General features: G+C 45.7%; 2 protein-coding genes and 4 non-coding genes across 6 annotated transcripts; 4 read left to right on the top strand and 2 right to left on the bottom strand.

The window, feature by feature from the left end:
- Positions 1 to 860: 860 nt before the first annotated feature.
- Positions 861 to 933, bottom strand: Trnat-ggu (transfer RNA threonine (anticodon GGU)). Its single transcript has one exon. It is a non-coding gene; the product is annotated as a tRNA-Thr (tRNA).
- Positions 934 to 1603: 670 nt separating this feature from the next.
- Positions 1604 to 1676, top strand: Trnat-ggu (transfer RNA threonine (anticodon GGU)). The gene has a single exon. It is a non-coding gene; the product is annotated as a tRNA-Thr (tRNA).
- A 391-nt stretch (positions 1677 to 2067) lies between these two features.
- Trnat-ggu (transfer RNA threonine (anticodon GGU)) lies at positions 2068 to 2140 on the top strand. Its single transcript has one exon. It is a non-coding gene; the product is annotated as a tRNA-Thr (tRNA).
- Positions 2141 to 2531: 391 nt separating this feature from the next.
- Positions 2532 to 2604, top strand: Trnat-ggu (transfer RNA threonine (anticodon GGU)). Its single transcript has one exon. It is a non-coding gene; the product is annotated as a tRNA-Thr (tRNA).
- Positions 2605 to 13894: 11290 nt separating this feature from the next.
- On the top strand, positions 13895 to 233696 carry LOC144153087 (voltage-dependent calcium channel subunit alpha-2/delta-1-like). The gene is made up of 38 exons (XM_077684738.1): positions 13895 to 14063; positions 135631 to 135712; positions 137823 to 137936; positions 139911 to 139970; positions 148008 to 148143; positions 150953 to 151084; positions 173872 to 173932; positions 176596 to 176646; positions 179062 to 179161; positions 189287 to 189355; positions 190011 to 190100; positions 199270 to 199389; positions 199911 to 199989; positions 200107 to 200156; positions 200378 to 200461; positions 200564 to 200620; positions 201895 to 201972; positions 202090 to 202164; positions 202246 to 202317; positions 202400 to 202471; positions 202557 to 202618; positions 203339 to 203406; positions 205359 to 205407; positions 205841 to 205929; positions 207441 to 207534; positions 208374 to 208436; positions 208593 to 208696; positions 210867 to 210959; positions 211621 to 211718; positions 214478 to 214552; positions 214717 to 214787; positions 215222 to 215297; positions 215937 to 215995; positions 219761 to 219787; positions 222236 to 222430; positions 222706 to 222821; positions 223960 to 224036; positions 224536 to 233696. The coding sequence occupies exons 1-38, from the start codon at positions 13972 to 13974 to the stop codon at positions 224641 to 224643; spliced, it is 3198 nt and encodes a 1065-aa protein (XP_077540864.1). The 5' UTR covers positions 13895 to 13971; the 3' UTR covers positions 224644 to 233696.
- LOC144152394 (uncharacterized) lies at positions 72372 to 77282 on the bottom strand. Its single transcript, XM_077683661.1, has one exon. It carries the CDS (start codon positions 76908 to 76910, stop codon positions 72372 to 72374), a length of 4539 nt encoding a protein of 1512 aa, XP_077539787.1. The 5' UTR covers positions 76911 to 77282.
- Positions 233697 to 288358: the final 54662 nt, after the last annotated feature.

A 288358-nucleotide genomic window follows, 5' to 3' on the forward strand; every position in this document is an offset into this window, starting at 1 on the left:
GAATTTTTTTAGTCGATAAGAAAGTGGTGAAAAAATGCCCGCCAGGTGGGATCCGAACCCACGACCTCCAGAATACCGGTCTGGTGCGATAACCACTACGCTACCGGCGGGGCTGTTTCCCCAGCACTTTCTCGGGTATTTATGTTAAGGTATTTTTGTTTCCTGCACTTGGGGGTGGTAGCCAGCGCCACTCGGACTACTCGGGGTGAAGGGGCCCTTCTTTTTAACCCCCGGGACGTGACTCCAGTGTCTACGACATGTCGAGAGTGGTCGACCAGCGTTGAACCCTCTTAAGCTCCCTTTGGCACCAAGACTGTCAGATCAGAGGCCCTCGCTAAGCATGTAGCGAATCGGAAAATGGGAAATGAGGGGCTCCGTGAAATAAGACAGAAAATAAGGGTTGGCAGTCAAGAAAACCTCGGAAAGCAACGAGGAGGTTGTGGTGGGTCATAGAAAGAGAAGAAGAATTTTTTTAGTCGATAAGAAACTGGTGAAAAAATGCCCGCCGGGTGGGATCCGAACTCACGACCTCCAGAATACCGATCTGGTGCGATAACCACTACACTTTCTTTTCGACTCAAAAAATTCTTCATCTCTTTCTATGACCCCACAACCTCCCCTTTAATTTCCGAGGTTTTCTTGACTGCCAACCCTTATTTTCTATATATATATATATATATATATATATATATATATATATATATATATATATATATATAGGAAATGAGGGGCTCCGTGAAATAAGACAGAAAATAAGGGTTGGCAGTCAAGAAAAGTTCGGAAAGCAAAGGGGAGGTTGTGGTGGGTCATAGAAAGAGATGAAGAATTTTTTGAGTCGGAAAGAAAGTGGTGAAAAAATGCCCGCCGGGTGGGATCCGAACCCACGACCTCCAGAATACCGGTCTGGTGCGATAACCACTACGCTACCGGCGGGGCTGTTTCCCCAGCACTTTCTCGTGTATTTATGTTAACGTATTTTTGTTTCCTGCACTTGGGGGTGGTAGCAAGCGCCACTCGGACGACTCGGGGTGAAGGGGACCTTCTTTTTAACCCCCGGGCCGTGACTCGAGTGTCTACGACATGTCGAGAGTGGTCGACCAGCGTTGAACCCTCTTAAGCTCCCTTTGGCACCAAGACTGCCAGAACAGAGGCCCTCGCTAGGCATGTAGCGAATCAGAAAATGGGAAATGAGGGGCTCCGTGAAATAAGACAGAAAATAAGGGTTGGCAGTCAAGAAAACCTCGGAAAGCAAAGGGAGGTTGTGGTGGGTCATAGAAAGAGATGAAGAATTTTTGAGTCGAAAAGAAAGTGGTGAAAAAATGCCCGCCGGGTGGGATCCGAACCCTCATTTCCCATTTTCTGATTCGCTACATGCCTAGCGAGGGCCTCTGTTCTGGCAGTCTTGGTGCCAAAGGGAGCTTAAGAGGGTTCAACGCTGGTCGACCACTCTCGACATGTCGTAGACACTCGAGTCACGGCCCGGGGGTTAAAAAGAAGGTCCCCTTCACCCCGAGTCGTCCGAGTGGCGCTGGCTACCACCCCCAAGTGCAGGAAACAAAAATACGTTAACATAAATACCCGAGAAAGTGCTGGGGAAACAGCCCCGCCGGTAGCGTAGTGGTTATCGCACCAGACCGGTATTCTGGAGGTCGTGGGTTCGGATCCCACCCGGCGGGCATTTTTTCACCACTTTCTTTTCGACTCAAAAAATTCTTCATCTCTTTCTATGACCCACCACAACCTCCCCTTTGCTTTCCGAGGTTTTCTTGACTGCCAACCCTTATTTTCTGTCTTATTTCACGGAGCCCCTCATTTCCCATTTTCTGATTCGCTACATGCCTAGCGAGGGCCTCTGTTCTGGCAGTCTTGGTGCCAAAGGGAGCTTAAGAGGGTTCAACGCTGGTCGACCATTCTCGACATGTCGTAGACACTCGAGTCACGGCCCGGGGGTTAAAAAGAAGGTCCCCTTCACCCCGAGTCGTCCGAGTGGCGCTGGCTACCACCCCCAAGTGCAGGAAACAAAAATACGTTAACATAAATACCCGAGAAAGTGCTGGGGAAACAGCCCCGCCGGTAGCGTAGTGGTTATCGCACCAGACCGGTATTCTGGAGGTCGTGGGTTCGGATCCCACCCGGCGGGCATTTTTTCACCACTTTCTTTTCGACTAAAAAAATTCTTCATCTCTTTCTATGACCCACCACAACCTCCCCTTTGCTTTCCGAGGTTTTCTTGACTGCCAACCCTTATTTTCTGTCTTATTTCACGGAGCCCCTCATTTCCCATTTTCTGATTCGCTATATGCCTAGCGAGGGCCTCTGTTCTGGCAGTCTTGGTGCCAAAGGGAGCTTAAGAGGGTTCAACGCTGGTCGACCACTCTCGACATGTCGTAGACACTCGAGTCACGGCCCGGGGGTTAAAAAGAAGGTCCCCTTCACCCCGAGTCGTCCGAGTGGCGCTGGCTACCACCCCCAAGTGCAGGAAACAAAAATACGTTAACATAAATACCCGAGAAAGTGCTGGGGAAACAGCCCCGCCGGTAGCGTAGTGGTTATCGCACCAGACCGGTATTCTGGAGGTCGTGGGTTCGGATCCCACCCGGCGGGCATTTTTTCACCACTTTCTTTTCGACTCAAAAAATTCTTCATCTCTTTCTATGACCCACCACAACCTCCCCTTTGCTTTCCGAGGTTTTCTTGACTGCCAACCCTTATTTTCTATATATATATATATATATATATACACGAGAGGGTAGACACACCTATGGAAACGATGATCGAACTAACGTTTCGACCGGGGTCCGAAGACCGAACCCCGGTCGAAACGTTAGTTCGATCAACCGAATCCCGGAACTTATTCATCGCTATATATATATATTTATATATATATATGTGTGTGTGTGTGTGTGTGTGTGTGTGTGTGTGTGTGTGTGTGTGTGTGTGAACCGGAATACAGTAGGCAGTCAAGAGAGCCAAGAAAGGAAAGCAGAAAATGGGGTATTTTATTTATTTTTGCGATGAATGCACTTATTTGAGAGAAAGCCACAAAGTGGGGAAACACATGCCCACCGGGTGAGATCTGAACCAACAACCTCCAGAATACTCGTCTGGTGCTATGACCACTACGCTACCGACGGTTCTGTGCTCCCCTCTACTTTGTCGGGTATTCATGTTAAGGTGCTTCCTGCACTTGCGGTGGTAGCTAGCGCCACTATGACTACTCGGGGAGAAGGGTACTTTTTTTCACCCCCAGGCCTTGAATCGAGCGGCTACGACTTTTCGAGAGTGGTGGACCAGCGTTGAACCCTCTTAATGTAGTCATGGCATCAAGACTGCCATAACAGCGACCCTCGCTATGCCCATAGCGTATAAGAAGGGAAAAGAGGGGCTCCTTGAAAATTAATAGAAATAATAGTAGGCAGTCAAGATAGCATAGGCGGAAATGCGGTAGGTCATTTATTATAATTTAAATGAATACAGTTTTTCAGAGAATGGAAGTGGAGCAAAACATGCCCGCCGTGTGGGATTCGAACCCAAGACCCCCACGACCGTGGAGGAGAGCACAGTCGTGTCGTTAGCGTAGACGTTTTTTCCTTACTATGATCGGCTCGTATTCAAACCTTCCCTTCGGCGATTTTAAACATACTTAGCAGTTCAGCTCAAGCTCACGCGGTTTTATAGTGCCCATGCTTGAAGTGTTTCAAGAAGTTCTGGCAGTTTTTGGGACCTTTACTGATTAATAGCCAAAACATATTTATAGAAAGCCTTATAATATCTCAAAGCGAAAACATTGAGATGTTCGTACTACACCCGGATGAAATATTGCTCTATGCCAATGATATCTGGATGTGGCCGCAACACGCGTGTTTTACGATCTGGTCGTCAAAAGCAATCAATTTATTTGGGGTCTTTTTGTCAAGACGAGGACTCGAACGCTCGGGTACCAAATCTGCGGCAATAGCCTTCACCAGACGTGATATGTCCCGCTATCGTCTTTCAGTGGTAGGGGTTTATATACCCTTTGTGTACTCTCCCCTACCCTTCAGCCTAACACCTGACAGATCGATGAAGTTGTCCCCACACGTTCGTCTTCTGAAGAACATGCTGGGGTGTTTTGCTGAGGTGTTACGCGTGCTGACGAGCGGCTCAGGATGTTGTTTTATTGGGAGCCGCATACGTCTCTACACAGACCTCTGCGACGTACTGCACAGTTAGAGCATCCCAGTACTCGGGCCCTTTCCACGACCAACACAGGGCCGTTAGAAAGTATGCAGGCCTGAGCTCTGCGGTTTTGTCTTGGCCTTCCGGAGAGAGATTCTACGCTGGGGACCATACGAGAATCTAGGCGCTTCTCACCCAGCGTACTGGTCAAAGACGAGCAGCTTCGCACGTATTTGCGGCTGCCGATTAGGGACCATGGCAACCGTTGGAGTTCTACCTCCGCCTTAGAGGTACAAGATACTGTACCACCCTTGTGTCAGAAGTACCCTGCGCCGATTCATCTCCCGCTCTGGGTGTACTCCTACAGGTGAATTGTCACCACCAAACCGGGCATCAGCAGTAAATCGAAGTTTTCAGTTCCAGCCCTTAATCACTTTGCTTTAGGGGACATCTGGAATTGCTACCTGACCTACAAGCATATTTAAACACATGCATCGGTGACGGTCACCACATCTAAGGTCGTAGTCTGGGTTCCATCGGAACGGACCCCACTTGCGGCCAGGTTAAGCCACAAGGCGATGTCGAGGACCTACTGGCTTTGCAGTACATGCTGGGGCAAAAAGGTTGTGTGACGGATTTACACAGATTCACGGATGGTTCCTCAATAACTACCCTCATTTCTGGGGGAACACCAGACCTACGAAATACACACTCTGCATACACAGGCAGCCAGCTTGCTTCACGACGTAGAACTACAATGGCTACATGGACATTGTGGGGTGACTGGGAATGTGGTGGCCGACAAAACAGCCTGCCCGCCCATAATCAATCTAACGTCATCATCCCGATTTCTTTATCTCGACGCGATGTCGCGTTATTTGCGGCCCTGCAGTTAGAAGTTTGGACGGACGGATAAAAAGATTATCAGCCATCGCACAGAATTGATCCTGTCTGGACTTTTCGAATGAAGTGTGACCTTAAAAAGCGCGACGAAGCAACTTTTCACCGCATTCGCCTCAAAGTCGCTTTTACGAGCCACTACTTGCACAAGACGCGCCGAGAAGCCTTTCTGACCGTCACGCTTGCAGTGTTCGTGACATCATAGAGAATGCAGTGTATGTGTGTCCCGGTTTTGACACCCCACGGCTAACCTTGAAGACAACTTTACGACTGCTTGCTGATGTACCGCTGAAACTTCGCGACGTCGTTGGTGCATGACACTCAACTGCCGCGGCAAGGCGGAATACACGAGCTTTGTTGTCATTTCTCCATGACACCGGCCTGAACGGAGCTTTGTGAACGTTTGCTTTGACTTTAGTACTGTGCGTGTTCTCTGTGCATGTTCCTGCGTCTGTCAGTTTGTATGCTTATCTGCGTTTGTTAGTGCTTGTATGGCTTTTTCTGTCTTCGCGTCCTTCGCTCATATTCGCCCTTGTCGTGTTCATGTGGAGTAGCAAGCCAACCTCACTGCCTGGCTGACTTGTCTTCATTATTAAAGGCATATCTTTTCGCCCTCGTACATTTAGCAGGGTAGGTAGAAAATTTTGGGTCGTGGCCATGATATTGCACGCAAAATGGCCAATGGCTCAAGAGTAAAAAAAACGCTGTAAGGATGCTACGTGTGTTGCCAGAAATCTCAGGAAAGCTTTTATATAAAACTAAAATATTTGACCTTCAAAAGAACTTCGGTAAAGTTTGGGTCTGAGAATGGATAGTTTTCATTCCCTCTTCATTTGTCCCAAAGGGAATTCAAATGTATCGCGCAATAGGGACATAGCTGTGCTCAGCCACGCAGTATATAGATATCTCCACGAGAATATGTGCGGCTTCATGTTTTGTTCTTTTTGTATACTCTTTGTTGTGACTATGTTCAGGTTCGAACCGGCCACGGCAACTAAGTTTTCCTTCTTTGTCAGGGCCACTTTTGTGCGTTTTCTCCTTGTGCAGTGTTTTTTTTAACAGAAGAATTTTTGAAAAATATCATAACCTTTCCTCGAAACACTGAGGCCACCTCCTTTTGCTGAGTTAGCGTTATAATTAAGTGTTAATCTATCCAAACAATTTTAGGACAGCCTTTGTCCTAGTTCTTCGCTCTCAAGATTTTGTGAATTTAGGGTACAATTTATATCTCCGCCGTTTAATTTGCCAAACTTGTCTACTTCTTTTTTGTAAAGAATTCGTACGACCTTCATTTTCCTTCAGAGCCGAAACACACAGGCCTTGCCCTCAGGCATAAGGTCTAAAGGAAGACACTTCCAGTTGGAACCCTGCTGAGTATAGAAAGAACCTCTATATAACAGCAGTGGAAGGCCATTGCTGACATACACGTGCATTCTTTATTCCAGCGTGACACAATTATGCAGCACGAAGTGAAGCCCTAATCTCAATATGCACATATCATGACCATCTATCTGCGAGCCATGTACGGCGGCGACCGCGTGCTCGGGGTGAACCCACGGTTGATTCAATGCAGAGTAGAGAACAACGCCCGCGAAATTAGGCGCGGCCTCGTTAAGCGGCCAGGCTGTTTCACTGGCAGTGATTAATGGGCACTGTCAGCTTCCCGCGGCAATTGAAAGGAACCTATTTGCCAGACTGCTGCATAAGGGCTAGGATTACTGCGAAGTGCGTTAACGTAGCTTTATCTTGATATGTTGAGTTCAGTTCTCTGATTCACTGCTTTGAGTGTGGGCGTAAGGCGGACGCGACCCAGGTTGACTCTCCTGCAATGGGAAAATTAGTGACCACCTGACCCCAAATAAATTCGAACTCTCGAGCGCCAGTGTAGAGTTAAATCCTGCTATTTCGGATTATCTTCTCGCAAAACCTGGGTATATATGACCGGCGAATTGTTTGTTCGTATTTCAGAATTTTTGTTTACCATTACACATTACATAAAGCTATTTTCCTGAGTTCAGTGTTCCTTGCCCTTTGCACATATCACACGTTTTCTTCCTCTTTTCTGCTCCCTACGCCAAGTGGTGGTTAGACCATTTCATCTGAAAATCCTATTAATATTTTCCTTCATTAAAGTTTGTTTCTGCTTCACATACGTGTTTCACTATATGCGCAATAAAATAAATTAAACCCCCTTGTTTATCTCTCACCAAAATGGAAGGGTGAGAACCACATTGCTGAAGATAAAGGAGGTGGCTGCTTTATAGCGCCACCGATTCTATCCACCTTGGTTACCCCCCCCCCCCCATCGCTACCCCACCTCACGGCTGGCCCAGATTGTGTGAGCTCCGCTTGCGCCAAAGTGTAGCAGACTCGGCGGAAACCGTCGTTGGCTCAGTTCTCAGGTCAACGTGACTCGGACACCCAGCGTTACATGTCATTTTTTGCAAGGACATGCCTCAGCAGCATCCTCTGAAAGGATAACCTCCGCACAAAAACGCTATGATATTCCTGACCATTTGCAGGGAATTGTTCTTTCTCAAAGATGAATTTCCTGGCTACTGTGCGTGCTGACATTTTGTAGTGGAAAATACAAAATTTACCATTTGGGTACGGAACCTTACATGAGTTTTAAATGAATAAAAGCGAGCCTTCGCGTGATTATTCCTGTCATTGTAAATATCCCCTTGTCGTCCGTAATGCAATCCTCATCGTGCTTGCAACCAATTTAGGCGTATGGAAGAAAGCACTAGCAGGCGTTCATAAAATACTCTCGGCAAACCATCTGTCGTGCGTTGTTTTTTTGTGTTTGTTTTTCTTATAACGCGTAGCATTCTTTGCTGATTACACACCGCCTGGGCCATGTAACGCCCTTCATTAACCCATAAATTAGAAATTTTGCGGAAGTTCCACCTCTAATCGTTATAATAAGTAAATAGACATAAGTGGTCGAACAGAAGTTTGTAAAAAACAAAAATATAAAATATGGCGAAAATGGCGAACCGTGGAACACCCTTCATTTCTACAAGAATGCACATCTCGCAGAAGTTTCACCTTTATTCGTTATAATAGCGTCAATTGAAATAATTGCTCGGCATAGTTTTGAAAACCCAGTAAATGTGGCTGTCAAGAACCCACACTTTGCGTAAACGACCTGAAAATTACACGCGTTAGTAGACGGTTCTCTTTATTTCTGCAGATTTTTTCGGTGCAACGTTTTAAAACGGAATTGCTGGCGTGTGAACATCACTCTTTACAAACTTCCCGGCAACACGTTTGCTACAAGTTATTGTTAATTAATTTTCTCTCAATAATCCAAAGCTCCTAAACTTACTTGTGAAGTGGTTTTCTAAAGACACATTTTGCAATTTTTCTGTTGAATGCCGGTTACAGTGCCGACACCAAAAATTTCATTTAGTTAGCGTCCCGCGTTTTAGTTCCCCATTAGGTCTTTTAATTTATTGCCGCAGGATTCTTGTTTTGCTTGCGGCATTTCTCGGTGATAAACAGTCTGTGCGATGTTCTCTTAAGGGCCTATGATGTTCCTATTTTCCTTTTTTACTCAGTTGGAATTCCTCAGTTAGCACAGCACAACTTTGCAACTATTCGCCGAGAGTTGTGTCGCGAAGAGCGAACGCACGGCAGGAATCGTAAAAAAGCAATTCATTTCCAACGGTTCGTTGAAAATAAAATATCTCCTTTAAGGAGCCAGGAAGAGAAAACACAAGTTTGATTCATTCAAAAAATTGCATCGTTATAATCATATTGACACCACTTTTAACGTAAACATCGCTCAAATAGGCTGCATAATTAGCAAAGAAGGGTACGGCAGTGCGACTCACTAGCTCATTATCCGCAACAGAACCTCTGATGTCATGATTGGCGGAGGGCGGCAAAAGCAAACGCAAATTATGCAGGGCGTATAATCTTGCCGAACAAGCTATTTGCATGTAAATTCAAGGCAAATTCTTTTAAAGCCCTAAGAATGGTGGGACAAACAGTGGAAGTTACGAAAACACACGTAAACATAGAAGTATCGATACGTACTGCTGTTGGTACTGCGCGCACTATGCTGGTTTAGCTGCACAGGGCTGTGGGGCTTTGGGGTTGTTTCAGACGACACTGGCCGATTGACGCAAGTGACGATGTCTTACGCGACATTATTTGTCGAGCGAGCACCATGTTTCACGAAAGGATTGTCTCCATGAACAAAACAAGCCAGGTACAGTTACTTTCACAAACAAACCAAAGGCAGAAAATGGCTTGCCGCGGTGTGGTGGCGCCATCTAGGTTCACTAACGGTAACAAGGCCCTGTGATGTCATTGCAGACCACGAAAATGCATGATTTAGCGGGAAAATCAAAATTTTAACTGACTTTCTAATTTCTCAGTGAATAAAACATCATTTTTATTCGGACAAGCGCTCGGTGCACTACAACACACGAAACCTTTCGAATAACACCAACTTGTGTTTTGTCTTCATGGCTCCTTTAAATAGGCATCTGCATACTTGCCGTAGTCTGTCGAAAAAACGAAAACACAGACACCGTGATGGCACCCCTGTGAAACAAATGGCCTAGTCATTCCAAAAGAGAGGAGGAGTTTGGCATTTCCTGTTGTGAAAACGTCTTGAAATTTGGTTAACACTGTAGTGGAAATTGCGGTTTGCGCGTTACACTGAAGCGTACGCTCAATACTTTTGAAGTGGGCTTAACCACAACATCTTAATTTAGGAATTCGCAGTTGCCATTGCTTTTATTCAGATTGTGCAAGTGGACTATGGTGTACAGCAACAAGACCCACGCGGTAAGTGCTAAAGGAATTTTAATATCCGTAAATAGTCATACAGATATATTAAAACACGTCTCAAACATTTTTCACACTCAGAGATCTTTAAATATGTGTTTACTTGACGGTTTACAACACTGATTGAAATCAACGAATTAATCAAGAAATTTGCCAAACAGAACAACCCTCATCCATATTGTTTTCTGAATACCGATGAATTAAACCAATCTTCTTGCATCAGAATTTTGATTTACTGGGAAAGTTTTCTCCGAGATCACACTGACGCACTGCAAACAGACCTCGATAACGTTATTAATGGACATATCAAAATGTAATCAATGGGACCCTGCGTAACGCATCAAAAACTATATTTCCCTCGCACCATATTTACCTACTCTCTCAGCAGCGTTTCCTCTTCGAAGAACTTCGATGCAGCCATCTTTAACAACCTTTCATTACAGGGTGAACTATGTTAGACAACAGCAAAGCTAACCGTTTCTTGGCTACTTACTTCAAAAATATTCACCGCTTATTCTCTGCAATACATAAGGGTGCATACAACTTGAACATGCCCATCTATTTCATGTAGTAGTAACATGCTGACAGCATCCAACTCACTGAAATGGGCATGCAAAGTTTTGTTTGCCTAAGTGTTCTCTAACTGCAAATGTCGCACCGATAGAGGCTAAAGTGGACATGCCTTACCTTTCCTTACAGCGCGGCCATTCACGTCTGCTTCTTCTTCAAGGCATCTTTTAGTATTGGAAGCCTCTCTGATTCACTGTTCTTGACCCAGCATACATATCATTCCGCAAGGATTAGCCATGCAAAGCTGGCGTTTTTCAACAGCGAAGCTGCTTAGCAAATCGTAATTTTTTGTGTTCGTAGGTAAAATACCAAGAAATTCTCGAGCACCCGCACGTGACCATGGACCTCACCCCGACTGCCCGGCAGTTAACCAACCAAAAAAATGCCTAGTGCTCGTGTGTGCATCCCTCGCGGCAGCCACCAAGCGTCCCCGACGCACGTTGTTCAAGCCAACCATACCCACCCCACCTTGAGAGATAGGCCAAGCTTGACAAAAATAATACAGCGTTTGCCGTAATTGCGACAACACTTGCTCGGAACGAGAAAGACACGTCATGGGGTACACCCTTCCAAGGTGATGTCCTGTGATTATGACTTCGAAAAAATGAAAAAGCTCACACAGGTAAAATTTGTTGGGGTAGCAAAGGCGGGAATCGGCTGCAATCGTGGACTTAAGCCGTCGTGATTGTCTTGAAGGTTGCGTAAAGCTTTGCCACCTCTAAGTCTTGCGCTTTAGTGTGAGCTTCCTTCATATTTCTTTCCGTCACGCGAAACAATGTTTGATTGATTGATTGTAGGTTTAACGCGCCGACGCAACGCAGGCGATGAGGCGCGCTGTAGTGGAGGGCTCCGGATTAATTTTGACCACCTGCGGATCTTTAACGTGCGCCGAAATCTCGTGCACACGGGCGTTTTTGCTTTTCGCCTCCATCAGAAAAGCGGCCGCCGCGGCCGGGAATCGAACCCGCAACCTCGTGCTCAGCAGCGCAACGCCTTAGCCACTGAGCCACCGCGGCGGGTGAAACAATGTTTGAACGTTTTCCTCCCAAAACATGAACCAACTTTTCACATCGATATTTTTGATCACAGACGCCAACATCTTCACAGCAACAATATCTCACTCTGCATTGTAATTCCTTGTGCCTCCAGCGAGGAATGCCAACCTACAGCCTTCAGGTAGTAATTGTGATGCTCCCCTGTTTTATGCAATAGGGTACATTTGGTGGCAAAGTTTTTGGTGTTTTTTTTACACGTGTGGAGTATGCCTTTATTGAAAAAGGGGGCCAAACTTGTCAACCGCAAAAGAAAATGTCCGACGTTCCTCTATTTGGAGGAAATCAATGCATTGTCTTTTGGTGTTCGTAAGGAAGAACTACTGAGCAATATTCTTTAAAAATAGCATGCAATCACGTTGCGTTCAACGAACTAAATCCCAATTTTCGGCTTCAGGCTCATATCTTTGCCTTTAGAATCAATCGGGACCGGGCTGAACATATCTGCGCCTCGAACATATCTGAATATGTATCCCACCTAAAACAGGTTATGTTCCCTAAGCCCTTTTTATGCAATACTTTCTCATGGAGGTTTTCGACAAGAAAAAGTCCAGTTGCTGCCTCTGTGCGTGCCTTTGTCCTTGTTTGATACTACTAACGGCGTTCTTCCTTTATTCATTAGGCTTGCTCCAGGGAATAAACTCTCTTACCGATACCTACACATTCGGAGCGGTATTTCCGGCAGGTTTTATGTCCCAGTTGGTGGCGTACGAAGTTCTTGGTACATCACACTGCTCGTGACATGTTGTACCCGTCTCGTTCGAGACCACCTGTTCGTGAGAACGTCTCGCTGACAGAGCGACGTTGACTGGACGCGAACTTTACAAGCACGAAACACGTACACGCCATGATTGCAGAAAAATTATCATCGGCGTCCCGTGTTGTTTCTTTTTCTCGTGTGTTCTTTTATTATGCTGCACTTCCAGATGTTCAACACCCTAGCACACTTCAAAATAGAGGAGGCTGCAGGGGGCACTGTTGGTAAAATAGGAGATCGTTACGGGCATTATCCGGAGATTGTGAGTTGCTGTCGCCGCCTGGGAACGTAATTTTTCCATACTCCAAGCACAAAAATGTCCCCAATGCTCTAATGCCTTAGTCGGCATTTTTCATATTTTTCTTCCTGTATACCTACATACTGTCGATCAGAAGCCTCCTGATTGCCCCAAAATTTAATCAGCAGGCTTAAATATAATGCGAGATATTCTAGCTTTTTATCTAATACATTTTGTGTTATCAACTTCATACCACCTACTTCCCTTGTTGTTGTCCCTTGTTTTATTTCCTGCCTGGTATTAATATGTTTTCTTACTTCCTGCGCAATATATGAGGCGATATGAAAATAACTGCCAGTGGTCGTGGCTTTCTTTCTCGCGTTCACTATGTCACAAGGTGTTTTATGATAAATGTGGGAAAGCTCTCTTGCACACTACCATTCTGCTTTGTCTATTTTTGGTGATCATAAAATTGCTCGTGCGTACAAAAGAAGCTTTTATGCGATATTTAATAATGTTTCCTTTTGTAGCATTAACAACCAGTATAATATGAGAAATCCTAACCTGTGAACAACATGCTTAGTGTTTTTTTAATTAGAAGTAACAGCGATAGATTGTTGTGATATATTGTTGATTGTAATGCGCTTCCTCCCGAGGTTTTACAGGATGAAGATCCTCATAGGACTTTCAACAACGGCTGAACTTGTATTTTGCTTAACATTGTGTATTGTTCAACTGTTCCCCTCCCACCCCTGCTACATCCCGCACGGGCTAGCAGAATTGTAAATAAATAAATAAATAAATAAATCTGCGGTGTATACTTAATGGTACACGACGCCTTACTAGACAAGCGAATTTAAATGGTCTAGTGCGAATTAAAATATATCCAACTTTCCGGGATGACCCTGTAATTTAGTTGCGGGGAAAGAATGGCGAGGGTATTCTTACCCTCAAGTCAAAAAATCTTACGCAGGCATATTAGCCTACTGAAAAGCCCTGTACGTTTTGATGACATTCTGGAAAATTGCTGCCCGGCTCGCAAATACCTGGCTGTTAAACGAACTGCTGAGTGCCTTGAATATTGCACTACCTAAAACAAGAGGTGTTTATTTCTCGGTCCGCCAGCTCCATTCATTACCGAGGCTAAAATAACGCCCTCGCATAGAACGTCTAAGCATGGCTTAGGGAAACTCGGGTAGCTCAGCCTGATCCCTTGCACTTCGCTGTGACGGAACTGACAGGAAGGGTTCTCCTCCGCAGTATCAGACTAAACTGTTTTGAATTTCCCTCCCGGGGCGCCACGCTTCGGCCCCGTGCTTCTCCCTGGCGCCCGGGGCCCAAATAGCTATCCCAGTCGATGATAGTGCCCGCATCGGCAGCACCACGGCGCTACCGAAGACGGAGCCGCCAACCCTCGGCACTGTTCACCGTGGTCGAGAGTGCGGCGCGCGAGCCGGGTTCCGAGAGTAAAAGCGGCCGTCTGGTATGGCGAGATGGCGAGTCTCTCTGGACGACGGTTTGTTCTCTGGGCGATTTTCTGGAGCGCGTCGACTGTGGCCGACTTGGATTTTCCCAAAAAAGATTTGTAAGTACTCGGGGACACTCCCGGCTCCTGCTCGAAGGGTGACGCCCGCTGCGTCGTGACACTCCTTGGTTGCGCGAGGCTGACCGATTTTGTGTGGCAGCGTAGAGGTTGGTGCCGTTCGTATGCCGTGCGCATCCGTCGCGCGGGCCGCGGCCGGACCCGAACGGGGGCGCTAGAGGTGCCGCGAAGTTGGAACGCCGGTAGTGTGGGGGGGAAAGTGCGTCTTGTTGCGCTTCTTCGGAAACAGTTGCGCGTGACGGCATTAGTTGCTTGGCGGGTACACGAGAACCTGTGATTCATTACTCGCCTAAAAACAGAGTCAAAGAAAGGTTAGGATCTAATATGATTTGTTTTCTTCAAATTGTAGCGCTGCTTTCAAAGTTGACGCTGTGAAGCTCATTTTTTTTTGTTTTTTAGTCTTTTTTTTTTCAAAATCTAGAGACTGACGAATCTGGAGAAGTATGCAAGCTGTAGGAGTGTCGTGGCGAGTAGTTGTAACTGAACTTAGAGCGGCACATATCTATAGAGTAAGACGCTTGTTGTTGTAGACCATTTATATTTATTTTTGCTAAATAGTAACCGTAACAAATTCCCAGTCTACCAATCGGTACTTTGAAATGACCATTTGCGTTGTACCACATTGAGTTCGAAAGGTCCGCTACTCAATTTGAGGCATGGTTTAGTAAACGTTCTTAGTGTGCATTTAATTTGATCAGTATTGAATAGGTGACATTAAGGGCATAATTGTTCAAGTTCTCTAGGTCCCCGTACTGAAGTCTAACGAGAAACGTATTCCGCAGCCTTGCTCTCTCTGAACCCTGTAAAGGCTGCAGCGCCGCAGGCCCTTTCTCATTGCGAGGAAGCCACTCAGAAGAAGAGCGCGGCAGTATCGCATATCGTTGTTAGTAAAACTCGCCTTACCGCGGTTTTAGCAACAGTATGAGTGTTATATTTCTTACGAATCAATAACCGTGCTGTTAGGGCAAGAAAAGGGGGAATGTTATAGCAGGCAAAAATGTTATGTAAAGAATGTTATCTAAAGAACATCGGCTGCGCACACAGCTCATAGATAGTACATAGTGTACTCCTCGATTTCGTAAAAGAAAGTGTGAATGGGCTGTCAGTACCACAATTCAGACGATTTCAGGGATAATATTCACAGCTGCTTAATGGTTTTTCTGGGTGCTTGTTGTATAGCTGATAATAACCTCGAGTTAGTCTTGTTCATAAACTAAGGATTCGCGGGAGGGAGGACACGGATGACAAAAACAGGTTCGTACCTGCGTTATGCAAACGAGCGCAGTACTCAGACAGAACTTACTATTTAGGCAAAGATTGCAAAACCGGCAGTGTAGACCAGGATGACGGAATGCTTTTTTGTTACCTGTAAGAGAGGGAAAATCTTATTCTTTAAGTAGAACCTTTCTTGCGTGCCTAATTGCGAACAATGCCTGTTTTTGCTCTAAGCTCTATCAATTGCTGAGAAAGACGTTGATAAAGGCCTCTTTTTTACTCAAAGAAAAAAAATACTAAAATCTAGGCCAGTGCAAGTCCTTCGCCGCTTTAACGCTGTTCTGCGTATCATTGCCTGACCTCGCTTAACAAGTAAAAGAACACCGTAGGTGATTACGCTGCCTAACTAATCACTTACATAGCCTTACACGCCACCTTTCTTCCCAAAGCACCTACAAAATGACCATGGTAATATTACCACTCTTCACTTTATGAATTGGCGAAAAATGACCGGACCATCGTTATTTGTTACTGCAGTTCCAGGAATCCACGGGCAGTTCGATGATTCTTTTTTATGTAATCTGTTGCTAAAGCTTTCCTTTGCGGGCTTCACCGGCGTCCGAATATTATACTAAAAAATGCGGACCAATATTCGTCATTTTTTTTTTCATCCGCCTCGAACATAGTAGTGACAAATATGCGCGCTACCACACCCATACTGAAATTGAACACCTGGCGACGGGAGCGTTTCTTTTAAAGTGCAGATTTTTTGCTGCTATAGTTAAGACTAATGCAGCGCAAACCACATTGGAAATTCATGCCTGCAATCACCACTAAAGGCCAAAAATTAACCCGTAAGTTTTTTTTTTTTTTGAGGCACCTGCTAAAACATTGTTCTTGCTGCATTCAGCTGCTTATTTCAATTCCATTCGGCGCTCCTAATTGCTTTTTTTTTTCATTCAATATGTTATACATTTGAACACAAATGTTTTTATTTCCACCCCCAAAATGACAGGACTCCCCGTATGGTTCAAAACTGAAGTGGGGCCTTTCAAAATTTTTAAAGGCTTAGAACTTCACCGCCAAGGTTAAAGCGCACCTCAAAATTAGTTTATCTGAGTATGCTAACAAGAGAACAAAAAAGCGAAGAGGAACACGCGACGGAGGCATTACCTCCTATACAACTTGCACCCTGGTTTTGTTTTCCTTTAGCGGCGTAGAGGGGTTAATAATCTATAGAGGCATTAAGGGGTCCACGTGCGCGAAAGAAAAGCACCGCCGTATGTGGCCCACAGCCACCCTTGTTGCTTTGTGGGCCAAAGAAACCCGACGCTGAAGATCCGCAGAAGCACTCAAACCATTTCCGCCATTTCGGAGAGCCGCCAATAGCCGCAAGAGAGGAACAGGGTAATGCAACGAACAACCCCGAGTGAGAAGCATTCGAGAGAGCCTGCTTTCACTGAAACTCCATGAAGGCGGCCTAAAAGTGGCTGGGCGCCTTCACAACATTCCTGGAACAACAAGAGTAACAAAAAAAAAAACCACCGAAGAGTTCTGCCTTACTCGGTCTGCCGAGATGTGTACGTTTCGACGGAGCACTTGCACTTTTTCTACTCTTCTAATACAACCTACATGCGAACCATCCGTGCTCTTGGGGGAAGATGAAGGCGATGGAAAGAAATGGCTAGAAGTATTGCGGGAGGGGGAAAATTGAGATACGCCGGTCGTGACAGCTGGTACTTCAAGATTTTCGCTGATGGACGTCCGTCCATTTCTGTTCTAATGCTTTCAGTCGAGCTAAGTTCAGAGAAAAACGCGGAAAAAAATAGGCCGGAGTGTATCGATGCGAAGCAGAAGTATACCTAAACCAAACAGTTTTGCGCTTCAAACCAGCGCGCTGATCGATACGTTTTCGATTTTGGGATCAAAATAAGTAGGTAAGAGTGACGTTAAAACATGTGGCAGGTTGGCAACCGCATCTGGTGGGTTCCGCAGCAACGCCCTTAAATGGAGCGGGGTTTGTGTCCGACAAAAGAACCACGTACGCTGAACAAACGGGTCTCCTTCCCACTGCGCTGTGGATCGAAGAGGTTGCGCACATGACTTTATCCTCGCCAATAAAAGAAGGCCACAGGAGAACAATCGTAAACAATATTAGAGTTGGACGGGGTTTAAGAAGGAGGGCACTTAGGTCGACTTAAAAAGAGGCGCAGTTGAAGAAAGACGATATCGGAAAGGGTCTCGTTAACAATGTTCATCTGGACCCCGGGGAGGCTTCTGATTCGCTTGCTTGCGGCCCAGAGAAAAAGAGCAGGCTGGAGGGGGAGGGGGGGCAGTATCTTATGATGTTTCTGGATGTTCCCGGAGATAAGGGTGCTGCTTCATAAAGTATGTCAATAACTCGACCTTCCAAACACACATTTGAACCAAAGATAGAGCTAAAAAAGCAGTTTGTATTTCGATGTTACAAAAATATCTGCCGTGGTTGATCGCTGGGAAACAAAGTTTGCAGGGCAATATCTCCGTTTTTGCGCAGAGACCGCGCATTAAACACGCCCACAATTGTACCAATGTATTAGGAAAACACAGATGGTGGTGGGAGCAGTCGCTGGTCTAGGAGTGAACGTGCAGTGAACATGAAGACAATGCCTCCTGGTGTTAGTATCTCATGACAGGCGGTTTTATTTTGTCCTTTCATCCGATTTCCCTACTTTCGCCTCCTGGGACGAACTAGTGATTTGGCGCTTTCCATGCGTAACCGCACGTGGCCCTGGCTTGACCTTGGCTCAGATTGAAGGTCAGATCGACAGAACAAGGCATTTTCTGACTTTGTACATTGAGTGATATAGCTTTCTCTCCAGCAAGAAATGGCCCTGTTCCTGATGATATGCATATTACACCGAGCCGCACATGTTTGACGACCACTGAAAAGTGCAACCACTTCAGTCAGAAAGAACTTGAACATAACTGTCCCAATGAGCACGCACAGCTCTCGGTTAACAAAGGCAGCAGCATCAGATTATTATAAAAGCGCCAACATAAAAACGTACGGTGACACCGAAAAAATATTCTGCATCAGGGCACATAAATAATGCAAGCGCCACCTGTAGCTGCCCGTTGAGCACATACAACTAGTCAAACACGGCGGTCGATCGCAGCGTTTAGTTGTACGGCAGGTGTGTTATTACTCATAGTCACCGTCAACAGACTACCCAGGCGAACTGCAACACGAACGCCTGTTCCATTGACCTCCAACCGCTACTGCCCTGCGCTGCTCTGGCCCCGTCAAATCGAAATGAACGGAATACATCAGTTACGGCCTGCAAAGGCATTGCAGGGAGATGGAATCAATGGAGGGCTTTTTAGCGTCTCTTCAACTATAGCGCCGCCCTTCTGTGGTGTATTCATACATACACCTCTGAAACCATACCCCGCAATCGGAGTGATAAGGAGAGAGATGACAAACTTCTATTTGTGAAAACGGTCGTGGTTGAGCCGGCACACAGCGGGGTGGGTTGGCCTGAATCCAGTTACCCATGAGCCTGGGCTACTTTACTGGGATAGGTGACCAGCACACCACTCTGGCTCTGGCTGCGGTAATAACGCGTCATATCACTTGGCGCACTAAAAGAGCTCTGCGCTCTCCCCGCCTCTCGAGGCTCCTTTGATCTGGTCTTAGTACACCCGACCGAAGAGGCCAGCTTGTTTTCGTCCGTTGTGGATTATCCATTGTAGATTTTTATAATGTTTTCCGTGGACAGTGCATTGCGGATACGTGCACCTTTGCGCTGGCGCACATAAGAAGCCTCGGAAATCTTCGGGACAATAGTCGTAAACGATGTCTTCAGGATAAGGGAAGCAAGCCCGCTCGTGTGACGCATCATCCTCGAGAGCTGTCACGGTGTACTTAAAGACTACTTGCTACAAAGTGCTAACAATACCAATGATAGCGTTCCGCAATGCCGTTTGCGTTCTCCGCATTCCACTAATGTTTTTCATGGCCAAGAATTGGTGTATTCCATCCAAAGCATCTTCAAACTCCCCTCGTCACTACGATATGTCTGGTATTAGAATTTTCTGCTTACCAGGAACACGGCTCTGACCATTATTATTGCAAACTCATTATATAAAATTTTATGCCGGCGGGAAGATGTTCGGAATGGAGGTTTACTTGAGCTATATCAGCCATGTCTTGGTCTTCACATCAGACTGCAAACTATTGAAATTACTCCAGGTAATTTATACACGACTTGTACGATTACCGGTGTGTGACCCTCATCCATACCCACTTATTTGTCGCTCTTTGCCCCACTTGGCTTTGCGCCATAAAAATTCAACCATCATCATCATCAACGATAACCTGTGGAGCCATTATCAGATGCTTCAGCTAAACGGCCACCTCCAACTTGTGCTTTTGTGTATATGCAGTTGATCCCACTAAAATGCAAAGGTCGCTGGTGCCGTATCACGGCACCGACAGGTCGGCTACACATGCGTGGCACGTAGTGCCACGGCGCAGCTTGTAGACGGCGATACGAGCGTATTTACATATCGAGCGCGCTGCCTTCGTTCCCGCCCGCATTATCGACTAGGCTTTTAACAAGACTGGCACGTGTGCTCGAGTAGCGGCTTTCAGTAGATGCTATATGGTGGCGTTCGCGCCTTTATGGTGTTGTCGAGTGTGCAACAGGTGCAACTTATTTATTTATTTATTTATTTATTTATTTATTTATTTATTTATTTATTTATTTATTTATTTATTTATTTATTTATTTCATATATCCTCACGCGCGAAGACATTATATAGGGGAGTGGGCAAAACAATACATAGTTATTTGAAATCTCAAGGCAAAGTAAAACACCATTATTTGGCTGTGAAATACGAAACAAAGCAAACCATCAAAATAACAACTCACTCTACGCATAAATACAAAAAACTCTGACTAAATACACAGTAATCATAAAGGAACTGACCAACAAACGTGAATTACATATGTTAAAAAAAAGAAAGAAAATGGTAACCGCGTTTCCCATAATCACACTTGATTATCGCCTTGCCCTAATGCCGAATATGTCTGGGGAAAAAGAGAATGATCGGAAATGGATACGATCTCTGATGGGAGGTGATTCCATTCTGTAGAGGTATTAGGTATGAATGCGTGATGAAATGCATTGGTCTGACAAAATGTATATCCAACTTTCTTAAGATTGTCCACGCCCAACGAACTATAACTGGGCAATGTAATTGTAACAGGAAGAGGAAGAGGTCAACGGAGAGCCGGGCAGCAGCCAGGGGAGGAGGAAGCAGAGGAGGTGAAAGGACGAGAACTGAATTGTTGTTTGTCTACTTAGTTAACTCTACCCAATAAAGGGGAACGTTACTATTCCGGACAATGTGGGTGTTGTTCAAGCTGACCCAGCGTGAAGATGGTCGTCTGGTGGTCAACGGTTACCAAGAGGACGGGGATAATGCGACCGTGATCCTGCCAGAAAAGGTCAGCACACCTGACTTCATATCTTTCCTTGCCACGAAAGCTTAACTGACACTAGACGAGTTAGCATTGAAGAGTGACATCAAGGTGAACATGTGCGCCGCTGATTTTCAAGCTTGGGTGCTTAAGCCCAGTGAATCAGTGAACGCAAGGTCAAACGATCCAGAGGGACTCACGCATATCATGGAACACATTTTGCGTTTGCAAAAAAAAACAATTTCAGCAGCAAGAGCAATTTATGTCTTTCACAGAATCGTATCGTGATTGGTACAGGTACAGGCAGGGAGTTAAACATGATTGTTGTGATGGTACCACTTCAATCCAGCGGCATGGATTCAGTTCTACGAATACGCCTGCTCCAACAATCACTGGATAACAGACTTTGATCGGATAAATAACCTACGAGTATACCTTTCGGGGAACACGAAGAAGTGGTATGAATAACGGATGGCAGGGAACGCTGCAAGCCCTGGGCCGACTGGCGAGCCAGCTTCATCCGCGCATTCGACTTGAACCCCGTTGAGCGTTGGGATCAGGTCATTTTCTTCAAACACAAGGAGTAGAAGTTGGTGGATTACTTCTACGAGAAGCGAAGACTCGTGAAGGTTGCCGATCTTAATATCCTAGAGTCGTCCATTGTACCACTCATTATCCATGGTAGGACGAAAGCCGTTCAACGCCAGGTTCTTCCAAGGGCTCCTACCAAAGCGGAAGAACTCCTCCATGCGCTGAGGGACGTCTGCGTGGACTTTCTGCCACCAATAGGCCAACCCCGACAGTACGACACTGCTCGGAATGCCATACTATCGGTTCGCACTCCTCGTGGTGCTCATCAGCCAAAAAAACGGATAAAAGAGGGTGATCGGTCCAACCCAAACACCCCAAGCAAGACTGTGTAGTTAAATACATCTGAATTCAATTTGCTGTATGCCCCAATGTATGTCAGCGGACGACTAGAAAACGTTTTAGTGGACACCGGAGCATCAGTGAGCATCATGAGTACAGGAAGTGCCTCGCCAGATGACATATTTCCTGTTAGAGTTTTCCAGGTACATGGCTACGATGAGACTGCTAGGGTGCTTGATAAATCTAGACGCGTCGAAGTCGAGTACCAGGGAAGTGAAGTGCTCGTAGAAGCCTTACTAATAGACTCGAAATTTAATTTCATCCTAGCCCGTCCTGACATGAAGAGATTGAGCCTCATCCTTTCTTGGAAGGATGAGGTGCTGGTTGACCACCCCACTGAGACGATATGCGCGCAGACGAAGCCGTCCATCAGGCTGGTCACGCATAGCGAGAACGTCTGTTCACAATATCCCGAACTTTTGTGTGTAGGCACTTATCCGCCAGCCGCAACAGTCATGGAAGTGCCCTTTCAACTGCGCGATGTTACTACTGTACGAAAAAAAGCATATGGCATGTCCTACGAAAAAAAGAGGCGGTTAGAAACTGAACTGCAAAGTCTGCTGGAGTATCGTATCATCCGACCATCCGTATCGACATTTGCGTTACCTATAACGACGGCTCTAAAGAACGATGGTACATATAGACTGTGCACAGGCTACAGGCTTGTGAATCGCCAGACTCACCTGTTACCGTACCCAATGCCAAGAATAGACGACATCATCAATGAAACCGGCGGTTGCTGTTAGTTCTCTCGAGTCGATCTGTGCAAAGGTTATTGGCAAGTACCACTTCAGGAGGAATACAAGCACTTCACTGCATTCGTGACTCCTTTTGGTACATATGAGTACAACAGACTCCCTTTCGGGTGGAAGAATTCTGGAGCATTGTTCCATAAAATGATGGACACCATCCTACAAGAGTTCACTGGACAATTTTGTGGAGTGTAGGTCGACGATATAATAATCTATTCCAGGAGCAGAGATGAGCACATATCACACCTCTCACAGGTGCTAGACGCCCTTAGTAAAGCTAAACTGAAGATTAATTTCAAGAAGAGTGAGTTTTTTAAAAATTATGTTGTCTTTATGGGAAGAGTTTTTGATGGCAAGACGAAAAGCACGAAAGAGGAATTCGTCAAGCGAGTTTTACAGCTATACAAGCCCCACGACGTGCATCCTCTACGCGTCTTCCTAGGACTCGCCAGCCACTTCAGGGCATTCATCAAGGATTACGCCACTAATCCGAAATGCCTCACAGCATTGACGCAGAAAGATGTTCCCTTTGAATGGACCAAGGAATGCGACAGCGCATTACAGGAGCTTACAAAGACAATATCGTCGGATCCAGTGTTGATGCTCCCAGATCTCACCAAACCATTTGACCTGACCACAGATGCATCGCATTACGGAGCTGGTGCAATTTTGTACCAAAGAGATGAAAAGGAATCACCGAAAAACCGAAAAGACAGCTCAGGGACATAGGTTATTATTATTACACATTTACCAAGGCAGAGATTAATTATTCTACGACCGAAAAAGAGGCCCTGGCGGTAGTGATGGCGCTACGTTACTTTCGAACGTACTCGGAGGGCCGACGCTTCAGATTATTCACAGACAATCAAGCCTTGACCCATATACTGAATTTGTCCCATCCAAAAGGGCAGCTGGCCAGGTGGGTCAGTGAACTGCAGCAGTTCGCATTTGACATTGCTCACAGACCAGGGGACAAGCTACCGGACGCCGATGCCATGTCACAACTCCACATAACTGCCCCACGTGATGATCACCACGTGAGCGCGGTCTTACGGGGCGGCACAGAGGCGATGTCGCTTAAAGATGGTCGCTTACAGGTACCGAAGTCTAGTGTACCAAAAATCTTGGCTCTTTACCATGATTCACCTCACTCTGGCGGACATGACGGATTTTGGCGCACATACTGGAAAATAAAGCAAAGATTTCATTGGAACACCATGAAGCAAGACATATCTGAATACGTACGGACCTGCACCAGTGTCAAATCTGCAAGGCCAAGTTCAAGCCCAGAGGTAGTGTCATGATCATCGCAGAACATTCCAAAGAACCATTCGCAACGATCCACCTTGATTTCGCGGAGCTCAGAAATAAAGGCGAAGGAAGAGGCAGCACGCAAGCGTTCCTACTAGCAGTTGATGAGCGCACGCGAATGGTCGCTTGTAAAGCCGGAAAGGAAGATGCAAGGAGCGTCATCTCTCTCTTGAACCGGGATTAATTTAAAGACACCAAAACAATTGTGGCCGACAACTGACCAGCCTTTAGGAGCGAGCAGTTGAAGAATTGGGCTCTCTAGCGCAATGTGAAGGTGTGTTACCCAGCGCCGTACCACCCTGAAACCAACGGATTAGCTGAGAGAGCTATACGTGACATCAAGCAGTTCATTTCCCTCTGTCCAGATTTCAAAGGGGGCTGGAATTGTGCTCTAGAAGCCGCGGTTGCACACCACAACCACTCGCACACAGAAGCTTGAGGGTGCAGTCCATACTTAGCATATCATGCGAAATTTGAGTGGCTGCATGCCGATCACCTCCTGAGGATTACCGATTCAATAGTACTCCGTGAATAAGAAAGGTCCGAGAGGGAAAATGAAAGGTACCGGATCGCAATGAAGGAGCATTACGACCGTCTTCACACGGGCAAGGTTACGAAAATTAACGTTGGGGATTATGACCTTGTCCGGAAAGGCCTGCAGGGTTCAAAGGCTCCTTTTTCAGGGCCCTACATGGTTGTGAAGACTGCTCGCAAACAAGGAATTTTGAAGTACATATGCTACAATGGACCTAATAACATCGTGGAAACTGCGTCTATGTGCAACGTAGTGCCGTATCAACCCAGGAGGGTTGACAACAGAGGGGCGGCCTGTGTAACAGGAAGAGGAGGCGGTCGACGGAGAGCCGGGCAGCAGCCAGAAAAGGAGGAATGAGAGGAGGTGAAAGGACGAGATCCGAACTGTTGTTTGTCTACTTAGTGAACTCGACCCAATAAAGGAGAACGTTACAGTAATTAGTTGCTCTCTCAATGAAGGGTGATAATACACTTTTTGAAAAAGGCATAGACGAAACAGTTTCTGGCGTAAGGACAACTGCCGAAGGCACATAGAAGATTTTATTGTTTTAACACTGTCGGCACGGTCATAATTGGACAGTATAAAGCGAGGGAACGGTACTTTATTGGACAGTATTTTCGACGGCACGGTACAGCCATGGAAGAGTATTTGCTAACTTAACGCTTTAAACGGCTAAGTGGTTTTAATTTCCGTTTCCTTGACGACCTAGACGTCAGCTGATATCGGTCGCTTCTCTCTTTTTGTGTCAGCCTGCCTGCATGCATGTCCCGCTAGATGGCACCACTTTTAGCGAGACCGTTTTTGTATCTGCCGCACAAAAAAAAACCCAAACCTTTCTAAATTTATTATAAGTGAAGTGGTTCTCGCTACATTGAGTAATTAACTACCCTACACCTACGGAAATATTTGGGGTCAAAACGTGTGCTTGCCAGGTGATTAGCAAGAGAGAACAATCCCTGAAAAATTTCATACAAAACAAAGGTCGCAGCAATAAACAGTAAAGTGTATATTGCTTGCAATTTCTTATAACTTTTTGCTGAAACAGAGCAGACGGAGCACAAATATTGTAACAATGCACACCTAATAAAGGTGAGTAAAAGACTTGTGTTCATAAAACAGTTGCAATTGAGGTCAGCTTTTTTTTAATTAGTGGAATAAAAAACTATACGGACGAAACTTGGCTAATAATTAACCACGTTCAAAATGAAATTTAAAGTAATTATCATGGAGACTGCTCTCACGATGAAATTTCAGTAGCTGACCAAGTAGAATATATTATTACAATTTTCATGCATTCTGAAGCGTAATTTCTGAGCCTGTAGATCATTTGCCGACCTTACTGTTCCTTCGGGAACAGAGCGTTTTATTAAAAGTACCAAAGTCTCAAGCTTTCGCATAAACTACTAGTTCTATCTCCTTATATACTATCAACTCTTTGTCTTCTGGCTGAATTTTTCGGTGCAATGTCCTTTCTACCAGTAAACTTGGAATGGCTGTAACTACACGTCTGATTTAAACAATAAACAACGACAATGATGTCTTAAGGCCAGTTTTACTGAACGCGCAACTCTACAAAATTTAGAAATTTTTATTCTATCTGAAATATTTTATAAAAGATTTTGATTGGCTGATGTAGATACATTTTTTATCTAATGGCCCATCTAAACATTTGTGCGGGAATTTTCCGCTAAAATAAAGCACTTCTTCTCTGGGACGACGATTCACTTTTTTGGGGATTATGCCATTTCTCGCCAAAGTACCTTTTTAAACCCACCCTTCTTCATAACTCTTGATTTTTTCTGTAGGCTATATACTTTATTTCTGAAAATATTTTACTCTGACTGTGAGGCACGCTTGTCTAACAATTATTTGCGTACCTATGTGTACTTTGTGATATATTAGATCGCACACGTGGATCTTTCGTTACAAAATGTTTGTTCAGTCACAATTTAACATCTGTTCAACCATGTATAAGTATATGTGTCTGTATGAGAGAGCAGTTGTGGGAGCCTGCGTGCAGGCGTCGTTCCGCACTTCTACAGGTTGCTTATAAAGAGATGTGCTGCCTTAACGAGCCCTGAAGAAGCCTCGTTACGACAAGCGCGTGCAGGACGCCCCCGTTACACATGCGACCTATCAAACACTTGTCCGCACCATTACGTCTCCAGACAATAATGACCCGAAATGCTCGTTTCTGTACTGGGCGTTGCTAGGCAGCATCAGTAGCCGCTTGCGCGGGTGCTCGGATACACAGAGAAAGCCATGCTTGAACCTTGGAGGGTTTTCAGGCGAACGTAGGAAGGCTTTCGTATTTACCCTTTAGGAGCCGCAGGGAATAAAAAGGGTAATTTTGCGTCAATGTTCGCTTGCCCAGTCTGCAGAATTTGTACAAGATATACCGCCCTGCCGAACAATACAGCGGAAAAAACGAAAAAGATAACCCGCTCCAGTTATGGGCGGCTGAGTACGCTGTAAACTGTGGTTCTCCCCTTTTGTTGTGTCGTGCAAAAGAGCGAAGTTCCCTAAACTTGACTAATTTCCTTTGAAGTAATGGCGCTACTCACACAATAATCATCATGCAGACTTCACTTCACGATTCGATTATGTGGGCTATAAGGCCGAGTAGAGAGAAATCTTGTGATGCTGTTGTCCTATGTTCGGTCTGAGGTGACATCACCGCAAGCATGCGGAATAGTACATAATAACTGTAATTATATTTTTACAGTGCTCACGGCAGAAAACTCTCCAATATATTGAGACCATTGCCATATCTATTTTCGCATAGAGCATTACTAGCCATGTTCTTTGCCGGTATTCTCTCATTGCGATACAGCAGACGACGCTGGTGTGCGTATTATCGTCTGCCATGTAGACAGCACACGATAACGTGCACAAAAGGACCTCAATCCCAACTCGTAGGCTGCAAAGCATGATTTTGGTAGCAGCGGATGATAGCAAAGCTTACCTTTTGTACTTGTTTTGTTACACTACATCGGTGATTTCTTGCTACGCACACCTTAAGCCCTTCTCATTTAAAGCAGTTAAGTGCTTAGGTTCAGTAAAAACGCGATACTATAAGCTTTGTACAAGTTGGATTGACTTCAAAGGTTAGGCATCCTTGAAAGCTGTGAGCTTTTTTATGGCAGTTACAGAGAAAAGGATAGAAAGTAGTGTGAGTTGGTTTTGATTTATCTTGAGGACAGGCGCGGAAAGACGTTGACAAAGAAAATAAATAGACAGTTTGACCCGCTACTAGCAACTGACAACATTTATTAAGCAACAGAAATATATAGGGCAACTAGCCGACACAACCCAACTGATTAAGACGTTATATAGAGATTATCAAAAGAAATCACCTCGGGCATAGAAAATGCAACCTATATTGTGCTGTCACCGCACCTGTCGTCCCAGAAACGCCAACTCTGCGTCTTGCAGACTGATTGAAGGATGACTCACGCACATAAACTACCCCCCCCCCCCCCCCGGCTAATATTCCAAGCTTCCATAATCTGCCTTTGTGTTTTGCCCCTGTGCCTAAACAACACGGTTGTTTGTTTCGAAAATGGGTTTACACTGCAGTACCCGGCACTCTTTAAGGTGCACTTTCTACAGTACACGCCAAATAATTATGTGCTCTCACGTACGCTGACACCTCTCATGCTGTTGCCAGATTTCTCACATGGTGGCGCCGAGCCCTCATGCATAATTACTAATTAGAGTAGGATATCAGATATTCAATCTCTGATGGCTAAGAAATACTTGGGAACTTCGGAGTTAAGCTGGCGCTTTGCTCAGAATTTAACATGAAACATAGGCCATTCAATATAAACGTAAAGAATTGATTGGTTTTGGGGTTTAACGCGCCAACGCAACGCATGTGATGAGGTGCGCCGTAGTGGAGGGCTCCGGATTGTTTTGATCGCCTGGGGATCTTTAACGCGCGCCTAAATCTCGTCTACACACGGGCGTTTTTGCTTTTCGGCTCCAACAGAAAAGCGGCCGCCACGGCTGGGAATCGAAACCGCGTCATCTTGCTCACCAGCACAACGCCTGAGTCACAGAGCCACCGCGGCGGATATAAAGCGAAGAAGCCGGCGTTATATCCGCTAGAGCCGTGAGCCCGCGAACACAGAAAGAACGTGCCTAACTTCGTTTTCTCTGTGTCCCAAGCTTAACCCTTGTGTAACAAGTATGCTTTTTGGGATCCAAGCCGCACTCATTAGGAAAACAGCTATACCGGCTCCTGTTGCGAACGCTATGAGAAAAGCAGAGAGCCGCGCGAAAGAAAAGCAGCAAGAAAGCGGCTAAGGGGATCGTTTACTCGAGTGCCAGGACTACAAATAAAATGAGCGAGTGGCTGTGGCGCACTGTTCCGACAAGGAACAAACAATAAATATAAAGGGGGAGACAGAAAACAGGCTGACCGGATGCAGACTATCACCAACGCTTCTCTAATGCCGGCAGCCGGGCTTTAAGAATAACAAACTCGGTGGAGCGTTCTGCTGTGGCAACACGGCGCAATAAAAACAGCCTCCTCCCAGGTTTTGCTGTATCGCGTCTTTTCTTTTTTTTCGCCAAGAGCTTGCAAGGGTCTAGGCTAGGCTGGTTCCGCCGCCTCTTATATTGTAGCCGTGTTTATTATCAATTAAACTGAGCCACTTCCTAGGTGTGTTGCTCTCCTCATTGATGCGGTTGCCGGATGTGCCCACAATTTTTTTTATCGTGTTGATATACTTTATCTTGCCCGCAAGATGTGCCGTCAGTTTGCCTCGACCAGACTATGTATTCTTGTGTCACATTTTCAGCACTAGAGCTCTTTCAACTTAAAATAAAGGTTGTTTTGAAGAGTGAACTGCATTGTTTGAGAGTTCGTGCTAATTTGTTACCTTGTTAAAAGCAGTTAACTTAAACGGGCCCTTTCGTTTTTTGTTGTGAGTGTTACGCCTCGGTGTGTTTGTTTCCGTGCTGCACTATGGAGTAGGTCCTGTCAATCTCGATACGTTGCCCTCCACTGTAAAGATTTCTGGCGCTTCTAGAGCCTCTACTCTATAATAACATCGTGTACGCCTTACTTAAAATGCGAGCGAGGGTTCGGTCAAGTTTTCGAATGGGTTTGCATGTTACATTAGCTAAGAGAAACACCGGCCATTGGTGCTATTTCAATACACACAGCTCTGTGTCAGAGCAAATGTACCCGATGTAGTATTCTTCATGAGTGTGAAATTATTTCAACCATTAGCGAACTTTTTTGCGTTTTATGTGCTTGTGAAAGTGCTGCCCGCTTCAAGACGCCACGTGAAATCGCGACTGATAAGCTGGAAGGATACAATAAAGACGAGACATGTTTTGGTCGATATATAGGTTCCTGGTTAGAGTGTCTAGTATGGCTATTTTGAGTCCTAGGTTAACATCGACTAATACGGTTCGTTATAAATTTCGCAAATGCTGGTCGAAGAAATTAAATTGGAAAATCTTCGGCAACTGGCCCACAAGTATAGCTCTGCGTACGCGGGGGCCCAGAATACGCAGGGAAGAACCTAATTACAGAACCTGTAATTACCCGAATGCACGGTATAACGATAAATTCTCTTACCAACCAAATTTAACTACATAAGACTAAAAGCTAATTTATTTCCTATTTTCAAAAGCATTCATATTTGCAGCGTTCTTTTACTTCCTCATGCAAAGGAGAAAGTGACCCATTAAATTAACGTAGTAAATTTTAGAAATAATAGGGAACGCAAGCGTTCAAAAACTTCGACACAGTACTTCCCTCGTAGGCTTGTTTTTTGCGAATAATTTTGCCCAGCGCGGCTATTGCGCGAGTAAAATATCCAGGTGACATCAATAATGGTGTACAGACCTCACATAAACCTAACCTGCCAATCTTTGTCTCAGCTTTGCGGTGGACGGCACAAATGTTAAGAAGCTCGAAACGGGAGCGTGGATGATGCATCACACCCTACGAACTGCACTACAGGGGTGTGGTGTCGATAGAAGATTTGTGCGTTGTCATCGCCATGCTGCTTAATATTGTTTTGTTGACTTCTGGAGCTGATGGCTCACGATCACCATGTTTTCTGTGGGCACACCCAGCGATTATCGTTTGACGAACGTCCACTTTGCGTAACCCGTAAGGGGGAAGGATAATGGAAGCTTTATCTCCTAGGAGGTTAAGATGAAAGAGACCTGTTACATTGTTGGTCGTAAAAGAGCCAGACAAGGCAGTGTTTGTGCAGCTGAAGTAATACTTAGTTTCAGTACATAATGAAAGAAAACAAGTAGATATAAGCCTACCCACAATGCACAGCAATGAAATCAGGCACGCCACGTGCCTGATGCTAACGTAATTTTTTTATAAAGCGTTTCCATCAACAAGAGGACTAAAATAGCTCGTTAAATTAAACAGAATTGATAAAGCGAGGATAACAAAACTTTCAACTCACGCTGTGCGTAAACGATTCACCATGCAAAAGTCATTTTCATTTAAAGTTTAAAATGAACACAGTAAAGATTAATGCACCAAAGCGCGTTAGTGATCCGGCAAGCCAATGTTTTGCGCGGCCAAAAGTAATTCAAGGTTTGCGTGCGTTTATTTATCGCCCAACTATTTCAGTAACTAACCAAAAGTGTTCCGACAGCCTTTTATTGTTGTTTGACTTGCGGAGGCCGTCAACGATAGCAGGGAAAACAGCAGCCCAGTAACGGAACGCAGAGACGAAGGCTTCCGCACAGGCCACGCTGCCAAAATGCCATGTCGAAGCTGGCCGCGTCCCGCGACACTCGTTGCGGCCGAAGTTAATTAACTGCCAGGCTCAGCTCACAGAAGCGGCCCCTCGAAAGCACGCAGCGGCACGTGTCGTCGCCATACTACAGACATAACATTTGCCGACCCGTGAAGAGTGGGATTAAGGTGGCACCGACCTGCCGACAGCCCGCGTGTGCACGCATCTGTTAAGAACAACATCGGTGACAACTAGATTGCTCAACCAACTTGAGCACTTCATGCGCCGTCAACAGGCACTCGCTGTGCAACTGTTTCCATCGCTTGGTAGGCTTTTAAGGTTTTTGCGCGGCTTTTAATAACAGTTGATTCTCAAGAGTTTCCTCGCATTTTAAGAGTTTCGCTCGGCTTCGCGCCATCGCGTTGTTAAAAAGCCATTTGATCGTGCATGGAGTTGCCTGTCTATGTTTATGTCGGACGGTGAACTGTTCGTAGGCGCGTGTTTATGTGCGTAAACGTTTATTTTTTATTTTTTAACGCCTTTAAGGGTGCGTAAAAAATGCGCCATTGCATTCCGTACACTTGGTTAACCAAGGAAGGTGTGACAAGCGGCTTGTGTTTTACGTATGACGCGGAGTCAAACCTCGTTGTAAAGGAAGTAGTACGGGGGCAGTAAATTAGTTCGTTATATTCAATATTCATTGCAACCGTAGAGGTAAAATTGGTTCTAACAAATCGGCAATCTAAACGAGCTAATCCTTATCTGTGTCTTTGTAATGTTTTAAACTAAACAGACCGGAACGTGAGATTTCTTTACAACATAACAAGGTTCGTTGGGCAAAACAGGCCGGCGTTCTTATTTACTTGAAGGCAGATGTGGCCTTAACCTGTTGGCATTTAACAGTCATAGCGGAATTAAGTTTTTCACAGTGTCCATGCAGTAAAGAGCCTTTTCTTTTTGTGCAGTTTTTCAAGCTACTAAAAATAGTTCTTTCTCACACTTTCTTTAATTTTTTTCTGTTATTATGCTAGCTGTTGAGTTTTCAGCCTCGCGAAAACCAAATGTTTCTTTATTATAGCCGATATTGCGCGGCTCTTGAGGTTTCGATTTCATTATTTATAACAAAATGGAAACTTCCAAACTTGGTATTTAGTTCGGTATATCCGTTAATTCGTTATGTCAGTGTTCGCTATAGCGAGGTTCGACTGCAACAGCACCCGGTGTTTGCGACTGCCACGTTGGCGCTGCTGAGCCCGCACCACCCGCACTTGTCGCTTAAGCTGTGATTCACGCAGTTGCTCGCTGTGATACACATAGCCAATTTCTCTCCTCTTACTTCGAAGTTCGAACACCTCCAAAACCTGTTTTTGTTTTTCCCGCATATTTGTCGGGTTGTGCAGGATAAATTTTCAACGTATACAGGCCTGCGGGATTTCCCTTCGGGTGAGCCATAGAAAGCCTCGGTTTAATAATTAGATACAAGGAAGACAAGAGCTCGTAATGAGGCGATGGGAGCGGCTTGTAGCCCTTTAGCCTCCAAAGAACAACATATGTGCGGACTAATAGCTATTTTTAGGGCTAACGATTGACTAACACCAACCAACTCAGCTGTTAATCTCATATGAAATTGTGTGGCGTGCTAAAACAGAGTGTAAACCTGATTTAGCAACCTTTGCAATGTTTTAGTCGAGTGCCTTCGTGTTTCCTCGCGTTTATGCTGTACGTTGAATTAATTTAGCTCTATGTACTGCACGCACGATGTGTACTTAAACCCGTCGTATATTGCCTATACCATTCCTAATACTACAAACAATGTTGCTGTGACGAAGCCGAATTTCCTTGTCGAGTTCTAAACAACTATGTGTCGTCCGCAGCTTGAGTATGCGTTCGCACTTTTGAGTAGCACGTGTAAAACAAACCACATAGTTATGGAAAGTTGCCTAAAAGTTAATACCAATGTTTAGCCATCGCTTAGCCGCCACTATTATAAAGTCGTATCGTCTTCTCTGCTGACACTAGCGTCTTTAACCTCCAGGCAGTATGAGGGAGATCTTCTCTACTTCTTCAAAATTATTCATGGCACACTGCCTTGCGTAGAGCTACCAGAACCTGTTCTTCTCAATGGGCCGAAAAAAAATGGAAAGAATGATACTTTGATAATCCTCAATGTCTGCGTAAATTGTATCTTTGTTCCGATTACAGTGAACGTACATTTCGTACTCTGAATACCTGGGTATATTTGACGATTTATTGTTTAATGATCGTGAGTTTATCTTTCCATGAGCTTCGGCATTTTTATTGTTGACTTCGTGGTCTGTGATGGACTCCGATGCTGCCACTTCAATACAAATGGTCATCAAAGCTATCCTTTCATTCTTTCTTTATTCCCCGTTTGTCATTCTCTCGTCGCTCAATTATGCTCTTTCTGCGCTGCTTCTTCTCGGAGTAAGCCATCTTATATCATCCCGCTTTCGGATAACTTTATTATATTCGTGTATTTCTCCTTGAATGTTTACACATGCGCTGGCATTTATACCGGTGACTACTCAGGTACCACGTGCCTCGCTACATCACACTGCATATGTTATGCAGTGTAATGCCGCGTGTACGTCAAAGGCTGTAGACGTATTCGCACCTCACAATGTGTAATTTTCGTTCTGTGCAAGCAATTGTATCGCTTTATTTTATTTCTTTGTAACGTGTGTACATGGTGTCTTGCGTGTTTTTGCATTGTTTTTAGCGTCACAACAATGACCTCCCACTCGTTCTTGTGGAGGCTAATAAATATTGTTATGATAATATTAATATTATTAATAATAATATTATTATTATTATCATTATTATTAATAATATTATTATTATTTTTTTATTATTATGATTTTGTAATTACATTAGGTACGTGGCACTGCTACACGTGCTTCCTTTATAACAGCCTGGGCCTGATGCGCTTTGAGTTATCGATACTATCTTGTCGTAAACCTTTTCTATAGAATTCTGCCGGCCAGTAATAAATCTATGTCAAACTTTAGGACCCCGTCACTGTTATATGCAGTCCCGTAATACACTCCAATTGAGCGGGAAATAGTTTTTTTTTACCACCAAGGCAGTGGTTATTTTCGCTACAGCGTTTAAAAGACAAGATCGGGTAGATTGTTTAAGCATTCCGTGAGTAAGTATGTTCTCAGCATGGGCATCACACTGCTATGAGGTGCGGTTAGTATGTACAAGAATGTTAAACGTTCTGAGTGCACAAAATGTGCAATATTCGGACGCCCAAAGTAGCCATTGTCGTTTGTAGTGATTGAATTCTGTTCAAAGTTGGATCTCAAATTTTGGATCTGTCAAAAGATTTACTCTATAGTTGCACTCCTCTTTTTTTTCTAGGTTGCGTTTATTCCACGTCGAATGGTTCTATAACGGAAGGACTCGTTCAGGTCAATCTCGGTTATGGCAACCTACACTTGGCAGTGGTTATTTTCGCTACAGCGTTTAAAATTCAAGATCGGGTAAATTGTTTAAGCATTCCGTGAGTAAGTATCTTCTCAGCATGGGCATCACACTGCTATGAGGTGCGGTTAGTATGTACAAGAATGTTAAACGTTCTGAGTGCACAAAATGTGTAATATTCTGACGCCCAAAGTAGCCATTGTCGTTTGTAGTGATTGAATTCTGTTCAAAGTTGGGCTACAAATTTAGGATCTTTCAAAAGATTTACCCTCTATAGTTGCACTCCTCTTTTCCTTCTGGGTTGCGTTTATTCCACGTCGAATGGTTCTATAACGGAAGGACTCGTTCAGGTCAATCTCGTTTATGGCAACCTACACTTGGCCGCATTTTACGAGTAGCCGAAAAGATTAAAGTTACCGTCTTCCTTCTACGAAAACACAACAAGTAGAGCAGAACCATCCTCCCTTTTGGCTCAAAAATAAGCAGAAAAATCCCTGTAAACAAACGTTCCCTAAGGGATAAAAGCAAGCGGTGGTAACCAAAAACCCTCAAAAACGGAAGTGTTACCAGACGCAGTAAACAGCACAAAAAAGGGCATTTGGAGAAGTTACGGTCACCACCGGTATTGGCTCGAAAGGGTAGCCCGTTCGTACACATTCCGTTTTACGATCGGTCCAGGGCGCCCTGTAATATAGATAAGAATTTCAGGATTCTGGAGAGCATTCGCAGCAACGTGCCCGGAATAATTGAGGCGCCGGGCTGGTATTTGTGTTCGTGCTTTAAGAAATTCATTTCCCCTGAACACAGCAGCTGGGTTGTTTCTCTTCTGATCGTGTAAAACAGCCCGCCGAAGTTTTATTTCTGGGGAACTAAGACGCACATACGACGCCCTGCACAAGTTTAATAAAAGATACCGCACGCGTCCTTTCGGGGTATGCTTCTTTTATTAATAGCATTAAGTGAAGACAAGTACGAACGCAAGGTAAACAAATTTGTCTCGAAGCATTTCATCATGATATCTTCCTCCATTTCTTCGCTGTGTCGGACGTTCTGTTGGGTGAAATTAGGGCTTCATGGCATCGGCAGGCTTCCGAAATAAAGCAATTTCATTCACTGAGAAAAGTTCGAAATAAATGAGGCACCGAAGTGAATGTCGGCTTGGGATCTAATTGTTTCCATCACTAAAATAGCTGAGTCAGTTGTTTGTGTTGTGAAGCACCATAATAAGGGCTCCGAAAAATCTGAAGAAAAAGCAGTGCAAATGAGACGCACCAGTCTTCCAGGACAAGCTTGAGGTCTGAATTTGTGCCGCGCACTGGTTTTATTGCGCGAGTACCGGAGAGTCAACCGCAGGTAATCCTGAGTGTGTTTGAAGTTTTAATAACGCGTGGGAAGACTGCCGGCGTGCTCCTGAACAAGAGTTATCACACGCTGCCGAAAGAACGACAGTGCCGTGGAGGAGCAAGAGGCCGACCGATGTCAGCACACGCAAGGCCTAAGCTGTGTGGGGCACGGCGGAGTTGGGGTTTCTGGTTTACCCCGCTGCTGGTTGGGGGGGCACGGCCTCCGTGATCAGCAACGGCACGAAAGAAGAGTAGCCGTGCCAGAAAATGGAAAGGGCAATAGGCACAGAAAATAAACAGAACAGAACAGCGGTAGTCAAGCTTTGACAGTGCTTCAGTGGGGCTAAGTGCATTTAGGTCACCCTGACAAGTCGCTAGGTTATAGAGCACTGTCAAATTTAAATCTCAACTCAGCAAAGTGGTTCCTAGTTTTTTGCAGCACCAGTACACGCAGTCTGTGGTAGCGTCACTGAGAAAGTGTAATTCGCATGGTAGAGTGGTCGATCAAGCGCGTTGGTGCGATGAAGTGCTTTAATGAATACCTGTTGTTGTGCTAGTTGGTCCAGGATTTATTATCACAAAATTCTCCAATAGGAGCAAACGTACAGAGAGAAGACAAGACGAGCACCATATCTCTCGCGTTGTCATTTAGCAGCGAAGCTGTTTAACCAATCGTAATTTTTCGTGTACGCCGCTAAGTATACTAATAAATTGCCGAGCACGCGCACGTGAGAGCGGGCCTCACGGCGAGCTCCCGCAAGTTAACAAAACCAAGAAAACGCCTAGCACTCGTGTGCCCGTGCCTCGCAACGACCACCCAGCGCTCCGGCGCACGTTCGTCAAACCAAGCATACCCACCTAGGGGGATCAGCCAAGATTGCAGTGACCGCCCGGTAGATAAAAAAACAAAGAAAATGTCGAGCGCTCAAGTGTGAGTCCCTCGCGGCAACTGCCCGGCCTCCCAGGCGCACGTTTGTCAAGACAAGCATGCCCACTTGGGCGATTGTGAAAGATTAAAAAAACAATTATAGACTCCAGCGTTCGTCGAAATTGTGGACACGCTTGCGCGAAAAGAGAAAGTCATCGCGTACGCGCCTCCCAGGTGATGTCCAATGATTATCTGTTCCAAAGAAACGAAAGCTCAAACTTTCAGTAACAATCTTGGAGCGAAGGTCTTTGCTGTAGCGAACAAGCAAATTCGCTGCAATCGTGCACTTAAACATGCGTGATGGTCGTGCAGGTTGTGTGCAGCTTCGCTACCTTCACGTCTTTCGCGTTACGCTGAGCTTCCATCACTTTTTAACACAGAAGTGTTTTATTCTTGGATACACGAAGATTTCACATACGTCGTATCCGTCAGAAAAATGACGCCAGTCCTCAGTACAACGAAGCAGGCGGCATGTAAAGGGTTCACCCGTTGACACAGGGTCTTATTGCGGGGAAGCAACCTTTAGTTCTAAAGAGTAGGTTATACTGAAGCTTGTTCGTTGTCAGGTTTTATATTTAACACGAAAGTGTTTATGCCGGAATACACCAAGATTTCACTGACGTCATATTCGCAACAGGAATGGCGCTAGTACACCTTTGCAAGTGACCCGCCAGCAGGACGTCACTCGCCAAGCCCATTCACAATGCAGCCGCAGTCCCGCAAATCATGCTCAGCTGTAGATTTAGTTGTACATTTCAGTTTCGCGTTTTTCTGATTTTTATGACGGAGGAATCAACCCCGCTATTTTGTCATGTTGCTGACCTTGTCAGCCTCCTGTTTATGCAGTTTTTATTGGCTTCTTTTAGCAGGCTAAACAATGACATCCGACTGGCTATGAGCGGCAAAAGATATCTGAACAGCAGGCTTAACGGTTCTGTCCGCACAGCTTGTGGGAAGGTGGTCAGTATTGAAGAGCAGGTTGAGTTTGCAAGAAATGTATATTGGAGCCCAAATGTTCTCATGCAAATATTAGTGCCATCCAATGAGTCAGAATCCCTCAAGAACGAGCTGGTTGCTTTCGGGTATAAGGTTGCGCAAAAAAAATTACACCATCTTCAAGTAGGAGAACCCAAAGTAGTATGCGAAACAGCCATGGAGTGGACTGAAGTTCCCATTAGCTTTCAGTTCGTCATTTCTGGTGACGTTCAGCTTCGCGTGCCTTCGTTGTATTAGTAGCTTCTTGAAGTAGTTTCAATGAGTGAAGGACATAAGGCGCGTTCTTAGCACATGCTCCCGTCTCGGTTTGTAGCGCAGTGGGAAGAGCGCCACGTACCTACCGTTGCGGCCACAGAGTCGTGGAATCGAAACCGGGCGCCGCATAACTAGTTCTTTTTAAAGTGGACTGCGCTGACATCAGCCCAAACGCTGACGAGGCTGAAGTGACGGGCATGCGCAGTAGAGTGCGGTCGGCGGACGACAAGGGAGGGAGGTACACAGCAACGAGCATGAGAGGCTCCGCACCTAAAATGTAGCATCAGTGTCGGATGCCATCGAAGTTGCTCTGCGTGTATGAGTGTGGTTTAAACATAGGTGCGTATCGATGGAATCAAGATGCATAAATTACACGAAAAACGTAGCTGATTTTTATGTGTGTATATGGTCCTGTAATTGCGGCAACAGGCCCACCTTTGTACGAAGTAGAAAAAGTACGAGCGGGTACGGCTAGTTTTCATTTACCATGTGATGCTTGATACCACTGATATTTATGATGTAACGCTTCGTGCCCCTGAACTATCGGCAAACGTTTGACATTTATCATGGGGCACCACTACAGGTTGTTAAAGATAGCAAGAAGAAAGTAAACGGCATCTTTAAGGTAGAGCTAGACATGAACAAGTGTTGAGGCATCCCAGAAGCATCACATGCGCCAGAAGCTGCTCCTGAGTGGAGACTATTATCATTTAAAATTGTATAGGCTCAATTTCATCCACGCAAATTCCTTTCGGTGAACGAGAAAAATTTTGTAGCTCTTGAGGTGCGTGCTGTCGAGAAATTTTGAGTTCAATCGTCTTGTGGAAGGAGCTGAAAACGCAATAGTGTATCAGAGCCGTCCCTCGCATAGCAAAGTCCAAAGCCGCAGGGGGCAGCAGGCACAACATAACGAAGAACCGCTTGAGAGAAACTGAAAAACGTCAGCGCATCACGCAAGTTTTACATTTGAGAAGTGGGTGTGCGGAGTAATGAGTCTGCCACGTCTTACACCTAACTCTGGTATTCGTTCAGGTCTCCCACAGCTGGTTAATGCATTTCACTGCACCTGCCGGTGGAAATCTCAAGGTCGCGCATTGCCAGGATGCTGGAAATTGATGTTGTACTTCTCAGCAGATGGCCTACGCCACGCTCGTTTGTTACCACCTGACAACGGGACTCAAAGGTCATTAGGGTACAACAAAATCTCACGCGTCTGCGGTAGACAATATGTTGTAACGCAAGCGTGTGGTGAAGCGTGTCGTGTCAGGATGCATGTCAAGACTAAAAAGCCAGGCCACGGACTACGAAGACAATAAGTAAAAAGGTCAACTTTTCAGCTCCCTTAACGAAGGCAAAGCGCACACATACCCCAAAATATAACTTTTATCAAAGTCCCCCGCGGGGAAATGAAACTTTAACATTTGTACTTATGGACTTTATGATCATCCTGGCAACAGACCGTAGCCCAGGCACCAAAGTGACGCCATTCTGGGCAGCACAGTACAGCGCAGCCCGCACCAACACTCTCTTTTATTCTTCAACATTTGATTGCAGGAGGTCAACCGAATATCCATGGCGGGCGTAAGACTGTCACTATGCTACACAACGTGTCTCGATTTGCAGTGCTCTTTCAACAGCATTCTAAACCTAATGGCGTGTTCTTAGCCTACCAGCATTCTTAGTTAGGTATACGTGAAAATGATGCTATCTGTAGAATTTGACGCTGATCGGATTGCCTCATGAACCACATCGCCAAAAATTGCCCTATGTAATGAACCTTACCGTTGTTGCCAAGATCTGCCAGCCATATATAAAGTCGCCCCTGAATGCATACGGTGCTAATATATATATAGAATAAAAGGTTCATGTAACAATGCTGCTTTCATTTTTAGCTGGCACGCCTTAGGCAGATTGTCTTGCTATGTTCTCACTGATTGAGTCTCCTACAGGTAAGAGAGGCTATCCATTCATTAACCGTTCTAATTAACCAATACTAATCAACCGCACTCAGAATCGTTTCCAGAATTTATGTTACAAAAATGTGCCCACTACCGAAAGGTACCAGAAATGCCCAAAGTTCCGCAAGCGGTGTCGAATCAGTAGTAAGCAGAAGCAGAATTTGGGGCTCGAATCTGCGTATGGATCACGCAACAACAAAGTTTTTCATAGAAAGCCAACATGAGAAATATTCAAAAGCATGGTAATTGGGCTTTTTGGTTCCGATTCAGAATACAAAAATAGCGCGAAATTCACGAGAAGAAAGACAGACGACGACGACTTTTGCGAGTTTGCCTTGTGAGGTCGCACCCCTTTTGGTTTAGTGCGTCTTCGGCTGTATGTTATCACAATGAAACCTTTCTACTTCGCGCTAGGAATACACTGCAACGTACCACGAAAAACTAAATTAGGATTCATCCACAGTAGTATCCTGGATAAGAAAAGACGGTTGGTACGATCACCTTTCTAAGCACCTCGATAGTACCGCTACCGAGCCTACACTAGCTTCCACCCCCTTTTATTGTTGTCCGATCGACGAGTTACCTGCGTACTCACACCGTCTCCTTCTTCCATCTTGCATCTTGATCTGTCGCCTTCTCAGTTACATCCAGGCTCACCCGGCATTATTAGTTCAAATTGTGGAAGTCCATCATGGCCGGTCACTTTACCGAAAGGTAGGAAAGAAACTAATCTTACATAGAGTTTGGAATAGAAAGAAGAAGCTGTTGAGAGAAAGCGGAATAGACTAGGGAACGCCAACATATGCGGTGTCTCTTTCACCGCCGCAGTGCCACCGCGACGTATGGATCGAGGCTGGCGGAGCGCAGATGGCCTCGAGCCTTGCGCTGGTCGATCGGCACTTTGCATCACTGAGGAGAATATTCAATTTGCCAAAGCGTTGCAGTACGGCTGCCCTTTTGGGCTGCCCGTTATAGAAACAATATAGACTAATAAAAAGGCGAGATTATGAATGTACCATCCTCGAAAAATCAAGCATATCCTTGAGCACTAAAACGGCACGGTGTATTTTTTAACGACAGTAGTGTATAAGAAACTGTGGTCAATTTACTGGGGCTACCACTCAACATTTTCGCGCTATGGCTAGCCTTCCCTTCGTAACTGCAGAGCCTTCGGTCGATGTAGATGTGTGTTACGAATTCTTGTGAATAAGTAGTAAATGTGCGCAGGCACAATGTACGCTGCTTCTCTTATTGCTCGGCTGCAGGCATCCCCACCTTATCATTTCCTGCACATTGCATTGTCTACTTAGAATGTGTATATCGTAAGCGGGCAAACTAAATCACGCCAGTTTTATTTTTTGCTTTCAAGATTCCACGTGTGTAGATGCACGGGCAGTTTGAAACCAGAAAACAAAACTATACGCAGGAAATTTTTTGACGATATAAAATTGCATATGTTTATGTATAAGTTTACCCGCTCAGAAGCGCTAAACGCGTGGTTGCGGTTTGTACAATTTGTTCAAAGTGCAGCCGGAAACGTCACGCAGAGAGATGTTTTGGACATGAATGTGGAATCTGGCTGTGGTACCAGAGGAAGCTTCTCCGGCGCCGCTTCGAACGTGGAACGCGGCGCAAATAGCACCAGCTTAGAACTTTTTTAAATCTTACATGCTTGCAGAAAGTAATCACTTAACACATCGAGTACTTAGATTAGAAGGCCGTGAAGCACCCCAGGCAAAAAGTACGTCTCTGTGCTCATCAGATAACTTCAGCTAACTTGGAAACTAGCTGAAAAGATTTTTCTCTCTTTCCCGGTCTTGACGTTCTTCGACAACCCGCATTACGTCACTGAGGCCATGTAGCGGCTGTTGGCCGGTTTGCCTTCAGCTGCAGCAATAAACGGTTTTCAATTACAACTTTAAAAATACAGCCACCAAAACAAAATAGAAACGGAAGGAGTATTTGGTGCGACGAGCAAATAACGCAGTGCCACTCCGTGGTGGCGATAGCTGTAGCTTTCGCAGTGCTTCCAGACGCGAACGAAAGAGTGAAAGCGTTTATCGAAACTGTTTCAGGGTCCCTTTAATGCTTAACCCTTAGTGGCAATAATCTAAGAATGTGTATGCCAATCGTTAAGCAACAGGTTTAGTGCGCTGTTTGGTGTAATCGAGAGAGCTGTTGACAGCTTCAAATCAAAACATAAAGCCTTATATACCAGCATGTGGCTCACAAACACGATCGCAAATTGCCAGCATTGAATGGGAGCTACACGCACTGTTCTCAAACAATCGCCCCTCTGTGTGCTTGCTTTGGCGCTAAATTGCTTGCACTTCTTTGCACGCGGTTCATCTTCGAGATAGTATATCTTCCGCTCTCCGAGAAAATGCGCACTTCCTTGTTGCTTCGTTGATATTTGTTGCTTCCACAATAAATTTTGTTTTGTATTTCTCCATGCCACTTGAAGTATATTCTAATAAACAGCTGATATCAACTGCGTCGTCCTAACGCAATTAGCTCAAAACAGTTTGTGAGTTGTACTTTCTATTCAGCTGTCAAAGACTCAACAGATGTGCTTCCTCAGTCGTGTCGTCCCTTCGGAGGAAAATCTCTGTTCATCAGCTGCTTTCACTAGAGTTGCGTTTTGGTCAGAACGTATTGTGTTGATTAAAAACGAACCACCCGACGCCTGAAAGTCTTTTTATCTGCAGTAATCTGAACAAAGAAAGGCCCCAGGCTCTCAAACTTAGTCGATGAAGCTGTCTAATCTATAGCAGTCAGTGGAAGCAGATTGCTGCTTTCGTGGTTTTCCCCGCTTGACTTTTGTGCGCGGTTTCCAATATTGGCGCAGAGTGACGCAGTCGTCCGTCTCATTCCCCTCAAAGGTGCAAGTGGACGGGTCCAGTCTTGTTGCAATGGAACCCTTTCTGGGAAGAGCGTCTCCCCGTTTTCCCGAGCAGCGCGTGACCTAGAACAGAAAGCCTGTCGGCCCGGCGCACTGGCCACATCAATTCGCTGCGATAACATCTCGAAAGAGTGCGCGGCGGACCCCGAAGAGGCGCTCGTAGGCACGCCTAGCCTTTCGGCGTCGCTCTTTTGTTTGTGCCTGAGTGTCTGCTCGCCGTCGTTCGTGTACCTGCTACATTGTTTGTCCTCGGAATGAAAGAGGTCGCGTCGTGGTACGGACGGGTTGGTTTGTGTTTGTTGTGCGCAACTACGGAGCAGCGACAGTCATTTGTTACTGCCCGGCCGAAACGCCAGCCTAGAGACGAGAGCAACTGGCTTTGGGAAGACTGGGCTGTGCAGCACGGCTGAACTCAACATGCCCGGGAGGATCGAAATTGAGCTGCTAGAGTTTCAGGTAGCTCCTTTGGCACCATGCTAGCTCTGTGGTCGCTAAATGAGCCACCTATCTGTCAGCCAGTATTTTATTTCATAAGTTGCTCAATTTTTTTTTTATTCTGGAGACAAAACTTTTACTAGCGTTGATGAAGTGTTGGTAATGATTTTGAAGGGCAAACGAAATTCAAGCAAAGCACACCCGCCCCCCACGTGTTCAGACGCGAGAGATAGCCGCAGCCAATTATTAAAGAATTCCAATCTTACATAGCTGGTGTAGATCTCTTTGGGTCGTTATTCAAGGTCTATTGTCATCGTCGTTGCATGTATATATTCGGAGAAAGTTAGGAAAATACTAAACCAGCAGGAACTGACCCCTTTATAAACATGTGACTCATACGAGTTGAAGTCTTTGCTCGGCGAGTTGGTGCACGGCATAGGTAAGAAAAAGAGCGCAGTTTGGTATATATAGAGCATAAAAGTAGACGGGAAGAGCGCAATGAGACACATTTGCTTGTGGTACAGGTAACGCCCTCCTTTTTTTTTCCTTCATCGTTCTCTGTTAGGGGTATTTTTGTCAGTCGTACGCGCGCCGGTTACTGTAGTTGGAGGCTGGTCAGCGGGGTATGGCTGGGTTACTTTACCGTTAACCAACATCAAGGGCAGCTTAGGAGTGCATGGCTAACATGATTATTATGTAGCAACACAGTCTTGAGGTACAGGATAAATACCTGAGCGGTGATGACTGACACGTCATGGCTCAAGGCGAATTGATTGTGCATTGGAGTATAACACGGGCTGTTTTGTCGAGAAACCGACGTAGCACCGCAGCAAAACTGGGGCCATTTCTTGGGACAGTTTCTTTTGTTCCTGGGTCCTGCGATCTACTTTTGTCATATTTTTACACTGTAGCTTGGGACAGCCACCTTGTGGAAATAAACAGAAGCTTTATTAAATGTCCCAGATTTATGTTCTTGCATGGAGAAACCAGCTTAGCGAGACAGCCTTGTTTTGAGGACCCGAGAGTTATAACGTTTCGTGAAAATTTTTTTGCAACAGTTTGTACAAGAGGTAAAACATCGATTTGTGTGCAGTGGTGCAATTAAGAGTCGGTTGTAACAGGTTACAAAAATAATGTAAGCCGCGAGAAATAGTTTCAAAAACAGCATCTGAATAGTGCTAGCCAAAGCTAAGTGCTAACTTGCGTTTAACTTGTACGGTCTTTGCTGCTGTGTTTTCTTGCTAAGACTTTGTTGATGGCGAGCTTTGTGTACGCAGAATACTATCGTTTTCAAAACCGCTCAGTATTCGTGACAGGAATATAATAATAAAAAAAAAGGTACTTAGAACTTTCTAAAAATGTGAAGGCTCGGTCCTGCTCGGACCTTCTCTTATTCTGATGTTACAGTTTTTGTAAACCATTTCGGTCGCGCCTGTCGCCACTTGGCCAGCCCCCTTGACGGCACCCTCCGAAACTTGTTCTGTTTGCTTGCCACTGCCAGGAGCCTCCGGTTGGCGTGAGGTTGAACTGTCTGTTCATCTTTGATGCCGCGTGCGTGGCCACTTGGCCAGCCCCCTGGGCACCAGCCTCCCAAACTCGTTCCTCTCGCTTGCCATCGTCAGCAGTCTCCTGCAGACCTGCTGTTGCACCTACTGTTCATCTTTGAGGCCGCGCCCATCACACATCACCAATGCCCTGGCAGCCCGCTCCAAAGCTCATTCCGCTCGCCAGCCATGACTGTAGCCTCCTGTTCAGCAGAAGTGATCGGTGCCTCTTTGACGGAGGGACCCGCTCATAGCCAAATCTCACTCACTTGTTACAAAATACATGTTTCTCTTCTCACTCCCTCTCTCTCGTCGGCACCTTGCCTTCTCAAGGAGGCTCGTATTGCATATGCTAGGGCGGCCTTTCTCTCAGCACCCATTCTGTCGCCCTTCGTCAGAACCCTCCTCCTGCGCTATTTCTCTTTTTAGCATGCGGTACTATTTTGTGCGCGACTCTGTGTACCTCACAATACCTATCTCTACTTCGCACGTCCCATAACAGGGTTTCGCTTTAAAGCGCTCAATTCTGGCTACGCCATCACCAAGCCTCCTTGCATGCGTGGCGACGTGCGAGTTTTTGCACTGTAGCACCAGCGAACCTTCGTACCAGTGTCAAGCCAGTTATAATCTAACTTGAAGAGTTCTATTTCGTTTCAGTAATATCGACGCCGCGTTTAACAGTTTTTGGGATAAAAGTAAATAATTCGCACGAGTAATTTTAATCTTCGGAATGGAAATCGCCGCGAATGCTGCTAGGTTGTTTTGTTTAGAGCGCCCATAAAATAACTACACAGACGTAATTCTGTCAAAGGAGGTTTCAGGTTTCGTTATCGCTCCGGTAGCTACCGCTTATGTTTTAGACAAAATGGCAACGACCCTATGCGGACGTCGTTTGGTTTCGGTGAACCCAACTACACGTCGTAATTATTACCAACAACCTTTCCACTATATTCAGTTTCAGTTTCAGTTTATTATTCGTTCAAAATAACAAAGTTCACAGTCAGTAGTATGCAGACGAGGGTCCCAAAGTCGGGCGACTGCAGCGGGACCCTCGGTTAATAATAACATTGAAAAGATTAATTATACAGCAAGCAAAATTACACAAGGAAAGTGAATAGTGAAAGTACTAGAAAACAACAACAAACAAACAGTTAGGCATCCTCAATGCGACAAGTGCATGGTAATAATCAGTTACACAAACAGACATAAGTATGTCATAAGAGAGAAAACCTAAATTTACAAACATTTTCTAATTACGGGCAACTTTAACATCAAACTAATTATTGTTGTCAACATAGTTATACAAGATGAAGTTTTTAAGTTCATGTGTGAATGCATGCAAAGAAGATGATTTTAGAGTATAGGGCAAGTTATTCCATAGATTATTCGCCGTGAAGTACGATGTCGTTTTGCCATAGTTGGTGTTACATTTAGGTAAAAGAAAGTTGTGATTGTGGGTGAACCTAGTGCTATTGGTGTTAGTGAGTAATCTAGGATCTGCATGTTAGGAATATTAAGCCAGCGCAGATATAATCACATAAATTATAGTAGCAATATATAAAAGACCAAAATATACTGCTAGTTAGATATACGCGGCTGCCATAAAGCCATTCGCACTACTTTTCTTTTTGTTACCAGCATTTTAAAAAATCAGGATAGTCGTCTGGCGCTCGAACGATCGAACCTGGCGAGCGAGGGAGATCGATGTCTGGAAAGGCACCTGGAGAGTCCTGCTTTTCATCGTTGCGCCAGACCCACCAGCTTTCGATTTCTTCCTGTTGGCACGAGGCAGTTCCCACCTGACCTTGACAGGCGCTAAAATTACTCATCGAAGGGAATGTTGCTGTGTGCCCGCTTTGTCAAATGCGGGTTTACATTGATTATTTCGAGTCTTCAGCTTTACGTGGACACTCAAACTAGGTTTGCAAAAGCTTTTGTTCCTTTTATTCATCGATTATTCACTATATGGGCTATAGCAGAGGTTATAGGTAGTCGTGTTCACTGTGGAGGACTGAGTAGTGTGGATACTTCAAATGATAGTGCAAAGATTTTTTCAACAGCTGTTTAAACCCAAAACGCTTTTAGAACGTCGTAGACAAATTAATTCAGTACTTAGGTTAACCGGTCACGGAGAACCGTAGACGTAAACGAAAGCTGTACGCAAACAATAAACTTGCGCAAAAGATTTTTCCCTCGTTTTCGGTCTCACCATTTGGTGCTCGCTTCAGAGACCTCAAACTGGCTATATTGTGTTTTAGGTCAGCTTCCATTCAGTTAGCGCAACAAGCCCCATCAACAGCCACATTAAATAAAAACAATAAATTCAATGCAGTAACTGGAAGGCGTCCCTGGTTTACCACCAAATTACGCAGTGGATCTCTGTGCTCGTGATAACAATAGTTTTACCAGCGCTGCTAGCAGGACGGGAGTAGGGAAAGCGTTTATTGCCAGTGCTGCAGGGTCGTTCTCATAGAAATTGTTAGAAGCCTCTTTTTTTTGTTCTGTCATCATCTATAATTGTTACTGCTGGCATATATAAGAAAGTGCACCGAATTTAAAAACGCCCAATAAGAAGCACGTCGAGTGAGTACGTAAGCTGTCTATCTATCGGGGAGCCATATGGTTGGCCCAGGTGCGTTTTCGCAATGAGACTCAAAGGGCAGCGCAAGAGTCACAAAAAAAGTTTGAAGGCAGCTATCGTTCTCTCAAAAATAGCGAAATGTAAACATTGTTGGCTTCATACGTACTGCGCAATTTTTTTTTCATTACAATGCAAAACAACAAGATCTTCTGTTACGCCTGTCTTGTGCACGGAAAATATGAAAAAAAAAATGCAAATATTTATGGAACCTAAATTTGCTCACGTGCTTTGAAGCCAAAGCATCATGGCTTTCCCTGGTGATACTCATCCAATACTGTTTTGCTTGTATGATGTGTCTGCGTCTTTTGTGTTTTCGCTTCCCCATCTTTCCGAGTGAATTGCTTTGACACGCAGACTGGCGGAAGATGCCAGAGTTTTCCCCGAATTCCAGTTCTCCGCGGCTAGAGTACACCTGTTTTACTCTCGTTCCACAAAGTGTAAAGATGAATTGTGGGAAGGATGGAAGACTGGTATATTTTGTGTAAGGAAACGAATGACAGATTGCTTGAATACTTCGTTTACCAAGAGAGAATAGTTTTTGCTGGGTGTGCGTAAACCTAGATATGTACACTGACCGAACAATGAGTTTCTTACCAGAACATTTAATATCCAACACACTATTCACACTACGCATCTTTCCATACATTCGATTCCGGGTTTCACAGAGCCACGTCCGTACATAGCCGGAAGCCGTTTACCAAAAAAAAAAACACTTCCTTTTGGCCGGGATACCTCGAACACATAAAACTCCGATATCGGTCATAATTTTGAGTTTCCGAAAAGTTAGAACTTCAACGAGCTGCAGAATGTACACATAAAAGGCAATATTTACACCTCCGTCTGCACGACAGGCATATCGACGCTTAATATATCTCGCATTTATTTCGACTTGCAGTATGAGCACCAACGAGTATGCAGAGTGGATTTGTTCATATCATGGTCGTTAAAAGTGGCTGCGTCATGCATGTAGTACATCTCAAGAACACTAAATATTTTCGCGTATTTTGAATGCACTGCGTTAAACGCCTTGTGCTGAATGTATATCTCCTCTTGTAACCAAGATTGGCGCGGGCGGGTTCCCTACGAATGTCAATTTTTTTCTACTACAAAGTTAGGGTATGTGCCATCGATACCACGAACATTTGCTTTATTAAACTGCGGTTTAGGTACGTTTATCAAACAAAAACAATGCAATTTAGTCGGTGACGACTTAACTTCATTTGCCTGTAGCGCCCTATCATTAGTCGCGCACGTCTGCCACACAACTGTCGGCATTAAACTACTTTTTCAGCCGCCTAATATTTTGACACTGCCATAATTCAAGTATCCTCGTTCAGGATGAGAGAAACACAATGTCAAGCTCATATACATTGTTCCATTAAAAAGGGCAGAAAAAACACCGGAACAACAGTTTCCGAGCACCAACAACGGCTGGTTTTTCTTAGCTGATCATGCACAACGCGGAAAGGCTGCCCACTGAGCCACTAAAACAGAAGCCAGAATTAAATTAGAGGGCGCTGAAAACAAAGAGAAGCAAAAAAAACGCACCTCTAACATACTCCAAGAGGGAACAGTTGGGGTAAAAAAAAAACTTGAACAACATCAAAGCAAGGGAGCGTGCTCAGGTAATATCCCGAGACAGAAGCGGCCAGCGGATATAGCGCACCGGTTTTATGCTGCTCCAGCCTTTCGTACGGACCCCTCCTCTTCATCTATTTCCCTCTCTTGAGGCTTGTTGGGCGGGTATGCGTACTGGGCTCCCAGAGAGAACCAGACCGAGGAGCGAAGCGCCAAGCGCAAACACGGTCCTGAGGGCTCGTGCGATCTATTGGACCCCCGGCAGAACCCTCATAACAAGGATGCCCATGCAAGAATAGAAACAGCAGAGATGCACTGAAGAGATCCAGAATCCAGGAAGGAAAGCTTAACAAGCATCGATAAAGTTACAAACACGGCAAAAATACCTGTGCAGGGTACAGAAGACTAAAAAAAGAACGCATTGTTCGCGAGATCAGAGTGTATTGGATGCCACGCTCCGGGCATCAATAGAACTTTCACGTCTCGCTTGATCGGGTCGGAAGGCGCGCATAGGGAATAACGCAGCAAGGAAAACCTCGTCCACACAAAGACATTACAGCATAGAGTCTATGTATGCGGCCAATCCTTCTCTGTTACTGTAGAGTACAAGTTACCATGCCCAGGCTGAGCAGAAAGCAACGGTGGGAATACAAACACAGTGTTGCTACTACTCATAAAGAGATCACAGAAAAACATTTTTCTAGGAAAACCAAGCCACTCAGACTGCAAAGAGCAGTCGTCCCGGCTTTCATTTTCTGGCTTCTGATTTCTTCCCTTAACTAACTGCAGGACGAAGTGACCCCCCCCCCCCCTTCAAAGAAACCACGCGCCGCTTAGTTATTCAGTGATTCGAGCAACATCTGTATTTTGTTACCATCCTCCAAAAACATCAATAAAAAACTTTCTGTGATTCCATACAGCAGACCTGGTGGGTTGTAAAATCGGAGTTCAATCATTCACGTTGACTAACTCATAAACGACAGATAACATAGAAAGAAAAAAGCAGGACGCAAAATTCTCTCGTGCGATTACTGCTGTGCCTTGGTCTCAAGTGAGCATTTTTTATGAGTCGCAACAGTATGAAGCAGTGTGAGCTAATTGTATCAAAGTAGGACGGGAGAAAAGGAAGAGCCTCAGCTTTCTTATTCAGATTGCGTGTGATTAAACACAAGATGACTTTGGCAGTACCTGATACACCACATTTCTTCAAATTTCCTTCGCACGTTATTTGACGTTCTTAGAAGTGATTTGGAACACCAAGCACACTTCGCAAATTATTGGCAGTGAACGCGACAACGGGTGGCGCTGCGGAACACGCCTCCGTGACGTCGGCTTAGCGAGTCTCGTATTTGTCATCTGCTTCACTCGAGCTCGCTCTCCCTGCGGTTTCTTCGCGCTCCGTTAACGTCTGATGCTTGTCCGCACAAGATATTGCGTCTGCGTAACTTTTTATCATAATAATAGACTTTAAATCGAATACTCTAGCTGATGGCGTGAGATAAAGTATAGTTTTGGATACAGCTACGGAAGGAACATTGCCGGCGTCGCCCGTTCTCTGTGAAGCCGGTCCTGTGCGTGGCACTAAGAGTCGAAACTGGGTGTCAGCTTGTGTATAAGGCAATCTTTCGAACAAAGAAACAAGCACTTGCTAGTAACCGACAACAGCGAAAATACAAGACCAAACAAATTCCAGTCCTTCGGGATTGTCTGCTTTTGCAGAAGGCAATACGATTTCTCGTAATTATGTGTAAGGTAAAACAGTTTTGTAACCAAGCTCGCCGAACGCTCGAAAGTATTTCATCACATCACTTTACGATGTCATGGCATGAAAGTAGGCCGATATGCGGGATGGGCTGCAAAAAATTGTAGGTTGACTTCCAAATAACCCAACGTGTGTATAGGCGCGTGCTGGTCTTATACGAGGATTCTAACCAGTATGCAGGTTTATTTAGCAAACCGAGTCACGTCTACAATAAAGACGCAGTAACACTATGTTTGTTCAGATGTGGAGGGATATTTCGGTACATTTCCCACAGCCATATCTTCACAATATTCAGACATGCGTTATAGCAAGACTACTCAAGAGGAGGAGGTGCAGGAGAAAAACTTATTTAACACTAAAATCGAGCTGATTAGTGGGCAGGGTCCTGAGTCCAGGATAAGAGAGTAAGGGTAATTTTCTTCGATTCATAAAACGCCATCCGTAGTAGACCAGGCTTTGTTCTTTGCACTTGGAAGGGTTGGAAAACAATAAAGAGCTATTTAGAAATATTCATTGGTTTCGATTCTTGTCATGTATGCAGGTATACTACTTATTGCGTTCGTCAGCGAGTATATCAAACGAGTCAATCATGTAATCGTGTCATAATTGTTCGGGTTGCGAGTCACTTCGTTATGATGACGATGGTTACGATAAAAATTTGGAGCACAAAAGCTGCCTTCGAGTACTTTAGACAACGTTGTCTGGGGCACGATCACGGTGGCGTAGCACAAACCTTCTCATTGTATTGCATGTGAATAAACAACGCACGCTGCGGATGTACACCTTCTTGCGCGCAGCCATAACGAAAGCCAATTCGTGAAGAACGGAATGTATGCCATACAGCCTGAAGAAAATGTCCGTATGATCTGTGTGAGCCTCCCAAAACACCACCAAAACTACTACTAACATGTTTGTGACGGTGCAAAAAAAATAATGCGTTGGGCACAGAAAAAAAACATTCATCTGATAAAAGTCAACAACAACGAAATAAACAGAAGGCAGCGGCTTTATTTCCGGCCGTGTGATGCGCGTATAGGGGCCCGGTGCTTGGTAAGTAGCGTTAGACTTTTGAGACTTCATAAGAGCAACTTAAAAATACTGTAAGGACGCCAACGTATTTTGAATACCTATCGAGGAGCTCTGAGCGCTGAAAGCGAATAAGCTAGAAAGGACGAGTTACACACGATCTTCTGAACGGTGCTCTGAACAAAGTTGTTCTCTCTCCCCTCGTGTGTTGCAAATTTGTGGGAATTCAGCTTTAAATTGTTCGGATGTGTTAGAAGCTGGCAAAAATAACTGAATTACTAGAAATACACTTTTTAATGCACCAAAGTGTCGAAGCGGGGGCTTTCTAGCATAGGCACTGCTACCCTCACAAGCGGAGTGTAGCAGACGACTGCGGTGCTAGTCCCTGAGCAGACGTCAAAGCCAGCGGGCGCCACTCAAAGATCTCACCACCAATATTATAACTACAGGAAAAACACTGATTCAAGTTTTATTTATAACCACAACGCCGAAACTCCTATCCTTATAATTCAATGAATTTTAATGATCCATGGGTTATGTGTTGGTGCACGTACAGGTGTACATACATACTCTACCGCAAACAAAGAAATGCACTAGTAACAGAAGCATGTCAACAGACTGGTGATACAAACCACTTTTATAGGGTAGCGGCAGAAGTTGGCGTGAGAAAGAAACAAGTTAAATTTTGTTCTATGCAAAATTGGTTTGTTTTAGCTTTCGTTTTACTCGCAATTTAAGTCACTACTTCCTTCTGGGCAAAGTAGGGAGAAGTGTGGGGATTGCAAGAGCGTGCATAGGAAATAACGTTGTCGGCGATGGGTTTTGAAAGTAAAGTTTTTATCTGTAGTATTTCTATTGATATGTGCTTCCTGCTTGGTCATACGCGGATATATATGGAGGACCAGTCGCGTAAAATATAGATGATGTATAAGATTTAAATATTTCATTTTCCCTAATCTCTGTTATTGGGATTTTCGTAAAGGTGGTTTTGTGGGTTTGTTGCTGCAGTTTGCTGCATGTGTGTGTGCGTTTGTGTGTGTATGCATTTATATTCGAGCACTACTGAAACAGTGGAGTCGCCCACAGATGCCGCTCAATTCCTCGGACATAAATTGCTAGGTTTCGGGTTCATTTGAGGAATACAACAAACACCCTAAAGAGGGCACCAAATGTATTTTGAATGTACAATGTAACTTCGTTTTATAATCCAAGCAGAAATGCGGTTGCAGAAATAGGCTCACAAATCACGCACGCAAGCCCATCAGTGTGCAACATATGTTGCATCAGTGCATGTTGCATCAGTGTGCAACATGCACACTGCAGTGTGCAACATGCACACTTAACACTCCCATTCGAAGTGTTATGTTGCATCAGTGTGCAACATAACACTTCGAATGGGAGCTGCTTTATGTTGCAGGAGGCGCTGAAATCGCTGAAGGCTGTTGAAGCTAGAGAAAAAAACCGTTAACACTGTGATGATGACAGCAGGCCTGTCATAGCCGATTGCTGATGTCAGAACGACAGCACCGTCAACCTACCCACCTACACAACTGCTTTCACAACTCGACTAGAAGTGATGATCACGCATCATTATCAGGTAAATGATGTGTGCCCACGTAACTTTTCTTATAAGATAATTCTCGATGAATTGCCATTGATGTGTTCCGCAATGTTGCACACTTTCATTAGGCATCCCACATGAGTAACACCGTGTGCCACAATGTGAACACTAGGTTCCACTTCATTTGGATGGATAACGTCCTCTATAGTCCCAGGCAGATTTGATGTGATTTACAACGACATGAATTGAACCACATAGGAAGATATACTGAGTCCTCGTCACTGCAGCTTAGTTCTGTTTTCCAGTGTTTAGGCACTGCGGCGTTGCCGCGGCTACTCACGAGAAGCACACTTCGTAGTATGGCGCCTAATGCCGCTATTCATTAGAGCCACAGGCAGTATTGTCTCCACTGTCTTATGCTGGCGACGATGAGCCGCTGTGCTTGTTGCGCCACTCTTCTCATCGCCGCGACATGCTACGCGGCGCGAAGAGAATATCTAATGAGCAGGGAACACATAACGCTTCCTACAAGCCGCTGAACCGGGCGTACCCGGTGCAGGCGTTTCTATGGGTCACGCAAAGCTAATGCCACAAGGTTAAGGACTCTCCGCTGAGCCTAATCAGCACTTCGAGCTTGCTTATGCTTTCTTGTTTTCCCACTTCGTCTCCCGCTACGAGGAGTGAACGGCTATGGCGTGCTCTGGGTTTCTAGCGACGTGTTGGGCACTACAAGATCTGAAAATACACCTCTTTACGTCTTCAACGTCCACACTTTGACTAACACACCAATACCGTTTCCTCGGGATTCAAACTCAACAGGCTTTTCTAACGTATATCAGTGAAAGTTTCAGATGCCACATGCGCAATAAATAGGAAGACCACAGTGTTAGCTGGGCAGACTCTTCGTTCACCCTAAACATCTCTGCAGGTGGGCTTCAGAATAATATTGGAGAGCGACAAATCATCGTTACCAAATGCGCTAATTTAGCCAATGACGAGGCCAAGCGCGCGATTAGATCCAAACATGTACTTTCAGCTGGGACAAAAGCACAAAGCGTGCATGTGCGAGGTCGTCCGAACTGAGTTTACTGTTTGATATATAAGGGCATGCTGGCCCTCGTCCTTTGACAAATTCGCGGATTTCATCAGGCTCCTTTGTCGTTCTGGTGCATTGGGTATAGTCCACCGGCGGCGATTTTTTAGCATGAAATCACATCATACCGGCATCATGTTGCTTCTGGTTACTCAATGGCTCGTCGTGTACTTTTGCGTTGGTTGGGTCCTGCCACTCATGCTGTGCAAGGTTTAATTAACATCCACCGAATCCTACCCCATGTTCACTCTCAAAAATTGCCGTAGGTGCGCTTCACCACATCACCCCGGAACGACCAGTCATCGTGACCAAATGTGCAAATTTGGCGAATGACGAGGCCCAAGATGCTATTATATCAAAAAATAACATCCCCGCTGTGACAACAGCGCATGGTGTGCATCTGTGCTGTGCAACTGTGCATTAGCTATTTTGGCTCTATTAGCAGGCTGGGCGTAGTCATTCGGCAAATTTGCACATTTGGTCACGATGACTGGTCGTTCCGGGGTGCTGTGGTGAAGCGCACCTGGGGTTATTTTAAGAGTGTAGGTGATGTACACTGTGCAGTCTTCGAGGAATTAACGCAAACTCATGCTAAAATTGGGGAGATCAGTAAGTCTGAGGACTGGTGGCATCCAACGACAGTTCCGCCCGCAGTGAGAAATTCGTTTGAGGGGTGATGTATGGCCTAAGCGATCGTTTCGTCACATCACATGTAGATCTCTTATAATCGTACTGTGGCGTCCAGCCACTTCTCAATCTTGTACATTATCATCATCATTTTGTGATCTAGGGTTTCGCGGCCTGTTCGCTTGAATAAAAGGCTGTCCCGAATATTTTCCCTTCAGCTTACTGTACGTGGCTTAAGAACAGATGACACGAACCATGCAGCGATGAAGCGATGTATTTACATATGAGACAAACTAGTTGCAAGCGGCCATAATGGAGTCCGTTGGTTTTAGACGCGACTGCATCTCATTCACTCGCCTTGTCCATGCAGTGTCGTCGGCGTTGTTGTCGTCCGCCCCTCCCCCACTCTCCTCGCCGCGCGACCTGTGCTCTCCGCCGCTCACCCCCTCTCCTCTCCGATGCCCCTCTCTCGAAAGGGGCATTGGATTGGATTCGAATGAATTGGCTTGGCTTGGCTTGGCTTGGATTTGATTGGATTGGATTGGATTGGATTGGATTGGATTGTGTTGCGTCATAGCCGTGTCAGACGCACTGGCGCCGGCGCATGTGCAGTACTCTCTCTTCCGCGGTCTCCTCTCCTTCGGGCGCGCTGCGCATATAACCGGTGTGCCGCTGTCCGGCGGCCTTTCGGTCGACGGTTGCTCTCCGCTTGCGCTTGAACCCCCCTCAGCGTCGCATCACACCAGCGTTCCCGCGAGGGGAGGTGGGCGTAATTTTTAGTGCACAAACTGCCTGCAAAGTGAAGGCAGCGTCCAAGCGCTTGACGGGTTCATGCGACTATACTTCTGACCGTAAGCTGGTAATGATTGAAGAGGACACGAGGCTGATAATGAAATCGCAAGAATGGCAATGGACAAGGTTTAGCTCCTGACAAGACGATGTTTGCGGCACCAGGAGGAAAAGTGACGTCCTAAGATGGCGTTCGCGGTTCTGCTGGTGCTTGGGCCATTACCAGCCCCCCTCATCCTCCATTGTTGTAGCTGATTAATGCTACTCTTCGACGTGCACACAAAGAAGTCGTGTAATTCTTTCGTGCTTTTTTATACGATTGTGTTGAAGTTTCACTTGCACTTGACTGCACATTGTCTCTGAGGATGACAAACGCTGGCATCACTCAACTATATCTACAGGACTGCGTGGGGCCGTTAGTGGTGCGTTAAGAATCGGAGAAGCACGATACGTGGAGTGTAGATGCTGATTTACACTACGATGTCTCAGTATCACTAAGGCATAGGCAAATTTCGCTAAATCCCCGTAGGGCAGTGGCACTGCTTCTACTGAACCATCCGGGTAGCTTCACTTCAGCGCGAGTTATGATGTCCTCTTCCTGACATATGCGCAAATTTTCAGCGTAGGATTTTGAGCAGGTAGCTCATCATTGGTTTTCATCGAGAGCAAGGCGTGGCGCGCAAAATACACGTCGCCTGCTGAACCCCTAGAGCAGAAAGCCTGCAGTCATGGAACCTCTAAACGACCTCAGGTAAACGTCCGCGAGAACTTTCAGATCCTCAAAGAAGAGACGGATGCGTTGCTATTACTGCTGGTTTCAAAGAACTTTTTAGATACTGCTTTAGCTGTTTGATGTCACCGGTCCACATGACCGGTATATTGCAGAGGCTGAAACCAGCACCTACCAAAAGGTAATACACCAGATGCAGGCATTTTGCGATGTTTAGTATATATTCAATGCACAACCCATGTCTTAGATCCTTCCTTAAAGTATGTCACTACAACTCCGGAAAAACATAGAGGAAGTGCTCCCAATCTTGAGAAAACGACTTTAGGCAGGAACGCGAAAGCGAAGATGAAACATGCTGTGCGTCGCATTTTTGTCTACCGATTTTAATTACCATGGCGTGATTTGCCGCCAAGACCGAAATGCCCGCAATACAAGCACCGTCAACAACACATCGAGCGTGACTTATTTTGAGATGACTCAGGGGTAGGCGATCGATTGGGGTTGCTGACGCCCATCCAGCCGGTTAGCAATCTTTTTTCCTCCACTGTATAATTGATTAGCGACGGCCTTAGCTGCAGTGATGTTTTTGCCTTCTTGTTTTTTTTATTCTGGAGCTGCGCCCGTGTAGGAGTGTCACTTGCAATAAAGCGCTCGGCTATCGCGTCGTATCGATCATCAATCTCAGCGGATATTTTTGTTCAGGCTAATAATCGACCACTATCGCCCATTTGTGTGGACGGGTTTTGCGGCTGTGGCACGGAAAGTGCAGCAGTGTCCGGCGCGTTGGCTCCGTTTACAGCGAGTGCAGCGCATAGTATTATTGTTCCACCGGCCACTATGTTAATAAGGCGCTCGTTCAACTGCGCCCATTGAACTCTGCGTCTAAAGAAGATCAATACATGCATGTAAGAGTGTTCAACTATTAAAACACACAAACAGCTGCATTTTTAACAAGTTATTGTTTTTAACTATTCTGGGAATGAATGGACTATGCTATAGCGCAATACAACCCGTGCGTATCTGCACCCGGGCACACAGCGCGCTAGAAAAAAGCCGCTTCCTCCCACATTGTTCGTGCCCCCTAATAGGCCACCTTCACCAAAGAGCAGCATAGCCAAACCCCGTTTAGCTATGCTATACATCTCGTGCATGACTCCCGTCCCGTATAACGCCAATCCTGCGTAAATATGACCAGGTATACATCGCCATGTATAGTTCCTATCTTGTTCCGTTAGCTCACATGCGTTTAGGATCTTGCTGTGCGGACGTGGTATGTGTTTGCGTGCATGAACTCATGCACTTTCCTAATACGTATGTAAATGTTTTAAATCTTCCCTGATACATTGCCCTGGTTTAGGCGTCTTTATAATATAACGCGCTCTTAAGAATGGAGATGGAAAAAGCAGGTGAGTCCAGTATCTGGTCAGCCCTCCATCCCGAAAGGCCTTCAGTTTAGAAGGGATCATCATTAACCTGTTAGTGTTCTTTGGGCGCGCAAATAAAAGCAGAAGTCTTAACAGCCGGGTAATTTTAAAACTAAGAAATAAAGCTAACGTTAGGTCGGCCTAAAATAAGTTGAAGCGAAAAAACCGAAGAAGGAACAACCCGAAAGCTATCTACACCCGTCTCGAGCTCACTTTTTTTTTCGCAAATATTCTGAAAGTTCACTCAATCTGTCTTTGTTGCGAATGTGATGGCAAATTTCTCGCGACTGACGGAATTTTAAGTGCCCGAGTATTTGGAAGTGACAGCGCCGTATCTCATCGTTTCCAAGGTCGCACCAAGGCCTCTATTCCCTTTTTACTCTGAGAAGATGGAAGGAAGGAGCTCTGCAGTGGAGACAATGTCGCCGCCTTCTTTCTGAAAATGCCCTTCTAGATGCCGGGGAGATCAAAACCAGAGGCAGAAGCACAGCGCATAGGGCGTTCCGATTTCGCAGAGCTTTTTGCTAGGCAGCGACGGAAGTGGGCTCTCTTCTCTGCATTGATTTCTGGAGGAAGGAAGCAATTTGTTGCAGATCCCTTTCGAATCGGCCGATGCCTTCACATTATCTTCTATTGCTCGTGTGGCCTCGAACGCTTTTTCTTCCTTTTTCTTTATTTTTGTGTATATCAGCGGTGCGCACACATCCCCACTCTGCCACGAACTAGCATGCTTCGAGAAATAGCGTGCGTATTTGGATGGCCCTCAAGGGCCTGAACGGCAAGCTTTGGGAGCAGAGAAGAACTGATTGAGAAGGTGAGGGAGTGATTGGGAAAGAGATTCAGAAACGTTACCACCGACGACAGATGCACGGAGAACTGCAGTAATCAAAAGGACGGTTTTGGAGGTCGCACAAAGTAAAGAAAAAGCTTGAAAGCTTCTTAAAATGTCCTCCCTGCGCGGAATGTCTAAAAACGTAATACCAGGAGCAAATGTTTGCTGCTGGAGAAAGCCGCCCTTTCATCGTTTTGCCGCCGAGAAGTCGCACTGCTCAGACTGCTTCACGATGCGATCAATACTAGGTTCAAGGTCGGGAGGCAAAGAAAGTTCGCGTTGCCATATTGAATCGCAGATAAGTACAACACAAGACGCCACCAAACACTGAAGCTAACGGGATTAGAGATATAGCAGACCCTCGATAAACGGAATCCAAGGGACCGGAAAAATTGGTTCCATTTAACAGGAGTTTCCTTTACTGAGAGAGATGTGCAAAAGTGCAAATTTTATGTGCGTAAACGTTCTTAAGAGCATTTCACCGAACTCTGGGCACTGGAAGGTTAATGTAGCTGATAGTTTTGCAGAATGCCAGAAAGCTGCACGAGGTTTAGGCACAACATTCGCGAAGTTTATCTAACAACATTTAGTCACCGTGCCCTAACAGATGCATGAAAACGCATCAAAGAGCCGCTTTCGAATCATGACTGATGTCCTTTCTTTTCGGACATAAGCGAATGGTGTGCACTCCCCAGGCCTCGGTTGTGCGAGTGCTTACGAGCCACTGAATTTAAATAAGGGCAACGCGGTTATGGACCATGAATGCCACGACAATGGCACGAACGAGGCCGCATGAGGTAAGCCCTGTGACCTCGGTGACTGGAATCGAGGCCGAACGACCAGAACAAGAACTGCGATGTTGCATTCGTCGCGCTAACACGGCTGACGGCTAACGAGACGAAGCTTACGGGGCTAACAAGGCTAAAAATACAAAAGAAAAACTAAACAGCTGGAACCGGAAAAGGCTCATGCTATTGGCCACGGATTTGACAAAAAGTTCCATTTCCGGTTTTGTTTAGACGGTGAGGAGGGAAATTTAGTTCCGACTACCGAACTTTTTTTTTACTTTATCTGAATACAAAATCAACCAACTTATAGGCTACAGTTCAGTTTAAGCGGTAATTCCGTTTAAGCGATTTCCGTTTATCAAGATTCTACTGTATGTTCACCCAATGCCTTTTGGACGGAAGAATAAATAAAGTTTGGTTTTAGAATACAACGATGCCTTTTTAGATCATGGTTATACTTCTCGAATTTGGACAGCGACATACCGCACTCAAGGTAATCCCGTGGTTCAGATTCACAACACCTCCCTTGGGTAACCAGTTCATGGCGTTAACGAAGCAAACTCGAAGATTGCAAGTAATGCCAAAACTGTTTGATTTCAAAATGTTGTCTACTCTGTAGCGTACGCTTAGGCAGAATATCACGCCGGTCTTTTGTGATACCAAAGAGCAGACCGCACTATTGAGTCAAAGGTATGTTTAGCGTTGCAGTTAGAACATTTCACTGTCGGCTGCAATAATTGGTCAATGGAGCGCATTGGGGTGAAGCTAAACTACAGGATTGCCTTGTGTGCGCGTGCAAACTGAGTGTTGAAGGTTTTGTTCGGCTGCACCCTAAATACTTGTGATTCTGCAGCATTCGCCAACCACCACTGCCTTGACGGGTGTAGCACGCTTACCCATGTCGCAGTTCTCCCGTCGCAACCCCTCCGCGACCCGTCTCCCTTGTCTCAAAATCGCACGGTCTGAAATCGTCGTGTTTGTTCTTTTGTGTTGCACCTCATCCTGACGGGAAAGCCCATTCCTTGCAGTGGAGAGGGAAGCGACTCCTTTCGCGGTAATACGCAGCAGAGCGCCGCCTGCCAGTGTGTGAGTTAGGTCTTCCTAGCGGAGTAAAGATGGTTGTGCACCTACCTGCTTCCCTGCCTACACGTAAAGAAAAAAAACTGGAGCAGAGAAAAAGTGTGTGTATGTGTCCTTTGTAGAGGAATTGAAATGCTCTGGAATGTTTTGCACGCACACACACGCACGCACGCACGCACACACACGCACACACTCACATGCGCGCACGCACACACACACACGCACGCGCACGCACGCACGCACGCACACACACACATACACACATGCACGCACACCCATGAAAACGCACGCACGCACACACGCGCACGCATGCACAAACACGCACACGCACGCACACGCACACATATTCACACACACACACACGTAAAAATTCAGTTGTTAGCCAGAGGGGTGACCTGCATTTTTTTTACTTCCGTTGTTTAGTGTTAAAGTTGGAGCTGCTTTCCACCAGAAGCGTACCAACTAGCACAGGTTGTAGCTATCCTAAAGTTTCCTTGTTTGGAGCAATATTGAAATATTGCGTCATGTCAACGTCTTCTAGACCATCAAAACACCTCGAGCATGCATCATCGTTACCATCATAACGACGAGTGTTTTGCAGTTATATGCGACAGCTTTAAAGCAGTCAAATAGAGGCACAACCCGATAATCCAATATTAAACAAATTTTTTGCGAGGTTTTCAGCGTGCATGTCCACTCACCCTCAAGGGCAGCGCGGATTTTAGGGTGAGTGGACGTGCATACCCTACCTGTTTTTGAATTTTTCCAGCCTTGAATGAGCTTTGTAGCTGAATGTGAGTGAATGTGAGCGAAACAAAAGCGTTGCGGTTTAATTTAGGTCGAGACTGGGATGCTTTGCTGAAGCATTTGTCAACTAATATACAAGGTGCATGCCAACGTTATTCCGCAGCTTACGACTCCTGTGATGAACTCGCAGTGATAGCGTACGTGATACCGGGCGAAGACAACAAAGGACGAAACACACGCTAATTAACGCTAGGACAAAGACAGGTGAGACACGCGACTGATACATGTGTAATTTTGGAAAAAAAATTGTTTGGTTGTTAGCTCCTGTCCAGGTCCTTCGTGTTCTACGTTTGGAATTTTGCGAGTCAAAAGGTGTTAGTCATAGCGTCTTCCGGATAGGTGAACGTTGCCGCATTCCTTGTAGTGAACTATCGCGGTTAGTTCGTCAGCTGCTCAATATCACTTGCGGCTTTCAAACATCGTTTTGCGGCAATTTGTGACAAATGCTGCTCACTCTGGCAATAAAGAAAAGGTTAACGTTTCCCAAATATTTCCACCCTCCACTCTACTGCATAACCTGCTTGCGTCCTGTGAACCGCAATTATCTATACCTATATTCAGGAGCTGAAAAGTCTTACCATTTTTGCTCACTGAGATGCGCCGCAAACGTCACTACGAATTATTTGGTAGCACAGTGTCAATCATAAGTAATGGAAGCAATCATTGCAAGACTAATAATGATACGTAGGACCAGGTGTGCAACACATGCTGGAATTATACATAATTTATAGGTATTTCTAGTATGCTAGACAACAAAGAAGTATTGAAAATAAGCTATGCGTAATTAAATGTATACAAAGGAATAAAGGTATATGATGAACTAAAAGAGCTCATATTTTTAACAGCAGCCCTGAAGTGCAGAAATTCAAAACAACGGCACAAAAAAGGGTAGGAAACCTTAATTGCTGCCATGACGTGGTTGCTGTGACGGAGAGACATCTTTGTGACCGGTAAAACAAAACAGGAGTATGGGATAAGGGTTCGTTTTTGTTTGAATCTTGATTGGCTGCAATTATTTGATAGTGATCTGCCGCCTTTGAACTATAACTGTGTCGTTGACAATTGTAGCATTAGATAGTATTTCCGCATTCTCATTCTTCTACATTTTTATATTCTCACTTCAACATACTCATTCTCATCTTCGTTCTCCGTGCATGTAATTCCCTTCGTAATCAAGGCTTGTGAGGAGCTTATATTTACCTCGTTTGTGAGAAGGTCTCTATGATTTTGACTGTGACTTTTGCCTCAGGAAAACCACAAATAATATCTCTGTGCGTAGGAAACCCCTAAAATTATTCACTGAAAAATGAAAACAATAACATTAAAAATATCCCGACCCGTGTGCTACAATCCTCGAGAATGCTAAGTGCTCTTATGCACCCATCTGTCCTTGCTTGCCGGAAAACGAGACACGTTGGAGGAAAATATAAGGTTTTGGCTTTCAACTCTATAAGAGTGAACCGGCACCCAATCAGTGTTACTTCGGATGGGTTGAAAACCAACAAAACGAAAAAGTCACACTGGCTGAAGCTTTCCCGCGAGGAAGCGGAAAAGACACAACTTCAGCGAACCCCGTTCGTTTTGCGCTTACTTTCCCTCTGCAATTACTCTTTTTCGCGCATGCTCGTGAGTCGCCCGCTCGGCTAATTACTTATCCTCTTTCGTATGCTTCGGTAATTAACTACAGTGGCTGTTGGGCCAATTAGGCCTTCTCTGGCTGAAATCTACCAGTAGCCTAACTCTCCTCGTCTTGTTGCTTTTTCGCCACCTGTTTAGATTTTGGCATTTTGCTTGCTTTTAACGTGTTGCTCTAGTATAGAATGGGGGCAGAAGTTCTTCCGAGCTTCATTGAAAACAGCAAGAAACAAACACCAAAATGCAGTATCTATTCTGACGTCCTGGTTTAAATCCTAATCTCGTGGGCGCTCTGGAGGAGATTGAAGGGAAGGAAAGCGAAGGAGTACGAACACTACCCAGATGATAAGGCCTGAAAGCTTCATTTCCTACCTTGTGTTTTACGTCCCGTAACAGTATTTGCTATGTCTATCCTTGCACACGTTTAAAGGTATAGGCAGCGTAAATATATGTCCATACAGTGAGAGCCGTTTACGTGCTCAGGTGTCGTCAATGTTCCTATTGTGAACTCTCGACCAGAGTGATTGCGCGAGGCTTCCTCCCGAACTCAGCGAACCTCATCGCGTAGTTAGCTCAATTTATGCTCACCCCTCTCTTCCCGTTCACCGCTTCAGAAGTAAAGAAAACTCTTCGGAACTAGCAGCAACAGAAGGAGGGTAACAAGAAGCGAAGCAGGTTGTTGCCTGTGGGCGGGCAGACCCAGCAAATCAGCGTCGATTCTGTGTCCCGCATTCTTTAATCAGCGGTTTCTCATTAACGAGATTCGTCTTTCGCCGTGGGCTCTGTACAACGCGCCTACACGGTGCACCACGACACTGTATAGCAGGGCCCCGTACTCTAGCGGCGACCGAGGCGCGGAACGAAGGCTCGTACGTGACGGGTGCCCAGGCGATCGGTACTCATGCATACGGGCATGAGCCGTGGGTAGCCACGTTGGGAAGCTTTCCCTTGTTGTTACTCTTCTGCTACATTGTTAATCCCAACGCTGAGGGCAGCCATTTTGGCCAGTCCAGATCGGCGCTGTTGAAAACTCGAAATAACGGTAACATCCAGATAACGCGGATGACCAGAAGAAAGGCTACATGCATATTTAGGACAAGTTAGAAAATCTGCAATTGAAATGCTTCGCTCTCGAAGGCGGGGACACAAGCACAAACAGTGAACACAAACTCGCCTCCTCAGGGGGACTTGCGTCGTTGCGAGAAGCAGTTAACTAGGTAATCTGTGACTATTGCAAAAACGTGAATCGCTAACAGTTTTCTATTCTTGAAACGCGGCGTTACTTTTGTATTGATGTGAGGGGGAAAACAATGCCCTCACAGCCACTTATATGCGCTGTCGACGAAAACCAGTGCAACACTGAGCATTGGTGGATAGGCTAACGCGTACAGCGAAATATAATGAAAGCTGACAAAAATGCTTTAAGGATACATAAGCACATCTTTATTAGTTAGGCATGTTAAAGCATTCACGCCCAATGGCAGAACAGATGTCGGTATTGTGCGAATCCATTTCTGTACGGTTCTTCAAACGCAAAGGGTGCCCTCCCGATTAAATTTTAGGCGTCGTGTGTAACTGGCGGCTTGATTGTAGTCCCAATGTTAGCCCATGAGGTTCAACGTCGTCACACGGCACGCGCAGTTGGACCTACAGTAAGGTTAACGGTTATTGTCACATTACGGACTTCAACGATAGTGTAGCAAACGCTATGAGGTAAAACAAAGGTGATTGGCCGAAACTGTAAGTCCTGGTACCGCAGAAAAGAGGAAAACGACGGAAAAAGGAAAGGAAGGAAAGAAGGAGGAAAAGGGGGAAATGAGGATGGCGGTGAGGTGACAAGGTATTGCAAACAAGGCCTCGTGCTTTGCACTAGCACAGCTCCTTCGCGTAATGCCGCAGCAGTCACCAATGAACTTAGGACTCTGCGCCGCATGGTGACGCCGACGATTGTGGCATAGCCATGCGGCAATTCTATATTATGGTTTCCCCATTCATGAGACAAATGAATAAGGCTGTTATGAGTTCGGTGGCACAGAAAATCAAGGAAAATTTCATTATTCGACACATGTATTAGGCTCAGTCACAAGGAACAAGTGTTAGCGTAAAGGTTACCTCCAACATAGGTCTAGCTGAAACAAAATTACACAGCCTCACTCGGTGAGAAATATGCTGAAAGAGCGGAGCGGTTCTTTTCTAGCGTCGACCCAAACGTCATCGGTGCTCACCCAAGAATAGCAGATCTGTCTCAAAGCCAATTCTGTGGCTTGGCCAAAGCAATCGGCACCTAAACGTCAGTGTTTGGAGTTGCCTTTCCTTCTCCATCCCCTAGCACGAGCGCAGGAATCCCGCCCTCGAGTCCACTGCGCCCTCTATCGGTGGGTCACGGAACCTGCTTACAGCCCTTCGTGACGCACGCCCTACAGCAGACAGACGAACAGGCTCGACCTACAACCATTTCTCTGTTAAGAAAAGACCGGCTACCTAATGCTGCATATAGAATACTCATTGGTATGTCACTGAGCAAATGCTACTTGGGAACCAACTGCCTACTAAGGGGCAGAAATCTTTTTTGGCGCCTCAAGCGGCGCAAGATGAAACGGTGAGCAGAATCCGTCAGCAAGGACTTGATTTTGTGAATTTATGATATCTTTCGAAATTTATGATATCTTTCAAACGAAAAGTTTACTTTTAACCAACAAAACACACTGGTAACTTCTTTCATGCATTTGCTCTTTACCTGAAGTGGGAAACTTGGGTCACCATACAGGCGATACAAATCACTGTTTTACGCATATTTCCTTTCAGCTAAACTGGTGGATATGCATTGACGTCTTAACTTGAGCTACTATCATTAAGTCATATACAACACTTGTTCATATGCGCTGTTATGTTTTTTTTTCAGCTACAGGGTCTTTATCCACGCACTACCCCTTTTTAAGGAAACTACAGGAAATCAAAGTCAAGAGAGCGACTAAAAGTGTTGAGACGCCAAAAAAAAAAAACGCATTCGATTCGCAAACCCGTTTTGTCAGCCAAAATTGGAACCCCTACTTCGACAAATGGGGAAGTCGCTCACATTAAAAAAACCACTTTTTCTTACCGAAAGGTGCCCCTCTACTCCCCTTCACTCCGCAAATACTAAGAAAGAAGCCAACACAAACATTTCCCAGAAATATTACATCTGCTCCGGGAAAATTTATTTCCGTTCTTTAGCAGGCCCCCAAAGACCTGGAAGGGAGAAATGCATCGAAAATAAAATTTAACAATCGCCTTGGCAGGGCTTTGGGCGCCCGGGCGAAAAGTGGGCAGCTGAGGCGGCCGTCACCGACGGCTCTTCCGTCGGGAATGTGCTGCATCTATAATACATTAGGCAGGACGAAGGTCGAGACCACATGGGCAGGCAAGAACAAAACAAAAACCGCGCCGATGACGACTACGAAAACAAGTGCGATGGAGAACGGAAACAGCGCGTACCCATGCGGGCCCGAAGCGTCGCTGAGCGTGACGGGTTACGAGCGGTCCGGTGGTTCTTTTAGCCCCGCCAGGCGTGACTGATGGCCCGTGTTCCCCCACAGGCCCCAGTGGAGACCACATGAGGCGCACGCCGCTCTCACTGCAACCAGAAATGTCACCTCGAAGGTATAACTAAATCTTACAGCCCACGTCTACGACTTGGGAATTTCAAGAATAATTTCCTTTGTTGTATTGATTGATCCCTTAATGAATAAATGCATCTTCAAGAATTAATGTAGTGCCACGCTCTGCAAGAGCTGTAATAGCTGTGAACCATAGGCCTTGCTTCGGCGTAAAGATTGTCGACCGGAAGATCATGACGTCCAATCATTCCAGGCTTTAGCGCTCGCCCTGTATACGCGGACGGTAATATTCTTTAAATTGCGCTGCGTCTCAGTGCGTAATCGTCATATAAGACATTCGTGCCTTGGGTAACGGCAGCTGTAAAAGTTAGTTTTATGTAAGAACCTAATTATGTCGGGTGTTTATGTATGTATTTTAGTGGTTAAATCTATGCGATTTTTAAAATGAACCACTGTCGGCAGCATTTTCTGATATTTCTGACTCACTAACATTGGATAACTGCTAGCTCCGTTTACAAACCCCCAGGTTTCACTCATGCATGTCAGCTGGAGTTCAAAAGCGACCAATTTGGTGAACACGGTGCTATATTTCCATTCACAAGCTGCGTGAAGTACTACAGATAATACATTGTTGCAAACAATCCAGAAGACCCAACACGTCTAACTCACCGCGTCGTTTTACTGTGCGCGGTTGATTGAAAGCGACAATAGGTGTTTGGGGCTTTCTGCTCCACCTACCAAACGCACGAAAGAAAATTCATGCTGAGTCACAATGCCTTCGGTCCTATTCCTTCAACCAGGCGTACTACGATGTCACAGTGAGTTAGACGCGCTGGTGCTTCTGGATTGTTTACAACATTGTGCTGTCTGTAGTACTGCACGCCACTGGTGTAAACTATATGAGTTATGCAAGAATTTCTAGCCAAACAAGCAACGAAAAAACCTGCACAGTTGTATGCAGGTACATGTTGACAATTTACTGTTGTATGGCGTATGTGGAATAAAGTCTGCCTAGCTTATGACCTAGAATAATCCAAAAATAAAATTTCTACCAGGTGAAACTATGACGTTGCATTTTGAGAAATTGCACTTTAATACAAATTGATTTTATATCCGTTCATTACTGCCTGATGGGTTCTGGATTACCCCCAAACGTTTGTAATTTTTACGTTGTCGAAAAATTCATTCCTTTTGATAAGTGCAAAAAGTAATTTCCTCTTTTATCCGATGTCCAAGGGCACTTCAAAGACAGACAAATTCATCTGCAGTATGCATATATCAATTCACAAAGAAGCTAGTAGATAAAGAAGCCTGTATTTGTGCTAGAGCTCGAACAAAGCACTTTGACGTGACAATCGTCCCGGCCTACTCCTCACTTTTGCAGCTGTGATCCGAAATAGGCCATGCGTGGCTGTAGCGGATGTTTTTAGTGTTCTTGTCACCACGCCAGCTTCGTTTGGGCGCTCCGGTAAGGCCTGGTTGTTAGCATCCGTTTTAACTTTTCTGGCCATCTATGCCCACTCTGTCACGCCGGTGTTCATTTTGCAACCATCAAGAAATACAACTTAAATAATATTTTAAAATTTTAATACGTTCTGCTTAGAATAGGCACTGCGACAGGGTGTAAGAACATTGTAGGTTCGGAAAAGATTCTAAAAAAGCCAAGCAATAACGTTTCTTTCGAACAAGACGACAGCTGCGTGTACACAGAAAATAAGACATTCCAGGAGGCAACTATCAGCCGCAGGGTGTCCGCCGCTCGTCTCTAGCGAAGGCTACTCAACGGTTGCAGTATAAAGGGTTGCACAGTCGGCGCTTGACTCAAAGACTGCGTGCCAACAGCGAAGCCCGCAAGCAATGTACATGCTGAAATCGCTACCCCAATTCATCCATCGGTGAGGCCAGGCCGCAATGGCCACACATGATTACGCGCCCTTCGAACAGGCCATGGTGCCTTGCCTGGGCTATTTAACAGCAATTGCGGACCGCGGCGTCAACGGCGTCGTCGAGGAGGCGTCCCGCGCGGACAATGCGTCGGCGAGACAACCGGTGCGTGCGACGGGGTCGTTCTTGCGGAGGTGTGCGTGGCGCGCGACGCAGGTCGCTCAGGCGAGCACAGGCCACTCGGTGCAGAAATCGATCTCTTTCCTCTCAATGCTTCCTGCTCTCTCTCCACAAGACCCGAGCACACCGGCGGGCCCGAGCCGTTTTGGGAAACGCGGGGCACTTAAGAACACTCGCTCCCTTTGAACTCGATCCCCACCCCCCGTGTTGTCTGCTCTGCTTTACTTTTAGTTCTTTCTTTGTTCAGACAGGATTCACCGCCTTGCGTTTTAATGGTTTTTCTAATCGAACTTTTTTATTAGCCTGATTTTTTCGCAGAGGTGAAGTGCGGCTGAGCGCATAAACCGCCGTGCGTATTTTTCTAGATTAATGCAGAAGCGAAAATTGTGCACTAAGCGGCGTAAAGTTTGGGAGATGCCGCCAATGGAAATCGTCAGCAATTGCGGTATTTTAAAGAAGGCAGATGAGCTTGCAAACATCAGGACCAGAATAAGAATCAGATAAGTTTTTATTATTTTCCCCAGAGCAAAAACAAACCTCAGACAAAAAACTGCTCACTGAGGAGGTTGACGAGGCCTAACACAATAGATTCAAAATTGTTTCCTGGGAATGCTGCAACTATTGTCACTGTCATGGTAGTCTCTGAAGTTTAGAGTTTTGTGCTTTTAAAACGGCGTGAATACTTTGGGCGCAAATGTTTGAACTGTGGTCACTTTATTTTATCTGCTTTGTAACTGCTGACCACTTACCTCATGCTTAGGAGCAAGTCCTTTTTTCAAGATTTTATTAAATACAAGATGCGTGTAAAAATTGCCACACCTCGGCTTTAAGATTGCCAGTAAGTGGCAGAAATGCGATGGGAGGGCTTCATCCGGCAGTGTGCTCGCTTATAGGGCAAGTCCACAACAAGGAAGAAAGCTTTGTGTACATCCAGAAGAGTTGCTACAGCACGTGCTCATTACGCCGTAGGCATTTGCCCAGTGCATTCTTCGCGTATTGCAATAGTGCTAGTTGTTTTACGAAATAAGAAACAGAAATAATTTTGGTTGGTGGGTATGACTTTGACCCGGGCTGATGCCCGTAAGTTATAATATTAATAATCGTTGTTTATTATCAAGGACTACATACAGAAGGAAAATGGGGCCGCCAAAGCCTACAGGTCTGCTTGTGCGGCATCGCCCGGCAGCAACGGCCTTCACTTCTGTAAAAAACACTCATTGACAGTGGTAACTGAATAGGAAGGTAAAAAGAAACAAGCAAACAAAAAAGAAAAGAAAGAAAGAGAGAAAAAGAAAACACAAAAAATTAAAAGAAGGAAAGAGAAAAGGAAAGCAAACAACAACCGACAAACAGAAGAGACAAAGACAAATAGACAAAGAAAGATACCATAAATAAACATGGCTTTCAGCTACATGGGGGGCATTTTCCTCATCACAAGAAAACAATTAAAGAACAAAGAAATAGCTACCAATCACCGCATACACATACATACTTCAGCATGTTTCAAATGCCAGCATAGCTGCAAGCAAGTGTTTCCGCGTTGTTGAAGAGAACAATTCGTCAGGAATTTCGTTGAAGATAGCAGGAACACGCGCTTTTGGAGCTTATTACAAGCCCTCTCGGGGGGTAGATTGCTTATCGCTGCATCTTCCTTAGTGTGGGCGCACTTCTGGTTTTCGTGGGCTCCCTTTATTGGCAGGTGTTGTCCAGGTAATATGTAGCTGAAGGGCATCTTCCATAAAGTTGGCACACCGGGGCGTTTTGTGTGTTCTTTTTCGTGACAAGTGCGGTCGAGCTGGGATGCATGGGGCAAGGCACTAGCACTGCAGCAAAAAGTGTACCCAAAGCGTGCGCTATAAACGGCAAGGCACTGAATAATATTCATTTCACTCTGCTGTTCAGTGTAGTGACACCACATGGTGGCGGAAGTGCTACAATGCACCGCCACGATTAAAAGTCTACGGACCAAAAAAACAGCAATCTTAGGTTATTTCACTTCCTATAGCAGCTCGACAAACTGCCAAATGCATGCGAGATGTCGTGTGAGTTCTGAACTAATGAAAACTACCGCTGTCACCCGTTTCCTTAAATTAGGGTGCACTGTCAGAAGATATGGGGAGTCGACTCAAGAGAGCCAACAAACCCCACCGAATCTACAGGGCACAGGTGACAAAGGGGGTGGCCGTCTGATGTGCGGCTTTCGCCGACTAGAGCGGCAAGAATGAGCAAGAGCCTTGAACGAACAAACAACACAAAGACTTATATTTAGACAGGCAAGTTACATACACAAGCACGAGGTAACAGATCGATAATGACAGACAACGCAGTTGGAATTCTAATACAAGAAACAGTTCAATTAGACAAATTGATACAAACAGGAGCGTTAACAAATGAAGATTACGAATCGGAGCAGTTAACTAAAAAGAAACGAACAGTTCGATGCTTATGAGAGACAGAGTCCCAGCATATTCACCGACCGGGCCGGACGATGCACCACTGTCGGAGGCGAGTCGGCTACCTGGGAAGCGTGGCTTCGCTGTAGGCCAGGCCGTCCGAGACGATCACGGTCATTCGAGGCCCGGGAGCACGTTGGAGTCCTCCAGGGCGCGGGTCGCCGATGGTGTGATGTACAAACTGGCAGGTGCAGTTGTCAATCACGACGTCCAAACGTAGCTGGTGGGTTTAGGTGTGGCTTCTCTTTTTATAGCCGTGCCGGCGCGGAGGGGGAGAGCACACACACAACGCGCCCGCTGCCGTCAGCGAATAACTTCCCTCTTCTCCATTCTAGAATGATCGACGCTCTTAAGCACTGGCAAGGCCACGCGCACCTCCTCGAAAGTACTGGAAGCTTCGACGAAACCGGAGCGGCGGAGGTTTTATTTTTGTTGTTTTCTGGCCGGCCAGCCGGCGTAAGATCGTGTTACCGCCTCTTCGTTCGAGAAACTTCCAGCGTTGTCTCGGGCGAATAGAACCGAGTGTAAGAAGAATTAGGCGCTGTACAATAAAATGAAAAATATATACGGTACTTTTAGACGTCGTACGCTCGAGTTTGTGACACAGCCCCCCAGTTTCAGAATATTATGCAATAATATTCCCAAAACTAACAAAGTCGTGCGTTCGCGTCGTTCACACTTAGGGAACAAAAAGAGGCTGTGCCTACGAACACAAAATAAAGTACAGCCCAATGTTCTTCATAATAGTAATGACAGGTACAGAATTCGCGTACAGAACAGCGGTTTGGCGCGGATTTTTCAACAAATACACATCCTAGGGACAACTCATAAGTTTGAGCACAATAAAGCTCTAGCAGTCGACAACTACAACGTTCACGAATGCCACCACTAGTCACGCCAACAATACACGGCAAATGTACTGTACAATCAGTAGTACACATAGTTACACTTCAAGTTCGGTACAATATAGAAGCTACGAATGTAAACGTCAGGCACCACCTTGTGAAGATACAACCTAAAATATTCTACTCGTGGTACACAATGACAGGTATTGCTGGATTTACACTCTGCTTAGGTAGTCTGCTCCCACATTCTCGCTCCCTTTAATATGTTCGACTGTGAACTGGTATTCCTGTAAAAGCAGACTCCAGCGGAGGACTCTACTATTCAGCTGTTTTGCTTGCTGAATGTAACGGAGTGGCTGGTGGTCGGTTTGCACGATAAACGGCCGACCGTACAAGTACGCGTTGAACTTTTGGACTCCCCAAACAAGGGCAAGACATTCTCTTTCAATAGTGCTATAAGAGGCCTCTCGGGGCACAAGTTTCCTGCTGGCGTACGCTATAGGGTGAAGCGTGCCCTCGTAGCGTTGCATGAGCACGGCGCCGAGGCTGGTTTGGGAGGCGTCAGTGCGGAGCACGAATGTCTGAGTGAAGTCTGGGAGTCTAAGTATAGGTGGGCTAGAGATACGCCGTTTGAGCTCTTGGAAGGCTTCTTCTTGAGCGGTGCTCCACTTGACGATGTTGTTTTCCCCTTTTTTGGTGAGTTCGGTTAGCGGTGCGCTGATCTCGGCATAGTTCGGAATAAATTCGCGATAATAGCCTGTTAGGCCGAGGAATGCCCGAACTTGCCGTTTTGTTTTCGGAGGCGGCGCTGTCTGGATCTTTTCCAGGTTCTTTTCCAGCGGTGCTAGTTCTCCTTGCCCAATTCGATGTCCGAGGAAGTCAATCTCTGTTGCCCCGAACTCACACTTGCTTGGGCGTACGGTCAGTCCAGCCGCTTCAATTCTGCTGAAAAGCTCTCGGAGTGATGCAACGTGCTCTTCCCACGTGCTGCTGGCAATTAACACGTCGTCGTAGTAATGATTAACCCCGGGGACACCGTTGACGATTCTCCACATCAGCTTGGCGAAGACGGCGGGAGCGGTTTTGATTCCGAACGGCATGTAACGGAACTGGTAAAGTCCCGACGTTGTGGAAAAGGCAGTCTTGGGTTTGGACTCCTCCGAAAGAGGAATTTGCCAGTACCCCTTTACAAAGTCCAATTTGGAAAAGTACTTTTTGCCGCCTGCGGCCGCAAATACGGCATCGGCTCGGGGCATTGGTTCTGAATCGGCGACTAGTATGTTGTTGAGTTTTCGGTAGTCTACGACGAACCGGTTAGTGTGGTCGGGCTTTTTCACCAGCAACACCGGGGAGTTATACGGGGACACTGATTCTTCTATGATGTCCAGGGTTTTCATGTCCTGCACTTCCTTCTCCATGTTCTCCACCGTGGCAAACGGCAGTGGGTATTGTTTTACGTGAACTGGGGTGTCGGTGGTGAGCTCCAGGTGACATTCCACCAAATGAGTTTTTCCTGGAACGTTCGAGAAAATCTTAGAATGTTGCTTCAGTTCTGCCTCAATTTGGGCCTTTTGCGTTGTTGTAAGGTGTGGGGAAAGTTTGACGTCAGCGATGCCTTCCGTCTTGACACATTCCGGAACCGGTATGCTGCTCTCTTCACTAGTTTCAGACACGCCGCATATCGCGTTGCACATTGTCTTTTCGGGGTTGGGTTTCCTTTCTTCGTACTTCTTCAGCAGGTTGGCGTGAAAGATTTTGGGCCCACTGCGGGTCTCGATGACGTAGTCTGCTTCCCCTTTTCTTTCTTTCACCTCGAATGGTCCTTTCCAGTGGAGAAGGAGCTTGTTGTTATCCGTCGGGAGCAGGATTAAGACTTTGTCTCCGGTCTGGAATCGTCGATTCCTCGTCTTTCGGTTGTACAACTTCGCATAACGGGCCCCTGCCTTCTCGAGTTCTTCGTGCGCTACGCGACAGGTTTCTTCCAGCCTGTTACGAAGGTCGAGAACATGTTGATACGTCGTTTTGGTCTCCTCATCCAGACTTTCATTACTCGACATCTCCTTAAGGATGGACAGGGGACCTCGGATGTGGCGGCCGTACAGTAGCTCGAAGGGAGAGAATCCGAGGCTTGCTTGCGGCACTTCTCTGTACGCGAAGAGTAGTGGAGCTAGGTAGCGATCCCAGTCCCGGGGTTTCTCCGCACACATTCGCTTCAACATGAGTTTTAAGGTTCCATTGAACTTTTCGACCATCCCGTTGGCCATCGGGTGGTATGGGCTAGTGTGGAGTTGGCGTACTGAGAGCAGCCGCGCCACTTCCTTCATGAGTTCGGATGTGAAGTTGGTCCCCCGGTCACTCAACACCTCTTTGGGGACTCCCACTCGAGAAAACATCTCGACTAGCGCTTCGGCGACGCGTTCCGTCTCGACGCTTGGCACTGCAATAGCATCCGGGTACCGGGTTGCACAGTCCATCAGCGTGAGGATGAATCGGTTTCCGGCCTTCGACGGTGGGTGGATCGGACCGACGATGTCAATCGCCACTCGGTGGAACGGTGTTTCTATAACCGGCGTCCTTCCCAGGGGTACTCGTGGCACTCTTCCCTTGGGGATCGTTCGTTGGCAAATGTCACACGAAGCGACGAACCTCTTCACGTCTGCTGTGATACCCGGCCAGTAAAAGTCTTCCAGTATCCGGTCCTTCGTTTTCTCCACACCCAAGTGGCCAGCCATGATGCCGTCGTGGGCCGTTTTCAGGACGGTTGGTCGGCGGCCTATGGGGACGACTAGTTGCCGTACTTCCCGACCGCTCTTCTCGGTGAATCGCCGGTAAAGGAGGTTATCTTCCAGCTTGAACTCGATCTTATGCTTATTCTTCGGGTTTTTCGTCTCCTTGCCGATTTGTGCGAAGCAGGATTTCAAAGAGTGGTCCTTTTCTTGTTCTTCAGCATAACTGCACTCTTCAAGTGGTTCGGACGTCGGCGCAGCGGTCTTTAACGGCTGAAAGCGTCGCGCCTTCTTTTGTGACTGTGCTCGTGTTACCACGGCCGCGACTTCCCCTTCGGCCGAGACATCGGGCTGTGGCTCGTCCATAGCTTGCTGTGTGATCGTGTCTGGGGGTATTTCTTCCTGGGTCGGTGAAGTGATGGGGTCGTCAGGGGCTCTCACTCCGTTGATGTTGCCGAGAATGAGGTCGTACAGCGGCGTCTTCATGCAGAGGGCGTTAACCCTTCCGCTGTAGTATGGAGTCTGTACCTCGATCTGAGCCTCGGGCAAATTCCGAATGGTGCCGTCCGCTAAATACACGGGGCTAGTCTCCCCTGTGAGATCTTCATCTCGTACCAGGTCTTTTCGCACGATCACTAGGCTGCATCCTGTGTCACGCAAAACCGAAACATCTTGATCGGCCAACTTTCCCTGAGCAACGGGCATACGCTCCCCTCGGAACTGCGATCCCGTCATAATGACCGCGTTCACGACCGGGATCTTCTTGCCATTCTTGAGTTCTACAAAGCCTTCGCTGATCTCGTCGGGCTTTGGCTGCTTAGGTGGTGCGTAGACGCACGAAACCTGAGGCGGAACTTTGTTGTTACTCCTGCAAACGTCTGCCCTGTGTCCGTGGCGCCCGCACTTGAAGCATTTTGGAGCGTTGCTTCCCGCGAAATTGCTCCGGCAGTTATTTTCGTGGTGTCCCAACTTGTTACACAGGTAACACTTGGGCGGGGGCTTCTGACCGGCCGTTTTCTTCTCCGGCTCAACGCGTCCAGAGTCTTCTCTTTTGTCCCTTTTTGCCCTTCCTAGATTGGTGCTTCTCTGCGCCTCAAGGTACTGGTCGGCCAGTTCCAGCATTTCGGAAAGAGACTTCACTCTTCTTTCTTTCAGATACAGAGAAAGACTTGGGTGACACCCATTCAGAAATTGCTCTTTTATCAGCAGCTCCCGCAGTGATGCATACTCCTTTCCTCTTTCGGCTAGCTCTGTCCAGCGGTCGAAGTAGTGGCTCAGGCGAGCCGCAAATTGTGTGGCGGTTTCGCCATCTGCGGGCGTTTCACTTCTGAACTTCTCTCGGAAGCCATCTACTGTGAAGCGAAACCTTTTCAACAGCGCGGCCTTGACCTTGCTGTAGTCAGCGGCGTCCTCTGGGGTCAATCTCCCAAACACGCTCAGTGCTTCGCCGCTTAAACGTGTGCTTAGAGCAGTAGACCATTGGTCTTCCGGCCAGTTTTGGCTTCTGGCTATTCCTTCGAACCGACGAATGTAAGCGTCGAGATCATCCTTTTTTTCGTCAAATGCCACAAGGAGCTTGCTCGGGTTCAGGCGTACGCCGTTATTTTCTTCTCTTATGCTCCGAACGGCTGACGTAGAGTCTCTCTCCAAACGCAGTGCCTCGATTTCTGTTTTTAATTTCTCTATCTCATCATTGCGTGCTTTCTCTTCTCGCTCCGCTTTCGCTCGCTCCCTTTCTGCCTCTGCCTGGCGGGCTTTCTCTTCTAGCTCCGCTTTCTCTCGCTCCAACTGAAGTTGTCTCTGAAATTCTTTCTCTCTTTCTCTTTCAGCCCTCTCAGCCTCTTCTCGTGCTGCCTGTCTTGCTTTCTCAGCCTCTTCTCGCGCTTTTTCTGCCTCTTCTCGCGCTGCCTGTCTTGCTCTCTCAGCCTTCTCGTTTTCTTCTTTTTCTTTCTGCGCAACCCACTTTCGTAGTTCGGCCCCTGACAGGCCCAGTTGGCAGCCCAACGCTACGATTTTCTCTAAATCCATGATTGCAAATGTATCGCAATCTAGCCACAATACTCTAGCCTCTAGCTAGGTATATCTACACAGAGAAAGTTTACAAGAGCACCAACTTATGAAGGCAGTAGCAACCTATGCCAAAAAAGTTCCAGGCTCTTTCTCTTCCCTACCGCTCACATCAGACGTCCTGTCGCGGACGCCAGAAATTGTCACCCGTTTCCTTAAATTAGGGTGCACTGTCAGAAGATATGGGGAGTCGACTCAAGAGAGCCAACAAACCCCACCGAATCTACAGGGCACAGGTGACAAAGGGGGTGGCCGTCTGATGTGCGGCTTTCGCCGACTAGAGCGGCAAGAATGAGCAAGAGCCTTGAACGAACAAACAACACAAAGACCTATATTTAGACAGGCAAGTTACATACACAAGCACGAGGTAACAGATCGATAATGACAGACAACGCAGTTGGAATTCTAATACAAGAAACAGTTCAATTAGACAAATTGATACAAACAGGAGCGTTAACAAATGAAGATTACGAATCGGAGCAGTTAACTAAAAAGAAACGAACAGTTCGATGCTTATGAGAGACAGAGTCCCAGCATATTCACCGACCGGGCCGGACGATGCACCACTGTCGGAGGCGAGTCGGCTACCTGGGAAGCGTGGCTTCGCTGTAGGCCAGGCCGTCCGAGACGATCACGGTCATTCGAGGCCCGGGAGCACGTTGGAGTCCTCCAGGGCGCGGGTCGCCGATGGTGTGATGTACAAACTGGCAGGTGCAGTTGTCAATCACGACGTCCAAACGTAGCTGGTGGGTTTAGGTGTGGCTTCTCTTTTTATAGCCGTGCCGGCGCGGAGGGGGAGAGCACACACACAACGCGCCCGCTGCCGTCAGCGAATAACTTCCCTCTTCTCCATTCTAGAATGATCGACGCTCTTAAGCACTGGCAAGGCCACGCGCACCTCCTCGAAAGTACTGGAAGCTTCGACGAAACCGGAGCGGCGGAGGTTTTATTTTTGTTGTTTTCTGGCCGGCCAGCCGGCGTAAGATCGTGTTACCGCCTCTTCGTTCGAGAAACTTCCAGCGTTGTCTCGGGCGAATAGAACCGAGTGTAAGAAGAATTAGGCGCTGTACAATAAAATGAAAAATATATACGGTACTTTTAGACGTCGTACGCTCGAGTTTGTGACAACCGCCCATAGTGCTCCGGGCTGCCGTGAGGAAGTGAACTCAAAATTGCTGATTTCGTGGTCCGTAAACTTCTGCTCTTCCCTACCTTGTGCAGATATCTAATTGCGGTGAGCCTTGCAGCCGTACCAGCAATTCAGATTTACAAACAATGTAGTGTGGCTTCGAATTCATTCATTGGCGCAATCCTTTATTTCTAACAGAAATAGTTCACTCGCATTCTTTACGAGAACCCTCATAGAGGCGTGTTCCAGTACCACACACAGATTCTTTACTGTTTTCAAACTTAATTTCTAAAAACTTCTTCTGAAGTTCATATTTTACGGCTTTTTCTTCACTTTTTGTGCCTTTTTAATGGTTCGCAGCCGCGTTGTTTCTTGGCGTTTGAACTGCGCAGTGTGATTTTCGCGTCCATAGGAATTGAAATAAGCTACGGCTATTTGAGCTCGATAGTGCCATTACTGCTTTGATTATACTGAACGTCTAGACACAAATTGAGTAGCGACAATTCAATATTTGTCCTAGGACGTGAAATATTTTATAACAGAAAACTGTGCGGTGTGCTTTCAAGGTTTTTTTGAACGACACGTCGAAATGTTTCTTTTCGTTATCACAATTAGTTTTAATTTTCGTTCCTAGAAGCATCTGGTTCCTCATTGATACCTTGTTCATTACTGGACAATATGATGTTGCCGCTCTCACTCTATGTGTAAGTAAAGATAGTAAAATTCGGGGTTTTTAACACTGTTATATTCTCATTGAAAACATATTGGACTAGCGTAATTACTACTACTAATGTTTCTATTGCTAGTAAACGCTATATAAATATATAGAGTTTGTTTTTTGATTCAGGTTTGTTTACGTAATGCTTTCTCCGGAATGCTGCTTCCTTACTATGTCCAGACGGTTTCTTATTTGCTATTTTTTTTATTCTGTCTATGGGGCTATAACTGCAAATCATGTATTTTGATTTATTTTCGCCCATCTGTATCTATTAAAACATGTACGGTTGCACTGGTTTTCACCAATAATATAGAGATTTATTTTTTTTGGAAGCGTATATTGGCAAGAGGTTCATTGTGTTCATTTTAAAATCTTTGGTGTGTACGTCATCTTGCTATGTTATCATCTGATTTTTTTCAGGTGTTTGAGATAATTGTGAAATGCAAGGGAGGTTGATGTGATGAGCTGTTCAAAGCGAAGATCCACATGGTTCGAGATGCCCTATTTTATTAGGTGCTCAACTTTGGACACACACAGGTTTTTCATGCATCCGGTACTTCCACCAAGTAGCCGTTGTACATGCTAGTATATTTCAAGTGTGCTTCTACAGTTTTATATTAAGGAATGCTACCGGTTCCTGCTGTGTTTTACGAGGTATCGATCTCGCAAAATATGCGGACAGCTAGTATCTGCTGGCGCTCACCGCAGTAACCGCGATGTAAAGCAATATCATCGCAGGTTTATTGCAACTGCCTAAAGCAGTCGTACCTGCGCGGGCGCAGAGTTTCAATCTTCCCAGTTCAACAAGCAGGAACGCTACCATCATCTTTACACATGCGAAACAAAAATTACGCGGACCTGACTTGCTGAAGCATATATGCAGGCCATTGTTTTTCACATTAGTGGAAATGGCCCAGGAGTTTTTTTTTAATTCCAGCCTTCGTCTTCGTTTTCGTCCTGGGTGGTAGGTATGTACAAGGGGCTTTGCAGTACAAATGAATACGTGACTGTATATTTGTAGTAACTCAACAAGGTTGCCTTATGCCAAGCTTGCTGATAATCATTCACGCCTAGATTAGGCTTTCTATCTGTACATGCGTGGGCTTTTTACACTTCTTTGCTTAGGTCGCCAAATGGCCGCAGTTTGGATGCGTGCCGGCTCGTAGTTAAGTTAGTCTCTTTTGAGAAAAATGTAAACTGCGTCCAGGGTAAACACATTTTCGATTTCAAAGCTCAATCTCGTAGCAAAGAGTAAGTACCATTATTAATTATTCCTATATCTCTCGGCTCGTCCGCAAAATTATAACAGAACAAAACATGATTAAGAAGAGCTAATTGGGAGCTAAGAGTGACCATCTTTCTTTCGCCTTATGCTGATTGGTACTGTCTGTTGACACTGATAGCATCTACCCGTAATACTTATTAGCCTATTCGCGAATAAACAACTTGCAGTGGTGTCCGCGCCATTTTTAACGCCCATCAAGCCAACAGAAGCAAAGCGTATGTAAAAAAAACCCGAACGAATAATCAAACGAAACTGGTTGCTCTGCACGGTTACGCGTACGTCGCCTGTCGTCCACACAAACGCAGATGCAGGGCGCGGACGTGCAGAAAGGTTTTTGCTCTGTGTCCATGTTTTAGTCGGGAACATTTGCTTCCTACTACGCTTCGCTACTTTTCCGTTTTTTCTCTTTACTCTTACCCGCCTGCGTCTACAGAGTAGTTGTTCGAGGTCACTCAGCGTTGCCATCACACTATGTCTTCACAAGCCTTAAGCTTCTTTTTTTGCGTACGTGTGTTCGCGTAGCGTGTCTGGCCGTTTCGCTGCTGCCCTCCCCTTGCTGCTTCTCTTCCAGCTGCCGCTACGGTCGGCAGCCCTTATCATGTCATTCTCTCTCCCCTCCCACCATATTCTCCGCGTACCGTGTCCTGCGTTGTGCAAGCCAGCGACTCCTGGTGGCCATCCAGGGCCCGGCGTCGCGACGATGCGACCCCGTTTAGGCGTTCTCTCTGGGAAGCAGTTGGCCCAAGTGACCGGCTAACAACATGGCCTGATCGCGCGTTCATCACTGTCCGCCTCTGGCATTCTTTTACCTTCCTCTGGTCCCTGTGTTCCCTTCCATCTATATTTTTTGTCTGACTCTTTCTTCTATTCTGCCTCTGCTCTCCACTGTTCGTGGCTCTGTTCGACGCTTCTTCCTCCTCCGCTTATCTCAAGGCTTGCCTACATCGCCCTTCTTTTCCTCTTCTACTTCGTGCCTGGTTCGTAGCATGGTCATCCCGCCATAATGGACGAAATGGTAGGACCACTTCTCTGGCCAGGAAGGCAGGGCTTGGCCCCGTTTCTTCGTGCTGTGGTTACATTACTTCTCTGTTGTCTCTACATTTCTACACGCCTCTTAATCTTGCTGTTTACTTCTATACTACAGCTTACTTTCTTCACCCGTCTGCCTTTCTTTGACGTATTTTAGGTTATATTTTTATTGACAAATTGTTGTCAAGTGGTCTGCTTTTGTTAACATTTACTATGTGGGTGGTCAGGCCCACCAGCTACAAAGAGCATGGATAAAACTCCTTCGTTTTCTTTTCTATTTGTGATGTCCTTCATTAGCTATCAAATTATCTGAGGAGAACACATTACGATGGCGCCCTTTGTTATATTTTCCCTACCTGCATTATTCTCGTCATTTCTTGAGGAAATTTTAACATCATGTTATGGCCATAGCATTTATAACGTAAATGCAGCAGGTTTCATATGAAGGGATGAGAGTGCTCCCTGGCTCAAAACCATAGGGAATTTTAAAGAGCTTTCGTAGTCACCAAACAATTGAGTCTGATGGCAAAACTGGGCAAGCAGTCTTGCTATGATATAGAACCTTAACCATAATCTAAACCAATCTCCTCCTTCACGGTTTAACTCCACTATGATGGTTAGACTAAAAGTGCGGAATACGTTCACTGACTTACTACACAAAGAAATCATAGTGACATTAGGGTGTTGTTTCTCTTCTTTCGCCAATGGACGGCTGAACGCGGGCAGACGTTTTGCTTTTAAACGCCGTAACCTACGTTGCAATGTCATGATTGTCTTTCTGTTTCAATTACCCCTTCATTACACTGGGCGACAACGCCAAGGTAAACACCCCAATTATGGTGGTGTTTCTGTTGCTTGGATATCCTCGTCTTATTTATTGATGAATGTCAAATAATAATGCCCCGTTATCAACACGATAATTAGATAACTGGAACGTTTTTCTATTAAAACAATATTTCAATTGTAGTTTAAAACTTTTTCTTCTTAACTGTTGAAATGATGTTACTAGTGTTGGTTGGTTGAGACGTATAGGTCTGTGTGGTGACTTAACCAACGTTATCATTTGCCTACCAAGTGTGCCCACCCTGTCATGGGCTGTCCAATATGGACCGACTTAAGCGGGCAACCGTATAATGCGTAGCAGTGGCCCGTGGTAGTGCTGCTGTGTGCGTGGCCGACGTGGTGGGTGCTAACCTTTGGTTCTACTCCAGGAGCGGCTCTGACGGGGACTGGCAGAGGGCGTCTAGCCGAGGCCCAAGGTCAGGCGGCAAGGAATCTGCAAACCCGCATTGGCCGAGCACGGCTACGCTTCGCACGCTGCCGCTAGGCATTACAAACTTACCAGGTGGCCTTCATTACAAAAGGATGCCAGTTTTTAATTTTACGCGCCATGACTTGCTCCTCATTTGAGGTTGTTTGTTAGTCAGTAGTCGTGCGCGCAGTTCGGAGTACAAAAGCAAATGTAAAAGGTTAGGGCCCATTGGCAAGAATTACCATCAAAACATTTTCCCATTTGGCGTTAAGAGATCAAAAAAGCTTCGAATGAAGTATCTGTGATCAGGAAGTAATTGCACAATGCACCACTCAGAATACTCAATAAAAAAGCGATCTCAAAGGACGTTGCCTTTAGGTTATTCCAGAACCCAAGTTCCTTTGTATGCACTGAACACAATTATCTTATCTGGCTGATAGGAGCAGCCAGTGAACCGGAAAGAAGTCCAAACAAGCTAGAGGAAGAACTTTCCACACAAAAATTTCACAATCTCTCATATGCATGTTCACGGTGAAACCGTGAGCTTCGCTCCATTAAATCAAAATTCATATTTGTGATAGGTAAGTATATGGTACTCAGTTTTCGCGGCCCAAGGGATCTCTGTCATTAAAAGCTGGCATCCTCTACGGCCATGTAAAAGCTGCCGCTGCCTGAATGAAGCTCGCGCCGACACCTAGTCTAGATACTCGCGTGCACATTCTGTAGACAGACATTCATTCTTACATTGCCTGCAAATATTTCGCACCTCATCCAGGAGAAATAAAGCAACACACTTACCACGCTGCAGTTCTAGTAGTTCGTGTAGATAATGGCGGAATTCCATTCAGCTTAGTAGAGTGTGCTTTGCGGTCTGTAGGACCGCTTTCTGCTCTTTCAGCGTTGCCCTTGCCTGGACTCATCAAACGCGGTAGTGGATAAATTCAAGTACTATCCGCAATTACTTCACAGAAGATAAATTTATGTCGACCCTACTCGCACTTGCTTCCAAGGTAGAATAGCAGATTGCGCTGTGGTGGGAATGGGAATTGTATGGAGCAGACGTTATTTCAAGACCATGAACGTTTCATGCCTCAAACGTATACCAAGTTTTTGTGGGCACTTACAAAGGAATGAACACATTAAAAATACCATAATTAAAATTTTTCGCTTAGACCTCTAATGCTTCCGGGAAGAGTTTTAGCCAAACTCAAGTGAAAAAGTGGGGCCCAAATAATCCAGCACAAGCGGTGACCAAGGAGAAAATCAGCACCAAGTTAACTTCGAACGTGTGTCCGCTGCCACGCAGCCACTAATTTGCCATCAAAACAAGTAAGCCTTACAACCTTTGGGATAGAGAACTGCCAGCACCTAGCTTCAAACCATCACACGTGCAACATCATGCACCGCAAACCAAGTTCTGTATTCGGGCATAAAAACAGGCTGTACCCAATTTTGAAGTGGGAATATACTGAAACTTATACCAAAAATCCGCATGTAATAAGAGAGAACCAGGGTGGAACGTGCAGAAATGTCAGTAAACGTACAGTAACGTACAGAAATGTCATACGCCAGATAAAACAACTTCGCACCCGACTGGGACAGCCACTGAAGTCGCTGAGAGGCCGGTGACAAAAGGGGGCGACGCTGCTTGCTCAGTTTTAATCGACGCTAAAATCCGTGTTTCAGCCGCGAGGCGTTCCAGCTACCGAGCTCCGAGAGGTGCCATTCCATTTGTGCTGGTCCCGCCGAATGAAGCCCCATGCGCACTACGGGATCTCTGGTTCTGTCCACCTGACCTACAATCCAAGGCAACCTTAAAGCGGCACGTCTGCAGCGTACCGCTGTCTTGTGGGGCTTAACGCTAACGGCGTCCTCACTTAAGTATCCCGAAACACAGCATGACGACACGCGCCTCGACCAGGTACTAAGATTGAAGTCGCTCTCCCAAGAGTGGCCTTTCGCAACGTTTTCTTCATCGGCTCTAGCTCGTCTACTTTACTTTCTGCGGTACATTTCTTCGCTTTTCCCATTTTCCGCCACGAGGATCAGTTGCAGAAATCGGGCGATGTCCGATATCCCACCTTCATCACCGGCGTCGGAGTACATCATCCCAATCAGGCCATTTTAAGAAGGTTCTTTCACGACTTTTCAAATTTTGTGTAATAGTTTGGCGTGAAAACTCACGATTGCACGACTCCAGAATATTAGGAAATACGAAAGGCCAAGATACGTATACACAAATATATGTTCGGTGCATTTAGGTACTGTGTGTATACCTGGCTCGCACGTCACAGGACAATCACAACACCAAAAAACGATTGAGAAAAGCAGTACCGGAAGAGTAATTCAACAGAATAGAAAACCTAATAAAAGCACACAGAAAGAGCCTATACGTGGACTGTCTTTCCTATTGCGCACGCTGGTGTCATAGCCCTGAAGTGAGTTCATTCTCAAGACGGTTGTTGTTGGTCTTCTACACGCACTGTAGGATGTGGTCGTATCTCGGCGTCTTCGGTACAGGCATCAGTAAAAGAATACGATCATATGTAGTACCGCAGAAGTCTTCCGGGAGTCCAGTGCGTCAGTCGCTTCCCGTTGGAGCCCAACTATCTCGGAGTAGCTGTCGGCATATTCATTCTGAGGGTGTTTCGAAAATTTTCGTGCCCCAGCAAGACAATTAGGTCTTCTGCTCCGAAACAGCAGAAGACTTCCTTTCCACAGGCTTTGTTGTGGGCGCTTTTTTCTTCCTGCGCGCCTGAAGTTGAAACCGACGGTCTCTGCTTTGTGATGGATGCGGTGCCTTCGGAGACAGGGTCCATGCTCTATCAGGGGACGGACTTCAGGCACGGCAAGTATCACGTTCTTGCCTTCTACTACCGCACCGTGGGAATCTACTTTCCAGGCCACATTGATATCATTCAGCATTTTGCAGCAGTGCCAACCAGGACACTGTTGTCATGGCGACAACCGAACGAATGTTTTCTTCTATGTGGGCCACTGCCTTGTCGTTCAGCTGCCGACTTGTTAAATGTTGGGCTGCCCTTTCGCGTGGGCTCAATGGTCTTTCTCCCCAGAGTCCACGCAATTGCAGAACGGCATTGGTTTGGGTTCTGCCAGATTCCACTGCTCCGGCTCGATCTATATACATCTGCTTTTCTGTTAACCCTGTGTGCTGCCAAGCATTGAAATACAGAAAAAAACGCCATACGTTAGCTTGTACGGCAGGCCAGTTGAACTCTCCATATACCTGTGTTGACGTTCGCCGTATCTGCAGGTGGCCGGCCCTGACAGCTCCATGGCAGATCTGAAGTATCGATTGTCAAAAAGGGCTAGGCAGAACAACCCTATGGGGTACCGGAAGTAGATAATACCGTCTCCTTGGCTACAAGTAAAGGAAACGGTCGTGTAATAGTCGGGCACTCTACTGCCTTTATCTTGGGCATGACTTTCGATTACCTCCTTGCCTTATTTTGTTTGATTTTTTACTCGGACTTTCCGCACCTCAGTGTCTGCACTGGTTCTGCTTCCCCTTTTTCTTAGACATCGAACCAGGCCACTCAGCATCCGGCATGAGACCGAAAGATCATCTCTTGGGGACAGGAATGACCCAAATCACGCAGAGCAAGCGTCTTTTCCCCGAGGCCGCATAATCTTGCTGACGCGCGTATTTCCGGCTTTCTGTGCTGACCCTCAGTTTTTTTTATGTACGACTACTGATATTCTTCTACTCTGCTGCTTTTTATGCTCTAAGTCCCCGGCGGTTTAGTTAGGCACCAATCCGGGCAGCTGTTTCGGTGACTAAGAACCAGCGGGGCTTGCGTGCTCTAATAATAAACGTTTACAGATCATAACAAACAGTACGAAAAGGAGGACGAAGGTAATAATAAAAGGAAACTCCCTGGCCATTTCCACTAATGTAAGTCGTAAGGAGGGACGAAGAATGCAGTGTATAACTGTATTTAAACGTTGTAAGTCTCTCTCTTGCCACAATGCCGCGCATGCCACATGGGCGCCCGAGAAGCGCCGGCGGTAGGAGAAATCGTGCCCTTGCTGAAACGGTGGCGCTGTTCTGAACCGGTTGAACCGGTGGTGTTCTGAACCGGTTGAACCGGTTTAAGCAATTAAATGAAATACAGACTCACCGTAAGTGTTCGTCTTGTCATACGCCGCAGCATGCTAAGAAGTAGCGCCAGACGATGGAAAACAGGTGTCCTCGTGTGTTCTTTTATTACGCGTTTCTGCGCATGGAGATGGAACGTTCTAGATAAAACGTTTGAAAATGAATGTCCCGAAAACGAGCCCCTCAAGTGCTTCGCCCTTAAAAGGACGCACAGCAAAGCTCCAGGGGTTTTTTTTTCATTCTTCGTTTTCTTCCTTCTTTTTCAGTGCTGCACACTTCTTTCCTTCTAGCTTTAGGAGCCTGCTTTATTCTAGCTTGAGAAGCCCTCAACATGCCTTTCGCGCACTGGGCTAGACGTTGGTAGTTTTCTCTCTGTTCGGTTTGGCAGCGGAACGGGCTGCATGCTGCCTATTTCGTCATTTCACCAGTATCGACATTTAGCCGCCATCATCATCGTTTCATTCTCTTTACTCCTACTCGGCGCTGAACTCACTTCACACGCAAGTCTATTTATTTATTTATTTATTTATTTTTTTATTTATTTATTTATTTATTTATTTATTTATTTATTTATTTATTTATTTATTTATTTATTTATTTATTTATTTATTTATTTATTTATTTATTTATTTATTTATTTATTTATTTATTTATTTATTTATTTATTTATTTATTTATTTATTTATTTATTTATTTATTTATTTATTTATTTATTTATTACCCTCAGGGCTTACAAGAAGCGTTATAGAGGGAAGGGGCTACATCAATAGTGGAATATAAGGCACGTAAAAAATGAGGAACTCAAAGAAATAAACCAACAGCAAGAAGGCATGAGCCAAGACACGCATGTTACGGTACAATAACAAGTATAAGGCTAATATGATAAAAAATTGGAAACACACTCCTAACAACAATACCAAGGATAAGGTGAAAACAACTGAAAAATACACTGCTAAGAAACAATACGAATATAAAGTGAACAAAAGCAAGAACTCAAAAGTAGATCGCAGTGGAAAAAGTCAGTTGATTTTAGTGAGATTTTGGTGCGCGCGCCTTCACATCACCAGCATAAAAGGAAAAACGATAAGCAGGTAAGGCGTGGTGGTGTACGTTTTAGATAAGGTTTGTGAGTGCAACGCGAAAAAGATGAGTGTCTGCGATAGTCACCAATGAGGCAGGCAGGTGATTCCAATCAGCGCACGTCTTCGGAAGAAATGTGTTACTGTATGTTGTAGTACGCTGAAATGGAATGCGAACTTAATGATGGTGGTCAACACGGGCAGAAGTATAGGAAGGGGATGCGATGAAACGGGATCGAACCAGGGGATTGTGATAGTATATCTTATGAAAGAGGCATAGTCGAGAAAGCTTTCTGCGAGAGGCAAGAGAGGGAATGTTAAGTGTGGCCGTCATGTTAGTAACGCTTGCTGTGCGGTGGTAGTCGGAAAGAATGAAGCGGACTGAGCGGTTTTGAACACTTTCTAAACTATTTATTAGGTTGACGAAACCGGGGTCCCAAACAGAAGAAGCGTATTCCAGGTTAGATCGAACGTAAGTGAAATACAAGTGAAAAAGTTGAGACGCAGGGCAAGCGGGTGTACCAGGTGCCGACATTCGGCCGCAGCACAAACAATGCCGGCAGCTGCGAGAAGACAGCGCCGTCGCTGCAACTACGCTTGATATGGACCTTCTGCCCATGCGCCCTGTGGTTCTCAGTTCTTCGGCTCGAATCCCTTTTTATCCACGGATCGAAAGCGGCAATTTTGGGGCACTCGAGCCCTGTATTGCTCGCACATTATTTCCTATGGCAAGTTTGTGACGATTCGAATATGTCGCGAGGAAACAGGAGGGATGAGGCACAGGGCACAGTGCTTTTTGTTTGTGCTTTGTTACTCATTCTGTCAAATGGTGCTTTGAAGGTGAACACGGCGGAATTCTTTCTGGGTGACAACGCAGAATAGACGTATATGTACAACTAGTCCATATTTCAGTTTGCTGTCCTCACTGTCCATGCGGAGGCAACAAATAAACTACAGAGAATAATGGATATTACTTACAAACTTGACAATTATTTTGTACTCCTTTCATCTTGAACAAAAGTTACGAAATCTGTCCGCATTCGGCAAGAAGGGCTTCGCATTTAACCGTGATGCTACATGCATATAAACGGGCAGTGCAATGAGCAAGTAGTGCTGCCAAATGATAAACACACGTCGTAAAACTTAATCACGTCACCGATAACGGAATTCACTCCATGTATTTGCGGTATCATTTTTGCGGCCACAGCGATCAAGCAGTTGGCATTGGAAGCCTCTCTGAATGCTACAAATCACTTAGACAGGCCACATGAGGGTAGATTACGCGGTGTGCCTGCTCGAGATTACGCGGTGTGCCAAATGGCTCGAGAAAAATACGTCGCGCATGTACTTCCGCTGTAACCGTCAGTGGTGGTGGTCAGTCTCAGTGGTGACTGTCAGAAATATACCTTCAGGTGATACAATAGGTAAACCAGCTACAGCGACGTACCGAGGACTGTAAATTATGCAGGGAAGTGCGGATTGTGTTGGCGGTCGAATGCGATGAGGCATCGACCTTTGAGATAACTCATCGCCATGCTGCATTCCAGCGAACATTGCTCTGCTTGTTTCTCCTCCGACTACGCTCAATTCGAGTTCAGCACAGCGTAAACGTATCACGCCAAACAGAACCTCGTGTGCCGCACCCGTGAGGGTAAATAATGAATTTCACGGCTTCGCGCATGTCTGCGAGGCGCCTTTGTTTGCACAAGCGTTGGGAAGCAAACGACGAGAGCAGGAACGCTGGAACCCGTGTTGACACAGGCTCGAAATGATGTCGCATCGCGGGAGCAGTATATTTAGGCTGCGATAAAGCGGGAAAATAAACAAAAAAACTTGAAACAAAAATTTTCACATACCTCAAAAAAAGTTGTGCAGATTGTTAAATACGCGTTGATTAGAGTTTCAAACGAGGCAACGGAAAAGACTATGAACGACCGCAGCAAATGTTTTGTCGTATCTGCCTGCATTCCTTGTCTTAACGTTGAGCTGCTGGAACGCCGAAATTTTGCTTTCATTAAAGGAATTTGCAACTGCTTTGTCAAATAACAATACAGATAAATACTCTCAGATCAACACGACAACAGCTATTTTTGGGAGACAACGGGGGTATCATGTTGTTGAAATCAGCCAGTTGTAACGACACACTCGCACGTCTTTAGCGCCACCACCCGCTCATTTATTCAAGCGTATTTGGACGTCATCACAACCTCAGGGACGCCAAGACTGCGGATAAACTATAGAACCGTCGGCCATAATGCCCTTTCGGTAAAACCATTGTGCTTCAAAATTGTGAAACACCTGCGAAGCTAAAGTACAAGAGAATTTCGGTCAAACGTGCGAACTCTTGACAAAACTCCGGCTGTAACAAGCTGTTCCTCGACGTCATTCAATCTCGGTTCATGGTCTGGAATAGAAGGGGGTGGGGGGGGGGGGGGGGTGCGGGTAGACGCAACTGTTCATGGTGGAGGATCGGGGCACGGCATCTTTAAACAGAAAGTTAACACTTCGTACACACTCGAAAACTTCCAACATCTCCAGCATGCGGCAGTCCGGTTTATAGGCCGCCTCCCTATTTATACGACAGAAAAGGAATTTAATTAAATGTGTAGAAAGGCAACTCGTCATGCAAAAACATGTACGGAGATAACAAAAGAAGCAAATACCCCAACAAACAAACATACGCACACACGAACGCCTCGCGGTGTAAAGAAAAACAGCACTTACGCGTGCGCTTTTTCATCAAATTCACGAGCTGAATAAATTCATACCGAGGTAGTTTCGCGGAAGAGGGAAATGCAAGGGAGACTAGCCTTCAACAGCTTCGATGAAACAGTCAAATTGAAGCAACAATGCATTAACCCATAAGCGAGAAGTTAAAACCTTGAAGGCGTTGAACTCAATACCGCGCATAAGGAGTAACCTACCTGAAACATACGCAGAAAAAAAAATTTTTCTAGGTACCCCGAGCCTACGTCCAAGTTTACCGCCGCTTCCACAGACTCTACAAGGTAAATGTCGAAACTCGCACCGCAAGAAGAATAACCCGTAGGTAGCATTGTAACACAAAAGCTGGCCATGGAAGGCCGGTACATTACACCTACATGGAGGCCGGTGCTTTCATCCTGCCCCTTGATGGCGGCCGTAACAGGGAACGAGCCACACACGAAAAGGGAAGATAATCTTTCCTAATCGAGAGGCAGGGAGCAAATAGCAGCAGAAGAGACCAAACCAAAGACCAACAAAACAAAGAACCAAAGAACAAGGCAAGAGCCGCCACCGCCACCTTGCGGCGAGCCGTAAAAGTTGCCCCGGGACAATTACTAATCGAAACGACTATTAGCTTTCGTCGAGCGAACGGGATCTCTCTTCTCGTAGTAGCTATCGAGCGCCGTATCGCGAGACGGGAAACTTGAGACTCCATCTTCAAGGCGACCATATATGGCTTTCCCTGACGAGGATTCTCAAGAAGCCGAGAGAACACGAGATAGCGCAAAGCACAAAATAAAAAAAATGCTGCTTTTCGGTTACGGCCGCCAGGAAAGAAAGGAATAATAGGGAAGAACCAGAGGTGATAGGCAAGGTGATTTACGCTACGAACGTAAAGCGCCCGCGGTGTTAGCGGAGACATTAAGGGCGGAAGCCGCAGCAGGTAAGCATCTTCATCCATGGATTCTTTGCTTCTTCGGACGGCAGTGGTGGTTTGTTTTGCCGCTCTTTCCGTCTCAGCAACCTTTACCAGGGCTTGCTCGACGTTGATTTCAGAAAATTCCATGCTAGTGACGTAATGGTAATGACATTTAGAGACCTCTATATGGTCGCTTATTGCAACCTGCGGGCTGGTTAACACTATCGCCACTCAGGAGGACGTGTTGTTCTTGATTTTGCGGCTGCCAGCCACAGAAGATCCGTCCTTGCTCGTGAGAACTGCGTGTGATAGGTTAGCGCCTACGTATGTGGCCCTAAAGAAGAACGCAAAATTTGCACGAATAAGGGAAAGCGAAAGAAATACTATTGTCAGTTGCTTGAAGCAACGGCTCCGCCCCTAAAAAACTAAGCCCAACAATTTCCAGCTCAATAAAGCCGCTCTCATCTTTTCCCATTAAACATTGTTGAAACCCTTACAGAAAGACCAACGCGCTTCTTCAACTAACTGGCTGTGATTGAATAGCGCTAACCACCCCACATCTACAACATGCTTCTGATGACGTCCTATATAGTTGAACGGCCTACTTGAAGTCACGCTTGTATGCCTTTTAGAACAGCCAGGTAGTCACTTACAGGCAGATGTACACAACACGTTCCATTTTCGGTCCCAGGAGCCGTCGCCATCCCGTTCGGCCGAATCGGCTGCCATCTTTAAACTAGCCTTGTGCTGCGCCTCAATCACGTGAGGGAGGCCTGCACTGGCGCCCGCATTCACACACTAGTTCTCGAAGCATGCGCATGCACGGGAATTGCCGATGTTTATGCACAGCGTTCCCGGCATGCCAAAACGCTACCCGCATCTCTGTGGCCTCCACACTTGTTTAGCGTATTCGGCCAACTAAATTTGCTTAGGTATAAAACGGTCATATAGACCACGTACAGATTTGGCTCATTAAAAAAAATTTACTTTGTCCCAGTAACACCGGTACCAACTTTATCTCACCATTAAAAAAAACAGAGGTTCTGAGAAAAACAGGCGAAGCAGTGACTCCTATGACGTCAAACAATCTGTGACGTCACATAAATCTCTATGACGTCACAAAATCTTCCTTGTGCCATTGGCTGCCGCCCACCTAGGCCACCGCTAAAAAACAAGACTGGGAGGTTGCAGTCCGGCCAGCAATCCCGTTTGATGGCATGAACTGAATGATCACTTGCAGTTAGAATTTTGATAACACTGTTTTTATTTTTGCCCGTGCACAATACGTCATTCCGGTCCATATTACGTCACTGTAGCCCGAAATTTCAATATTTTATGTTGTTCCTTTTATTCTGCCTGTTAAAGAACGCCTTTCGTGGCTATAACAGGGCTGGTTAAGTAATGCAGAGAAAGTTGTTTCATTTCAGAAGTGCTGTATTTTGTCCTAATAGCTAATAGGGCACGCGTGTGACTCCAATATTACCGAATGACAAGGGATAGTTATTGGGTGGAGAAAACGAGCTAAAATTGAGAGCGGGATTTGAAGAGACCTCCATAATCTTGGATTTGAAAAAAAATAAAAAAGATATCTCCGTTGCAACAAAGTTTGTTCCTCATCGTTGACACGTCAAGGAATTAGAATTCCAGGCCACTAATTTCATTCAGGATTGAAACGCATTGCAACTCATACATTGAATCTTTCCCACAGGTAATTCTACTTTAAATTTATGTCATGAAGCAGCATGAAGGGAGGAATGGCCATTTGTCAGGAAGAGGGCGCACAAAACCACTATGTGTGCCGGCGCCTTTAACAAATTCATTGTTTGAAACCCGCATGGCTATTCTGAGGGCACATTCAGCACATTACTTGCTTCTTCGATTTGTGAAAAATCTCCGCGCTGCTGAAAATGTCTGTTCCGAGCACGACGCCTCCATTTCAATCCATAAAGTCGGAGTTCTCGATCTGTTGTTTTTTTTTTATCTCGCGTACGTGTTTCTTGTACTCGAAGTTTATGGCATTTCTGCCTGTACAAATACGCTGTGTGACTATCAAAAAATACGCGATATTGTTAAAGCTTAGAAAAGCAATATGAAAGCTGTGGCTAAAAACGTCAGCGGAAACTTTCCCGCGCAGAGCTACATTCCGGGAAAACTTTTTCCCACAGCAGCAGCAGCAGTCTGCGGAACACTTGTGTTCTGGTTTATGATCTCCCGGCGCAGGTCTAATCTTCCATTCTGAAAGAGAACACCCAAATGTACAAAAACGATAACTGACAGGACGGAAAAACTCCCACACGACCACTGTCTTGTCTCCTAACGCCGCACACGCCTCAGCCCATTTCGCCTTTATCCAGCGGCCGAGCTAGTGAGCACAGAATGGTCGACACGGTTGCCGTCGGACACAACCAAGCAGACGCGCGGTATAATACGCCTCGTCGTCGTCGCCGTCTTTTTACGCGTGTCCCGCAGGAAAGACATACCCGTGAGCACAGGGAATAAGAGAAAGAGGGTTGTAAGTGACGGGAAAAGGCGCTTACGCGCGGACGAACGTTTTCGTTTCTCCTCCCGCCACGTTATGTCAGAACGAGCCGAGCGAACCGTGCCGCGCCTTACTGGCGCATATCCGAGTCCGTATACCTATACGCTCGTGTTCCTGCTTTGAATTTCAAATGACGAGAACGCCGCCTGCGGTGATGGTTGGTGGCCCCGGTGTTAGCGGGTAGCCATACGTCCGGCGACGTTGACGGCGTGTCTAAATGGCGGGGACGGGAATGCGGGACTCCACCACCGTCCACCTAGCCTACTTTCCAATTCCAAGAAGAGCCACCACTGGTGTCGCTCCGCCCTGGTTTCTCCGTCTCCGCCGTTCACGCGAAGAAACAAAAGCTGTAGACGTGAAGGTGATGGCGTCTTGCTCTGCTGCTTCCTTCGCGCGAAAGCGCAAAAACGTGCTTCGCTGAAACGCGGAATAGTTTGCCGTATTCGCGACAGTCGTAGAAACAAGCCACTCCCACGTTGACACAAAATAACCTAGGATATTGCATTAAAAAGGGAAGTTTCAGAGGAAAACCTAATGAGACGTGCTCGTTGAAGAAACCAAGGAATATGATGGTCACGTAGCCAGTTTTCTAACGATGTACTTCAGTGAGGAAAACGCACGCCATCTGAGATAGGAACAGACAATAAGGACAGCCGTGAAGGAACTGTCGAAATGCTCGGGAGGTGAATTAGACGTCTTCATGAAATTGCCCCCGTGTCATTGCGTAAAAACTCTCTGAAATAAAAGTGGAAATGGGGCAGAAAAAAGAAAATTATCGAATCATCCGCAAAATAAGTAGCAAGTTGACATGCTTCTCTCGGTAGCCTAGTCAATGACAGCGTAATCGAAAACGCGCTGGCGTGACATTATAATGATTGCCTTCCCAAAGAAACGGCCAATCCTATGAAGGGGACGTAAGACAGGCTAAAACTCTATTGTAATACCACAAGAACATTTGAACACCGCACCAAAAAAAACAGGAAGCCTGGATACCGAAGGATCAACACCGTTCGTGGAGCTGTTCATCCGTTTTCTGTCAGCTCGACAGTAAGAACACCCTCCCCCCAACCTTTTGTTTTAACCCGCATACACGCTTTCTTCACTTTCAGAGCACGCTTTCTATTCTTTCATACACGTCGCCTCTCCCATTTGCCTCTTTCACGCTCCGTTTATCTGCCGGAAAATTTGTATTCCGGGAGGCCCGTACTCAGTGAATGCCGGCTGCACTCCCCTAGACACGTGCGCTGCGAGAGATTTCCACATCGCGCTTGGGTAAAATCGACGCAGCGGGGCTTCAGTGAGTGTGCGTACGTGCGTCAGGGCGTTGCGCATTTAGGCTTGTTCACGTGGTGATTTTTTCACCACAAGCCGTGGGGTATACTTTCCCGACGTTCGGCTCCGTGTTATCTATACTCGTGAAGCAACGGCCCGTCACATACGTGTGGTATCATCGTGTCGGGTATTGCGTAAGTGTGCGCTCGCGTGCGTTTGCAGTCGCGATACCGATATGTTTGTCAGCGCATTTGAGTGGGTTTGGCACGTGTTGCGTGACTAGCTGACCAATAAAATGTAGCAGGACTGCGTTCGCATAGCCGGCCGACGAGGAACATTGGAATATCGAGCGAGGCAACATCAACACGTAAAACGCTCGCACTTCGCCTTGAATGATCAAGACACTCAAGCAAGGAAAATAGACTGGGAGTACTAGCTGACTCACGTAGTTCGCTGGTTCGATAAGTGAGGAGTTGGAAGATTCTTATCTCCAAAGAACACTGGGACACGCGTTCCTAAGGATAGATCTATTGCAAAAAAAAAGTGAAAAAATTGTTTCCCTCAATCTATTTTCCCGAAATGCAAACCTGTGTCAGTAATGGTTTCCCACAAACATGAAAGCAGTTTTTTTATCGTTTTTATGGATTCTCCAAAGCCACACTGCTTGCTGTGGCGCATCGCGTGAGCAGTTAAAAGTAAGCCTCCAAATTTAATTGTTTCCTTCACTCGACAAAACGCAGCAGGTAACGTGCACATCGCAAAGTCCTTCTGATCTCACATTCCCTACTTGTTTGCCTCTAAACAGACTATTTTTGTACCCTTTTCAGCAAAATTTAATTGTTACCGATGTCAATGTCACCATTTCAGAGCCTGTCAGTTGGGTATCAGTTGGTGAACATCTGCGCACCACGTGCCCCGCACAGTTACAAATCTGTTTAGGTTTTTGACAAATATTCCGCATTTACACCATTATAATGCTTAACTGTCTTAGTTACGCCAATTTGATTTCATGCAGATCCGCGGCTCTACGTTATTGGGGCTTTGTTATCATTATTTTCTTACTTTTGCTTTGTGATTTTGTTTCGTCTTAACACTTGAGGACGTCGGATTAGACAGATTTACGATTTTGTTCGTTCATTTTAACTTTTTTTCATTTTGATTTTACTTCGACGAATAATTGACATCTACATTTTTATAAAGATAAAATTTTCCAACTTCGCCCGTTTTGCATGCTTGTGGCGCTTAGCGAATTCTTTGTTGCTTTACGTTTATTCTTTTATTGAAATATTCTCGCGATGTGAAAGTAAATGATGAGTATCAACCATCGACGGAGATCAGCTGTGAGATGTGACGCTAGGGACTTGAAGAGTAAAGAAAATTGGGGGCTCTTCCTTGATTTGTGTGACTACCATCTGCTCCACTATAATTAGCTTCCCGTCCGAAACATCTATGCACAGTGCCCCAAACGCGCGAACTCTTAGTCCCCCCATTTATTTCCAAGCGGGATATAAAGCCACCTTCCATTCCTTAATTAGCGAAGCCTTATTAGGGAACTCCTCTGATCTAGCGTTCGTCCGATTCGCTGTTGCCGCACGCAATAATGCGAAGATGGGTCCGGCCTCGTCAAGAAATAAGCCGGCTCGTTTTCTATTTAGTCCAGACACATTGCGTTTACGTATAGGAAACGGCAATATAATATATTACGCTGTCTTAAATATAACGTCTTTAGTGATTATCTAACCCCCTTTCGAGTTGTAGTTGGGGCTGGCCAGCAGCGCATGGGTAATTAAAAATATTATTAAGGTTGTAGGAAAAGCCCTGTTACAAGAAAAGGGGGAATCCTAATGGTACACCGATTGCTGGTGCTAATGGGCCACTAGAAAGAAAACATCGGACGCTGCTTGGTTGTAGTCATGTCAATTCTCTTTTATTACGGCACTGATAGAAATATGTGACCCGGAGTAGCGGCATGTGCACCAGATCGTTCAGCTGTACCGGATGTTACAATCGCTGTGATTTTTACTTAGTGTTGTAGGCTTTATTGACTTTAGTCGCCACTTTGCGACTACGTCGTGCACGTGCAACAATTTGGGGAGCGGAGTGCGCGGCTTTTTCAATTTTTCCTCCCTAGATGACGCCAGTGCACCCTGCCAGTACTTCTGGTGGAAACAATGCCTTAAATGTGAGAATCGTTAGCGAAGCTAAAATTCTAATACCAAGGGGAGCATCACGCAAAGCTCTCGTGAGCTTTGCGTGATAAGTGGTTATGAATTGTGGGAGTTCCCACCATAGGTAGAGGTCTATTCCACAGGTATACCACCCAAAAGACGGTCCAGAAAAGGCCGAAATTATCGATTACACAAATTTTTCGCCCTTAAATCTCTACAATCTAGGTATTTTCATAACGCCTGATAACTTTTGTGTTGTGATATTTATATTCATCTCATCAGAAGTTTCCCTAGAAAAATAACGCTGAAAATTCATGACATCTGATCGCGGCACTAGTTGGCCTCACTCGCCTGGGTGCCAGAAAACGCACAAACCATCAACTTCAGCTTTCCAACGAAACACAGTAGCAATGCAAGTAAGGCAATCGTTCCGCAATTAGGTGACCGCGGCTTGCATTTAGAATATCTCTAAAGCGCTCTAGATTCGCACAAAGGCATTTCGCACAAGTTTAAGTTGAGTATTAGGAACACTAACGTAAATGTTTTGTTCCTTCTTCCAGGCACCTGCTGCGAATTTCACTTGCTGAGGTTTTCCTAAACCGTTTAGCTTCATCTCTTAGATAAAGCTACGAAGCCAAATATTTACAAATTGACAGTTTGTTTGAGTCGCCTTACCGCTTGTAGTGTTGTCATTTTAAAGAACGCCAAAAAAGGCCGCCTTTCTCAAACTTTCGATCATCACATCGTGGTTTTATCTCCCGCATGTTCTTTAAGTTTGCGTCTCAAGGTAGGGACGTAACAAGAAGCAATTTCCCGGATAATATAAGCGGGATCGTAAGATACGGAGCCCTTAGTGCACTTTCAAAAGGGGGAAAAAATACCAAGAAATATATAAGGTAAACAGTGTGCTCACCGCGCGCAAACTGTGAGTGTGCTTGAATAGCCGATCGCTATATTGCATACAACAGTATTTTAATGCTAAAGGGATAATAGTAATTTATCCTGTTAACTCAGCGCTGAAAACAAAATGAAAAGCAGTCAAATAGGGTTCTGTTACGACATCGAAGCCGGAGTTTCCTGTTACTGGCTTGTCTGCCAGGTTGAACGGCCAGAAAGTGCACAAAATAAGTAGCAGAAATTAAACAAAATAAATCGAACAGCCTTTTAACGTCCGGGACCAGCTTGTTGCGCGTTTGCTTTCCAGGCACATTGCTTCCTCTTTTCTTACACGGCGTGCCCGATGTTACCAGTTTATGTCGTTTCTTTACTTATGCCTCTGACATATGCGTTCATAAAGTGCAGCGTATTACCGAATGCGTTTCCTTCTTGCGATATTTGTCGGGTCGGCAGCGGAAGACGAACGGACCCACCCCGATACGACTAGGTTGACAAACTGCCGCAATATCTGCGTTGAAATGCAGCCTTCGCAGTCCCCGTAGAACTGGAACGCACGATCACTAGCGCGCGAGTGAGAAATTGCTCAGGAGTGTAATGCGAGGGGGAAAAACCGGCACCGGACTGGCGATAACATACTCGCACGCACGAGGAAATTCGCGTAGGAAAGTAAGGAGTGCCTCTTCGTTTTATTTTTATTTTTGTCCAAAGACATTTGTGACCTGAAACACCGCATATATATATATATATATATATATATATATATATATATATATATATATATATATATATATATATATATATATATATATAACAGAAGAAAAACACTTCGAACAAGGTAAAAGCACGATTGTGGCCTACGTTTCAGCAAAGAGAACTTGCTTTCCTCAGGGAAAGCAATATATATATATATATATATATATATATATATATATATATATATATATATATATATATAGAAATAATACTTTGTAGAAGGTAGCGGCCTCAGACCTCTGCCAACGTTCGCTTCTACAAGGGATATTGTCTTTTTCAAGGCTTCAAGGAATCAGGGTTCACCTCTGGCACACTGTTTTATAGATAGAGATTGAGTGCGGGAGAGAGGGGGGGGGCGGAGGTTATTAAGAGCGGCGCTGGAAGGAGGGAAGCAGAGTGGGTCAATGGTCGGTTGAAAGGAGCGAAATTGTGGGAGAGAAACCGAGGTGTGGTTATTGCGGCCGGACCCCGCAGGAGAGAAAGAGGGAAGACTACGAGAGGGTCGGGGGAAACGGAGGAATGGTTTAAGCTGGGTTCCGGGTGACCTCAAACGATGCTTCCGGGAAGTTTGAGGCCAAAAGGGGACTCTCGGGGGTACAATTGCAAGGTTACTGAGTGTGTAAGAGAGAAAACTAGAACGTACATAATGTATGACCTGCTTATGTATTTATTTAGTTTTAGAATTTCAAGCACCCTAATGACTATTTCTTAAACGGGGCTCGTGTAGTAAGCGTCCCCTAAAGTTCCAGAAATATCTCATCTCTAGCGAAAGGTTTCCTTATGCAGAACGCGCATTTGCAGATGTGTGGTCGTCCTAGTTATGCGGCTGGCCGCCGTGCCACTTCACCCAGAGCAACACGTTCTCCCCTCATCTTGGTTCTACGCTGTACAAGAAGAATCCTGGTTGATTTTAATTCCTTGGTACCTATATCAACTTCGCTGACACTTCTTGAGCATTAAATCGGCATTAGATTTTAAATGCAGAGCATTTCTTAGCCTCGCCTGTTCCTGCGTCGGACGCTGTCAACAGTTTCGCGTCCGCAGCAGGTGCGCCTCTCCTTCCCTCCTCTCTCTCAACAGCAGCTGCCGCGCGCATGCGTCGTAGTCAGCCCGTTCGCTCCGTCGCGGTCTCGGCCTAACAGGTGCGTGATAGCAGCGCGGTGGGTGGTGGAAGGGCGCGCGCTGCTTGCGCATGCGCGCTCTCCCCCCCGTACTGCTCTCCCTCTACTGCGCTCGCTGCAAATATAGCGGCTAGCGGTCGCTCTTGTTTCAGTCACTGCGTTGCTCCTTCCTTCCTTGGTTGACGGTCGTGCCCACGTTTATTCGTGTCTGCTACTCCAGCATCACGGAAGAAGCAATGGAAGCAACACTGCTGTCAATCAGTACTGAGGCCCCAATGCTCTGCATTTACTCGTGTTCCCCTCGCGGGAAGGCGCGGGAATTTTTTTCTACTAGCGCACAAGCCAGAGAAGGGTCGCATGTGCGCTTTTGTGGAGCTACTTCAACATAGAGATTGACACAGTATACGAACTAACAAACTCTAGACGCACTCTTTGAGGCACGAACGTGTCGTGGCTTAGTTTGAACTGATCGAACGAATTACGATGACCCGCGGGCGGCCGCCCGACCAAACGGTGAGCCGACTGATTCTGTTGGAGTGTCGGCGAGTCGTGCATTAGCGCAGTAAAGTCAAGCTATCTCATTTTGACGTCATACAAAACGTCATAGGAAATGGACCAGGAATATGAAGAAAGAAGGACAGCATTTTAGAACTCATTTTTCTGCTCAAGGAAGTCGCGTGAACGCAGTGAGAATGGCCGAAGCATGGCCTGTAGACTAAAGGCTACAATTTACGCTAGTAATCCCGCAAAGTTTACAAATCACTTCAGCGTCCCTTCAAATTAGGTTTCGTAGACGGACCTTCTGGAGAGTAATCATTTTTTGTATCCGAGACAAAGGCCCTAAAAAATCATGTGCATTACGTCAGATTAAGAATTCCGGCATGGTCGTCGAACCAAAACACAACTCACAAGGCCGCGCAAGGGTAGCCACTGCTGTAACGGCTTGTCCTTCCCGGCGAAGGTACGTGCGCAAAGGAATGTCTGCTTTCTTCCCTTCTTCTCGACTCACAGGTCGTTTAGTGCCCTAAAGTCGCGCCTTTCGAACGCAAGCCCGACTTGCCTGATGGCCAACCCGACTTGCCTGATGGCCAACTCTGTTTCCCTTGACGGTTTGTTTCCTAGCTTATTCTTTCACGGGATTGATGGTTTCATTGCGGTTTCATTGCGGTACACCCTTTCGGTAAGGCCGTTCCAATCCCTGCAGTATGCAGAGGAAGGTGTCCCAAAAGTTCTATCCAGAGACACTTTTTTCTAACTGGCACGATATCTTTTAAGAGAGGGAAAAAGCATTGCAGCATTCGATGTATCTGATGTAACGGAAGCGACACTGGTTTTTGTTCCAGTATGCCTTGGTCCAAACTAGTGCAGTGAAATTGTGCATTTTGGATGTGTTGACTTCAGGGAAAATTTAATTGAAACCTCACAACAGTCAAACGTTGAAATATTTCCTCTTTACGTGGAACAAGTCTTGTTGAGGTAAATGTTCTTGTGAAGAAGACTCTTCGTAGAGCGAAAGAAACGTACAGACGACTCTTATTGGAAAACTCCTGTTTTGCAGTTCGTGAAGTCTGGAATTTCCGCATGAACAGTTCAATTCCCATCTGCACATCTACGAGTTCATGTTACTCATCCTCCTCAGCTTTACACAGTCTTTATTGCTGTGTTGTTGGCCGGTTCCTTTCTACGGATTGTTACGCACGTGTAACACCCTGCGAACTCACGAAGACTTCAAGCATACCAGACAACACGTTTAAAATTTGTTCGGGAGAACTTTTTGGCCCTTCCTGTTTTTGTCCGGGCGATAAAATGGAGGACCACTGAAAAGTATTGTTCGCGAAAAGCGGAACAATACAGACAGCCCCAAAAGCGCGACGAATGAAGACAACACACTCCCAGAAGTCACGTGGGTAATTTATATCCCCCGGACAATTGAATCAGCTTTCCTGTGGCCTGTTGCTGCTGCGGCTTTTCCATCAATGCCAAAAGCTGTATAGTCGAGTCGAGCCCTCACGGAGCAATTACCCGAGCGATGCGCGCATCGTCCACCAGGACTGCGTCGATGAAGGAGTGGCGCAGAGGACGCGCGACGTGCGTACGCTGCGTTTCGATCCATACTGCGGGACGGCCGAATCCACACTTCTTTTTTTGTACCCGCAACTCCCTTTGTCTCTGTGCTACAAACTTGACGCACAAATAAGTATGACCGCTCGGCCCGGCTGTCCCGTAGCCGCGAAAGTCCATTGAGGTTGGAAGCTTGGGCGATTGATTTACTGGCGGTGTGTGGCCGGAAGCATCCATCAATGCCGGCGACAGTCCGGAATTTGACACGCCTCGAGCCAACGATATTGTCTCGCGCGCCAGCGCTTCTTGGAATCCCGGATGAAGGAATAAGGCAAAACAAGAAAAAAGGAGTGAGCTGGGTTGTCCAGCTGGAGGTAACGGACAGAAGGAACAAGGTCCAGTCGATAAGAGTGCCTTGCCTGTTTCAGGCATTGCCTCTACGTATTTGGAATTATTCTGGTTTTACATTATCGCTAACCTTATTTTAATTTTCGCGATTGCTTTGGCAACATCCGTGAGGTACATACTTGCATTTTTCGGAACTTTCAAATGAGCTGTAAGGCTATAGCGGTGCTTTGGTGGTTCAACCGGGTTATATAGTTGTGTTCATTACTAACTAGTCCGCAGTAATCTCTTGTTATTTACGCCTAAGGTTCACTTACATTGAACTGAAATTGTTTCACTGTCTGTATTTGTGGCTTCCTGCACATCTAGCATTTATCATAAAATAGGTAGCGTCAGGTACTGAATTTTTTTTTATTAATAGCGGAGCTTTTGCAGCTGGTCGTAAAGGGTGGGGGGTAACGGATTAAAAATACTGATGAAATAGCGAGCGCTCGTGAGCGGATTCTTCGCGGTGACCGCCGAGCGTCCCCGGCACGCGCAGTGGCTTTAGCAAACAAACAAACAAAAAACTGGCGAAAACTTGGTGGAGCGCCTCGCGTTGCCTAGCAACCAACAATGCCACAGCTGGCGCAAAGCGTGCTCCATGGAGCCTCGATCCCACTCCAGAAACACCGCGCTTGCGTCGTGCACGTACGTGCCATGGCTGTGCCCCAGCTGTCGTCAAATGCTACCGCGCATGTTATGCTGGGCATGAGGAACACGACGGTATCGGTGCATATGAAGATCACTTCGATGAGCACAGTGCAAAGGGACGCCGGAGCATGTAAATAAGCAATTTCAAACTTCTAAAAATGGTTTGCGATGTGTCCTTCAGTGATAACGTAGACAGAAATAAGAAATACTGCAGCTTCGGTATTGTTCAAGCCTTGCGAGACTTAGTGCAAGCGTCGTCAGTTTCTTTTATTGGTTTATTGATTACAAACGGCAACACGGAGGCATTACAAGACGGGGGGGGGTGTAAAACCGAGAACGAGAACAAAACAAAGAATCACTGAACTGGAAGCGAGAGAAATACAGGGCTGACAATTGAGGACGATATTGTTACGTACAGTTCAATATTACGGTAGTTTAAATTGGACAAACAGTGCATTTCTCTCCGAAGTTTTGTACCACAACGTAGCCTGAAATTTCATTCGGGCTTACGAACCTCAGCAGTGAGCAAAAATACGTAATACAAAAAAGGAGCTCCTACCGCCATACACAATAAACCTGTTACATTCAACATTTAATACACAGCACAGTGTCGGGCAAAGCATCGCAAAAAGAATCACTTGCAATGCGCGACACTACTGCTTACAATACCTGGTTCCATTGTTGACAGTTTTGGGAACTAGGAATTGCAAAACCTCCACTCTTGCATTTGTACTCCCATACTTTGTAAGCATGGCCCACCCGGGCCTATATGTAATCTGATGCTATCTGATGGAGGGTGTAAGAAAAAAGCCGCCCGCATCTTCCCACGGGAAGAACTCGAGTAAATGCGTCGCATCTACTCGAGTCAAGCAAAGCGTCACGTCAAGCGAAAGCCAAGCAAAGACGCCCTTGACTGAATTCCGAACGCGCGCTCCGCCGCTTATATACGTTGAGGGGACTGCGTAAGCCGGTCCCAGTCGACGACGTTGGCGTACTTGTAAAGCGGCGTGGACTCTAGGTGTTTGAGCCAACCGCAGATGTTGCTTGGCCGGAGAACGGCACACCGGTTATATGCGCAGCGTGCCCGAAGGAGAGGAAACCGCGGAAGAGAGAGTACTGCACATGTGCCGGCCCAAGCGCGTCTGCCGCGGCTATGACGCAACGTGCCGCGGCTATGACGCAACACAATCCAACACAATCCACTTTAATCCAATCCAAATCCAATCCAAGCCAAGCCAAGACAATCCAATCTAATCCAATCCAAGCCAATCCAATCGAATCCAATCCAATGCCCCTCGCGAGAGAGTGTTCGGATCCAATCCAATGCGCCTCGCGAGAGAGTGTTCGCTTTCGCCTCGACTCGACGCGCATGCGCGGTGAGCGTGCGGACTACGGACGCCAACGCGGGTGACATCGTGAGTTACTGAAATGCTCTGCATTTAAAAATGGTGGAAGGGACCTCCAACAATGGAGCTATTTTTACCCGTTTGCATGAGTGGACAGAGCATTTTCTGCAAGCGGGATACGTTGGTGCTTCACATGGTTTAGCACAATATAAATTGGCATAATTAATTACCAGTAAAACTGTTTAGGCTTGAACTAGGTTCTTTGGCATTAGCAAAACAAGACAGAAAACGAACTGCTCCCCTGTAAAGGGTGCACCACCGCAGATAGGGAATTACAACGGTGAAGCCGCCTTTGGAGCCTTTTCGAGTGTGACCACAGAAGGAGCACGCGTATGCGCATCCCTTAGTATGCTATTTGAATGGTACTGGCGTTTTTGGGGATTTTCAAACGCCCAAAAAATTGGCGCATCTTGCAATAGCGGTGCAAGGCTGGAGGAATAGCATAGCTGGGGGTTGACCTAGCTTGTTTCCTTCTTGGAGCCGCTGTCAGCGTGGGAGACAGACTGAAACAGCCTTGTAAAATCTGGTTAACCTTGACCTTACCACCTTCAGCGCTTATCCTAGCTTAGCTAGAACATCGACGAGCCCAGCAAACAGCAAATTTTAGCAACACCGCACCCCCAGCTCCGATGCAATTTAACACTTTTTTCACACCATTTCAACGCCCTACCGAAAGCCAAGCGTATTGCAGTCGGTCAACAGCCTTTTCGCAAGAGTTATAAACTTTCTAGTTTTAAACGTTCAAATTAATATTTGACGTGCCAAAACATGCGGCGCACCGCACCGTATATGGAAACGAGCGATAATTGCACACGAGCATTCTTTTTCGGCCTTTAAAGATTTCTTACGAGTAGAGGAGGGTATGATGGGATGCCTTGTTCTTTAGAGTGAAATCATACATGCATGCATGGCCTTATTGAAAGAACAGCTGAACGCATTTTCCACACCCTTTGAACACCAAAAAAAAACACGGGTGTTCAAGTTGATCAACGCCTTGTTTTCACAAAAAAGTGTGTGGAGATAGGAAAAGGGTCTTGACATTTAAGAAAAAAAGGTGTAATGGCCTCCCAACACACTTTTTGCACTTATGCTACGCCCTCCTTGGGCAAAAAGAGTGTAAAAACGTTTAGTGTGTACAAAAGACTACCGACAGTTGGTATCGCATTTTATTCACATTGCAATGTAAGCGAGATGAAGAAGAGGACATGATTAGGGGACGCTTCGGAGAAAGAAGAGAAAGAGGACGAGGAACTTTCGGACGCCATGTTAGTAGCATAAAGCCATTCAGTCTGATTTAAATACAGTTATTCTTTCTTTCTGGCGGCTTCAGATTCCTTTCTTCCACAGTAGGTACCGGGACACGACTGCGCACGTGCGCATGCGTTCGGGTAACCGCCTCGCCGCTCCCACGCATTCGGTAGAGGTGCCATGCAACAAATTTCCAATGTTTTATTTGAAATTCTAAATGCTTGTCGAACTTGGTCAACAGCAACGCCTCCTGTGTTTTTACAATGCCAAACGCATCAGCCCGTACCGGCCAACCAAGCCCCTTCCTTCTACTCTGGCCACTCTCCCCCAATCGCCAGCCTTCCCAGCGCTTTATTCATTTGACCGGTTCATCTTGGGCGTCGCGTGGTAGAAAGCGGCAACGTTGGGGAAACGTGCTGCGCCGCGGGTCTGAGTTTTCTAACTCTAGCGAAAGCGTCCTTACTCCAATAGCCTCAAACATCGGTTGCCTTGGCAACCAGGCACAAGCCGCTTTCCAATTTAGTTACAGTCGGGTGATGCCGGTTCAGCTGGGGGCCCCACCTTGCAACACATGGACACTGCAGGCGTACCATTCACTCCCACTGGAAAGCGGGCGATGCGTTTGGCATTGTAAATTAGAGGAGGCGATGTCAACAGACACATGCAGTACTTAGATTAGGGGGTCGCAAAGTACCTCAGCCGAAAATTACTGCTCTATGCCCATGAGATAAACATTTGCTCGTAATATTTATCTCTTTCCCAGCGTACGCGTTCTTCGACCGCTCGAATTACGGCATTGAGTTAGTGTAACGGCTATTGGCCGTTTCCTTCAGTTGCAGCGATGAACGCAATCGAGAGCACCTTTAAAAATACAGCCGCAAAAACAAAAGCAGAAACAGAAGGCGTATTGCTAGGACGAGCAATTCATGCAGTGCCGCTCGGTGATGGTGATAATTATACTTGTGGCAGTGCTTCGACGCGAAGCAAAGAGTGAAAGCGTTTTTCGGAAGGGTTGCAGAGTCCCTTTAAAGAGTGTGTATGTGTGTGTGTGCCGGGGGGGGGGGTCGAGGGGGTGTCCTCGGCGCGTCCTCGCGCACATGCGCAGTCGTGTCCCGGCACCCGCCACCGGTAGTGTAGCGTACGCTCACCGCTATGCTAAAACTCTTAATTTCTACCACTGACGTATATGGGCCAGCAATAAAAACACTGTTTTCCGGGTGTCAACTACACGTCATCATTTAGTGGTACGATGAATTGGAACCAGAAGGCCCACTACAACATCCCAGTCGTGTTTCTCTGCAGTGGCCAAGGTCGGCGACCACCAATTGCACAAACATGATTCCGTGACTTCATGAAGGGATCGCCGCAAAGTGGCTGAGGGGTCGCCACTGCTTCATACGGCTTTTTTAACATCTGGGATATTTTGTGAAGTTTTAAATAAATTTGGTATCATTGTTTTCTGGACAAAACAACCTTCCAACGGACCAAATATGATTTTTAAGTGCTGAGCACTTTAGAGACTGGCCTTGTCATCGTTGCTCGCTTTCTGGACCCTAGTAGAGCCACACGGCGTTCCGTCGTCGTGGCGTAATCCAGAGTCTTCGAAAGCCAAGCAGTCTATATAGCTATAATAATAATAATAATGATGAAACTTTATTTCTGTTTCATAAACACAGATATGGATACAGAAACACAGATACAGAAAAAGGAACCGCGGAAAAAAGCTGTCATAGACAGCTTGACGAGGCCGCAGCCCCCTTTTTTCTCAGACAGCAGCATCGCGACAAAAGGAAACACAGTTATACAGGCAACCGAAAAAAAGTAACAATAAAAGCTAAAACCCGTCATTTTCAACAGGTATAAAAAGAACAGTTAAACAAGAAAGCAAATGAGAGACATAGAAAGGTTAACGCAGTTTAGTACACATGACACGTAATTGACGTTTAGAACATTTATAGATATCAAAATCGGCGCACTGAAATACATTTAAAAGAGAAGGCAGGGTACACTGTAAGCGCTCTTTCCCAGTGTTTAAACGGGATGTAGGGACCGCCCAAGTTTCCTTATTCCTGAAAGGGTAACTGATTTCTTTCTGTTTCAACCGGGCCAAATTACGCATGTAGTTTATGTTTATCTTGGTTTCTATTTTGAATCGGTTACTCAAACGATAATTGTACAAGTTGAAGATTTTGATTACACCACTTTTAAGAAAGAGGTCTCTGGTTGGCTCCCTATAACCTTTGTTATAAACGTGACGAAGAAATTTTTTTTGTAGTAAATAAACTTTATGTAAAGAGGAATACTTTGCAGTACCCCAGACAAGTTGACAATAATTTAAATTAGAATAAAAAAAAGAATTGTACAGAAGCAATTTCACAGATTTGGGGAGAATGTACCTTAAACGACCAACGACACCAGTGATTCGAGCCAGCTTATTTATAACATGATCAACATGATTATCCCACGACATGTTTGCGGAAAACACGACACCTAGGCATTTGAAGCTATCCACAAACTGTAAATTTCGCGAATTTAGTTTAATGGGAGAATGAGAGGGAACCGGTTTATTTTTAGGGCGAAATATAACTGCTTTTGTTTTATTTTCGTTAATTCGCATGTAGTTTGCATCAGACCATTTGTGCAGCGCCTCCATCGTGAGATTGCATGTACAGATAAGTTCATCAATATTATCGCCAGAAAAAAACATACTAGTGTCGTCTGCATAAATAACAAGTGTAGCTGTGTCACTAATATTTACAATGTCGTTCAAATAAAGATTAAACAGCAGAGGCCCCAGTATACTGCCCTGCGGGACACCAGAGACCACAGGGCTAACACTGGAGTAAGCGTCATTTATGTGGACAACCTGTGTTCTATTAGACAGATATGACGTTATCAACAAACCAGCAGTGCCCCTAATACCGTAACACGCTAGTTTCTTGATCAGCAGTTCATGGTTCACTAAGTCAAACGCTTTGGAAAAATCTACAAAAATTCCTATGACCAGAGCCTTATTTTCAAATTGTGTAAGGATATATTCTTTTTTGATGCAGTAGCGCCAGTTCTGTTGATTTGTTTTTGCAGAAACCAAATTGATTTTCCGTAAGGATGTTATGTTGATCAATGAATTTAGACAATCTACAATGCAAGATTTTTTCAAACGCTTTAGAAAAAACAGGAAGAATAGACACAGGTCTGTAATTTCCAAGGTCATTGCGATCCCCACTTTTGTAAAGCACAGTTACTTTTGCTATCTGCATTTGTTCTGGAAATATAGCTGTAGTTATACAAATATTAAATATATGTGCGAGAACTGGCGCAATTACGTCCACGACATATTTAACGGGCTTCACTTGGATGTCATTAATGTCACGGCACCGGCTGTTGTTCAAATTCGAAACTATTGACATGACTTCTTCTACACTAACTGGTTCAAGAAATATTGTTTTATCGTTGTGCACATTTATATACTTGCATGCATCCTGCGATGAACCGCTAGCCGCTATGGTCGTGAAATGTTTGTTGAAGGCATTAGCTAGTTCAATTCCAGAGAGTTCTATCCCGTTAATATTTAGGTTGCAAAGTTCATTTTGGGGCTTCTCAGGCTTCAACAGAGAGTTTAAGCGTGCCCATACTAAGTCATTCCCGACATTCTTGGCTTCAAGCAAGGCTGAGTAATATTCTTTCCGAGCTAACCTCAGTTGTTGTGTTAGCTTATTTCTAAACTGCTTAAAGCACTTAAAATCACCACTTGAACGTGTATTTAGAAACGTTCTGTACAATTTGTACTTAAGTTTAATTTGTTGCCTCAGATCTGGCGTAATCCATGGTTTTCGGATTCGGCGAGATATTTTACGGGTTTTTAAAGGAAAGTGAGTTTTGTATATTTCCGTAAATATACCAAGAAAAACATTATAGGCCTCGTTACCATTATTAATTGTAGTGATACTGGCCCAATCTTGCTGAATTACAGCCATTCGAAAAGCCTCAAGGGCACCTTGTGTTATGCATTGATAAGTAAAAGCTTCTTGTTTTTTTACTGTTTCTAGAGGCCTGTCCATACATAGGAAGACAGGAAGATGATCACTAATAGCACAGGATAAGGCGCCAGCTTCAATTTTTGGTGGTAAGGCATTTGTAATAAATAAATCTAGAATGGATTGGCTATCAGCGGTGACCCTGGTGGGCACATTAATTACATTAACAAAACCACTCGAAACTAAGAGGGTGGTAAATTGTTTTGAAAATCTATTGTTCGCGCTCACATCGATATTAAAGTCTCCTGTGCCAACAAAAAAGTAGCTATTCTCTGCCAGAAATGACAGAAAGTTATCGTAAAACTCCAAAAACACAGGTATATCCCCATTCGGAGGGCGGTAGCACACAGAGTAAACCGATCTACCCACCAAGAGTGACAATATTTCATAGTCGGGTGTGATTGCACTGTAAGAATTCAATATTTGACCATTTTGGCTGGCCTCAAGAAGTAATGCAACTCCTCCACCACGACCAGAAGATCGGTTCAAAAAGTGTGTTTTATAGCTATTCATCATAAAGACATCATGCGTGCCCGTGCTCCAGGTCTCGCTAAGCATTATGACAGAAAATTTAAAATTGAATTCACTGAAAAAAATTCTATAAGCATTCGAAACTCATGAACCGCTGGCGCTTTTCAAACATCTCCCCGTTGGTTAGCGCAAAGAAAACTTCAGGTACGTTTGAGGCAAAATATATGTAATGAACCGCCAGAACCCGCGTTCATTTAATTAGGAACGCTCGTTGGGTTGGTTCTTACGACAGTGAGCAAAACAAATGGGGGCAGTGCAAAGCCGGCACGTGCGGGAGGCAAAGAAAGCTCAAAAAGAACAGAACTCCCCGAGAACTGCGAAGGCGGGAAATTTTAAATGCGTTGGACGAACCTCCGTTGAATTCAACAAGAGAGGAATGAGACGGGCGGCGAAGAGCGTGATGAGTGGTGAGAGTGAGCGGATAACGTCGCCACAGCCTATTATGGCGAATCCCTGCTCTGCACTTCCGATTGAGTTGAACAGCTTCAATTTTTTTTCCTTTGTGACCCCGTGGGGTGCCTTTAGATTTAGTCTTCTTTACAGCTTGAAAAAAGTTTTAAGTAATTTAAGTTGTAATTCTGACCTTGTATAGTACGAAATTAAATAAATGAAATATAGACGCAGAACAACTTAAATTGTTTGGTGATGGGTTTTAAAGATTCGTAAGAGCAACGATCCTGACCCTATCTCCTTGACATTTAACCACTTTTGATCCCGCTTGCTGACGCAATGGTTCACAGGTTGCACAATTGAGCGAGGCTGCAGGTTCAACTGCTGGCAGGATAGGTGCCCTTCACTCAAGAATACAATAACAATCGTGCACGTGACTCCCCATGAAGTTTGGGTAGCCCGAGGTGTTGCAAAATAAATCCAAAGCAGCATTCAGAATCGTTTCCTGTAGGGCGTTCCAGAAAATTCTCAGGAACCGAGAGGACGTTACGTATTAAGTTTAAATCTCCCATGTTTAAGAACTATTTGTCACTTTAATCCCTTTTTCACGCTTCATCGCGTTGTGGATGCGTTTTTATTTGTGCGCGTTTCCGTACGTATAGGAGCAGTTCATCGAGTCCTCCGGGTCAGTTCCGGCAAACGCACACAGAAAATAAAGTTCAGCCATGCGGCAACGTCGTTTCCACGAGCGACGCTGCTATCGAACCGTAATTGGTTAATCAATACCAAAGAAAGAGGGAGAAGCCATTTTCGCTCCGCGTCTCAAATTATGCACTTCATTTCTTTCCTGCGCCAGCGGCCACATTTGTGGCGAACCGTTTCTACACGGGGGCGTAACTTTACTGTTTGGGGACCTCATTTGCGGTTATACAGAGCGAAAGAGTAAAACGAAAGCAGAATGTAGGACAAAAAGCAACCACGTTTTTCGACCGTCTGACGAACAGTGCATGTCAGGAAGTTGGTCTTACCTGCGCTCTTATCTGAGCGCGGAATGATCGTATGGCGTGGCGAATCGATTTCTGCATTCGCCGCGGCTGATTTCCACTGCCATTTGATTTGCCGCTAACCGCGAAAACATTGATAGCGATAAAACAAAAACAGACGTGAATGAACCACCGGAAAAGCCGTGATTTGGTTTTCTTTAACCCTGTGCAATATGATTTCTGCACAGAGGATTTCCAATCCAAACGCAGTAAATATGTATGTCTGTCTATGCACGCCCCTGGATAGTTTAGCGCTTCGGACGTTAGGAAGAATATCTAGTTTACGTTAGAGAGAGAGAGAGAGAGAGAGAGAGAGAGGGAGAGAGAGAGGGCTGTTTAATGGGAACTAGTGAGGGCAGCCCTGCAAGGGACGATGCTTGCTATACGAGATGGGTTGACCTTAAGCTTTCCACTATTGCTTATTCAATCCCTCATGAGCAATGATTAGTTCTTTGCCTACTAAAATCCCGAGAAGCAAAAAAGTAGCAGAAGAGGTTACACCACCAAAAAGAGAAGGTTGGGGGAACATTATGCAGACACAGAATATTTTCATTTTCCTAAAGCAAGATCTTCGCAAAAAATGCGAGGTTGCGTCGGAGGAGAAAGCAAATAACCATATGGATGTCGATGAAAATTGACCTCCCGCCAAGAGTGAAGAAAACGCAGTCATGGCAGAAGATTTCTTACCCCGGCCAGCGGATCGAAAGCTGCATTGAATCATGGGATACACATCGAAGTCCCCGAATAAATGAGACTAATGGGTTTGCGTTGAGGACACAAAAATACTTTCTCTCTCGTAATGATTCGGAACGGACACGAGCTGTCATTAATCTACCAGAGATTTTTTTACTTGGGACATAGGCCTGCCGGGTGCGTATATGCATGCCTATTTCGTTCGTCCCCAGCTTGGCAAACCAAGGAAGCGCTTGTGAAAGGGGGACGACGACTATTCGATATTTCAAAGCAATGCGGTTGAACACCGTAGCCATGACTGCAAGAATAAAAAGTGTCACCAGCGAAAATCTTGACTAATGGTCTGTTCTCCCGTAGCGAAAATTGGTCGTCCGCTGTGTGGGTGTTTGTGTGAAACTGCACAAAGAGTGCGCTACGGTTACGTCGCTGCCGCTTCCCGGCTGCATCGAGCTGACGCAGACGCTTACTAATGCAAAAGCTTTCTTAGTCGAACTGATTTCGTCCTGTCAAAAAACTAAAGCATTTTCCCATAGAGCCGTATGTCGGCGGAAAAGCTTTAATCAGATCTCTGGACACTCGGCGCGTGAGTCAGACAGGACTCCCATTGGGTCAAAACCGTTACTCGAAAATCTCGAAAAAGGAACGCTTCTGTACGAGACAATACATGAACCGAATAATGAAGGTGGAGTACAATAGTATACCTTTATCTCATGAATTACGTATCGGTGTACATTCACATAGTTCGTAGATGCGTTTAATTAGTGCGGGAAAAAATGTTGCATCGGTTTGTACGTCGTTAGCGATTTCAGTCTATGAAGGTCTTAAGATCGATTGAACAAACGTTTAGCTTTCGCGCTTCTGTAAACTTTTTCGAGGAAGGGAGGGTAATTTTTTTCTCGAACGCTACGCGATCCTAACGACCCGCAGGCGCAGAGGCAGAGAGAGAGAGAGAGAGAGAGAGAGAGAGAGAGAGAGAGAGAGAGAGAGAGAGAGAGAGAGAGATACTTTTTATTACAGAGAAAGCAGATGGGCAGAGGCAGAAGCTACTGGCTTTACTCAATCTTAGACCTTGTGGTCCTTAAGGCGCTCGCGTTCACGATGGCTCGGCGCTTCACCGAGCGGAGTTTTCTGTTAACTATCCGCAAGGACAGAAGAAAGATTGCACAGCTCCGCGGTTAAAGAAAACACAGTACAGACGCTGCTCGGTGCAGTAGACGCTGTAGGAGCAAGCGCACAATGAACTTCGGGATGTAGCCAGCGCCGCCTCCTATCACTTTCTGCACCCACACTCCTTACTCTTTTTCCCTGTCACCCTCTCGGCACGCGTGCCGTTGGTACAAACTAGCGATTACACGATTTCACTGCGCAACCGCACGAGACGGTGGCTTGGCTCTGCCTGAAGGTCAGATTGGCGCTACGAGAAACGAGAGGTTTCCTGCTTTTGTAACCGGAGTATTAGAGCTCTCGCTCAGCGTAAAAAAAAAAAATACATTTTAAAGGGGTCCTAATCGGTCGCTGTTTCAAGCGCGGTATTGCTAGATCCCTTGTTCTTTTCTTTCCTTGTTTGGATGTGAATTCTCGCCGCCATTCAAGTGAGTACTGGCGTAGCTTTTCGCGCGTGACGTATCCTCTATGGCGTAGCTGGTGCTGAAGACTATGCCGGCGCTATTGACTGGTTTAATGAATTGGTGCCGCCAATTAGCGTTTCCGGCTATTAGGGAAGCCGCCGCTGGTGTCGGCGATTCGGGCGGCGTCCACGCGAGCGACACTCCGTCACGGTGCACTTTTGCAGGGGCGAATGTCAATCATCACCATTCCTCACGCAAGATTTCCCAAGTTTGTTGACATAACGCGTCGTTTATAAGATATGAATAACGCTGACCAAAGCCTGACGCTGACAAGCGCAGAGCGCCTTCCGCAGGCGGAAACGCTACGCGCGACACCGGGGGCATGCACCTGCCTGACCGGCGGGCAAGGAGAGCGAACGAATCGGCACACACAGCATCATCTTGAACTTATCGCCGCCCGCAACATCCGGACAATTGCCGAAAACCAGTTTAGAAATACCTGAAAGGGGGCGATTGTGCGTTGAAGGATTGTGCTAGGGATCGTCGTCGGCGCGGCTTCATAAAGTGGTGAGCCTTTTCTGCGCGCCCCGTCCTCGGAGGGACCTGTGCGACCCGGCAGCGGCGCATGCAAAAAAAGAAAAAGAAAACCGCACGAGCGGGGCGCTAGTCGTTGGTGGAAGTCTTCAGTTATTGTTTTGAGCGAGCATGTTGTATCTGTGGCCCCCCTATCTGGCCTTCAAGCACTCGTTTCTCCTATGCTTGAACTGACGAGCCGATGCTAGCATGGCTGACGGATGAAGCAGGGCCGCGCAGCCAGTAGCGGGCGGAGCAATCCCGTCGGCTGCAAAGAAGAATCACGGGCTATCGAGCGGAGCCAATGGCTGCGCACATCTCGGAGGGCAAAGGCACTGACAAGTGTCTCTAGGTTGTCTTCTTCCGGGTTTACCAGCTCGTAGCATCCACAGTGCTTTGAAGCGCGAGGTAAAAGCGAAATTTTCAGGTCCTATTGTCTTCTCAACCCTTATTATGGCCCCTTTAACACCGCCGCAATATTCCCATCGACATGACAACGGCAGAAAAGATAGATATGTCCCGTTTGATGGAACCGCGTGGTCATCACACTCACGGCATGATCTGTCTGCCCCGGAACAGCGTCAGCTCCCGAAGCACTGCTTCTGTGTTTATTCGTCCGAACGTTACTTGTTATAAAAAGTCTCATAAAAGACCAAGAAAACCTTGGCTTGCGCTTGTAACACCACTTGTGCTATAGTACAGCCTTTGCCAAAATTTTCTAGGCCATGCCAAAAGCGTGTGGGGCACAATCAAAAGTGTAAGGTTACCTTTTGAACAATGTCGAAAAGTGTTGTTTCCGAAAACGAGACAAACCACCTTTATTTTTTACTGTCAAAAACAGTTTTGGTCACGGTTAAACATTACGTTTTTACACAGAATTATTTGATTTGCATAAACGTTTGGCGTGACCTAGAAAAGTTGGACTAAGACTGTACATGCGGGGCGCACTTTTCACGTAATTGGTACCTGCATGCGTGTAACTCAGTCGCACAAAATCACGCCGATGTGGTTTTCCTTGCACCTAAAGCTGCCGAAGTTGAAGGCTGTGATGGCATGCTTAGTCGTGATTCTTCAACAGCATTCCACGAGGTGTGCCTTGCAGTAGCCGTCGGAAGTTTTTTTCATATTCGGGGTCACCGTGTTAAAGTGAATTTTGAATAGATCAGCTGGTACTGGCATGATTGTTGATTTAAAGAGCATTTTGAGTATATCAACCGGTTCTGGCACGATCCTTGATTTTATTGCGTGTGTGGCCAGCACTCTAAGTTCACGTATTCATCACAGCTTCCAGAATGGCCTATTTAAGTGGCCTATTGAGCTAATCGTACAAGTGACGTAACAAAGCATTCAACTTAAATGAAAAAGGGCAACTGCGCTTGTCATTGCGCAATGCAAAACGCCCTTTACACCTAGCGTGCTGTTTCTAAGCACATACACGTTTTTTTAGCCAGATCTTATGATGGGCCTCGTCATTCACCGAATTTGCTCACTTGGTAACTTCAATTAGTCGTTCTGAAACGCTGTCGTGAAGACGACCAAAGGAGCTTCTTATAGTGCCTCTGTCTCTGCGATAAGTAGTTATGAACATAGTATTCCAAATGACAAGTTTCATCATAGCTACCACACCTATGCAGGTGCCGTTATCGGAGGTACGCAGGCGCTAGCCGTTGCCAGTATGATCGTGGAGATTTTGGTTATAAGATCCTGTAACAGTAAGCTGCCCCGCTCGTAGCAAAAGAGGCGTTAACAATGGTACGGCTACAACGCTGTCCGGACAGCACGAACACTTTTCGTGCACTCAAGTCTGCTTATATTCCAAGGCGATAGCCGAATTATTCTCAAATACTTCTTCGGGGCTACGTCTTGTTTGCGTCTATTATTTTCTGCGTTATTTGGCGACCAATACTCAAACAGGCAGGCTGACAGAACTTCACCCTGCAGCATACCCACAGTCAGAGCATCCGCTCTGCGCACGCGCAACTTTCATGGCTCCCGCATCAGACTGATTCTTGTTCCAAGTGCCGAGTTAGCGCTGTGGTTCGCACCCTCGGCTGCTGCTCCGGTGGCCAGCGTTGACATGCCGCGCTAGGATCATTCGTACCATTTTGGCAGCATCCACGCTGTCGCCGACGACTACCGTCACCGACAAGTTACGGTACTGAAAAGTGACTACCGAGAAGTGGCGACGACGACTACCGCCACTTTTCGTATTGGATGGGACGCCTAAGGCTTTCGCGTAAAAGGTAGCATAAATTGTGTATTTTGCGCAGATATGACACGACTAACAAGGGTTTTCATTGGTTAGCCTGTCCCATAAAAGATCACGTATTAGGAATCGCATCGCAAGGGCACGACAATTTCTAGGCCCTTTTAAATTTCCTCAGAGAACAATAACTTTTTGAGTGATCTTATGTACGTTGTAATTGTACACTTAGCGCGCAGTGGCTGCCTAAATGGGTTCAAAATACCTTCCAGCAAAGCAGAAAATAGGCCTTTGAACTCTCAATTTCGCACTGATCACACCCTGAAATGCCAACGGCGAATATGAAACAGTTTAAGCGTTTTATCAGATTTAGCGTTGTACCAGCGCCGACACCAAGAAGGAAGGTGACCTGCTTAAACATATCCCCGAAGAATAATAAATCACTTGGAAGTGTGACGTGTAGCCGCCTGTTACCTACGCTCCTGTTCCCTTTTGCGCTGCAAAATGTTTAAAGAATGATCTGAAGGTTATGTATATTACACCGTCACTTGTAGCACATATTTAATACTGTCTTCCACTGAAAGGTTCTGTGGCGGAAATCGCGACGGGAGAAGCAGGTAGGCACAGGGTTAGTTACAAATATTCGTGCGTCCTCTTCTTTTGCAACTTTAAGAAAACATTCATGGAGCGCAAAACGTCTGCCCGGCTATTTTATTGCCATCCTTTGGCACTTTCTTATAAACCTCACTCCAATATATGAAAAGACAAATCAGGTCGTCATTTGCAGGGAGCTCACGTATAAATTACGCATGGGGCCATACCGCTTACTCGAGTGTCAAAGAGAAAGTCAGCCTTGTATTGACGGCCTCTGGGATAAGCAGACCTCCTGTCGCGCTATTTATGTATATTCTGTCTCCCTACCCACTTTTGGATTCTTGGCAAGACCCGTCCCGCCAAATCTGCAGCATTTGCGATGACGCAGTGACAGCCGCGGTCACCGACGGCCAGTACGCTTGCTACCTCTGGGTATGTTAAAGAGAGGGGTAATCCGCCAGGAGTCTGGTGAACACCAGCCGGAGATCGTACGGCACCCCCAAAAAATTCTCCCGTGACCAAGAGGAGCCGTTTCTTTTAAGAGTTGTTTTTAAGGTAAAGGAAAACCGATGGGTACTTTGGTCAACTCGCTGATGTATACATTACGGATGACCACCTTGCACCTCTTTCTTACGTTTTGTATTATGTTCACCCAATTTGCTTAGTACGAACTTCCCCTTTCGCATTCCTCATTATGACGCGAAAATGGTTATTATTACGATAACGAAAGCGGAAAGCCTCAGTACGTGGCGCCAACTGGCACAAGGCATTACCTATGCAAAAGGTGCTCGAAACACCTATTGGAAAATGTTTTCCTGGATAAGCATTTAACATGATAATAGTCACTTGATTCGCCGTTATCCGTTTTTGTTTTCTACATCACAAAGGGGGACAGCCATGGCCTAATCATCCGGAGCGCGGCTTGCACAAACCTGCCACAGCAGCCAGTAAGCTTCCTCTCCGCTTTCGGTGAAATAACCTGCGGGTTGAACAGAGTTTAACAAAAAAACAACGGTCCGTTTTGGCTAAGCATAACCTAAGCTTTCACGTCTAGAAGAAGTGCTCTTTTTTTGGTTTTGTATAGAGCTTTTTCTCGTAAACAGTTTTGTGGCCGTAAGAAAACATTGGAAACACGCGCTGTATGCGTACGTCCTCATGTGGCAGTAGCCTTCACAAGAATTGGTGAAAACTGCTGTGGGGATTTTTTTTTATAGGAAAAGGTGTGACTGAGGTTGTTAGGAGCAATATGCTAGAAGTTTTTAAACACCGGGGGAATTCAGTTCTTCCACTCCGTCGGCGAATAAACCGTTTAGAAAGGGGCAAAAAAAGAATGGATGACTGTAAGGGCTCAGGCCTACGGGCGAACAAATATAGGTACCGCATTTATAGCTTCTCCACGATACGCTTGAGCAAAAGTAAATAAGGTGTTCGTTAAACGCGTGACTGGAGATAACGTATTTAACACGCGCATAAGGGTTGTCCATGCTGCCGCCATCGTTTGAATACATAGCCGTCGGCAAGAATGCATCTATTCGTCTGCAGTGGCGTGAACGCCGGTCGGGTAGGAGCCGGCTTTATCTATGAACGCTGTTCAATGGTATTTCCCAGAAGCATTGTGCCCTATAGGCTTAGCATTCTGCCATAGAGCTATTCCATTGACTCACATTCTCACATTCTCGTCCGGATTCTCAATGACTCTCTCTAGAGGGCATTTATAATTCCGACGAAAGCTTTGAATGCCGGACTACAATTCGTAGCGCTGGTAGAATTTATAGACCGCCAGACTACGTTTCGTGAGTTTTGTGCCTGCAGCGCTAATTACTGTGGCAATAATATATGGCCTGATACGGTCGGAGGGGCTACCCACGAAGCGTTCGACCACCTAAAAAAAAACCGCCTCAAAGCGGCTGCTTAGTATTCAGCTGGAGTCATGAGAAATTCAAGACTCCCTTCCGAGGACGATTGGAAATGAGAGAGCGGATGTGACCTTTTGGTGACCTGCTTTCTTGCTTTTATGTAAAGCCTGTATTTTTTACGAGGTTGTGCTGTTTCTTTTGTTGATTTTTTTGCTAGGAAAGAAGATTCTGTTTCACTGAAGGGTCAAATAAAATATCGGGCCACAGCTGTTCCTTTTTTCCTCCTTGTATTTTTCAAATGAACCTTTCTAGCAGATTGAAAACCGTAACGGCCTGGGGCAGCAGTTGTGTTAAGGGCGGTAAGACCAGAGGGCCACACGAGTTGGCGATGTGAGGTGGTCACACCTCATCAACATGACTGGTGCAAAACGGGAGCAATTACTAATTACCATTAACTATTAGCATTACCTCTTCTGCTGTACCTAAGCTAGCCCTGTAGTGTGAGAAGCTGAGATCAATGTACACAACCGTGAAGGGTCCGTCCTCCACCAGAGTTGCCGCAGTTTTCTCTACAGCTGATGCGTGAGGGACGTTTTTTTCCACGAAACACGTCATCTGTCTTCATGAACTGACGGAAGATGTTGATGCTGTTGCGCCATCGTGTTGATTTCTTATGGTTGCTAAGACACATTGATCATAACTAAAATAAACTAAAATCATTTTTGATTCTGAAATGCTGCTGCTGATGATTGATTGATAGTTGTATCCCCTTTGTAGTGGGGTGATCACGTGGGTCATATAACAAAAAAACTGAAAAGAAACTAATATACCTATGTTTTACCCTCTGTTTATTACTAGCACTGCTTAGGGCAGGCACAAAAAACCTAGTAAGCACAAAATACTTATGTTTTCTGTTACAGGTGGTAGCTGTCCTAGGCAATATTCGCCTCTCTGGATTACGTCCACCAGCATTCTAATGTTTTCGTCACCTCGACAACCTTGAAGTTAACTACCTCTGAGCTACCCTTAAATCCTTTGGCTTTGAAAGCCGCATATTTTTCTGAAGTAGCCCTAGATGATATTTCCATCTATAACGCCAAACAAAAGTTAAAAAAAGAGCTTTCACAGAATAATAGTACACGTTACTTAAATATTGAACTTTCCTTAGTATTCCGTCACTAAAAATCCGACAGTGTTAATATTACTATTGCGACTAATATCAAATGGCGCATCTCCTACTTGCGGTGAAGATGTATAAAAAGAGTAAATGAATCGATAGAAACAAACCATGTACGCCAATAGAAGCTTCGAGTGAGTCAGAAAATCACAGCAAGAAGAACAATCAAACAAAAGCTTCTTAGGCTCAGAATGTAACGAGATTACAAGCTCTTCGGCGGTGTTCTGGAAGATAAGGCGCTCGTTTGATCACTTCTTGGAACGCCTCCTCTACTGTTTGCTCTTTGGTGCTTCGCGAGTGGACACCCACTGCTGAAATCCCCGCGCTTTCTCATCGCACCATTCTCGCTGCTTCCACCGCAGACCAGAGCGAGAATCGGTGAAATGACTTCGGAGCCAGTGCCCCCTCCAGGGATATCTCAACGCTTCTGCGTCGGGAAAAGCGGTGACCTGTTGACGAGGAGCACCATCAATTTCTATCAGAGAGCGGTTGGGTGGAGGCGAGCAATTTTACCGCGGTAAAAGAGCCAAGAGAAACCATACAAGCCGCGACCCGACGAAAAGAAAGTCTGGCGGCGTTTCTTGGCACTTTACAGCTGTTAGTCAGGGTCAGGGTGTCTTAAATGTAACGTAAACGCTCAGTGCGCATAAGTATATATATATACGGAATGTAGAAGCGGCGTAGAAAAGCGAATTGCAGTGCTAGGCATAGCCACTTTGTTAGGTGTTTATGCACGTTTGTTTGCAAGTAATACAATTAGCTTTATTATTCTTTATTCCGACGATAATTCCCGTGTATATTAACCCCTTATCCTGCCACACTTAACGCGTACTTAAGCGCCACTCTAATGGAAGTTTAAAAATGAAAATATCAAACTAGATTTCGACGCATAATTTGCATACCATGATTGTAAAAGTGTGCTTAGATGACAGTATTTCCCATGCAGCGACCTACGTACCTCAGCGCTCTTTTACGAACATCCTGCAGCGGGACGCAAAAAGGGCGATAATGAGCCAATAAGGAGTGTGGGTGTGGCGGTAGCAGATAATGACTGCCTGAGGTGCGGGCACAGCACCGTTCTTCCGCGAAACCCACTCCCACGGCTCCTGCGCGTTTAGGAGGACGCAGGCGATCCTTCCTAAAGGGGACTGCTGTGTTCAGTTTTACAGAACCAACCTTTGTTTTCACGCTGAGCTCAATAACAGCCCCCAAAGACGTAATAACTGAAAAAAACGCATATAATTTTTAAAAATGAAATATCGCGCTTAAAGGGGCCATGCAGACAAAATACAAGTTTGTTTTATTCGAAACATCTCGTGTTTTGTGGTGCCCCCAGCTCTTGTCCGGAACCAAACGATGGTTTATTCGCTGATAAATTATTCAATTTAGGTTAAAATTTAGTTCTCCCGCCAAATCGTGTGCTATCGTGACGTCTGAAAAGATGTCAAATGTAGTGGGGAGCCTCTTTACCATTAATAAATCTAGATGGCGCCACCATACCGTATCTGGCCGTTTTGTGCTTCTGTTTTTGGCGGTATTTGTACCTGGCTCGTTTTTGTTAAGGTTGAAATGAATTTTTTCGTTGAACTTGGTGTGCGCTCGACAAATAAAGTCACGGAAGACACCGTCAATTGCAGCAATCGGCCAGTGTCGTCTGAGACAAACCTAAAATGCCCCGCTGTGCTGTGCAGCTAAAAAAGCATAGTGCGCGCAGTACCAACAGCAGTACACATCGGTTCCTCAATTTTTACCTGTACTTTCGTAACTTACACTGTTTACCCCACCATTGTTACTGCTATAAAAAGACTGTGCCCTAAATGCAAGCGAAAATAGCTCCTTCGACAAGCTTATAAGCGCTAATTTCCGTTTTCTTTTGCGGGCCTCAGCCAATCGCAGAGCTTTCCTATATGACATCATAGGTTCTCTTGTGGGAAATGAGCTAGTGGATCACATGGTCATTTCGGCTCTTCCTAGTTATGTAGCTTATTTTAGCAAAGTTTTCGCAAGAAGTGCGGTCAGTATGACTGTAACGAGGTAATATTTCAAATGAACCAAACTTGTGTCTTGTCTGCAAGGCCCCTTTAAGGAACTGTGGGCCAGCACGAAAAAACATAGTTATCAGTGTTTTAGATGCACGTTGGTATTCAAGTGATACAGTCAAACGGAACGTAGAGCTGCCATTTAAATCGTCCAGTCATGTTTCTTAACCGTGGCTTAGCTTGGCGGCCACAAATTTCACATACAACTTCCTCTGAAGTCATTGAAAAGTTACCACAAAATGGTGTAGAGTCAGCACTGGTTATTATGTTTTCCATACTATCTCAATCATTTGCTAGACGTTTTTAACGAAGCTGGTGGCATTATTATCGGGACAAAGCAATTTTTTTAATGAAGCAAATTTGTATTTCGTCTAATTGCCCTTTTAAAAATGACTTCATCTGCGCACTGTTTGTTCCACCTCTTCGCAACTTCATCCGACCGTCGAATTAAAATGGGGGGGAAATGTTGCAGCTGCAGCGCAGCTCCGAAAGTTCGCCAATTTTTGCTGTACTTTTAGGCTTCGTCTTCCTTGTGTTCGCCAGCTTCCCTGCGGGCCTTTTGTAATAAGACGCTGGAGTGGCGGGAGGGCGGAAAATTTTCCATACAGGAAACACCTGTACGAGTACATGAGCGCGAGATAACATTGCAGCTGCTTGACGAGCCTTGGAACTGGAGCTTCCCACGAAGGTTTGAAACTTTGTTGGAACAAGACTCGAGCAGTCTGGGTGCTAAGGGTAGTTAAGGCGCTTTGTGTCACTCGTCAGTAGGTACATTGAGCGAGTTTGGGCTGAAGACTTGGGAGTTCTGAGAATTGCACGAAGGCGATGCAAACTTACGAAGTTTTCTATGGTGCTCTTTGCGGCTGCACTGCAACAATGATGGGCAAGTGCACCGTCGCGCCAGCTATTCCTAGAGAAAGTTTTATGTTTCTGAGTGAGTGGTCTTTGGTTTTGAAGGATGCGAAGAGTAGCTTTCTGGATTAAAATAAACCTCAGGGACTCGGGGAATATCACCTGTAAAAATTCCCTCTGAATCCTCTTTTAACTCTAAACTAAAGGGGGAGTTCATAACCATGTTTCAAAACTACCTTCGAGAAGTTTCAGCAAGCCTGGAAAACTTCCGCTGAAGGTTCCCTTTCCTAAGAACGGGGTAATATTTAGGAGCTGCAACAGAATATATTTTTAAATCAGTCACATTGACACACCCGCCCGCACGCACAGGCACGCACACACAATGAAAGAAAGAAAGAAAGAATGGCTGCCAGCTTTAGAAACTCCGATGTTTGGAGCTGCCTAATCGAATGTACAGAACAAGAACTGTCACTTCTTCCTCTTTCGTCCTTTTGACGATCCTCGATAGAGCCTTCTACACAACTGTGATGACCACTTAGCGAAAACAGAAGAAACAGCTCCTTCTCTAAGATTTGCGCTACATGTCACAGAAAAAACCAACGGGACACCTTTCCCATAAAACTGCGGAAACTCTGGTGGGATGTCATTATTGCAGTAAGTTCAACACTTCAATGAACAATAAGTAATTCTATGCGACTGCTGTGAAGACGTTATAGAAAAACTACTATCGGGAAGGCTAATACAAACGACGAGTAAAACTGCCCCAAAAACGCGTGCATAACAAGCGGTGCAAAGAACCTCTTCTGCTGCTTCTGTTTTCTTGGAAATGATGGTGCGTCGGTAGGCGAGTACCTTCGAAGTGAGTGGCAGGTTGAGTTGTTTTTTTTTTCAGCCTGATGCCTGCACAATATTTGCGCGTGACTGGGAGTCGCGCTTCCCCATGTTCTGCTCCACACGTGAAACCGGCCTGCGTACGCATTAGCGAAGCACGATTGGAGATTTCTTCCTGTTCGTTTCGCCCAACTCGATGAATCCTCCTCCCCTGCAATAAATACAGAAATAACGAGATCTAAAAATACTTTTACATATAAAAATTGGCTATCGCGATTACAACTTCGCTGTCCTGCCTCCAATTTGCAGGCGTTCGGATTCCCAGGTTTCGTTATATCATGGCCTTTGAAAACTTTCTGCGTTCAGCAGCGTTTCGAAACCTGGCTTGAAGGGCGGGTAATTGAATCACATGTTGAAATCCTGCTTTTTTTATATAAGAGAGACGCAGACACCTATGCGAGGTTTCATTTGGTCAGGTGTGCCGACCTCTAGCACAACTGCAAAAAGCAGCCAAATTGCTTCGTTATTTTTTCATCCACGTTTAAATTTGAATATCCGTGATCGCCAAGTAAGGAGCTCCTCAAATTCAGCTACAATGTCCTTTGTACCACCTCTTCGCTTCCAATATACAGGGAGTGTCTTTGCTACCACTTCAAAAAGCGAGTGCAAGGTTGCCTGCTTTGCAGCACCGTAAATGTTGGATTTCAATTTTGCGTGTTTCTTTGTTTTCTGTCTTCTCTACCGCCTACCCCTTCCCGAAGAAATTGCGCTTTAGGATAAACAGGACACTAGTGACAAGGTCGATATGCCTGCATAGTTTCTTTAATGTCACAAGCTGTGTAGCCATTTACTCTCAATCTTTTCTGTTACAAAATGTTGATTTTTACAGCGGGGATGAGTACACTGACCTTCAAATGCTAAAAATGGGGGAAAATATGATATGAAGGACAAGAGTTTGTCATAGTCTTCTACACGTGTTTGAATTTAAACGCGCTACCATTTCATAAAGCTTTCTGCACGAACTGTCCGAGCGAAATACTCTCTTAACGACATGGCAGCTGAAAAATGTTTGTTGTCCCAGCAGTGGAAAGAAATGACCGATAGCAAGTTGTGAGTGCTACTGCGAGTGTACTGTTTTCGTCTTAACACTCCTTCAAAACTACACTTATTACAAAACCCTCCAACGATCTAAAGCTTACGTCCCGAAGAACTTGAAACATTAGGCTCCAAATAATGGTAACGGCACAAGATTGCTTTTCCTGGCGTAAATTTTTGTTTTGCCTCGTGTAGACAATAGCGTTAAAAATGTCCCGAAGAAACACGCAAAACAAACAAAGTATGTACACAACCCCCAAATAATTTCCCGTAACAAGCACCTCCGCTCAATCCTGCTTGGACTGGAATGTGTTCGAAAAACGTATTCCCAGACGAGTATAGCAACGTTTCACGCAGAGATGAGCATACTCTATGCGCCCTAGGAGACGACCAGAATAACAACAAGGCAGCTTATAAAAGCACCGTCTCAACGACATGCGCGAGATCGAAAGTCAGAAATAAGAACACAGTCCAGAAACAAACAAAAAAGAACAAACATAAAGCTTTTTGGTAACCCTTCAGCCGCCTTAGTCTTCCCAGCTCTCACTTCGTCCCTAAGCCGCCTGCACCCTTGTTCAGACTACTCACAGACAGACGACACATAGCGGCTGCGTCAGTGAATTTACATGTACAAACAAAGCAAAGCCGGGTAACTTCTATAGAAAGACGGAACAGGGGTTTTTGCGAGGCAGTGGTTTTATCCCATGCTTGAGTACGCAGCGCTGATTTGACGTAGGCATAGAGGAAATAATAAAAAAAAAACACTCGCTTGGTTCCGTTTCGTCTTTTCCCTTTTCATGCGAAAGCACACGACTGTGGAAGTGCTTGCATGCGATGCATTTTCAGTTATTTTTCAAACTCAAATAGATGCATTTGTATCTCAAAAATAGGCATTTGTATGCCATCTGGACTAATTGTGTCTATTTGTGAGTGCAAATGCTGCCTTTTTCTTTTGAATTTATTCCTTCCTGTTCGAAACAACTCATACGAAAAATACACCCCTCCTATTCTTTTGAGCCAGAGATACATGGAGGGTAAGAGCGTGAAAGATAGTAGCAAACCTAGGAGAACGCCGCCACAGCCCTTCTGGAGAATCACAGCTCCGCACTTGACAACATTCACGTAGAGCGGGACTGCTTTATTTATTTTAACCGCCGTAATCATGGATATGTTCTATTTTTTTCTCCCTGCCCTTTCTAATTGCACAAAACCGGTTTTATCCTCTAGAGCAATTCGTCAGAGCAATTTTTCGCGACGCTTCTATTGGGGGAAATAAAAAAAATGAAGCCGTTTCACTCAATGTGAAAGCTGTGGGAAGTGCTGAACAGTTATTCGCCATATTTGTTGGTGGCGCCGTTATCCGCTCGCTGTTACCGCCCATCACGCTCTTCGCCGCACTGTCTCACTCCGCTCGTGATGAAAATGCAGTTCAAATTTCCCGCCTTCACAGTGCTCGCGCGCCCCTGCCTGAAACTGTGACAGTGCGAGTTCTGTTCTTTTTGTGCTTGCTTCAATTTCGTATGGTGGAGCTCTTTTGCGTCATTTCGAACGCGTAATTTTTTCATGCGAGGGGTGTCCGGGTGTGGAGCGATGGCTCGTGCGTCGCCGCAACACTGGCGTGCGCCTGTGGAATCAGCTTAGCTCTGGGGCGATTGGTGACGCTGCGGTGGAGCCGATTAATAAATATACATGTGTCACATAATGCGTATACCGTGTGTGTGTGTGTCATTGAAGCAGCAGTAAGCATGATAATCAAGCTAATCCTAGACAACCAGGAGAGCTAAGACTAATCAGCTGAATCTTAGCACACGGTATGTATATGCTGGTATAGCCGAGATAAGCCACTGCTATTTTTTTCCGCACATATGTTCCTGTGAAGGGAACATTGCCACAAAAGAACTCTTACTCAGGCGAAGCACAGGGTTAACTGGCTCGGGTAGTTGGGTCCCATGTCCAAACGACTTAATTCTGAGATCTCACTATTATCAGTTACTCCTATAAGCTTTTACTTCTCCATTTTTGGAGCGTGCATCGGGTTTTCGAGTTTATAGTTCGTCCTGACATGAACTCCTCCTTAGGCAGTCCCTGACCAACTACGACGCTTGCTATAAAATTTTGATACAGATTTGATACAGGTAGGTTTTTATATAATTTTTGATACAGGTAGGTTTTGCGTAACTAAGGCAAGTCATAAAAGAGGAAAATTGTGAGCGGGTAAAAGTACATACGTCCTAGAGGTGTTCCGGTGAAAAGTTTTTGTATGTGTTGTAAATAAATTTTTGATTAGTGGCGTTAAAACTGCCGAAGAGAAAATGAGCACGTCTTTGCAGTAATAAATATGTCCAACATTTTGCAAACACCAAGTTCTAGAGCATCTTGTTTGCCAAAAAGCCATAATTTTGCGAACTCTTTCGAAGTTATGCTGTCCAAAACAATCTCCTCCAACTTCCGACTGTCGTGGGACGACGGCTGCATGTTCGATCTGATAACAAATGCGGCATTAGACTTCTTAAAGGCGATAAAGCCACCTACCAAACTCCAAAGAACGTAGGTAGTAACTAGCTTAAGGGGATGTATAGCGCAAAAACGACGGAGAGGAATGATGCACAAGAACAAAGCACTAATGCGCTATGCATCACTTTAAGTACGATCGACCATCTAGTACTCGCTGCTATCAATATCAGCACTGCGCTTACAACGGAAGATTCACTTCCGAATGCCAAAAGTGCGTGTTTGCCATAAAGCACCGCTGCAAGAATTACACGCGCTCTTGTCGTCACCGCGCGCTTCAAGCTTTCAGAACACCGGTGAACTTGCAACCGCGAACTTTATCGGGCCTTGATGGCAGCGCGAAAACGGGAGGCGCTTTCCCTTCAGAAAAAGCTTGACGTACAAAACGCAGTAGACAAACAACCAGCGCGGAAGAGAGTCGACATCGCTAGGGACCTCGCATTGCCACGCGTGGTGTTTACCAGCGATCGCAAAAAGCTACAATCCTATATCATCATCATCATCATCATCACCATCCTATCTACGCCCACTGCAGGGCAAAGGCCTCTCCTATTATTCTCCAATTACCTCGGTCCTGTGCCAACTGTGACCAATTTATCCCCGCAAACTTCTTGATCTTATCTGCCCATCTAACTTTCTGCCGCCCCCTGCAACGCTTGCCTTCCCTAGGGATCCACTCTGTTACCCTCAATGACCAGCGGTTATCTTGCCTTCGCATTACATGCCCTGCCCACGTCCATTTCTTCTTCTTAATTTCTACTAATATGTCTTTAACACCAGTTTGCTCCCTGGCCCACTCCGCTCTCTTCTTGTACCTTAATGTTACACCTATCATTTTCCGCTCCATTGCCCGCTGAGTCGTTCTCAATTTAAGTTGAACCCTCTTTGTTAGCCTCCAAGTTTCTGCCCCGTAGGTGAGTACCGGTAAGATGCAGCTGTCATACACTTTCTTCTTCAGCGACAATGGTAGGCTACTATTCATTATCTGAGAATGTCTGCCATATGCACCCCACCCCATTCTGATCCTTCTCTCTGCCTCATGGTTGGGATTTGGGGTCACAACTCGGCCTAAGTAGATATATTCGCTTACCACTTCCACTGCCTCGCCACCTGTCTCAAACTGCTGTGCTGTCCCGAGGTTATTGATCATTACTTTAGTTTTCAGGCCCACGGTTCTACTCTGTTCGCCCAGTGCGGAAATCATGCTTTGCAATTCGTCCCCCGAGTTACTTAGCAAGGCAACGTCATCAGCAAATCTGAGGTTACTGAGGTATTCTCCATTAAACCTTACTCCCACCTGTTCCCAATCCAACGTTCTGAATACTTCTTGTAAGCATGCTGTGAATAACATTGGAGAGATTGTGTCTCCTTGTCTGACACCCTTCTTTAATGGTATTTTACTGATCTCCCTGTGGAGGATGATGGTAGCTGTAGAGCCATTATAGATATCCTCTAGTATTCTTACATAATGCTCATCTACCCCCTGGTTCCGTAATGCCTGAATGACTGCTTGGGTTTCGACCGAGTCAAATGCTTTCTCGTAAATCTAGGAAGGCTATATATAGGGGTTCAGTATACTCAGCGCACTTCTCTATGACCTGATTGATCGTGAATATGGTCCATTGTTGAATAACCTTTACGGAACCCTGCTTGTTCTTTAGGTTGACTGAAATCTAAGGTTGCAGAGATTGGGTTAGCGATTACCTTGTAGACGACTGACAGTAAGCTGATCGGCCTGTAATTTTTCAAGTCCTTCATGTCGCCTTTCTTATGGATTAGGATGATGATCGCGTTCTTCCAAGATTCCGGTACCATTGCGGTCATTAGGCATTGCGTATACAGGTTTGCCAGTTTTTCAAGTACAATTTCTCCGCCATCCTTCAAGAGGTCTGCTGTTATCTGATCCTCACCAGGTGCTTTGCCCCCTTTCATTTCTTTCAAAGCCTTCCTTACTTCTTCGGCCCTTACTGGTGGGATGTCTATCTCCTCTGAACTACTGTCTCGTTCGGCATTATCCTGTATGTCCCGGCTACTGTACAGATCCCTATAGAACTCCTCGGCCACTGTGACTATTTTATCCATATTTGTGATGGCATCGCCTTGCTTATCCTTAAGTGCATACATCTGATTTTTCCCCACGCCAAGACGCCTCTTCACTGCTTTCAGGCTACCTCCGTTCTTTATAGCGTATTCGATCCTCTTCATATTATACTTCCGTATGTCAGCTGTCTAACGCTTACTGATTAACTTCGAGAGCTCGGCTAGTTCTATTCTGTCAGCTGCGGTAGAGATTCTCATGGTTTGCCGTTTCCTGATTAGATATTTCGTCTCCTGTGAAAGTTTACCAGTATCCTGTCTAGCCATAGTGCCCCTGACTTCTACTGCACACTCCGTGATAATGCGTGTAAGGTTGTCGCTGGGTTCCTCTGTCGTAAGCTCGGCTTCCTCGTTAAGGGCGGAATATCGGGTCTGCAGCGCGATCCTGAATTCTTCAACTTTACGTCTTACTGTTAGCTCATTTATCGGCTTCGTTTGCACTAGCTTGTTGCGGTACCTCCTCCTAAATAATCCTATACAATCCTATATAATCGAGTTTTTTTTTTTAATTTTCGATAGCCAAATTTGCAGAAATACATGGTTTCAAATGAAAGCTACGCTGTTTTCGTACATTTTCGAAGGTTTCGTCATTTCTTCGTTGTCCTGGTTGTTACGTTTTGTTTTCCCGGTCCGGTAAAAAACGAATGAAAGGGGTTCACCGTATAGCGTTGTAGAGTGACACGACCGCACTTCTTCCTGTCTCAAAACCAGATAACCATGCAGTCTGAATCGCGCATCAACTTATCTTTGCATTCCAAAATGCGAAACTCCTTAATTGGTTCGCAGCCCGCAGCAGCGATTATAAAAGGACACAACTGCGTCGTTTTTAAATTCCATAGTACCTGGGTAAACGTAGAAAAAATGGAATCAGGGAAAACTTTGCTACTTGAAAACGTTTTTACTACTACGAACGCTGCTAAGCTATTGCTGCTTTGAATCAATAACTTCCGTAACAGAAACAATAAACTACTGGTTTGGTCTTCACCTTTCAATCTTTAACTGCAAATATATTTTAGACACTGCATTTTATTGTCTTAAAATCTTAAAATGGCTTCCGTGAAAAAACGCTTGTCTTTTATTTTGTTGTACTTTCATTTGGAGGTGACTTTCTTTTAGCACTGCACATTTTTTGTTTTCACCTGTTATGCATTGTTATACCTATATGCGTAGTTCTCAGTTTTCTCCGTATGTTCGAAATTACAGATTTAGAGCCTACCAAAAAAGGAAGATTAATAAAAAACTTCTCCGAGGTGTGGCCATGGCAAAAAATCCTAAATCATAAAAAGTTATCTACTTCTAATTGGGCTGTTATCTCTGGAGACGTAAATGCAAGACATTCACCTGCTGCCAAGACGAGTAAAAAGGTTTATCTCTGTGTGTGTGGGTGCTTAACAAACGTGCCTATACTAAGCCTGCGGTTCTTGAACAACCAAACAGATGGCATTAAAACACCGTAATTTTTTATCAGTCGTCTCATGCGTGTCTCCACATGAGGTGCGCTTCTGTAAATTCATATTTCGATTGAGCTTTTACTGAAAGAAGATTATAAAACTGTTTCGTCTCTTTTCAGTCCTCTAATCTGAGAAATCTCTAAATCATGAATATATTACAAAGAAAAAAATGTTCCCAAGGAAGCAGTCTCTCTCGGGAGCTTCGCACTGCAATCGGGTTTCCGAGTTTGCCTACAGACCGAGCTGTTGCATTAAAGATAATTTCGGCATTCCGAAGTTAGGGCTGCTGTGTTCCGAAGGATTACGTCGTTTTCCCTGAACCTAGCGGAAAAGCGACTTAGTCAATATTTCACTACTTCAATGCACTGAAGGGACAGTAAACGAGACTTCGCGCAAAGCTAGTATGAGCTTGCCTTTCGAATTTGCCGACAACACGTGGTACCTCTAATTACAGCACAAAATTGGATGTAAAGATCTTCCATGAGTGCCTTATTCCCGAACAAAACCACGCCTGCATAAATTTCGAAGTTCGTGATAAGCATTAACTGTCGGCATTGCGCTCCATAATATTAAAAGTAGTAATATTTGGCGAAATGACCTCTTATGCTTTTTTCCATACCGGGTTCTTATCGCAAAGATTCAGTGCAGCGAAACACAAACCTTAACTGAAGAAAATAAAAATTTGAACAGAAAAAGATTTGCGCTTCGTCCTTAAAGACAGACTTTTTCCTCCGTCAGAGAATTTTGCAAACGACCAGAAACGCGATAATGACCGTCGCAAAGGAGAAAAACCGGAAACAAAATTAGCAAATTTGAACGAATGTAGCTGGAAACTCAGATTCTATCTATTCACATTCTGTCTCTAGCGTGGACCCGTGCCTGTGAGCGCTTTTAGGTGTGGGAGTCAACCAAGTGCCCTCCTAGGACTATCCGCCAAGGAATGGTCCAAAATGTTTTTCCCAACCCCGGGTGAGCAATGCTCGACAATTACAGAAGGCTCGGTGGTCATCGTAGGGAGAAAAATGCTTTTGCGAAACAATATTCTGGAAGAACCAGTGCAGTTATTTGGCAACGTACTTTCAGTCAACATATCGTGCGCGATGGTATTTGTTGAGTACAGCTGAGCAAGGCCAGCAGCGATAACTAAGCAGCGAAAACAAAGGAACTTGTTTTCACTAGGTTCCCATCGCTTCGGTGCGGGGGCAGTGGCTCAAAAATATATGCAGAAGACAACTGGAGTTCTCACTATAGGCAATGACTGCGGACGGCTGTTATACCCAACTGCGCCATTTTTTGGGCTTGTAAGCCGCCCCGAGGGAGCTGCTACCAGCGTGGCTGCAGTTCTGGTGAAAATGCCGCGTCGGTTGAAGAGGTTGCCGTTTATCATTGCTACCTGCGCTGGAACAACATTATATATACGCGCATGACTCACGGTGCTTCCGAGCACTGTAGGGCCCTTTTGAAGCAGCTCCAGCTGCTAGCTGAAGCTGCCGGCTGCTAGCTTTTATTTGTATGCAAATAAAGCTTTCTCAGTTGCCAGTGCATAGATGAGCCTCACGTCAAAAGAAAGTTTCTTGACTTAAAGGGAACGTGGATGGAGTTTCCGAATGTTTATATTAACGGAAACGCTTGAGAAAGAGGAATGGTATAGTCGAGCAGGAAGATGTGTTAGCAGTGCTGTTTACTTGTGTACGAGGACGTTTGCAATGCTAAAATGCGGGCCTAGACTGAACCGTAAGTGCTTGGCACTGGCCGGTGTTATACACTCATCGGTACAATCGGAATTCTTGCTACAAAAACAATATTTGATGCGAGTAGTCGCTGGCAGGGTTAGAGATTAAATTTAGCACCACCTGCCGCAGCGCGCCGTGCCTGCACAGCAATTTTTCGGTACGGTGGCTCCCATTGTCGCCAGCTGATATGGCCAGGTTGCTATCTGTTAATCCTGTCGAGGTTCAGAATAGGTCCTGGTGCTTACAAACATTTATTTTCAACAAAATGTGCGCTTCCTCTCGAAGGAGTGGCCCAGTGAAGTCGTGCTTCACTGAAAGTATCTAGCTTCTGGGCATATACTTCTCATTTTACGTGTGAATCGCGTGAGGCAAATGGTGAAAATGACTTTTACTGGTTGGGCACGCCTTGCGGCAAAACATTATAGTGCACAATCGGATATGTCAAGTATGTTTTGTAAATTCTGCCTTTTTAACGACATTTGGAGCTTCTAAATGCAGAGCATTTCTTTAACTCACAATGTCACCCGTTCTAGGCGTCCGTAGTAGTCCGCATCGCTCGCCTCGACATGCCCGACTCAGACGTTTCGCTATCGGCGCGATCAACATTCGATAGCGCGCCCAGGCACGTTTCAAGGACACTCTCTCCCCTCTCTCGGACTCAACGTGCGCCGAGGCTGCCAATTTTACTGCTGGCGAGCGCTCTCTCGTCAGCAGTTGCCACAAGTGCAACAACATTAACCTAACGCAAACTACTTAACGTCGTGCGCCCCCGGAAATGCTCTGCATTTGATCGTGCCCCTCGCGAGGGGGATGTTTCACTGCGTCGCCATGCGAACAGTTTGTCACGCTTTAGTTTCAGTTCCGTATCTCCACGCCGCGGCCGTGGAGAGAAGGCGGCCGGCCGCGACTCTCGCCACCGCGGCGCTGCGGTTGCGAGTTGCTCTAGGAAAGCGAGCGTCGTCTGCTAGCGGGGAGCGGAACGCGTTCCGCTCGGCATCTCCAGTCTTCGCCACTTCTGGCTGCGCACTGCAAAAGATATAACTTTTTTTTTGCATTTCTAACTGCGGACATCATACACAAACGACTCGCTCAACAGCTACGCTGTAAAAAGTTCCTACTAAGTAATGTAACTTGTTTTTATCGTTCGAACAAATGTTCTGAAGCGGAAGCAAATGGACAAATGTTATTACAGGCTCATATGCAGAAATAACAGTCCTACAATATTATAGAAAATCATAAAATTACCCAACCATTCATTTGCAGCGAGTGGATATAGAAACCATTTTGGTCATTAGTAATAAAGTTCTATCGATTCAGGCATCCAGGCAGTCTAGAGCGAAAACAACGTTTTTTTTTATTTCACAATGAGCGCGTCGAGCTTTTTGCTCCATCGTGAGTTTTCGTGGTACTGAAGTGACATGCATACTCCTCCTCACATCAGGAAAGACATTTGCAAACAAGGACTTATACATATCTCACCGAAACGACGAATGCCGTCTTTCTAAACACCTCAAATGATGACAAGACAAGCGGGAATGTATTCTATCAGAACATGTGATTTACTTATTTATTTTACAAACCAGTTCTTTGGAATAACCTGAGTAGATCACTGGCTTTCGAAGGAAGAGGGCGCACGTGCCCTCCACTATAACTAACGGTGGTCACTGCGATTCTTCCGCATCTATAGTTCAGTGACCTGAATAACGTTCGACGCCACTATTGCGTAGATAGGCGTATGAGTCCCTAACCGGCCAATAATAGCTGATTTTTTGTTATTGTCACGTTAACCTGGCAACCTTCCATTTTTCGTTCTCTCTGTTTCTTTGTGAATCTGACCCAATTTGAACTTTATTATACAGCGTGTTTAAGACAGCAGCGCAAATGTATTTTGGGACCGCAAACAAGGCACCCCAACAATACCACGCGTATATCTGTCCATTGCGGCGAAGTTTCCAAGCTTTCGTTCGTTTCTTTTTAACAGCGACACTGTTTAATCTGGTGGTTGGGGCGGTGAACGTGAGCAGAAAAACCTCGCCTGGTGATGACATCATCGCACACGCAGGCACCGGAGCTTCACGCCGTAGCTTAGCTTCGCTGTGCTGAGGTGGGACTCGTGTCGGCGCCTGTCGGAGGCGCGACACAGCTGGTACAAGCACGGCTTTTGAAACGCGTCTCGAGGTGGCCCTCTCTATCCCTTGTTACGACGAATGGAGCAGTTTTGACGGTGCAAAACGAATAATGCCAAAATACAAGTAGCCAAAAGGCCGAAAAGCGATAACCTTGATCAACGTCTTCATTAGCGTCCCACACGCCAGGCTCCACACGCCGAAAGGTCGCCACCAAATCAAGAGAGTTCAAAAAAATTTGAACAAACGCTCGTCCTGCTTCTCCCTCCGCTACTCTTGGAGCTCCACCGCAAAGCCGGTGGCCACGCGTTCATTTTTTATACTTTAATGACCGAGCGTTGATTTCTCTTTGGGGGGGCAGCGACTACACCAGGCAGAAAACACGACCGTGTCTCCAAGTATAACTACGCATAAACTTTGCCGAACCAAGTGTAAGCTACGTGTGCCCGCCAGCTTCGCTGCTTGCGCAGTCTTTGCATCACTCGTGCGAAGCTGTCCCAATTTCTTTTGCCCAACCGCCGTTTCTGTGTTGTCTTTGCAGGATATACCGATGGGCGAACGAGCTGGATACGACCCTGGTGACGAGGTTAACTTCGATCTCGGGCATCGAGACGCTACGAAATGTGAGAGTTGGCTACATTCGCTCGCTTCCAATTTTTGGCAAGTGAAACAACCAATGAAGGAGCGAAATGGCCTACTTACATAGAAGAGGGAATGCGAACGACATGGAGCACACATTTTGGCCAGCCGCGGAGAAGGACAGCAGCGAAAAAAGAAACCGGGACAAATTCAGCCTTAAGAGAGAAATGCAATCTTGTTTCGTTGTGTGAGGCTACTGCGAAACTGCACCGTTCTTAGCCTCGGTAATAAATAATGCCTGTTGAATCGCGCGTACTGGTAATGTATGAAGTCATAATATACCAGTGCTAAAATATTCATCGGCAGCAACATCAAAGGTTGGACAGGCTGAATTCAGAAAGGTTACATTTACGGCAATAAGTGCATTGTTCTTAATGATTAATAGTATATCGGGTTGTGTTCGTAAATTTACTCAGGGTTTGGTGCAATTAGATATGGTGCACCGCAAGGCTTTATTTTAGGTTCAATGCTCTTACTCGTTTATATTAGTGATATAGTAAACCTTCATTCCACTTCTGATGTTAATCTGTACACAGACGACACGAATGTTTTTTTCTGGTTCTGATCCGAAATTTATTGAACGCCACGCAAACAATTGGTTGTGTCAACTATACTATTGTCCTGATTGGCAAATGCAGTTTTGGCAGGCTTGATGCCAACAAAATCCACCTAACTGTAAGCAAGAATAAATTAATTGTTTCCACCCAAACACCAGCTTATCAGTCATAGATAAAGAAAACAGGTCGACATCATGACTATAAATTCCTGCCGATTTCTAAGAGTTTATGGCCGACTTTCTATCTGACCCTGTTCGGAGGGATCATGTCGACTACCTACGTATTAAAATAGCGAGGTGCCTTGGTTTGACATGCCGATTACAATTATTTTTACCCCAGGAAGTTACAAAGTAGCTATACGTTTTTTACTTCACTCCCAGGTGGTGTACTGCCATTTTATATGGGGTAATTGTAATAAAACGAATTGAGATCGCGTCTTTTTATTCCAAGAGAAAGCACTAAAACTCGTATTTTCGTCCGCCAGCCGCCTCGGTCAACGATGTATTTCAGTCAATGAATGTGGCCGCATTTTATAACCTGTATCGGCTCCACACATCAACTCTAATTTCACATCAATTCAAGCAAACTTTACCCTTTTTTTCAAGCAAATGTTTACTTAAGGATGTAACATACACCCTGCTTACCGCTGTGTTAGTTGGTCGAGGTGCACAACGAATTTCAGTGAACAGTTAATAATTAACCACATAGCAGCGTTGTGTAATATTTCACCTCCCTCAACGGAATGAGCAAAAAATTACATCTTTAGATAATTTCAAAAAAATAAATGAAACTACTGCTCTCTTCAAACTCAAATAGCACGTAAGTTTACCTATTACATGGAAGCTGTTGTCGTTCTTAATGTATGCCGTGACTTTTCTTCTGCCCGCTTTACGGTGTAATTTAATTTAATGTCAGGACTCCTCTCATCTTGTCGTTGTCATTGCTATTTTATGCCCTGTCTTTTCTTTTGTCTGCTTTGCCTGTGTAATTTTGTTAAGGCCAAGACTGCTGTAAGTTCGTCATAATTATTGCCAACGTAGCAACCCTGAAATGCGCGTATTTCTTTGTACCTTTTCGCGACAGTCTTTAGTGTTCCCTAATATGTGGTGGTCTCCTTTTCACTCTTTGATTTGTTATGAGTTTTGTTTATTATTAAAACTGCCATGTATCTCTCGTTTCTGCTTTTAGTAATAACATTCATGTCTTACATTATTTGTAGTCACGCAGCCATGCTACCTGCTGTATACACCGGGTTGCTGGCCTCGTCAGGGTCTCCTTTAGCCGTAATGAGTCTCCTTTAGTCGTATCTGGCGTAGAGTTTACGTCACTGTCATAATGTCAGAAATAAACTATCTATCTATTTTTACCCTAGTTAATCGCGGTTTCTTTTTCAAGGCGCACATTTTATTGTTGTATTGTTGCTGATTAACAAAAGATGACCGCTTAGAAGATGACCAATTTTTTTACAATTCTTCATCCTCTACGGCTGCCGCATTCGCAAAGAAGATATCTCCATCGTCTTTTGTGCTGTCCGCAGAGCTACGAGAATGCCGACAAGTTGAGCCTTTGGGAAGTGAACGGCACGGAGCTGCTGTTGAAGATGACCTTGGAGATGGAGAAGAACTTGCAGCGGAAAAAAAACGCTCTCAAGGTGAGGGAACGAAATTTGAACCCTTTTGCCGCCCCCGGCTCAGAGTATGCACTTCTTTCTAGTCAACCCAAACAGTTCTCTACGAACGCCATCTTGTGGAGATATGACGAAGTTCCCGGTTCGATCTTTGCCGTGGTGGTGAATCTCACCCGAAAACAAAAAAAGCGTCTATGTACGCCGCCATTATTAAAGGTTCTTACGGTGACGTTTCACGAACTAATTTTAGAATAAAATCGCTTGTTTCACATAACAGGGGGCATGATGATGTGAGTGGACAGCGGTGTCGACACCGCTGAATTCACTATTCACTACGAGGCCATTCACATTGAGTAGTGGAGCTCTCGGTCTAAAGTATTCCCTACCGAGCACCGCCAGTGTATGGCTGCTCTGTCCAAGCCTCAAGTAACGTAGAACTAAACGTGCCTGGGCTATCGATGGCGGCCTCAATTTCTTGCTATCTTGGGGGGAACTCCTACAGCATGCGAAAAAAGGTTTGTCATTGAGGTTTAAGGTTCCTTTGATGTTTGCGAACCTTGGATCTTGTCGTCCGGCTCAGGAGAGCGCCACAGATTGGGAAATAACTGCGGCTGGTGTAGTCACTTCTGTTGAAGCTCCAAGGGATCAACTCCAATGGCTACCGACGGTTCATCTGAGCGTACTTGACATAAACTGACTGAAAGAAAATGATTCAATGAGGCGCTTTGCGAAAACTCTGCCTTCAACTTCGCTCCCTGCGAAACGGAATTGGTAATAGCAAGCCACTAATGCTATGACTTCGGATAGCCAAGAAGAGATTCTTGTGGTGTAAGAGAGTTTCCGTTGTTCCTTTATAGGAGAGTATATTAACAGAGTTCGCCAAATTAAAAAGCGCGTATATAATGGCGACAGTATTACTTATGCGTGTAATTTCAATGGTCTTATTTGCACGAAAATGTGCAAATAAAGTAAACGCGGAATATTTAAGGTGACATATTGCAAGGAACTTTGCTTAATAAATGTGTGAATAATCACGTATACGGGCGTTGGTTCATAAACGCTAACGCGGGAACCAGGCGAACCAGTTGGTAGTGATTCGTGTTCGGCTGCGCTGAGTGTATAGATACAATACACGAAGACTAACGCCGGGGAACATACCCAAAAGAAGCGGCAGCCTTCTGCATATTCTCCGACTTTCGTCTTTGTGTATTGTTAACACTCAGTGCTGTCAAACATTAATCCCAACAACTGACCCAAAATATGTTGACATTTTTATAAGCAACTACTTTAAGCGACATGTTAGGATTATTGAACATGGTTTTAAGCCAACAAAGTGTTTGCCTTCAGTGGTGTTCCTGAGAATGTCGCGAGCGCTCGACAATGGGAATTTCAAAAAATATTCAGCCATCATTGCGCAAAACGGCTTTGGATTTTCACGAAGGAAACTCCCTACGGGAACGCAAGCACAGGCTGCGAACAGAGTATATTAGCCAATGTATATTAAAACTGTAAGCTTCACATGCTTCCACAATTCTTTGCACTCAGTGTTCGATTTAGCCGATTGTGTTTTATAAGTGAAGGAAAGCCTACGACGAATTTCTTGTGTAGTGGTTTATTTTCTTTTCAAAGGTCTTTTATTTTAAAAAAAGCGAAGATTACTGACTTATAACAAAAGGAGCACACAATAACACTCCTACGCACAATCACTACATTTCAGAAACCGGGCAGGCTTATCAAACTCTTTATGAATGCTGCAATACTTTAAGCGTTACGTCTTTCGAAACTGGAATAACTGTTGACGGATATTATTAAAATTAGCAATGAAGTCCCATTTTGCAGCTCAAGGGATTTGGTAGCACTATAATCTAGTGTTATACGTAGCTTCTGTGTTTCAGTTTGCACCATTTTGCAATGATGTTTTGCAGAATGATGATATGAACGTGCTTTCAAGTCTGCCGCCAAAATTTGATTGCTTTGCATTGATTGTTGTTTTTGCAGCGCCTGGTAAAAAAGGCGGAGGAGGCAGTGGTCAAGCACAAATACGCGTCCGATCTCACGGTAAGCCGATTCCTTCTTCGTTCAATTTATTGTAATTAAGATACGAAAAAAACAAACGACGAAAAATATTTTGTTCTGCATGCAAGCGTCTGCAGCGCATGTTTGGCATTGGGAGCACCTGAAAACAGGATGGAACCGCCCGTCTTGTTGGGCGCTATGTGTAGACTTGGACTTGTAGTGCATAAATGCAGGCAGTTCTAGTTCTAAGGAAAGAGCTGTCCACCATTCTACACGAGAAAGCCCGAAGGTTGATTTGCAGGACTAGTCTAACTGAACAATCTCAAGGCTGCCATGGCCGTTAGCAATAGAGCAGTACCTCCGGCTTCAACCAGGCTACCTGCAAGCTAATGGGGAAGCCGTTTCGGCCTTTCCAAACAAAAAATATAAAACCCACAAGGTTGCATCCCATGTATCAACTCCGAACCCAAAGTCGTAATATTAAAGTATGGGTTTTAACTCGTGGTGGTTTACATTGACGCTGCTTCATACTACAGAAAACGAATCAATACTGCGGTGATAACGACTCAGGCTGGCTAAATCATCGGACCTGTTCTGACACAACACAGAGCACTAGAATCACAATACCAAGCTGAGGCACTTATAAAGAATTCCATAAAAGCTGCCTTCACAACATATTCCCAAGTACTGCGCCAAAACATCTCCTCCAGCTGGGTGACGCGGACGACCCATCGCATGCTATCATTTAAGGGGCACTGACACAAAACATTTGTATCTTGGTTGATTTGTTGCGATAAGTAGCTAATGACCTACTTATCATGTGTGGAATCCCCGTTTGCGTCAGCGTGCGATGGTTGTTTAATCAGAGGCGTTTTCAATGAGGCCGCTCGCAGTTTCGGTTTCAGCGGTTGCCGCGAAACGCGAGATTTTGTGTAAACATAGCTGACCTTGTGACCGTCGGGTGGATATCACGGAGCAGAGCTGCCGTAGCACTGTCGAATCCGTGTCGCCGGCAGTTTTTGCAAGGGCCCCCACTTAGTGATTTTGTAAGACGCTTAATTAAAAAGCGACCGTGGACGTGAGAGAGAGAGAGAGAGAGAGAGAGAGAGAGAGAGAGAGAGAGAGAGAGAGAGAGAGAGAGAGAGAGAGAGAGAGAGAGAGAGAGAGAGAGAGAGAGAGAGAGAGAGAAACTTTTATTGAGCGACTGGGGTTAGGGAAGTGTGTTGGCCGCCGGTTGGAGGTCGGCGGCGGCGACGATGGCAGCTCGTTCCACAAAGGCGATCTGAACGCCCGGGTCGGAGCTACCCAGTGCACCCTCCCATTGCTCGTCACGGGTGATTAACTGGAAGGGATTGCAAGGACATGCCTACATAGAGTGGGCAAGTGTGGCGCGCTGGCCACATGCGGGACAATGAGGTGAAGGGTAGAGGGAAAGGTGGATGTCGCCACCTGAAGAAGTCGCCAGGTGCGCGCTTGCTCATTTCTGAGCTGGGGACGCACCGGGGGTATTTTCGGCTGGCGAGGCGGTAATGTGTGAGTATGTCATAATACGCAATTAAGCGGTCTCTGGCGGATCGGGCCCCGTGGTAAGGAACTAGGCTGGCTCCCGCTCGGATTGTGAATCCTCGAGCCGCGTCATGGGCCGCCTCGTTCCCCCCGAGTTCCGAGTGCGCCCGGGTCCATAGTAGTTCTACCGGGGAAGTTGGAGGATTTTGAGCGATAATTTTGAGTGCTACTGGCGAAATGAGACCACGGGCGAAATTCTGAGCGGCCGTCTTTGAATCAGAGATTACGTACGAGGGGGTCGGCCTTTGTGACAGGGCGAGCGCAATTGCCGCCTCTTCCGCCGTGGCAGGACAAGGGGTGTGAACTGTAAGGGAGCATAACGGGGGTTCGTCCGGCAGATTCGCGATGGCCAGAGCATAAGCATCGTGGTGAAGGTGCTCTGCCGCGTCCACGTATAAATTATCTGGTCTTACAGGTAGGCGTCAATGAAGAGCCTGCGCTCGTTGCATTCTTCGACCCGCATGATACACAGGGTGCATGTCGCGTAGTACAGGACGGACGACAAGTCGAGCGTGAACTGCGCGAGGAAGGGGGGATTCATGAGCGAGCAAAGTGGGGGCACGAATCGCGAGTCGGTCTAGAATGTGCAGACCAGTTGAGCTAGTCTATAGGCAAGCATTTGTCCGGTCAGGTGGGCCTCCACAAGCTCCTCGGCATTATTATGGATACCCAGATGGTCTAGTGTGGCAGTGGAAGAGTACAAGGGTATCTGAAGTGCCGCTTTGTAGGCTTTTCTGATAAGGCAATTGATTTTTTGAAACTCAGCAGCACTGGCATGAAGGTAGGGGAGGGAGCATTTTATTCTGCTGATCACGAAGGCCTGAATGAGTCGCGATCTCTCACTCTCATACAGTCCTTGCCGGCGGTTGGCAATCCTTTTTATGAGACCAATACACAATTCGTCACCCAGTTAACCATGGATGTGACGCAGGCGCGGCTAGTGCAAATTACTGCCGCGGCTAGAGAACGACGCGCGATGCTCGAGACAGTGGGTGGGAAGACGCGCGCTGGTAGCAGCCAGCCAGTCTGCCTACAGGTCCGCCTACAGATGTGTTCGGTTTAACACTGCGGCGGATATTCGATTGTCGCTCTCGTAAGCAGTGCAGACGGCGATTTTTAATGCAACCCGCCATCGCACCCCTAACTCATTTGTCATATGTACTGCCACGTTTGGGACTTGAGTCTCATTTCGTGCAGCGGTAACAAGATATCGCTCGAACTACCTGAGCCGGCCTGCGCAACTTCATGGCCGTGACCACCACTGCGCAGCGACAGTGCGGCTGGCTCGGTGCGCTTTTCGCTTCCCCGGCGCGTTTTCGCGTCAAGTCCGACAAAAGCAATAAAAATAGAGTGCCTCGAATCGTCCTAGAACCCAGATCGCGGCCAGCTGCCCGATGACCCGACGAAATCATGGCGCCTCCGCCGCCAACGATCGGGTCGTTCATTGCTCGAGAGCAGAAGCTCTGACCTCCGATTGGAGCGGCGAGCCCGCGGAAAACGGCGGTAGTGCGGAAGCGGCCAACACAAACCTGTGACGTGTTTGGATGTTGTTTGTTTACAAATAATGCGGGGAATGTCGATTGCGCGGGGTCCTCCCCTGGCTGCTGGGTTGCGTTTCGCACACTTTAAATTTGATTTTAATTATGCTCTAGGCTGTTTTGTCGCTGATATTTTTCAGATGATGTATGTGTGCTCCCACCAATCTACCTCCGAAGTTATCTCGTATTCAAAAATTTGTTACACTGCCCCTTTACCCACCGGCATGAACGTCCGAATTCTGTGGGAACCGGCCTATTTTTTTTTTTTCTTCGGGACCCCTACTTGTCCCCCGCAATGACGAAACTAACAGACCAGGCCACGCAAGGGGTCAGTGATTTCGCACCATTTATGCCATACCATGAGATCACCCTACACTACAGACGCATCCGCAGAACTGTCGCGCGGTGGTATTCATAGCACATAAAAAACGCGAAAAACAGTGTTTAGACTGCTCCCGCCTACACACCCCGACACGCCGCCATGCTTCCTAGTCACGTTGAAGTACAATGTGAATGGTCACACAACCATGAACATTAGGACGCATCATGCAGAACACAAGCAAAACCCAATCCTGCCACCCCTAAACCCACCTCCCCTCGGACCCGGCAATTGGAGACGCTACTAGTCGGCTGCCGTCACCCTGATTAGCTTCTGCTGGTTGATAGGATCGCGATAGCCAATTCTCCGCATGGGTACTATAGAAAAGCGCACCCCTCCCGCAAGAAGACAGTTGGCGTCAATAAAACTGCTGTCTCTGTCTCTTTTTCCCTCTTGCCTAATGAATTGAGCTTCCGCCCCAGCAAGTCAATAATCACACTTCTGTACTAGCGCTTTCGCAGCTGTTAGGAGGTTTACAACCATACCCAAAGCACTAGTAGCGTGCCTGCAGCCGCGGGAAACAGTATCGAGTTCGTACTTGTGGGATACACAGACACATTGAGACACCCACAAACCGAGAGGGGAGGCCATCGGTCACTTCCATCCTTTTTTTATTCTTCATTTATTTTATTCTTATCTTTTATTGATGCAGTCAGTGGCATTTAGCGCTCACACTGACACGCAAATGTCTCAGAAGCACTTGCCCATTCATCAAGGGCAGCCGCGGTATCGACAGGATGTAATGTTCCGTTCCGTTCACGCAACTCCCTTGACAAAGGAAAGAAAAACAGGAAATAGCGAGCAAAAAGGGACACACGCTGCAACGGCATTTGCTGGCCTGTGGCGCGCCTGCAAGGCGTGGGCTCCCCGTTTTGTGTGGACGATATCCTCGGTTTGATGGATAGTTGCGACGAAAAATATGGCCCACCCTCCTGAGAAAACCCACAGCGTTGCCACGGGAGCAATGCCCCCAGTTGGTGCCTACTATTATTAGAAAAGAAAATAGCCTCCTCTGAAAGCGCCCTTTTGCTAAGACAAAGCAAGCGTATGAACACAAAAGCCTGCTGGTTTGTTTCTCATCGTATTTCTTTGTTCTGGAACACATTGGGCTAGGGCTGCTAGCTGTAATGCTATGTTCAGAATACCTGCGTAAGAGCCATATCGTGAGCTAAGAACGTAAAAACCCGCCGTTTCACCCAGTTCGGTTGGCAGAGACGTCAAATGACGTCAGTATTTGAAGATATTACAACAGTTGCGACAATAGCCTGACCCTGGCGTAATTCTCGCCTGTCTCCACGTCTTCCCCCAAGTGCCAGAGGACGCAGCGGTATTTAAAAGTAACAGAGGCACTTCATCGTTGAAACTCTAAGGAATTGATTGATTGTGTGGTTTAACTCGCCGACGCAACGGAGGCGATGAGGCGCGCCGTAGTGTAAGCCTCCGGAATAATTTTGCTTTCGCATCCATCAGAAAAGCGGGTGCCGCGGCCGGGAATCTAACCTGCGACATCGTGCTCAGCAGCGCAACGCCTTGGCCACTGAGCCACCGCGGCGGGTAACTCTAAGGAATTGTCTTTGAACATAGAAAGATGAAAAAGAAGAAAAAAATTGTGGTTTTAGCTTCTCGGCAAGAACAATTTGAAGGACAGTGTTTTTAACATAGAAATAAATGTTTACCAATCTTCAAGAAATACGCTCGCGTGCTCGCTGCAGGTTATTCTTGGGTAGGTGATTTTAGGCAATGAGGGTGAATGGCGATGTAACGTTTCGAAATGAATGGTGTAGCCCCGAAGTCTCATTTCGGGGTAAACTTCCCCGTTATGTGCTACCGACCAATTCCATTCTTTATGCGCACCGCATAGGAACGAGACACAAAGAAGGAACTCTGAGACACCGCTATATCAGCATCGCTTCTTTGCGACCGTTTTTTGTGCCCTGTGCATGAAGAATGTCCAAATAGCAAGTACCCCACCAGTCAACACTTAAAATTTCATTTCCATCTAAGAAAATCAGGCTTTGACCAAAAATGAATTCTTCCAGCCTCATTTTGGCTCCGTAATGTTGGCTTTCCAATATCTGTTATTTACAAGAATCACATGTACATTCCATAAAAGTTAGATAATTACCCTGAATTTCTATGCACAAAGTGCACTGGTATTGCCAGCTAATTTACAGAAGGGCTTTTTTCATGTGAGTTATCTTGGACAGCTGCTGTTTCACTTCAAATGTACTGCTTTAACTGCACTTTTTGGACGGCCTCCTCAACCCTCCTTTGCCCTACAGTCGGCTGAGCAGCTCGCTATTATGGAATTCTAGTAACAGTAATATAATTCTGTGGCTATAAAGCGGTAGTCTATGGGTAACGGAGGGCTATTTTTTTTTTATTTCCAAGCATGTTGCTTTCATCTGTCTTGCTAATTTACCTTCCCTACATCACTACAATCGGACGAGGAGCTCCCTACTATAGAATCAGTCACATACTGTGGTCAGTATACTGCAGAAGCAGCTGTGTAATACTCTCAGAGTTTCAGGCAATTCTGAGAACATTACTGTGGTTGCAGTTTGCCGCGCCCTGTAGGCTACGGACGTAAGATACGGCAATGCCTGACAACAGCGTTAATGACAGCTCCCTTGGTTACGTGTCATTTGGTTACTAGTCCTAGTGGCATAACGAAAAACCAGTTGGCCGACAAAACCGCATATGTTTGTACGCTGAGGAGTCGTAGCTAGAGATGTGACTGGTTAAAAAAACAGAAAACGTAAAAGAAGCATTTTTTTTTGTTTTCAAGCAGGATAATATCGAAAAACCCAAACAGAGCTCTTCGGAGGAAATTCTTTGTGATGCAGCCAATCTGTGGTGAGCAAAGCGCTTTCTGAAATCAATGCATTGACGTGAAACCGTCCGCAGATTTTGAGAGCTGAAGATCTACTGGGACTCTTGGGATACAGTAGGCAACAACTATATTTCTTCAAGTGTTAACGGAAGAATGCATCGGGCCCTCATGTGTCTTTAGTGGGCTGAAGGTGAAAACTAGCAAGTATCGAGTACTTCTTTACTGATGCATCGTGTTTGCGGTGCCGACACGTTCACCTGTCATGCGGCATGCATCCGGATAATTCTTGTTCCATCCTGGCATGGTAGAGGGTTAGCGCTGCCGTTACTGCACTTCGATGCTGCTCTAGCGACCCGGGTTCTAACCCCTCCCAGAAAGTTTCTTTTAAACATGCTCTTTCAAGAAAGCCCGTTTCTTTCGCGTCCCTCAAAATGGTATAAAAATTTACATCTCTAGGCATGGCGGAAGTTTCCTATTTACCTCGAGTTGTCAAACCACTGCTTCATGCACAATGCAAGCGGTATTTCGCAAACATACGGTTTTAGTGCAATACAAAGGCAGCCCTCGTATAAATTTGACATTAGGACTGCCCCTGAATACTCATTGTTTACTATCATCGCCTCAATGAGCCATGTGTGCGCGTTCTGGGCATCGCATAGGCAATCACGCCACCCGTCCCGGAAGGTAATGTAGAATACTACGCGCCGCCGTTAACCGCTCACTCAAAACAGTCATAATTAAATTCTTCCTCACAAATTCCTCGCGCCCTTTTCGAAACTTCCTTGGCAGACGCCCATTCTCAGCTGAAAAAAATACATGTTTGTTGAACCAGTTCGTTAAAACACGTGCGCCTTAAAGCCCTCAGGGGCTTCCTGAAAGAAACGAGCTCTTCGTGTTAATTCAGTTCATGCATTAAGTACCAGTTTGTTTTGAAGAACCGTGTGCAGGTCAGTAAAGTGAAATCGTAACATTCCCGAAAATAAACCCTCGAGATCCGAAGTTGCGCTTAGCGACGCAGTTCATCAATATTAGTACCAGGCGGTCTGGACCTGGGTTTTCTGGACTTTCGAATATTTTGTCAGGAACATAGTCTTTTTCTAAATAACTACTTGTTCCGCTCTGTAGCTTATCGTTCTTTACAGTGATTCTCGTAAGGTTCTTATCTGGGTGTAAATGTGCTCCGAATTCTGCCTCCTCTCTCTGACTGCCCACTATGTTCATTGTTCAGACATTATCAACATCGCTCTGTACAACATACGCAGCAGCATCAACATATGCAGCAACATACGGCCTGGTAATCGTTCCGTGCCTTTTTTTGCATTACCCACTATTTCTTAGCTGGAGGTTGCAATGAATTGAATAGAGTGGGATGGAAACACTCGGATACTTACGTAAATATGTAAGGAGTAATTGTTTTCAGTACCCAGCTTTGCGTTACTTTCCAATATAAAAAAGACGGCTTCGTTTACAGTAGTGCCTTTTTACTGTCGTAAGTGTTCCTTTAACATCCGACGTCCAAACTGAGCTCGTGCAGCAATTCAGAAGAATAAGACATCAATGCCCTCATTTCAGAGGGGTTGGGCATTACACACACTGCGCCCTTCGTTATAATACGTGGGGCGGTGGCACCCACAACGAAGGTTACTATTCCTTCCTGCTTACAGCACTATGAATGCCGATTATATCGTATGTCTATATTGCCGAGGACGATAATAAAGGCGCCCTTTTCTTTTTTCTGTCTTCCCTACCCTTTTTGTATTCAGCGGGACGAAGTGGGCGTCGTGCTGATGAAAGATCTCAGCGAAAGCGACAGCACGCTGCGCTACAGCGACAAGTTCCACCGCTTCGTGAACGAGACCTACTCGGGCGTACACGTCCCGCTGGAGATCTTCGACGAAGGTACTTACCATGTTCTGCTTCCTTCGCTTTCTTCGCGAATGGTCGCACTCTTGCAAATCTGTCGACGCGTTTGAGCAGAGTTGGTTCTGAGTTGAGAACAAGCATCTGTTAGCGTCCAGTACCGCACCAACGTCATGTCATCAATGCAACGTAGTCAGCCTGTGTACAGTGAATTTACGACGCGACAGTTTTAAAAGCGTTGACAACGATTTCATTACAATAAGAAACAAGTTTGCTCTTAGTTATGCAGCATACAGCAAATTTAAATAAATACGTTGTCCGCATGATGTGGATCTGGGGAAGAGCTTTCACTGAGAAAATCTCAGGCAATGATATCATGACTTCGCTATGTGCCCTGGGCTTTATGAAACTGTCGGAACCTCATTGACAGTGCGTGTTTTCGGTCTGTTTGACACGTCATGAAGGCTAGGTATTCACCAGGGATGAAGTGCTGAGTCCGTGTGAGTGCCAGGGATGCATTCCCCAGAGGAAGGAAAATAGCTATAAATAACTGTGGCTCAGAGTGCACCTTAATATGCTAAAATTACTTCAGCTTGAACTTCTGTCCAGCTAGTCTACGAATTTTGACGTCATTCAGGCGTGATACTGACTCATGAGACGGTGTTTGATGGATGCCGGCCTCCAAACATTGCTTTCAATGTTGTAACAAAAAGCGCAGTCTTCATTCAGAAGCTTCCATATTAAATTTCTTAGCATTTGTTGAAACAATAAATGCAGAAAAATGGATTGATTGATTGATTGATTGATTGATTGATTGATTGGTTGATTGATTGATTGATTGATTGATTGATTGATTGATTGATTGATTGATTGATTGATTGATTGATTGATTGATTGATTGATTGATTGATTGATTGATTGATTGATTGATTGATTGATTGATTGTAGGGTTTAACGGGCCGACGCAACGGAGGCGATGAGGCGCGCCGTAGTGGAGGGCTCCGGGTTAATTTTGACTACCTGGGGATCTTTAACGTGGGCCGAAATGTCGTACACACGGGCGTTTGTGCTTTTCGCCTCCATCAGAAAAGCGGCCGCCGCAGCCGGGATTCGAGCCCGTGACAAAATGCCGAAAATAGCAATAACGTGTTTTGCAGCCACGAATATGCAGGTACTTTTTACGAGCTTCTCGCTCGGCAGCCGTTAAACACACAAAAGTATCGTGCCATACATGGCTCTCCCGCAAGTTCTTTCCCCAGCCGAGTTCGTAATTTCCACTTCATTTATCATATACATTAATTTTTGCCAGCCTTCAAATTGGAAGTACGCATTAGAAGGTCTCTGGGAAATGTCCTTAACTCAACAAAAACATTTCCTTTTTTCTGTAATCCGACTACTCACTGCCAACGTTTTCCTGGATAGTGGGTCATGGCAGAAAACGCGCCAATATAAATTTGCAAAATGAATCACGAAAGAAACGTAACCAGTAGAAAACCGTCAATGAAGCCTAGCGAACCCCTTGACTGGCAGTCATGAATATGTACCCCCTAGAACTTGTTTGCTGTGAAAACAATATAGTCCGCATGCGGAAGCGTCTGTCACGAAAACGAAGAATGAGCATAAGAAAGGTGTGTTTTGGCTCTGACAAAAAGGGAAGTCCCTTTCAATAGAATTCACAAAATGATATTATATGAAGAAAAGCATAATCTAACGCATTTTACTCCAAATTTGCGTGTGTAGGCTCTTTTTTATCAATTGTTAAGCTTAGGACCATGACCAATCTAATGCTAGGGGACATCGTTTGGTATTTTCCTACTGCGGCGTCATCTCTTGCGCCTCTCTATTCGCGTGGAAAGAAAAAAAAGCTGTGTGAACCCTTGTGTTACTCGGAACGCCTTTGGCTGTGTGAATTTTAAGGACAGGGTGGGTGTATCAGGAACGGATTGGCTTAGCGTTACGCATGCCGGAATGGGCTGCTATGTAACCGGCAAAGCAACCCGAACCAGATGAATTGCACGCTTGCCGCACATGAAAGAACACTTTTAAGAAATTCGTTCAACTGCAACCGTCTCATTGTGCGGCTTATCCACAACGAAATCCGCGATACCATCGGTGTTTTCATGGTGGTGTGGAACAGGGCAGCTTTTCTTTAGAATCTTTGAGCAACGAACAAGTCTTTCATAGTGTGTGCCGTTTGAACCCAGTCTTGCTGGAGTGAGTCGTTTGCCTCTGGTGCTGCTAATCTGGTAACAGACCACATGACTTTGTTGTTTAGCGATTCGGTTCAGCGTGTCTAAACAGCAAAAGCTCTTCATCTTCTTACAGGTTCTGCGGCTAAAGTACATCCTTAAACCCGACGCATTATCAATTAGAGTCGACGCCAAGGCGGGCGCGTTTATTGCAAAAATAAAATTATTATATTGTACTCCCCGCATCACTTACTAAACGCTAATGTTAACGGGTAACTGAACTTTATCCGGCGCATTCAACTAAGGTTATATTCGCATCGCTTTCGTAATTTCGAGATTTTCGCGTCACGTGTGCTGACTAGAACTTCAACAGACTCTTACATCGATTAATTGAAATACGTGTAGAAAGTAGCTGTAATAATTTGTTCCCACGCAGTAGTTTAAAGTCGCTTCACATAAACGACGTGATAGTGAAGGCTCTTCAGAGGTGAAAGACCGAAGTTGTTTTGGTGCGGCGGAGAAAATGATGTAGGTCAGCGATGCTAACAAATTGTTTCGGGAAATTCCAAAAGAATGCAGTTTGACTACCGGGAACAGAAGACAGACACATTTGATTTATGGTGTTAAAAAAAGGCGGGGTTGTGTTCTTTTCTGCGCAGACGCCGAGGTCCTGAACGGACTGAAGTGGTCGCAGGCCTTGGACGCAGCCTTTCGACAGAATGCCGAGAAAGACCCGGATCTCCTGTGGCAGTACTTCGGAAGCAAAGTGGGATACATGCGGATGTTCCCAGGTAAGATTACTGTGACATTACCGGCTTGTATTATGGCATGAAAATTAGCTGTGTGCGCTCGCGCTTGACGCAATCGAACTAAAGGTGTTTCTGTTGTATCGTTCTCCGGCAGCTCCTACCGGGCACTCAGAAATTTGCTTGACAACTCACATAGCAGAATTAACTAAGATTAGAAGCATACCAAGCTGTTGTGGCGTCATGAAATCACTAATGGTCAAGCTTTCTCAAATAATAAATCTGGAAACGAAGTATGGGAAGGGAAGAAAAACTATCGCTACTTTATTAGTCCTATTTAGCTGCATATTTTACCTTTTTACTTGCTCAGCGCTATACCGTTCACATTCCAGCTGAAATTAATAAAGCGATAGTGTAAAACTGCAGAATGTCTTCGAGCGTACCCTCCATAGGATCAGGGTGAGCAGCTGAGTCCCTTTTTCAACTGTAGCAAAAACATTGAGTGCCTTAGAAGAGGAGATCACCGAAAAATGAAACCTTTACGCAGGGTATCCTATTTCGCAATGCTCTCGCGGTAACAAATCTCATTTTTAGCAGATTACCAACCGGAATTTTTACCGCAAATTTGCAAACATTCATATATGGGTGCGGAAAAATTTTCATAATTAATCCCCATTCACGCGGCACCAGCGTACCATTCCAATCCTAATCCCGCCGTCCGGCATTATATCTCCTGCTGTCTCCGATCCCGGAAATGACATTCACGCAAGCCTATTCCTACTACACGCGCATAAGGCAGCACGTGCGGCATCCAAAACCAGCTGCACGCCGAAGAGCACACGCCCACATTTTTGTGAATTACCCCCTTGTACATCGAAGCTATTAAGCTCCTGTTTCCGCCTTCGACTGTCGTTAGCTGTGGCGTAACAAACGAACGGTCTATTTCGGCTAAATCCCTAGGTGACTCGCGAAAGGAAAAGTCGTAGTCGTCGTCTTCGTCGTCTATACCAAGGGAACCAAAATGGCCGGTGCTCTAGGGAGGGATTAAATAACTGACTACGAACACATCGGCGTTTCTATTGCGATGCGAACCCGGGCAGCAAGAGCACTGGGTACGTGCTCTAACCACATTGCTAACCCGGTGCCCTGGAGTAATACAACAAAAAATAGACTGAAGCGCGACTTGTGGGCTGTGCACGTGATGGCACGTGAGTAGAGCAGGTGCGCGCGATGTAGAGCTCTGACTGTGGGAAGAGCTGCCACGTGACTTGCGGCAAGTCTATCTGCCGGAGTAAGAGGCATTCGAAAACAAAGAAACGAAACCAACAACAAGAAGCAAATACGAAGAAGCGGTAAAGGAGTCTTGAGTATCCCTGTCTTTTGGTTTGAAAGCGGCTCGTAGCAGACGTAAATTTCTGAGGAATATTGCCGCAAGGATGGATAGAACGCCCCAATTGGATCGCAAAGGAGAATAAATGACGTTTACTGTGAAGAAAGTGCGAGGAGGGAATCATATGATGTGCGCTGGAGTACCAAGAGAAAAGCGTTGGGGGTAGTAGCGACGGAAGAAATGGCGCTGCATGAGCTGAGATCGGCGGCTAAATGATAGCACAAGAATTGCCTTCCGCCCCCGTTCGCAGTAGCGGGGGTGTGTCTGTGGCAACTACCATGAAAGGCGCCCACGCATCTCATAGGCGGCCCCACTCGGGATATCCGGATTAGCAAGGAAGCCACGCAGCAATTCGCTCAGTTTGCAGTGTTCCTCAGAGCACCTTGGCCGCGTCATTCGCATACAGTTGGTCTATCATGGGTAGCTCAATCAATACTTTTCTCGCACCACGTTGTCCGCGTCACTCACATACAGCGCTTTCTTATAATATCACTCCGAAAAGGGCTACCTCTAATTGTACTTGCAGTCGGGATTCTCATTTTTTTGTCCCGAATACAGCAATATTGAAGCGCTTTAGAGCTGAATTGAGATTCCGCATTACTGAGCGTGGAATAAGTCATTTATGTTTTTTTATGACGATGACGTCGTCTTATTTGACCTATGAACATTCTGGGCATACTTAGATGAAAATATCTCAGGACAGTGGTCTTATCTGTCTGCACCACACAAAGTCATGAGTCCTCTCGTAGGCTTTATTTGAAGGGCGGACTTCAAAAAAAGGCTGTAGTGTCAGTCAGGGGGTAGAGGTGGGGGGGGGGGGGGGGGGTTGGCGGGAACTTCCTGCACCCTTAAGCTGCGAATTCGCCTTTCTCGTCATTTATTTCTCTTTACTGCCAAATTTCATATTTCTTGCGTGCAAACTGAGTTATAGCGTTCCTTAGTTCTTTTTTTCGTTTACTGCCCTTCTGTCCTTCCTTCATTTCTTTTGTCTTTTTTCTTCTTACCATCCTTCCCCGCTTGCTTTCTCTTTTTTCCTTTTCTCTATCCTCCCTTCTCTGGTTTCCTCTTCCATTCCTTGCCTCCCCTTCTCTCTTTCTTCATTCCTTGCTACTCATCCTATTTAGATCTTTGCTCTCTTCCTTCCTTCCCCTCCAAACTGAGTCGCGTATATTTGTCCATGTTAACCTAATAAGATGACTCAGCAATTACAAAAGCAGATTTCAACTTCCCAAGAATATGAAATTCCCTGACGTCAACAAGTTTTCGCGGTCCTTTAGGTCAACTATCCCCCTCCGACCGCCCCCCCCCCCCCCCCCGATTCCGCCTCCAATTCTTCCTTCCCTCTCTGCCCTCCTTCATTCTGGGTAAGGCAGACTGCGATTGAGCAAGCCTGAAAAAGAATGCTCCAGCGAGCTTCATTTCTTGGTGATTGTTTGCGGGCGTGTTTCCTCGGAACACCGAGTTTGTGAGGAAATAGCAACCTTGCAACGATTACGAAACAGCCTCAAGCACGCGTGGCTTCTAATCGGTTAGCGTTCTACCGAAACAATATGGCAGCCGCAATAAGCTACAGTGTTTGTAGTATGCTACTTCGGTAGACTTAGGTATTCAGTGTGATTCGGCATTTTCTCCGTTGTGTGCGGGTGCGTGCCAGAGGTACCTTCGGAGCACCTCCTCTTCGAGGGACCAGCGTGCTCTGCGGCGGAGCTCGGCGACTGCTCCGGTTCTGCCATGGAATTCAACGTCAAAATATTTTACCCTCATCCCGTGTCTTGGCGTTCTTCAACCGCTCGAATTACGTCGCTACAGCGTTGTGGCGGCTATTGACCGGATTTTCTTCCGTTTAAGCAATACCCACACTTGACAGCATCTTTAAAGGGACGCTGAAACACTTTCTTCCGATGCTTTCACTCTTTCCTTCAAGTGTGCAAGCACTGCGATTGCTATAGTTATCGCCAGCACAGAGCGGCACTGCGTGATTGACTGGTCGCAGCATATACGCCTTTCGTTTCCGCTTTGTTTTTGAAGCTGTATTGTTAAAGTTGCTATCGAATGCTTTCATTGCTGCAACTGAAGGAAAACCGACCAATGACGTAACTGGAGTAGTCGAAAGAACGCCAAGACCGGCAAAGAAAGAATAACCTGTTGAGCAAGTTTCCACGTTGTCTGATGGGCATAACGCAGTGAGATTCGACGGAGGTACTTTGTGACCATCTAATTTAAGTTCTGGGTGTGTTGGGTGACTACGTCCTGCTAGCATTTCAGATTTCATAAAAGCTGAAAAAAGTGTTACCGGGTCCATTTATTGCTAGGGGACAAAAAACAAAAACCAGAAAACAGACGCAGGCAAAGCATGACGTAGTAGTAAATGAGTATTTAGTGAGTATAATCACCACGGTCTCGCCTTCAAATCGCGGAAGCAGACTTAAGCGCAACGGTGAATTTTTTCAAGGTGTGGCTGCTGTGTAGGTCGGCTGGGCTTCACTTTAAGAGTGGAGATGTTCTAGGACTCAGTTTGACGGCAGCCTCTGCTGGTGTCATCCCACGCTCGCTCCGGAGATTTCTCCGTTTCGCGAAAACTGTTCCCAGTGCACAAAAAAACTTGAGATAGCAAGCGTTTAGGTTCGTCCTATTTGGTAAATCAGTTGATATTTTATTTAAAAATGTCTTCTCAGCAATCTATTTGTGTCTAAATCCGAAGCCAACTTTGGGGATATCGGTTTCAGCTTCGTGTTTGTAAACTGGCTTTCCCACATTGCTTGTTGCGCTGTGAAGCGTGGCCATCTACTGAGGGAGTATGATTAGAGAAAATGGCGCTACCTCTTCCGTTATCGAAGGTATCCCGAAACAAATTACATGAAAATTTTCCGCTGGACGACTCTAGCATTACACACAAGAAACAAGCAGTAGGGAAACAGAACCTTCGTAATGTCAACTCACAACTCCGCGGTATCAGCGAATTTAAAACTTGGTGTAAGTAGGCTTTGCTTTTTTATCGGTAAGGTTGAGTCGGACGTCCACATACTAAAAGGCACGTAAATATTATTAAACTTTTTTTCCGCGCAATTGGCGAGGTCGCTACTTTCCTAGTGACCGCACGCCACTTACGCTGATGGGAAAATTACGGGCGTGCCACAACCAGCCTTCTTAGAAACTATGCATTGCTACAATTAAACGCTTCCTATGTCTTGGCTGCTTCTGCACTGACATGAAATGTTTAGGGCGCTGCATTTAACCGCCCGCTCCTGCGGTTTCATGGATCCGCCATCCTTCGTTGTAACAGAGAGATAGAAGGGGACGCAGAAGGCAGACGAGATAGACCGAGCAGGAAGCGGAGGAGCAAAGTGTAGAAAAAGAGTGAGGAGGTCAGGTGTGTAGCGGGACGGCGCGAGACAACTCTGCGGCGGCGACGCGCTGCCAGATAATCGACAGAACGTAGAGGGCACTGAAGATAGCGAGAGCGGAGAAGCGGAGAATTACTGTATGTCGATGATTAAATATGGCTACGAGAAAGTTACAGAATCTATCGCGCACCCTCGGGCGTACGCTGATGCAGCAATCACTACTTGAGACGGAGCCGGTATGCGCCGTCACCTAGATGACTGCAGGTCGTCCTAAGCATAAATATTGCATTGAACAGTCTTGTAATCCTTAGCCAGATATTTAAAACATAATTTTTTTTTATGCAGCGGTACAGCAAGGCGTTAACGACGTCATATCCGCCACGGAAATGACACCCCAAAAAAAGTTCCATTGCCACGGCGCAAAGGATAGTGGGAAATGCTCTGCCAACTATATGAACTCCAGCCTGCATATCTCTACGAACGCGCCTTATATCCTACTCTATTCAGATGGGGCTGCTGTCTAGGAGAGGGCAAGCGAAGTAGTGCGTCATAACACTACTGAGCTCCGGTAGTTGGCGCCGCAATAGGGCAGCGTATATCCGCCCATTTTTTGTGCGGCGGGTGTGATGGCCCGTGCACGGTGGGGGAATATTTCCTGCACCATGGCCCTGTGCAAAAAAGCTGTTGCATTAAGGCAGAAAGGCAACGACGCCTACGGGAAGAGGATCGCGTTCACGCATTACCAATCCAAGCTACGAACTCTGCCTCTCGCGTACCACAAGATGAGCACGTCGCAACGCCGGCACCCGTCGTACACGCGTCGGAGCAGGACCGAAGTGGTGGCACTTTTGCCTAAGCGAGCCGCCAGCGGCACGTCGCTCGCCAAGCACACCCAGAAGACTGCTGCGGAACAACACATCATGCTCCTTTTGCTCTAGCTGGCCGCGACTTCACCAAACGATTCGCTGGCAACGCGTTCGGTTTTGTTCGCACGGTTTGCGAGCGCCTGGGGTTTCAATCGGATTTACACAATGCCCCGGCGCGTGTAATCCAGTCTCTAATGTTTATGCGTATAACGGTGCCATACGGACGAAGTATAAATAGCGATGGGCAAGTTCATATCGATGTAGAGTAAACATACACTTGCTCCTGTGAACGCACATTTCACTTTCGTGTTTTACCGATTCAAGTGAAAGAAGAATCAACCACCTATTTTTACCTCTCGCTCAACGATTGTTTCAGCGGCGTTCGTTTGTACGCAAACGTTGCAGTTTGGCAGGATGCAGGGTAAACTGCATCCATGATGATAAAATATCCCATTGGGATTGGAGCTGTTATCCCGAAAAAAGATTCAGCTGTCCGAAGACTGCACCAAGATTTTGCTGCTTTCGGCCATTTGAAAACTGGGAGAAAGCCGTGAATATGGGAACGTTCCAGCGCGAAAGCGTTAAAAATCCCCGAATGGTTTTGCCTGCAAAGAATAAAGCATTGTCGCCTAAACGATGCGCGCACACTCAGCGCAATTTCCGTCCTGGCGAGTGACTCAGGTCGACGATCTCAATAAATGACCTGAAGAGTCTAACTCCCCAAAACGCGATTGCAAAGAAGGGTCGAGAGCCGACAAACGCTTGGTACATTTGGCGTCTGAAAGAAAACAAAAATAACTTTCCTCACTGACGGGTTCCTGTTCCCTGTGAACTGGTGTCGGCGCCTTTTTTATTCGGGGTCGCCACTGTTGCAGTATCGGCCTAGAAGCAGGGTCCGTAAACACCCGCTTGATAAGAAGGCCTTGCTATTTCCGCCCCCTCCTTACCTACCTCAAGCGAGTGAGAATAGTCACTACAAACTTGGGTTTTTGTCTTCAGAGATACTCAAACGATGCAGTTGAGCAGCAAACGATTTGGGAAAGCCGATAAGAAACAAATGTCTGGCCTGTGTAGCTTTGTGCTTGCGGTCCGCGACGTCGCGAGTGCGGTGGGACAGGGGCCGATGACGCCAAAAGTAGTCGTTGGCTGGTTTCCAATCGAAGAGCTCGTCGGCGCCACGCGGAGTAGAGCACTGTTTCAGCCTGATCGATTTTGTCGCCGTGCCGCCGGCCGCCCGCCTTCCAGTGGAGGGAGAGGGGCAGCACTTCTATCCAACCTCGATTATCGCCGTGCCCAGGTGCTGACCGGTACTCCAAGTAAAAAAATACAATACAGCCGTCAAAATCTTCGCTGACACAAAAACCAAATATAGCTCCGGTAACCAGGATTTCCGGACCCATATGACGCTCCACACACTGCCCGAAAGAATGTTCCGACACGCGGTTTCCCTGCGAGCGTTGGGATCAAGGACAAAATGACTGAGACAACAAAGCACACGCGACGAGCACTGGCCGCCTTGCGTCCCTGTGATGTAGTTTAAACCGGATAGCCTCTGTTACTGTGATGTAGTTTAAATCAGAGTGAGTGCGTCCCGCTGAAAATTTAAATCGGGGTTACGTGCGTCTTTGTGATGTAGTTTAAATCGAATGGTCTGTGTTCGTGCGATGTAGTTTAAATCAGAGTGAAATGAGTCACAGTAGAATTTAAATCGGGATGATGTGCGGCCCTGTGATGTAGTTTAAATCGGATTGTCTGTGTTTCTGCGATGTAGTTTAAATCACAGTGAATGCCTCCAGTTACGAATTTAAATCGGGATGATGTGCATCCTTCTGGCGTAGTTTAACTCGGGAGAATTTAAACACACAACTCGTTCTAACAATGCGTGCGGAGGTATTTTTACAGTAAATATAGCGAAACGAAAACACTTAGTTACGCCGCTGCCTGCGAATGGGGAATTTTTGAGGCTGGCCAGGAGGTGGAGAGAGGCGGTTGTTGTTCTGACGCGCCAGAAGATTCAAATCAGTGTCTCCGTTGTTGCAGTAGAAAACGCCGCGGATCCGGTTACACGCGTTTCCTCTTCGTGTGTTTTGGTGAAAGGCATACCCTATACTCTACCACTTACTCCTTAACAACAAGTACTACGGAGCGCGATCAGGACACATTTACTGAAGTGAGGTAGGCAACATGACACTGCGATGTGCTACTTCAAAGTTTATTTCTTTCCTCCTTGGAAGTTCTTTCCACTACGCTTACACATTAAAGGGGCCGCGAAGACGCAATACAAGTTGGCTATATAAAAAGACTACTTTGTCGTGATAACGTTAAACTAATTATATTGAAATTCACGAGCAAAGAATGGACATGCTAATGAAAACACGTGAAGCAGTGGCGACTCCCCAACGACATCCTGGCGATTTCCTTATGACGTCACAAAATCTTCTTTGTGCGACTGGCGGCATCCAACCTTGGGCGTCACCCAGAAACTTCAGTATGTGATTATAGATAACCTGCAGTCGCGCTTGGTCGTATAACAAGAATTCTAGCGACCAGTTTACACACTGAAATCTGTGCTTTTATTGCTTGCAAGTAGTACGTCACTCCTGCCTATGTTACGTCACTGTATGGAAAAATTTGGAAAGTTTTCAATGTTTCTTGTGTTCTCTCGATTAAAACATCTTTCGTTAGGTCAATTCTTTGAAATGAAAAATTGGTGTATTTGGTCTTGATGACCATCTTAAGTGAACGTCTATCTAGAGACAACGGAATAATAGAATGCACTACTACTCGACCAAATACCAGTGCCCGTTTTTTTTTTTTTGCCTACCTCAATAATCGCGGGAACCTGCAGCGAAGATCGTTTGCGATGAAACATCCTCTTTTTAAATTGATTAGGCATCCAGTCGCTCTGAAGTAGAACAGGCATTAGAGAGGTCGTAATAGAAAAATTACCGCACTAATATTTTGATTAGATTCCCCCGAAGCATCATTTGAAGACAGTTGCTTCGGCTTGTCTACGCTCTTTGCTTCAAACAATTGCGAACCCACCCGCTCCGTCCACCTGCCTTGGTGACTCGAATAACGAAAAGTGAGCTCGGCATTGATCGGAAAATACTTATTACGCGGCTTACCATTTCGCCACCTCTTTTCTGGGATTCCCGTAACTTTTTCTGCCACAATTTATTCTCGAATCGGAAAGGAGCTGGACGGGAGGGAGCAAAGCGAAGAACCGAATGTCTCTCCGAGCGCGAAAACCAAGGAAAAAAACCCGCTTCGAAAGCGCATAAATTTGGTCCCCGAAAAGGCGAATGGATCAGTGAGATTCAGGAGCGTTAACGTTTTCTTCCATCATCAGTCTCATACAGCTGGAGTTCAGCCGGCACCTCGGGGCCGAGACTCCGCCGCCGCACGGTAAAGCATTAATTAAAAAAGGCAAGAGAAGCCAGCGCCTTCATGGTAGAAAGGACTGTGCACCGTAATTTCACACTGGTCCTCTCCCCTTGGCTGTTTAACCTCCTAGATTGTACTTTATACGTCACGGGTTTTATTTACGCCGGATAACTTGCTATCATTGGTACCACAGCAAAGCCGTAGGGAGTGTGATCTTATCAGATAGGCATTGGTGTCTTTCTGGTACCATCGCGGTGGTGAACGTGTCCGCTAGACGGCCTGCCGCATTATTCATAGGATGTTATTCGTTGGGTCGGCGGCGGCGGCGGCTGTCGCTGAAGCCCTTTCTTCTTTCGAGGCATTTTATTTTTGTCGGTTTCAATTCCTCGTCAAGCGGCTAATTAAGTTTAGCGACCTTCTTTTCCTTCTCTCTCTCTTTTTTTAGCGAAGATGAACATTGCCTGAACTCTGCCCCCTCTAAAGAAGCGGCGCAAACTATGGAGTTGCAACAGAAGCTTAACGAAATACATCGCGTTCACCTATGCAGCCATTGGCTGGGCGTTGAAGTTTAGTGCTCATAAGCATATAGTTTCTCAGGTAGAATACTAGGGAGGAAACCACGCCTGGTAATCCATGGCGTCGTGGGGGTTTATAGGAAGACCTCGCCCACCTCCCCTTTTTAAATGCGGAGCATTTCTTAGGCTCGCCTGGTCCTCCGTCGTTGATGGCGGCGCCGTCCACACGCTCACTGCCCATGCGCAACTCTCCTCCTTACACCCACAGCTCCGCGATACTACACTATAAAAAAAAGAAATAGTTAGCGGCACCCGGTTTCGATCCCACGACTGTCCGGCCGCAACGAGAGGTACGCGCTGCTCTTACGCGCTTACAACGAGAGGCACGCGCTGATCCAGGACAGGAGCAAGTGCTACGAACGCGCCTTATGTCCTTGACTCATTCAAACTACGTCAAGAAGCTACTGGTACAACGAAGGCACGCGAAGCTGAACGTCAACGGAAACGACGAAGTGGAAACTTTAGAGGGGGATGCTGAATTTCCCGTGGGAAAGCTGTGGCGGGAAGCGCCACGCGCCTTGCAGCTCAACCAGCCCCGTCCGCAGCGCCTCTGATGCTGATTGTGGCAGGATGCCCCTGGGATTGGCCAACCAAAGAATCCATCACGAGAAAGGTTCGCGTTCAACCACCGTCGTCATCTTCCCGTAGGGGAACCGCCGAAGAAGAAGAAGAAAGAGAAGACAAAGCTGCGAAGAGGAGGGCGTGTACATTGCTCTCAGCCGGTGCACCAATGTCAACAACCTTTACCTCACCAAAGCTGACGGAGACTACCGATTCTACCACAGAGACAACATCGACAAGAACATAATGGACGAGTTTCGGCGCCTCGAGAACCACCGCCTACTCACCGTAACACAACAGCTCTTGCGTGCCTTTGCCACCGGTGTGGACCCGGACGCGGAATTCTCTCTGGCGCTAGTAAAAACCAGATCACTCAACATAACGGCAAAACAATGGAACCACACGGAACCGCCACGATGCTTCGCATCCTCATCAGGGTTCCCCACGGGAAGATGGTGTAATTTTTTCGCTTGGGCTTGGCACGACAATTGGATTCTGAAGTGGTTTTGGGGTTTTGCATTCTTCACTATGCATTACCACGCCTACGAGCTACGAGGAAGCCGAAATCCTTCCTGTTCTGTGGTAGCCGTGTTCAGTGAAACAGCAGGCAGTGCGTGATCGCACCTGACGTTGGTCATGCCGCAGTCGAAGGACGCATGAAGGAGCGGGTAATATGCCGCCGCGAAATATTTAAGCCGACAAAAAAAAAGGAAACAAAACGTACTTCGACGAAGACAAGATACGACCGATACGGGAGCATGAATCCATCCTATCTTGTCATTGTACACGGATGTTTAACGCAACGTTTTATTTTTCCTGGTTAAACCTTAGCGGACGCTAAACCGTTCGAAGCCCAAAACATAAACGAGGGACGACGAGAGAGTCAAGGGACAAGCGCTACTTCCAACTAAGATTTATTAGGAAAAGAAGGCATATATATACACAGAAATCGTGCGCAAACCGGTACATTCTTGAGGTCACGCCGCACACACCCAAGACACGCATGATAAAATCGAAATAACGATAAAAACAACGATGAAACAAGATAACAAAAAACTGAAAAAAACGAAAAAATATTTGTTTGACAGCAGCTTGTGCGACACGCATATTCAGATTCGTATGTCCAGAAAAAACTTTCACATTTTTTCCGCTCCTGAAAAGCTTTCTAGGCTTTGTAAAGAAAATTCCCCAGGACAGAAGCGGAAGAGGACCTGCAAGGTCAAACACAAGAACAAGTTAATTGCGTGTACCGAAAATGTGGTGTATGCAATTCTCCTCTGGTGTGGTCGCGAATACGTAGGCCAGACATCCCGTTGTTTAAATAATACACTGCGGGAGCACAAATGGAATGTAGAGCGTGGAAACACGGGGCACCTTAGTGCGCACTGCCGAGATTGTAAAAAAATGTAAACCTGCCTTCAATCAGACTACAACAACAGCAAGACATCACAGCCAGATAATAAGGGAACTTATCGAAGCTTCTGAAATGGCCCGCCTCGAAGTGGATGCATGCGTGAGCAAGCCATCTCTGACTCTATCACAAAAGGAACTTTCGTATCTGGACATACGAATCTGAATACGCGTGTCGCACAAGCTGCTGTCGAACAAATATTTTTTCGTTTTTTTCGGTTTTTCATTATTTTGTTTTATCGTTGTATTTATCGTTACTTCGAGTTTGTCATGCGTGTCTTGGTAGTGTGCAGCGTGACCTCAAGAATGTACCGGTGTGCGCACGATTTCTGTGTATATATATGCCTTCTTTTCCTAATAAATCTTAGTTGGAAGTAGCTCTTGTCCCTGTGCTCTCTCGTCATCCCTCATTTATGTTTTGCGCTTCGAACGGTTTTGCAATGGAATACCAACTCGCCCAGAGGTCCGCCTTAATCGTACCTGACGTTCGGCGCACCGGCTCACCACAAAGACGAAGTTTTTATAGGCACGCTGAAAAACTTTCCAAACTCTTTAAACAACCCATTAATTGAAATAATGTTAAAATATTAAAAAAATTACATCATCTTCCCGTGGGGAACCATGAAGAGGATGCGAAGCATCATAGGGGTTCCGTGTAGGTTCCATTGTGTTGCTGTTATGTTGTTTCATTTATCTGAGCACGAATGGGAACGTAGTGTGAACTCCCATGTAGAGACAGAGAAATGTAGAGAAAGTAGAGAAATGTAGAGACAGCGAAGAGACCGACACCCGCGTTACCTGATCGAACACCTCCTAGTTCTTGTCGTTCTTAATTGCGTGCTCACGCTCCTATCCCGCTGCCCGCCCTCTTCGTCCTCTTCTCTCCTTGAACTCCAAGGCGCGTGGCGCTTTCCGCCACATCTTTACCGCAGGAAATTCAACATCCTCCTCTAAAGATTTCAGTTCGTCGTTTTCGTTGACGTTCAGCTTCACGTGCCTTCATTGTATCAGTAGCTTCTTGACGTAGTTTGAATGAGGGAAGGACATAAGGCGCGTTCGTAGCACATGCTCCCGTCTCGGTTTGTAGCGCAGTGGCAAGTGCGCCACGTACCTCCCGTTGCGGACAGAGAGTCGTGGGATCAAAACCGGGCGCCGACTAACTATTTTAAGTGCGAATGCACTTCTTAAGCGAGCCTCAATCGTCCGCCGCCGTAGTCCGCATAGCAACAGCTGCGGGTGCGCGCGCTCCTCGTCTTCCATAGCAACGGGGGGAGATGGGCGCGCGCTGCCTGGCCGCGTCCCCATGGCTCATTCTTGTTGTTGTTCCTGCTGACATGGCACATACCCACGTGAGGGATTGGCCAGGAATCGGGCGTGAGAAGGGCTAATGCACCCGCTTGAAGGAGTACTGACACGAAATTTCAAAGCTGAGATCCGCTCTAGCAATCAAGTACAACGACAACACAAATAGGTGTCTGTGAATAAATGCATCTTTCTTTCTTTGTAGTTGTGTGTGTGTGTGTGTGTGTGATCTCTCTTTCGCGAACATTACCGAACCGCGCAAATTCAACTCGTGCATTCGCACTTTCACATTCTTCCCCTCGGGGAAATGCGGGGAATTTTTTTTTTTATATTGGACTGCTCTGACGTCAGCCCAAGCGCTGACGGGGCTGAAGAGACGCGCATGCGCAGTAGAGTGAGGACGGCGGGCAACAACAAGGGAGGGAGGGACACAGCCCCGAGCATGAGATGCTTCGCATCTAATAATAATAATAATAATAATAATAATAATAATAATAATAATAATAATAATAATAATAATAATAATAAATTTGTTTATTGATCCATAGTGACAATACAGTTATTGTCAGGTCAGCCCAAGCCAGAAAGGCTTGACGGGCTGTACCCGGCAGTCAGAGGCAGAAATAGAAGGCGTATACACCAGTGCACTGAAACCCGCCGGTAACTAGAAAAAAAATATAAAACTGAACTAACACGTATTAAAGCAAGCATTCCACATCTCAAAACAGGTTTCCATGGATAAATAATTTAAAAGAACGTTTTGATTGCACAGCAAATATGGCATCAGGAAGTGAATTGAAGGTGGCGGGAACATCATATTTTCTAACGAAGCGTCCAAATCGGGTGAAGCATCTGGGTACATCGAAGTGCATATGGTGTCGTAATGGTCTTGCAGGTACATGATTAACAAGAAAATCACTATTCCAGAAATGAGCACACATCACTGTTTGTAAAAACAAGTTGTCAAAGGAAGGCAAGTGTAACGCTGAAAAGAGATTGCTGTCATTTGGAAGATTGATATTATAGGCGACACTACGAAGTATGTTTTTCAAAATGGAGTTGACCTTTAAACGCCACGTAGTTGAACAATGATAGTAAACAGTAATGGCATATCGTAAAGAACTGTAAACAAGTGCATGAAGAATGATTTTGCGAGTCTGGAATGTCATAAGATGTCGGCAGTTATAAAAAATGCACGATAATCCCCTGAGCTTACCACAGATATTAGTCAAATGCGTATTCCATGTCATATCATAGTCAAAAGAGATCCCTAAATATTTTACACCTATACAAAGTGTATTTTACACTTATACACTTACACTTATACAAATTATACAAAATCGGCGCACAAGTGCAGGAAACACAAGAAGAAGGGTGTAGAAAAAGTTGTAGATTGAGTGAAATTTGCTTGTGCGGATTTCGAAAACATACGAGCTTTGTTTTTTGTGTGTTTACCGTGATGGAATTAACATCAAACCAGTTCATAACAGAATGCACATCTTTTTGAAGTGCATTAATTGATTCACAGTAAGCGGGGCGTGTCGACAAAAGGACAGTATCATCAGCGTATTGAAAAATACGGCAATATGTCACCACCAAAGGCAGATCATTTGTGTAAAGATTAAACAATAGGGGCGATAAAATTGAGCCTTGAGGCAAGCCAGATTTTAACAATAATTTAGAACTAGAGTAATCCCCCACACAAACAATCTGCGTTCTGTTGTCCAAGTAGTCCCCTAACAGTGCATTAAAAGGACCCCGGAACCCCAGAAGATTTAATTTTTCTAGCAAGAGATTATGGTGTACGGAATTGAATGCTTTGCTTACGTCAAGAAAGAGGCCACATGAAACCTCGTTATTTTCAAAGGCCGAATACAGCAAATCAGAAAAGTCTTCCAAAAGTGCAGTTGTGCATTTTCCCGGAGTGAAGCCATATTGTTCTCGCGATAGGACATCAAACTTTTCCAAAAAACTGGTCATGGTTACGAGAATATGTTTTTTAAGAATCTGGACAACGGTAGACAGAATGGAAATAGGCCTGTAATTTTCAATTTTTTTGAATGAACCTTCTTTATGTAAAGGCTTTACGAGAGCAGTTTTTAATTCCTTGGGTATATAAGAGTGTTCTATGAAACTATTTATCATTTGCAGAAGTACTTCTTCCAACACTAAAAAATTACGCTGCAGTTCGTGAACACGCACTTTATCGATACCAGGTGCTTTATTTGGGCTAAGGCTAAATAAGATGTCACGAAGGTTTGCTGCCGTCATAGTGTAAGCTGAATAAATGCGCGATGGTCCGGTGTAGGCTTAGCATGTATATTTGCAAGCGTTTTCTTTCACGTCACCTAAAAGGGCACTCCTGTGGCTTTGAAAAACTTCTCAAACCGCTTGAGCGCGCTTACGTACTTTAAAGGCGAAACCACTGTGGCGTCCTCTGGTGACACTAAAGCGGACTAAGTTGCCTGAGAAACCTTTTAATATTTGATTTTATTCAGTACTTTCAATTTGTAGATTCCGAAACAAGCTTGATGGGCTAATTGTGAAATCATTGGCATAGGGACGCCAAAATCGAAAGACAGGACAGAGCGCTGATTATAGCACTTGTCCTGTCTTTCTTTCTCGGTTATCTGTTTCAAAGTGCAGTTTTTACTCCTTTAGAATCACTGGCTGCGGTTCATCCGTTCTCACGAGCCGTCAGGCATATGGAGTTGAGTCAACAAACACACAGCGTTATGTGTGAGTTGCTTTTTCTTAGTGTTCCGTCTTGAGCGCTGTGTTTGTATGAAGTAAGGCATTGTTCGTTCGCGCTTAGCACCGCCAGGCTTTCGATACCAACACCTTCGATCGTGAGCGCTGGATTTCACGAGTCGTAAATCGCACAGGACCTTCGCCGTAGTTTTGAGTAATTACCTTACTAGAATAAAGTCCAGAACTCTTTAGCTTAGCTTGGTTTTTGGCCTGATTTGTCCAGGATTTCTGCCCGAAGGGGCCAAACCAGGTGCTTTGGCAGATTTCTAGCGTCTTTTACCTGCACTACCTGCGCGTGAATAAACAAAAGTTATGTGCCCACCATGAACTGAGTGTAAAATGAAAAGGGCTGAAGGATGATTGGGCGCGTCACTCCACACAATGAATATGCGAATGGAACTTCGGAAATATTCCTCCGGCGGTTTTGTCTGCCTGTTGACTTTTTATTTTTATTTAAAAATACTGCACACAAATTGGGGCTATAGCGGGAGTGGGCGCACAGTTCTGTATATAGTCGACATACAGATGCACACACACGGTCAATAATAAGTAGCTACACCGGATCCGAAACGCGAAGGGAAATGCAACGTGCTTTGAAGTCGAAAGGCTGTGACTATCGTAGATATATTTGCTTCTAGGTCGGGTTTGCGTCCATTTCCTTGATTTCATTTCTGCGTATTTTGTTTCAAAGTGCTGTGACATGCCGACTGACCGCTATTAACGCGACAGCTTCTACCACACTCAGAGCTTTGCTGTTCGTGCACCTGTTCTGATCACGCACCGCCACGTTCTACTATGACGTGGCCCGTAGCAGGCCAGCTCCTGTTTTCCATGTGGCAGGAGAGTGGAGTTCTCGCAGCGTCGCAGCGTTAAGGCGCTGACTTCTGATCTGGACGAGGTGTCAATACCAACACCAAAGCAACTGCGTTTTCATTTATTTATTTTCTCTTGACAGCGGCGACCATTTTGATACCACCCACCGCGGTGGCTCAGTGGCTTATTCGCTGGGCTGCTGAGCCCAAGGACGCGGGTTCGATTCCGTGCCGCGGCCACCGCTTTTGTAATGGAGGCGAAAAGCGAAAACGCCAGTGTTTTGGAGATTTCGCCGCACGTTGAAGTTCCCAAGGTGGTCAAAAGCAATCCGGAGCCCTCCACTACGGTGCGCCTGATCGCCTGTATAGCGTCGGCGCATTAAATCTCATAATCAATCAACCATTTTGATACCATCCGTGTTGACTACGATGATGACCCCCACGCTTCACTTTTGATGACACATCCAAGGCTTTCGCTTTAATAATTCACTTCGGTCTCCCTTTCGCAAGATGCTGATTTAAAATCCGTAACACGTGGCGCTGTATTTTTTTAGTAAACTATCCCACGTACTATCCGCCGACGCATGATCCTCAGGATGTCGATGTGTCGTTAAATTGTGGGCACTCCGATAATATTTTCGAGAACACAAAAGCCATATGAAATGTCGGCTGCAGTACTACCATCAAGTGTTTTCTTCATTGTGTGTTAAATCTTACGTCCTTTCCTCCTCAAGTCCCAGCTTTCTCGACGTTCAAAATGCTTGTCACGTACTCACCTTCTAAAGAAGAGGATTACCGGATTTCCTTTGGCAACACGGTCCTTCGAGATAAGAATCCTCGTTTCTGCACAAAATGGGGCTCCTCGAGAAAACGACTCCCTGGAGATATGACGTTTTAATTAGGGAGATTTTTCATCATCGCAACATCAGCCGCAATCACAAGCGCATTCGAATTTTTTCTGTTGTTGTACTCAAATGAAAACCACATAAACGTGGTATTTCTTGGTAGCTTTTGCGTTGTATAAAAGAAAATCCTCGGAAGGAGCAGCCAGAATCTTCCGTCACAAGCGCAACCGCGATAAAATTCCTATTTCCTGGAATTCACTTGATGAACTGCCGGAAATGAAACGTGGCCTATTACGGGAGTTTTTTTTTTTTTTTAACACGAAAGTGTTTTATGCCGGTATACACCAATATTTAACTCACGTCACATCCGTTACGAGAATGACGCGAGTATATCTTTGCCGAAGCGACCCACCAGCAAGACGTCGCTCGCCAAGCGCACCCACAAAATACCCGCCGACCCGCAAATCAAGCTCAGCTGCAGATTTCGCTGCACATTCCCTTTTGTGTTTTACCGTTTCCTATTCAAGAAGAATCAACTACACTTTTTTTCTGTTTTAAAACACCGCGGGGCATAACCTAATGAAAGGAATTTTTTCATTCAGTCTTTTCTTTGCCCAAGCCTTCTCTACACGATTAGTTTTCTGGCCACCTAAGTACGCAGTTCTTGTAAAGTGGCCAGGGAGTTGTTTAAACAACGCATTTCAACTACCTTTCATGAAACGTAGAACAATATTACAACTACATTTCATGAAACGTAGAACAATATTTTTTTTTTCTTTTTGCGTACATGCACTGAACACTTCCCAGTGCATGAAAAGAAAAAAACAAAGCGTGCACCCAAAAGGGATGTCTTCTTGTTTTTGAACATCCATCAACTTTTGTTTCTATTTCATACTGTAATTGAAAAAAAAAATTAATCTTACAGTAACTTGTATCACAGCAATACACCAATAGCACAATCACTTAAAGAAATACAATTCAACGTGACTTCGAAATCAGACGGACATAAAGGTACATAAATATAAGCAAGTTGAACAGAAAGCCTATGACCTATATGTGAAGTGGCCTTAGTTAATGAGCAATAATTTAAGGTGCACACCACTTTCTAATTGCTTTTTTTTAGTTCCCTATTCGTGTTTATCGTACATAATTAAGCCTTCAATTCATGAATACTTTTGGAACGTAGTAGTTCCGTATTCTTTTTCTATAGTTAGTGTACACTCGCGGTTTAACATACCTCTCCGCTTTTCGCAGTGCAACGCTCCTTTCACCGCAACTCTAAATTCTATAGTTAAACAGTCAATCTTTATTACTACATACTAAAACAGTTATTTTGTTTGCCGTATATATACCCAGGGCTTGGTATTTTTTTTTTTGGGCCAGCGCTATCTGAGGTTGTAACCTAGGTTATGGTATTGACTATTTTTCGATTTACTCCATTAATTACTTATTTTTTTCTTTGTTTTTGTTTTCTGAGCAAGCGCCGTAGAATGTGATCCTGTACGTTAGCAAAGCTTGAGCTCGCACCTTACACACTGTAAGCTTAGCTTGAAAGAGAGGGCTACCTCGGAGGTTGGGCATCATTGCACATATTTATCTTAGCGTGTTACATATATGCTTTACGTGGCTTTGCCTTGTTTAATATTGATCAAAACATACCTAAATGCTTCACGGTTCCTTAAAGTGACAAAGGTGGGCAACAGAATGGGTTACGGTCTGAAGAATGCAAAAAAAGTCTCCTACTTATTTCTAAAACTTCATGTGGATGCCTAAAGCAGATAAGCGTTTTCTCGTTATTTACAAAAATACATTTCTCTTGGAGCAATAGAATAACGTAAGAATATCTCCTGGTACACGTTGAAACCCTCTACCAACGTTGGGAAGATCTACAGTAATCGCTGCGTCGTCCGCATAATAAAAAATCTTTAAATTTAATGCCGAGGTCTGTAAAATAATTGTTGAAAAGCAATGATCCTCATGGACTGCCCTAAGGTACTCCAGGTTTCAGTCTCCTAGCCTAACACACTGAAAGGTGGGAGCAAAGTAGCCTGAAAAAACTATGAAAAATGCCATCTAAAGCCTAGATATTGCCACTTTTTTAGCATACCACTGTGGTCTATGGTATCAAAAGCCTTTGTTAAATCTACTAATAAAACCAGCACGTGTCGGTTATTTTATATGAAACTAATGATGTTCTCCAATAGCTTTTCTAACAAGGCAGTAGTCGTCGTAATATTGTGTGTAAATCCAAATTAGACATTATTATTTAGTGAAAACCGATCACAGAATGAAAGTAGAACGGATGCTATGTACTTTTCCATTATGTGCGCCAGTGCGTAAAGGATGAAAACCGGTCCGTAATTTCCGCAGTCACTAGTTTTTCTGTTGTTGCAGGCTTGCCTAACAACCGAGATCTTCATTAATTTTTGTATATATTTATCTTGGAATATTCTACTTAATATTTTAGTAGTACTTCTTTCACCACCTTAGAGTTAGTGTTCAGTTCCCAATTACGAATTTTATCGAAAATCGGCGGCTCCCTTCCTTTCAAGCCCTTGATTGCATTCCACAATTCGACCTCACATATGTCTGCTAGAAAATCCGTGCGTGCTCATGTGCGTTTAGGCTCGTATTGGGGTAATTTATTGCAATTTGCATGTCTTACTTTTTCTACAGCATGCAAGAACGTGACAGTGAACGTATCCCACATTACGTTCGCGTTTGCTCTGGGGAAGTTCTTTTAAGTGCGAATGCACTTCTTAAGCGAGCCTGAATCGTCCGCCGCCGTCGTCCGCATAGCAACAGCTGCGGGTGCGCGCTCCTCGTCTTCCCTAGCAACGGGGGGAGATGTTCCTGCTGACATGGCACATACCCACGTGGGGGATTGGCCAGGAATCGGGCGTGAGAAGGGCTAATGCACCCGCTTAAAGGAGTACTGACACGAAATTTTAAAGCTGAGATAACTATGTAAAACGCTTCCTTTTTAGCAGGAGACATCTCTCAGCAAGTTTTAACAGCAACCGTTCAGCGAAACATATTTAAAATCCATTTTAATCTTCGCCCGCACGAGAAAGCCCAGAGCGGGTCGACGTGATATCATCTGCTACGTGCCCCAAACTGCCGACGTCGGGGCTCCCGTGACGAAGCCGAGGCGCTGGCTGTGGTTGGCGCGAGCTGCTCGGGCGTGTGTACACGTCATGGTTTTGGGACTGACGTCATGCTGCCCGGGCCTGTGGGGACGGCGAAGACCTCGACCGGTCTAGGCGCGCGCGTGCGCTCGCTCGCGAGCGCTTCCAGAGAGGCAGCGATACGGCAAGAATGGTGACGTCACGTGATACATCCTGTCATGGCGGCCGCTCGGCGTTTTTAAGTGCGAATGCACTTCTTAAGCGAGCCTGAATCGTCCGCCGCCGTCGTCCGCCGCTCCTCCGGAGGTGTTATCGGGCGCCTCCTCTCCCCTAGCAACGGAGCGGAGCTGAATACCCCGGAGCTGAATACCGGAGCTGAATGCGGAGATGAATAAATGCATCTTTCTTTCTTTGTAGTTGTGTGTGTGTGTGTGATCTCTCTTTCGCGAATATTACCGAACCGCGCAAATTCAACTCGTGCATTCGCACTTTCACATTCTTCCACTCGGGGAAATGCGGGGTAGTTTTTTTTATTACGTGTCATGCGTGTTTCTATCGGCCCATTAGGTGGTGTTACGAATCGGCCAGTGCCGCCGTACTTCCCCGCATCACTCCTCAGCTGTGCAGCGAAGCCACTCGTGCGCCTTTGAAAACACGCGCTACCATGTCGGCAACAAGTTACGACAAGCCGCGTCAGACGCTTTGCTCTCGCGCATTTCAAAACTTCGGCGGCTGCCTGCGAGGCTCGTCTGCACGCTCTTCAAGGACACAGAGGCCCCGTCGATCGCAACGGAGTCCTCCTCTCTCCCCTCTCTCGGACTCAACGTGCCCGAGGCCATGAACGGCTTACGAACTCTGGAAAGAGTGTTGTGCGTGTTCCCGCTTGTTGCGTTTGACCGTTATCGCTTTTGGGTATAAATAGAGCTGCCGAAGCGTTGTAAACCATTCCTGTTTGAGCAGCGAATCGATGTTGTCGCTCTGCTTGAGTCCTGTATTGTAACCTCGCCCGTCGGGGCATTGTTCTTTGGCTTCGGCTCACCTCAAGCTATGAAGTAAACAGTTACGTTAGGCTACGGCTTCTGGACATCTTCACGGCTGCAACAGCGGCTGGCCGCTCGCATCATACACGCTACCACTCGTATGTCGGAGGCCACGGAGCTCGGATCGGGTGCCCCCACTCGGTCGCAACAGTGGTTCGCTCAGTTCTATGTTTTCTTTACATCATTTCTATTTAGCGAAAAGTGTTGTGTGAAGCACCACCTTTTCACACGCAGCGATTTTGCCGTCATCAAGAAACATTATACGCTCTTTTCGCAACATCCTTATGTTCTTTCTTGCTTTTCTGCCATGCCTTGTCCTTCAAGAAGCACAATTCTATTATATCTTGAGTACGGCATTTGCCGTCCCGCTTTCTTTGCTTCTCTTCACAATTTTAACGGAATCGTCATAAGCTCTGCATAGTGTTTGAATAAATCTACCTTACATAGCTAAGCGATCGAGGGGTAAAAGTACATTCTAGTATGTATTTTTCATTCTGTCAACAACTCTTGCATTTCAATAACGCGTCTTTTAACCAAGGTTTTTTCTTTGCTAGTTGGTATTTTAGACATGACTGCTAAGAGCACGATATACTGGTCGGCTAATTTGTATTTAGCGACTCCTGATGTGTAATACTATAGCGATACCAATATCTTAAAACGCAAGGCGTTTATGAGCAGTTATGTTTAGTAGATCGCTAGCAGTTCGGAATTAGCGCGATTGGAAAAAAAAATATTAAAAAGATGGAACAAGTTCACACTAACGCGTAAGACTCAAAGGAAGTGAAGCTGTACGCAACCTTTAGGACCATCGCGAAGGCTTAACTCCGCAATTGCAGCCGATTTGCTTCTTCTTCGTTGCCGCAACGACCTTTCCTCCATCATTGTTTCTATAAGTGTGAACTTCTTTCATTTCTTTTTTTTTTTTTGAAGTTTTGATTGTTGGACATCACCTTTGAGAGGCGGTCGGTATGACGTGTCTTTTTCGTTCCAACCAAGTGCTGTCACGATTACGGCGAACGCTCGCGCTCTTTTTTTGGCCAATCTCGGCTAATTTCCTTAAGTTGGCAAGCTTGACTTGCCATATGTGCGCCGGGGACGACGGGCGGGCACCGCGAGGCCCGCGCGGACAAGATTACTCGGCATTTTCTTGGTTTTTTTTAATTGTCGGGTGGTGCCGCAATCTTGGCCAATCTCCCTAAGTAGGTAGGCTTGGCCTGCGAAATGTGAGCAATGGGCACGGGGGAGTCGCCACGCGGCGCGCACACGCGATCACTAGGCATTTTTTTTCGCTTCGTAGCCACCAGGACCCCACTCACGTGTGCGCGCTCGGCAATTTGATATTTTTGGCTGCGGACACAAAACATTACAATTTGACAAACAGCTTCGCCGTTAAAAGCATGCACTCCCCCCTTCTGTTCCAGCAAATCGTTGGAAGGTCGCCCCTGGAAAGCCCGACCTGTTCGACGTCCGAATGAGACCTTGGTAAGTGGAACTGAACTGCTCATCATACATTGTTCTGAAATTTAACCTTGTGTACTTTCTAAATTGGCGGATAGGCTGTATTTTAGCTCCAGATAGCAATTTACATTCCGGAGTTGCGTTTTTACGGGTCGAGAGCTTCGCCTAATATTTCTGCATTTAAAAATTTAAAGCCCCCCCGGTTTTCTAGACTTTGCAAAAAGGGGTGCACGATTATCCTTTCTCCTTGACTTCACACCAATTATGCGTTCTATACAGACCTAGCTTGGAGGGCGCATCTGGATGTTATACGTTCAGATAAAAATACCTTTCCTAAGCTAGGGGTATCGACGTAGAAATAATGCGTATCAGCAGGTGAATGGCATACGATACGGTAGGGTGAGATTGGTCAGCCGAATTGCATTTGTAACTATTATTACAGTTTATTGAGAAAGAAATATTACGTTAGGCCTATCGCTTCGCAAAAACAGCTTCGCACCTAATTTGTGCGGAGATGTGGCGGGGCCGAGATTCTGAAAATGCCCAGCGGATGTACCGCGCACCAAAGTTTCAATGCGTGATCATTCTTTGGCGAGCACTCCAACGCAATTAGCGCCCCAACTTTGCGGGACACGTTAAATCTGTAAAATAAATGCGCTACTAGCCGAGTTCACAAACGGAATTGTTTCATAGTGTAAATGGAGACTATTCCAGCTTTCAAAACCGACGGGGAAGAAATAAATAAAATAAAGCAGTTCAATAGCTGTTGGAAGTGCATAGCAGTGATTCGCGAGTGTTTCCCTTGAGTTATTCTTCTGAGAACTTTGTGTTTGCATTGTTTTTTGCAACGCCGCCTGTATAACATTGTCTGATGCGCGCGGCGTTGCTCCAACTCTCCCGCCAAGGTCTGTAGCGCCCTCTCTTGACGAGTTTGTGTATCGGCCTGGCGTAGATACCGACAGTAGTCAAAAGAGGGCTCTGCAGCGCCGGTAAAGGTAAGGTCCCTAAAATTTCAGGGACCTTAGGTAAAGGCCTCTGAAGAGACAGTGCTTCGAGTATCCGCTCATTTGTTGCAATTAATGCGTTAATTCATCGATGTTTGTCTTATTACATAATTCTGTGTACTTATTTGCGGCGCACCAACGGCACGTTCTTGGCACTTGCGCAGCATAAAAATTACCCCAAATACTTTTCATTCGGGCAACGTGTGCCTCTGCAGCGCAATTAAGTAAAGAAAAAAAAGCGTCTGTGGCGCAGTAGGATGCGACATTAGCTTCGTAACGTGAGACCCAGGTTCGATCTCGACGAGACGAAGCGGTTTTCTTTTTGAAGCATTTGTTTAGGTGTGTGACGCGGTGACCCAATACGAGCTCCGACAACCCGAGGCCCTAAAGTGCTCCGCACGAACGGAAAAGACGCACTCTACGATGCTGTGTCTTGTGCCTATGTTTACGCCTTGTCCGAGTCTATTTTTGCGCTGTTACATGAGGGCTTTCTCAGCAGGTTCAAGCTGACAACTTAGAGATGCGATGCTACAGAAATACTAGTGTGGGTAAGGGCGGAGCTGAGTTTGCATGGACATCTTTTAGCAGTGGTCATATTTTAGCAGTGGTCATCTTTAGCAGTGGACATCTTTTAGCAGTGGACATCTTTTAGCAGTGGTCATCTTTAGCAGTGGACATCTTTTAGCAGTGGACATCTTTTAGCGCTGTGGTTTGTCGTTTCTTGCGCTAGTGTCCGTGTTCAAGTCCGCTACCTTCAAGATGTCCCATATGCATTAATAACTAGCCGAGTTGTCACTTCTACATCTTTTAGCAGTTTGCAGGAACACACAAGTTCTAAAGAGGGTGTTTAATAGGCGGCCTAACGCAGCGCCTTCACATAATAGATCATACTGCTTGCGGTGCCCAGAAAAAATGTTTCTGCAGCAATAGATCTGTCTGCAGATGCCGGCTGAAAAATCCTGGAAATTACCTAATCACGAACACCCGTCTGCTCTCCTGCGTTCACGGGTATAGCAAAAACAAAACAAAGCCTACAAAAAATGAAAAAAAATATTCAGAAATTGCCACAAAAACAGCCAAGGATAGAGAAAGCGAGACATTTTAAAGGAAATTGACGAAATCTCAAAACATCATTCAAATCCTGCGGCCTGCTGCAATTACCCCAAAATGGCAAAATATGGAAAATTTGTTTCTTCAATACAACTAATTAAACGTGAAGTTTCTCAAATAGAAAGCGTTGAAAGAATGGTTACGCATTAGTAGATAATTTACAGTATTTCTGAAAAACGTTTAAAGCTGATGGCGTAAGCTTTCAATAGGTGAGCTCAGAAAATACCGCAGCAGTCGCTCCCGTTTCTCCCGTTACCGTTGATTTCTTATTGCGGCTCCGAAGCTTGTACTCTGTGGTGCGCGACAAGACCGGGTAGCAATGATCGTACGTCACTGCGTTTTCTTTACATGTTCAGCTTTAAACACTTTGTTTAGAACAGCTACAAAATTGAGTCAAAAGTCCACCTTCACTCTTTAGCCTGCTAGAGTGTGACTAGCATAGTCTTGCAGCCAAGCAAAATTCAAGAAAGAACTCTTCCGCGCACATGCAGCATGGTTTTTCAATTACGTAACCGACCAGGACATAAAAAGACTGTTCAGAATTATTTATAATGCCATTTTTCGCAATTGCAGGTTCATAGACGGTTCCAGTTCGCCGAAGGATGTCATCGTGCTAATGGACACGTAAGCGTCTCTCATGCCTGAAAGCGTGCCACCTAATGACTGAAACTAGCCGGTCAATTTCACTTCATTTGACATAACCAGGTCGAGGCAACGATGGTAAATACGTGTTAGTTTAAATATGCATGCAGCCCGTGAGGGGACGTGCGTTTATATCCATTAGTAAATGGTCATTCTGCTGCACTCTCGGTATGGTGCAAGTTAGCGCTGAAAACTGGGCCCGTTAATTATCAAGGCACAGGTGAATTGTGGTTCCGCGACCACCGACGTACGCATGTCCATGCACTGGCGATACGTAAATAGCGTACAATAGATGGGTGGAAGCTGTCAAGGCTGCATTGTCAATTCTGTTCGCGAAATATAATAATTACCCCTGACAAAACACAGAGCTATACATTCCAGCCAATTGCGACAGTCCCTTTTTCTGAAAGGTCACCCCTGCAGCTACGCCATTGTGTGTAAGAGATGTTTCGCAGTCGTCAGTTGCCCATAATGACCGTTATTGATGTCGCCGTTCTGAAAATGTTGTGGAGGAGTTTGCCGTCATCAAGTGTGGGGTTCTACATTTCACACACTAGTGACTTCCCACCCCGCAGCCATCCGCGCTCAGCAAACATGCCTTGCGAGCGCCGGCTGCGGACGGGTCCGTTGTTTGCGGAGACAGACAAAGGCAGGAGGCGGCGAGGGCAAAACATCAATGACCGCATTTATTGCAAAGTGCAAATCAAATACACTGCATACAGACTAATCGTAGGCCATAACGGTAACATTGGGAGCGAGGCATTAAACAACGCTAGAGATCGAGATGGTTCGACTCACCGATAGCATACCGGAGCAGCGGAGCGCTGCGGAGTGCGAGCGCGGGTGCAGTCTCCCAGCTCGTCCGAACGCGTCCTTTGTGGCGCGTTCCCCAGGTCTAGACCAGCGCGCCGAAACGTCCGCGCGCTACCGGATCCCCGAGACAAGAGACCGTCCCCTCGTCATGCTACGTCCCACCAGACTTCGCCTTACGGTGGCGCTAGTATCGAGGAAGAACTGGTTCTCGGGTAAGGCAGAAAGGAAAAGGGTCAACGCCTTCACCAGGGGCGACAACAAACCATCCGGTCGCTGGCGCCCTCCCGTATGGTTCCCGTCGCGTAAGCGAGGCGCGTTGTGCGCCGGCCGCGATGGGAATCTAGCCAGAAAGGGGTTCGCGTGGAAGTCGCGATCCCCACACAAGCTAGCGTAGACTGTAACTGGGGACGTCCTGTGCTACAGGTTTCTGCTATCATTATTCTGATTACGAAATTTATTTGTGTTGTTCAACACCAATGTGAGCCAGTTAAACATTTTTATATTTTTTGTTTCATACGTCTTTTGTTTCTTCATCAATTTAGTCGCATGGTTGGTCATGTTTTTATTCGGATTTTGTTATTCAGTTTGGCTCTACACAAAGCCACCCGGTTTCCGTAATTTTAAATCTGTCGATCTTTCTTCTAACAACGTGTATTTTTATTTGAATAGTAAACATGAATAAAAATTAGTTATGCATGTGAATGGCATTATTCGTAACACCTTAAAGGTTATGTTTACTCTGTATAGAACAGAAGGGACGGTTTGTATTCTTGCGTTACTTCTACCGCTGCAGCCGCTACGTATATCTGGAAAGTTTTCTTGTCACTGCTTGTACAGACACATTTATAGTTGTTATAAATCCTGTGGAGTTTAACGATAAATTGTTCACACACAGGAATCTCTCTCGGTCTCCCTGTGTGTCTTACTCGCTCGGTGTTCTTGCAGGAATGATATATTGGGCGCTGCATTTCTAGAAAGTAGAACAAATGATATGCGGGTCTTTCGTGGCAACGCGGGTCGTTTAGTAGTTACGGTGCACGCACTTCCGGGAGGTGAATCCTCGCTGAGACAAATTTTGGTGCAGTATTCAGGAGCTGTCATTGTGTAGGAGAATTGAATTACCTTTAGTATTTGAAGCGCTTTTATAATGAGGTGGAGAAAGGGGCCTAGCGTTAAATTTTGTATACGCCCAATACCTCGCGCTTGTGTTAGTCGAGGAGCGGAAAAGAAGCAGCCTATAAACCGGATAAAATTAATTTTATTTCCCACGTGCATTCTTTAAACACGTGAATACTTTCTTGGCTCATGTGACATAACCAGAATAATTTCGTTTCTCAAGGCCGTTATTGTGTAGCAGTTCTTGACTGTACCAGCAGTCGTTATAAGGTTCTCAAGCGCCGCAGGGATGGTGGGCCAGAAGCAGAGGAAGCCCGACAGAACGGTCATTACAGAGAGAGAGAATGCTACGGGCGAAAATAACATCCACGGCTATCGTAGGCCATGGGAAATGGTTGTGTGAGACTCGTCTCAGCTCGGCCACACGTTCGAAGTTTCGCAGTGCCTCATGTCTTGTCGCGGCCGCAGGAGTGGCAGTATGCACGGGCCTTCCATGGAGATCATGAAGCTCTCCGTCAAGTCCCTGCTCAAGACCTTTGAGGAGAACGATTTCGTCAACGTGGCTTCGGTAAGAAATTACGCTTCATGTTACAAGTCGCATTAAACGGAAACAGTGAACAAATTCAGAGCTCGAACCTACCTACCCACCTACAAGGTGCCAGAGAAAATTTACATGGGAGGTCTTATAGGCAATAGCGGGGCTTTGATGCTATGTTTGTTGTTTTTGCGTTGGCTCACAATGCGAAGTGTTAGGTGCCACTTGAACCAAATTAAGGCACGAGCCGGGTTAAGCTCTTAGGAGCCTATAAGTTATGCTCGGGCAAAAAGTATTGATTAGCTCGTGGCGCTAAGGATTACATGCGGGACACATTTGGATGGGCGGCGAAGGAAGAAACGCGCTCATAATTTTGGTAATATTCAGCTATTGTGGGTAGCAGCTCACAAGCGTAGACTTGTTAAGAATAAGCTCGCACCCGGATTGCAAGTGTTGTGGCAGGACGCTTCTGTTTACATTGGCGTTGGTAGAAAAAAACACAACTGCGACTGCAGTACGGGAACTTAGATGCCCATACTGCAGTACCGCTACGTCTGGTTGGTCACACGATGAAATATTAGAAACAATCCTACAAACAGGCGCCGTTGCATGGAACTGATTGCTAGGCATCTTGAAGTGCGGAAAAAAATCTTTAACCACGAAATTCTTGCAAAGTTTGTCGGTTATCTGGTATAAAAAGACGGTCGCCATCCCTCCCTGCAAAGGTGAATGTTCGTCAAAGCTGATGTAAACCACAACAACAGCTGATGAGGGAGGGTATAAAATATTTATTGCCGTTTCGGCAGGCTTGTCGCTTGCGCTCGCCTTCTGGGGTCCTGGGTCCTGCCTAGCTGGGTCCTGCCTAGGTCCTGCCTAGCGTGACGCTGGGTCCTGCCTAGCTTGGTCCTTCGGGTCCTGCCTAGCATGACGCTGGGTCCTGCCTAGCTTGGTCCTTCGGGTCCTGCCTAGCATGACGCTGGGTCCTGCCTAGCATGACGCATGCCTCAGAGCTTCGAGCAAGAACTGCTCTATTTATTGACACTAGTCCTGCCGAGCCTTCAAACATAATCGGCAGACAATTTTATATGCAGAGCATTTCAGTAACTCCCGATGTCACCCGCGTTGACGTCCGTAGTCGTAGTCCGCACCCCTTCCCCTACACTGTATAAAAAAAATACTATCCGGCGCCTGGTTTCGATCCCTCGACCCTGCGGGCGGAACGCAATGTACATGGTGCTCTACCCAATGCGCCACAAAGCCGACACAGAATGGGAGGCTACGAACGCGCCTTATATCCTTGACTCATTCAAACTACGTCAAGAAGCTGCTGATACAACGCATTCACTACCACCAACTCCCCAAACACTAAACGTTAACGCAATACACCCACCCCCTATGCGACGCATTTACTCGAGTCCCCCTCGCGGGGAGATGGGCCCAATTTTTTTGCCAGGAGCAAACTGTTGAGGGGGAGCGTCCCATTATTCACGGGCTGCTTATCATCCATAATGCGGTTTCGACGCTTCTTTTGTGACTTTTTAAACGAATACCTAGATGTACGCTGTATGCCTGCTTAGCCTGACGCATTGATTTGATTGATTGTAGGGTTTAACGCGCCGACGCAACGCAGGCGATGAGGCGCGCCGTAGTGGAGGGCTCCGGATTAATTTTGACCACCTGGGGATCTTTATCGTGCGCCGAAATCTCGTACACACGGGCGTTTATGCTTTTCGCCTCCATCAGAAAAGCGGCCGCCACGGCCGGGAATCGAACCCGCGACCTCGTGCTCAGCAGCGCAACGCCTTAGCCACTGAGCCACCGCGGCGGGTCAGCCTGACGCATTCGCTCGGCGTCTCAGGGCGAGAACTGTTGGGTCCTGCCTGGGTTTTCTGTTTGCCACACGAAACTTTCCGACCAACTATACTCGGTCACAACTCAAGAACGGCACCACCTCATGTAGTGTATCACTCCGCCAAAGCGCCGGACCCGTCACGTCAGTGCGCGTGCGTTTTGAAAGGAGTCTGCTATGAATGCATGATATCGTCTGCCTTGTCTCACGCAGTTTGTTTGTCGTCACTGGAGTCGTTTATAAGCATATTAAGTCCAAAAAATCACGGAACGGCTCACGCCACGTTCAAAATATTCCCAGTAACGCCCTACTTGCGCCACGCGGAGAAACATCCCGCTACGGTGATAAGGCAGAGCGGCAACTTCCGGTGCCGTTCTTAAGTTGTCACCGAGTATAGAGGGTAACAGCCTCGCTGCAAAAGATGAAGCCCTTTCAAAGCACGGGTGTGTTGAGGCTACGTACTCCCCGGAAATGAACTGACGGGTTGCCCCTTAGGTATTCGCTTGCCCATCTCGTCACGCTCATGGCAATGAATTTAAATTGTTTTTTTTTGTGTCTTCTGACCACTAACCAAAGGGAAAATTGCAACGTTTTTGGTTATTGTTAATAATGCTTCCGCAGCAGCGCATGAAAGAAAGAAATTGGGTCACTTTAACACGAAAGTGTTTTATTCTCGGGTGCACGAAGATCTCACTCACGTCACATCCGTCACAGAAGTGGCGTCGCCAGAAAAGGGACCATCGACGCTGTGGCGCCCGGTTTCGAGCCCATGCTGTCTTGAGCCTATAAGCGAATATATGAGCAGCTCTACGAACGCGCCTGATGTCCTTCGCTCTGACTCATTCAGCTGGTGCTGCTGCACGAGAGACGGAGCGAAGTAGCGCATCACGCGGTAATGAGCGCCGCCAGTTTGCGTCTCGATGCCAGCGCCTTCGCGTACGGGGGCGAGCGTGAATTCAGGCACACTCCACTGTAGCGTTGATCGCATGACCGTTGTGTTTCAAGTTGCTGTTTCTCTACATGTCATTTTTTGTTTTGTTGTCCCGGAGTAAACCCGTTATTTTTTTTCTTGGGTGTCGGCGTCACTTCTTCTGGAGGGGTCAGGCTCCTGAACCCTTCGCACATGACGGAAGTTCTATTCAACTTCTCTTGTGAAGGCACCTTTCACTTACGTGATTTACCGATTACTAAAAAAGAGGGATCAACCACAATTTATTTGATTGAAATAATGATCATTTTAAATAAGTTCAGGTCTACAAATACAAATCTGCTATTTAGTGAGCAGAATAAAAACCCCTTACATGTTCCAAGAATTGCATGCAGTTAAAAGTAATTCGTTTTAGTGCACAAGAAACATGACGGGCAGCCGCAAGAAATCAGCGTTTTTCTATAAAGTCTTCCGAGAGCGAACGAACGGGGAGAACGAACAATAGTGCCGCGTGAGCGCATTCGGGGAATCCGAACAACAGAACAACGGAAGAGGAAGAGGACCCGTTATGTCAGGACGCACCGCGTGATCAGTTGTGGATCGCGAGGGCGGTATGGTGCATGGCTCGCAAATGTATCTGTGCATGTATGCGTACCGCCTCCATGATCAGGAACCGCAAAAGAAGGAAAAGGAGCCGCCCCGCTAGCTCGAAAAATTAAAGCCGTTCCACTCAATGTGAAAGCTGTCGGAATTGCACCGCAGCTGACAGAATAGAACTAGCCGAGCTCTCGAAGTTAATCAATAAGCGTAAGACAGCTGACATACGGAAGTATAATATGGAGAGGACCGAATACGCTGTAAAGGACGGAGGTAGCGTGAAAGCAGTGAAGAGACGTCTTGGCGTGGGGAAAAATCAGATGTATGCACTTAAGGATAAGCAAGGCAATGTCATCACAAATAGGGATAAAATAGTCACAGTGGCCGAGGAGTTCTATAGGGATCTGTACTGTAGCCGGGACATGCAGGATAATGCCGAACGAGACAGTAGTTACGAGGAGACAGACATCCCACCAGTAACGACCGAAGAAGTAAGGATGGCTTTGAAAGAAATGAAAGGGGGCAAAGCACCTGGTGAGGATCTGATAACAGCAGACCTCTTGAAGAATTGCGGAGAAATTGTACTTGAAAAACTGGCAAACCTGTATACGCAATGCCTAATGACCGCAATGGTACCGGAATCTTGGAAGAACGCGAACATCATCCTAATTCATAAGAAAGGCGACATGAAGGACTTGAAAAATTACAGGCCGATCAGCTTACTGTCAGTCGTCCACAAGGCATTTACCAAGGTAATCGCTAACCGAATCTCTGCAACCTTAGATTTCAGTCAACCTAAAGAATAAGCAGGGTTCCGTAAAGGTTATTCAACAATGGACCATATTCACACGATGAATCAGGTCATAGAGAAGTGCGCTGAGTATACTGAACCCCTATATATAGCCTTCATAGATTATGAGAAAGCATTTGACTCGGTCGAAACCCTAGCAGTCATTCAGGCAGTACGAAACCAGGGGGTAGATGAGCATTATGTAAGAATACTAGAGGATATCTACAATGGGTCTACAGCTACCATCATCCTCCATAGAGAGAGCAGTAAAATACCTATAAGGAAGGGTGTCAGACAAGGAGACACAATCTCTCCAATGTTATTCACAGCATGCTTACAAGAAGTATTCAGAACGTTGGATTGGGAACAGGTGGGAGTAAAGGTTAATGGAGAATACCTCAGTAACCTCAGATTTGCTGATGACGTTGCCTTGCTAAGTAACTCGGGGGACGAATTGCAAAGCATGCTTTCCGCACTGGGCGAACAGAGTAGAACCGTGGGCCTGAAAATTAATATGCAGAAAACTAAAGTAATGATCAATAACCTCGGGACAGCACAGCAGTTTGAGATAGGTGGCGAGGCAGTGGAAGTAGTAAGGGAATATATCTACTTAGGCCAAGTTGTGACCCCAGATCCCAACCATGAGGCAGAGATAATTAGAAGGATCAGAATGGGGTGGGGTGCATATGGCAGACATTCTCAGATAATGAATAGCAGCCTACCATTGCCGCTGAAGAAGAAAGTGCATGACAGCTGCATCTCACCGGTACTCACCTACGGGGCAGAAACTTGGAGGCTCTGCGTTGCCTGCGTTGCACTGCCGCGTTTTTCGCTTACTATCGCAAAAACCAACCCAACGAGCGTTCATAACTAAATGAACGCGGGGTTGCCGGTTATATACAATGATATTGCTTGAAATGTACCTGCCGTTTTCTTTGCGCTGAATAACGGGGAGATATACGACAAGCGGCAGTGGTTCGCGAGGTTCGAACTGTTGCAACTGTTTAAACCGCATGGTTTTCGAAGCCTCAGCGTGAGTCCCTGACGCCGGTGCTGAAGGCTCTACTTGTGTCCGTTATCTCGCTGCGACGCCTTATTCCGGCAGTTGCATCGACAGTTCGCGAGATAAGACGAGAAGGCGTGCCCATAGAGCGCTCTACACGTAAAAGAGATAGCCACAGAAAAAAAAAACGTTCTCAGCACAGAGGTAAACAGGCCGTAAAAAAAGTGCAAGTTTGGTACGTTCGAAAGATTGCCTCGTTCGAACATCGCTAACCGAACTTTTTACGCAAACATCACTCAAATAAGCTGTAGAAGCAAAGAAAAAGAGAATGGCCAAACGTCCCATTAGCTCATTGTCGGCACTAGAACCGATGACATATTATGGGCAGCTTTGCGATTGGCTGAGCCCCTCAAAAGCAAACGCAGCTTACGCAGGGCTCACGAGCTATTTGCCCATAAATTTAACGCATATTCGTTTTACAGCGGCACGAATGGTGCAATAAAGAATGGAAATGACAAAGATACCCGTAAACATTGAAGCACCAGTGGGTACTGCTGTGCATACTTCGCTCTTATAGCTACGCAGCAGTCCGGTGCTTTTGGGGTTGTCTCACACGACACTAGCCGGTTTGCGTAAGCGACACTGTATTACGTGATCCTGTTTGAGAGCATAGCCAACGTTCTATCCAACGCTCCCTACCAACCGTAACAAAACAAACGTGGTGCGAATCGAGCCAGAAACAAAGCGAGACCGTACAGCGGTTCAGACGGTATGGTGGCGCCATCTTGGAGGACTGACGGCAAACAAGGCGTTTCGCGGTTCGGTTCAGACTAAACAGCGTACTGACGTTTGCTGGACACCTGCTCTGTATACACCATCGCTGAGCTCCCTAAACACACAATTTAGACGGAAAATCAAATTTTGGTTTAAATTGCTCAATTTCTTAGTGAAGAAATAATCGTTTCCTGCCGTACAAGCGCTGGGGAAATTATAAAACAAAAAAATTCACCATCTTCCCGTAGGGGAACCCTGAGTAGCATGCGAAGCAGCCATGGGGTCGACTCAAGTTCCTATTAGTTTTCAGTTCGGTCGCGGCATTGCGGGAGGAGAATGAGGGGAACGGAGCGCGCGCGCGCGTCATTTATACAGCGGAGCTACAGTGGCGCCCCCAGCAGTGTATGCAGCGGCTACCGTCGGGTCTCTAACCCTAAGCTGATTCGCATTATCGCGCGCGGAGCCACAGGTGTTGCCATTAGTTCCGCAATTTCGGAGAGAAGAGAAGCTTCGGAGAGGAGAGAAGGAATGCCGCAGAGGAGGGGATGCCTTGGAGAGGAGATGAGGAATGTCTCGCATACTACTCACGGTTCTCCTACGGGAAGATGACGACGTTGGTTGATCGCGAAGCTATCTCGTGATGATTTCTTTGGTTGGCTAATCCCTAGGGGCATCCTGCCACAATCATCATCAGCGGTGCCTGGCCAGGCATGCGCAGTGGGGTTGTGGACACCGCACAACGGCGCCCACACAACGGCGGAGGGAACAGGCTCGACCATAAGTTGCTTCGCATCTAGAACCTTTGGAACAAAACAAACTGATATTTTCTCTTTTGGCACTTTTAAAGACAACACGTAAGATTCATTCGGGCCTCCTCAAACACCCACATAACCAAATGAGACCAGCTTGCGCAGCTGAGACAAATCTGCCCCAGATTGTGTAATTGTTTCTTTTTGCTGTCGCGGAAATTATTTTCCCAAGCACCTTATTACGTGCTTTGTTGTACATTTTTGGTAACTATGGCACCGATATAATTCGCTAACGTTATTCGAATTGTGTTCAACATTGCATTTTTTTCCGCACCCGGCACTGCATTGCCTACATCTCTCACAAAAGATATGTCAAGCAAATGTTAATTGTTATGCATTGCTGAATACAGGAATCTAAACTGCAAGCAGGTTCACTGTGGGCAGGACATGTAATGCAGGAAACACACAGCGTTTTCTCTGCACCCGTAGAAAAGGTATACAAAGATATGGGACTGGACACAAGCTACAAAAGACACATGAAATGCAAGAGCTACGACAATGAATCTTGTGAGCATGTATGGAAAGAGAGTTTGTTCGAGCAGGATACAGGTGATAAGTAGTGCGAGGCTGGTGAAAACGACCACAGTGTTGGCGATATTGATGAGAGTATGGGGTCGGACACATCACAGTGCACATGGTGACTACGCGTATACAGAAACAATATTTCAACAAAATGGGGGAGCGTAACACTGCGATTACAAGGATATCGATACAACAGTTCTTAGTTGCAGCTAAGAGTAGAAGTGAAGGTACACTGTTCAGGAGTTTCTACATAATGACTTCCAGGCTTCAGCGCATGCTGAAACACGACATAACAATCCACAAACTCTCCAATCGATGCAGTACTATTGCAAACAAAGGAGTCCCTGAACAGAGACCGTAGCAACCGAGCAGTCGTCAGGTATTGTTAAAGCAGCTGGTATTTCATTTCTAATCTTCGGCCAACAGTACTTGAACGAGCTATCTACTCGCACGCATAAATCAGTCACGAAATATTCATACTAAAACCGCCTTCCACCGCTCATTTCCTTGATGAATGGGCCAAGTATACATCGTTTGGCCATTAAGGGAACACTGTAGTTAATGGTGTTGTGTTCCGTTCCTTGTTCTGCATAATATTACTACTGCGTTGCTCCCCCGTTTTACAAGATTTCCTATAGTTGGGCTTCTGTGGTACGCGCACTTGGTATATCTATGAGGGGTGTTTTCGTGTATTGTGGGTTGTATCTGCTATAAGGGAGCATGAGTTTCACTTTTGTTTTGTTGATGTAGTCTTCTATCTCACAAATATAATGGCTTGCTAATGATTCGTTGTTGGCGGAAATTCCTTACGTGGCGTTGTTTTATCTGAAGCCTTCATTAGGTTTGTATGTCTTTTGGGCGAGACTGAGAGTTTTAATGAATTTTTTAGCGGAAACCGTTCCTTCATTGTGAAACCAAAAACAGCTTTACAGGTCATTTTGACGATATGAGGTGATTATACAGTGAAAAAAGATGCAATTCATGCGAACCGAGGCTTGGCTTAAAAATATTCCTAATCACATTTTTCGTTAAAAAACGTCTTTCCCAAATAGAATGAAGCTGATTGAATGTCCAAATGGTAGTGTTTTCAAATTTCAGGAAGTTGCATTTTGAGTTCGTTTCATATTTGTGTAAAACCAATAAGTATTTTACGATCGGAACGAGCCGGTGCCCCCTCAGGTGTGACACTTATGGCCGTATTCTGAGCGTGTTTTCCACTGGATGTGCGACCTCTACTATGCTGTGTGGAGGATACCGCAATGCTTTTGCATACGAAACTTGCTTTCAAGGATCTCCTCGACTGGAGGCTCGGGTGGAGTAGGGATTCAGAATACCATGGTTAAATTCCGATTGACTGTGGCGTGTTATGCAGCCCGTGTGCCTGGAACTGCTATCGCCGTAGAGGGAGAGGGAACGAGGGTATGAGCCGGCCTTTCGTTAGCCTTAGAGCTACACTTTGAAGTCTAGCTTCACCAATTGGCGCGTGAAGATTAACGTACGGCTACTTTTACGTTTCTTCGAATGTCCTTAGGCACAACGTTCAAGCTACGTGAATGTCCTTAGGCACAGCGTTCAAGCCTGCGTATAGGTCCAACAACGGCGATTGGCCCAGGCTGTTAGTCTCATTAGTAGAGAGGAGAAAAATGCGCAAAGGTGAAATGTTAATGGGGGTGATAATAATTGATTATGAGAGGACTCTTGATTTTCCCTCTCTCTCTCCCCGTGCAAAGCTTTGCGCCCACATTATATACTCACTTGGCGGCGCATTAGTCACCATCAATTCATGGTCCACTGAGGGGCACACTAGCGCACTCACCATGGCTTAGCCACCCTTTCTTTGCTCTCGTCGCCGAGAAAAAAGGCGGAGCCCACAATGCGGTAATAACTTTTTGGTGACTGGACATTAATTCCTTCGTATTTACGATAACGAGTACAAAGTATCCTTGTATTTTTTTCCGAGGGTTCTACTGTGCTCATTTTGTAAAAGCGAGGTTACATAGTTGCAGTTCCGCTTATTTTTCCTCCCTCTGAAAAAAAAAACAACTCCATTGGCTCCACGCATCTTTGAAGCGAAAGGCTTTCTAAAAGTGAGGTTATCAAACTATAATGCCCCAGCGCGCCACCACCAAACTCGCACTCAGATCACAAAATTATTTGAACCTCAAGCGTATACGTCTTCTCTCTTGGATGTGATTTTGAGTGGATTAGTTATGAATGGGTAAAACTTTTATTACCGCATTATATTTAGTGTCAATATTAAGGATTATGCTTGTATGTATGCATCTCTGTCACGTGTAACCACTTTCAATAACAAATAGAAATAAAATTTGCGTAGGCCTTGAGCCTAAATTCTGTGCCACCTCTACATTTGCTCATTTGCTTAGGTTGACACACGTGCCTTGTGATCATTTGCGGTCTCTCGTAGTTGACTCTGGCGTTTCAATCCCGCTGCACAAGAGAGGTATCTGACAATTTAGGGCGTAGTTCTTTTTGGGTGTGTAGGTGAAATTTTGAATAAAATCTCCGCTATAACTAGCGCTTTCCCTAAGGTTTTCAACGATACTTTATAGCGCTTGTCCTATGATGTGTTCAATGTAAAAGTTAGAGCATATCTCATTTACTCGGATTAGCACATATCAACGTGTCAGAGAAACTTGGCTCTCTTAGCTAATCCACCATATGGTAAGAAAATCTCGGTTCGGTGAACCCGAGGCTTTTCGCCCTGGATTATATGTCAGCAATCTCAATGCGGAGCCAATAGTTGGCACAGCAGCACAGCCTCACTTCCTTTCACCCAAATATTGCGACTTCGGACAAAAATGGCGGCAAGGGAGCTGTACCGGTGGACGACGCTGCTAAGTCAAGACCTTTCCTTCCTGTGCGCAGTTTGCGAGCGAAGTACGATGGGTGTCTTGCTTCGACACCCTGGTGCAGGCAAACAGGCGGAACAAAAGGGTAAGTGATTCTCCACCTCAGCGAAATATTTCTGAACAGGGTGAGGCGCGTTTTCAAGTAGGAGAAATCGGAGTTGTACCAGCTATATGGTTGCAAGCCTCGCCGCAAGGACAAGGTTAGCACTTTGCACACCGCAGGGGATAGTGCTACAACTGGGGCGATATGAACAGATGGGAAAGTCTGAAATTTCAGCCCCGCTCCACTCCAGCAAGTGTTACGAACATTGAAATATGTTCTCAGTTGTAAAAAAGAGAGAAAAACAGAAGTGAACGCTGATTTTTTTATATAGATACGGTAGTATCCTTTACCAGAAGAATTCACGACATTTGCTGCGGACACGCTGTAAAATTAGAGAATTCCCAGAAGAGGACAGGTGTTGTCAAAGGGTAGATGGGTATTTTGAGCGCCGGCACCACGTTAATTTTAATTTTAGCGCGCCATGACACGAACACGTCACACTCCGTCCGTTTTATCACGCTGCTTTGGGAAACAAAAGCTAACAAAAAGACATGTGTTTTGCCCCTCATTTTTTTGTAATTGAAGAGTGCGAAATGGGAATCCGCACACGTGCTCAAGCTATCTTCGGTCGCTTTATCTCTTGCTTGTTTGTCGCTGCTTTAGTGCCCAATGGTGACCTCTGACCTTACCCCAACAGATCCTGTCGAAGAGCATCGATCGGGTCATCGACGGGGGAACGGCGAGCCTGTCGCACGCACTGAGCTTCGCATTTCGAACCATGGCTGACGTAAGTCAAGTACCGCAACGTAGCCCATTAGCGAAAGCCTCGCGCGCGTTAATGGAGGCAGCGAGACGGGAAACCGAGTAAAAGGGTTGCGCACTGAAGCGGCATTTCTCGCACTATGGCTGTCTCGTTGAGCGAAAAAGAAAACCGATTTTATGTCCTTCCTAGCCTTGTTATTTTCATTTATTGGGAAGCTATGATACTTAAGGAGGGCGCACTGCTCCGCCGTATCAACACCAGTATCTTCCTCGCTAGCGTCTCGTGGTGGGATAGGCGCGCCGCGCAGCCTACTATACAGGCGTTTCCAAAGGCAAACAATATATTTCATAGAGCCTAATTTCGCTGTATTGACAGCTGTGGATTTTTAAGTGCGAATGCACTTTATAAGCGACCCCAAACCATTCACCGCCGGCGGCGGCGGCGGCGTCGGCGGCGGCGGCGGCGTCCGCAGTCCTCCTCTCTATATATAAAAAAAAACAGCATCCGGCGCCAGGTTTCGATCCGAGGACTTTGCGGCCGCAGCGCGACGCTTTACCGACTAAGCCACGGACGCGACGCTGATATCAGTGTTAGTAACGCGCTTTATATCTTTAACGCATTCAAACTACGTCGTCAGCGGCGTGCGTTGGCGACTCAGCGGCGTTATAGCGGCTTGATAACTGCGTGGTGTACACGTGATACTACAAACCCGATGGAAGAGATGGAAGAGAAGGCGGCGAGGCGGTGGGCTGCGGGGGCCGAGCGCAAGCGCCGCAAGCGGGCCGACAACCGTGCATTCGCACTTTCACATTCTCCCCCTCGGGAAAATGCGGGGGAATTTTTTTATTCGTACAAATTAGGTAAAGGGCCTGGCATATTCAAAATAAAGCATGTTTTCCACACATCTGGTTAATTTGGTGCCGCACAGAAGTGCACTGTCAAAGGCCGCTGTATCCGTCAGGCAAGAGTAAACTCCGTAAACCTAAGCCTTACGCCGTGGCAACTCAGGTATTCGAGTATTTTAATTAAACTTTCGCGCTGTGTACACACAACTGTTAGTAAAAATACTTTAGGCAAGACCCCTCTGACAATAAAATGTGGGCAAAAAGAAAGTGTTGCCGCACGCTACTTTGTGCTTGCGTCCTCCGCACTTGTGAACAAACGCATGTTTTCGTCAGAAACAAAGGACGTGCTTGCGTTTTGAGGAAATCGGCCTAATAAATTCACCGGCTGATATCAATGACACTCTCAGCGATAAAGGTTTTTACTACGAACCAAAGTAACCTCGAAAGAGTTGGCTGCTGCATTGTTCTTACTACATCCGCCGTGTGCACGTTACACTAAAAACGAAATAAACGCTTTTTCACCACCGTTCCCGTATTTGTTCATGTGTGTGCACAAAAGCTCTGCTTGCTGTTCTGTCTAGCGCATTGCCCATGGCCAGAACAAAATGCGACAAAAAGCACCAGAACAGGCGACAAGCACTGTGATTTAACGCTATTTTCCTCTTTTACGTAGATCATTTTCAGTGAGGAGTTCCTTGAACTAAGCTGACGATATTGCTTATAGAAATAGTGGTCATTCTATTAATTTTGGTAGCCTGAACGAGTGATGAACAAACGCGAGAGATCCAAAAGATATCCGCTTTGCTGATTCAGCGCAGTTATAATAGAGCAAAAAAATCAACCTGGTGAGGTAGCAGTTCGCAACACTCAATAAAATACCGCACGTCAACACGTATAGGTGATTTTCATAAAATGTTTAGCTGCAATGAGTGACAGAGACACACGGTGGCTAAAAACAATAATTGCAGTGCACAAGAAAAGGAGAGAGCGAGAGAGCGAGAGAGAGAGAGAGAGAGAGAGAGAGAGAGAGGGAGAGAGAGAGAGAGAAAGCTCTTTATAAGAGGAAAGGAGAGAGGTCTGCCGGCACGTTACGCCTACATGCTACAATGCGGGATGAGGAGGAGAGAATAAAGTTGAAATAGGAAGTAAAGGCGACATTATTGTTCGTAGCCGGCAACAACATGCTCTTTCATTTCACCAGCTCGGAATGGGTAACAAGGTTTCAAGACACTAAATGTGTTACCTGATAAATAGCAAATACATCACGGCATCTCCTGTCTCCAGCTATCCCTGTTTTGCGTTATTTCGGTGGGAAATCGCAGGCATGTATGACGGAAATATTGGTTCCGCCAACTGCCTACCACCAACCAAATGTGCACTGCGTATCTTTATCCTCTTCGCATGCTACCATTTGATTCTATCGGCTGGTGAAAACATAATTTACACTCGTCTTCCGCGCAGGAGCATAAAATTAAATGAAAACAAGCACTTCCTTCACACTGCGACGCACACTGCACATTCCTCTCACTCGCTCGTCTTGAAGGGATGAACATGCTCAGAATAAACAGAACTTCGTTTCTAGATAAGAGTTAGATTAAGTATTTGTATAGTTCACAACACAAAACTTCAAGCGCACGCCACAAAGTCACCGTCACCGCATAAATGCACCAGCGTTGTCTGTTTGGCAGCCCTCTGCGTAGTTTCTGAAGTACCCACGAGCCGGCGCATTCGTTTTGTACCACGGTCCCTATAAAGAAGTCGCCCCGGATCCTCAGAAATGTATAAGGAATAATAGAGTATAAAACACGTTCCACACGCATGCGCTAAGTATAACGGTGTATTAGTAAATAAATGAAAGGTGGAGGAATTTTTAATACCAGCCAAGCATGCCTTATGCGCTTTAATGCATTGTAAGCTACCTTGACAGTATCGTTGAATTTTAAACGTCTTGCCTTCGACGAGTTCCAGGTTTACATAAGGAATCTTGCCATTAGTCTGCTTTCTCATGCACAAGATGTGAACGAAGGTACGACAGTATATTTTATGCAATGTACACCCACGAAATTATATTGTAATGGTAAGCGTAGCGTTATGGGATGTATTTGCTATAGGGTGACTGCACTTCAAATGCACAGTCTCTCCTAATGTTTTCGTATTATGCATTAACGTAGGGAAATGTCTTTCTCCGCAACCTCCCGTTGCAACGTAAGCTCTCAAGAAGGGTGGTCGGACGGAAGCAAATGTTCTCGCAGGCCTTTGCTTGCGTGTTGAAGGTTCTAATGTTGGAGGTTGTGACAACCGGCAGTGCTTGGTGACCATTTGTAGCGTTCGGATTGCGTTGGCTGAATAATCCGCCGAGGCAAACGCTGAGATCCTGCGACTGATTTCGCTTGTTTGATGATTTTCTCTGCTCAACTGAACAGCGGTTTGGTGATTATTAGTTGGCGACCTACAAAACACCTCGTTTTGCTTATACTCTGTTATGGTCGATCCAGCCCTACGTCCGGTTGGGGAGTGAAAGGGCCTTTTCGCTTGTTCGTTCCAAGACGACGGGTGCGGAGAAGAGATTGGGGAAATAGTAAGGACTCGTACTACCACAATAAATTTTGTTCATAGCTCTCGCCTAGGGTCTGTCGTGAGTCGTGTGCCAAAAACCTCCGCTGGTCAGGCAATAACAGCGCTTAAACGGGACGCAAGAAAGATTGACAAGACAAGGAGCTGTCTTTCTTTCTTGCGTCCCGTTTAAGCGCTGTTATTGTCTGTCAAGTATGTACTAACAGGCCCGTACCACCACGTTTTCTCCGCTAGTCATTAACGCTCAGAGCTGGGAAAGGGTCCTATTGTATTTATTTCTGTGCTCATCTTTTTCACGCAGAATAATATTGTACGGTTTGTACTGGTAAAATTTACATATACAGTTATTAATTATTAGTGCGTGGCGTTAAACCGTCCGCTGCGGTGGTTTGCCGGCGTCGCAGGCCTCGTAACCGAGCGAACGCATGGGGCACCGATGGCACAAACAAAAGGGAGGAGGAAAGTGTGGCGAAAGTGGGAGCGGGAGGGCGGCATGCCGAGGCGGCGCGACGCGCTCGCTGGATATGTCACGCTACGAGATAACGGAGAGATGAAAGAAGCCACCGAATGTGAGACCGCGGGAAAGCAGAGGGTGAAAGTATGGCGAAAGTGCGTGGGCGAAGGCAGTATACTAAGGCCGCGCCACAGAAGCTGAGCGCGCGCTACGTGCCGCACGTACATCGCTCCTTCATCGTCCTCCTCATTGCGTGGCTCACCCGAACCACGCGATATTTGGGCGGGAGGTTCAAAGGCGATTTCGAGCAACATGCTCAGCGGCGGCCACGCACGGCGAGATAACGGCAGAGGAGCGCGCGCCGCAGTGCGTTCGCTGATCACGCGGTGACTTCCTGGGATGCAGCAGCTATGCGGCACGACCGAGAAGACTGCATTTTGCGCTGCGCACGAGCTTTGCATTAGGTGGTATAGTAATCGTCCGCAATCTTTATTTATCCTCTTTGTCACTGACTCTTTTCCCGCACGAGTGGTTGTATATCGTCACTCGTGCGTGATTCGCGTGGAAAAATTACAACAAACAAAGAAGCACGGCGCAATGCGACACAGTTACCTGCAGCGTGAGCTCAGTTGTGCTTCTGTGGAAACGATCTCGGTCTCGCAGTCGTTTTTCTGGTGGAAATTAAGGAAAACGTAGGTGTGCGAGATTTGCGCGCACCTAAGAACGCCAATGGGCTCATTGTTGCCTCAATATATCTGCAGCCCTTCATTAAGGGGCGTACCACGTAAAAAGTGTAGAACATTCAGTGCGTAAAACATTAGAATTTTAAATTAGATAAATTTTCTGTGTGATTTTTAATAGGGAATATCCGTTAGCTACTTCAGAAACCCTATATAAATGCTGGTCTACTTGCATAGAGGCTCGGTGTCAGTAGCTTTTGCGTCTTTTTCTTCTTTTCCTAGTTTAGGTGGGCATGTGACAAACATGGGCGTATAAAAGGTCATTAAAACGGCGTCGCTCTAAGATTTTGGGCATATACTACTATTGAAACATATTCCGAATCAGCAGGCATTTTACGTCAGGGAACTTGGTTATCAACAGCGACCGGTCAAAGCATGTGCGTTTTAGTAAAGGTAGAACAAGCACGCAAGGCAATGCCAAGACGCAGAATTAGGTATTCTCGCTCTGTTGATAGATCGTTTGCGACGAATGGTGTTCAGAAATGGCAGCAATGTGTCGGGCAAATAAAAATACCGGTAATAGCACCGCGCAATTGAATCTCCATTTGTGATGCCGCCCATACTCGGCATGTGGTTCGAATCGTAGTGTGCGCATAGATAAAGGCGTTAACCTAGCTCTGTGAAAAGAATTGTTTGGCACTGTAGCGTGGAATGTGCTGTTTTTAAAATGAAAGTTTAATTATTCGGGTTCATCTATAGCGTTAGTTTGGCCCGATTCGCCTCGTTTGCGCATTCTCGTACTGTACGGAATGAGCAGGCAGGCATTGATTAAATGTTTGAAACTCCTCTTCGTATGCATAAATAGCCAAACCGGGTTTCCTTTACACTTCCCTTTCAGGTGCTCATCGCGGACGCTTAGTCGCCCCATTTCTCTGTGGGGGCGTTTGAATGGTTTCCGTCGTACCACTCGCAAGAAGTGCGGCGTTCATAGGAAAAATTTAACTATGCAGCACTCAGAACTCAGAAAGCGCTGTTCCCTCCGGGCTTCCCCGGGAGCAAAGCGCATCTGCTGACTGTAGCGGGAATGTCGGTCGGCGTAGTATTAAAAGACGCGAATAGGACGTTATTGTAGCGAGCTTGGAATGTACAGGCGCCGCCAGAAGTAATTGGAGCACGGGAGCTGTGGCCGATCCGCATAGGAGCGCCGTGTAGCTGCACCTGCGGTAAACTACAGGCGCAGCACACACATGCGTGCCTGCCGACGCAGATAGCCCCTCTATGCTTCTCAACCCACTTCTTTTAACGCGGCTTCGAGCGTTGTTCGCAGCTTACTGGCCTCAGCGTTGGTGCTGATAGCAGACCCACCTAAAAATATTACAAAAGAAAGAAATTGTCAGTTGACATCCTTGCGATTGAGACGCTTCTCGAGCAACTCGCGTGCGCTAAAAGTCTATGAGCAACGCTGCCACATACCGCCTCTGCTATCAGAGCCTTCCGTGATACCGGTATGCTGGGAATAATGCTGGAAGCCGGGTTAAAAGAAGTGGGTTTAGAAGTACAGATAGATGGGTCATCACCGTCGGATGGCGCGCATGCGTGTACTGCTCCTTTAATTTACCGCCGGTGCAGCTACACGGCGCTGCTATGTGACTAAAGCTTGGGATTGGGCTAGTTGGTTTGACATCTGAGGGGGAAAAAACAGCGCAAAGACGGGGACTAACGGACGAAAAGACAGCGCTTGTACTGTCTTTTCGTCCGTTAGTCCCCGTCTTTGCGCTGTTTTTCCCCCTAAACTGCTATGTGGTTCGGCCACAGCTCCAGTGCTCCAATTACTTCTGACGGCACCTGTACCTTTATTCTACTCGACAATCGGTGATAGGAATGTAAGAGGGGACAATGGGATACGGCACAAAGAAAATGAAAGGAAAACGAGTTTCCCTCCAGTGTGAGTTCTGCTGAAACAACGCAGCTTTGTTTCCCTTTCGTTGGATTAGACGTCAACGGATACTCGCCAGAGAACGGCGCGCCGTCGCCGCGAAAATGCGCAAAGGAGTCGGCAGCTGAACGTCACCAGCGGGAGACTCTCTCCCTTCTCCCTTCCTTAGAAGGGGGAGGAAGAGATGTACCCGTGCCTGAGTGGCCACTGTGTCCTCTATTCGTGGCCCTGGGAATCTGTTTCGGCATGACCGCCTTTGGGTCTAAAAAGCTTGCTTGCTTGGTAAGGCGAGAACCAAGCAAGCGGGCTTGCATTGGCGAGTAGACGCGTGAGGCCAAGGGCACTTAAATTTCACCTCGGCCAAATGTACTTTTAACGCACGGTACGTACCACCAAACGAACTGGGACATAATTGGCAGCCCAGTGAAATGCGCGAATAATTAGTTATGAGCGTTTAAAGTAGCATTATCGCAGGCGATGGTGCACCTGCCGGCGGATAACGCAAACAGCCGTGAAGCGGAAGTGGCACTGCGGCCGGCCCTGCGCTTTTGTAGCGTGACCTACACGGGGCCGAGGCTGAGCAGCTTCGCGTGGCTCCTGGAAAACCGCGCTGCGCATGCGCGAGGGGCAGTGACGTCTCACAGCGCACAGCTGGCGTGCCGGAGCGGCCGCCGCCGCGACTGGATTGGATTGGGTTTAACTGAAGTTAATATAATTGAACTGACCTCAATTGAATTGGATCGGATTAGATTGAATTGGATTGAATTAATTTGAATTTGATTGGAAATCATTTTAGCAGCAGTAAGCATGATAATCAGCTAATCGTAGACAACCAGGAAACTTAAGAATAACCAGCTGACCCTTAGCTCACGCTAAGTATATCCTGGCATAGCCGAGCTAAGCTAGTGCTAATTTTTTTCCTACGGCCACACAGGAAAACCGTTCGGTTTGAAATTTCGGTTTCAAAATCTTTGAGTTTTGTGGTCGTCTGCGCCGGGGGATACGCGTATTTCAGCTGTCATATTTTGAATCCTGCATTCATATTTAAACAGACTTTAGGAAAATGAAGTTTTCAAACGGCTCAAATTTTGATTGCCGTTGGTCTTTGTTGCCCGACTACCCATGCAGCAGAGCGCCTACCGGAAAAAATCATATTCCATAGAACGGGCGCACGTAGATGCGCGTATCCTCGACGGGCAGTTTGAGAACTTCAGCTATATTTTGCATAAACGCAGACCCGACCACACGGCCGATGCTGTGACTACCCTGCCTGAATCCCAGGGGCGCCGCAGCTCTAGAGGCCGCCACTGGCGACTGGCTGTAATTCATATAAAATCTTTGGTGTTCTTAGAAAAGTTACTTTCTTCACGTTGTCAAAATGGGGACGCGGCGGACAACCCCGCGCCCCCTCCGCCCCCCCGGAGTGCTAAAAGCCCTGCAGGTGGGTTAGGATATTGCGGTGTAGGTGCGAAACGCCATATCTTGCATGCCAATCCGAATCTCTTGGGCGATCGTAGATACGGGTGATCTACGCTGACCTTCTAAGCAATTCTTGTTTTCGCGTCAAGGAATGACGCCCATTAGTGTTTGCAACCATAAAAGGGGTTGTCCATTCAGACATCTTTTTTTCTTTTGTATATACAGTTCCGTTGCACGGACATTAAAAACAACCTAATATGGGATGTGAACATTAGGATTGAAATTTTTCACACAATTGGAGTTGAACCCCCTATCTTGCTATGAATGGCGAGAAGTGCGCTTCAACATAGCGGTGTTTTCCAGTAGCTTCTTGATGCGACTGAACCATTATTGCCCATAACAGCAGTTCATTCAGGAGCCCCTTTAATGGAGAAACTGTACGTTCCTTATCCAGGCTTAGAACCTTACTTAACAGGCGAAACGAGCCGGCGGATCCCAGCAATTTGGTACGCTCAGCGAAGGAAAACAGCGCCCGACAAATAGTCGCTACGTACCACCTGTCGACGCTGTACCTGATATCTTATGGTGTCAGGTGAAAGTACAGACATGTGAACACGGAAAGCTTTGCTCTTGTGCTGGTTTCCGTAATTAAAGCATACGCACCGCCAGGAGGCAAAGCGTGTGCGGCTCGAAGCGTTTCGGTACTTAATCGTGTGGTGCATGAATTTTTGTGGCCACCTGTATCCGTCGTATTCCGAATTTATTATCCCCTTACTATTTTCGACATGATACCTTTACTTACTACGCTAGTGGATTTTCGATTGCCGGGTATTTTATTAGATTTGTTATTATTTGCAATGCAATGTCATCAAGAGCGTTAGCCACAACAAAGAGCGATGTTCTAGTATACGCGCAGATCGGAAGCTTGCTTTTGTAACCGGCTTTTGAGTGCCTGGTGAGCGCCAAGCATTAGCCGCGGAGGACGGGCCGGTGGCGGTAGTAAGCTGCAGCTCTGTGCATAAAATGGTGTTTATTCCTAGTAGCTAGTAACACTTTTGACGAATGCACTTACTAAATTCCATTAAAATCTTCTAGGGGCCTCTTAGTTATAACGGCGATATAAATGCGTATACTGCAGGCGCACACGCTGAAGCGTTGCCGCAATGTACCGGTAACAAGGGCTGGTGTAAAAGTACGAAGGAAAATGACCGCTCCAGTTTACAGCGCTGGAGAAACAAAGACACTAATGAAGATAATTTGTGTAATTTTTTTTGCTGTCTTCCAGTTTCAAGAGAACAGGACGAGCCACGCTGGCGCCGACTGCATCCAGATGATCATGATATTCACCGACGGCGGAACCGAAGACCCCACTCCTCTTGTAAAGAAGCTAAATACCGATCTCAAGGCATGTACCAGCAAAGTCGATCCGCATCATGACCAGCTATGCTTCCTGATTTTTATCCTAAAACTCCACACCAATGGGATTTTTAAGACATCAATGCGTACAAATGATGAACGAATTACCGTCGTATTCTAAAAGTAGAACTTACAATCATTTGATTCTGGATGTACGCAGCTGTGACTGCCAAGTTATAAGCCTCGTTGCTTAGGCAACGACTATAAGTTGGTGGCAATATTACACGTTTTTTTTTCGGAAGCAAAAACACAAAGCACGAACGACCCACCTAAATTCCTAAAATGTTCGCTGCGAGCGTAATATTTGGTATAGATGGCAAGAATTATACCGCAAAGCGTAAACAAACATAAAATCAACCTCCGCTTTCACATCACTCCAACAGTATAAAACTAATTCACCATACTTGTGCTTTGCGAGTTATTGGAAGTTAGAAGCAGTTTGTTGTGATCCAGATTTAAGCAGGCAAAAAAAAAAAATGAATCATCCAAGGTCGCTTCTTCCCCTTCCAGATCCGAATCTTCACCTACGTGGTCGGTCCACACCCGATACCGTACGCTACTCTCAAGGCTCTCGCTTGCAAAAATCGAGGTATGAGATGCATTTAACAAAACGCGCGGCGTAAACACGTTGCTTAAGGGAGCCATTGGTCGATTTGTTTCTACGCCCTTATTCTACAGCGACTGATATAGTTTCTATTACCTTCAGGTTACTTTACTGCCATCACGTCGTTTGGTGCAAGCAGATACAAAGTTCAGGTATGTAAGCTTGACACATACGCGATTTATTGAGACTTAGCAGCTAGTCCTAGCACCTAGCACCGCGACACCTAAAAACCTAATCCCTAGACCTAATCATTTGTGAAGGCTTTATGGTGTGCGTTGAATGACGCTTTGTTATAATTTCGCATAGAATTTTGACCGCTATACACGAATAAGACATCTGCTTTTCTTGCACGCCTTCTTGTTTGCCCACTTAGGAATACCTCAAGGTGCTCAGTCGACCAATGGTGCTCTCCGGTGACAAGCAGTTTGCATGGACGAACTTTTATCAAGATTCAGGGGTATGGGCTTTTTTTCCCATTTCGTGTTGCTTTGTTTAACTTTCATAGGTTATGCCATCATCCAAAGCGCTTGCTTATTTCCCATCTTGTTTTATTTTTCAGGGTATTGGTTTGCTGACAACGGTAACACTCCCAGTGTACAACAAGACACACGGAACGGTTTGTAGTAGTCTATTTGCGGACTTTGAAATTGGCGACAGATGTGTGACTTCAGTAATTATAGCTTGGGGTTGCGCAATTTAAATTCATTTTACTTTGAAACGATGCCGGACGTTAAAGCCAAACGTATCTGAATGTACACGTCTCTCGAGGCTACTTCCGGTCCGCTCTTTTTACTTTGCCTAGTCCAGTGCAGAAGAACTTGCAAGAATAAAAAAATATTGAGAACAGCAAATTTTGGCTATGGTTGCATGCCGTACATGAAATACATCGAGCTGCTTCAAAGAAACTTGGGTGAAATTTGTGCACAGTAAGAAACGTATTAATTTGTTCATGCTGCTTGAAAACAGCTTTTATGACTCTACGCGAGCCGTAAAAAAATGGGGGGAAGTCAGGTTATTTTCTTGTGTGAGAGGAGGGGGGTGGGGTCTGAAAATACAGCTGACTGCTTATCTCATAAAAACAGCTAATTATAGTTAGGTTTTTTCCGTAAGTGATGTATTACTTTAGCTTCTGCGGCTTCAGTGTCTGCTCTCATCCCAACGAGCAAATATTTTCAATGCCCCTGAAGGCAAAAACAAACTGAAAAAATTATTATACCGGGTCACTCAATCTGAATCTCTTGTTTTTTAAATTTTCAATGAATTACTTTCGCTGTTATGTTCTTTGGGTTTTTAACTTTTTTTCGGTCTTCCTCTTACATATGGCGTTTTTATTTCCTCTTTGGGGGATCCGCACAACCCCATCCCGGAAATAAAATTCTGTGCCCACCGGTTCTTTCGTGCATGGATTCCTCTAACCACACAAAAGTTCATGTTACGTAAAACAGTTATTCCGGAAAAGCTAGTTGTATAAGGAAGACCACAAAAAACGAATAAGTTGCTTTGCAGTCGGATTTAGGTTACAAAAATGCTTGGCGAAACCCCTCAAGACAATGAGTTGTGTAGCCTGAAGTATGCAGTACACATCAGGGAATGTATTCGAACGATAATTGAGGCAATTGATGTTGTCGGCGCAGAAATTATTGTGTAGGATAGACATAGAATAACCGACTACATGCCATGATGAGGGTGCAGAACAGGTTGAATGAAGGACAGGTTCATGGCGTTGTTTTGCGAAGGGCATAAGATCATAGGGAAGAGGTACGACATGAGCAGGTTACGATCGCTAGGAAGAAACGTCGAAAAAAAACGGGTCTACCATTGTGTTGTGCTACTGTTGTTCATGCATCCGAATATTATATAGTTATTTGATTGAGAACGTGGTCCCCGCAGAAGGACCAAACGATCGTTGGAGTCATGGGCGTGGATGTATCTCTCGAAGAACTCAAGGATCACGAGCCTACGTACAAGGTGAGGGCTGCATGCCGCGTGTTCGTAACAACCTTTATGTGTTCGAAACCTGTATTTGCTACCTTGTTTGGGTCATACCTTTAAGTTTTTTCTCATTTCCTTTCCTGCCACGACCAGATTGGCCCTTCTGGGTACTCTTTCATGGTTAATCGTAATGGTTACGTCTTGTACCATCCAGACATCAAGCTACAGGTACGGACTATTCACACGCATCCAATGCCGAGATATTACTTGGTGGCAACGATTACAATCAACCTTGTCAATCTTTTACAGCTTGGTTCCTTAGAAGAGCCACTAGATATAGACTTTCTGGATGTAGAAATTGAAAATCCGCTCAAAGAAAGGGTACGTGCTGGTCTGTGGTTCCTTCAAGCATGTTAAATAAATTGTAATGCCTCCTTTACTCTCCTCGTTCCATTACCTTCAGATACGCAAGATGATGATTGAAGGACATACAGGGCATGAGACCCTGGTCAGCCTTGTGAGAATGCCTGACGAGGTAATAAGAGCATGCCAAAGAATCACTGAAATACACCAACAGTACTGTTGTTTGTTCTTGCTTGCCCATTCATTTTTTTTTTCAGAAACACCTGGTTCCTCAGAATATGGTTTACCACTACAGGCATATGAACGATTCGGAATTCAGGTGAGCGCTTATGTTCCATTTTTGAGATATATGTGGCATTACAGATAACATATTTAAACACACAAAGCTCTTTTTTTGTGGTTAAAGAAAGCTTACTCTAATGGCTTTTTGAACCTGGTGGGTATGTTCACGAAAAAAAAGAACGGTGTTGCCATTACGCACGGAAAATTTTGCGCAACTCATCCAACTGCGTCATGATAACGGAACGCCAGTCAAAAAACCCGAAGACCTCGATCAATGTTCGGCATATGCAAATGGGGCTTTAAGTCTCATACCATCTAGAACAATTTTTCTCAGAAATCTCTTTATAGCAAGAGATATTCACCGTCTAGGGCGGGTCTTGTCAACAACAAAACAACCAAAAATATTCCCTTCCAGTTTCAGTCGGTCTAACTCCAGCATAGCAAAACATACGGGTTTTTTTAATGACAAAGTATTAAGTTATTTATTTCTTGCCGTTATCCAGTTTAATCACGTCTATATAAAGCACGTTTGGCGTCTTCCCAAAACAATTATACGTTTATCTTTACTTATTGGCTGCCAGGAGTATACCAGTACTTGCTTTCTGATAAAGCTGCATGTAAAAGGTGCAACATGATGACGGAAGGGTAACTATTCAGCAAAATAGTTCCACACGTTCACAGCGTTTCCACTGGCGCTGAATTCAAAGGCTGATTACGTGTACCTGTTTCTCCGATCTTTGTTTTTTCTTTCATGCAGCGTCGCTCTGGCCTTACCAGAGAAAAGGAAGTGGTTTGTGCGTGTGGAAGGGATGCGCGCTGATGACGGTGAGTAGATTAAGAAATGTACATACACACACACACACATTATATATATATATATATATAATTTAATACAGGGTGTTTCAGCTAACTTTAGCCAGTGCTTAAAAATATGCCGGTGCGCTCTAAGACGACGCCACCAAATGCATGTTTCTCCCTTTCGTATGTAGTTTTTCAAGCTATTTTCTTTATAATAATTCATAAGGTTATTATTCAATACTAAATAGCCAACTTCTGAACCAACGAGGCTAGGAAACAAATTCCGAATAGAAGGTTGCAGAGGATTTCGCAAAACGTTCGAATGAACAATTTCTATCTTTCTATCGATTAGGAATTAGTGTGTTTCAGCTTGCTGACGATGCCTGCGAAATACAAACACACACTCTCTTCCGCGTTGTGATTTCAGTGCTGCCAAACGTTCCGCGCACAAAGAAACGTACGCGTGCAGGCTCTTAAAAGGCGACAGGGCAGCGACGTAAGCGTTGGCGGTGGTCTTTACGGGAGCGATTTGCGTGCATCGCGACCGTTCGTTCTAGCGATAAGTAGACTCAGCGGTTATGGCTTGTGCTGCAAGTAGCAACAGGTCCCTCATCTGCTCTGTCGCTTTTGGGAGCAGTGCCACATCGCCTTCTGTATTTTTACAACGCCAAACGCATCGCGCGCTTCCCGATTGGAGTGAGTGGTACGCCTGCACTGCCCACATGTCGCGAGGTGGTGCCCCGAGCTTAAGCGGGATCACGCAACCGTAACTGACTTCGAGAGCGGCTTGTGCGTGATTGCCAAGCCAACCGATGTTCAAGATTGTCAAAGAAATGGCGCTCGCGCCAGCGCTAGAAAGCTCAGAGCCGGGGCGGAGCATATTTTGCCAACGTTGCCGCTCTCCACCAGGCGTCGCCCCAAGCTGAACTGGTCACATGATTGAAGTGCTGGGAAGGCTACCGACTGGTGGAGAGTGGCCTGAGTACAAGGAGAGGGCTTGGTTGGCCGGTCCGGGCTGATGCGTTTGGCATTGTAAAAATGCAGGAGGCGATGACTGCCATTGCGACGCGCAAGCAGGCATGTCACGTGGCATTTTTTTATTTCGCAGGCTTAATTAGTAATCTCAAAAACACAAATACTTAATATATAGACAGGCAGGGACTGTTTATTCGAACGCTTTGTGAACCGCCCGGCAACTTTGTAATGGGAATTTTTTTCCTAGCTTGGTTGCGAGAAAAGTTTGATAATTATTATTGACTAATTATCTAATTACCCAATATACCAAAAATAGCTTGACACGCAGCACGCGAAAGTGAACAACATGCATTTAATTTGCACTCGAAAGCAAGTCATCTCCTCTGAGGAATTGTTCCGCTGCAATATATATAGATTGCGATATATATAGATATATCTAGATTGCAAGAAAGGCTGTATGCCGACCTTTATCGGCATCCAACCGGAATCAGGTCGGTCAGCATCCGACCGAAACGTCGACAAATAAACAGTTAGATGCTATACTCAGTTTTACTATATATATATATATATATATATATATATATATATATATATATATATATATCGATGGGGAACAGGAGCTGATGTTCAAGTCAGAAGTCTAACCGCTGTGCCCTAAACGTGGGATGCTTTGCGTACGCTAACCGCTGAGAGCTGTGAACTGTCCGTTCCTGTGGACGCCTCGGTTTCTTGCATGCACTGCTTTTTTCTGGAGGTGCGTGTGATTTGTTTAGAATAGGATAGGGATACGCTGGCGGGATACGATGTCCTAAAGAAAGCGGTAATAAAGATGGTAGGTCACGTGGGCAAGTCGAACGATTCGAGCTGCGTATGTAAATTGCGCAATGACTACTTGCCCTTAACATTTGAGTGTTTTTAATATCGTGATTGCAGTAAAGATGGCACTGTTTAGCAGTTCGAACTGGCACGACGCTTACTTACTTCACCACTGCGCTTTCTTGCAGGTCTCAAGCCAGAGACAGAGAAAGGGGATGGTGTCCTTTTGGCTCCGTGGTAAGCCTCAGCCCTCAGAGCGAATGCGTGCGCCTGTACGAGACCTTTTGCGCTCTCAGCCCTATCCATAGTTGACGGACAAGGGAATACCGAACTATCGCGATTGTCTGACTGAGTTGTTGCGGTCTGTCAATTTTTCCGATGATTTGTTGCTACCGGGGACAGTGTTTGTGCAGGGACGTGTTTCACCACATTCTCAGAAGTAGCAACTGTACTCCTGCATGATAACTCTTTGAATAGAACAGTGCATGCCACCACGAGCAGTTTTGCGCCCAGCCACTTTTCGTGAAGACGTAGATTTCCTATTGCAGTACCTTGCCCTCCCCTTCAACATCAAGGAACTCTCACACGGATGCAGATTCACTGCTCAGGTTCTTCCGCAAACTAACGTTCCAGCTGAGTTGGTTTCTCTGCTTCATTTATCTCATTCCAGGCGCTACTGCAAGAATGTTCCGCGCCCCAAGGGTCTGACGGGTAACATCAGCCAAGTCCTGGAAGCGTACCGGGCAGACCATCGTCAGTGTGAGTCGGCCAGGATTTACTTCTATACACGGACTACTCAAAAAAGCAGTACCTACTGCCAAAGGTGCAAAATGTGCGAGGAATTTGGGAAAACCACGTAAAAAGATTTTATTTGCAAGGCTTTCGTTTAGTGATAGGATGCTCTCCATGAATGAAGAAAAATGGGAATGGAAGATACTGATATGATGAATGGGGGGAAGGGCGGAAATTAATGGGCATTGTGCGACACATTTCAACTGAGTTTCGCCATGCCCTTGTCTCTGATACTGCTGAGGGGGGCTTACTGCTTGCTTCCGATAATACGATAACTACTTCACAAAGACTCGTAGCTATACCGTCTACAATCTGGAGTACGTCTGAGAGATGTTCTGCTGAGTTTTCTTCGGGAATAAATAGGTTTATAGTCATGGTCCCCATATAATGCTCGCAAGGCAAAACTGAACTTCATTGCTAGCAGTATTGCGATAGCTGCAATTGTAAACGCAACAGATAACACCGAGTAAAAAATAAGCAGCTGCTTGCCGATAGGACCTAGGATTACAATTTACCTGAAATTAGCTTTAAAAATTAAAACGAGGTAGTTTTGTGCATTTGCAACAATATGTATAGCAAAACTATTAGAATGTGTGATAGCAAGCTCAGCACGAGGAGATAAATAAGGAAAAGCTGTTCCGTCTACGGCCGTTTCACCAAAAATCCAGAACATGCAGATACGGTTGCATGGGTTGTAAAGCCGCCATAATCCTGGCTTGGAAACTTTCTTATAGGCCGGAGGGCAGGGGGGGGGGGGGGAGAGAGAAGGGAAGAAGTTTTAAATAAAAGAAATTATTTTGGCCGCTGGGACACCTTTAATTGGCGGCGTTCTATTTTGGGGACGCCTGAACGGGCAGTAACGGGCACCAGACAACCCCCGATTGCAGATGCAATATCGCTTTACATTAATGTAATCTGTTCTTTGGATCACCATATCACTGTTTTCACTGTAACACAGCTTTTAAGCAAATTTTATTCAAAATATCGGGACAACGCCGAGGCTGATGATGCGAGGTCGAAACAGCTGTGTTGACAGAAAGACACAGCGTGACCAGGTGTTTGGCTGCTGAGGCGGTGTACGTTCTTGTGCGAGCGGAAGCCCAGAGGATAAAAAGAAGCTGGATGTTGGAGCACGGCCGCTCAATAAAAAGAACATCCTTTGCATCAAGCGCCCGGGGTTGGAACATACCAAATGAAGGGTGGCCAGCACTTGCACAATGTCAAGACAAACGCCATAAGCGTGTTTTTAGAACCACAATTGAAAGTAATGACATTGGGAAGTTAAACGTGCAGAGAAGTACGTCGAACAGAAACTGGAACTGCTGAGAGAACAGTCTCAGTAAACAGAGAATTTGTTATCGTTTCGGTCTATCTTCAGAGCCCTGTGGGCTTCAGATTTGAAGATGCCGTGATCTTTCGACAATCTAGAGAGTTTTTTTTTCAACTTCGCTCTGCCAAACGCAATTTCCTTTCCACAGGTGATCCTCTACTCATGCAGCGACTACTCTGGGACATCGAGAACACAAGGGCTGTTGTTAGCAACTGGACAAGTGACGCATTCGCTGATGAAAGGTGTGTCTTTGTTACTCGTACATGAAATGGTCGTTATAAAGAAGTTTCGACATTTACATCAATAATCAATAGAATCAACCTCGGGAGAAGACGAAACGAGCGATTTAAAAGGTGTCGCACGTAAGAATCTGCTCTTTGGAATGCCAGTGTTCGCGCTACTTGACGTGCGTCAGCCGTTGACCGCGAGGACGAATGAGAAAAGATAACATCCTGGTTGAAACCAATGTATCGGGTTGTTGACTTAAAAGGGTAGGGACAATATACTGGAGTGTGTTATCGTTGCGTATGATGCTAGTTGAAGTATTTGGTTTAAAGCCGACGCTACGGATCGTTACCGTAAGGCACATGAAACTTTGACAGCTGGAACAGACCACAAGTACACATGAATTAGCCGACACTGGGCGTTGGCGCAACTACCCTCCTTGTTTTTGTTTCTGTTTCGCTCTGACAGTGGGCTGCCCCTTGCTGTGTTGTTTCAGGTTCATTGATCGTCTTCTTTTATATTTGGTGTCTTTTATTTACAAACTTCAACTAGGCGGCATGGTATACAATCGGGCCCACTACTTTCACCCGGTGTTACTTTTTTGTGCCGCTGCTACTGCTAAACCACAAGTTTCCGTCATGTTTCACTTAACCTGCACAGCATTGTGATTGTTAGTGATTAAGGTCAATAAACTATAAACGAATGTTTGTATTTGATACCAAAAATGTATTGCCATTAAACTGAGGTTGCAGACTCATCTCCAGTCTTGCTACCTGCACAAACACTTGAGAAATTTTGCTTGCAAATAAACTTTGTTGTTTCTTGTAACCGCGTCATTTTTTCGTTATTACTGCAGAGATGGCATACTGGGAACATTCGTAGGAACCGAGGGCGGACTAATTCGCTACCACCCAGAAACGTAAGCGGACCCAGCTTCTCGGGTCAACGTTAATGGTATCCCGGTGACAGAATATATTAAATGCACGCACGTTTTAAGCAATGTTCTTCTTCACCGTGCCTAATGATATTGGTGACGAGTTTGTTTTGCTACCCACATAAATACATGGGTTTGCAGGATTGCGGGGTACCTGGAGCAGGAGGCAAATCCCCAGAAGGCATCGTACTTTAGGAGGGCGTTGTACGCCGAAGACTTCGTTTTCCTCATTAGCGACGTGAAACGTAAGCAAAAGCTCGGTTTGAAGGAAATCTTTCGCGTGAGAATGCGTCCAAAATCTGGAAGTAACCCAGCTGTTGATTGTGAAATTGAAATTGTAATTTTTTTTCAATCGAGGAGAAAATAATTATGATTCCGTTGCACTAAAAATAAACAGGCCCACTAAGCGTACACGGCATTTGAAATTATTGAGTACGTTTCCCTGCATTTGCAGCGATCCATTATAAATCGCAGGGACGTACACCCGCCCAATTTTTTACCAATATCACGGGAGCGTCGACCGTTCTGTCGATCAGCGCCGTATGATGGGGTGATACGACAAACTCGGCGAGAGTAACCGCATGCGCACTAAGCGAAGGCCGCTGCTGCCGTCGTCTGCTAGGCTGTTCCAAGAGCCGACAGTCACCCCATACTGCTGTTACCACTCGCTTTCACTTGCCCTCTTCGCCCCTTTAAGGCCGATCCACACGACGGACCGAGTCCGCGGTCCGATCGGTCACGTGATGCCGCGTCACGGCCCGCCGCGGTCCGATGCAGCGCCGAGAGCATCCACACGGCGGACCGCCGTAGCAGACGACAGAGCGGTCCAACCCAGAAACACTCTCCACCACAGTGCTTCCAACCAGACGAACTCGCGAACCCATACGAACGGCTCGCGCCCGCTCCGTACATGTTTTATGTGTATTTTGCGCTTGGTTTCGCGGTTCCGCGCGCATTTTGGAGCAGTCGAAATGTAAACAGAGCGCAAGCGTCGTTTGGCCGCTATGGCGTTAGCTTTGTACGTTGATGAAGAAGACTACCTTGCGCCGAAAAGGTCGTGCTGGGTTAAAAAGTGGATGTGTCGAAAAGAGCTGGGACTGCGGAACCAAGTTGTGGCGTGCGGAATCCAGAGCAGAGCGCATCCACACGGCGGGCCGGCTGAGCGGACCGGGAATGGCCGACCGTCTGAACACGCAAGCTGGAAGGTTGAACACAGGCGCCGTTTGGCCGCGACAACATGTTGTAACGCACAAGCCTGCACGAAACGTTTCATCCCCACAGTAACAGCCACCCGCGTGCCAGCCGGGCGGGCGCGCTCACGCAGCCGCCGGCGTCGTTCGCACGAAGGCGACACTACGAGCGGCGACGGCGGGGTGATGCGGGCTGCATACGGCTCGTCACCGCTCGCTGGAACCGAACGCTTCCCGCAAATTGAGGTCCACATGCGTGAAACAAAGTGATAATGACGGCTAGCATTGCACTAGTAAGAGTCGTAGGACTCGCTAGTAAAAGCGCGGATGAAGTATGCGTCGCGATAGCCCGCCGCCTATCCCAGCGGGGGTGATTGACAGGCTCCTTCGAGCGCTTCGAAACAGCCGCGCTGCCTGCGCCATTCTCTATTGGCGCAACTGGACCCGGCTCCGCCCACGCGGCGCGGGAGCTGTCAGACCACGCTGATTGATGTCGCGGTCCGCCGTCGAGACCGCGGACGGTAAACCCTCGGCGAATATTTGGCCCGCGAGGGCCGCGGTCCTGCCCGGACCAACGGCGGCCCGCGCGAACTGGTGACGTCCTGTCACGTGATGCGCGGACCGCGGTCAAAATAATCGTTTTGGTCCGCCGTGTGGATCGGCCTTTAACGGCGGGTCGGAGGGCAGGCAGTGTGATAAGCGAAAACAAAAATCGGGGGTGGTTGTGTGCTCTTGGAACAGCCCAGCAGAAGACGATAGCAGCGGCCTTTGCTTAATGCGCATCCGGTTACTCTCGCCGAGTTTGTCGTATCGCTCCATCATACGGCGCTGATCGACGGAATGGTCGACGCTCCCGTGATATTGGTAAAAAACTGGGCGGGTGTACATTATTCAGCTTTTTGGGCGCAATATTGACCCAGTTTTAAGAGTTGGCTGTGGCGGCATCGATGAAATATCTGGTGTTATGGCGAACGCGCTTGTGCTTCCAGCTGGGAGCTATGATGTTGGGCGCCAGAACTTCTGGGTCGAACTTCCCCTGAGACTTATTGTAAACAATAAGAACAGTACGCCAGCCACTTTCAACGTGTTTCGGTGCTTTTAAGAACTTGTTTTTTTTGTATAGTCAAGAATGATTTGTAACAACACTCTATTGCAAAGATAGCTCACACTTTCTGGTAGGATGGGTTTTGGGCAGAGACAAAGTATGCCCTTGGTACTTTTATAGATACGTGGGGCCCCAACGCTACAAGAGAGAGCGTTATAATGGCAGCCAAGGCGGTCGACATCTACGTAAAGAAGTCAGAGCTGAGACCAGCAGGTGAGAAGGACGCCATTCAGCCCTGGAAATGTCTAAAGCCTGCAGAAGTGTGGGGAGGCTAAAAAAACTCGCTCCAAAAACGCAGAATCTAAGTGTTGCCGACGAAGTTGATATCAACGGGGAATGCACGAAAGAACTCGCGAACCTGTATATATCACGCAAGATTATAGTTTGCAGTTGCATCGCAATACGTTTTTAAAGAAACTGCGGGAAACGGTTCGATTACCTTTAAATACATTATTATTCTGATCCACAAGATTATGCAATTTTTTCACTTGCATAACGCTGATTTTAACTTTCCTAGTCCAGGTCCGCATGGTTTAACAGAAATAACGAACTAAGTCAGCATTTGGGTTAAGTCAGGCTAAGTCACGCTGACAAAGCGGATGGTAAAGGTCTTTCCCGTGGTGATAATGCAGCTTCGACGATCCTTGAACAGAATTTACCTCTTTCTTCTTGATTCAGAGTATTTAGACCATATTTTACACCTTTTTAATAGATATTCATTTATAGCAAACCATCTTTATGGCATATACCGTACCTCTAGGGGCCATGTCCTTTGTTGTGGTCAAACACTGAGTCGAATTTTGCGGTGCAAGATAAGATTTAGTTGAACACGGTATGAACTCATGAAAGATAACGGTTCCTTAATCGGTTTCAGTCGTGGGTCTCATCGTGGAGGAGCGTGTCATTCATGCCTCCCTCATGACAATGTCTGCCAACGGAAGTTCGGGCGAGCACCTCCGTTGCGCCGACGAGGTAAGACGCCATCACGGTCGTCAACGCAGAGTCGCGATTCCTATTTTTCAAAAGTTCAAATCACGTACGACCTTATTGGTACATATACGCCGAACCCTCTGGCATAAAATAATACCTACATCTGGTATGCTTGCTACCCAGATTGCGGCTGATCTGATTCCCGTAGTGCTAGGAATAATGGCTGACAGATCGTCATACTGCTTGTTAAAGGGGCCATGAAGAGAAAATAAAAGCTTGTTTTATTCGAAAGATTTCGTGTTCTATAGTGCCTCCAGTGCTTGTTCGGAAGCAAACAATATTTTATTCACTGCGAAATTAAACAATTCAAGCTAAAATTTTGATTATCACGCCAAAAAGTGCGTTTAAACGATGTTTACGATGACATCATCACAACAGGTCTTTCGGCTAAACTTGGTACGGTGCGGAGACTTGCTTACGGTTAGTCAACCTAGATGGCGCCACCACACCGCGGCAAGCCTTTTTCTGTCTTTGGTTTGTTTGTGACCGTATTTAAACCTTGCTTGTTTTGTTCGCTGAGAAAATATTCGTTTCGTGAAACATCGCTCGACAAATGTGTTCACGTAATACACCGTCGCTTGCGTCAATCGGCCAGTGTTATCTGAGACAATCCCGAAGCCCCGCCGTGCTGTGCATCTAAACGGCGCATAGTGTGCGCAGTACCAACATCAGTTCGCATCGGTACTTTTATGTTTACGCGTGCTTTCGTAACTTCCGCTGTTTGTCCCAACATACGTGCTTATGTAAAAAGAATGTGCCCTAATATTAAGCGCAAACAGCTCGTTCTGCAAGTTTATAAGTTCTGCCTAATTTGCGTTTGCTTTTTCCGGCCTCCACCAATCGCAGAGCTGGCTGGTATGACATCATAAGTTCTGTCGCGGGAAATAAACTAGTGGGTCGCGTGGCAATTTCCTTCTTTCCTAATTATACACCTTATACAAGCGAAGTTTACGTTAAAAGTGGTGTCAACGTGATTGTGACCAGGCGATCTTTTGAATGAACCAAGCTTGCATTTTTTCTTCATGGCCCCTTAAAGTAAAAAGCTGCCTAAAGGAATAAGCGCCCGCCATGGTTTGTACTCATGCAGAACCACTGTTTCGCTTATACCCTAGAGTTGGCATAGACAAACCTAATTAAATAGGGAAAATTAGTTTCCCTTTTCAGAAGCGCTGCTTACTGACAGAAGCAAGTAGAAAAGTACACTGCGACTGCAAGCGCTGCGTCGGCGCCGGTTTGGAAGCTAAAAATCCGCTTGCACATAACTACACGAACTACAAACATTGTAACTTAAAGGTACGTCACCGCCATCGTTCAGTGACAACAAATGTGTGAATTGTTTTGAAGGCTCCGTTTTCGCCCAAAGAGATACTTCCTGTTGGTGTTGTTATCTATGACAGCTAGGTTATGCAAAGAGGTAACCCAGTTTCCATGAAGAGCAATATAAAGAACCCATCACCGCTTCCCTTACTGCTCTCTAGGGGAGCTTGGTTATCTCTAGCTTCAATGCGAGAAATAAAAGAATAGGTCACAAAAAACTGAGGTTGTGGAACAATATAATATATACACACTGTAAAAAAATATAGCAAACAGTATTTTTCGATGCTATATTATTTCATTGATCATAACGTGTTTCGAGGAAAGGCAATATTAGCAAAGCACTATGTTGTTGCTCTTTCTCGAAACGCATTCTTAATGTTCGCAGCGGTTACTCCGTCTTTTGGACTCTCAGAAGTAGCCGGAACATAAGCTTAAAAGGAGCGCAATTATAGCCATTCCGTTTCACTGGAGCATTTATACATTGTGTACACACATAAACTAATCACTCAGGGGAAGTTTTTCTTTGTGGGTATAGAGAAACTGGGCTTAAGCTCTTTCCGTACACCGAAACTTTACAGTAGTTCGAACAAAATAGCTTGCATCGTGAAAGGGAGAACTCTCGGAAACAGGTCGTACAACCGCTACACCTCACAAAATAAATTTTTACGTGAGCTTAGGGCTGCCCCAATTTTTGTGAGAGCAATAGTTTTTTAGCAGGGGGTAGCGCAAATATTTTGGAAAAAAAATGTGAACCGCTGACGTCAGCTGTAGATAGGATAGTATAGTGGAAGCGTCCTCTATCTTGGTCTAAGGGCACTGTTTGAAATTAAATGAATTATTTGAATATAAAGGTAGGTTAAAAAGAAACAAGTGTTCTTTTAGTTTTTATTTTATGCAGGCAGAAATGAGTGAATCGACCCAATGTTCTGAAATGAGATACCGAAAAACATTTTGTCGTCCTTTATGGAATGGTCGCATGCGCAACTTTCATGATTATTTCTCGACAAAAAAAAATATCACGCAAAAAACACCCCTGTACAAAATATATACCGTGCAACATGACATTTTTTTATTTTTCAGTTTAAGCATTGCAAAGATTGAGTTGAAAATGAGCGAGTAATACGAATATAATCGTACGGTGGCTGTGAACTATAGAAAGTATCAAATTATAGAATCAAGTATCAAACTATAGAAAGTATCTACATAACCGAACTGCACTTCTATAGAAGTGCACTTCGGTTATGTAGAGCCAATTGTATCCGAGCTTCCTGCAGCTTGGCGTTTTCTTACGTCAGCAAGTCGCCGAGCGTGACCTGTTCTTGTTCTTTCGTCAACAGCTATACGCTATTTTTCTTGTTTCTGAAACTGAGCCTTCGTCACATGTGTATTTTTATCTAGCCGATACCACAACACTTTCTTTGCAGGACTTCGTCGCCTGCTATCTTCTTGACGAAGGTGGTTTCATCCTGACCTCAAGCACCGATGACCATGCAGACAACGTACGTTAGAAAAATGAAAATTGCGAGGGACCAGTGCTATCGTCGTATGAAATTGACTTGGAAGAAAAGTTTGGGTTTTGTCTTAAGCCAATTCCATGGACGTTTTTGACTAGACATAATGACCTTGCTTTAATGATGGTTTGAACAGCATGCCTTTCTAATAGGTCGGCAAGTTTGTTGGAGCCGTTGATCCTGAGCTGATGGATGACATGCTGAAGAAATCGGTTTACTTCAAGTGAGTACCTGCCAGTTGGCGCGTCAGAAATAGCCCCATTCGAAAAGATAGGATTCAGACTACGAGGTTATGTTATCTCTATACATCAAAGCACAAACTGAGGAAAACAAGCATGCCCTGAATTCCCATTTTCGGAATGCACGCTTCCTTAACCTAAAGCATTGCAGGCAGAAGTACTGCACTATTGTGATGTCTAAGTAAGGAAATCCACCCCTGGGAAAGGTCTCAGTGCTTTGATGTAGCAATTTGAGATACTACCACATGGCTTAGAACTACCGTTTAGAAAAAAAAGGTGTTGAGTAGTGTACATGTTTTCATGATTTTATGAAAATACCTTGTAAATGGAATAGAATACTGCATAGCGTGCTTGTCTTGATGAGGCCAAAAACCAACTGAATAATTTATAAGCCATCGTATATCATCTTTTCCCTCAGGGTGGAAGAACTGCACACTGAATCTCGATGCCCCAGGATGCGCCGATACACTGCCGGTGCCCGGTCATCAATTCTGGTAGGGAAGCGAAAGTCAACAGTCACTACAACCGTGCAGCCAGAGTATCAACGCATTACTTTGCAAATGCCTGAGAAATAACGCAGAAGGATACCATGCTACTAAGGAAACGTTATTATCGGAATTTTTCGCACAGAGCTAGATCAACCTAGTCATCAAGTAAAACTGTTACCATGAGCAGCATAAAAATGACGTTTTCTCTTTGACTACAGGCTAAAATCCTGCCATCGTTCTTTTAAGCGCTTCGCTGATTGCATCCTCATGTTCATTTTTTCTGTAGTTATTAATCGCTTGTTTTTCCTATGCTTACGTCAATATTTACCCTTTTGTAGCGTTCATTCTTTTTTGTTTTTTTTTCTCTTCATTGATCGCTTACTTTCTTACCAAATTATTTTTTGTATAGCTGTTAACATTTGTCAACTGCAACACGGCACGCTCACATTCACCACCTTACATGATAGAATTAAATGCTCACGCATAACAGCGCGAATGGGGTGTGCATTTTTGAAATTTCACTTCACTTCACAAAAGCCTTCTTTACAGCTTTCGACAGCCAATGATTGTATACCTTCAATACCGCATTTTTATTACCAAAACATGTATAACCTTTACTTTTTATTACACCTTCGGTTGATGCAGCCCCTTGAAAGCCTCATCAGAGCATTCGACATCAGCTGGATCTTCGATGCATCGTCCTGGTCAGTTGTTTCACCTTTTTCAACACTACTTAATATTCAGCAAATGCTGCTTTTCGCATGTGGAGTAAAGCATTGCAAAGCCGGTAAATGGAGGTCATATACAAAGTGAAACTACAGTCTGTGAGGTAGATAGTTGCACAGATGATGTTACATCAGTTAAAAAAAACGGCCGACGCTTTGCGCAATTTACTGTAAGAAAGCGCGCTGCTGTGGGAGCCGTGATTGCCACGACACTGCAATATTGAAGATTAGCGCATATTTAGCTGATATGTAAATGGGTTGTATTAACTGAGGTGGTGGATGCGTGTCTGAGGTTTTATACTGCTGAGGCCAAGAACGCTGGTTTGATCGCGGTTTCTGATGAAGGTTGAAAACGAAAACGCCAACAGGTCGCGGATTTTCGCCGTACCGTAAAGATCCTTAGGTGGTCAAAATTAACCGGTAGCCCTCCACTCTGGCCCACCCTTTAGCCAGGTGTCACTGCGTTGCGCAAAACCCATAATATAGGAATATTTTTATTGCATTGCAGCTGCAGGTAGCATGAGGACTTTGAGAAACAAAGTTAACAACCGCTTATGCGGTATTTGGTATCGGGATAAACCTCTTTTGTATATATTGTAGTCTTAAAACATCAAAAAACGCCGTTTTAGCAAACATTTTTGCGTTATTTTGCGCGCCTGTTTTTGTTCCTAGCTTTCGAAAGACGTTTTTATTTTCCGGGGTTAATAAGGTATCATGAAAAAAATTTGTCACAACAAGGGTCATGACCAGGAAGTGTAGATAGCCATGACCTTTCCAATCTACAAGACCACAAGCGCAGCTCACATGTTAGCATTGTTTAATGCAAATAAAACCTTGAGCGTTCTTTAAGCAAAGGATACATGCATAACGGAGAATATCACCGTTCACAAGAGCAAATACAAAGTGCCGATACAAAAAAATAACCCTTTCCTCTCGAAACAGAAGTGCACGCAAAGCTTTACCTAAGGAAACGGCGAAAATGGGAACGCAATGACCGCAAAGCGAAAACGAAAACACTTCATGCAAAATCAAAACGCAATGAAAGAAATGAAAAGGCAAAACCATCGATCGGCCAAACCGAAACCCTTTTATGTTGCTGAGCTTCTTTGCACGAACGAAAATGTTCCATTCGTCTGCGATAATCGGGAGCCTTTATATTCTTCAATTGCTGCCCGCTCTTCCGCGTTAGATGATGAACTTTCTAACGAGAGCTAGCGCAACTGCTGGGTAGTGTGATGTGAAAGACGACGCTGACTAGGTATTATTGCGGCATGATATAGCTCGACAATTATGCGCCCGCACCATGGCAGCTGCTAAGAAAGAGCGAGAGCTGCACGGGAGAGGGGAATTCCCGGAAGGGTTTATATCTATGATTTAATCTATAGGCTTCAAAAGCGGCGCAGACAATCTGTTATCGCTGGTCAATCCCCCCGATTGGGTATGTGCCAAATATCTCAACGCCATCACCATCATCGCCGTCGTCGTCATTAAAGCACCTGGGCGAAGTTGGCTTTGCCGCAAGGTGTTTTGGCGTACTCCACCACCGACGCCGCAAGTCGGCCAATAGAAGCTTCGAGGGAGAAGGCGCAATGTGATCTGAGACAAACGCAGAAAGAGCAAAACTACGCAACACAAGCATTGGTCAATCGCTGAGTGGCTGAAGACGTGGGCGCAAGGGCGTCAATATCGTCTTTGTTGCGTTCTGTATTTTTCTTCTGCTAATTAAATTGACTTAGATTCTTGGCGTGTCGCAAGACAAGACTTTCGTTGCTCTTGTTCGACTTCTACTAAGAAATAATGGTTGGAAGCGCCATCATAAGCTTAACGATGCGCCAAGCCAGTCCAAATTCAATATACGCCAAGACGGGGGCACTGGCGAACGAAGTGAGCTCTAAAAAAACACCGTTAGGTGTTCACTGCGGCTCATAACACGCAATTGATGTTGCCACCATTTCCGCGCTAATGTAGTGATGACAGCAGGGCTCATGGCGACAGCATGCGGGCACAGCGAAACCGCAGAACATTAGTCTAGTAACCCTTCGAAGCTGCCTCGCGCGGCCAGCTCGCTGCTGCAATTACTAAGGTCGGGAGGTTGAAACGTCAAACATCCCGTCACCTCATCACCCCGTCATTCTTTAGTTAGGCCAAAACAAGGCAGACAAGTTGCCAGATTTGGCACTGCCAGCGTGAGCCGCACTAATGTCCTGGCCTTGTGGGGGAACGTGCATGACTGCCATACGTGAATGAGGCGGTGCTGCTAACGTCGATGTCCTCCTCCAAGGCAATAGCTACGACTGTTCCGCCGTTCAAAAGGGCCATGCAGACAAAACACAAGTTTGGTTCATTCGAAAAACTGCTTCGTTAGAATCATACTGGCACTACTTTTAACGACACTTCGCTCAAATAAGCGATATAATTAGGAACAAATGGAATGGCCATGCGACCGACTAGCTCATTTCCCGCAACAAAACCTATGAAGTCATGTGTGCCCCGCTGGGCGATTGGCTGATGCCTGCAACAGCAAACTCAAATTAGGCACGGTTTATAGTATTGCCCAACGAGCTATTTGCGCTCAAATGTAATGCATGTTCATTTTACAGCAGTAACAAAGGTGCAGTAAAATGTGAAAAACGAAAATACACGTAAGCATAGAAGTACCGATGCGCACGGCTGTTGTTACGGGGCGCACTATGCTTGTTTTAGCTGCAGAGCACTCCGCCGCTTTGGAGTAATCTTACACGGCACTGGCCTATTGGCGTAAGCGACGTTCTCTTACGTGACCCTGTCTATCGAGGGTACCCCTTCTTTTACGAAATGATTACTTTCTGCAGTATCAAAAACCAGCCAGGTGCAATTACGGTCAAAAGCAAATCAACGGCGGACAATGGTCCGTGGATGAGTATGGTAGCGCCATTTAGGAGGACTGACTGCAAGCAAGGCTGCAGAATTGAATGACACAGTGGAAGTTCGTTTGAATACGCGCACTTTAGACTTCACTACAGAGTTTTAGTATAGCGAAAAACACCACTTTAGCGCACCCATAGCGTTAGCGGGCACGCTAACCTTCACGTAATGAAGCGCTATCCGTTTGCGGTTGCGGTGCGCTAACCTTAACGCCGCAGCTAAAACGCGATACTAAAACTCTCTATTGCTGAGGACCCAAAAACACACGATTTAACCGGAGATTCAAAATTTTAACCTTAATTGACTAATTTCTCATTGATTACTGCGTCGTTTGCTGCCGGGCATGCGCTGGAGGCACTATAAAACACGAAATCTTTCGAATAAAACAAAATTGTATTTTGTCTGCATGGCCCCTTTCAACAACGTAACACATGTTGGAAGATCGAAATGTATCCGCCCGCCTTTCTGACTCCCTTAGAAACCGGTTTGCAGCCATCATGCCTGTTCCTGGCCGATTAGATACGATGCAATGAGGTTTTTGGGATGGGGAAGGTGGAGGAAAGAGGCCCGAAACTGTCTGACGGGACCTTATGAGGCCCCGGACGTGTTTCGAAAGGGAGAAAGAGAATGCCGTACTGCGTCGCCCTTCACACATTGGTTTGGCCCTTAACTGAATTTTACGTGCCCATATCTAAAAAAGGGAGATCTTTAATACCATTATTAAGTATAATTCACTGAAAGACTGCTTTACGCGAATCAATGACACTGTGTTTCGCATACATATGACCAACCTCGGCGGAATCTGTTCTAATTTTTTGCTCTCTCCATATTATATTTCAGGCAACTGCTCAAGATGTGGTTATACGCGTAAGTCATACATTACAATCTCAGTGCATATCCATTGATAGTTGTGTTTGAATCACTTTTGCCGCTGTCTGCGGCGCCACTCCTGCTTTGTTGATGTCTGGCGCAATCAGCTGTGCTAAACCGCCACGTTGTGTATAAATGAATATTTTTATTTAAAAAAAAACAATTAAGCTGGTGCGGTAATACAATCGGCATTTTCGTGGTTGTCTTCCAATTTTTATTGCGAGACCTTTTAATATTTTAGGCGAATACCATTCTTAGGGGCCGCGCATTTAGCATTGCCCAATGGGTCCTAATAAAACACAAAGTAACGGCAAGAAAAATAGTTTTGTTATTTATTGAACAATTGACCAAAAAAAAGGGAATCAGCAAAGCCAAATTGCCAATCAGAAAAGCCAATGAGAAATGCCAATATATCAATGAGAAAAGGAAACATAAATGAGAAGAGGCAATGAGAAAAAAACAAGAAACGCAAATGCTTGCGGAGTTGTTAACTAACTGACTGACTGACTGACTGACTGCAACGGCTTACTTCCACGAATGCTTTGCTCTGTGGACAGACAATGCACTCGCCATTTGTACAAGTGCGGCACGCACACACACATCTGGCTGGCGCCGCATCTTTTCAAAGTGCTACGAGTTGTGCCGCGCCTCCGCCAGATGGCGCCATGGGTCCCGCGACCGAGAGAAGACGCAGTGAAACATCCCCCTCGCGAGGGGCATGATCAAATGCAGAGCATTTCCGGGGGCAGACGACGTTAAGTAGTTTGCGTTATGTTAATGTTGTTGCACTTGTGGCAACTGCTGACGAGAGAGCGCTCGTCAGAAGTAATTTGAATGAGTCAACGATATAAGGCGCGTTTGTAGCGTCCATTCTGTGTCGGCTTTGTGGCGCAGTCGGTAGAGCACCATGTATATTGCGTGCCGCCCGCAGGGTCGGGATAGTATTTTTTTTTAGTACGGGGACCCGGATAGTACGGGGCCCCGGATAGTATTTTTTTTTATATAGTAGGCACAACGACGGTGCGGACTACGGACGTCAACGCGGGTGACATCGTGAGTTACTTAAATACTCTGCATTTAAAAACAACCAACGAAAGCCAATTTGCAGACGAAACCAACCAATTGAACTGTATGGTAAAGACATCAACCCTGTGAGGTCTTTCTATTCAGGATAAGAGCGCACTTCATTCGCTTTCCGGGACATGCTGTAATGTTGGTAAAGTGTGCGTCACAGCTCATCGCAATTAATTACGTTTTCTTTACGTCTCGCATGTGTGAGTTGGAAAAAAAACGCATCTCGCTAGGTGTACACCCAGGTTCAAAAGTTCTCAGTGCAGAGTTCGACTGCAAAGTATATTTCTTCGCTACCTGGTTGATCAGCACACCATTTGCCTTTGTGGGCGAGCCGTCACACATCATAGCATCATCAGGATACGCGTAGTAGGCACTAGGCTATCAGGGGGTGGATTAATTGCCTTAGCTGAAATCGCGCCCTGCAAACGTTTATCACCAGGGTGCACATTTTTGTTGTAGATGACGCAGCAACAGAAAAAAATGGCTTCCGCTTAGCTCAGCTACAGCAGAATGGCGAGTTGGGCTAGTTGGGGCAATTGCATTTTGAAACCTTCAGAAAGCGCAACACTGAAAAAACGCCACACGAACGAAGACAAGAAAGGGTTGTTTTTGTGGGTTTTATTATTGTTTGTCATTTTTTGGGGGGGTTGTTCCCATCTGACTGCAGGAGACGCATGCGTGGTCTGGTGACTGGGAGGGTATTTGTTCTTCGTTTTTTCTGATTGAATTTTAGGCGTGAGTAAAAGCGCTCGTCCTGTGTTCCCTTTGTTCGTGTCGCGTTTTTTCGGTGTTGCACTCTCTGAAGGTTTTAAAATGTTACCTGAGCTAACCTTCGATATGCAAAGCAAAAGCTTGGCTTAGCCTGGTTGAGTCTTGGTTGCGCTTGGTTAACTTTTGATTTAGATGTATTGCCGACCATGCCTCGAAGTTGCTCGTTTCTGTGCAACGCTCACAGAATGAGGACGGGCGAACGCGGCGTTCATTCACGGCGAACGCACCATTTATCCTCGCCGGGCGCGACACGATTCACGCTGCTCGAGACGACCGAGCGCCGCATGCATGGGTTGCTGCTGGGGTGCTGGGCTGCCTCGGCCGCAGCGGCGTCGGCGACAGCTGCTCGTTCGGCGCAGAACCACTGAAAACGTGTGCTTGTGCGCAGTGCTGGTAGCGGGCACGGCGAATCACGCGATGCGCTTAGGGGGGTTTCTCGCTGGGGGTGTGTCTCCGGTCAAAAGGTCACCTTTCGCATCCTCCACGATGTCGCTGGACGACAGTAGTAAAGCTTTGCTTTAAAACTACTCTTGGCTGAGCACGAAAGCGTGGGAGAGCAGAATAATAAGCGTTCAAACGCGGTCGTCGTCGTCGTCGCAGGTGGCTGCCCACCTTGGGCGTGGGCTGGGGCGCCGAATCTGCGCGCGTGTCGAGCTCCTCGTCGGCGGCGGCGGAGCGCGGCGGCCGCTACATTCCGGACGACTACCGAGTGTGCACCACCCGGGAGGCCCTGTACCACTTTGGAAACCGGAGCAGATACTTCATGAGCAGCTTCGACTGCGGCAACTGCTCCAGGTTGGTCTGTTAGGCACAAGGACGTTCTTCGATTTTCTGAAACGGCCAACGGGTCTCCGGCTTGCGAAGGTTTGTCTGGGTCACTATAATTGGTTGCACCACTGTGGTTGGCGGACAGATTTAGGTTTAAATTGTTCCACTTGTTTAAACTTCGGTTTTAAGAATCGAAACTGCAGTGAAGTAACATATACGCATTGTTTGTTTTAGTTAGACCTTGCAAGCCGCCATGTGCACTCATTTCGTTCTTCTCTCGTTGCTGTGGCTACACTTTATAGGCAGTACGGCGTGGAACGAGTTGGCTACACGAACGTGATCCTGGTGGTATCTACTGTGCCCTGCGCTCCCGTCTTCTGCGACCCTCCACCGACACCCTTACAAGCACCCGTGGAAGGTAGGTTGAGGGAAGACTGTTCTTCTTATTCTCGGACTTTCTAGACGTGGAAGGTTTCAGCGGAGAATTCTGTTGTCAGTATGCGACGCTAGTTGCGTAGTTCATTTAAGTGTACTATTCTAAATAGTGTTCGGTGGAAGTGTATTCTGTTCGTTCGTGAAAACGTATGCTAATAAAAAACCGGCATCCTGTACACTTCCTTTATTCGACGGTCTTCCGTTGTACACTTTTAACTGCACACCTTTGAAACATTATTTTATGTTCCCGTGACGTCAAAGTATCTGAAACTTCAAATTCCGGGCAGCTAAAGTCTAACAAACTTTTCTTTATTGGTCTCTCTATTTGTCTCGTAACCGAATAATCAAGAAAGGGTGCTTAATGGTGGCATGCTTTATAGAGAGTCACCGGCTTACAAGACATCTGTGGGTAACTGTTTACCCACCATTGGTCAAGCAACCGTGTGTCTCTAGTCGGCCGATTCATCGAAACGTGCGTCGCCTGAAGTAACCCGTCACCTGAAGTTACCAGTGACTTACTAATGGATTGCGCACCGTTCCCCAATTGGATATCGGTAAATGAAGTGACGCGGGTGGGGGAAGGAGCTAGCAATGACGGGAGGAAGAGAAGGGAGGCAATGTCATTTATGGAGGAAGCGGAAAGATATGGGCTTCTATGGGAGTGGATAAGGTGGGTACGGGATGAAAAAAATCTCAGGAAGGGACTGGTGTGAGAGGTGAGGAAAGAGGGGAAAATATAGGGATGCGAATGAAAGGCGAGGCAGAGAAACAATAGTGCAGCGGGAGGCGGATGAGGGTGGGAGTAGAGTTTTACATAGCAGGGGTGGCATAAAGAAACCATTTTTATACATCACTCCAACGGAAGAAAGCAGGCATTTGCCATTTTTTTGTTGTTCGGGCTTTTTATTGTCAATTCATGTTAGTTTGGATAATGGGGTTGTTTCCCAGTTTATGAATGCATGGTTACATGCTACTACTTTGCAGCTTCATGTCCTTATACCCGTCGTTTGTGCAGGTATTTTGTTGCTGCCTCTGAATTCAATTAATGTAGCAACGAGGGATGCTCTGTACTGGCATTCAAACGTAACTTTGTGAACACTCACAATTACCTGGTTCTGCAGTTGAGGACCCGGCACCGTGTGACCATCCTTTGAGGTACAGAAAGCGGCCAGACAAATGCTACGCTGACCATGAAAGAGTGAGTGTGTTTTTAAACGCTTATATTGCAATAGTGCATTTTTTGCCTCTATTTTTCGCGTATGTAACTTGAAAATAATACGGAATTACAAAAGTTCTATGTACGAGTTAGACAACATGGTTTGTCTGAGTATTGGAGTCTGTTTCCGGGATAATTGCAGGGTTTCTGGAAGTGTAATATTCTCAATGCCGAAAAAATGCCACGAGATCTTGTGACTGAATGCGAATTGGCTGAACAATCCGTCGGATTGCCTCAAGATGGGTGCTACCCGATCTTCGGAGTGGTCCAGGCTTCAAAGCAGTGACCATCGTATTGTGAAAAAGCGCAATCGAAAGAGGCACAGATTAAAACTTCGAGGCGATGACGTGTGCGCTGCTGCATGCATCCTGGATGATGGTCTTTGCTACAGGAGAAAGAAAGCTGGGGGGTAGGGGGCGTAAAGAAAATACGTTGTCTCGTGAGTGATCACGCAATACCCGCTGTCTTCCCTATATTGCAGGAGGACTACCACGTCTGCGGCGGGGGTTCTCGTCTGGACGTGGCTTCGGCGCTTCAACTGCTACTTGCGTCGGCACTGGCGACGTTTGCCATTGTGACTAGACCGTAAGACTGTAGATTTCACGGCCCATGCCACGATGTCGGCACACCGAAGCCCCGACGCCGACGCTGCACCAGCAACCCCTTTCACAAGCCATTCCACGAAAGTGAAGTGATGTGAGAAGATAGAACAGACTTTTGACGCGCAGCTTCCGGCCTTCTCCGGATGCCTACACTCCTCACACGGACTGGAAGAGACAAAAGGAGACTGCGGAAGGAAGCCCACGTGCTTAGTTGTGTGATTGTGTTGGGTTTGGTGACATGCGGAAGTATAGACGTACGACGATGGGACTTACTCAGTGGGAATAGCGGCAGCGGCTGCGACGCAGTCCTCCGAGGTGATCTCGGATCGTGCGTTCTTGTGATCGTGCGGAATCAAATGTGCCCACCAGGAGCAAGTGTTTCCGCTTTTGTGTGCGTGCGTATGCTGCGTTTCCGAAGAGGGTAAGAGAACTGTACTATTGTGGCCATGTTGTGGCACTGCCTCGCAGCTGCCGTCGTGCCATAAGCTGCACGTCTGAGGAAGGTATATGTTTCAGGTATGCGGCCAGATGTTGCCGTAACATGCGGAGATTAAAAGAAGAGACTAAAAAGAGAGTGTTTGAAACTCAGAATAGTAAACCGACATTTTCTGCATTGTGTGATCTATCTGCTGGACTAGGAGCAAAAATTCGCTGTCAGTAACTTACTTAACAAAGCTTGACTTAGATGCCTTTTCACTTCTGCTTTACCCAAGCCGCCTTTGTGGACATGCCTTAGGACTGGTAGGGTTCAATGTAAAAAAACCATCGCTCTAAAAATAGCCGCGAACAAACAAAAACCCGACTAGCCTGATTTAAGATCTGAACTTGCCCTTACAAAAACTATTCTGAGCGCAGTTTGACTTAGCCGCTGCTTGTAAAAAACGTAAGGAGTAAGGCAAGGAGAAGGTAAACTTTTTCGTTTAGAAATATAGAGTGACGGCTTATGGTAAAATAAACCACGGCGAACCAAGCCAATAGTTTGGTTCGCTTGGTTCATAGGGCGTGTAACACAATAATCGCAAAAAAAATACAAAAGTACATAGTTACAACATAGCCACCAGCTGCGGGATCGGAAAGGCAAAAGAAATTTATTTACAAAGGTGACTGAATCATTCCCTCAAATATCTTGCTAGGTGTAAAAACATAGAAAAATTATTTCTCTTGCTCGCGTTTTCTTTTTGCGTCTGCATTCTTTGTGTAGCATAAAATGAAAGTTATGCGCTGCTTACTCGCCTACAACATAGCTGCTTTCGGAAGCAGTGCTTCTCCTCGTCAATCACTGAGCGTCCCCAGAATGAAACCGTCGTCCAGTGAGACACCGATGAAGTTAAATGAAGGAACTGAAGCGGCAACCGGGCAGCAGGCTACACTGGCCGTGCGTGAACAAGGTGTGCTTGTTCAGGACAGGGTCATGCTGCGCTCCCTCGTGTCGAACAGTGCTGGTTCAGTCCGGTGGGACCACAGCCCCTTCGTTAAGTCGGCTGGGTGCCCAATACTCATCACGTGGTCCAGAGAAAACACCGCTGCCAAAAGCAGCTGTACTTCGGATCCAACGTAGGTGCAAAGCGCATTTCTTGGTGGGAGTGTTGGCGTCATTGCTTCACCTCTCTCCTCGGTGAACGTTTGAATGCGTTGCGTGCGAACGCTTTCGTGTTGCGTAGAATGTTGCCGTTTTGCGTTCGCTTTGGCTGGGATGAACAGAAAACGTTATTGTTATGTTGCTGTCTCCTGGGAGTAGAGTATGTGTAGGCTCGCGCGAATGTGTGCCGTATGTATAACGGCTGGGATCATTGCATTGAGCTTCTTGTCTGACTGGTGTGTTGTGTTTCATGGGATGGCTGAATCGCATTTCATTTTCGCCTGCTTATTACCATCCAAGTAGCGCGTGTAGTTCAAGGCCTCGGAGTGCAGCTGAAACCTTACCCTCTAAACAAATGGGCGATTTGCCTAACAAGAGCAATGCTACCTGCTGTATGCCTTCAAACCATTCCAGATACGCCAACTGAGCAGCTGTAAGCCAGCATTCAGGCCCTGCACGTCATTAGCTTTTCACCTGCACTCTCCCTAAAAAAGAATCCAAGTCCACTTTAAAATGACGCACAAGACGCACAAAAACCGTACATATAAAAGTCCATGGCCCGCATTGATCACTCAATTTTAGCTAAAACAATTAAAGGGAGTGAAATGTCAAACAACGTTGAAGACTGGGGAAAATTTGTCACAAAAGCCCTAAAAGCAACAGATTTATAATGTTGCCGTCTTGACGTTCCGCAACAATCTTTACCGCAACTAAAACCGACCAAGCTTCTGAGAACAAACGCTTGCTGGAAACTCATCGCCCGTCTAGCATGACTGTTGTGTGTCTGTCAAAATGTGAAGCCAGATATGTGCCATGTGGAGGTAGAGAGAAACAGAGCAAGAAACAAATGTCAGAGCGCGCAAACCAAGGCAAAGTTTGGAGATATGTGTTTTTGTTGCCTTGTCATGGCGCGCAGAGTCCTCTCTTGTTCCCGCATTGTCTAATGTGGCGAGAGAATCCTGGCGACGAAGGGATCTCATATGTACTTCGTAAATATAGCGATCGCGCCGAAAAAGGACAGAATATGCTTTTAGTGCTTGCCTATGTTGATAATATGGCAAGGACAGACAAGTAATGAATCGAATAAAGCTCAGCTGCAGGTTAATAACTAAGGAAAGGGAAATTCGTTTATTAATTCTGCGCGAAATCTCGTTGAATGCCTTTACAGAAGTCAATGTGAAACTATTACCAAAATAAATATGTCTCCGAAGAATTATACCAACTGAACAGCACAGCACGTGTAGATGGCATTGTTGTACAGAATAAAAAACATCGCGCTGCCATGGCTATAAAGGAAAGAAATGTAGGTCGTTGTTAGTGAAACTTTTTCGAGCATTCTTCCATTGGGGTCAAAATGAGTCGTTCAGGTCGGATTAAAAACCTAAAAACCGCGGAGGTTGGGAAACGAAGAGAAATCCTGCATCTCAGATCGACTTCAAAAGAGGCCCCAGTACTAATCACCCTCATCTATCCGGCAGCCTTGACTTACCTGCATTGGCTCTGAGGCAAAATTTGCATAAACACAGTAGCTGAGGTTGGATAATTGGAAAACTGGAGATTTCCAAATAATACCCGACACATTCGCTTACCCGTATATTTTCTGTGTATGGCTTTTCATCCCTACAGTGTTTGAGATTCGATAACTGGAGAAGTCGGCATATGTGGAATTTAGATGTTCGTTTTGGGAGTATATCGTGGCACTGCGTTGCGGATGTGGTGACTTAAGGAAAAAGCTGCATGCTTGAGACACGCGGTCTGGTTTGGAAACCCGCCATTTTCTCGCCAAGGTTTCCCGCCACCAACCCTTGCCGTCAAACGTAGCCTCCCGTGGTTGTTGGGTGGCAATGAAATCGCACCCGCTGTCTCCCCGTCTCCACCTTTTGTCTGCTCCTGCGTGACGCAACTGTTTTTTAGCCCTCCCGTTACTGAGGGAGGCTATGGCAGGAGAAATGTGTCTTTCTGCTGGATCGATGGCCCGAAAAAGCGTTCTATTCGCGGTGGCGCGCAATTTAAAAAGAAATAGCGCGGCGCGTTCTTTACCAGCATTTGTTACATTGTTTTGTTTTCAGTTTGTATAATATATCAAGCAGAGTTGCAGGGTAAGTGTTGTGTGGTTTTCTATTTTGCTTTCTTTTTAGAGTTCAGGAGCCTTGTTTGAGCCTTGTACAGCTCTTGATGTTGTAACGCCGTCTGGAGTTGTGTAGTTGAGAAGAAAAAGATCAAGCTTTGCCAGCATTAGGCATAGGTTGCAAATTGAAAATTGTCAGTTTCACAATGAGTGAAAGTATTTTCCATTAGGCAAACAAGAAACATTCGGTAATGCTGCTACTGTCGAACTCTACATATTGTAACGAACTTTAACTCAAGCACGCAGCGGTTACAAAACCCAAAGCTTAAGTATCGCAGCCGGATTGCTCTCGTGAAATACAATTACGATTTGTTTTTACTACAATACAGACGACAATACATATTCCCGAAATTCGTAATGTCAGTTTTCAACGTATCACCTAACAATATTTGATGAAATATTCCTGTATCTATGCTTGCGTTGATTAACTAGTTTTGTCATACGAAGTGGCAAATGTCTCAAAAAGGAATTTGGGGATTTGTTGTTTATAGCCAAATAATTTTTCTATTCTGCGTTTTTAGGTGATTATAATACATCCGGATAAAATCAGACGACAGCATACGTTGCACCGCGAGCTTTAAGTGTTCTAGAATATTTACTTGTTCCAACTTGCGGAGGTTAAAAATGTTCCTCCTGCATTTCAAACTGGATTAGCCAGTCAGCGTTGCTTGGCATAGAAACTCATCATGTTGTTTATTTTGCTTTGACAGAAATTTTGATCGAACTATTGAATCTTCATATACACTTCAATGAAGGCCGAGCTATTCCTTAGTGAATAGTTCTCGTAATCAATGGCACAGCTCAAACCCTGGCTAACTTTTTACGAGTGAAATATTTCTGATAATCTTATGTCCTTGCATGAGATACATTGGCTCGGATAAATGACAAGCGATGTCGGTTTGAAGGCAAATATGAACTGTCCAAGCTTCGCTCGACTGGAAACCCAATCATAACACCATGAATTAGCAATCGCTATAGAACTGAGCACAGATTTGCTGCTAGGCGAAACGATATAACACAAATTACCGCGTTCGAATACGCTTTCAATTTTTGTTCACTGAAATGTTGGGGTGAACATAAAACAGCCAGCTAGGCGCCTCGAGCATTCCAGTTGATAACACTGTAAAAGCTGGTCTGTGCGCAATCGAGAGAATCGTTATGCCTGATATATTTAGAGTGTAATTCATGAGTGAATGCACTCACATGTCGAATGCATGTGTAGCGGGATCTTTTTCGTACTTCGCAGAGAAAATCTTTCTTCAAAACATTCCACGAACAATGTTTATGGTAGTAAAAATCAATTATTCGAATGGCGGAGAATTTTATTTTGCGAACACCTGTTTCAAAGGGTGTGAACCTAGTGAACGACGGAAATGTGAGACGGAATAAAGGTATAGTTCAAATCGACGACACAAAAAGCGTTTCACTATTTTTGTTTTCAAAATAGTTAGAGATGTTTGGGAGCTTTAGACTCAGCTGTGGGCGCTCCCCTGCCCATCGACCCGCTTTTAGCTGCCTATAGCTTCGCGTGTCTCAAGCATAAATACTCGGCCTTTCCCTTCTCAAAGAGGCGAGGTTAAGAAAGATTTAAATATATAATATGTATGTATATATAAGTGTTACATATATACAAAAGCTGCAAGTGAACGCGGGTGGGCATGTGTGTGTGTGGTGGCGTGTGAGCGGACCAGTGTGTGTTTGTGTGTCTCACAAAATACTGTTTCGTGATTCTCAAATGGCTGCCACGTACTGTCCCCAGTGTTGAGGTCGCACGTCTTAAACCCACTCAGACAGGTTCAGACAGCACACTCACAACACCATGAACACGAGCGTAAAAACTCTTTCTCGGGCTTCCAAAACACTCTGCCATGAACACAATCACCACCCAATCCTCCTTCCTTCCCCGTTATTTTACAAGGATACTTTCTCTTATCACTAGTTCTTGCTGCTAGTGTCTAGTCACCAGCATGCTCCGAAATACCATAACAATAAAGTGAGTTGCATTCACGGGCAAAATAAATATTGAGGTAAAACACAGGAACAGCGGAGATTTTCCCGCCGATGTATCACGGTTTCGTCCGATCACTGCCCCGGTGGCGCTGTTTGGTTAATGTGCCATAACATCGGGCAATCAACACCCCAGGGGTAATTGTTGCAGTTTCTCGGAGGCTGCTCCTTCTAATGTAACCTTGCACTCACACTTGCAGTAGCAGATATTATTTTGTTCATGCTGTTATTGGCTGTTAGGGTGGCAAAATCGCTAGTGTTTGTTGTGGTAAAGCATGTGCGGGCGACGAAATTCATAAAGCAGTGATAATTATTTTGAAAAAAAAAGAGCGCACCAAGGAGCTCATAATACCGTTCACTTTTGAAAGTGCAAGAATTAGTGGAAACAGAACAACAATTACATCATAACTATATTCTTTGATCATTTAGAGGAAAACGTTCAATAAAACAAGGTCGAAACCGATCACGAGTATTTATAACGTGTGAACCGTTTCGCGAATAAATGATAATGTTTGTGTAATCAATAAACTCTTGCTGCGTCGTAGTAGCCGATGTTTGCAATGTAATACTCAACATATTTATCTTGGTCCTGTCACCGAATTCTCCCTTTTGTGTTCCACAAAACACAAAACACACTGTCGGAGCAAAGTTTAACGAGGTTTAAAAAAGCTTGCTGAGCGGACCATAAAACTTATTTTTGGACAATGCCGGTGAACGTTCATTTGCAGCGTGCTCTCACTTTTGAGCGAAGTAAATGTATCATTTCATGTAGGTCGTATATTTTCATGCGAAGCATGCATTGCTGCCCTTTCTCGCATAGTGCCGTATTCGTTCTTTGACATACACGCGTTGGCACATAAACAAGAAGCACACAGTGCACATAGGGCACCGAATACAAGCGTTATGGACACTATTTGCTAGGTTGCCCAGATGTGTAATACAATTTAAAAACGACGATAATAATGCATGCGTGTGCTTAATTTAGCAATTAGAATAAGACAAACGTTTTTGTTCATGCATTACTTTTTCAACAGAGCCCCGTTCCCATTCTGTCAGTGGCTTCTCCAATCATATACTTTACACATATATGCCTGCGTAACTGGTGGAAGCTCCTAAAAAGACGTTTTCGCGATATGAAAATAAGTAACCGTTCTGCCTTTTAAAATTATCTCATTCCAAGCTTCACCAGTGAGCTGTCGAGTGCAGACACGAAGAATGCTGCACATTGGCGTAGAGAGTGAACTTGCAAGTTTGTTTTGACAGTGTGAAAAGGCACGGTAGGGCACCGAAAAAGTTGCCATTTGGAATGGGAGACCGTTACATCACAGAACATAAAGGTTCTTAACGTCTTGTTTGGCAGAAGCTCCGAAGACAAAGGGCAACAATGCATCTGTGCATCTTTGTGGCGATTGTTAACAGCGAGTTTCTGAAGCGGTTGTCCTTATCGCCGCAGCTATGTTTCCATTCGTCCCCTTGTACAGCGCCGCCAGACCTCATCGTTGTGACGAGAGAATTTAGCTGAGTGCATCGTTAGTTCGGCCGGGCTCCCAATTAGTACGCATAGGAGGTGCCTGACGCAGCAAGATGTTTTTGCTGGGCGGAGGCTAGCTAGCCCTCAGCACTTTTCATGTCTTGTCTCGATGTCCTCATGCCATTGTGTCTCTTCGTTTTGCTGCCTCTTGGCGCGACGCTTCAAACACAAAGCGTTGCCGACCCGTAGTTAACTGTCTAAGCGGAAACACCTTCTCCGTCTGAGTAGAAGGTGGTCATGGCTGTTTTTAACCCGTGAAAGCTTATGGCTGCCTGATTTGTATCAGTAGAAACGTGCTTGCTCCATAAAAACTTCATCCTCCGTGATGCCAAAAATAAAACTTATAGAAGCTATGTACCAGTAATTAAACAAAATTCAGATGAATACCGATTTGGAATTACAATGTGCAGAACGACTACACTACAAAAAGTCACTCAAAATTTTTTTGCGCCCAGAAAAAGTGTTTGAAGGACTTGATCAAAATAAGGACAGATGTAAACAGCACACAAGGAGAAACTTTTTCGCAAAAATACGTGCGAGGCTAACACTTGCCACTGGCGTATCAACAAAACTAAAACTCAATATTGTATGCAGTTTTAAAGGATATGGGCATTACTAGTTTCGTTACCATTTTGTGCGGAGGTCGGTTTTGATACTTATTTTGAGGTAGTAAATGACAATTCCTTAGGTAACTCCCGACAGTTTCAAACCACTGTCGTACGAGAATCATGATCAATTCGGTAAACTATTCTGCTGCTTTTTATTGCCAGCTCATCGTTTCTTTGCTATATATCGTTCTGCAAATTACGTTTCAGAAGGCTAATAACTAAAGACCTACCGCTCATTGTTGCCTTAAGAAACAGCTTTTGAGCGCTGCCGATAGTCCTCGCTTTATTCATTGGGTCAAGATTAAAAGAGCCATGGCGGCACGGTCGGGGCGATCAAATTGCGCAGGGGCAAAACTGAGCGCTCAGGCAATGCGAACGTAGATGGGGCGCGATTCTCCCTAGTGAAGTAACGATCACATACACGCTCTGTTCAGCCACTGCGGAGTGCCGCACACAGTCTAGCCTTTTGTGTTCCCTTCCACAAAGATACTTTGTGTGTCGAGAAAAATTTCCCCGTGTGTGGCGCGCAAGTACTCCGTGTGTCCGCTGACATTGTTCCGCGAAGGAGTCTCCTTTGCAAGACAGCCGACCTGTGTACAACTCGGTGTTGTGTCCTTTCTAAACAGACAAGGTGGGGAAAGGGGAACAATGGTTCAAGAGAAGCTCCTTGCCTGGGAGTCAGCCACATTCATGGCATTGAGATCGTACCCTTCAAAGAAGACTCTAGAGTCACGCGCTTCTCCTGTCTTTGCAGTGTTGGGGTTCTGCCAATTCCTTGTACATAGTGCTTTTGCTGTGTGTCTAATAACATAAGTGTCGCTGGCAATGAACAAAACAGAAGCACAAACATTTGTTCCGAATGAAAACAGCATACTAGAAATGGTTTGTTTTCTCCGGCCTTCTACTATAAATGGTCTACACCAACAGTTACCAGCAGTAGTGGACGACATTTGTTGAAGCGGTGTGCGAAAATTCTTTTAGGGTATTGAAGACAGCATCACGGCCTGTGACTTATTCGCCTATTTTCCAAGTTTAACAAACATTTGCCAATAAGGTCGGAAGAGTTCCGTACGTAACAGCCCATAAAAGTGTTTTAATGTTTGCAGGAAGCTTTCTAAGAGATAAGTAGATCCGTAGAGTGAACCGGATACTAGCTAAAAATAGGAACCGTGCACAAAGTTAAGTTATCTTAATAAAAAATAAAAATATTGTAAGCTCGATACAATGCTAAAGCGCTTGCGATGTTTTGTTCTCGGTACGATTACGACCACTTCGAATTTCACCCCATATAAGTATTTAGGCAGACGGAGAGGATAGGACTTAAGCTTTCCTCCCACGAAATGTATTTCGAAGAAAGATGACGAACTGGATCAGCTTTACCAAAACTTTGACTTGATGTAACCCGCAGACAATGGCTTCGCAAATACTAATCATACTTGCGTTTTATCTGTCTGTCCTCGAAAGCAAAAGTCCCAGAGTACGGCTTTTAGGCGTCGTTAGTAGTTACAGGCTGTTTTAAAATAGAGCGTTACAATTTATTGCGCGAAGAAATACTGCATTTTACTGGCACAACGTATCGCAGTCGACGTTTCGTCAAGTCGTCAATTGCTGCAAATCGCCCGCATCACTCAAAATGTGTAAAAACATGCGTGTCTCTCCCGTGACGCTGTTGTCTTATCCAGCTTATAGCATGGGAAACAGACGTCGAGTTATCTGTAGTCGCGCAGTGGAAATAGGCACGGCATTATTAGAAGCAACCGTGAAAGCGGTTCTTGTGCTATGAAGTTTGGATGTGTTCTTACCGAGATGACTCGTCGAGTTCTGAAGAGGTGACATTAACAATGGTGTTGTACTTGTTGCCTAGTTCCTCAAGGGTTTTAACTGACCTCCCAATGTTCTCTTGAGTTGTTGCTGTTGTTGTTGTCTTTAAAATTGAAAACCTGTTTTCCGTGATTGTAGCGTCGCGTGGACTCTGTTGTTACACAATGAAGTTGTGTTGGTGCAATGACATTTTGGCCGCGGCACTTGCTTCTCTGAGTTGGACGCCTTGAACCCAGAGTTATGTGTAACATACGCGCTATGGGGGAACAATAAAAAAAGGTTTAGAAAAAAATCTCTTCTTTTTCTTATCCGTATATCAACCTTTTAGATATGTGTAACACGTGCACGGCAAAGCGATTGTTTTGAGCACTAATTTACAGTGAGAACAATGATAACGTAAATTGCGAATAATAGGGGATGACAATAAGGCACTTGTTACAACGTATTTTTGTATCATTTAAACGGTACTTGTTCTTTGCTATTACGTAGGTTGCTCTTATTGCACATTTTCTGTTGGATAGCAGGATGTAAGCTAGGCACCGCTAGGTTGCCAGAAATGCGGGGGTTGGGACGAGCAAAATAAAAAACTACTGCTTCATAAGGTACACGAATGGCCTGATGTCGCGCTCACAGAAATGTGGAAGGTCAACGGGAACATTACTTCAGACTCGCCACGGTGGCTCAGTGGCTAAGGCGTTGCGCTGCTGAGCGCGAGGTAACGGTTTCGTTTCCCGGCCGCGGCGGGCGCTTTTCTGATGGAGGCAAAAAGCAAAAACGCCCGTGTGTACCAGATTTCGGCGCACAATAAAAATCTCCAGGTGGTGAAAATTAATCCGGAGCCGTCCAACACGGCGCGCCTCATCGCCTGCGTTGCGTCGGCGCGTTAAACCGTACAATCAATCAGTCAAGCATTACTTCAGACGGGTCACATGAATGCTGAGAAAGGTGCTGTTACGTGATATAGTGCTAGATTGTTGGACGTTGTGAGGATATACATATCCCTATTTTCTTTTTAATAATAAATTTATTTGGTTAGTTTGTTAGTAATTTTTTATTTATTTATTTATTTATTTATTTATTTATTTATCTTTTTTATTTATATATTTATTTTATTGGGTAATACTGCATCCGGATAATTTTTCCTAAGAAGGAGATGGCACGAACACTTAAAAACTGACACAATTCGTGAAAAGTAAAAAAATGTCAACTTCACTAAGTGATAACAATAAACGAATGTTTGTCTCCAATATCTAGCGGACAAGTGTTGACCTAATTCTGCAACAAGATCGCTGGAAAAAAAACTGCGAGAACCAAATTCCAATCTTGAATGGTTTCAAGGAAAAAACATTACTTTTAGCTATTTGTGTTTGCAAAAATTCTTATTATGGTAAGCTTATGCTTTTGGTGGAATTGTGAAGTAGTTCCCCATTGGCAAGAATATTCGAAACAACGGTTTATCACTAGACCTGACGTGATCTTAAACGCTCTTTGGCTGCGTCATTTTTCTTTACCACGGATCATCATCACCATCAGTGCTTATCGTCTAACCTAAAATTTCGTTATCTTTTCATCCTTTTAACCTGAATCGGATTAAAGGCTCAGGTAACATGACTGCAGTTTACTCGGCAAATACCTGTAAGGCCGTTTCCCATAAACCTTTGTGGCAGTGGCACTTTGCCAGAGCAGTAGAAGGTATGACCTTACCTTGAAGAGCTGTTTATAGAAGAGAAAAACGATGACGCAAAGCCGCAGCCTAGGAGGCACAAGTACAATTACAATTGTTGATTGCTTGTGAGGCTTAACGCGCCGACGCTTGACAGACGATGAGGCGCGCCGTAGTGGACGGCTCCGGAATTATTTTGACCACTTGGGAGTCTAACGTCCGCCCAGAACTCGAACACACGGGAGCTTTCGCCTTCTTCCTCCATCAGAAAAGCTGCCGCCTCGGTCTGGAATCGCACCCGCGTCCTTGGGCTCTGCAGCACAACACCATAGCCACTCAGCCACCGTGGTGGGCAAGGTTTGTATTGACTCTAAAAGTTTTATAGTGGTATTTATTTTTTTAAACACGTCCTCCCAGTGCACTCCGCGCTTTGTTCGCGCACGGTCAGCTCTGGAAAGAGTGTAATTGCCATTACAGGGCGGATGTTTGGTTGCAGAGGTTGCAGGAAGTTTTCGGTTGGGCTATATATGGTCCAGGACACGGAGAATGTGTGTCGGGGGGGGGGGGCGAAAACACCCAGCGCTGTGTATGTATCTGCAGGCATTGTTCTCAAGTAGCGCATGATGCATCATCAGCTTATGAGAGCTGCCAGCATTCCGTGTGCTCCGTGTTGATGGATTGAGATGGGCCGCAGAGAACACTGGTCTGTGCCGGAAACGTGGAGCCTTTGCGGGCGGCCCGGAGGTGCGTAGTTAGGTGATGTTGAGTATGCGCTGCGGTGGGTTAGGTCAGGCGTGGCAAAGAGAAGCATGCGTTCAAGATGCAACGGGGGAACAGCGGCATAATACTGATACGCTATGGCACGCGGTGAAAAACGATGCCTAAAATCGTGCTATAGAGGCATCACGTAAGCGTAAAGCCAGAGATATGGTCCCCTGAGGCAAAACGAGAAACACGACGAAGAGATTTAAGTACCATCTGCCTTAGGCGTGGAAAGATAAAGGAGCGTTGGTATAAATTAAGAAACTTGTCCTGGATGGACAATTTCCGTTTAGTCGTGGTGTCCGTGATTGGTTATCTCGTTCGTCTTGTGCATGCAGTGACGGGATGTGCACCGTGACGGGCACGAAGTCGCGGCTATTAACTGGACCTGTCGTGCTTCGGTATAAAACACACACCATGTTTATCATATAAATGTTCGTCGGTATGTCCGCTCCAAATTCTTTACGTATATGCGGGTATTACAGCTTCGCTTCCCAACGATGTTCCCATGCCCGAATAACCTTGAATCATTTATAGATTTGAAGTCTTGAATCTCCTGGAGATAGTTGCTCTGCCTTCGTCTGAGTGCACAAAACAAAACTTTCCAATGGTTCATTATTCCGAATCTCTCGTAGTCAGCCTACATCGAGGCATTTGATTTCCATGGGTGCATTGTGCATGCTATGCGAAAATATTTCGTTTCTACTACTATTTATTAAAAACACGCATTCTAACAGCAATGGAAGCATCCGACCTGCGCGGACACATTTCTTAAATAAAAAAAAAACGCGGCCTACTTTTGCTGTGGATATGGGTGTGTATATTTTGGAATGGTATACACGGGTACCAAGCCCTTATACAATAGACGTCGTGATAGCAGGTAATCAGGACTGAATGGGGATTGATCCGATCCACCAGGAATGACCCCATCACCGGCTCATCTGCAGGATACCATGAGGTTGGTTGCAGCACACGCGCTGTCACTCACTGGGGAACTTTGCCACAACCACAAAGATAAGCGGTTGTACTGGAGCTGGCTCTCGCCATTTAGGTCATTACGCTATGGACGAAAATATTAAGTCCACCTCGTGCTTACGCAGTCCCCAAATGATATAATACGGCCTCACGGAAGAACGACACCACGTGCTCCAGTAACTCTTATAAAAATATAGCCGGTAGTACGTAAGTAAAATTTTAGACATGTACAAGGATTGTGTTTTGATATTCATAGGCAAGGAATTCCAAAATGATATAGCAGAGAATTGTATTGTAGGTTTGCCGTAATCGGTTTTAATGTTAGTGGGCAAAAGAGTGTGCTGGTTCAAAAAATGCGTGTTATTCGTATTAGTGATAAGGCGAAAGGGAAAGTCCAATACGAGCTTATGATCAACAATTTAGAAAAACAGAATACCAATGCTGTAGGCAATGAATTTCAGTTAAAGGCAAAATCCTAAGTTTCTGAAGTAACGGAAAGGATGGTGATTGACAAGGAGCAGAGATGGCAACGCGAACAGCTTGTTTCTGTAATATAATGAGTGGGGAAAGGTGAGTGGTGTACGAGGTACACCAGGATGTTATACAGTAGTGCAAATGACAGTAAACGAACGGGAATTATGAGCTGCGAAGGGTGTGGACATTAAAGCATGTGCATGCGCGAATGAACAGTCTGCGACCGAAGGACGCCTTCTTAACATTGGAAATCACTCGCTCTTCAAACCTTGAAATTAGACTCGACGACAACCCCTGAAAAGTTAGCACTGCTTCAAAAGACCAGTTTTTCAGAAGAATACTGAAGATCTGGAAAAGCGGGAAGTGATTTGTTAGGGGAGCAATGGAGCATAAAGAATGTTTTGCTATTTTAATAGATTATTTATTTGTTGAGCACCGCATCTCCACTGGTACCGAGTCAGTTTGTAATTTGGAGAGTAAAAGTTCTTAATATTGTTGTCACAAGAAACAAAAACAGTTCTGTCGTCAGCATATAGAATACATTATGAAGTTCTAAAGGCATGGTCATGTCATTATATACAACAGGAATAAAATAGGTGCCATAATATACCGTTGGGGCCTGCCCTTTTTATATTAGAGAGTTATAGCAGATCGGAAAAACGGTTCCGGTACGGTACACGGTAGCCGCTACGGGACCGTACCGGGAAGGCTCGTTTTGAGAGTTATAGCAGACCGTAACTACCGGCCATGCTACCGCGACTGGGAACGACTTGTCTTGTACCTCGTTTGGCAATTTTTCGTGAGCCTGTGGCGCTTCCTGTGCTGAAATATTAGTTTTCAGTTCTCAAAAGTGCTAAATACAGTATTAGAAAAAAAAAAAAACATCCAACGCCCCGACGGAGATTCGAACTGCGACTGCGTGAACATGGAGCGGCATTTTAACTCTACGCCATTTCATTAGATGGCGCCAGTAGGTCAAGCTCGGCTGGCTGTTTCTAGTTTTTCGTTGTATTTGGGAGTCCCTCGCACTGATACCGCCTGTTCCTCACTCGCCGATTTGTAGACGGGCCCCATGTTGCTGTTAATACTAGTTAAGTAGCCATATCGCCTTTATTTAACCTAAAAGAAGCTATCGAACATGCGTCGTTCGACAACACAAGCCACGGCAGTTGGGTCGGGACCGTGTTTCGCTTGCTGCTTGAGCTGTCAGAATCGCGTGGATTTCACTTGTTGCAACCTCATTTTTCTTAAACGATCTCATATTTACAATCCCTTCGACTAGGCGTGAGCCAATCGTACGTATCCTAAACTCTTCCAAAGCGGCCGCCCGCTTCCGAACGACGGACACGTTATGTCTCGGTACCGCGCGGCCAAGTCGCTCCGGTATACGGTAGGGTTCTGCGCATGCGCGGTGGCGTCCAGACGGTAGACGTTACCGTACCGGAACCGTTTTTCTGATCTGCTATAACTCTCTATTAACCATGTGTAACGCGTGGCTGTTATTGCGGACGATCTGGCGAATATTTGTAAGAAAGCTTTCAAAACGGTTAGTGGTAATCCAACAATTCTAAAAATTTGGAGTTTATTTTAAAGGAAGTTGTCTTCAATCGTATCGAAGTCTTTGGAGTCAATGAAGCAAAAAGGAATAAGTACCGCAATCAATTAAAAGACCATTTTACCTGCCAAACAAGCAATTTCGTGTTAAGTAGACAAGCCACAACGAAACCCTGATTGACAACGGCTGAGTAGGTAAAATTTTGTGAAATACCGGGAGAGTCTGAGTTCAAACATCTTCTCCGTAATCTTATCTAAAACCGAGAGGATGGAAATGGGCCTGCAGTTTTCAATGAAGCGCTGATTCCAATTTTTTTAATATCAGAACAACTTTCACCAGTTTCTATTTCGTTGAAACACGCCCGCCCGAAAAACCAAATTGTAAGTATGACTAAGCACGTTCGAAATAGGATATCCGGCGACGTGAATATATGCCTCGTGTACGCCATATAAAACACGGCCTTTTGCTGTAAGGAGCTCCATTACAGACGCAACTTCTGCTATTTAATTAATGTTGGATCTATTTAGTTGAATTCATGTTTAATTTCTGTAATATTCTAGAGGGTCGATAGGGGCGGGGATATCTGTTGATGTTAAATTTACCTACTGAAAACATAATCTCCGGAAGTTGCTCAAAGGAAAAAGACAACGGAAGAGAGAAGCGGCAAAATATTGTAAGCTCCATACCATAAAATCGCTGGACAATTAGTCTCCGCGAGGTCGTTTTTCATTGGCTTTAGAGTGCAAGGGAGGGCATCGATCAAGCTTATAGGACGTTGGTGCCATTTTCGGTCCGAGTAATTTTACGGACGGCTGAACAAACGATAAAATCGTGAATAAATGGGTCCGCAGTTTGGGAAAAAACAAATTGTGCCGCGTACGTCGACCCCGGATGAAAGCGTGCGTTTGGCTTCCGCTACGCTGCGATCATAATCCACGCCGAAGCATTACTAGCAAGAATTAAAGATCGCCTTTGATCGCATGTAGGCCTACTTCTCCCTAATCCGATTCCCTCGCCTTTTTTGGCCGGATCTCCTTCTCATCCAAATTCCCTCTCTCGCATCCGCCATTTAATTCGTTTCGTCGGGAACATTGGCCGTCGCTGTTGCTTCCTATATACTTCCCCTTTTCCCCTTTTCTTCTTTTTTTGTGTGAGTCGTTTCAATAATCAGTAGCGCAAGGCGAATACAGGCTGGAAGTATCTACACTTGCAGTTGCATCGCTAGCGCCGGAAAGCCACCTTTTTGTGCTGCTCTTCGCGCCGGTATTTATGTATAAATTGCCATTGATGCCATGACGTGTTTCAGTCGTGGTAGAACGAACAGGTGCGGTGGTAAGCTAATAGGGGCGGCGTATCTCTGGGAGATCCTTAGGGATAACACTTTTGAGGTCGATTAGGGGGTGGTCTTGCGGTGAACGAAAGAAAGTTTCTACGCCGAACAAATAAATGCATTGATAGAGATAATTGATGCCCGAACAAAAAAAAGTGAGATTTCCAAAACTCACACTTGCAATTTCCACTGCAATTTTTCTGTCAAGGCTGTTACCGCACCACGCAAACCAAAGAGCGCATTTAGGAGATGCATTCAACGCGTGGCGCAAACACAGGAGGCCCGCAGGTGCATGCGCAATGAACCAAAAACGTCGAAGCGGGTGATATACACAAACGAAGACATAACCGAACGATTGCGTATGGAACCATTTATTGCTAAATGACACGCTACAGCACGCTCGTGCGACATTTCTTCCTGCCACGATAATGCGCGGTGCGGTAACTCCAATATCCTTTTTTACGTGGCCGGCCTATTTTGTTTAGGAGTGTAAATTTACTTGGGAGCCATTTGCTGACTTTATGCGACAGAACTGTGACTCGTGCTGTTAGACTTGCTTGGGATACCTTTTTATGAATGGTCGCCGTGCAGTATTTTCTTGCTCTGTAATCACAAGGGTTTTTGCATCGAGATAGAGAGTTTCAGATGACCGTTTTTGACAATCCGCTCAGCTTTCGACGGCCTCTGAGCACAACCGGAGCATCTGCAGCATCTGAACAGAATTGAAGCGGCTGAAGAGAGTTGTGCAGTAGCAATTTTACAGAGTTGGGGAGAATGTACTTTAAACAACCAATAAAACCAGTTACTTAAGCAAACGTATTTAAAACTTGATATAAAGAATTATCCTACGACATGTTAGCAGAAAACACGACACCACGGCATTTTCAACTGTCCACAAGGTGTAATTCTGGCGTATTCAATGTCGTAGTACAATAAGAGGAAACCGGTGTGTTTTTAGTCCGAAATATAACTGCTTTTCTTTTTGTCTCATTTATTCGTAAGCAGTTAGCATCAGACCACTTGGGCAACGCTCCCATCGCGAGAATGCCTGTACATTTAAGTTTGTTAACGTTATCTCCAGAGAAATATATGCTTGTGTTGTCTGCATCAATAACAAGTGTAGCTGTGCCACTAATGTTCACAATGTCATTCAAATAAAGATTAAAAAGCAGAGGCCCCAGTAAACCCCCTTTGGGGCACAGGGCTATCGCAGGTGTATGTGTCTTATTTTTGGACTACCAGCTTTCGGTTAGACCGATATGACTTCATTAACAGTTCCGCGTACAAAAACAGGCAGTCAAAACTCCGCGTCATGCCCCAACAGGTTTTGCACGAGCCATGCTAATATGGAAAAATACAATATGATGTGACCCCCGTCGTGGTATTATGGGAAGTGAATAGCGTGAGGGGCGGCAGAAAAAGACGCGAGAGTGTGTTGCGTTAACGGGGCGGCAAAGGATGCCGTCTTTCGACTGTAACTGGAGCAAAGTAAGCAGATACACGGCAATTTCCCTAAGCATCGTAAATCGGCTGGCCAATGCCCCCCTCCTCATCAAACGAAACAGTTTTTGGAAAAAGACTATAGTTATGGTTTTTTGAAAACAAGAAACAGTTTTTGTAAAGTCTATTGCACACTTCCGAACATACGTCTCAGTACGAATATGGAGGTGCCCCTGCTGAGGTTCCGCGTCAACCCAGCCTGCTCTGTTATAGCCTCCTCGGTGCTTGTTGGCCCATTTGCTGCAGGGGAATGGAGAAGGGCAGATAATGCCTTCATAAAATCCACGAGTGAAACCGAACACCAAGCATTATCCAAGGTCTACAGCAAAAAATAGTCATGAATCAACTGTTGAGCAATCAACAGCATGGAGTTACGTACTCCCAGTGATGTCCGGGAAAACTTTGGGGAAAGCCATGTGATAAATGTCTACCGCAGATGCTCTGTTCTCATCAGTGTCCGGGAGTCGTGGTTGGGGTTCAGTGCGGCTTGCTCTTACCGGCTGCTACTGTTTATGATCCTGGCTCCGTAGCTCAGTGGCTAAGGCGTTGAGCTGCTGAGTACGTAGACGTTGCTTGAATCTCACCCACGTTGGAGAGCTTTCTGATACAGTCGTAAGATAAAAATGCCTGTACGAGCTCGAAAAGATTTCATACTCGCCAAGGATAAAAAGGCTATTTTAAAAACAACATATCCGCTCACTACGGCACACATATTAGATCAAGCCTTCGTTCACCATGCAAAACCTTTAAAACTTGTAGTACAAATTGTGCTTGTCCTTCAAATTGGGATAATAGTTTCTTTGTTAGCGAGAAAGGAACGCAAATAACCCACCATGTCTACTGATAGTCGGGCAGTACATAGAAAAGAACACGCTTGAAGAAGACCAACTATGCTTGCCTTATGGTTGTGATTTTCTTTCCAACAGTTCCTTGTTGCTGTTTTTCGCACTTTTGTTCCGGTGAAGAGAGCTGGCGATTTCGCTGGCTCGGAAGATTAAGGCATTCAAAGCACCTTACTTCAAGAAACGACAACCTGCGGCGAATGCAAAGCGTAGAGGTCTTAGTAAGAAGCCCTAGTGTCTCCGACTCCCAGTTTACTCTACAACGCTGTCGACACGGAAGAACCCGGCATATTTTCACGTGGTTTTCTGTTGGGAGCAGGCGAGGGCGCAGTTTCCTCCAGTTATCCTTCCGGCGCTGCGCGCTTGCTGCTATGCATCAAAATTTAAAACAGCAAACCTTGCAAGTAATCTTTTTTGTGTGGCGTAGCCAAAGAAAAAAAGCGGACCGCAAGAAAAGAACTCAAATGCAGAAAAACGCAGGGGCATTCTTTTTCGCGTAAACATTCTTTGGTGTGTCTTTTGCAGGAGGCACCCGAGAGCACCGTACTCCCGGTTTCAAATGACATCGTCGGAGAAGCGACAGTTACAAAGGCTGTTTTGGAATTTGAAAACACCTCGGCCCTTCAATACCATCTGAAGTGGTCCATATGCAGCTTTAATGTGCACATGGTGAAGAAATATAGCACGACGAGCTGTGGCAACAAAGAGTCAAACAAACAAGACATGAAAATCGTATTCGGGGAGCACCAATGTTGTCGAGGCTTGTTTGTGGCTCAACGTTACTGGGAACAATGTGAAATTTAAAAAGAGAGCATGTACGCTGGTGATAGGGATGCCACTGGTGGTGCATCATTAATGTTGTTTTATATGGTATTTTCTTACAGAGAGAGAGAGAGAGAGAGAGAGAGAGAGAGAGAGAGAACACTTTTTATTGCCGCCAGGACTAATTCTGGGGAGGGGTGGTGACCGAGGGAGGAAGGTCTCCGGTGACTTTGGCAGCCCGGGTGACGATTGCATCTTGCACCACCGAATCCGAGCTACCCAACGCCCTCGGCTGTTGCTACGTTTCTTGATTCACCCACCTGTTCAAAACATAGAAGAATTCTTGAACAGTAAGTACAACAGGCAATACTTTCCCAACATACATTATTTGGTAGCACACTTCATACATGTCACTTTTGTTTAGCCTAATTAGGAGATTGAGCATATATTCAAAAGTAAACTTATATATATATATATATATATATATATATATATATATATATATATATATATATATATATATATATATATATATATATATATATATATATAAGACAGAAATAAGAATGGAGGCTAAAGTAGCTCCACCGGTAGCGTAGTGGTTATCGCACCAGACCGGCATACTGGAGGTCGTGGGTTCGGATCCCACCAGGCGGGCGTTTTTTCTCCACTTTCTTATTTTCCAAATTCTTTATCTTGAGCTACTACATCCTCCCCTTTGATTTCCGAGGTCTTCTTGGCTGCCAATTCTTATTTCTGTCTTATTTTCAACGAGCCCCTCATTTCCTATTCTGATTCGCTATATATATATATATATATATATATATATATATATATATATATATATATACATATACGTTTCAAAAGCAAATAGGGGCGCAAAAAAAAACAGGACGGTCGCCGTCCGTAACGTTGATGTAAAGTTATGTTTTCAAATTAAACTTGTTATGTTTGTTATTACGCCTCTTTTTAGTGTATATATATATATATATTTATATAGCGGAAATGAGGGGTTCGGTGAAATAAGACAGAAAATAAGGTTTGGCAGTCAAGAAAACATCGGAAAGCAAAGGGGAGGATGTGTGGGTCCTAGAAACAGATGAAGAATTTTTTGGGTAAGGAAGAAAGTGGTCAAGAAATGCTCACCGGTTGGGATCCGAACCCACAACCTCCAGAATAGCAGTCTGGTGCGATAACCACCACGCTATCGGCAGGGCTATTTCCCCACCACTTTCTCGGGTATTTATGTTAAGCTATTTTTTGTTTCCTGCCCTTGGGGATCCTACCCGGACGGCGAGCATTTTTTAACCACTTTCTTTCCGACTCAAAATGTTCTTCATGTTTCTATAACCCACCACAACCTGCCCTTTGCTGTCCGAGGTTTTCTTTACTGCCAAACCTTATTTCTTATGATTATATATATATATATATATATATATATATATATATATATATATATATATATATATATATATATATATATATATATATATATATATATATATATATATATATATATATAAAGGATTCTTTGGACCGGGCGATATCGACAAGTGTTATGTGTGTTTCCAGATTTATTGGATTAGAAAAGTTTCGCGTCTATACTATTGACTTTCAAAAGTCGAGTGCTCTTTTACCCTGTCGGCTGAATCGAAGGAGAGGCAGAAAGACACACTAATATTTTTGGGTGCAACTACGGAAAAAGAGATTGCTCTCGAACCTCCAGCCCGGGACAGTCTTCCAAGTCGAACAGTGAATATCAGTCCCTAAAGATCGCTCAGTAGCAGTGAAAATGTGGTAAAAAATGGATTCAATGCATCACAGCTTCTTAACATTTATCATGAGAGGCGCGATACACGAAGGGAAGAGCGTGAGAGGTGGGCGGGGGAGAGTAAAGACGCAGTTACAACCACACCTGTGATGACGTGCGTGTGGTTCTTTAGGGCGCGCCCACAAAAGCAGCAAATGTATCACTGAGTCTGTAGAAGGAAGTTATTTGGACATTTTAAATGGCTGTTTCTGCTGTCTACAAGTTTCAAAGCAGTTTTAAATGCGAATGCATTTCTTAGTCGGGGGTTGTCGTTCTCCGTCGGCGTGCGCCTGCATTCCTCCAGCCGGAGCGCACGTGAGCGCGTACCTCGTAGTTCTGCGTTCGTCGTCGTCGTCGTCGTCTCGTCGCGGCGGACCCGCGCCGCTACAGCGCCAGCGCACATGAGCGCGCGCCTCGTAGTTCTGCCTTCGTCGTCGTCGTCGTCGTCTCGGCGCGGCGAACCCGCGCCGCTACAGTCTTTAAATGCGAATGCATTTCTTAGTCGGGGGTTGTCGTGCTCCGTCGGCGTGCGCCCGCAGGTGTTATCTCTCCGCGCTCCTCCTCGCCCCTAGCAACAGCTGTGGGGCGCCTAGCAACCGGAGCTGGTGGTAGCTCGGTCGGGAGTAGCGGAGGGCACGGGGAGAGGAGGAGCGCGCTCGGGCGTGTGAGGGCGCGCGCACCGCGGAGCTCGGGCGGAGTAGCGGAGAGTGAGTGGAGAGGAGGAGCGCGCTCGGGCGTGTGAGGGCGCTCACATCGCGGAGCTCGGCGGGAGAGAGAGCTCGCGCGCGGGGCGGGCGTGTTGCGCGGGTCTCTCTCTCTTCTCCGCGTACCCTCTCTACATAATAATTACTCGCACCGCACTCATCGGTGCACCCAATGCATTCGCATTTCCGCACGATCCCCTTCGGGGAGGTGGGGGGATTTTTTTCATTTTGGTGCATTCATGAAACATGATGTAATACAAAAAATTGGTGGCACGACATTTACGAAATGCACGACATGTGCGTGCTGTTGTTACCGTGCTCTGCATTCCCGCTTTCCCACTTTTATTGGAGTCGGTTTGTTGTAGGTGGCTAAATTATTACAAATTATGCGTAAGAAGCAATATTTAAAATTACGCATTCGGAAATCGGGTTTCTTGTATAACACCGAAGGGTTGGTTGGGTCTGTTGATGGAAGTACTGATGACATTACTACCTACCCTCTGTGGCGAGGTGGGCCACGGTGCACAAAGTTGAATTGCAGGTATTCATAAGCAGGCTAAGTAAGCAAGCGCCGGCTCATTTTGCATCCATGAGAAATTTTCAATGATACGCCGCCCTAAAAAAACCCTGAAAATTAACTTGTGAAACCTTGTCTGACTGGGTAGCACAAATAAATTTACGTAATCTAGTACTTCCCTTTTTAACAGTCGTCATCGTTCAGTTTGGCGTCCCTAGAACCATTACTAAACAACGTAACTGCGACTAGCGACATCCCCGAATTTTAGCCGGCGTGCCACAATTTTGACCAAACGTGATCATAGATGCAACCGTGAGGGGCCGAAAGTATCAACGGTGGATGTTAGCGCTTTGACAAAAACATTATTTTTTTTTAATCGGAGCTCTTCGTCTCCTGACAAAATGACACAAAAAGATCTTGACGTGTCCCCGGATCGCTACGGATTCAAAGCTCCGAACGGGATTTATTAGCCGATTTTGTTTGACCTGCAAGCATTATTGACACATCTTTTTTTTTTAAAGAAAGTTTTGTGTAAACACCAGATTGGGATATCATAGAGTGGCCACAAGAATCCCTTAGCTGTTGGCTAATTCCATGAATGGACGAACATGCGTGTATACGCACATTTATTGTTTTTTCTTATATTTTACGAGTTATGCGGAAGAAAGAGAATAGCTTAAAGCTGCAATTCGTTTTCCTCTAGCGTGTGTTCTTCGAGACAAAAACAAATTACACCATCTTCCCGTAGGGGAACCCTGAGTAGTATGCGAAGCAGGCATGGGGTCGATTCAAGTGCCCATTAGTTTTCCGTTCGTCGTTTCCGTGAGGTTGAGGTACGTAGCTACCGTTATATTTACCGTTTGGTTTCCATGGTAACTACCACACTTTTCACTTACTGTAACTAGGAAATGGGAAACTGCGTTGACCCCATGGCTGTTTCGCAAACTACTCAGGGTTCCCCTTCGGGAAGATGGTGTAATTTTATTGTAGAGGGTGGAGGGTGTTAGAGTGGAGAGGCATTAGAGAGAGAGAGAGAGAGAGAGAGAGAGAGAGAGAGAGAGAGAGAGAGAGAGGGAGAGAGAGAGAGGGGGGAGACGTTGTACAAGGTATAGGTTTGTCTTTTTTTAAGCATTATCCTCATGTTCAGCGTAGGTGACGACGAGCTGTGGTTGGCGTTCCGCTTTGATTATAACCCCCTTATGATCTCTGAAATGTAAAGTCAAGGGCTGTTGTAGTGGATGAACCCTAAAGTTGCTGAAGGTGAGCTCGGTGCACGTTCTCCGGATGGTTGTGGGCTGCTTGTAATCACGCCCCGCCGAGACTCGCCGACGCACGCCGCTGGCGACGACGATGAAACGTCGAAGGCGCGTGAAGCGTGCTCGTCTCGTGCCGGCCCAGGAATTTACCGGCAACACTGCCGCTCTAGGAGCAATATAAGGGTAAGACACCACCGCGCGTTCAGCAAGCCGAGCATGCGGAGTGAGGGTGTGGACGGCGCAATAACGAAAAGGACAACGGAGGGACATAGCTCCGACCATGAGATGCTTCGCATCTAAAAAATTTGCAAAGGTGGCGTTGGTGACGCGGGATTTCCGGTCGTTGCAGTTTTCTTTCCAAATTTGGGGCTTCGCGCACGGCAAGGTTTCATTGTTCTGACTAAAATTTCTTTCAAAACAAAAACTACGCCAGAATGACAAACAGGTCAAAACAATATTCGTTCTGACATGAGTAAAAAAAGTAGAATGAAATTGTGAAATCAGGGCAGACGCTAGACGGTTGCATATTTTGACCCCCGGTATCTCTAATTGGGACCAAATTTTAAATTATATGTTTTTTCGGTCTGATATTTGGAAGCATATCTAAAATATCAGTTGAAAAAACGGAGATTGACTGCTGTGCTTTTTTAAAAAAATGAGTAAGACCAGTCTAGATTTTCTTAAAAATTGTGGAAAGGAGATTTCCCAAAAGGGTCTGCAATACTAGCGAAAAACGAGTTGCATCGTTTTGTTTCTACCGAATTTTAAGCAATTGCAATCATGCCTTCAAGACGTTTTGTGTGTTGTGAACAAGCGGGGAGTACGTGGTTTTTCCATCCGCGCAGTCAGCTTCAAGCTTACACACGCGACCAGCACTAATTGGTATGTAGTGCAATCACCATGGAAGCTAAAGCAAAAGCTCCCCGGTGAGCAGCCGTACGTGCAGGTGGGCTGAGACGCCAGAGCAGTTCGGTTCGTTACTTTTGCAATATTCAACAAGAAAAATAAAAAAAACACACACAGCAGGGCGCACAGTTGGAAAGTTGGCGCACGGAAATATGTTTGGGGACACGAAAGACCGCGTCACGACCCTTCCTTCCCAAGACCCACCCGTGGCAGGTTGCCGACGCGATGCGATCGAACTCGATGTTGTCGCACTGGTTCACTTTGCGCTGTCTCGTGTCTGTTTTTTTCTGGAACTGATGATTCTGTTTTGTTTGCGGAAGTTTGAAGAGCGGGACGCATATATAAGAGAATGATATCGAGGATAAAGGGTCAAGGGTGGGAACAAAAGCTTAGCGTCGTTTTGTATAATAATTTTTGGCTTGTTCTACTAATTCAGGACCCTTTATATTATATATATATATATATATATATATATATATATATATTTATATATATATATCATCATCATCATCATGAGCCTATCTACGCCCACTGCAGGGCGAAGGCCTCTCCCATTATTCTCCAATATATATATATATATATATATATATATATATATATATATATATATATATATATATATATATATATATATATATATAAGCGCAGGAAACAAAAACACCTGAACATAAATACCCCAGAAAGTGGAGGCTAAACTAGCCCCGCCGGTAGCGTAGTGGTTATCGCACCAGACCGGTATTCTGGAGGTCGTGGGTTCGGATCCCACCTGGGGGGCTTTTTTCTCCACTTTCTTATTCTCTAAATTCTTTATCTTGAGCTACGACATCCTCCCCTTTGCTTTCAGAGGTCTTCTTGACTTCCAATTCTTATTTCTGTCTTATATATATATATATATATAAATATATATATATATATATATATATATATATATATATATATATATATATATATATGTATATAGAGAGAGAGAGAGAGAGAGAGAGATCATGAGGTTCGATGGGCCAGTATAAAAATAGTGAAAGAAGTCGACTGAAACTCCTGTTTCTAACTACGAAACTGTTGGGAACAACAACGGGAAACGTGTCAGTCGACTTCTTTCACTATATATATATATATATATATATATATAGTGAATGAAATGGGAAATGAAGGGCTCGGTGAAGTAAGAGAGAATAAGGGTTGGCAGTCAAGAAATCTACGCAAAACAAAGGGGAGAATGTAGTAGGTCATTGAAACAGATGAAAAATTTGGAAAGGAAGAAAGAAAGTGTAGAAAAAAAGCCCGCCGGGTGTTATACGATCCCACAGCCTCCAGAGTACGCATCTGGTGCGATCACCACTAGGCTAGCGGCGGGGCTGTTTGCCCTCCACTTTTTCGGGTATTTATGTTAGGGTCTTTTGTTTTCCTGCGCTTGGGGGTGGTAGCCAGCGACACTGTGGACTACTCGGGGTGAAGCGGACCTTCTTATTAACCCCTGGGCCACGACTCGAGTGTGTACGACATGTCGAGAGTGGTCGACCAGCGTTGAACCCTGTTAGGGTCCCTAGGGCACCAAGACTGTCAAAACAGAGGCCCTCGCTTTGCATGTAGCGAATCAGAATGTGAAATTAGGGGCTCATTGAATTAAGACAGTAATAAGGGTTGGCAGTCAAGAAAACTTCGGAAAGCAATGGGGAGAATGTGGTAGGTCAGTGAAACATATTAAGAATTTCGAAATACCGAAAGAAAATAGGGAAAGTGGAGCGTGTTGCCTTCACTACATGGTGCGCAGATTTAACGCAGCCCATCGGAAGCATCGGACTTGCGCAATCCGGCCGAAGGGCGCGAGGTTGTATGGCCTAATATTATGAACATGAGCATGCCTCGAAGTAACCGCCATTCGCTTTAGCGCACTGAATGAAAGCCACTCGCTCTCATGATCACCTTTCACTGTCGGGCGACAGTACTGTCTATTTGCTATAAAAAAAATAAAAAGGTACTTTTGTTTAATTGGGATAGTATGCCCGTTGGCATAAATAGTACGCCACAGGTATAGATGAACCCCGGTTTCGCGAAGAAATGCAAGGAGGGAGCGATGATGGGGTCCCAAATCCACCGATGAAGGTCAGGTGGTCTGCCAGGGTGGAGGCCTGTGCCTCGGAGGTGTCTTGTTCTCGCCGCTTCCAATGAAGGGCAAGTCCACAGCAAATGTTCAGTGTCAGCCTCTTCGGCAGGAGCCGTGCAAAATGGACAGTTCTGTGCGAACGGGGCATGGTAACTTGGTGGCCACTCCAGGGTAACGGTGGGAGAGAGGGCTACACCAACACGAAGTCTTCGCAGCAAGACCTCCTCCCAGCGAGCGAGTCTGCTAGGGAGGTCCGTTCCACACGGTGGAATAAGAGCTCGTGTGGAGCGACGAAGATCTTCTTTCCTTTGGAGAAACTGTTCTGGGGTGTCTAGTGGCAGTAAAGGCAATGGTCATGGAATAAATGCAGTGTGGCAGGCACCATCCGCCGCAATGTGAGCGGGGAGAGTATTTCGCCGGACCCATGAGAGCCGCAAAAGGCAGGGGTACGTGTCCAGTATGTCGTGAATGTCCCTCGAGACAGCTGAGTTGTTATTTACTCGACGTAAATCACGTATGGCCGCCGTGTATTCTGTGTAAATTTGTAAAATAGTACCTCCAGGGGCTTCATGAAGTGCAGCAGTTAGTGCTTGCAAGGCGTCCCGGATGGCCATAAGCTCAGCCAGCATAGACGGCAGGGTGCGGCGTGTTTCGTAGAAGCACGTTTGACAGGACTCTGGTTGGTAAGGACATTGGAGTGTTGTGGTCACCCCGTCGCCCTTGGCCCCAGCCTCCACAAATGCATGCACCACCTGGGGTTGAGGATCAGCCGCCAGTTCTTGTGCGACCATAAAAAGCGTGTCAAAACGTCCGTTGGATCCATTGTGCAGTCGTGTTAGTGGCCTGTTATCGGTCACCTGATGGTATAGCCAAGGTGGCCTGGTAACGGCGCAGGTTAGAGATGTGGGTAGTGAACGACCCATGTAGTTTCCTAACGCCGCTGCCTCAGCAACAAAGGTTAGGCTATGCATGCGGGCGGACCGACGCTGATGGACAAGCTCATCCAAGGTGTTGACTTGAGCTTCAGCCTGAAGAGCGGGGATTGGTGTTATCCTTGGGAGGCACGTACTTGCACGCATTGCGGGTCGGTTAATTGACTCTAGTTGAGCCCATGTTCTTGTAAGCAGCTTCGGAGTGAGCATCCTTTAGAAAGTGATTCATCTTGACGAAAGATTTCGCGTAAAACGTGCAATAAACCGTAAAATATCTTTGTCATAGCTTGTAAAATAGTCCAAGAGTTGAATCTAATTTTCAAAATGCATACGAAAGCACAGAGGAGAAAGGTAGAAAGTGTGAAGACTCGTATTACAGACGAGAAATAGCAAAGATCAGAACGTCGGGGAATGGCTCCCTAGTGAAGGCTTATAAAAACGGGAATACACCTGTTCATTGGAGTTGAAACAGCAAAACTAGCTGGAAAAATTTCTCATAAGGGCGGGCTGTGAAAGGTGGACATTTCTGTTGTACAGTAAAGCCGCGTTCGCTAGATTTGAACACTTCCCGTTCCGAGTCGCTCGCGTCCCATGTGTACAGTATACGCGCGCGAGGCGTTTCGTCTGGCTCGAGGAATATGAAGATTTATGCCGCGCACCTCGGAAAATCGTGACCCTTTCATGATTTCCTTTCTTTCGGTTTAGTGTTGCTCCTTCTGCATAGGAGTAGGATAGGATGCGCTGCACTTACTTTTTAGTCCAAACTCGTACTTTTCTTTGTATTACCATTGCATCGATGTTCTGCTCGGTATTGTTTGCGTTGAAAACTCTTCCGGCACACTCAGGAAGCTTCCCCTTGAAGTAGCTCCTCTGCGTCACATTGAAAAATAACATTTTCAGCAAGAACTCTCACTTTCTTTCTTACTGTGGCGCAACTATGGAAGCAGAAAGTTTTTGACAACTTGCCCCTACCCATGCTTTAGCACTACTACGCATCGGATGTTTTATTAACCGTATTTATGGTAATCATATTCTTTTTTGCAGGGTTGGTCTGTTCTGCGGTAACGAGTATTTCGGCACCCACTGGCGCTTTAATGCAGAGCGCTCATATCGACGCCCTTTAAATGTCACTTGAAGTAGGCGTAAATCACAAAAAGTCACATCAGTATCGGTTACGTCGTCACTCATACCTCAATCCCAGTCTTGATGTAATTTGAGCTGTAATCAGGTTTTACGTACAATATTTTCCTGATTCCTTCGCCGAAAATTGGTGCTTCTCAATACAGTGACCTTGCAATGGCCCACGTTGGCCTTGATCGGCCCTTATAATTGGTGAAACTCCTAAAGATACAGGGTGTCAATGCCAAGACGCAAAAGCTCCCAGATAAGGACTTGCGGATTAATAAACATTCCACTTTGTGGAAGCTATCCCTTTTGCTTATTGCTACTCTCGTGCAAATTTTTACTTCGGCTGGAATTGTTTTCCACTGTACAAGCACGAGAGATTCCCCCAACCAGGCTTGTAAACGTTACAAAAAATAGGTCACCGATCACAATTACAATTACTTACTTTAATATGTAATTAATAACAGTGGTCAAGAAAAGCCCCAGAAAATAACCTAGCAATTAAAGAAATGCAATTTGTTACTTTCCATTACTTTGTTCAAAATTTTTTTCCCGTAAGGCAATAACACATGTTTACTCAACTGCAACGAACCACTATCGCTTGCATAATGTAGGGGAGGCTGGAGGCTTGCGTGACGGATGGGAAGCTTTCTGTTGCTTTTTTGAGATTGCCGTACACTTTGTTAACTTTCGACAGGAGTTGTTTTTTAAAGTTGTCGTCGGTGATTCTTCCACGCTTCTTTGTTAGGAGGTCAGCTGCTACACAGAAATCTCTCTGAATGCATGCACTGGAGGGAAGGGCGGTATTATATGCTGATAAACCTTGTGTACCAGCTCGTAATTGCGCAGTGCCTCTATGCTAGTGTCCATGTCCTCTGGGAAACGCCGCACTTTGCTCTCGCCGGCGCTAAGGTAGGGAGTTGCAGGTAAAGCGAAGGAAAAGATAAAAAAAATCGCTGGTATGTGCGCGCTCGGGAACTTCAGATGCATCCTCAGGTGTGGTGCCAGAAAAAGGGGGGTTGAATTCGTCAGCCAACAGCTGGTGAACCTTCTGGCGTAGTGTTGCGTCTTGTTGCGAGTTGTAGCGACCGCAGTCTGCTGGTAGCGGGGCCGGTCGCCGTCGCTCCGTCGAGCCAGGACTAGGGGCGAGCTTAGAGCAAACTCAACGGGTTTATTTACATTTTTACAGTGAGTTGTCGAGATGAAGACAGAAGACAGAGCTTGGCGGGCCGCAGCACGCCCTTTTTGTTGACCCCCGATCCCTAGTTCCCTAGGTTGGGGATCCCCATACAAAACAATGCGGACCAATGGTGATGTGTAAGTTCCTCGCTGTGAAGCACCGCCCTCGGGTAGGGACACGCCTTTCAGGTATGTCGACAGATGCACGGCACACACACACACAAACACACCCTTGCCACTCGTCAGGAGCATCTAGTCGGTGTTGCTGTAGTAGAGGGGAAGAACGGAAGGCGCGCGAGCGCCTTTTGGTGTCCGCCGCGCGCTGCGTTCCCACGGTGGGGTTCTCACACATACTTCCCAGGGAGCTAACAAGGTTCGTGGAATCTCTCCGGGAAGGGTTAATGGCTTGACCATTGCCACTGCCTTCTTCGCTGTGCTGCCGCCGCCACTGGGTCCCATTGTCCGGTCGTCGCCGTCTGGGCTTTCACGCGCACACGCGTTCAGTTGCTTAGGCCGGGGGACGAGCGGCGGCTCCTTAATCCCTTTTGGGCAACAACACTCAACACCGCTCAAAAGCCGCTGTCAATCAGTGGCCGCCGCCGCGTTGCCGGCGTCCTTTCGTTTCCGTCGACAAGCGGTGGGGAGGTCGACCGGCGGGTGACTGACCCGCGCAAACATGGCGCCAGTAAGTCATAACAGCTCCTCCGCCGACGGGAAGATCTCGGACGTCGTGTAGTATCAGCTGCTCGACGGGAGAGATCACAGTAGCAGCATTCTTTCAGCACCATTGAAACCACAAAGACCAACCTCCCGAACCAGCAAGAGCCGGCAATGAGTTTTCGCCAACCAGGCTGCTCTTTCAAAGGTGCTACAATGCACCTACGCTTTTTTTTTTTACATATGGCAACCACACTAATACTCTTGCTCACAGCTAAAAACGTAGACTGAATTACTTAAAACACTACTCAAAATCACTACTGGGAAACGTTCCTCAACTGAAAACAAAAGAAAGCAAAAGCGAAAAAGCTAAAAGGCTCTGCTTAATGTGTCAGCATTGGCGTTGGAGGAACCCTTCATATACTTCACAGTGAAGTTAAGCTCCTGAAGCGCAAGGCTCCAGCGTAGTAGTCGCGGATTCTTTCCCGACATTTGCGAGAGCCATGTCAGCGGACAGTGGTCAGTGACGAAGACGAAAGAAGCTCCGTAAAGGTAGCAGGTCAATTTTTGGGTGGCCCACACAATGCAGGCACATTCTTTTTCTGACGCACTGTAGGCCTCCTCGCGAACTGAGAGTTTCCTGCTGGCGTACAGCACTGGGTGCTCGTTCCCGTTCTCATCCTCCTGGCAGAGTATTACTCCGAAGCCCCTATTGCTGGCATCGCACTGCACAATAAAGGGACGATCATAGTTCGGTGCATGCAGTACGGGTGAGCTAACAAGAGCCGCTTTGAGGCCTTGGAAGGCACCCTCCATTTCTGGTTGCGGGAATTCGCTAACCGCCTCTACTTTCAACTCGTCAGGTCGCCTCCTGCCCTGCCCTACCACGTGCCCTAGGTACCGTACTTCGGCGCGAGCTAGCTGGCAGTTAGCCGGCTTCGCTGTCAGTCCAGCGTGTGTCAAACGTCTAAGGACATCGCTAAGATGGTACAGGTGGTCTTCCCATGTATTGTAGTACATAGCAAGGTCGACTAAGTAGAGAACAGGGTATTCTTCAGCCCCCTGCAGAACTCGGCTCATCAGCCTTATCCCACACTTATCCAGGAAGCCCGCGGTCAGTACGCTGGTGAACACTGAGCCCGGGTCGCACAGTATCTCCTGAGGAAAGCCCCCTCTCGAAAAAACAGACAGTAGTGCGTTAACTACTTCTACTGAGCTTTGCTCCTTTATTGGGATTGCCTCTGGAAATTTGGTTGCTAGAAAATCAGCGGTAAGCAAATACCGGTAGCCTGATTTTGTCGCTGGGAGTGGTCCCACAACGTCTATTACCAGCCGGTGAAAGGGCCCTGAAATGAGCGGAAGAAGCTCAAGTGGCGCCTTTCCCTTCTCGTGCGGTTTTCCCACTCTCTGACAGGTTTCACACGCTCTTACGTGGTTCTCAACCTCGGTGAAGCATCCTGGCCAATAAAACTCCGTTAGGAGCCTATCTTTGCTCTTCCGAGCTCCTAAATGCCCCAACCGACCAACTCCGTGACAGAGATCAACAATGTAATGCCGATACTTAGTCGGAACTACAATCTGGTCAAACGTGCGACCTTTGGCATCCTGGTAGTGGCGATACAAGATGCCGTTTTTGACGGGAAAACTGACATTCTTCCTCGCCACCCCTTCCCTGACGGTGTTCCAAATCTCCTTAAGGCTGGGATCGCTTTTCTGCTGCTCGATGAGCTCGTCTCCTGTCACTTTCCCCTGTACCTTGCCTAGTGATTTGGATACAGGCAACACGAGCAGCCCCTCTTCCGATTCCCCTTCAGCTATATCAGCGCGAGTCTCCTCCTCTGACCCCTCTCTCTTTTTTTCAGTAGGCGACGGGATAGTAGACTCCGCTGTGCTGACTCCAGCTGGTGTTGCTGTACTTCCGGTGAAACTCGGTTCTTTCCGCTCTAGTTCGGCTGCTGGCGTGCGTGCTTTAGCTCTAGTCAAGGCTTGGACTGTTCCCTCCTGAAAACTTTTCCCTTGTTCTCTAAGCAGACGGTCGGTCTGATTCGAGAACAAGTAGGAGTACTGCGAGGGCAGCTTGCCTGACACCGCCGCTTCCGTCTCTACTTCTCCGAACGGCCCAGTGATGACTACTCGAGCTACTGGGAGACAAATGCTTCCCTCTTGCAAAACCGGTTTAATTCAAGCGCACTTGCCGTTGTAATCTGCTTGTGCCACATAGTCCGGGTGCACCAGATCAATGGTTGCCCCACTGTCTCGTAAGACGCGGCATGGCTTCCCGTTCACTGTTAGGTTAAAAAGGTAAGGACTAAGTAGCTCCTCGCTAGTAGCAGAGTCACAAGTGTACGAAAGGGCTGGCCTGGGCCTACGACAGCCTATGGCAATGTGACCGACCTCCTTGCATTTGTAGCAGGTAGGTGGTTGCCTAGCGTCAAACGGACTCTTTTTGGGAGAACTCTCCGAAGCCTTTCCCTCTTGTTTGTTTTGTGATCCCTGACTACCTGCAGCGAAGTCCGCCTTTTTCTGTGCCGTCATACCTGCGCCAGCCCCCTGCCTCGCCGTCCAAGGTTTTCCTTTATCTCCCGCTTTTGCTGGAGCAACCTCGTCCCTTTCTCCCCGGCGTGACGCGTACTCATCAGCCAAGTCGGCAGCTGCCTGCACTGTTACTACTCCGGCCCTATCCTGGATCCAGAGCTTCATTGGCTCTGAAAGCTTAGAAAAAAACTGTTCGAGAGCCACTACTTCAAGAGCCTTTTCAAAGTTTCCAAAAGCGCTGGCTCCCTTCATCCATTCTACCAAGTTGACCTTCAACTCGTAGGCAAACTCTGAATACGTGCTGCCCTGCTTCTTTGTCAGATTGCGAAACCGCTGCCGGAACGCATCTAACGAAAGTCGGAACCTCTTTAGAAGGCTATCCTTCACTTTGTCATAATTGTCCGCATCCTCCACCGGAAGCCGCGCGATCACATCCGCTGCTTCACATGGCAGCAAACTTAACAAGTTTCGAGCCCATGTGCTACGGCCAAGCTTCGCTTTTTCACACGTTCTCTCGAAGTTCACAAGAAAGAGGCCCACATCTTGCCCTACTTTGAAGGGTTGCATTAGCTTAGATAAATCACAAAGATTTTGTCTGCCTGCTACCTCCACTCCTTGAACCTCAGCCATCTTCCTCGCTTCCACTTCCAGGCGCAACTGTTGTACCTCCAGTTCTTTTTGCTTTAACTGGTAATCATGTTGCTCCCGTTTTTCTTGGCGTTCATGTTGCTCTCGCCTTTCCTGACGCTCCTGTTCCTCACGCTTTTTCTCGCGCTCCTGTTCCTCTTGCTTTTGAATCTCGTTCCAGGTTTCTTTGATATCTTCACTGCTCAGATTCAAGCCCTCGATAGCGCGAACAATTGCGTCTTTCTTCATCCCCGAATCTACCTCTGCTCCTAGCTCCTCCCCCAGAATCAGCAGCTGATTCTTCAACAAACGCTTCCAATCCATGACAGAGAACTAGTGTGGTGCGGCTCACTCTCTACCCAGAAGTTCCGGAAACAACTGCTTCTGTGGTAGCCTCTACCAGCGAAAAGATTGCACTTCTATCTTATCAGCCTGGCAACCAAAAAACCAAAGCCAGCACTCACCAGTCCACAGCTGTCAGTCTCCGTGATCTCGGCGTGTTGATCATTCTCCGTCCTCCAGGCTCAGATCCAACCGCTTGCCATCCAGTTGTTGCGAGTTGTAGCTAGTTGTAGCGACCGCAGTCTGCTGGTAGCGGGGCCGGTCGCCTTCGCTTCGTCGGGCCAGGACTAGGGGAGAGCTTAGAGCAAACTCAACGGGTTTATTTACATTTTTACAGTGAGTTGTCGAGATGAAGACAGAAGACAGAGCTTGGCGGGCCGCAGCACGCCCTTTTTGTTGACCCCCGATCCCTAGTTCCCTAGGTTGGGGATCCCCATACAAAACAATGCGGACCAATGGTGATGTGTAAGTTCCTCGCTGTGAAGCACCGCCCTCGGGTAGGGACACGCCTTTCAGGTATGTCGACAGATGCACGGCACACACACACACAAACACACCCTTGCCACTCGTCAGGAGCATCTAGTCGGTGTTGCTGTAGTAGAGGGGAAGAACGGAAGGCGCGCGAGCGCCTTTTGGTGTCCGCCGCGCGCTGCGTTCCCACGGTGGGGTTCTCACACATACTTCCCAGGGAGCTAACAAGGTTCGTGGAATCTCTCCGGGAAGGGTTAATGGCTTGACCATTGCCACTGCCTTCTTCGCTGTGCTGCCGCCGCCACTGGGTCCCATTGTCCGGTCGTCGCCGTCTGGGCTTTCACGCGCACACGCGTTCAGTTGCTTAGGCCGGGGGACGAGCGGCGGCTCCTTAATCCCTTTTGGGCAACAACACTCAACACCGCTCAAAAGCCGCTGTCAATCAGTGGCCGCCGCCGCGTTGCCGGCGTCCTTTCGTTTCCGTCGACAAGCGGTGGGGAGGTCGACCGGCGGGTGACTGACCCGCGCAAACATGGCGCCAGTAAGTCATAACAGTAGCTGTTCACTGGTCAACCATTTAGCTTTAAGCCCCAAAATTACAACGGATGTTAGCAGAACTTTCAGGAATTCCAAGAGTTGGCCAAACCTGTACCGTAAGCAAAAAAAAATCTGTTTAATGGTTCTTGGCACCAAATATCGCCTACGCGAAATCTAGTGCCCAGTAGGGTTTTATGAGTTACTTTTGAAGTATGTTTTTTAAACCTTCGAAGACAATTTCGACTATTTCAAACCTGACTGAATTTTGGATTCTCTCAGATGGGAGTAATTCTTTACTGGGTAAATACACCGGACATCACTTTAACGTAAATTTCAGGTTTCATCATACGTAACTTAAAGCATATAGGTAAGGTTACATCGGGCGTAATTTTAACTTTTCACTTTGGGTTACGTCAAACACATCCGGCTAAACTTTTTGCATAGCATGTGTTTTAAAGTTAGCTTCTGCAAAAACCAGCCATACAAAAAAGGGCGAGACACTAAAGGGCATGTATAATTATGTGTAACTTTAGCAAAAACACACTGTTTATCAATATGGCATGGTTCTACATATTTAATCGAGTTGGTAAATACATGAAAAATATATAGCTATCATTCACTAATATTCTGGTCTACTGCTGATGATCAAAAACGAAGTCTAGCATTCTAGTTATGTGACAGTAAGTTCTTAGCTAGGCTGAATGACGCTTTTTTTACTTCTACATTTTTGGTAGTTTCCTGTCAACATTCTCACGTGCTGCAGGACAGCAAAACTTCTTGTGCATGAGTTTGGATTAAAGCATTTGAAAGATGTGGTTTATCCAATTTTTTGTAATAAAAACAGGAAGTCAAAGAGGTAACAAAAAAGAAAAAAAGACTCCTACTCCCAAAGAAATGCTGTCGCGTTACAGTACATAATGAGAAGAATGTACAAAAACTGAAAGATGTCATGCAGGAACATCAAAATGTATGAGTTCACTAGTGTCAGTGGGGAATGTGGAAGAATATTTACTTAAGCGGTGTGCATAGTGCCACTAAAAAGAATAGTATACAACCAATGCAGGCTGCCGGTGATGAGATATGGGGCAAAAACAGCGGCATACTTTAGGAACCAGCAAGAAAACTAATGTTGGCTCAATATGCCATGAAATGAAGAACGTTGGGAGTGACGCTTAGGGTCAAGAAAAGAGCTGCTTTGAATTGGGACACAAACTCGCGTGTAGGATACTATAGTTAGTTACCTAAGAAAAAGTAGACTTGGGCCCGACTGGCCATGTAGTAAGATGAAATGACAACCAGTATTACCAAGGTAACTCGATAGAGAGATGAAGTAAAAAATCTGGGGGTAAAAATCTAGGGTGGCTCAGGACAGGAGCTGTTGGAGTTCAGTGAGAGAGGCCTTCCCCCTGCGATCGATGCTGAGTATGTGTGCAGTTGTGTTTTTTTCCCTAATTGAATTTACTAGAAAAGCAGCGTCAAGAACTGGCCATAGTCACAAATACAGAGCGAAACATGACACAAAAATACCGAATCATGCCCAACCTTGCCGTCTCAAGAAAAAAGGTAGATTGGATGCTGCGAAAAAATTGCAACCAATGCGTTTGAACAGTGAAAATGAACCTACACTGCACTCTTTCAATGGCATTGCTTTTAAAAAGATGCTCCTAATTTTACAGGACAGACTAAATATAAAATTTGCTTGGTTGTGCCTATTAAAGGCTGGCTTTCAGTTTTTAGTGCCTATTGTTTATCACCTAAATTTTCTTTTTAGTTCTGAAACGTTTGCTTGGCAAGTGTCAAATGTTTGATCTTGCCCAGAGCTGTTCATTTTCGTTTTTGCAAACAAAGCAACATCACAGATAACAAATTTACGGCAAGGCTTAATTTTGCCCGTCAACTTTCTATAGAGGGACATTAAAAGCTAAGCATTTTACTTCAACTGTTGGAACTGAAGTTTTAATGCTCCTTTGTGACAAATGACACTTTGTTTGCAGGGGAAAAAAAAGGAATGTTGCACTTTCTTCATTTCCCTTCCATCTTGCATGATGTAGCAGAATGTGTATGAACTGCCACGTAGTTCTTAGTAAAACGTAAGCAGGTTTGGTTCCTTTTACAGAAGCTGTTTGAACGACCACAGTGAACGGCAAAGCTGATGCCTAACTTTGCTGCCTATTTGCTGGTTGTAGTACACTACAGTAATGAGAAAAACATGTTTCATGTACTATACTTGGTCGTTATGATTTAAAGCACCCATAAAGTCAAGCCACTTTTATACAGCCGTTGTGAGTGCATCTGTCCGCACTTCACTTCCACTAAAATGGTACGTCCCAATCAGTTATTCCACCTTTGCATGGCTGTAAGCATTACTAGTCTTTTATTGTGGTAATATTTGGCACGGAAAACACAGCGACTATTTCACAACCCTGCAAGTTCTTCAACCGAGAAAAGAGAGCAAAGGCAAACATCTGTATCCAGCAGGTAAGAAATGCTGTACATAATGGCTCTGGTGATTATCGTCATTAAGGCAGAGAGTGGGACATGAAATTGAGAGCAATGAGGCACACTTTGTTGCACCTGCAGTTTCGAATATCACTGCATCATATTTAGAGCTCACGAAAAAATTGTTGTAAACTTTGTAATTAAAAGCACCTTAATTGTATTTGCAGAGAGAGGGATCTTCACAGCATGTTACGTTCGTAAACTCCATTTGCATAACATTTCACCTAGCACCGAAAAAGAAAAGCACTGCACTTTCACTGCATTTACATACAGATGCAGTACAAAAAGAATGTTTGGTCACCGAAACAATAACTCCACTGCACTAGCTTTGTGATCACTACGCGTTGCACAACTACAAGCTACAAGGAAGAACTGTACGGAACCCATCGAAGAGGAGGTTTGGAGCACAAAAGTTGTTGTGTTAGCAGGAGCCAGTGCGGACATGAATTTTGCGGAGAGCTCTGCAGCTAGAGTATTGTATGGCTGCTTGAAATGCAGTGCCACACAATTATTGTTTACTAGCCACTTGTCCACGCTCTCATGGCTATGAAATCGAAAAGAAATGAAGGGAACCACGCGCAAAAAATTGCTTGTATTCAAGTGCATACTTTAGATGTAAACAGAGAAATGTAACAGTGCGGGTTAGTAAAACCAGTGGAGTTAAAAATTTACACGCAGCGTAAAAAACAATGAAACAAAAAACTTCTGTTCTGAACAAAAGAGAAACTTTTGCTAGAAACTAATCAATAGTACAAGTTGGTCCAAAGGTGCACTCGCCTTTTTAGTACTACGTGAAAGGTTTCAGCGGGCAGAACATGAATTCATTTTTTTACCACTCGCGCTAACGAACTTTTGTTACACCTTCAACCCGTCTAGCCCACGCAATTGTCTCGCTATAATCGCCAGCAGTACGCAAGCTGAGTGAGTACAGCAGGCATAAACAAATTCACAATAACATAACGGCGAAACGTCAGACTTTGTTAATCTCGACATGACATTGATCAACCAGTGGAAACCTAGTACGCTTGATTAGCCTGAGATGAAAAGCTTGGTCTCGTTCTTTCTTTCAACGCGCATACAAGAACACGATAACTACAAAATCTAAGATAAACGGTGATGCGTTTGGACATACGAAACATGTTCACTCATCCTAATGCCTAAGTAAAAAGATAACAAAAAACCGAACACATCACATCACGTAGAAAATTTCCTGGCGACTATACGGGCAATCGCGGCCTTCAAAACGTTTGGCTTGGGATCTCGCACCGTCCTTCAGCATCAAACAATGGTAAGTCTTCAGAAGCACAAGGCGCAATTTTTTAGTCACCACCACCACCCACCCATCCCAGCGGGCGGCTCTGGGGTTGCACAAACCGAACCAAAGGATTGGTTGCACAGCTGGCGCACAGCACGGCAACTTGTCACGAGCTGGCACACAGCATTACGGATCGGCTAGAGCGTGACTGCACAATGGATGCCGGCGTGGATTCAAAAATCTTTCGGCGCTGAACAAAATCATCACAAAAGTGCATATATTCCCGTTGAACAGTTTGGAAGCTCTACAGGCGAATTATTAAATGTATTTGGAAAGCTCCGTTGCTTGTACTGCCACTGAAAAGCGTGTAGCGGATGTGACGGTTGCGCTGCCGCGACGTCAGATACGTCAAAGGCCCCGAAGGCCACGCCCCCGTTGGAAAGTAGACGAAACGGAATAGCACTGACCGGTTGAGCTGCCGGAGACAGTCCACGGGGGTGCGGTGCGGCACCAGATAAGGCTCACTGAACTGGGTCGCTACGAAAACCAGATGCCACTCCGCCCCCGGCGAGCTGCGGCGGCTTACCTTTGAGAAGCGAAAAAGGCGAAACTTTTCTGTGCTTCCAGGTACGAGACGTTTTTTGTTACCTTCAAAGTGATGATGCGTTTCTCGAGTTTGAATCTATCACAAGTACGAGAGCACGCTGCATGGGGTCCTTCACAATTTGGGCAATTCGTGCTACTTGCTTTGCAATTTCTGTGGAGTGGCCGTGATTAGAACACTTGGCAAATGTCAGTTCTCCCCGACACTGTAGAGGAACGGGCCCATACCAGTGGCACTTGAAACACCGACGCGGATCAGGAGCATTGGGACAGACTTGGCACCGGATAAAGCCAGCATTTACGTGTTGAGGGAGGTTGCAACTGTTGAAAGTGAGGATGACATGCTCTGTTTTTATTTCCAGGTTCTCTCTAGAGATGGGGATTCGTCTGATTGCTGTAACGCATTGCTCTCACAGGTCCTCCAGCAAGTCAAAGTCTATTTCGTCCGCAAGGTCGAGTTCCGAGATAAGACCTTAGCATACGTTTAGACCGCGTTGAGAAGTGACCTTAATTTGCAAGTTGCCGATCATGCACTGTGGGAGGAGGATTTCAGGCTGTTGCTGATTCTGTATTTCAAATTGGCTACTGGTTAGCTGTTTTGCTGTGTAGTTCTTGTCCAGAATGTTTTCAAGAAATTCGGAGGTGAGGAAGGCTTACTTAGATGTAGGTGTTTCAGAATTTTCTGCTGATTCCCTGATCAAAAAAGTGGAAAGTTGTCGGGTTTGGAGAATTCTATAGTAGGTAACGACGGAAAATTCACTTCGGTGTGGCCCTTTTACGGGGGCCGATTATTGAGTTTAAAAGCTTTCAAAAGACCATGCGGCATAGAAAAAAGCAGGGAATGGGGTACTTCTTCATAGCCTTACCCTAATAGCTGAAGAGGTCCGGGAGCTGCCTGCCTGGTAAGCCGTCGGGGAGCCCATCCGCCGGAGCTTGACCTGGGCTCCGACGGCCACCGTTTCTGGTTTCTAACCCTCCGCCTATAAACACGTCGTCACGGTAGGTCACAACTTATGTTTGGGAGCTCGGGGTCCGCGGTGTCGCTAAAGCTGTCACCAAGATTAATCAAGGTGCCCTGTGCGGGAAGCCCTCGCTTAAAAAGCCTTAATGAAAACACACGTGTTCTCGAGTAGGATTTAAACCCGGGTCTCTAAAATGCAGCCGATATGCTACCAGTACACAATTAGATTGCAAGCGCTCAAAAATAGGTGTTGTCGTTGTTGTGGTTTCTTCGGCGCACATAGCTGGGAGACTCGTCACAAAACGGGATCTTTGAGTGGCTAATGTGCCCCGTCGCAACTTTTTCAAAACAAAATTTGTACCTAAAAGCAGGAGATAGCCTGCGCAGCGCGACCTGTGAGCATGACTCCCCGTGAGGAGAAGAAAAGGAGCTGGTCGAAGTAATACATGCCAAAAAACATTGCACGATAGCGAATAAAGACATGCAAATATGATGTAGCGCCAAATAATTTGTTAGTAGGTAGCGCCAGTTTTTTGTCTTCAAAGCAAGTAAGCAGACTTCGGTGCGTAGAGGATATTTTTCCGCTTCTATGGTGTCAATGCTGACACAACGAATGTGTCGCGGAGTCTGTACCCACAAAACTGCTTTGAAATTTCATGTCAAGACGTAACGTTTTTCCAGGTGCTACAAGAGTCATAGAAACAGATTAGCGATTCTGAAGCTTGGTATATAGCCGCTTCCGCAATAGCATTCTTGTTATATGCATAAAACCCACTCACAGTGCACAACCGCCCACCACTGTCGATGAACTGATTCTGCTATCCCATTAGGAGCCAGCAGCAGCCGGCCTTATTCCCCCGCACCGCGAAACGTTTGATGAGCGCGTTGCATTCAGCGGACACAAATAACTACGCGTGAACTTCCACTTGTCTTGAAAAGTGATGCTGTTTAGAATTTTACTGCTTGTCAAGCTCTACTTATAGAAATTGGCAAGCGCCAAGAAGACCAGTCATCCTTGTGTAATTAAGAGAGACAAAAAAAGGCTACATTTTCTTTAAATTTGTTGTTGGGCGAATTATTAGTAAGTTTTTGAAAAAGAGCACAAAAAATCTATACATGACAGACGAGGAATACACAGTACATACGCTGGACGCGTGTTTTTTGTTTGACATTTTTTCCAGAAAATCCTCAGTGAGATAACATAAGCATACAAGAAGAACACTATGAACGTAGCATAGTGACCGAAACCTGTTGCTTGGTTTGTGGGGGCAATTTAGTATTATATCCATTGCTGAATTCGCGAAATTATAGTGGGCTCGAGGGTATGAATGTAGTGTTCAAACATCGCGACAACTACTTGCTGGTTTTAACGGCCAGTCGGGAAGCAAACTACAGGGATTTTCTTGAAAACATAATATCAATGCCGCAGCTTTTGCGCCTGTCACATCGTCCTAAACTTTTATTCTCTTCCTTTTAAAAGGCTGATGAAAAATAACTATTCTAAGATAACCATATTCAACATTATCGTGCAATATTGTCCTTTTCACGTATGCAGAAGCACAAAGCAGAGTGCTTGGTGTAACGTGTGCGGCTTGCGTAAACGTCGTCACCAAACTTCAATCACGGTCGGCCTGTTGCATTAGTAGGCGGAAGATGCTTTGCAAGGCATCCGCTAATGAGCGCGCGCATTTAGGAGACCTCGTTTTCGTCGCACTCGCGTTTTCTGCACGGCAAGCACGGGGTGGTGATTTCCTGTTCCCAGTTGGTACTATTTTTACTATTCAAACGAGAGATCGTTGGCCTGGATATTTCTTTTTCGAGCGTTAAATGCTAGCCTCAGAGTGCTCGTAATAGTTTGAAAAAAAAGTGCTTCCTCGCAATTCTGAAGTTTTAAACAGGGCCCGATTGTTTCGTCATTCTGCTTGTTAAATTCCATCTGGGGTGCTGTGCTGCTAATCCTAAAGATGTAGACTTGGTCCCGGATACGGCAGCCGTTTGTGGATATTAAACATAACAAAGGCGGTCGTGTGTGGAAATTTCGCAGACGTTAAAGACCCTAGGGTGGTATGAATTCATGCGTACCTTTTTATTGTGATAATCCCAGCAGCCTGGGGATTGTTTCGGCATTCATAAAACCCGAAGTCCGAAGTGCTTCTAATAGCACACGTTTGGTCGCGTTTTCTACTTACTTTTTGTTGCGTTGGTCTTAAAGGTCAGGCTATTTACGGACGCTAGTGAGCGTACGCACGTGCCATTTATGGGCGTTGACAGCAACACCCCGCGGGCTATCGCATTTCGGGCATTTGGTTTTGGGAACTGCTTTTCCGAAAGACTATCTGTGGTTTTATCCCACTCCTGTAATGTGTGGTTTTATCCCACTCCTGTAAGCATTCCCGCAAGCTAGTAAGCATTTGCTTGTGGTAGGGGGGTAGCACTTCATTTGAGTAAATTTTTCGTCAAAGTGTGATTGATTCTTCAGAGAAGACACAACATCATTATAAACCAAAATGTATATATGCTGTTGGCTTTCTTTTATGCTTGACCGACGACCAAAATTCAACCTTCAGTGCAGGCTTACCTGCGGCGTTATGCGGGATATAGCTAGCAGCTGTTTAGTAGAAAGCTACAGGAAAATAAATAAATACCAAACCTGATGTCTGGTTTGAGATGCGCTTGCTAAGAATACAAAATTGTTATCTCAACGTTGAAATGGGCGGACAGCATTTGCTTCGCAGTTTCTCGCAAGGGAAGAATGGAGGGCAGCATCCTCGACGCGCTAATAATGGAAAAGAATATTTCAAAAACAACAACTGAATGATTCCTCGCCTGTATTTTCACCAACATTAGCCTAAATTGCCAAAAAAATTATGTACCGTTTTTTTCTGTTAGCGCTTACGACATTCGTTGTGGTGCCGTTCCCTACAGTAAGGCGTGGCCAAAATATAGACTCTTACCAGGACACAGAACGAGCATTATGAGATGGCTATTTTGTCTGTAGCAAGTAAAATGGATGAAAGGTGTGCGTGGTACTAATTAGGTAAAGGCTAAAACCCCGTTTCCGACAGTTATTTTGCTTTGAAAACAGTCAGCCAGCCAGCCAGCCAGCCAGCCAGCCAGCCAGACAGACAGACAGACAGACAGACAGACAGACAGACAGACAGACAGACAGACAGACAGACAGACAGACAGACAGACAGACAGACAGACAGACAGACAGACAGACAGAAATAACTATTTGGCCACATCCCGGACAGTTGGGCCCAACGACGTCTTCACTGTCGTACGTCGCGCAGCAGAGGCCCTTTTGGGCAGTTTCGGTGCCGCCTACCAGGAGGGCCAGGTCGACATTTGTAAGAGGCTTCGGGTCACGTAGGGCGGCAACCCAGAGCTCCTCGCTGGGGATGTTTTGGGGGGTGGGATTTGGGCCTAGATAGTGGTATACTGTCACAGGCATACATGATGTGGGACAGCCTCACGGTCAGAACAATGTGGATGGTGTCCACGCAGATAGAGCACTGTTAATTGCAAAATGTTTCGAACAACGTGACACGCGGGGAAAAACGCTGTATTTCGCAGCGATTGTCTTCATACGTGACGTGATTTTCTGCAAATTTTAAAGCTAAGCGTTCTACCTCTACCAGCCAACGGTTCTTTTGCGGCGTGCGGGAAAAAAACTCCCAACGCGGCTGGGAGGCGGAGGGTGCTTTTCTCTCACGGAGCTCAGTGTAGATGGCGTGGTGATAGGGCGCTATTACACAGCATTCCCCGTGCTCACGCCGGCTAGCACGTCGGCGGGACCCTTCCCCCGGCTTTATCCTCTGCTTTAGTGGCGGTGTTGGGCCTGTTTTGGCGACCTTTGCGTCCATTGCGCGCTTACTTCGAACGGCTTGATTAACTTGTTCGACAGCAGCTCCTGGGTAACCCGAACCCGACGAAATTAAGTGGTCGTACGGCAAATCTACGTGTCAGGATTGGTTTGGAGGGTGGCAAACCAAAATGCAGAGACCACTTACAGACATCTAGGCGCTTGTGACGAATGGGACTGCGTTTTCTAAATTGCTGAATACAAATTTGGTTGTATTTTAACAGGTATTGCAAAAGACGAATGGAGGAACTCGTTCTGATAAAGAGCGATCATAAAAGTTCCGTCAGCTTTCTCGCAACTTACGAAACTAGTTTAAATCTGTATAAATGAAAATAACTAAGCTTACATGCCGGATTGTTTCGGTGTCTGCGCTTGTGTCGCGTTGTGGTGTAGCCCAAAGTTAGCGCATCAGGATGGCTAGGTTTTGCTGTCTAACCCTTCGAAACACGCTCCTCTCCGCTTTCTTTCTCCGACGCACGGCCGGGCTACAGCGGCGGCGTCCGCTTCGTGAGCCCAGCCGTGGCCGACGCTACTGTATTCGGGAGGGCGCCCCTGTGAATCCCAGGTAACGGCTGCCAGATTCTCTGGCTTCACTCTTTCTAGAGCCACGTTTGTGAATTCAAGTGACTTAGCATGTGGATTTGTTGTGGGTGTCGTTCACAGCTCTGCTTTCCAACCCCTTCACAGCGTGGATTGGAGCGATTTTTTTGCACTTAACAGTGGTTGATGATGCAATACGGGCAAGCCCAAACCACTACATCATTGAGTTATATTGATATGAAAATGTCAGAAAAGATGGGGCACATGATGACATGGGTGGGGTTGTAGTGGGTCTACTCGTGGGTGTGGGGTCAGTGCGGATGAGGATGTGTAAAAGTAGCTCGCCGGCCACAAACGATAAGGAGCGACGTGGTGCCGTCGTATGTGTGTATCTGTCACGTAGATTAAATAATATTAATTTTATTGGCATTGAGTTCTCCGGATATGAAAGCTTGAGCAGCTACGTTGGCCGCTGAGTTTCCAGGTAGCGCGGTAAGTCTCGTAGCTCAGGGAAAATTGAAAGAGCGGAGTTATTGTCTTGTGCCTTCAAAAAGAGAGATAAAGTCTTTGGTGAAACTCTTCCGTAGAGGAATATTAGGATGGCTTATTTTGACGCGTTGATAATATCGTTTTAAGGTGGGGACTGTGGGTCGTACTAACGCGATGCAGATCTTGTCTCCCGCAGTAGGGACAATAGTAAGCTGTGAGACGATTGCGCCAGATCACATGACGAAGCCACCACGTTGCTGCCGCAGGCGCTCTGGTATTCGTAAATATTCACACGTAGGAGAAGCACAACCAGAACACTGGATACAAATTCCTGCCAAGTACTGTAATGAGAAAATGCTCCGCACCTGTTCTAGCGTTGAGGCTTCAGGCGATATACGATATTGCGGTAATTACTCGTTTCAGGACGCGATAAGATAGTGTGTTTGCGTCCAGATACTTCTATTGCGCAAGATTGCGAGCATTGTAACAAGCACGACGTCATCCTGCGCAACCCAGCGGTCGTCAAATGCGTCCAATAAGCGATTCCAATAGCTCGACCGCCACATCCCAGCAAATTGGACGTTTACTTCTCACCGTTGAAAATCTTGCTCAGTTAAAAGAGACCAGTTGAAGTCAGCAGATAGGGCGCTATTGTCTTCGTACTTTAAAATCACAAAAAAGCCCTTTGCGAGCTCAATTGAGTTACATCATTGGCCACTTAAAGATCACCGTACTTGACAAATAACCCTGAGTTCGTGTGTGCAACCCTCCTAAAACTTTTTACCGAGATTTAATAAACTTGTTTATAGAGATTGCTCAAAACATATAAACATTTTTTTACCATTTCATAGAATACTTCTGAGTTTTCATTACAAATTGGGCACCGCGTTTTAATTACAAGTCTATAGAGCCAAGTCAATAGACCTTATCGGTTCTGATTGCGGTTTCTAATGAGTTTCTTGTGTTTTTTTCCATCAATAAGCTTTCTATCCAATTCTTATTGAGTATAGTCGTAGCAGCTTGTTGCGTGAGAGTGGGGTTTAAATACAGTTTTGGATGGATTTTTATTAAATTTATGGCAATTATTTTTCATAAAATTTTCATTGAGTAGATTCCTAACATCATGTGTGTGTGAATAAAGTTTGAATAAAATTTGTAATAAGTTTTTACAAATTTTGCTCGAATTAGCTTTCTTAGAATTATTAGTGAGCATGGTCGTAACGTCTTGTTGCGTGTGAGTCAGCTTTGAATACAGTTTCTAACGGCTGTCTATTAAATTCTCCTCAATTAAATTCCTATATAGTTCGTATTGTCCCAGTCATCACATCCTGTTGCATATGAGCTAAGTCTGAAGAGAATTTTTGATGTGTTTTTAATCAATTTATCTCTATTAGTTTTCTATAAAATTCCTATTGAGTGTAGTTGTAATATCCTTTTGCCCGTAAGTCAGGTTTCCTGCCAAATGTTTACAGAGGAGCTTTGTAGAGGCTCGGTTTGTTCAGTGGTGATGTCTGTCTCCCCAGGCGCCACCACTCCCAAGTGCTCCCAAGACGAAGTGATGGGACGTCCATCACACGATCTCGGTTGGTGCGGCGGGGCAGGCGGCGTAACAGCACCCCACATAAATGCACCGATAAACTACCAGACCTCCGTGGGTGGGCTATAGAAACGCAACAGAGCTTCTATTGAAACTCAACATAGTTAAGACAATAAGAGTTTTGGGGCGTGTTCACAATAAAAAGTCTCTTGCCTGTCTAATGACCACAGTCCCCACATTAAGAGTTCAACCGACCACAATAAAAAGGCAATACAGAGATTGCTGAAACTCAATATAGCGAAGGCAATAAAATGAGTGTTGCATTTTGCAATAAAAAGTTCATTGATTTCATATTGGCCACAGTATTTAAGTTGGGACACTGGGTTCACTTTATAGAAACACCATATAAAGTGTATTAATACTCATGTCTTGAGGGCAACAAAGTGTTGGTTGAGTTTGTGCAATAGAACATTTCTTGACTTTCTAACGAGCAGAGTCTATAAGCGATGAGTTTTAATTGACATTTTCTTAACTCTATAGAAACACAATAGGGGTCTATTAAAACTCCGCGTCCATTTTCATAAGGGAATTTGTTGTGACACTGTGTGATGAAGTAGAAGTAGACACTGCATGATGATGGCCGCTAACGCGGCTCTGACAGCTGCGATATTGTTACCAGTGCCTAAATCATCCTTGGTATTCTGTTCCGTTCGCTGGTTTTGTTAATGCTGTTTTATGTTCCCTAATTTGATACCTCCTTATATACTGTGGTCTTTCTTGAAATTCTGTTCTGTATTGTCTCAATAAAGGGACACCCCAATTTCTGATAATAGGCAAACTTTACAATGGCATCCTTATATGCTGTAGCAGTCGGTATCGTTGGAAAGGCAAACCTTTTTTCTTTTCTCAAAATGATACCCCATTTCTCTCTGTTGAAGCAGGTAGGGTGTATCTGTTCTGCGTCCCACCGCCGTTGGAGAAGTTGTGCCCATGTTAGACAAATTGAACATCCGCCTGCTTCAGAAGGCGCAAAACAGGATCGTCTCTACGCGAATCTTACACTCGCATGAGGAGATAAAACTACAAGCCAAAGATAAACTTAGGATTTTGCCAGCCTTCTTGACCGAACGGGAGGCCTTAAACTTTAGTTTTTCGTTTTCGGTTACTGTTTTTTTTGTCAAACGCGGCCCCATAGGTCGCATAGTGCACGAAACGCCAAGGGCGAAAGTTGAAACGGCTGCCTGGGACAAACTCGCACTGGTGCTTAAAGATAGTGGGCAAATACAGCGCTTGAAGATAGCCTAAAGATAGTGCCGTGACGACCTCCTAAATAACTTTTATTTTGTGACTTTTGATGCTGCCTTTGCGTTTAGGCGTCAAGGCAACTCTTATGCCATATGAATGCAAAAATAGGCTTTTAGTTATCATGAAAAACCCTTTAGCTTGTTACCAGGTTTCTTCATTAATTTTATGCTTTTTTGTCCCCGTACATATTCTTGCACTTGCTACAGACGAATATGCGTTTAGGGTATGGGATTGCTATCATCACACATGTGTAAAAAATCACAGCTAGATTAGACTTTAAAACCTCAAATGAATGTAGTGCTGCAAGCACCAAGATCAGGGTGGGCAAGCCCCTACTGGAAGTTCGTGACTTGTTTACCTAACCAAGACGATGATTCTTGAAAGAGAAATGGAAATTCAGAAAGCATCTCGACCTGACATGTGATACTATGTTTGGAATGAAGGTAAACATTTGATAGAGATTTGTCTGGTTGGGAAGTTACAAATAAGAAATATAATTACACAAGAACTATTGGTTGGAGTGCAGTTACATTTTTGATAAGTTAGGTATGGGTGTAAATGCGTGTTTACTTTGGATTCGTAGCCCTCACAAGCTCTCAAATGAAATCAAAGTTCTAGAGTAGTAATCAGCTTTCATAATAAACAATTTTCTGTGGCTCCACACAGAAAATAAATAGCGTAACAGCGTAAACCTACCCACAGAGGAATAGCCAGAAAAAATAAGAGAAACTTCCGTGGTTCTCGATGACAAAAAAAGAAAGTTCCTGGAAACAGACTAGCACACGGGAAGTAAATATTTTTTAACGAAGGTGTAAAACTGGCTTGCTTAAACATTTTTGGACCAACAGCCGAGGAAAGGCAATGTTGTGGAGTTAGGCAAAAGGAAAAACCAGGCGGGCTAGCCCACGATAGTCCACAAAGCAGAAATGGGCTAAGCAAAAGTGCAGGGGTCCTTACAGATTTTTGCGTTAGAACGACCAGTTTCCGTGGTGGTTGGAGGACCAAGCAGCATTAATTGATGCTCAAATTGACTAACATTAGCGCTACAGCAAACAACTGATTACTAAAATTATTGCTAATGCAAAAGGCAGATTTCTACCAAAAAAGTCCTTATGATGTTTATACGGGACCCCTAAAATTCGCATGGGCCCGTAGGAATACATAGAGGGATCCACCGAAATTCGTATGGGCCCATATGATACGGTCAGATGAGAGGTCTACCGAGTTATGTATTTTTACTTGCCCATATGATATCCCCATGTAGGTTCATATGGCGTATATGATATGGACTCAAAAAAATGGTCAAACAGCGGAGCTAGAGACAGGATGCGAAGAAAGAAAGACACTGTACTAGCGCTGGACATCAACATAATTATTTTACCACACGCAAAAATGTATACAGACACTGCTAATGCGCGAACATGGCCGAAATATTCAGGAAAATCTTCCGTGATGAGGTCAGTTGGGTCAATTTTTCCGCAATTTGGAAGTGTGCACTGAGATAATGTATCTCTTTTTTGACAACCCTATAGGTCCCGTGCTAACACGGTTGTCACCTGCAGTTATGGTGCACAAAGCTTCAAACAATTCACTAGCTTACATTCAAGCATTCTCAGTGGCTAAGGCGTTGCGCTGCTGAGCACGAGGTCGCGGGTTCGATTCCCGGCCGCGGCGGCCGCTTTTCTGATGGAGGCGAACAGCAAAAACGCCCGTGTGTACGAGATTTCGGCGCACGATAAAGATCCCCAGGTGGTCAAAATTAATCCGGAGCCCTCCACTACAGCGCGCCTCATCGCCTGCGTTGCGTCGGCGCGTTAAACGCTACAATCAATCAACATTCAAGCGTTGACAGATATGGACCCATAAGGGATCCTTCCCCATATATACAAGCACAACCTAATAAATTCTTGCGGGCACATCTCAAGCCCCGTACAAGGTACTATGTGGACAGGAAGTAAATATGAGCCAATGAAGTACATAAGCTGCATGCAGCTTTACAAGGGGTCTCCTCTGGGTGACATAAAGCTCTACACAGAACTACGTTGTTCCCTTAGTGACGCAGATAGCGCTGGTATGGTTGTAAATATCTAACAATTACAGTATAGTTGTTACATAACTAATAAGTGTGACCTCAGTTGCGTATTTCTTATTCAGTGCCAAAGTATTTTGAAGTGTGCATTATATAAATACGCGCACGAATGCAAAACTGATTCCTCTGAACCAGTGTCCGGTATCTGCCCTTGTATGCATCATGCATTGTCTATGTGAATGGTTCTGAAATGGGGATCCGCATTCTCCTGGGTCCGCGAGGCCAGTTCAGGGGTCTGCGAACCCCTTCCCTAAACATTTATGCCACTCTTTTCTCCTTTTTCGCGGACCTTGGTCGGCATGCCAAATGCGGCTTGGCTACATGACTTGTACAATACGGGATAGATAAAGGTATAAATGTAACAAAGTTGTCCCTTACATGCAGCAGTGGTACTAAAATCTATGCAAAGAAGAACGCGCAGTAAAAAATACTACAATGAATGTTATCAAGATGTGAAGATGGAAGACCATCGGCAACGCTTGGTAGGAAACGCGGATAACAAATAGCGTCAGATTGAACGTTGCTGGTAGACATTGCCACTCCATATATTCTGCAAAACACAGTTCAGTTTTGACTTCATTGTTACGAACGAAGCTTTGCCACTCCATATATTATACAAACCACAGTTCCGTTTTGACTGCCATTGTTACGAACGAAGCTTTTTCAACGTTTCTTGCGGGTTTCTCAAAACTTTCTTACAATATGAAGGATGTACACGCACGAGGTTTGCTGCCCTACAAGCCTCACATTATGGGGCGGCATCGTTTCTGTACATTTTTGTTTATTTTTTGGTTTATAGGCCGAGCGATCTTGTCAATGGAAGCGGGGTCTCAAACGCCGTGTGAAACACGAAGGAAAAAAATCATTACTCAGCGAAGTGCGAATAGCTGTTGTTAGGCTGACGGTTCGCTGAAATAAAATTCTTTATGGGGAAATTGCATTTGTCCAGTCGAATTCCTTTGTTCTAACAGAATGTATTGTACACTCATGGGCAAATGAAACGCGAGCACGAAAATAAGAAACAAAAAAATCACACAAATAGAGCATTTTTTTCATGCAAGTGAGAATGACGCGTGGCTTTGTTACAAAAAAAACAAAGTTTAAAAATGCGGTTTTCGAAACATACCAATAGTGGGCCATTAGTATACCTCAGAGGACACTATTTTTCAATTTCGCGTGTCTGGTTTATATTCTACTGTTGGGATGTCTAGTTGGGAATGCAGTCAAACCCCCTTCCTTATCGACAGGAAGAACACAAAGCGAAGTGTCCACGGGAACAGAGGCCACCCATTTGAAAAAAATTTTTGGCTTCGGCGGCTTGCATCTCAGCGTACATCCACGCCCTACGAGACGAGACGGCGTACCTCATCGTCAGCGGCTAGCCTGTAGGCGTCTCGGATGTAGGGCAGCAGTTCTTCGGGAGGTCTTCTTGTCTCGATGACGAACTGGGTAGTCAGTGGAAACCCAACTGGAAATTCGGCGCGAACACAACAAATGCACTGCCTCAGTTCCAAAATAAAGCCGACGACGTCATGAACACCCCACTGGGCGTAATACCTCCTCATAACAAAGGGTGGATGATCGTAGCGGAGCGAATAATTCTTCGCATAAGTGACCGCTTAAACGTGCATCGATTTTAAAAGAGTAGTGACAGGAGATTTCAAAGCTAGCTTAGATAACTTTGTAAAATGTTTCCTTTTTATGGGGAGATATCTCTCAGCAAGTGTCAACAGGAATTAGACAGTATAACATTTTTTAACTACATTTTAATCTCTGGCAGTACGAGAAAGCCCAGAGCGGGCGAGCATCACATCATCTGCTCATTGCGTCAAACTGCCGACGTCTGGGCTCCCGTGACGTAATCGACGCGCTGCCTGTGGTTGCCGCGCTTTGTACGCCGTGTGTACACGTCATGGTTTTGTGACTGACGTCATGCTGCCCGGGCGCGTGGGGATAGTGAAGGCCTCGGCTGTTCTGGGCGCGCGCACCCAGACCAGCAGCTTTGCAACAAAAATGGTGACGTCACGGGTGCCCCTCCTGTCATTGCGGCTGCTAGGTGTTCCTTTAGTCAAAACAAAAACTAACCCGAATAAACGACACCGTGAATGATTGTCTGCGCTGCTATCTACCGTCTTATTTGCCATTCTATAATTAGTGGGCTGGTAGGCACCCATAGCAGCGAAAAAACGTAAAACGAAAATTTCATGTCAGCACTGTTTTAACAAAGCGAGAACAAAAAAATTACACCATCTTCCCGTGTGGAACCCTGGTGAGGATGCGAAGCATCGTGGCGGTTCCGTGTGGTTCCATTGTGTTGCCGTTATGTTGAGTGATGTGGTTTTTACTAGCGCCAGAGGGAATTCCGCGTCCGGGTCCACACCGGTGGCAAAGGCACGCAAGTGCTGTTGTGTTACGGTGAGTAGGCGGTGGTTCTCGAGGCGTCGAAACTCGTCCATCATGTTCTTGTCGATGTTGTCTGTGGTAGAATCGGTAGTCTCCGTCACTTTTGGTGAGGTAAAGGTTGTTGACATTGGTGCACCGGCTGAGAGCAATGTACACGCCCTCCTCTTCGCAGCTTTATCTTCTCCTTCTCCTTCTTCTTCGGCGGTTCCCCTACTGGAAGATGACGACGGTGGTTGAACGCGAACCTATCTCGTGGTGGATTCTTTGGTTGGCCAATCCCTAGGGGCATCCTGCCACAATCAGCATCAGAGGCGCTGCGGACGGGGCTGGTTGAGCTGCAAGGCGCGTGGCGCTTCCCGCCACAGCTTTCCCACGGGAAATTCAGCATCCCCCTCTAAAGTTTTCAGTTCGTCGTTTCCGTTGACGTTCAGCTTCGCGTGCCTTCGTTGTATCAGTAGCTTCTTGACGTAGTTTGAATAAGTCAATGACATACGGCGCGTTCGTAGCACTTGCTCCTGTCCCGGATTTGTAGCGTAGTGGGAAGAGCACCGCGTACCTCCTGTTGCGGCCAGAGAGTCGTGGGATCGAAACCGGGCGCCGCTAACTATTTCTTTTTTTTATAGTGTAGTATCGCGGAGCTGTGGGTGTAAGGAGTAGAGTTGCGCATGCGCAGTGAGCGTGTGGACGGCGCCGCCATCAATGTCGCAGGACCAGGCGAGCCTAAGTAATGCTCCGAATTTAAAAGTGCGTAACTTACCTCGCAGTGGCGTGATGACAGCGTCGGCTTGAAGTTTTCCCGCTAAGTTATATTTAACTAAACTTTTCTCCTTTCTGCATCGCGTTTCCCTGACGGAAATGCAAAAAGCCTTTCTCCATCCGTGACACTAGTCGAACAGCCGAAGGTACAACACCCCGGTATGGCGAAGCTAGATAACGCTATGTCGACGCGATAGTTGTTCGTAACGAGCAGATATCCCTTGGGGTGTCATCCGGTGTCTGCTCCGATAAGGCGGGCTCCGAAGCTGAAGAAACACATATTTCACCGTTCAAATCCCGCATCGTCGCATACCACTGCTGAGGATAAAAAAAGCGGCTAGCATGTGGCTTATCCGCTTGCAAATGGCAGATGGCGTTGGCCGGAGGAAACGAAAATGGCAAAACATGCAGGAGGAAAGGAGCGCAAGGGAGGTCGAAAGTCGGCGACATCATAGCTTGGCGCTACATTGATTATTTTAGGGGCCTTATCTCTGTTATGACTGGGTCCCCATATTACGACATGTGGCCAAACAGGTGCACCCGCCCCTCCAGGAGTAAACCGGGAGATTCCTTTGGCATGGAAAAACAAATCCCGGGCCATCTCCACTAATGCCAATCCTCGGGAGGGGTGAAGCATACAGTGTATTAGTGTAATCAAAGATGTTAAGGCTCTCTCTTGCTACATGATGCACGCTGAATGGGTGTCGAAAAAGCGCAGGTTGGAGGAGCAATCGCGCGCTTGCTGAAGCGGTGGCGCCCTCTTTTGCGTTGAACCGGATTCAAGCAATAAATGAGCGACAGTCTCGCCGTAAGTTGTCTTCGTTTCAGCCGCCACATCATGCCAAAAAGTATGCTAAGAAGTAGCGCGATGAATTGCAAAACGAGTGTTCCGGTGTTTTATTACCGTCACTACATGAGAAGACAACAGACGCTGACCGACAAGTTCCTAAATTGCATTGTCCCTAATGCAGGATGCGATGGGTCAGCGTAGGCGGAAGACACTGCGAGTGGTGAGCGTGAGCACGAGTGCGTGCAAATTGTGAGGGCGAGAGGTGAGTGTGAGCGCAAGTGAGAGCTTGAAGGAAAAAATATATTTTTAGCTAGTGCGAGCGAGTAGCCTCCAGTTTTGCTGATGTATGCTGGCTGCACGAAAGCTAGCGCCCACACAAAAGCCAGTTTTATTGCTTCGGTTCATACTGTGTAATTTATATAACGGCGATGCAATGGCTGCGTGCAGCTAATATGCTTACACACTGTTTTTGCTTTTCCCAGCGTCATCACTTATTACCTTAGATAACAATTTTTTGTAGTTTAAATATTTGTATTGTATTTGCTAAAGAGAGCGTCCTTTCTGCCTGGACTGAAGTGAAGCAAGTTAGCAAAGGATATTCACGTCAGGAAAAAAAGGACCAGAGTTATCCTAACGGTACATTTAGCACATTACTACACCAGTTCAGCATAGTGTATCAGACACAATACCGCACGCAAAAAAAAAAACGGGAACTGAGCAACGCTGTGTGCCACGCGACCTCCCCAAAAGAGCGAGGAACAGCAAAGTGTGTATACCAAAGACCGCCATCCACGAAAAACCATTAAAGGGCTCATAATGACTTTGATACATAGTAATGACGCAGCATTTTCTATATCGCATTGCGTCACCCCCCCTCCCCCCAATTTCTACGTATGCGGCAGCACTACCTCCTATTTTTTCCTCGAGTAACGAGCGTTGCAGGACCAGCTCGCTACAGTTATTACTGGTGACTAACCCAGCATGCCTTACACATGGGATCGCTGAGATTTACGGCCTTAAGGACGAACCTTTATTATCTCAGGCAACGCCACTCACGTCTCACTGGTACCTCTCTAAGTCAAAATCGTGGCTTTATCCAGCAATTTATGATGAATCAACCACGGGGAGAACCCCGCAAAAATTACGATGCATTCAAGGGAACAGCTTATCACGACAATGGTGAAACAAGAGAATCACCCCAAAACTACCACCTTGCGGCATGTCTATCTGCGACACAAACTGTTGTTAGTGGTGTTGCTTCTTGTACGCTTGCAACAAGCGACCCGTTCCCGATTGATGCTAAAAAAGAACCTTCTCGCGCCCGGAGTGTGCTCTGAGCCTTTATATTTTACGCGTCTTTTTTTTACATTCCTGTTTACAGGCCTCTTTTCTCTTGTTAGTGGTGTGCTGGCCTCTACACATGCGGTATATGGTGCCATTTTACGCCTTCTGGAACGTCCTCCTGTTGAAAGCCAATAGCCATCTCCGTCCGCCGGCTCCTTGCTTGAGCACCGGGGATATAGCTTTTATGACTGTTCCACCACCGCGCTACTTTTACTGGCCCCCCCGTTGTTTCTGCATCCTCGTATGCGCTTGTGTGGTATCGACCGCGATCCGCTGACACGCTGCATACCTTGCGTCCAGCCTCTTGGGTGGCGGTATGGAATATATAAACGCATATGGAGACACCTGCTTAAAACGTACCGCTATCTAACAAAGACAGCAGTTGAATTTTTGTAGCCCTCAAAAGCTATAACGCAACCCTTCCGTCCTACTTCACCTACAGCACTGCGCCGCGTTCCCAACTTACATTTCGTGCATTTTTACAAAATGCAAGCCTTATGAAGAGTGGACGGCTTCATCCCGTATTATATTGTATGCACGGTACGTAAGATACACTGGTTCACACGTAAAGTACAAAATATTCATCGACGTGTGCGTGTAGTCACCGGAATCTACGCTATCTAGGCAGCAATAAAGTCTTGAAACACTTGATACGAGCACCAGGAGTGATATAAAGCGCATGACCACAGTACTCCAACACATAAGGGTGAACTCATTCCACGTACAGGCGCAATCGGAAGGGTAGTAGCAAAAGGCCTTAAGAAGCACGCTTACGTGAACATGTCCAGTACTTGGCACGAAAGCTCTAGACAGTGAAGGTTATTATAGGGCGAAATAATTAGCGCGTCGTTGTGAGAAAAAGCGTTTTTGTCTGACACAGAAAATCGCCACCCCTCGAAAAAGTAAAAAAATACACAATTCCAGAATTTGTGCTAAAATGCTCACGTGATTTAATAAAATACAAAATAATTATTTGAAAGATATTGTGCCCATAAATCTTGTAATAGAATGAACCCAAGTGTCAGAGTACGAGGCAATCGCGGGAGCGCCGGCACCCAACATCAGCCCTTTTTTTTTCTTCTTTTTTATCCGGTGAAAGTAAACAAAGCATAAAACACTTCGCTGTGCAGGGACTGTTCCGGTACTCCGCCGTGGAGCCAATTAACCCCATCTACCCCATGTCTATCTATTTCTGCGAAGGCAACCAATGGTTCGAGTTATTGTCAGTCGCTTACCGACTGCAGGAAGTACACAAGGCCGATACGTTATAGGTCCAGACTCTGCCACCGTCTGCGCTAGCAGATGTTAGAGCGCACAAACTTTAGGAGAATACATCATTGCTGAGAGCACGACATGCTTATTAAAGCTCGTCTACCTTCAAAAGTGGGTGATGTATGTGAACTTCCTCTGCATCTCCTTATTTCAGTGTTTCTATTGCTTTCATTCGTGTACGGTCTCAAATCGCCAAATATTTGCTGCTAGATCAAGCACTCTATTCACTAGGACTTCTCATCTGCCATGGAGATTTTCTCAATGTGTTTGCGTTCAGCTCAACAGGAGTCTACTGTACTCCTCTCACACCTAATTGCACTTACGCCATCCTTACACCCAGATCGCCCTCCACTGACTACTTTGTTGTTGTCGTAGCACCGGATCTTTACCGTGATACAGCCTTTTCTGCTTTTCCTATCGACCCAATCTGTACGTTGCAGCAGTGAAATACCGCCAGAGCAAAATAGGCTGCGTGGTGCACTCTCATTTATTGGAACCTCACCATTCTCAATGTCTTAGGGCTCCTGGGGTAATCTAATCACTTTCTTCGCGCTCGCAGCTCTCCACAAAAAACATGCGCTAAGAAACTTCAATGCCAATGTAGGCCTTTATCGATTGGTCTTGATTAACACAAATAAATGTTACACTGGTGATAAAAAAGACAACTGGGGCCAACCGAACGCGAGCTGCGGCCACAATGCCAAAAGATAGAAAAACTGTTACAAAGTTCTGGCCATTAGTATTCGTTTGAAAGGGTTAGCTCTCTGTGCACGCTATTTTACGGTAGATCGGCAGGTGTGCAGGGGTATAAATTGTACCTCTAAGGTGCGAAAAAGTATCTACTGCAGCACTGGTGAAAAATCTGAAGGTCGTAGGGGAACGTGAGGGGGAGGGGACAGGGAACGGTGACAGAAAAAACCGCGACGCAAAATTTCGCACTCTTGGTAGGGAGGGGGGGAGGCAAGGAGACAACGACGCCTACGACTCTGCATGTAATTAATCACTCATAACCGATGATTGCTCCTCCGTCGACGGGGATGCATTATTGCAACTTACGCGGCATTAATGTTTGCCCTCGCCACGCCGAGGTGGCCATTTACAATGCCCATTAAAAAACGTAAGTGGACAAAACCATCCGGAAGTTAGGTTATGGCAGAGGCGCCTCAATGCTGCTTCTGTTTTAAATGCTTCATGTGTTCTTTATTTTACAATTGTTTTGTACTCCTCTCATGATATATTCGCTTCCAATATTTATTGTCCGCCCCTCTTTCGGTTGGATGTCCTGCTATGCCACAGTTTTTGGCGGTTCTATATATATGACGCCTGCAAAAAAATGCCTGCACAACGTCGGTTGGGGGGTTTGATCTTGGTGGTAGGTCTTCTTTTGTTTATTCTATCTCCCTGGAGCTGCCTCGGCAAACGCTAATGTAAAAAAATACAGGGCATCGGCGTCGTCTGCGACGGTAGCCAGTCAACGTAAAGGCAAGTAACAACTACAAATGCTGCGTTCTAATCATTAATTCATAAATGTGTAGCTCAGACATTTGTGAACGCCCGACATACCAGACTTCCGCCAATCAATCAATCTTCCGCCAATCAATGCGAACAACATTGCCGAGTAGGAATTCCCCTTCGTTACCTCCAATGTTTTCAAGTTAAATACTTCTTAGCAGAACGATAGCAGAGCGTTCTTTGCGAAATCTCAAGACACCAAAGAAGCGCACGTTAGGTGGTTTCATTTATAAATTGCCTTGTGTTTGCTAATCCGTTTATTTTTACAGAAAAAAAACTGAACCTCCCGTTCCCCCTCTCCCCTCTATGTTTTACATAGGAAACAGCACCTACCCCCTAACCATCAACCTCCAACCTTCAGCTACATGACTTAGAGGAACAGTTCGGCCGCATGAGCGGAATTTCGTACGTAAAATGTTTCAAAGATATCTGCATTACTATAATATACTTCCTGATGTTTTTTTAGGTCGGAAAATATTACCCGAATGCACTTATAGCCTATTGTGCGCTATTAATTAGAATGCAGAGATCACAAGCAGCCATAATATTTGTCAGTACAGCCATACTACCATGTCACAGACATCGGTTTGCTGAATAAGGAAACAACAGTATAGTCGGTGAATTGTCCATGTCCTAATCGTTGACACTCGAACGCCGCTGGAGGTAGCTCGGACGAAGTGCGATGGCGTCAAGTGCGTTCTTAGTAATCACCTGAACACGCTATGCGTAACCTTTGTAAAGCTCAATAAACGTCCTACAAATGAAGGAAGGTCATTCTTTCCGTGGTGTGGACCATGCGCGGTGAAGATCGTTCGTGCGCGCTCTGGCTACTCGTACCAGAAATGGATTTCTTCCCGCAAGTGTCCGTGTTTCGCAATTTTCCTAGTGACCTCGGTGTGCATGCGGCTGCGACCTAAATTCCTAAACTGGGATGGCTAACAGCACTCCCTCTAATTCACTCAATTCTAGCGTTATCTTCTGCAACACTTAGTCGTTTCACATTATTCCTATAACATATTTAGAAATTTCCCTAATCGACTTCATTTCGACGCTTTCATTTCAACTGCATGAGCGACTCGGGGCTGCAAATAGGTGCTTCTCGGAAGTGGGGAGTTTTTATTCGCAAAAAAAACTAGAAGTTCCCGGGCGCAGTATTAATTTAAAATTGTGCTAATGAAACTGCAGTTATTGATTAGCGAAGAAAGCGCCCGTCATAATAGGCTCGTCGGAAGCAGTAAAAGGAGGCCAAACAGCCCCATTTGGAAAAGGGAAAGTTGTTCGGCACAGCAGTGCCGCAGTACAATTACATTTCATATAAGAATACATAAATTTGGGCTTCTTGATATGTTAGATTAGTCCCTAGGACCGAAAGCGGTTTTGAATCGCGCGGAAAAAAATGTTAAAATAGAGTTTGTGACCAGGTAATTCAACATAAATAAATTTACACACTGCTGTTCCGAAACATTAAAGACTGCTGCAGGAGTTTTCAAGCCACAGCCGACTTCCGTAGTGTCTATTTTAGGGGCGGAGCTCCTTAGAGGCTGAAGCTGTTGCCGTCTTCTGTGGTCGTTGCAATCGTCGTCTCATTTATTCCCGGTGCTAAAACATAGAGACACTCGTTTACGCCTCGCGCTAGAACGCTTCGTAACGCGTACTGAAAAAAAAAACACGGCGACACTCGTTTACGACGCATGCTAGAACGCTTTGGGTTTCAAAGATACGAGACTTTTACAGCAAAGCTGTATACCTCCACCCCCCAACGGTTCCATCTCCGTTCGCAAAAACGCCAAGGCGCCAAGAATACATTTATACACTGCATGCTTCGCCCCTCCCATATTTCACATTAGTGGAGATGGCCCGGGAATTTTTTCATCTCTATGCAGTCTCTATTTCTCTCGAGTACGTTTACGAGGTGTGACACAGGGGGATGTGTTGTTGCCATGTCTGGTACGATTAGAAACCCTTCGCCTGTTTGATCCATTTTTTGTCAATACCTAGAAGAGTGCATATTGTGCACAAATAATGTGTGGAATAGATATATTCAGGGAAAAAATGAACAGGTAAATATGGCCTACATTTCTTAAACACTTCTCTTACCAGTGATGGTTTCTTTTTCGCGGGAGGCAGCCTGAACTTGAAGAAAACCAAAATAAACTTTCGGGCCGGATTTCGTATGAGCCGTATGGGCGCAATATTGTGTGGCTTTTATGGCGGTGTGCGTTCTTTTGAATGCCCAGGAGGTAATAGAAACTACTATTGAGTTCGCTGTCATCTGGTAAGCTAAAACACAATAAACCTTTTAGTTTAACTGCGGCCTACTACGGGGCCGTCAGCACCCTTTACAATAGCATGCTAACCAACAAAAATGAACCTATTTTGTCCTAACATATTCACATGTCTTATTAACATAATACAACTACCGCAAGAAACAAAACTAAATCTATATATTAATCATGACCGTTGGCTAATATCGTGTGACAGCCGTGCGTGTTGTGGGCTCTTACACTATTTTTGTATAAAATATTTTGCGAAACACCTTCGTTTCTTTTACGAACAAATGTACAAGAAGGGTAGCTGCGTCCTACCCATAACACAGCGTAAGCAATTTCAGTCAAGCGAAAACACGGTGGGTACATTGAAATCCCCAAATCACACATTTTCTCATTGGCATGACCACATGAATTTCCATCCAAACATTCCCTTATATTATGGGGCTTTATTTTGACATAGTTGTAAGTGCAGTATTTCACGAACTGGGGGACGAAGGCGCGTGCTTCAGAAAGTAGTAGGACCTCAATGGAGAGTTAGAGAGCGATATTATTTAGATAACGCAGAGTGGGGGCTCGTGGCGCGGTGCAGAGTTCCTGATCTGAATTGCAAATGGTTTGAAGGCTGGCAACGACAGTTGCCGTTGTCGTTGCATACTCCTATGGGATACTGTGGTGAAGGGCAGACGAAAAGACTGGTACGCGCTGCTGTAGTTTCATCTGCATAAACTTGGAAGCCCAAGCCTTGGCAGAAGAATTTTCTTTTGCAATATTCACTAGCGGCTTTGATATAAGAAGTGGCGGCTGGAGACGATAAAAGCCCGCCTGCTCTCTTCCAAGTAGGAATGACAAAGATATGGGCAGTTAAAGCGCAAATAATTCACAGTGACTGTATGGAGAAACCCTCCCTACTCATGTGTTGTCGAATGTGTAACATGTGGCGTGGCTGCTGTGTCGAGGGTGGACGTGTTTTTGAAAGGTACACCTCACAATAGTACCGCCAGGTTCAGTACCGCCCAGTCAACGGTGGACGTGAATAAGTATTGTAAGTTTTCTGCTTTCAAAATACGCAAGCACACTTCAGTGCCCAGAGAAGCTTGTTATTCGTGAGACTGTTGAATAGGACCACCTGCACCAGGGTCTCAAGGCGGACGGTTTACTCAGCTGATAGGAGAATGGTATTCACGCCGTATTGGCTCAGTTATCGGCCGCTGACGGAAGACTTACCCTTACCTTCCTAATGCCTCCTACACTCCAGCGTCCATTTGAGACCTTTGCGTGATTTTCGCATGTAAAAACATTGTGAAATTCTCCACTCAGCCGAGGTGAGGAAACACACGGAGTGGAAGACAGACAGACAGACAGCCTAGGGCAATTACAGTTACTCGAGATGTTTCCCCATCACTCATTCAAAGCGCTCGTATGCGTAGAATTTGTTGGACAGTATTGTAGCCATCCCCGCTAGCCGCAGTAGCGAATCAGCTGAAAGCCTCATGTACATCTGTTCTGTTCCCGGGTGGTACCCAAGATGTGACAGCGTTCTTCTCTCGGTATGCTGCCAGGAACACCTTAGGTGTGCGCTCCAGCGCAAGGTGTGATATTTTCGACTTTTGATTTAATAAATACATAGCGATTTTTGCCGATTTACTTTGACTCTTGACAAAATGTCTGCGGGGACTGACTATCTGCTGTTCTTATTTGTTTAAAAGGCTCAGGGGATTTGCGGTCTTGCGCAATCCTACCTTCTATTGTTCTATACCTTCACTCCCGTCGCTGATATACAGTGCGTATAGTATTGCGACCGCTTCTATAAATCGCTAGTCACCACAGACTCGAAAGCGTCCACGCGTCTCTGAGGGGATCTGTTCAAAGGTTTCTACCGTATTACTTTTATTTACTTGTGTACGTTCTCATTGACAGCGCCACCGGCAAAAGTTGAGATAAAAAGGCAAGAGAAGCTTAATTTAATTAGCTTCCACCCTACAGACGTTTGTCTTCTAAATTTCTGATTTGGCCCGTCTGGCTAGCACCTTCTTGGAGAAGGAGATGTGCGACAGGCTACTGGAAACGAAGTTCTGTACAATTTTGCAACTTCTCTGGCGGTGTTTACTGGTGTCCGTTCCCCTAAACAAGCTCAGAACAACAAAAACAACAATAACAAAGGGTCAGGGCCAACCTAGAAGTCTCCCCGGAAGCAGATCGATGCTTGGCTAGGGCAATGGGCCGCATTAGCGTCGGTCTCGGACTCACCTACAGGTGCATTATTGATACGCCGGATGTTTCGCTACTACACGAATGCCGGTCCCCTCAAAAGGCAGCGGGAAAGTTATGGCGAAGGGCGAGGGGTTATCGCCTTAAAAATGTATCGGGACGACCGTACGCGGTGATATTTTGGTTCTAGAGCCGAGTTCTCTGAAGGGCAGGCGCTTCAGTAATACATGATCCTAAATGATGCAGGATAGCCTCAACAGAGAACGCACGGCGGCCAAAGGGACTTATTGAAGGCTTTGATAAACCTTTCCCCCCAATCATTATAAACTTACATAAATGGCTAAAGAAGAAAGGGGACATATTTTCTAAACCTAATTCCTATATTTTATCTAGCCTACAATATTACGTAATATGGGGCACAATATCCCGACAGCAGTGTTTACAGCAGGCAAAACTTTGTATCAGTTGGCAGGATTTCTATGACATCTTCAAAAAACATATATTTTCAATACACACAATGATAATAACCGCTTGACCACTGTCGTTGGGGAAGTTGTATATGCCTGGGTTTCTACATTCAGAGTAACAGGGATAAAGTGGCGTATAGCCGACATTTTTAGCCCCCACGAGGTAGACTGTTGCGTTCCATTTTGGAAGGGCTCCTGGTGAGACGTTCCGTCCGGTGTTTTATCGTTTTATCCGCCCAGCTTGTAGAGCTTCCGGAGCGACATTTCCCCCGTGTCTTTCACGTCTAAACAGGCGCAC

The sequence above is a fragment of the Haemaphysalis longicornis genome, unplaced genomic scaffold (genome assembly GCF_048455015.1).
Source record: "Haemaphysalis longicornis isolate Haplotype H1 unplaced genomic scaffold, Haemaphysalis longicornis Haplotype H1 scaffold_9, whole genome shotgun sequence".
Lineage (NCBI taxonomy): Eukaryota > Metazoa > Arthropoda > Arachnida > Ixodida > Ixodidae > Haemaphysalis > Haemaphysalis longicornis.

What these genes read in the sequence shown, in the direction of transcription:
- LOC144152394 (XM_077683661.1), bottom strand. Translation starts at nt 76,910, where the DNA reads ATGGATTTAGAGAAAATCGTAGCGTTGGGCTGCCAACTGGGCCTGTCA.
- LOC144153087 (XM_077684738.1), top strand. Translation starts at nt 13,972, where the DNA reads ATGGCGAGTCTCTCTGGACGACGGTTTGTTCTCTGGGCGATTTTCTGG. An exon ending in AAAATCCGCTCAAAGAAAGG is followed by an intron (nt 202,318 to 202,399) that starts GTACGTGCTGGT and finishes CATTACCTTCAG; the next exon opens with ATACGCAAGATGATGATTGA. An exon ending in ATCTTCGATGCATCGTCCTG is followed by an intron (nt 215,996 to 219,760) that starts GTCAGTTGTTTC and finishes ATTATATTTCAG; the next exon opens with GCAACTGCTCAAGATGTGGT.